The sequence below is a fragment of the Equus caballus genome, chromosome 5, assembly GCF_041296265.1.
Source record: "Equus caballus isolate H_3958 breed thoroughbred chromosome 5, TB-T2T, whole genome shotgun sequence".
NCBI classification, from domain to species: Eukaryota; Metazoa; Chordata; class Mammalia; order Perissodactyla; family Equidae; genus Equus; species Equus caballus.
Window position 1 is genome coordinate 13,667,272 of NC_091688.1, and position 212,374 is coordinate 13,879,645.

A 212,374-nucleotide genomic window follows, 5' to 3' on the forward strand; every position below is an offset into this window, starting at 1 on the left:
CAGGGCACATTTGACAGGTGCCAGGGCCGTACTGGTGCCCCTGGTGGGGGCGTATGGCAGCTGTGGAATCATTGGAGCTGATAGAAATGTAGAGACATCACCACAGTATGACATAGCGGGAGAGAAAATAGCAAGCCAGAGGACAGAAAAGTAGTAAAATCAAATTACCCTCTTACAGCCGTGAGTTCAGAAGGCATGAGGGCCATCCCCTGGGGGCTCCTAGAACCAGCTGGGGAGAGACGAAAGGACTAAAAATACTGTAGGCAGGGGAGAATGGAGGAACCAGAGAAATGTTGCTTTTGACTACTATTTTATTCTCTTTTTTCTCCCCAAGATGGTAGGGAGTGGGGAAAAATGAATTACGTATTTGTAGCTCTCGCAAGATAAGCTGCCCCCACTCCAAATGTAGATGCTCATCGTGTGTTGGTTTGACTTAAGCTAATTTCCCTTTCCCTATTGCATCGACACCAAGGCCACAAATAGCACCACCTCCTCCGCAAAGCACTGTCCCTAGGACCCTGCTGATGTACGGAGACCCTACTGTGTGTCAAGCACTGTCCTAGGCACTGAGGACGTAACAATTAATAGAAGACACAAGGTCCTGCTGGGTTGAAATGCACACAAATGGAGAGAGGCTTTGGAGAGCATCTAGCCCACTCCTCACCCAAGACAGAATTCCCCTCTATCCAGGCCTGACCACCAGCCAGCCAGCCGCCGCTTCACTTTTCCAGTGACAGCCTGTCCCATCAATAGCCAGCTCTAATGCTTAGAAAGCTCGTGCCTAAATGGGGTAAAAACCTGTTTTCCCGCTATGTCTATTTATTGGCCTTGGTTTCATTCTCCGGAGCTAGACAAAATAAATTAAATTTCCTTTCATCTGACAGCCTTTCCAATATTGGTCAGTCTACACACTCTCCTCCTCACACTTGCTTGCTCCTCATCTCTCTGCCGTTCTCCCCTTTCCTCACCAGGCACAGGCCAGACTTCCTTCCCTGATGTCTTCCCCATCCTTGCCTCACCCTCTCTCAGCCAAAGAATTGGGCACATTTGGACTTTATTTCTTCCCGTTGCTGTCTCCCTTCTTTCCTCCCACTGCAATCTTAGCACGCAACTCTAAGCCTATATCGTTTCAACCTCTGTGTGTGTTTATTGTGCTCATTTATCGCCATCCTGGACCAACTGGAATGGGACAGATTGCGGTAAGTGGTAGCAGCAAGGAGGTGGCAAGTCAGCTCGTACTTTTGGGCTTTGTTTAGTCTTTGGCTGGGTCTATTATCTCTTTAAATTTAAATTATTACCATGCAGAATCACTTAAGAAATTGGGTCAGGGAGTCTATATGTAGTAATTATTTTGATCACTAAAGTAAAATTTAATAAAACATATCTACCCTTGCACAGATAAAAAGAGAGAATGAGTAAATGAATGAATGGACGGATGTCCATAAGGCTTAGAATCAGTGTTGTCCATTTTTAGTTTATTCTTACTCATATCAAACAGATAAAGCGGACGGTTTTACAAATCAAAATAGCTAAGTTTCAGTCATTACAATCGCTAGTATATTTATACTAAATAAATATATAATCCCATTACACTGCACAGCATAATTAGCAAGCATTTATGCTGTTGAATCCATGACCCAGTTTCCTGAAGACATCTGTTTTCTAAAAGGATTTTTTTCAAACTGAGATTAAAAGGCGCTGCTCAAGGAGGCTTGCCAGATAAAATACAGGACACTCAGCTGAATTTGAATTTCAGATAAACAGCAAGTAATTTTTTAGTATAGGTATGTCTTAGGTATTACACGAGACAAACTTATGCTAAAAAGTTATTCATCGTTTATCTGAAATTCAAATCTATTTTATCATCTTGTATTTTTATTATTCTTTTTTCTTCTTTTTTTCTCTCTCTTTTCTCATTTTTGCTAAATGTGACAACTCTATACCCAAGACGTGAACCTTAGCAGTTCATTCCAATTCCCGTCCTTCCGCCATTAATCTCCCTCTTCTCCGTCTTTTATCCCATTTACATTTTTCTTTGTTTCTTTTCAGATAAAAGACTCAGATTTCAGTTCTCCCTAGTGGAATGGCCTCATTCTATTCCAGATTCTTTTTGTTTTTTCTCCTTTGACAATATACAACAGGCACATACGTTTGTTGATTTATATTGTGGGCTAAAAAATGTGTAGAGAAGGGACCAGCTGGGTGACATAGTGGTTGAGTTGGCACGCTCTGCTTTCGCAGCCTGGGGTTTGCAGATTCGGATCCCAGGCATAGACATACACACCCACTCATCAAGTCATGCTATGGCAGGTGTCCCACATATAAAATGGAGGAAGATTGGCACAGATGTTAGCTCAGGGCCAATCTTCCTCATTAAAAAAAAATGCTTAAAAGATAAACTGCTGGGGAAATTGGCTTAGGCAACCTCTCAACTGATGACTAATAGTTTGACAGTTGCAAACAGGTGAAACCAGTCTTGCTGTGTAAATGATGCAAACTCAAAGGTCAATTTGGGTGGAGATCTGTGAATGTAAAACACAATTCCTGTCAACAGAAATCAGTTTACCGCATGTTATCTTCTGGGATCTAAAGGCTTTATAAATTCAAAATGTTTCTTTTTTTCACCTGAGAACTGGATTCATTTCCTCTTTTTTTTTTTTTTTTTGAGGAAGATTAGCCCTGAGCTAACATCTGCTGCCAAGCCTCCTCTTTTTTTGCTGAGGAAGATTGGCCCTGAGCTAACATCCATGCCATCTTCCTCTAGATGTGGGATGACGGCCACAGCATGCTTTGATAAGTGGTGCATAGGTCTGCACCTGGGATCCAAACTGGCGAACCCCAGGCCGCCAAAGCTGCTGCACCACCAGGCTGGCCCCTCTTTTTTTTTTTAATACCTCTATGATTCCATTTCCTGTTCACCTCGTAGGCTCTTGAGACCACCTGTGGAGGCCGTCAGAGACTACTCCATGGATTGACTTCTACTCCAAGGGTTGACCTCTCTGAGGGCTCTGAACCATCTCGTCCCTCCAAAGGCTTTATCTTTACTAGACTGAGGGGTGCCCAGCTGAGATGCGCCACGTTACCAACTCCTCCGAGGCAGCACCATAGAGTCATTCCTGTTATTGTGCTGGCCATGTGATTAATTTCTTTCATTATTTTTTTTATGAGTCTGAGTAGGCAAATGCATCAGATCATAAATACACGGAAAAAAGACACATAATTCTTGTTGAGAGTAGGCGGCATCAGTGTCCATGGCATGAGGCTTTAAATTGTTAGGTAATTATGGTCAATGTGTTAGACAATACAAGCTGGTTCAGCATACGAGTATGAGCTTTACCTCTCTGGCGATGATAAACCACGCAGTAAGCTGGCACCCATGTCTGACAAAATACTGCTCGAAATAGTCTGTGAGACTCTAATAAATTAATTTAAACATGGATACTTAGAGATGTTAAAAACAGTTTAGTAGAGTGAATCTTAGACGTCCATAAGCTTCAGAAACAAACTTGAGACCCCCGTGAACCTTGGATTCTCACACTTCCATATACATAAAAAGGTGCCGGAGATTTTCCTCCGCACAGCCTACTCCTGTGTTCCATTCCCAGAGATTCTGTTTCAGCAGGCTGTGGAGCATTGTGGGTAAGAGCATGAGTTCAAAAACCAGACTAACCTGCCACTTTATGCCCTACGGAACCTCCCATGTCTCAGTTTCCTCGTCTGTAAAATGGGGACAGTACTGCCTATTGCATGGACTTGTCGTGAGGATTCAGAGATATTATCTGTACAGCACTTAGCAGATGACCCATATATGTTAGCAATTTTTTGAAATGCCAGCACTGCAGATGACTGCGAAGCTAGCAGTCCTCAGCCCACACTTTACTGAACACTGCAGTGTGACCTCAGGCTACCTCTTGACTCAGTTTGTGTTGTGCATAAATTAGTTAATCTCTCTGTGCATCACTTTACTGCCAGTAAAATAAGTCTGAGAATTCTTAACTAACTCACAGATCCAGGCCCTGAGAAAGGAAACAGCTACATTTCCCCTCATCGCCTGGCTGTGTTCACTCTGCTCTGTGAGAAAGCTTGGAGCAGCAAGAAATAGACGGTAAACAAGGACTGTGCCAAGACCGTAGGCACCAATAAGACACTTTGCACCTTCACCCCTACTCTTGTGGAGAGACACAGGGTTCACAAGTGTTTGCAGTCTTGGTTGTCATGACAAGCCTGGCACATATGAAACCATCAACACACCACACAACATAACAGCTGTGTTTGGATATGTGGGAAACCTCAGCGGCCACAAGTTCAGCATCTCCTTTCTGGCTCCTGCTTCGTGATCTCTAAACGCTGGTGGGCCCCGGGGCTTTGGCCTCTTCTCAATCTACACTCTCTTCTAGGTGATCTGGTCTAGGCCCTTGGCTTTTTGTAACTCTAGCCTGACCTCTCCTTGGGTTTCAGACTTTTATCTATCCAACTGTCTACTCAACATCTACGCGTGGATGCCTGAAGGGATCTCAAACTTAACATGCCTAAAATGAACTCTTGTTTCCAAATCCAACAGCTCCCCAACCACACAAATTTGCATTCACTTCCTCCCCCAAGCTTTCCCTACTAGGTACTCAGACTTAGCAGTAAGAGGTCATCCTTGATTCTTCTCTCCCTCAAAGCTGTACAGTGTCTCACCTCTGCATCCTCTCCATCCTCATCTCCTACTGCATTCTGCCCCACATTAACCTTCTTGCTGTTCTAGGACACCCCTCATCTTTCTAGAAGATTCCTTCCTGCTCCATTCACATACCGTTCCCTTTACCTGGACCACTCTTCTTTTGGGTTGACTCATGGCTGATTTCTTCTCATAATTCAAGTCTCTGCTCAGAGGTCAAATGTCTCCTCCTCAAAGAGGCCTTCCCTGATCACCATATGGAAACAGCCTCCACTCCCATGGTTGTGCTCTAGCCCTTACCCACCTTTTTATTTTTTTCTCATAGGCTTGTCTCAATCTGAAGCTACACTACCTACTTGTCTATTTAGTCGCTGAATGTCTGTCTTCTGCACTAGAATAACCGAGGGCAAAGACTTTGCTTTATTCACCTTGGTATCCTGAGTTCTAGAATAATGACAACTCATGGTGGGTTCTTAGTAAATATTCGTTTTAAGAATGAATGGATGAACGATGAATGAATATGAACGATTGATAATAAAGGAGTTTGGGGGAACCAGAAGAATAAAGAGTATTAGAACATTGGAAAAGGGATTCCATTTGGGCCTTGAGGGGCTGGAAGGATTTGGATAGATGAAAAGAGAAGAAAGGGCTTAGCAGGTGGGGAAATAGCACCAGCAAAGCTCAGACACGGCCACAGTATTTGTGGGGCGATAAAAAGAAACTGACAGAGGCAGAGAGCAAATGACAGATGCAAAAAGAGACTGAGATTGAATAGGTAGGAAAGAGCCAGGCCCCAGCAATGCTGAATGTGTCACACAGAGGAGTTATTTGATGAGGATGTGACTTCTTCCAAGGAGGTGGCAAGGTGTCAGTGACGAGTGTGGCATCATGTAGTGATTGAAAATGGAAATAAAGGAGAGTTCTCCTGCCAGTACAACACTCAGGCAAAGCCTTGGGAAAAGATGAAGGGCTGTACAGCCAGCCGTCTCCCATAGCTTGAGTGACAACCCCAGGAAGAAGCCCGTTTTCTCTTGGGATAGGTCTCAGAAACTTAGAGGTCATGGCAGAATCCAGGAAGGGGCCCAGCCAGCAGGGCCTCACGTTACTCGGTGTTCAGGGGGTAATCAACTGTCCCTTTAGAATCCGGGAAGTATTGGGTCTCGTGTGAAGGCATGGGAATGAGGGGCTTTCTGGGAACACATCGGAGATATTGTTGGGAAAATGTCAGGTTTTTAATGACCAAAAAATGACCACAACAGAATTTCAAGTGAACCCCTCCCTAATTTTGCTCTAGCCGCCTTAAAAACAGTTTGTTATGATTGAAAGTTGTACTTTGTAGCCTTGCTCCAAAGATGCACACACTGACCTTTGGAGAAATCATATTTATTCCAGATGTTGCTTCTTGTGACAGTGGTGGAGAATTGATTTACTGTGAGAAAAGGCTGGAAATGACCTAGATAAGCACAGCAAAACCCAAAGGACCCAGTCATTTTTCTATTCAGATCAAGTGACTAATTAGATGGTAAAACCTGTTATAGTTCCCTGACTTCCACCTCCCCTCAAAGACGAGAAAGGCACATTATGTGGCACCAAAGCAACACTTTAAAGAATGCTTCAGCGCTCACTTTATGTGCAAGCCTGAAAGGGGGCCATTTATTGCACTTGAAAAAAAAAATCCATCTATCTGCCTCTACTGTGCCAGAGACCACAGCATCACCGTGGGTGGTGGAACACAGAGCTCATGCCCCCCTCTTCCTGGCTCAGCCCCAGTGTCCACTCTGTTTTCCGCTTCACAAGAAGGGTGAATTACATCTAATGGGTGTTGCACCACTGGGTACCCTCTCTTTGCATTAAGAATAGCTCTGCCTAGTCACATAGAGGTGGAACCCTATGAAACAAAATTGCTGAATAACTTATAAGGGGGTAGATCTCACTTATGTCAAGCAAAACCTGAGAAGACAAAAGTCCAGGACAGCAGAAGAATATGGACAGGAACAAAGAAAATTCTTCCCTTCTTCCTCCAGACAGGGGCCACATCTTCTTTGTCACTACATCCCCAGTGCCTAGAAGAGAGAGAAAATCAAGATGATTCCTTGGGGGCAAATGAATTCATGTGGTGGCTTTGGGTCCTCGCATTATAGAGTCTGGACGGGAGAGTTTCCTCAGTAGTCTCTCTGAGCCAGGCCCCTTGCTTCCAAGCAGGTTCACATCCAAAGTAAGTAATGAAAGGATCTAGCCTACCTCCCTAAGGCCTAAAAAGCAATACAGATGGACAGTAAGAGCAACAAAGAGGGTGTAAAATAAAATAAACATGATCCACATTGCTTTGTTGCCTTCTTCTCTAGTCTTTTTTTTTTATTAAAAAAAAAACAGAGACCTGGGGCTGGCCCCATGGCCAAGTGGTTAAGTTCATGCCCTCTGCTCCAGAGGCCCAGGGCTCCCCCGTTCGGGTCCTGGGTGCGGACCTACGCACTGCTCATCAAGCCATGCTGTTGCAGCATCCCACATAGAAGAACTAGAATGACCTCCAAGGATAGTGGAGCTCAGGAACAAGTTCAAGTTTAGAGATATGACTCAGCATGTGGGTGATCACTGAAGCTGTAGGTTTAAGTCCTACTAGGTCAATGGCTTGCAGACAGTTTTTCTATAACCCACAATAGAAATACATTTTATATCAAAATCCTGTGTACATATACACACATATATAAAAATTCACTAAATAATATTCACTTACCTTTAGTAAATGTTATAGACTCTAATAATTTTCCCTTTTAGTCCATTTTTTTAAAAAAACGCAGGTCAGGGGCCCACCCCATGGCCAAGTGGTTAGGTTCCCGCACTCCACTTTGGCAGCCCAGGGTTTCGCTGGTTCGGATCCCAGGCACAGACCTAGCACTGCTCATTAAGCCGTGCTGAGGCAGCGTCCCACATAGAAGAACTAGAAGGACCTGCAACTAGAATACACAACTATGTACTGGGGGAATTTGGGGAGACGAAGAAAAAAAATGCAGGTCAGATGCATACTAACTGGTTGCAACCTTTAGTTTAAAATGCATTGTCCTAGACTCTAAGCTTCTTGTGGCAGGGACCACATCTTACACAATTCAGATTCCCCAAAGCATCCATTATAATGCCTTCCACATAATTAATTTTTGTGGAAAGAAGGAAGAAAGGGAGGAAGGGAGAGTGGGAGGGGAGAATGAAGGAAGGAAGGAAGGGAGGAAGGAAGGAAGGGAGGAAGGTCAGTTTTCTGATATTCCGTCTTAATTTTCTCCAAGACTACAATGACGCCTTGTCTCCTCCAATTCTCTTGAACTTCTATACATAGTTTCTATTTTTCACACATTTCCAAGATGAATCAAGCATGAATCATAGTGTCTAGGGTGAGATTTGATGGTTTGCTTTTTCTCCCCACCACACCCCCAATACCAACTCCCTAACCCACACCAAGTACCACAGGCATAGTCTCTTGAGCTGGACTAGACTGGCCAAGCAATGTGCTTACATGTCATGGCTGCAGCTCCTTCTACACCAAGATTGTCATGCTGTGTACCACATGATCCCACAGCTGCCTGGACCAGAGGAAGATGGCGGCAGCAGCCAACACACACACAGAGAAGAGGAAGTAGAAGCCATGAGGAAACACAAGCTATGAGCAAGCTGAAGACAAGAGGAAGAGAAGACAGGATGGAGAAATTAGTTGGTGGGAGCAGGAGCAGTTGAAGAAGAAGCAGAGTAGTTGAGAAACCATAACAGCAGAGCGCTAGAAATGGGCAGGGTGGCCAACTTCCGCTCATAGGGACAAGATACCCAGCTAAGCTGTGATGAGTCCTGACTTACCTTCCACTCTGCTTGTTACCTTCCACTCTGTGAGGACAAGCTTTTCACAGATTCCTCCTTCTCCACGAGGCCTGGTTGTCAAAAATGAAATTTCTCTCTTCCTTGCTTTTCCACATAATTTAAAAACTCAAGTTGTAGAAAACTTGCAAGAATAATATAGAGAACTCAGATACTCTTTACCCAGATTCATTAATTTTTAGCATTTTGCCACATTTCGTTTGTTTATCTCTCATTTTCTTCTGAAACATTTGAGAACAGGATGCATATATCACACCCCTTGGCCTCTTAATATTTTAGTGCGCATTGCCTTAGAACAAGGATATTTTCTTTCACAACCATAGTACAGGTATCAAATTCAGGAAATTTTACATTGATATAATGCTTTAATCTAAAAGTCGATGTTTCTATACCAATGTTCGTAGCAGCATTATTCACAATAGCCAAAAGGTGGAAATGACCCAAATGTCCATCAATAGATGAATGGACAAGCAAAATGTGGTACATGCATACAATGGAATATTATTCAGCCTTAGAAAGGAATGAAATTCTGATTTATGCTACACGGATGAACCTTGAGGGCATGCTAAATGAAATAAGCCAATCACAAAAGGACGAATACTGCATGATTCCACTTATAGGAGGTACCTGGAATAGATAAATTCATAGAGACAGAAAGTAAAATGGTGCCCACCAGAGGCTGGGGGGGGAGAACATGGGCAACTGTTGTTTAATGGGTGCAGAGTTTCTGTTTGGAAAGATGAAAACACTCTGGAAATGGATAGTGATGATGGTTGCACAACATTGTGACTGTACCTACTGTCACTGAACTATACACCTAAAAATAGATAAAATGGTAAATTTTATGTTATGTACGTTTTACCACAATTTTTTTAAAAGCCCATGTTCAAATTCTGTGAATCGTCCCAATAATGTCTTTTATAGCATTTTTCCCCTCCAGTCTGGGATCACACATTTCATGTATTGCATTTAATTATTATATCTCCTTATGAGAGTGACCAGATTGCCTGGACTATTTCAATTTTAGCACTGAAAGTCTTGGAAAACCACTCTGTCCCAAGCAAACAGGGACCATTGGGCACCCTATTCGTTAGTCTCTTTTGATCTCTAACAGTTCCTCAGCCTTTCTTTGTCTTTCGTTGCCATTTTAAAGAAATGAGTTCAGTTGTTTCATAGAATGTCTCTCAGTTTGACTGTACCTGACGTTTTCCCTGGTCGTGCATTCTGGCAGAAGTGCTACATTAGTAACATTGCATCCTTTTGGAGTATCGCAGGTGGAGGCACAGGAGTCCCTTTGCCCCACGTCGGTATGTTAATTTCAATCATGGTCAAGGTGTGGTCCAGTTTCACAATCATGTACTTACTACTTTCCTTTCTATATATTCTTAAAATAAGCTTCTATTACAGTATATAGAACTGTGCAATCTGAAAAACATTTTATGGGAAACATCTGAGGACATCCTTGCACGTGACAAAAGAAAGCATTTTAGGATCACCTTTCCACCGTCATTGCAGAGCACAATAAACCACTTTACCCCTCACCTTCTCCCTCTTTGGCCTCTTTAAGTTTTGGGGGAGAAAAACTTTTCAAAATGCAAATATTTCTATACCACACCCTCTTTTTAAAGAAATCATCACATTACTGGTAAAGAAAGTATGTCTTTCTGTTTGAATTCTGTGCCTTGACACTTATTCTGAAAGTGAAGAGTGTCTTCTTGGGAAAAGCACACTATGTGCTGCAGAGACCTTTCCCCTTTTTTATTGACAGCCCCAATTACGATCGGAGTTTGTTGAATATTTAGTAAATGATCAGTTCAAATGAACACATCTCCTTTAATTACCCAATCAGGTAACCAATGAACTCTCCAGAACCACTAGCAGTCATCGGAGGCAGGGCTGTGTAGGGAAGAGGCTGATGAGAAAACATCTCTGAGTGATTTGAAGGACACAGAAGCCTTCAGATGCTGGGAGCACTGTGACCTAGAATCATGGTCTAACATGACACATAGTCTGAGTATTTATTATGCTTATTGCTTCTTTTCTGCCTCTCTCTGATAGAATGAAGAAAACCCCATGGAGCCAAGGATTTCTGTTTTGTTCATAATGTGCCTGCCCCATAGTATGCATTCAGTTAGGATTTGTTGAATGAATGAATGAACTTGTTCATGAATGTAGTTAATGTAATTAATGCCACTGACTTGTACACCTAAAAATGGTTAAATAGTAAATTTTATGTTACTTATATTTTTCTACTCAAAAAAAGTTAAAAAAAAAAACAAACCAATCAGCTGACATGGGTAGTCCTCGATTGCTGTAGTATTTGGAATAACCTCAGTAGATCTGCTCTGCTAAGGAATCAGCCCAGACCAGTTCCTTGTCCCAAGAGCCAATGGAGGGTCAGTCAGTTTTGAAGCCCCTTAAGGGAAGTTTTGTTTAAGTTTTTAATTTTTCAGGGGGGCAGGGCTGGGGAGTTGGGACTGCAGAATAGCAGCCCCTTTTGGTTATAACCTTTCCCCCTGCTTCCTCCCCCCACGCACCCTCACTCTCATTCCCACCAGAGATCTGAAAAGTGGAGTCCTCAAACTCTATAATTAATGATAAAACAGTTTTGTTTCCCACATTCCCCACCAGAAAAGACAGGAAAAGATCTTAATTTGCATTTTCTGCAAGTATTCCTCGTCCGCCATCTTCAGCTGGGTGTTCTGGCACTATGGCGACAGCAAACTCAGACACTGCCCCTGGGACAGCATTGCATTACCTTCTCTGTCCTCAGAACTTCTTCCCGCGGTGGTCAAGAGTCCATTCTTGCCAGCGATGAAGGCTAAATGACATAGAAGCAAGAATTCCAGCTCAGGGAAGTCCTGCGAGATAGACTCAACAGGGGCAGAAGGAGCTACATTAGTTGTCTGCGCTGGGCAGTTTTCTGCTTTGCTGCTCACAAAATGCTTTATGATCTGCAGACAAATGTGCAGCCTCTGCAAAGCAGAACGTGCCAAACTCTCTCGGCAAAATCACTACAGATCAAAGCGATTTTTCTTTGCCCTTCAAACTACTTAGTTTGCTTTTTAAATATTTGAACATTTTCGTACAAGTCGTGACTATGACACAAGGTTAAATACATCACTCCCCTTCTGAAAAGATCCTGACCTAGAAAAGTGACCCCCCAACTCTGACTCTTCTCTAAGGTTTGGGAGGAAAAGAGAGACTTAAAGGGATGCTCATTAATATAAGTCTTCAAATATATATATAATGCTAGCAATATTTTAGATGCTCAATTTAGAAAATATTCTATTGAATTTAGCACCTAAGTCAATGAGCCAATATAAGTTGAGGAGCTGGTAACAAAAGAGATTTTGTAAAAGGCAGAAATGATGCATGCCATCATTCACACATTTTCTGCCTTCCATGCACATGTAGATTCAGATGAAGATGCAACTAATAGACGTCAGAAACCTACTTGCACTATTTCAAGTATTTTTACACATTTTATCTCATTTAATTTACAGCCATATCTACCCCTATCCACATAAATCAGGAAATCACTGGACTCTTCTTGAGGCAAATGATTTGGTTCTCAGCTAACTAATTTTCTCTGCTTCACTCTCTTTTTTTCTTTTCTTTTCTTTTTTGAATTTATAGGAAGAAGAGGCTATTCTTACTTTATTTTAATGCTACTGCTTCTAAGACTCAGACACATTTTCAAGGATTCTAGTAAATAGAAAAATTGTGCTTTTGTTGAAAGACTGTAAGGTTAATTATATCAAACTCTAAGCAATATTTTTAATAACTATATTTTATTATAAGTATACATTTTAGTTGGAATGTCACTACTGTATTTAGTTTAATTGTATGTTTTGAGTCTGAGTTACAATAAAAATGCTGAGTTTGAGCTAAAACTGTCACAGAAGTGGGCAGAAAAGTTGAAAGGAAGTCAGGATAAGAACTACTGACTTGGGATCAGGCTCTTGGAAGAATGGGATGTTCAACCAGCCCCCTCACTCCTAACAAGCTCGAAGCACCTTTTCCAACTCTCATTTTCGGAAAAAGTGTCAATGAGCACAATGGCTATATGCAGATTATTTCAGAACACAGCCTTGATTGATGTTAGCAGCATATCATTGACAATTTTCATTCTAGGCAAAACTATTTAACAAAAAAAAATTAGACTAGGTGTACTTTAAAAAGCATGATACTAAATAACACACATAGGTCACTGCCATATGGCTTGTTCGATAATACAACCCCATTCAGAAATTTTTGTATACTCCCATATGTGTAGGGACTATTATATTGCTGCAATTCCCACTCCAGTGACTATAATAAATAACTGTTGCGTTGTTAGAAGTTATTGATCAGTACCTCTGAAGGTGCAGATGAATAGATAAATTTCAGGAGAAAATAGATGATCCCTTGTATATGGGCCATAAGAAACGGAATTTATCAGGGAACGCGAGATCTAGAGCATGAAAATCTGAATTTCAAGAATCCATTCTAACATTTACTGATTGTATGACCTTAAGAAGTTCATTTCCAATTTGTAAAACAAGAATAAAAATACCACTTGCCTTCTAGCCGTGTTATTGTGTTTTGAGAACAAGCGATCAGGAAAAACATTTTTTAAAGCTACAGTAACATAGATAAGTTAGTTGTAGTAACAAGTGTTTTTAGCAAGATTCTGATTTTAGTTTCCATTTAAATTTTTTCATTTAAAAATTTAGTTTCCAAATACTCATTTAAAAAATCAGAAAAATAAATATGAAGGAGAAAAGAAAAATCATCTGTAGTCCTACCACCCTTCTTTACCTTCAAGCCTTTGCTCAAACGTCAGCTGCTCAGTCAAGGTTTTCAGGACATCGGGTTTAAAATTGTTGCCTCACCAGCTCCACACACACAAACCAGGCACTCCCTAACTATAGCATTTCAGGACATGTGACCCACTATTTAATTTATTTATTTGTGTATTGTCGATATCCCTCCACAGGAATTTGAGCTCCAAGAGGTCAAGGACTTTTTCCATTTTGCTCATTGTTGTGTCCCAGTCTTTGCCCATTACCAGCATTCAACAAATAGTTGTTGAATAAATCAATGAATCCAAACACAAGTACTATTAACATTTACATGAGTTTCTTCTAGTGTTTTTACATGTTTAATGCAATGAGTTTTGTTATTTTTAATATAAAGGGGGAAAAGTAACATTTATTAAATGCCAGGCACTATGCTAAGGATGTTACGTACTTTCTTTCATTTAATCTGTCAACAACCCTGACAGATATTATCGCTAATTTACGAGTGAGAAAAACAAAGGCTTAAAGTGTTAAGCAACGTGCCCAGGGTCACAGTCGTAGTAAACTGAAACCGGATTCGGATCAAAGTGTGTGACTGTAACGTTTGTACAATTTCACTACATCACTGTGCCCTATAGTCGTACCCGCCATATATTTACCCATCTCCATCTTTTGCCACTTAGCTTTATATCCTGTCTTTCCTCATGTGATCACATTTCATTTCCTATTTTAATGGCGAAAGCTAACTGTAGAAATGAGGATCTTACTAGAGAGAGCAGTAATATTCATTGGCCGAAGGTCGTAAATATCTATCATTTAAGTGTTTACTTCTGGGCTTTTCTAAAAAATCATATTTAACCTAACCTCTGCTTTTGTCTCCCAACTCTTGTCTACCTACTGCATTTGCATTAGTTGGGACTCTCGGACTCAACCTAGCTGCTCCAGTGTCTTGTTTTTGAGGGGGGTTATTTATGAGAGAACACGGGATTGGCTCCCAGATTTGAAGCTGAACAGTTAAGCCTTGGAAAGGACGTGTCAGCTGGACCTGGCCATCAGGGCTCTCTCGCCATCTCCTGCCTTTGAATCTCTGCCTATTGGCATCATCCTCTCAGACCAGCTTCCTCCGTGGGAGTAGAAGACATAGCTGCCTTGGGTGCCCATCCTGGCATCTCTCTCACCAGAGGAAAAAGGAATATCTTTCTCCAGGACAAGTTTGAAAAATATTGGTAAAAAGACACTGATCCATCTGGCTGGGACCTTGTGTCTAGCCAAGGATGGCTCCGTGTGCCCAGGGGAATAGAGAGGAGTGATTGACTCAGCTTGGCCATGTGCCTTTCCTCTAAGCACTTTATGATTAGTAGCCCTCACGTGATTTTAGGAACATTTCCCCCCAAAAATGTCTGTTCTGAACAGATAATATATTGAATCCTCCACTGGAGGACCAGTCCAAACCCTGCCTCCTCCCTTAGCCACTTCAGCCTCATTATGAAGAAAGGTTCACGGACCACCTCTCATGTGGCAGGCACTGCTAGGTTCTGGAGATAGCCATTTACTCCTTCAGTCAGTCAACAAATCTTTATTCAGAGCCTCCTCTGCCAGGCACCTTGCTAAGTTGCTGGGAACACAACGGTGAGGAAGACAGATAGGACTCTGCCCTCTAGAACTTATATCCTAAGGACATGACAGTCAATAAACAAGTAGATAAATGAAACAATCATAGGTTGTGAGAAGAAGTGAAGAGGATAACCAGGGTAGGCATGGGGAAAGCTGTCTGCCTAGGGTGTGAAGGCTGACCCCTCTGAAGAGCTGATAATAGAAAAATTACCCGACCCACTGTGTCCTCTTTATGAATCCCTCACAGGCCTTAGCACAGAGGCTGAACACATGAAGACTTGCTAAACTGAAAGGGAAACTAGGAAAAGGAATGTCTTGCTTACTGTAAAAATAAAGGACATTTTTTGAAGATTGAGACCTGCTGGGTAAAGGAGGTCACACTCCCATACGAGTTTTGGAAAAAACACATCATTTAGCAGTCATTAAGAAAAAATGTGTGACCTTAGGAACTGAAAGTTCACGAGGCTTCAATACACATTTCAAAACAAGCCTAAGAAATAACAATCAAACGTGTCATTGCTATACAACTCATTCAAAAACAAATCCACAACAAAAGGGGAAAAAAATAAGGGTGTTTTGCAGTCCACATACCTCAGCACAAAAGAACTTAAAGGCTCCTCTGAAAATCCAATAGGCTTGTTTATTTCTTTACAATGATCTTTTCCCCTGGATAAATTTGTTTCTATGAGTAACAAACATATACAGAAAATAAAAATTTCTATTTCAAGATTGGTGTGTACATATGCATGATATTTAACCACGTCGTGTCATGAACTCACTCTCTCTACACACACATGTAAACGTGCTCACTTACCTAAAGGCAGGGTCGTGTGGGAAGGGCACAGGTTCAATCAGATAGAACTAGGTCCCAGTCCTGATTCCATTACTTATTAGCTGTGTGATTTTGAGCAAGTTATTTAACATTTCCAGACCTTATTTTTCATCTGTAGTGGAGATGATAACAATTCATACGTTTGTTCTGAAATTTTCATTAAATGTGTGTTGAGTGCTAAGCAGTATGTGAAACAGAGCAGGCACTCAGTAAATGGTATTTATTATGAATACGTTTTAAGGTTCAGTATATTAGTAGGCCTGGACAAAACACAGTCTCATTTTGACTACTCATATTCTGTGAAAGGCAAATTTAGTATGTTTGTCTGTTTGCCACTGATTCTGACTACACTAGAAGTATTAAATGACAGCTACTGCTTCATTAATATATCAGGAATAAATTGGAACAGATACAGCTATGAAATAATTTAAGAAGGTTAACAGAGTCTTTCTGTTCTTTCTACTATAGACCAGAACAGACAAGGGATAAGTTTAATTATTCATGTGTAAATGGAAGACCTAAGAACATTCGGTCAAAGAAGCCCTTTTACAGGTCAGAGGGAACTTGTCCGTCCATGTGAATGCTGTTGCCTCCCTGGGTGTTCTGCTCGCTCCGGATCCATGGTCTGGTTCGAGGTGCTATTTGACTGGACTGACCTTTACCTCCACTCATCTACATTCCATCTTTCATCCTCACCTCCTTACTCACTCCATCTACCATCATTGCTCAGGTTTTAAGGAAAGCAGTCTTCACAGTTCTTTTGTTCCTTCAACAACAGCGACTCTTGAACGTCTTAAATTCTTATCACCTGTTATAAGTACCCGCAAACTTCCCCTTTGATCACTCTGCCTCAAACATGGAGTCCTGTATCATACAGTTGGCTAGTCTATGTCCCACCCACAGTAGAAATCCTGCTTGGAAAGGTGGGGCAAACAGTTCTTTAGGATGTAGCCAAGTCCTTATAGGTAGCTCGAATCTTAAGACAGGTTTTCACTAAACAGTTCATAGAGGTTATCTCTGGAGAGTACAAATGGAGGAAGGTGAAGGGCAGGGAAGGGAAAGAGGAGGGAGATTTTTATATTTCATTCACTTAAATTTAGTCAAAATCTTCCCCTCTATAAGTTTAGCCATCAGTTCTAGAATTATGTGGAATAAATCTTCCTCCAAACAACAGTTTCAAGTCTTCAAAGAAAACTACCTTGTTTTTTAATGTCTGCTCTTCTTCAAGCTAAGGACCCCTATTCCTTTAGATATTCCTCATATGATGAAGGGTGTACCTTTGTTGGTTACCTCTGCAGTATCTCTTTCCTCTCACTTCCCAGCAGCCCTGATTTCCAAGTGGGGCTCCATGTGGTTCTGGAGAAGCTAACTCCACTCCTGCTCCAAGGGTAGAGCACATGGCCAAGGCGAACTTCTCATTTCCTGGCCAAAATGTTGGCATCAGGGGTGGCCCTTGACTTAAGCCAGACCAATCAGAGTAAGTCTCAGGACTCTAGCACACTGGTTCTAAAGTGTGGAATGGAGATGAAGATGCATGAAGCCTTGGGAATTGTTGGCGTCTATCTTGGACTATGAAGAGATGAGCCTACCTGAAAATGGTGCCAATCTCTAAAAATCAGGGGGGGAGATGGAGAGAAAATGAGTCGTGGTTGTACGAGGTAAACCCCCAAAAAAGCCTTGTCTGGAGGCAATTCTACCTCAGAAATATGTGGTTTTGGTTATGTGTCAATAAATTATCTTTTTTTGCTTAGCCCAGTTTGATTCTAGTGTTTTGTTACTTGCAACTAAAAATATCCTGACTGATACACGTGAGATGACTCTTTCCTATGGTTGCCTTCCTTTGGACAAACTCCAGTTTGCCAATGACCTTCTTACCAGGTAATGGAAACTGTCCAGCACGGGTCACAGAGGGCCTCTAATGAGCCTGGATTAGAACGCAGTGTTACGTCTGAACCTGAGACGGCGCTGGAGTTTTGAGCATCCCAATTCCAATGACTCTCACCAGAACACTACCTATTTTCCCAAATCACTTACCAAAATGTAGCATGAGCCCTAAATCCCCAGGATCTTATGGGAGAGAAGAGAAAAGTATATCTCAGAACACACTTTCTGCTTAATTCTTTCTTACAGAAAGGCTCAATAACTTGTTTCTGCTTTAGCTTTCAAAACAGAATTACCAACTCCTTTCTTAGTTCAATTTTGTCACATATATGTAATGAACTTCAGGTTTTCAAATACAATTTCTATACATAAATATTGTGTAAAAAAATAAAATTTTGCTAAGCAAAGTGACCACAGTGTGTGCCACCATGTTGAGAGATCGCTACCTGTCTACAATGAGGTAGTAGCATCAGGGGGTCTCACCTATGGAAGACAGCTAAGTGGTCCCCAAGAAGCCTATGGGAACGACACAAAGGTCCAGGTTCTGGACCTTGGTTGGGCAGGTCCACAAACTAGACTTTCTGAGTGTATCTTCAAGGTGCAGACTCAGTGCAATAAGCACATGAGATAGACACGTAAACGAGAATGCCAATGCATTAATTTTTAAATGGAGATGACCCTTTCTGCCGGGAGACAGATGACCTGCATCAGAATACCATACCTGCTTTTATAGAGACAGAAACTTGGAAAACTGGATTATTAATCAAGATAATTGCTGAGTGAGCATGAAATTAAGAGAAGCTGATTGTCTTGAGGACTGTTTTACCCAGACCGCCATGAGATCCTGATCAAATATATCCTTGCACATGGGTGATAATATCTAGCTAGGGGCCAGAAGGACTGCAGCATGGGTACACATTACGAGATTTTTCTTTGCAGAATGACAGTAGCTAATACTTATATCTGTTGGTACTGACCATGTGGCCAATCGCTGTTCCAGACGTCTTATCTAATAACTGATTTAATGAACTCTATAATGAACCTTTGCGATTTATGTTATTATCAGTCCCATCTTACAGATGGTAACACAGAGTCATAAAGGGGGTAAATAACTTGCTAAAAGTTGCATTGTTAATTAGGTGGTAAAGCTGGATTCATCACTTTGAGTCTATGCTTTAAATTGCAATGCTACATTGTCTCTTGAACACTGTGTTTTTCTATGCTTCACACCCATTTCTGTTGCTGCATCCTACATGCTACATGAATTACTTCATTTGACACCATCCTCTATAGATCTGATTCCTATAATGCTGTCTCTAAAATCTTTTTCTTAGAAAGTATATATATCTCTACATGTATATCTACATATATATCTTTGTATATAGATATATATATATACACATGTGATATCGAACCTCTTAATCTCAAGTTCATGTGCCTGATGTGCAGTAAGCCGAAAACTGAGACATCAGTGCTTGGAGATGGAGAAAGTTTTATTCAAATTGACCAAGACGAGAAGGTGGGAGCATGGCTTCTCTCAAGACTGCCTTAACAAGAGAAGAAGGCAGGGGGTCTTATAGAGCCACGGGGTGTGGCAGGAGGAGTTTGGAGAAACAAAGGAGTAATCCATATTTCTTTCACTCCCAAAAAGCCCCTGGGCATCGGTGGCAGCTGGAGGCTGGTAATCTGGTGATCCTTGAAGGCGTTCTCTTTCTTCTGTAAAATAAGCTCGTAAATCCTTGTGAACCTTGAGTTACCTCTCAGGTTAAACAGGAAAACAGCAAATTGACAAGATTAACTTCTTTTCATAACATACTCTTATTGAATATTCACAGTAACCCTTAGGTACCCAGCTTCATACACATATGTATATATACAAATAATTTTTAAAGAAAAATAGTCTATATATACATACATGCATGTGTGCAGGTGTGCATGTATAAAATCCTTACTGTTGCCTCCACATAAACCAACAAATATGAGCAGAACCATGCTCACATGGGCTGTTGGCCAGGACAGGGACTTTGTTATATTGCACTAGATAGCATGGTGATAGCTGTTAAAACAGGATTCTGCCTATACTTAAGCCTTCTCCAAAAAAGGAAATATTTAGTTTTAGGGAGGTATTTAGCCGTTACAGCAAGAAACATTAGAAAAGAATGAAGGAACGTGCATTGGCCTCACATTAGCAAGTAATGCTACAGTCAGAGGCAGCTGCTCTAGATTTTAAAAATCTAACGTGTTTTAAAAAAATAGAAGGACTGGCCCCATGACGTAGTGGTTAAGCTCAGCATGCTCCACCTCGGTGGCCTGGGTTTGTGGGTCTGAATCCCCGGCATGGACCTACACCATTCATCAGCCATGCTGTGGCAGCAACCCACATATGAAGTGGAAGAAGGTTGGCAGAGATGTTAGCTCAGTGCTAATCTTCCTCAGCAAAAACAAAAAAACACAATTAAAAATTCACATGATTCCAAAGCCCAAATGTACGAAAGGTCACACAGTGAAAAGTCTCTCCTGGGCCCCAAACTCCAACACTTCGTTGCTCTCCTGAGGTAATTATCAGTTCTTTATTTATCCTCCCAGAAATAGTCTATTATCATTTTTTTCCTGTTGCATTTTTCCCTGGAGATACATATTTGAGACTTTTTATCTTGTTTTACCATGCTTTCCTCTCTTTCTTTCCTATCTCTTCTTAAAGAAGATAAAGTCGACCTCCCCTGAGGACTTTCTGCCAAATGCCAACTTGCCGTTGGTTGATACTGGTTTTATCCTCTTTCCAACCCCAGTTTCTGCGCTACCTCAGAATGCGTCTGTGTGTGACAGCTGGTGGTCCTAGTCACCTTCCGATGAATGATGGACAGGACCAGGAGGAGCAACTGTTCCCCAATATCATTAACTGCAAGATTTTTGCGAGCTCAAAATTCTAAGAACTGACAGTTGCTTCCAACTGTTACCAGCTGTTAATTTGGCTGAGGCTGGTGGGGATCTGACTTTCCTTCAGCAAATGATCTGGGACAGCGGCTGGCTCACCATATATCTTCCTTTACAGCCTCTGTGACACTCGATTCCGAATTTCTCAGGCCTAAAAATAATATCCTAAACCCCATCCAGAGTCCCCACATCACTAGCCGTATGACCCCACAGAAGTAACTTACCCTTGGCCCTGCGTTTCCACCTGTACAGTGAGAGGACTGGGTACAATGATCTCTCCGCTTCCAGCCCTAGAAATGCCTTATGAATGGGGTCAGCTGCTGAAGGGTGAATGTCATCCCAGCCCTTTTCTCTTCCCTGGAAATCACCTGAAATCTGAAGGAGCGAAGCCTCTGGCCATGATTTTGAAGCAATACATCATGTGTCCCTGGATGGTTCTAGGGCAACTGCGAAGGGTTTCTGCTATTTGCTGCCTTTGTCCTTAAGGGTTAAGAACTGCTTGTGTCATAGCTGCAAAAAACTCTTTCCTATTCCCACATACTGGCAAGCAATTTTTTAAAATCATTTAAAGTTTTTGCGAGAACAGGATTAATTTTTTTTAAGTACAGAAAGTTGGTGGAAGAAGAGCAATCCCCCCTTTTTAAACCTCACCTGCGTACATCCAGTTACTCAGTCATTCTCACCGCATTTGAATGCTATTTTGAGTCACCGGCGTCATCAGAGCATCAGTTTTGAGCTGTGCTTGATGAGTTAGATGCATCTCCCTGGGGAAGGTCGACCTGGCTACTGTGACAAGGCTTTGCAAGTGGCAGGACATTGGGGGGCCACCTTTCGTGTTCTGAAAATCGATATTGTCAGGACACTGCAAGGAGTCAGGGTCTCAGGACTCAGGTACACAAATCAAACTCCCAAGAGACTAATATTCTAACCAGGTCGACCACTTATCTATTTGCAATGGGAAATGTACTTTATCTATAACCAGAATACTCAGGTCTGCTTTATAGACGCCACCTCCCCTGAATCAAGGTACCTGGGGAAAAACTTTTTATCAGAAGACTTGAATCTCATGGAATTAGTAAAAGATAATATATCCAGCCCTGATAGATAGGATAAGATGGGCAATTTCTACTCCACAAGAGAGATTCCTAGAATGCAAGTGTCTCATATTTGGTTCAATTATTCGTTCCAGCAAACATTTATGAATCCCACCAGCAGATTGACTGAAACCGTTAAAGCTTTCATGACCCCTCACCAGTAAAGGGCCATCTCAAGACTGTGGGACAGGCCTTCATAATACGTTCACACATTCCTATGTTTTTGTAGAATTTGCTAAGGCATTTTTGGGATCTGGCAAAGGAGGAGTTGACTGAGGGATATATTTTGGGGGGGGTTAGTGGCTTACAATCACTTCTGTAAAAAGTTAAGTCCTTACTGGCTTTCCCATGTCAAAATAGCTTCTGGGAATACTCTACAGCCCACCGAGCCAGCTCGCCTAGCAATGAGACGTGAAGCTGTGGGGCTAGAAGTCATATCACCATATGAACGTGTCCTATTACATCCAAAGCATGTAGAAGAGAAAGAAGGTTTGAAACACACAGTCAGAAGCAAACCCACAGAAAATTCTTCCAGTCTTCACACATATGAAATGGTAAGTAGAACATTTAGTTATCTTTAATGCCTATTCAAAATGGAAGTTTTTCCCATCAGGAGTATACTTAGTTATGCAGTATATACGATTATAAATGTCATACTTTTTTTTCTTTCTTGATGGAAGTAGGTCAAGATAGAACTTATCAGAATCCATGTATTTATAGGGTGGTATTATGAACTATGAATACATCTGTGTGGGAATTTAACTATTTTATGCATCTTAATTATCAATATTAAAATTTGTTTTAATCAACTAAGCTAGAAGACTAAATTATCTTCCTATTCCCTGGGTTAAAAAACAAGACCCAACAGGGGCTGGCCCCATGGCCGAGTGGTTAAGTTCGCACGCTCTGCTGCAGCCGGCCCAGTGTTTCGTTGGTTCGAATCCTGGGCGCGGACATGGCACTGCTCATCAGACCACGCTGAGGCAGCATCCCACAACGAACTAGAAGGACCCACAAGGAAGAATATACAACTATGTACTGGGGGGCTTTGGGGAGAAAAAGGAAAAAAATAAAATCTTTAAAAAAAAAAAAAAAAACAAGACCCAACAATATGCTGCCTCCAGGAAACCCACCTCAGCACTAAAGACAAACACAGGCTCAGAGTGAAGGGATGGAAGACGATACTCCAAGCTAATGGCAAACAAAAGAGAGCAGGTGTTGCCATACTTATATCAGACAAAGTAGACTTCAAGATAAGACAGGTAAAGAGAGACAAAGAGGGGCAGTGTATAGTGATCAAAGGGACTCTCCTCCAAGAAGACATAACACTTATAAATATCCATGCACCAACACAGAAGCACCAAAGTACACAAAGCAACTATTAACAAACCTAAAAGGAGACATTGACACCAACACAATAATAGTAGGGGACCTTAACACTCCACTTACATCAATGGATGGATCATCCAGACAGAAAATCAACAAGGAAATAGTGGATTTAAACAAAAAACTAGACCAGATGGACTTAATAGATATATATAGAACACTCCATCCAAAAACAGCAAAATACACATTCTTCTCAAGTGCACGTGGAACATTCTCAAAGATAGACCATATGTTGGGAAACAAGGCAAGCCTCAATAAAATTAAAAAGCTTGAATTATCTTCCTATTCTCTCTCTATAAAATGATAATGCAAAATTGTCTTACAGAGATTATTCAAATTTTCAAATATAGGAAAAATAGCATTATAGAAGTGTTTAAGCAGTTAATTAATAAAGATATTATGTTGTTTTTTTCTGGATTTTGTGAGTGTATGGTATTTGTCAACTTTTAAAAACTTACCAAGAGGGAACCCTAAGAAAAGTGAAATAAAACTTTTTTTAATTTAAAAATGTATTTGTGGTGATTTATTTCCTCATTCAAAATAAAAATTTGCTTTGGTACCTTATTTTGTACATATAATGTTGTCTTCTTTTTCTTAAAGAAAAAGTTTCAGGCCCCATGAAACTTGGATCTGTCCCTGGTCGAGCAGCTGCCATTTGCCCAACTACACATTGGGTCCTTGGGATGCGGAGATGAGCAAGACACAATCTTCGCCATCAACAAACTTGTATTCTAGTTGAGAAAGCAGAAATGTAAACCAATAAAGGCGGTAAATTGCTGCAATTTCTATATAGAGTGATATGATCCTGACAGAGGAAGCAAGGCTCTCAGTCCACACGCTCAGCGATGCAACAAGTATCAATTTATTTTCTTTATATCAGCGTAATTGCAACCTGAGGCTCCATACTCCCAAGTTAGTAGGCAGTTCCAACAGGGGCCCTTTTCTTGCCAAAGCTTTCCAAATGTAAAGAGGCTTACCAGGTGCCTGGAAAATGGCGAAGTGTTTCTCATCTCTTGCCTGTCACGGTCACCACTGCCATTCTTGTGCACCGAGCCTGTGGTCCCTTAAAGGCCAACAGCATTGTGCTTCCACACACCCGGTGCTCAAGTCCAGGAATCTATGTGAGGCTGGGTCCCTGGTGCTGAGGTCCTGTCTCTTTGGATACAACATGCAACCAGCCTCTGCTGATACTTCCCTGGGGACTGCTACTAAGCAGTGTGAGGGTCCCCTTGGCTCCCCTTTCTTGGTCCACTTTGCCCTCTCCCTTTCCTCCAGGACACCTGACATATTCTCTTCAAGAGACCTGAGATTTTTTACAAAACCCAGGAGGAGCCTTTGACTTTACACTAACTGGTAAATTTTGTCTGATAAAATCCCAAGGGAGAAGTGAAAACTACTGAGAATACAAATTAATATGAATTGAATATGGTGTCCAGGAAGGATTGAGGATATTATGGGGATGGAATAGGGGTAAGGGGAGAATAGAAAAAGATGTATGTACAGGTGTGTGTGTGCATGTGTGTGTGTGTAGGGTGGATTTGACAGACACTGACAAAGTCTTCCTATCCGTGTTCCTTTTAGAGAAGGTGAATAGATGGTTCCCTTTCCAAGGCCTTCTTTTTGCAAAGTCCACCACAAGGGTTTAGTTTCGGCCTTGTTGGTTACAATGGCATTCCAGTCATGCCTCCCTGAGGTCATCCTGATTAAATGTGAGGGTTTTTTGAACACTTGACAAAAGTCTTTACTAAACATTGGTTAGATTGAAAAGAATAATACGTATATTATAGAGATATATATCAAGCACCCAAACTCCAAGTTTAATAAGACAAGCTAACCTGTGAACCTCTCTCTACCCAACCACTTCCCTTCCCCCTCAGAGTAAGGACTATGCTGAATTTTGTAAAGAGCGTCCCTTTGCTTTTTTTCATAGTTTTATCACATATGTTCATTATCCCTAGACACTGTATTGTTTAGTTTTGCATGTGTTTGATCTTTATATAAATGGAATCATACAGCAGGTATTCATCTGTGACTTACTCTTTTGCTAAATATTATGTTCCTAAGATTCACCCATATATTTGCAATTCATTGACTTTCATTTATTTCATCATGTATTTCATTGTTTGAAATATACCACTATTTATTCATCTATTTTACTACTGATATTTATTTAGATTGTTTTCAGGTTTGGGCTTTTGCAAATCATGCTGCTCTGATCATTCTCGTGCAAGTCTGCAGATACACATGTGTAAGTTTCTTTAAGGTATTTATCTAGCAGTGGAATTGCTAGGTTACAGACTATGTGCCTCTTCATCTTTATTAGATAATAATAGTTTTCAAAAATTACCCTACCAATTTGCATGCTTATCAGTTGTATATGAGAATTTCTTCCCCTTGCTCAATATACTTGTAAACACTTAACATTGTCAGATTTTTCAATTTTAGCCAAACTGGTTATGCTGTGGTGTCACATTATGACCTTTATTTGAATCTTCCTGATTACTAATGGGGATGAGCATCTTTTCATGCTCATCAAGCAGTTAAGTTTCTTCTGTGAAGTGAACATTAGAACATGTTTTCCTCATTTTTCTATTGAACTGTATGTTTCTTATTTGCTTTGTAGGAGCTATTTTATATCTGGTTACAAATTATTTGCCAGTTACATTTTACAACTATCTTCTCCAAGTTTGTGGCTTGTCTTTAGTGACTACGTTTTTTCTTAATGCATTAACTATATTAATATTTATCTTTTGGCTTTATGTTTTTAAAATCTTAAAGAAATCCTCCCCTACCCTGAGATCATGAAAATATTATGATGTATTATTTTCTAAACGTTTTCTAGTTTTGCCTTATACTTTTATGTATTTAATCCACTTGGAATTGATTTAAGAGGTCTGGTATAGGATAGAGGTCCAAATTGGTTATTTCCCTATGGATAAACCACTGTCCCAGGACCACATGTTGATTCTCTCGCCATGACCTGTGCTGACAGTGCAGACCTAATTCAACTTTTCATATCTATGTCGGTCTGTTTATCGGTTCTTTATTCTGTTTTATTGGTCATTTTGACTATTCCTGAACTAACACCACACTCTTAATTACTATAGCTTTATGGTGAGTCTCAATATCCTATAAGACAATTACACACACACACACACACAGAGGAAACCTTGCTTTCCTAAAGCTACTCTTGGCCTCTTGTTTTGCATATATGTATTTTTTAATTAGCTTATCAAATTCCAAAAAAGAAAAAAAAAAAACCTGCTGTAATTTTGATTGAAATTGCATTAAATTTATAGAGCAATTTGGGTAGAATTTTCATGCTTATGAAATTGAAACTTCCAAAATATAAAATGGTATATCTATCCATTTATATAGGTCATCTTTAACGGCTTCCGTAAACTTAACAATTTCTTTGATATTTGTCATGCACTTCTTTTGTTACACTTACTCCCATATGCTTTATTTTTTATGCTATTGTAAAAGGTAACTTGAAAATTTTTACATTTTCTAATGGTTGCTGGCATACAGTAATACCAATTTTTACCCTTCAGCCTTATTAAACACTCATTAACTAATTTATTATTAATTTTAGGTGTAGATTCTTTGCAGTATTTACTGGTTAGTTTCTTTCTTTGCAATCTTTGTGCTTTAATTTCCTTCTTTTCTTATCTTACTGCTCTGGATCTCCTGTATGATGTTAAATAGAGCTGTTGATAGAGGAAACCCCGGTCTTGTCCTGATTAAAGAGAATGCTTTCAGTATTTCACCACTAAATATGGTGATTGCTATAGGTCTTTTACAAGTACTATATCAGGTGTTTATTGCTGTGTAATAAATAGATTGGCTGTTTATTACATTCCAAACTGTCCCAAAAAAGAATGGCTTAAAACGACAAGCACTTTATTATTTCTCACGATTCTGTAGGTTAGCTGTGGGGCTCAGCTGGGACAGCTTGTCTCTCTGTTCTAGGTGGTATCAGCAGGGCGGTCCACAATTTGGACAGGATTCAAGATGGTGTACTACAACAGAGATGGCTAGAGTACTGGGACCTCTCTCTCCTTATGGTCTTACTTCTTTCAGGACCTCTTACTCTGGGGGCTGTCCAGCAGGAGAGCCTGACTTCCCTGCATGGCAGCTCAGGGCTTCCAAGAGGATGAAAGTGGAAGCCACAGGCATCTGAAAGCTTAGACTCAGAGATCACACAAGGCAACTTCCATTACATTCTTTTGGTCAAAGCAAGTCATCAGGGAAGCCCAGTTTCAAGGGGAAGGAAAATAAAGTCAATCTCTTAATGGAAGGAGCAGCAAAAGACTATATAGCCAGGTTTTTCCAACCTACCATGCAGACTTTTTTCCTGACTTCTATGAATTGTGATTATGAATAGACATTGAATTTTAGCCAAATCTTTTTCCTCATCTCTTAGATAATCATATGATTATTCTCCTTTAATCTGTTAATGTGGTGAATCATATTAATAAATTTTCTAATGTTAAGGCATTTTATATTTCAGGGATAAATCAGCCAGCTGGATTCAATTGCAAACATTTTGCTTAGCATTTTTGCCTTTATGCCCATAATTAAGACTGCGTTCTAATTTTTGTTTTTTGTTCTGTCCTTACTAGTTTTGATTCCAGCGGTCTGTTAGCCAAATAATATAAATTAGGGAATATTCTCTCTTTTACTATCATCTGGAATAAGTTTTTAAAGATTGGAATGATGTGTTCCTTGAATGTTTAGTAAAAATGGCACCAAAACCAGTGGGAGTAATGGTGGTGGTAAATGTTTTGGTTTGGTTTTGTGGAAATTTTTAAATTATTTTTTATTTTTGTTAATAATATACTCAGTTTTTAAAATTTCTTCTTGAGGAGTTTGTTAAGTTATGCTTCTCTAGGAATTTTTCCATTTCACGTAAGTTTTCAATTTAATTGGCATATAATTGTTTTGTGTTAATTACCTTTTAATGTCTGCAACATCTGTAACACAGACCCTTTTTCATCCCTAATGTTGTTTATTGATGCTCTCTCTCTTTTTTCTTGATTGGTCTACCAGAATTTTGTCAATTTTATTCATCTTTTCAAAAAACCAATTTTGACTTTGTTGGGGCTGGCTCCGTGGCCGAGTGGTTAAGTTCGCGCGCTCCGCTGCAGGCGGCCCAGTGTTTCGTTAGTTCGAATCCTGGGCGCGGACATGGCACTGCTCATCAGACCACGCTGAGGCAGCGTCCCACATGCCACAACTAGAAGAACCCACAACAAAGAATACACAACTATGTACCGGGGGGCTTTGGGGAGAAAAAGGAAAAAATAAAATCTTTAAAAAAAAAAAAACAATTTTGACTTTGTTAATTTTATCTAATGTATTTTTTCCCATTAATTTCCACTCTCAACTGAACTTTTTCTTTCTTTCTATTTACTTTGGATTTCTGCTGCTTAAGTTGGGTGTTCAGCTCATTAACTTTCAAACTTTCTTCTTTTCTTTCCTCTGAGTACTGTTGCAGTTTATTTATTAAGATTCAAGAATAAATATTTTCTAATTTTCAGTGTTATTCTTTGTTCCCGAGCTATTTCAAAGTGTTTCTTAATTTCCAAGTATGTGAGAGTTTCCTAGTAATCTCCTTGATACTCATTACTAACTTAGTTGGGCTGTACAAAGAGAATCAGACCCATAAAATGCCAGAGAATATAATATATTTATATATATTAATTACGGTTATATTTGGATTTTGCTCTACCATCTTATTTTGTGCTATTTGTCCTGTTTTTTCCTGTGGGTTTTTTTTCTTCCTGTCTTTTCTTGTCTTCTTTTGGGTTGATTGAATATATTTTTTCTCATTCCATTTGTCTTTCCCTATAATAGTTTGGAAGTTACACACTCTATTCCCATTCTGCTGTTTGACATACTAGAAATTTTAGCCTGCATATTTAACTTGTCAAAGTCTAACATTTATCAATACCTTTACTTTCCTCTCAAATAACACAAGAGTCTTTCAACGTTCTACTTTTAATCACCCCCTGACTGATATGCTATTGTAGATGTTTTTATTCTATATTGATTTTGAACCTAACATGGAATTGTTACTGTTTTATATAGTTTATATTTATGTTTTCTCACACATTCAGCAATTTAGTTGGACTGAATGAAGTCCAACTTTCTTCTACTTTTCATCTATTTTTGCATCTCAGACTTTCCATTGGGGATTATGTCACTTCTTCTTAAAGTATATTCTTTAGAATTTTCTTCAATAAATTGACAAACTCTCCCAATTCTTGAAACATACATGTTCTTCCTTCTTCTTCTTCTTTTTTTTTTTTTGGTGAGGAAGATTGGCCCTAAGCTAACATGTGTTGCCCGTCTTCCTCTTTTTGCTTGAAGAAGATGGCCCCTGAGCTAACATCTGTGCCAATTTTCCTCTACTTTGTATGTGGGATGCTGCCACAGCATGGCCCAGTGAGTGGTGTGCAGGTCCACACCAGGGATCCAAACCCACAAACCCCAGGCTGCCAAAGCAGAGTGTGCAAACTTAACCACTGCACCACCAGGCCAGCCCTGAAAGATACTTTTTGGTGGCTATACAATTTTAGTTTGGTTATTTTCTCTCAGTCCATTAAAGATATTATTTTACCACTTTCTGACTTCCGCTATTACCGGTAAGTCTAATTTTCATTCTTTTGAAGATAATATATTTTTTCTCTCCATCTTCTTTTAAGATCTTCTCTTTCACTTTGCTATTCTGCAGTCACACTATATGTCTAAGTATGATTGTTTTTTAAATTTATCTATCTTGCTTTAGTTTTAGAAAAACTGTTTCTAAAAACTCACACTGAGAAATAGCCAAGGCTTGAAATTGGAGAGATAGTAGAGGTCAGTTTGTGAAAGGTTTTGAAATTCATACAAAGGATTTGGGATTTTATTCTGTAAAGCAGTGATCTTCAAACTTTATAGTTGTGCACATTATGTAAGAATTTTAAAAAATATGTGTTCCCTTGCACATATTTAAGTTGACATGTACAATTTTCATCATAAAGTTAAATGAGTTTATTTCTTGATGATAAGAAAGAGAATATATTAAACATTTTAAAAACTACAAAAGTGATTGACTAAAATTGGAATACATTTTATGGTATGCTTTGAATATATCATATTTGATATATTCATTTGGTTATGATTATTTGAAATACATTTGTGTGCTTATTGAATAAAGCATGCCAGTTTTAAGATAAATCACATATACTTTTTACCCATCAGTTTTATGAAATGTGTCTTAAAAATTTTATACTTTAAGACATTACAATTTCATTTAAAGGAATAAGAATTGCTTACCTACGCTGCTTCAAGTGTTCCAAAGTTAGAACATCCCAATATGAGATGTACTTTGTTTCCAACTTCAACAGAAATCCTTAACAGAAATCCGTGTAAGACGCAGAAAGGCGGGAAGGCCCACATGCTGTGATAACCATTAACCAGACTTCCCTGGAGCCAGTTGTCATTCTGGGTGGTGAGGTCAGTCACACAGAGGTCAAAACAAATTCTACGACGTCACAATGGCTTTAGCTTCTGCGTGTGGGAATTTCTCTGTCTCTCTCTCTCTTTCATATATGCAAGCAGACCCGGATGTCCCACATTTCCTTTCTGGAAAGGGATTCACGCGGACGTAGAAAGTTTTGCCCACAGGTAGGTTTCTGCTTCAAAGGGAAAGGGAGCGAGGACCCTTCTCTTGAGGCAAAAATGATTGGCTGTGGCAAGATCCACTCCTAATTCCCATATTTCATTTGGAGGTCAGTTCAAATGACCTAGCGGTCAGGTCCATTTCTATTCTTTACTTATAACATTAAACAGGAAACTGGCCCAAGTTGGGACAGGGATTTTTTTCATAAGAACGTGTAATGGTTATATGTTCTATCGTTGCACTATTGTGAAATTTATCTTTCACAATGTACATACAGATCTTGGTGTATTTTACTTGAAAATAATAGTTACTATTAGTTATTTCCACTTTTTTCCCCCCAAAAGAGAAAAATATGGGAAAAGTGTCATGGTAACTTTAAATCTTTCGAGAAGACTTTGACCAAGGTATCCTAGAACAAGGTTTAATACGTATTTTATGGTTCAGCGTTAACTGTCATCAGTAATAGGTTGTACACTTGATAATGTGCTAACCATTGAGCAATTAGAAGAGGCATGGAATAGTGATTAAGAGCATCAACACAAGAGCTAGTCAGCCTGGGCTCAAATCCCGGTTTTCCCCTTAATCAGCTCTGTGAACTTGTGTAATTTTCAAAACTTCTCTCTGCCTCAGTCTCCTCATCGGAAGTAGAGGCTTAAACCCTTATTTACCTCAGGCGGTTACTCAAGATTAAGTGACTGCCCCAGCTTCCTCACCTGTAGCATGGTCTCTTTCTCACGGCGTGGATGTGGGGATTAAATGAATTAAATGAGCAGCACAGGGACCTGCCTCACGGTAGGACTTCCACAAATGTGTTTTATTTAGCAAAAAAGGAAATAAATCTGTCTTAACGCAAAATTAAGCACTTATTTTATTTTCACACACAACTAGGGGATTCAACAGGCTATGTTGATAGTGAATATGCTGAAAGAGAAACAGGCCAAGCATTAATCTGGAAGACAAAAATTCCCTTGACGTCTGTCTATTTCATTGCACAAACTACCAACTGAATATAGTGGGAAAGGATAGTTAAGATATACAAAGATGCAAATGATTTTCTAATTTTTCGATAGAGCATATCTTGATTTTAGTTCTTGATTCTATTATGGAAATGTAAGGGCAGTGCTGCTTCTCTATTTTATCTTATTTTAGTTCCCTGGTTTGGCTCTAACTGGTTGAGAGTAAACATGTTATGGCAAGACGCTAAATCACTTATTAAAAGCTAATGCTTTTTTTTTTAATCATGTAATCATGATTCAGAGTTATGTGTTCTAGATTCTAAATGGCATTAAACTGCATTTATATAGGATTAAAACATCCAGATAAAAAATAAAAGAAGGCATCAGTCAATTATCCACATTTTTCATAAAACACCAAAATAAATATTTAGAAACATCTTTAGGATTGACTGAATTTTTCACTTTTTATTTAGACATTCCTTTCTTTTTCTTTTTCTTCTTTTTTTGAGGAAGATTAGCCCTGAGCTAACTGCTGCCAATCCTCCTCTTTTTGCTGAGGAAGACTGGCCTTGAGCTAACATCTGTACCTATCTTCCTCTACTTTATATGTGGGACGCCTACCACAGCATGACGTGCCAAGCGGCACCATGTCTGTACCTGGGATCCGAACCTGCGAACCCCTGGCCGCCAAAGCGGAACATGGGCACTTAACCACTGTGCCACCGGGCCAGCCCCCTAGATGTTTATTATAATCATGAAAACATACACTAAATAAACAAAGCGTCCTAAAGCTAGTTCTGATTTTTTGAGTTATCCAAATAAGCTATTTTTTGTCTCTTTAATTTCCCTAATTTTCAAGCTAGAGATAACATTGGACATTCCTGCAGACAGCTATAGTTTTTGATTGATTGCACGTTCTTTATTTGGAGAGGTATCCCTTCGCACTTTATTAGAGCCTGGTGGGGATGTCAATCACAGTCCTCTGCCGCTCATTCTCCCCTATCATGGTAACAAGCAAATAAACCAGGCCTGGCTAACCAAAGTAATCCAACGCCCTAGGTAAAGCGATTGGTTCAGGGGTGGACACAGAACCCAAAATGAACCAACCAAAGTCTCTCCCTGGAACTTCTCAGCTAACCTAGAGTGGAAGCCTGCTCTCATTTCTAGAGCTATGGGGCTGGAAGAATGTGCATCAGGGGTGCTATCTTCTCATCCGTGGAGGTAGATGAGGTCCACATACCAACAGAAGAAGATCTGGGAGATGGAAAAAGGGGACCTGGTTATATCGCTTGGGCCCCTAGATTTATGTCTGACATTGTGTCCTTGTGGCCCCATACATGTGGATGTGTTTTAAAGATAATCTGAGTTGGGTTTATGGCACTGGAAACTGAAGAAGTCCTGATAAGTAAAGACATCTTTCTAATTCATTCATAGATGCCACCATTCACCATGAAAGTGAATATATTACAATGAAGTATGTTAAAAGTGTGGTCTAGGTGTCACTTGAACCCAGGCAGTATAACAAAGCAGTTGAGAATCCGGGCTCTGGAGTCAAACTGTCTGCTTGCCTGGAGACTAAACATCGTCTAGGGCTGAGAAGGGCTGCCCGCCACAGGGGACACATGCTCTCCAGGTGCCACAGTCAGGGCCATACACACGGTGGACCAGGACCAATCGCCATTTATCATTACATGGACACTATCTTTCTTAGAAGTGTGTTAGGAGAAACGTCAACCATTTCTTCTATCTAAGTCTGTACCAACACTGGGAAGAGAAAGGTAGAACGAGAGAGCCAACAAAAACAGTAACGAGCCTTTTTTCTGTGGGTAGAAAGAACGCTCCTCCAGGTTGTGCCCATGAGGAAAGAATACAATCTAATCCACTGTTGTGAAGACACCATTTCTTTCATTTTCATCGCCTACTCAGGCCCTTCCAAGAGCTTGCATTTGCCACCCTGGCTTGGTGTCTGCCTGTCCCAGAATATCTTCTTCAACACTCCTTGAATGTTTTCACTGGTCTGCTTTGCTGCCTGAAATGTGGAGATTCATTTGGGTTAAGAAGCATTCCATACTAAAGATACAAATCCCTCTGGGAAGGTTAGTGTGGGAGCACAGGCTTCAGTGTCAGACTGCCTGGATTCAAAGCCCAGCTCCATCACTGACTGTAGCATAATAACCTTGGGCAAGTTACCTAACCTCCCTTCATCTCAGTTTCCTCATTTGTGGAATGCAAATAATAGCACCTCTGTCCCAGGACTGTTGAGGATCTAAAGAGTTGACGCATGCTTAGAATAGTGCCAGGCACACAGGAAGCACTACTTAGGTGTCAACTCTTATTATGCTTAGGTGCTCACACGTCATTTAAATCAGATTTCCTCCTCCCTGATCTAGCTCAGGACTGCTCCACTGAGGGAGTGGAAGTTCGATGGGAGGACAGGTGGGAGGTGGGGACCAGAGGAGTTGGAGGTAGGGGATGGAGGTGGGAAAGGAGTCAGGAAAGAGAGGGCTGGGAATGGAGAGGATAAAGAAAATTCAGGACGTTGTAGAGTGAGGTAAACCTGGATGGGATGCTACAGTTGGAGTCTTTGGGCCCCTAGAGTGAGGGGCTTTAGAAGATGAAGAGAGGAAAAGGAAGGGAGTGAGAGGAGGCCAAAGCAAACAGCACATATTTCAAAGCTTTATCTAGTGTTGACTTGCATCCAGAAAAGGGGGAAGAAATTCTTTTTCCTCCCTCTTACTCTTGGACTAGGATCATAGTTTAACTACATTGTAAATGAAATAGAATGCTCTGGACAAGCCTGAGATCCCAACCATCATTTATAACGTTTCAACAGGAAATATTTTCTGAGTTCCAAATAACAGGCTTCAGTGATCTTTTGAAACAGGATCCGTTTGTAAGTCGGGGCCTGCCTACTTGCTGGGGGAGGAGAAGGGGGGAGTTTGCAGCCGGGCAGGTCAGATAGAGAGCCAGTGTCTCACAATAGAAGAAACCAGAGCTTGTAGTGGCTGAGTCACCTGGACTAGTGACTCAGCTAGAACTAGAGCCCAAGTCCCCAGAGCGCCTCATTTCCCGCAGAGGCTGGATGACCACCAGCCAGTCTTTGTAAAGGAATCCAAATATCAGGTAAGAGGAGGTAAAAGAGGGGAGGGAGATGAGGAGATCCTCAAGTTTCCTCCAAATCCAAGACTCTGTTATTTGACACGGCCTGGTTTTAGGCTAGACCATAGTAAGCATCAATTACTTGTTTTCTTTTTCCTTTTAGGTACGGCAACAGCCTGGATCATAATAATTCCTCATTGATAAAGATCAACTTGTACAATCTGCCCTGAACTGTCAGGAATATTTAGCATCTACAAGACTGTTACAAACAACTTTGCCTTTGAAGGGTGATAGGGAGAATCCCAAGATCAATGATGTCATTGTACTCTCTACGTGACAGCTGGGGGCTAACTAAGGGAGGTGACATGACCAGCCACCTCACAGCAAATTCTTGGGAAGGATTGGGAGCTAAATCTACGATATGTACGTCTATCAGGGAACTATCTCCTTTCACTGATTAATGGGGCACAAGCATCGGTGAGACTTATAATCTGATCAGTTTTAACAACACACAAGAAGAAAATAATAGCACCAACAGGCTCAGTAAGAGGACAGACCTTTACAAACACCTCTCTGTTGATTTTCTCATGCTGCAATAGTTATGTGAATTGCTAAGGGAATAATAACAACTAATATTAATTGATCATCTACTATGTGCCCCACGCTGTGCTAGTCACCCTACATCATCTCTGAACCTTACAGTAACACTCTTATGGGGATTTTATTATCTCTGTTTTTCCTGATGAACAGCTAAAGCTGAGGCAATTTCAGTGACTTACCTGAGGTCCCATAGTCAGCAAGAAGCAGAGCCGAGACTCATCCTCAGGGACATCTGATGTTGCTGTCCTATGTGAGGCAGCAGCAGCTAGGGACTTTGGGTTTGGCGTTCTGAGAGGTACACCTATGTCAGAAATGACCAAACTGTAAAGAAGTTGTGGTGTTGTGGATAACTTGATAGTAGGGTGAGATTTCCGTGAACAACAGAATCATATTATAGTAGTAAGGGAGATGTTTTAGTAATATAAACAATACAACAAATGGAGGAGAAAAATCTCTTCTACCTGACTATACTACAAAGCTTTTATCAAAAATCTTGCCTTTAATAAATGTTTTAGAATAAGCTGTCTATTCAGGAGGCCACCATACTGTTTTCTGTCTATGGGGCGGTAAGTAGAGCGGTTGAGACAATATGCCTGAAACAAGACTGCCTCAGATCAAACCCTGGTGGTGCCACTTCCTAGCTGTGACTTTGAACTAACTACTTATGCTTAGTACCTACCCCACAGGGCTGCCATGAGGGTTAAACCATTAACTGCACGTGAAGTTCTTAGAAAGCACCTGCTCAATGGAAAGCACTTGGTCAATATTTGTCCATACTGTGTGCAGAATAGGGTATGAATGGTGTGATGAAATCGAAAGTATGGTCCCCACTTTCAAGGAACTTAGAAACTAGCTGGGAAGAGAGAGCATCTGCTGATAATATGTCGCAGGAACAGGTACAACATAAAAACGTCTCCTTTCATCAAGGTATACATTGTTGTATCATAATAAAAATTAAGTAAATAACAATTAAGGAAATAGAGGAAGTGAGTGGTGACCTGGATTTTGAAGGAGTTGCTGGTTTACCACTACAAAATTTTTAATTAAAGACTTTTGTCAAGACTTGTCCATTCTCAATATTGTCAATCTTGATTCCTTATATATTTAATGATAACCTTCTCTGTGCAAGACACTGGGATAGCGGTAACGAAGGACTACAGATTTGAAAGAGCTCTTATCCTCAAGGAACTTACGGTCTACTATAAGAAGTTATATATTAATAAAATACAAGGTAGAAAGTGTCATGGATAAGTCATTGCCAGTTGGCGACACAATAGTTTCCAGAAATTCTACTAAGCGCATTAAAAAATGGGTTAGTCCTTGGTGCGCGAAGGAGCCCAGATGTCAAATGTAATAATTAACACGAAGGAGATCTCGTCCTTTTTGAAAGTCTTCTGGGGTACAATAGGCATTGGGACTAGTCCGCCCTGGGTTTTGCAGGATGAGAAATTGAATCAGACTATCCAGAGGCTGAGGAGACCCCACTAAATGGGCAAGAAATGCATCAGAATGGGAATTTATTAAATTCCTTAGCTAGACAACATGACGGTATCTGTACAGCCCTTGAATCTTCTCTCTCCACCCTCCCCCTTCCCCCATCACTCCTGGTACATTGATTCATTTTGGGAGTAAATTATTGATCAAGAGATTGCTTGGTTGACATTTTCCACTCTAAGAATATTTCTAACTACATGAACATTTTTGCATCTGGACAACTACCTTCTAGACTCTTCTTTTTACTTTTTTTTTCTATTATAACACATTCCTTTTTCATTTGAACAGAAATTTTTAGCATGTTACAATTTCCAAGTGTATAGCTCATTTTACATTGGCTACATTTTTAGTTTCTTCCTGATGACATTCAGGCAGGGAACTTAGTTTCTTATCAGTATGTTCTAAATCCCACTATAGGGTGGGTTACATTGGAAGGCTTTCTGTAGAAGTCAAACACTAACGTAGTAGTTGAATTACTTCTTTACCTGAAGATTTCATCTTCTTCCTGACTTTTTGTCTCTATCTTTTTTGTCCTAGATCTTGAATACTATTTTTAGATTTGACTTCTGTTTGCTGATTATATAACATGTTTTATATGGTTAATTAAATAGGGTTCATATTTCATTTAAAACCTAACTCATTTGTAGCTAAACACTCTTTTGGCTGTCTGTGGTGGGTTGTATGAAACCTGAGAAAATCATACTGGTGTCCCACCTAAGGGGAAATAGATGTATACAGGTAACATCAAATTGAAATAAACATCAAAGGACAAGAAGTCAGGAAAGAGCTCCTGTTTGTAAGAAGGATAGGGTGGAGCTTTGTCCTTCCTGAAGGGGGATGGAGGTTGAAAGATGATTAATTTTTTGGCTACCATCAGGTGGCTGCCTCCCTAAGGTATTGTAGAGATGTGGCAGGAAAGTGACCTCTTATAATGTGATTTTAGAGCTTAATATGTGTTTATCTTATGAACAAGTCTGGAAAAAACAGATGTGTTGATTAAATGCTGCCCAGGTAAGTATGTCAGAATTTGCTTTCCAGGCAAGATGAGTCCAGTTCAGCCGGGCTAGTCAGGGGTTGGTGAAACAGAGACAGTGTCAAAAAGACCCCAGAAAACAACAAACAGTGTCAAGGCACAAATCTGGAACAAGGTAAACACAGCCCAACCTAAGCATTGATCTGATATTCCTAGCAAGCAACTTGGAAACAAGGGAAAGAAAATGAAGACACTATGACTGTGCAGGTCTTATAACTTCAAGCTAGCACCAAACGTTAACTTCAGTGATTTAGAGACGTTCTCGGAAATTAACATTATAACATATAACAAATAACATCACTTATAATATCTGACATTTAAAAATACTTTTCAAAGTTTTTTTGTTTTAGAATATTATTTAATCTTAATAAAGAATGATGATATGGGTAAGTTAGGGTGGATATTATTATCCTATTTTTAAAATAAAAGAAATTTGATATAGAAAGGAGAATTGAGTTGTTTATTGTGGATTACTGGGAGAATGATGACTAACTCCCAGAGCACCATGCTCCCACCATAGTATTATTTATACTAGGATAAATATTGAGAAGCATTAATAAATAAAAGATCAGTTGTTAATAAGGAGAGCTGAAAATAGTCTACACATCATAGTTCATGTCCTAGCTAGGAAATGGATGGGCACAAGGAATAGAAAACTTTTCACACAAGCTTGAGAAACAGACACGGTGGACAACAACCAGGACATAAAAGGAAACAAGGCCAGTGGGCCTGGAATTGGGAAGTCAGGAGTCCTTTCTCCTGTGGCTTCTGCCCCTGTCCTCATCGTTCTTGTACTCCTCTCTGGAGACTGGCTTTCTTCCCCAGCTTACTTGTCTTTTCTGCATACAGTGAGTGCTACATAACCTTGTGGTTTGGCTCCAAAGGCCAACTGACTATTTCTCAGTGACCCTATTCCAGATTCCTGGGAAAGCAGAATGGTTTAGCTTGGCCAAGGTCTTCATCCCTGGTGGTCAGTGGAGGAACATTTACTAGTTCATAGTCACTTTGGGCCACCATTTTAGCAAGGGCTATGGGTGGTGGCAGAAGTGTGGGTAAAGAGGTATATATACAATAAATAGGAGAAATATTTTATATGTTACCAATATTGTCCTATAATTAAAAACCAAGAAGAGGGGCTGGCCCCGTGGCCGAGTGGTTAAGTTCGCGCGCTCCGCTGCAGGCGGCCCAGTGTTTCGTCGGTTCGAATCCTGGGCGCGGACATGGCACTGCTCGTCAAACCACACTGAGGCAGCGTCCCACATGCCACAACTAGAAGAACCCACAACGAAGAATATACAACCATGTACGGGGGGCCTTTGGGGAGAAAAAGGGAAAAAAAAAAAAAAACCAAGAAGAGGCCAATACACCTAGTCATTGATTGTAATAAAATGTTACATTCAAGAGCATTTTTTATTATAGTATTGGGTCTAATTTGGGGCATTTCGACCAAAAAATACTAATAGATTTAGGAATGATTCAGAGGAAAGATTACAAAATTTATTTTGATTGGAAATTAAGACCTTTTTAATAAAGATAGAGACATTAACTCTGTAGCTTAAAAATAATTAAAAAAAAATAGATATACCCACAACTAGAAGGACCTGCAACTAAGATATACAACTATGTACGGGGGGGGGGGGGGGTTGGGGAGATAAAGCAGAAAAAAAAAAAGATTGGCAACAGTTATTAGCTCAGTGCCAATCTTTAATAAATAAATAAATAAAGCAGAGAAGGAGCAGTTAGCTTCATTACATTGTTCTACTATTAAATAAAATAGATATAAAATTTAAAAAACACAAAAAGGTACACATTGAAAGTTAGTCTCCCTTTCACCTGTACCCCCAGCCACCAGTCACCCTAATGGAGGTAATCACTATTATCAATTCTGGTGTACCCTACTAGAAATGTGCTCTAGCATATAAGCACGTGGTTCCACATCTCGCTTTTTTCAGTATACTTTAGAAATCATTCCATATGAGTACATCTAGAGTGACCTCATTATTTTTTTAATGGCCGTGCAGTATTCTATTGCATGGATGTGATGTAATTTTTTTGAGCAGTTTCCAGTTGACGACATTTAGTATATCTCCAGCCTTCTGCTATTTCTGTCTTTATATATACCTCTTTTTATGTACAAGTGAATTAATCGGTAGGATAGAATTCCTAGAAATGGATTTTCTGAGCTAAAGGGAATGCATATTTTAAATTTTGAAAGTAATTGCCAAACTGCCCTCTAGAAATGTTACCAGTTTCCTTCCAATCAACAATTTATAATAGCACTGGTTTGCCCATACTTTTAGGTCACTGTTGAGTTATGATGTGGTTAGGTCTGGAGTCTTTTACTTGGTGGGGAATTTCCTCAATTTTATCTACCAATCTCCTGTTGACATCTTTATATTGGCTATTATATTTTTATTTTGTAAGAGCCTTTTCTCTGTTCTTTGGTTGTAACTTTTTCATGGTATCCTAGTCTTACTTAATGAATGCAATAACGTGTCTTGCTATAGATATATTGATTAAACTTTTAAAAAATTCCCCCTTGCTACTTGCATTTCCTTTGGAAGTGGAGTAAGCTCCCTGCCTTTCATGTTAGAAACTTTCCTAAAATGTTTGGTGGTCCTTGACTGATTGTTCATATTTTAAAAGTCAGATACTTGTCCTCAATCTCTCTGGTTTAATTCTCTGTAGAGCACAAGTCGACTGTTCCTTATGCAGACTTTTATCAAATTCTATTTTTAGAGGCATTTTTCATCCCCACTTTCCTAAGTGCCTGATGCCTCCAATTCCCAAACTTTCCAGAGTTCTGATGTGCAAATCAGCTAGCTTCTTTTTGCCTTTCACCTCCACAGGCAGTTAACTTCATTTTTCTCTGCTTAGTTAAATATGCTTATCCTTTTTTTCATCTTCCAAAATTTTTTGTTTATCCTCTTCTTTCCCATTCTTTTCATCTTTTATGGTAATTTTAGGGGAGTTTGGGGAGGTAGCAGGTATAAACATGTGTATTCAATTCACTAAGTTTAGAAGGTGGTCAATAAATTTGTTTTTAATCTATCAGAAGCCCTGCCTCTGGTTATATTTCAAAATTAATAATGTTGATAAGAAAGAAAAGTGCTGAAATAAAAGTCTTTGCAAGTATTTAAATTTAGCTATAACTTAGGCCCAAAGCCCATAAGTTGTAATGGTTTTATTCTAGTTTCAGTGTGTATACTGGTAATGTTTATATTATAGCACGTATCAGTAAATTTAAAACAATTTTTTGAAAAGTGACTAACATATCAGGCTTTTTTTATTTTTGAAATTATGTTTTCCAACTAGAGTCACAGTTTGAAAGTAATTTTGTCACCAGTTATGCTTCTCAAGTTGAATACTCTTAGCTAATAACTACCAGGTTATAGATGTAGCAGCTTTTAAAGACAAATACAATCGCCAGCATTCAACAATGAATTTCAAATCTGTGTATGCAGCATTGTCATAATGAAGAAAGTCTCTCTTGCTAAGTGATGTCTCAATTAAATATGGTAAAAATTCCATGAAATTTATTGGTTGATCTAACAGAATTACTTTAAAATGCTTATGTTACTAATTTCCAGGAGTAAGAATATTTCTTTCTGGAATGTGAAACCACAGATAGAATTGTGTCTCTCCAGGGAAATGGACTCAGTGGTTATGCAGTAAGCTGTTCCCATCTGTAATATGATAACCGACTTTATCACTGCACTACTGTGGTAGAAAATTATCTCCTACAGTATATTTTTTAATACACCTGAGTGGGCAAAATGAGTTATTAGACCTAATGCCATTTTTTTCCATTTAACTTTTCCCATTATTCTAAAAGTATCCAGATTTTAGAAGCACTTTTACTCTTCAGCTCTTGAATAAGATTCTAGAAACAAACCAAATTCTAGGAAATACTATTTTTAAATTATACATGTATTGGGTATCACATGTCAAATTGTTCATTTTTAGCATAAAGTGCATTATATTCAATAAGCATTTTTGAAGCTTCATTTATGTACATGACATAGTGCTGTTAATTGACAAGAATATATAAGAAGCACAGTTTTATAGGGAGGCAATATAGCATGGAGACTATGAGTCATAGTGTCTGAATTTGATTCTCAGTTTTGCCATTGCCTAGCAGCATATCCTTGGGCAAGTCATTGAACTTCCCTACGCCTCATTTTCAAAATGTGGTAAAAAAACATCTCCCCTTCAGGGTTGTTGTGAGAACAAATTGAAGTGACATAGGCTAGGCATTTAGTGTGTTGTCTTTGTATTGTAAATGCTCAGTAAACATGAATCCAAAGAGAGAGAGACACACACACAGGGAGTGTTTTGCACTCTCTAGGAGCTTACCATCTATTGAGGGATATGAGAAACATACACATTGGTAAAACTGTAAGTCATTATATAATAAATTTCCAAAGCGAGAGAGTGATACCAACAATAACATTAGCAGTGGTTTGAAGAAGGGAGATAGTGAGAAATGTCAGACAAGAGGGACAGGAAAAAGTACGCTGGAATGGAACGAATGGAGGCATGTTTGGTGCTCATGAGGAGAAGTACGTGTTTCCTTATTGAATGAATAAATCAAAGAATGGCCTGGCTGGGGTGTGGAGTGGTGATTAGGTAAATTTGCAGGAGAGAATGAAGTTATGGAAGTCCCTGAATGCCACCTTGGTAAACCACAAGAAGTGGGAATTTTTGACCTGGGAGGCGAGGGGGGGTGGGGAAGATGTACGACACAGTGAAAATAGTGGTGTAGGAAAAGGTATGTAAGAAAAATGGTGTGGAGAGTAGCTAAATCTAAGAGATCAGTTAGAGTACCTTTCTATGTACATAGTTTGGGCTCATAATTCCAAAAAAAACCTGCAAAAAAATTTAGAAGGATCAAGACTAAATGAATAAATGATAAAAGAGAGAAAAATAAAGAGTTAACAGTGATTCTAAAGTGTGGGAGAGACAAGAAATGATGGGAACAGCCATGTTGAAGGGGATGCTGATTATGGAATGAGAAGTTTCAAGTTAAAAAGAAAGCAACAATTTTTTTGTTGTTGCTTTTATAAAAGATACACATGCTTCTAGTAAAAAAAAAAATCAGGAAACAATGGAAATATATAAAATAGGAAAATGAAAGTCTTCTTCTTTACCCCTAAATCCATGTTTCTCTTGGGGTAACCACTGAGAACGTTTGTTTATATAGCTTTCCAGGCTGGTTTCTGTGTATGTATCGACTTAAAAGAAAAGGAAATGGAACACCAGTATACATAGTTCTCTTCGACTTGTTTTTCTTTCCATATTGGTTCATATGGAGCTATCTTTTCAATGTAAGGAAATATAATTGTATTTACCTACTCCTGTATTAGCGAACACTTAGTATTCCAATTTCTGCTATTACAAACAATACTTAATGAGCAGTCCTGTATATCTCTTTGAATGTTGTCACAGTATTTTTGTAGGACAAGTATCTACGTGTGAAATTGCTGAGTCAAAGTGTATGTACAATTAAATTTTTCCTTGCTTCTGGCAAATTGTCTCCCAAAGAGATATGCTCACTTACACTGCCACCATCAGTGTATGAGAGAGTATATGTTGCCCATATCCTGGCTAAACCTGAATATTATCAATCTTATTAATTGGGCAACCTATTATGCAAAACATATCTTGTTTTAATGTGTCTTTCTGTGATTATCAGTATGGATGGACATATTTTTATAGGTTTTATTAGATATTTTAATTTTTTCTTCTGTGGTTATTTCAGTTTTGAACTTGGAGAGGTTGAACTGATGATGGAATGTCCTCATATAAGTGTCATGGAGGCAATTGGACTTGTGGTACAGAAATCTGAGTGAGAATTACTGGTGGAGCAGTGACAGTTCAAACAGTAAGGCCACATAAGTTCCCCATATAATCATCAAAAGAAGAGAATACAAGGCCCTTAGGAAACTCCGAGTTAGGAAAGAGAAAAAGGCAAAGTGATAGAAACCGAGTAGTAGCAGGTTAGCAGTTGTAGAGATAAAAGTAGAATCAAGATGGTGGCCTGTCATGCTAACTGGTTAAGGGGTTTTGGGTAAATTTTGAATCTCTTGAGCCTCAGTTTCCTCATTTATAAAATGAAAAGTTGGAAAAGATGACCTTCAATTATCAAATTCACTGTTTATAATTTTAAACCAAGAGATGAGACAATTTCATGGGAGTAGTCAACAATTTTAGAAAGCATGTGGGATTTGGCAGTAAAGTGGTCATTTAAAATAATTATGATGTTATAGTCTATGGATTGCTTACTTCTGCTGCTCTGCTTTTTTGAAATTCTAACATTTAAAAAAAGCTTTTTATTTGGAAATAATTTCAAATTTATAGAAGAGTTGCAAGGAACACCCAAATACCCTTTACCCAGAGTCACTTATTGCTAACATTTTACCTATTTGTTTTATTACCTTTATTTTCTCTTCTCTCTTTTTTTTTTCTCAACCATACACATTCTAGTCTTTTACTGCTAAACACTGCAGTATTTAGGGATGTAACAAGAGTTACCAATTTCAGTGATTTTAACAGTGACACTTTTATCTAATCAGTCTACCATCTGTTTACCAATTAACCCAATAATGTACTTTATAGAATTTTTTTTCCCTTCCAGTAAAGAATCCAGTCTAGTATCTCACATTGCATTTTGTTGTGATGGCTCTTTAGCTGGAATATTTTCACAGCCTTTGTCTTTAATGACATTGGCATCTTTGAAGAATACAGTTCCTTCCTTGTAATAGGAATTAGTTCCTTCCTTGCAACTAATAGGAAGTCTATGGGAAGAATTCTAATGATGCAAATATCCTGTTCCTTATCAAAATTTCTCTCTAAATTTAGCATCCATTGATGGTTCTTGTCTTAGTTGCAAAATAATGATTGCCCAACTCCGTCGCTCCCTCCACATTTACCTGTTGGCATTCAACATTCTACCATAAGCAACAGTACTCCTTTCTTCATTTATTTTATCTACTTATTACTGGCAAGGATTTACGAATTCTTGGTGTTTTTTTTTTTAAAGTCTAACCTTATTTTGAATGCAGGCCATATAAGGAAACTACTGTGATGAATGTTATTGGCATAGATCCTTACCCTCCACTAAGTATGAAGAGCAATGCCTAAACTTTTTAGGAAACAAGCAGCATGCAACAATAATTCACTTATCTGGTAAACTCGGTTATCCAAAATATAAAGGAAAATATGAAAGTAGGCAAATGGTCTTTATACTAAGTAAATGTCCCAAAATATCAGAGTTGTTTTAGCATTTTCTTTTGAGGTTCTTTACTTTTATTTTATATACACATTTTAAAATATTGGTTACTTGGTTTCCCAGGCTAACAGGATAAGACAGAGGCGTGAGTGTGAATATGCATGCAGGCAGTGCTGTGGCAGAGGTGCAGCCACGAGCAGGGACAGCAGGAGGGTCAATAATGAGTTCTTTCCAGACCAGTTAGACCCAAAGGAATGCAGGAACACAGGAGGACACAATTATTTCCGTAGGGTGAAGGGTACCAACTATTTCTAAGTTCCTGAGGACATCTTGCTATTACAGCTTTTGTTTTGAAGATACCTCAGGGTCATTAGGAATAGGTTAAGCTATACTGTATTTTTATAATCAAGGCAGAGAAACTGGTGATATTTTTTGGGGAAAAAATCAGTACAAGTGGTTTAAATTAAACTGTTTCTAGTGCTTTAGGGTGAAAACCTCAGTTATCCAGAATATCTAATTCTGTTCATTCGCTCACTGCCCCCTTTCCTTATCCTGTCAGATAAATGAGGCATTACTGAAATTGTCTTTAAAGTTAATATGGAAAATTATGAGTTCATGCAAACGTTTATTTATGCACTAGCTGGTCTCCCCCATAGTCATTCCAGGGAAACATTAATTATTAAGTAAATACATTGCCGCTGATCCATATCCTGCATAGTCACCCTTGTGAGAAACAGCTTGATCGTAAATTAAGGCCTTTTGAAAGTTGGTGCTCATATTTGAATGGACAGGTGATTGTCTTTGTTCTTGGTATCAATATCCGTGGCATGTCTCTCTTGATTGAGAAGCGTGGCGGGCTCTCCATGTACCTTGGTGCCAGTTTTCTGGAGAACGTCTGTATCTTCAAGGTCCCCCAATGCATCCTTCCCCTCAAAGTGAGTTTTGGGTATGCTATTTTCCCTATATTTTAAATCAGAACATTGCAAACATAAACAAATTTTTGAAAAACATCCAGCCAATATACATATATTTGAAAAAAGAGATGAAAGGTTAGAGAAATAATAGAGGTACATGTTATTACTGAAATTCTGTTGGTTGTAATAGAATTAGGTGTTATTGAAATAATCAGCTTTCTTACCAGGCCAGTCTAATTTTGTTCTGACAGCTATAACGAGATGAGCTGTTTGTTGATTTGTTTTTTGCCATGGTGGTCTCCTGTCTTTGAAACTGCTAGTTATATATCTAAATTAGTTCCTTGGCGTACCCCTTGAAAATAATTTTGATGGATAGTAATAAAACTGTTACATAATGGTGATTCCTCTGAAACGAGTTCTAAGCATATTGAATTCTTATTGATTTCTATTTTATATAATGGCATTTCTATTTTATACATTAGTACTTTTTGTTATACTAAGATTGCATATTTCCTGTCTTTTGGCAAAAGCAAATGGAATATATAAAGCAACTTACAGAATTTAACTGCGATAAAGGATGCTCTGGAAAAGAAAATTTGCTGCTGGTCTTTAAGTGTAAAAAGGCACTGTTTTCATTTGCATATCAATGAATGAGAAGGGTCATTGTCTTTCTAAAGTAATTCCCAAGCTATGACAAAAAAAGACATTGAGAATGAACTTTTTTCTGTATTTTTATACACTAATTCTTAATCTTACCAAGTTCAGAAGTTTGAACTTAACACAACTCTAAAGGTTAATAAAACCATTATTTTACAGGTTATCAACATGAGAAACAGATTTTAATTTTTACGAACTCAAAAATTCAGTATGTATAAGAATTTAGTACATCCATGGCCAAGCTTCATGAGTCACATGGCTTTTTCTCTTCAAAGTCCAAATGAAAACTTCACTGCTCTTACAGTAAACTGTGAAAATTATTGGCAGATGTAGGAACACAGGCTCATTTGTTTTTATGAAACCCTAATTCAAGTTGAAAGTAATTGCAAGACATTTATACAAAATAGAATTCCCTGTTGTTTCTCAGTTTTCCTATTTAAGAGCAGTGGTAATGGGATATGTATATCCCATTATAATATATAAATATATATATCATTGTTGCAGGTATTATTGTTGGCACACAGCCAACCACGACCTTTTCCTAATCTCTTACTAACACTTAAAAAAGACTAAAAACATTTACCCAACTTGATAACCAGAAAGATTTGTCCTCCGAGTGCTAATTCTATTTGCTCGTTGTTTCTTTGGGACTGGAAGCAATTAACATCTATGGGAAAACTTACTGTATACATAATACATTTCCCCTCTTTTTATCGATAGTCTGTTTTCCTGGGTTTTTTTTAGTCTATTCTTATTTTAAAGGTTTTTTTTTTCTTCTTTTCGTTTCTCTACGTCTCCCAGTAATTTCATCATGATTCTTCTCAAGGCTTTCTTTGAAAGTAACATGGAATAAAAATTAAAAACCATGAACTTTGCCTATTCTTGTTTTTTTTTTTTTTTTTTTTTGAACTTACCTATGGGGCGGGGAGCAGGGGAGGACTTTAAAGAAGTAACCCTATTTGAGAGAAGAGGGTTGAAGAGCATTCTGGCTTCCCTAACAGAGTAGAGAGCTAGGACACAAGGTGGTCAAAGGAGGAAAGAATTAGCATTCTTCAATATACAAGATCAATCAGTTCTGTTTAGTGGTTATTAAAGGGAGGAAAAAAACTAAATGGGAACAATTCTGGTCCTTTCGTGTTTTGTACCCAATGCTAGTACACAGTATTCCTTCCACATTTACTGCACGTTGCCTAGAGAAAGAGCTGCAGCTCATCAAATAATCATCCATTTCCAAATGGTCTAACGACAGCATACACAAAGGCGGTTCACTTAAAACCTTCCATTTCTTGTCACACTGCATCAAATGGTGTTAATTTCAAGTAGGCCACCCCATACAGAGCACCCTCCGAAACAACACCTTTCTATCCTTTCACCGTTTATACCAAATCCAGTCCTTTTTCATTCACAAAAAAATATTTACTATTTCAGAATCTTGTTCGTGCATTGACGTGCAAACACTGTTCACCTGAACTCATCAATCTGTGATCCAGGGGATGCCAAATTTCTGTCATTTGCTCATTAAGCCAAGGGCGGTACCCTGCATAACACTTACAAAGGCCTACTTCCAACACTCGCCGAATCTCAATGTGTGAGACGACCGATCACCATAATTTATGACCCTACGGCAGTGGGGTGGCTCTTCGCATTTGGAGCCCCCTCACTCGTCCGCAGCGACTTCTAAAAACACCGCGGACGCGGGCAGGATATTTGATCTGGGGGCCAAGTGTTTCCAGACTTTGTTCTCTGGCCTTAAAGATGAGATGCCCGCGCAGCAGGCGACCGATACCACCGTGGATTTCCCCGAGCGGGGAGAGGGTGGCCGGGCGGTGGCGGGCACCCCACCTGTCAGCCCTCCCGCCCCTCCCCGCCCCCTCGTTTGGCCCGTAGCGGCCCCTCCCTCCGGCGGGCGCGGGCAGGGGAACGGCGGAGGGCTGCGCGCGCCCCGCACCCCGGCCCCCGGCGGCGGTTGGGCTCAGCCGGGCAGCAGGGCCGCGGGCGGGGAGCGCGCGGGGAAGACCCGCCGGCCGGGGCGCTCGGGGCCCGCGCGAGCGCGCTCGGTTGGTGCGCGAGGGCGGCTCCGCCCCGCCCGCCGGGCGCGCGCCTCCGCCAACCCCGCTCTCCTCCCCCACGGCCGGCGCGGACGGGGTGGATCCGGCTCACTCCCCTCCCCCGAGCGGCGGCGGCGGCGGGCGCTGAATGAGAGACGCCGACTGCTCGGGTCGCCGAGCGCTAGCCTAGGCGGCGGCGGCGAAGCGGGAGGCCGACGTCGCCCCTCCATCCTCTGAGGCCACTGCCGCGGCGGCACAGGTCGGTCCTCTGGCCGCGGGCCTGGCGCGGAGCCTCGGCGGGCGGTGCGGGGGAGGGAAGGTGGGTGCGCTGCGCCCCCCGGGCGGCGCGGAGCCGCTGCGGCGGCGGCGGCGCGGGGAATGGCGGCGGCGCGGGCGCTGCGCAGGGGAGCTCTCCCGGCCGGGCCCTGGGGCTGCTCGCCCTCGGCGCGGGGACGAGCCCGAGGGGCTCGGGCTGACGGAGAGCGCCGGCGGCTCGCTCTCGGAGTCGGGATGCGGCCGTGGGGTCCCCGCTCCGGGTGTCTGTCCCGAGGCCGAGGGGCGCGGGGTCCCCCGAGCCCGCCTCGCCCTCCCTGCTGCTGGCGGAAGCCCCCGTTCTCCGCCCGCGCTGCCCCTTCAGGTAAGCCGGAGCCGCGGCCGCCGCGTCGGGCCACACCCCCTCCCCTGGCCCCGGCGGCTGCGCCCCGCAGCCTGGCCACCGGGCCGGCCTCGAGCCCGCGCGCTGGCGCTCAGGGTGACCTGTTGCGGAGCGGTCCGCAGCCCGAGTCGCCGCCAGCCCCGGACCCGGAGGCGCTGGTCCCGCGCTGGCCTCGGGCCGGGCGCGCGGCGGGGTGCGGAGCCCCGGGCGCTGCCCGAGGTCGCGTTGCTAAACGGCCAGGAGCGGGCGTATTGGAAAAAAGAGATTCCGGACGGATCTGATCAAACACTTGCAAAGCCGGGCTGTCTGTCTGCAGATAGCCGGAATTCCACTGCAGTATCGGATTAGGGCGGCTCGTAAACACCATGCTTTGGAGGTGATTTGGGAGAAACCCGAGCCACGAGTGAAGAGCTGATATCTGGAGAATAGCCGTAAACCTGTGCGGAGCTAAATTATCCCCCCCCACCTGCCCCCCTCGAAGCTCTTTTCCTGTAGCTGTGTGTGGTGTAGACGCAGGCCAGTTTCAGTGTACGTGGGCGTGTTTGGGAAGAAGCTGCGAGCTGATAGGAGGTACCTTAGCACAAATGTTAATTTGTTTGAACTGGGAGGGGTGAGGGAGGAGGAGGAAAGGGCACTGATGTTAGCTGTGGAGGAGGGGCAGTCGAAACACTAAATTTCTGTTGAAGAAAGCGCCAAGGAGAAATATCTAATACCCAGTGTTTAAGACCGTAAAGTAAGAAATACAGGTAGTAGTTAACTGAGCTTTATCTTTTATGTGTCCTTGAATAGTTTAATTTCAACGCTGTGGTTGCGGTAGAGAGCCTTGTTTTCGTCATACTGTTTATGAGTTGATTTTGGTGTTTTTCTATACTTACCATCAGATCAACTCTTGTTCAGGTCTCTTTGAAGATGACCACTAGGATTTCGGGAAACTTTTCGATCCGTGCGTGCGTAGTATTGCAGTTAGAGATCATAGCTTGCTAGCCGTAAAGCCTGTTCCACCCAGATAATTATGCTTATACAAGTGCTGTAGAATCATAAATATATGTATTACTCTTACTGCTGAATATCTTAACTGTAGACTTTGGAATTATGAAGAAGCTTATCCAAACAGTATTATTTTTAATAAAAATAACCTCTAACTCAGGGTTTGTATGCGTAAAGTTTATCATCTAGCTTCAAAGATTAGGAAAATGACTTGTCTTATTAGCTAGATCTAAAGATCAAATGTGAGGACATTAGATGACTTTCTGAATAAATAATTTCAAAACAATTTAATTTATTTTAAACAATTCACTTTCTCATTTTAAAATTCAGTATAATAATTTTGAAATAGTAAGATCTAACTTTGATTTTTTTCATTATATTCCTCCTTTCATTGAATTAGGGAGTTTGACTTTTCAAAATACTCTGGGTGGGACTCTGGAAATATCTTTCACTTTGCCTAAATTATTCCAGATTGCAACACAACTTTAAAGATAGCGCTTGAATGATCAAGACTGCAACATGCTTCTCTGATATGTGTTTTTAATATCAGAAAGAACACACCAAAATTTCCTCAGAGAAAATACAGCGAAAAAACTGGCTTTGTGAATCTTTGACTTTTTGTACTTTTATTACACATGTGAGTAATGTATTTGTGTGTCTTTAAAAACCTAGTAACTGTCTGTTTCAGTCATTACAGTTGAGAGTGTAGCGGTTTGTAGTGAATGATAGATATATAGGTGAAGTTGTTCTGTTGCAGCTTGGAACACTTAAGCCTTTTCTAGAGGCCTGGCTCCTTCATTTGCACATACTTATTGAGTACCTCCTTCGTGCCAGTTAATTGCCTAGATGTTGGAGATACAACAAAGAAAAAGACAGGTCTGAGCCCTGCTGGAGCTTACAGGGTAAGTAGGCAAATAGTCTGCTGCTTCATTCTCAGATAACACTTTGTTTAATGTTAGTTTAAAAGTTTAAGAAGTCAAAACTCCTCTGATGAGTTTTTTTGGTTAAGGATATTGTTTGTGTTTTTTCCTTCTAAGAATAGTGGGAATTATATTATTGAGTGAACAAAAGCATGAAGACAATTGTTTTAAAAATAGGCTAATATTTATATACATGGGTATTCTGGTTCCTAAGTATACCAGAAATAAACATTCCACCTGAAGTCAGATGACGGAGGGTTTGCATGTGGCTAAACAGCTTTATTCTTTTGGTTTATATAGTTAAGTGTTTGCTAAAAATATTCTCTCTTGGCACTTACTCGTTTATAAGTGAGTCTAAGTTCTTTGCAGATTACAAAGCTTTTAAAAAATAGATTATTGATATTTCTCATTGACAGGACTGCCAGTAATTAACATTGGCCTTATATTGGCATTATCCTCTCCATTTTAGGTGAGGACGTGGGTTTAGAGATGGTAAGCACACTGCCAGTAAGCAAGTAGGGAACCCAGACCCAAGTCTTGGTACCTCAGGTGTACCAAGCTCAGTGGGGAGAGCATCCACATCTCGTGCTACAGTACAGCTGCTGGTGTGCTTTTCCAGAAATTTCTGAATAACTTTTAAACTTCAAACCCAACTATTAATTGAAATTTAATTAATTGAATTTTTTTTCTCTGTGAGGTAAACTTTCAAACCTGTTTAAAATTTAAAAGGATTGCTTTTTTTGCTGTATAAAAAAGGCGGATAGTTTGGATTTACTTTTAATGGTACAAGTGGTTTGAGAATAAGACATAGTAAAATCAGTCTTATTTATTGAATGTGAGATTTTTATTGTGTAACAACTGTATTTGGAATAAAATTGTCCTTTCAATCTGAATGCTGCATTTTTTTAGTTATTCAATTTTCATGAAAAGATAATTCAAATAGCTTGAAATTCTGCCTCAGCCTGCGAGAGGTTCCTTGGAGAGGAAAATGACTGTATTGCAATACCCTGTAGATTGTTTCTTTAAATGTGTCTATTCCCATTGGTTTAGGGTTTCTCTTTAGGGAGTGAATGAAGATTAGGTGTGATAAATTTTGGTGACTTAGAATTAATCTGGAGTCTTTCTTGAGCTTTTGATTTGGGAAAACTACATAATAGAATAAAACACTGGAATTTGAAATGTGTGATGTCTATCTCCTCTATGGAAAGAAAAAAGTCACTTTAATAACAGTCACTTTAATAAATAATGGCTAGTTGGGGATATACAAGAGTATGAATAGCTGTGTTCATATGACTTACGTTGAAGGTGCCTGGCAATTTTTGTGTGCCGCTACAGAGAACTTTTGGTACTGGCTCTTAAACGATACATTGCTTTGGAGTATGAGAGGTTTAAAATGAAGCTCTCTCCTTGAATTTAATTGATACCCTTCTTTTATTTACTTATATGACCTTTTTCTCAAGACAGATTTTCCTTTTTAGGTCGTTTTCCTTTTTGCTAATTCTTGGAAAGCCCTTTTCTGAAAACCCTACCTAAATAGCATCCTGATCCGACTCTGTCTTTGTCTTTATTTTTCTTCACAACAGTAATTTATCTGACATTATAGCATATATTAATTTGTCTATCATCTCCTTCCCCCTGGATATAAACTTCATGAAGGCAAGGACTTCGTTTTGTTCACTGTTGTATTCCTGGCACTTAGGAAAGTACCTGGTACATAGTCAATGCCCAGATAATATTTGTGGGGTCAGTGAATTAACTGGTATTAAATGATAGGAAAACCACTAAACTTTGTGTTTAAAAAAAACGCATTAGTTTTTACTATAATACAACTATGCAACTAAAAAGAAAATTGCACTCTAAAACTTATAGTGAAAAACACTGAGGTACATTCTTGTCTAACTTTCCTTCCCAGATCCTGCTCTCAGAGTAACCATTTTCAGTACTTTCAGCTGTTTCTTCTGATATTTAATCTTTCATATTTTAAAATATTTGTTTTTCAATTTTAGATACTGTCTGTTGGACTCCTACTGTGGAAGGTGAGCCTGTGCTTTAGGATTGTTATGCCACCTTGAACCTCCTCTCCCTTTATCCTCCCAGTGTAGTTAGAGCATGCTTTGGTTAAATCAGTGTTCATTGTTTACATTATTATGACTGTAAATTTGTTTGCCATTAAACCTTGCAGTGTACTATGATTATATTTGTATTATTATATTTGTTGGAGGTAAATTTTTTTTTCTTTTTTGTTTTTTGCTTGGTTTCCTTTTTGTCTCTAATTTTTTTCTAGAAACTGTCCCAATTACCATCAGGTAATTGATCATTTGATTTTTTTAAGAAATTGGAAAAATCCTAGGGCTCTCTATGCTTTTGCTCCAGTCTGCACCGTGACTCTCCATTTCTGCTGCAGAGCTATAGCTGGTGACTTCCCTTCACCTTGATTCTGAGAATTCTCTTTGCCTTTTCCCTGTGTTGGAGCCTGTGGTCTCTGGACCCATGCCTTCCTCTTTCTTGATTTATACTTTTGTTTTGGTGAAATGCATCCCTCAGTAATTTTCAAGAAAGAGCGTATGAGGAGATGAAATTTTTGAGGTGTTCATATTGGTGAAAATACCTTTCTTCTGTATTGATACTTGGTTGATAATTTGGCTGGTTTGGGTATGGAATCCAAGGTGAAATAATTTTCCCTCAAAATTGAAGCGATTGCACTATAATTTTCCAGCTTCAAATGGTTGTTGAAAAGTCTTATGCCATTCAGTCTTCATCCTTTATTTGTGACCTGTCCCTGTTAAGATCTTTTCTTTGTCATCGGTTTATCTATGTCCCTGATGTTGTATGTGTGGATCTTACTTCATTTCTTGTGTGTGGAACTTAGTGTGCCCTTTCAACCGGCAGAGACCATGGTAGATGAGAAGAGAGATGATCTAAGTCAGGGGTCAGCAAATCTTTTCTTTAAAGGGCTAAATAGTAAAATAAGTATTTTAGGCTTCGTGGACAGTATAGTCTCTGTTACTGTTATTCAGCTTGGTTTTTGCAGTGTGAAAGCAGTTCTAGACAGCATGGGCTGTGGTTTGCTGACTTCTGATCTATGCATAGGTGGAAGGGTGGGCCTTTGCTTTACTAGGAGTAGGGGGAGTTTATCTACAGAGATGGGTGAGAAGGCAGAATATATGGACAGAGACATGATGGTGGTGGCTTGAGGAAGTTCTCATCTGAGTGTTTCTGCTTAACCTTAGTGTCTGAGAAGCAAGGTCATTAGCTGAGACTAAGGAAGAATGGGATGTGTGTTGGAGGTTTGAGAAGAGGGAAAAATAGATGACATAGTCATCTATCAAAGAGTGGAAAAGTGAACAGAGTAGAGTAGAATAGAACAGGAAAATGGAGTGTGAGTGCCAGCAGCATGAAGGGCTCACTTGAGTTAGATGGTTCTTATTTTCATGTTTCTCTTCTAATAAGAATACCTCTCAAGTCTCAAAGTTAAGTCTGATTATCTTACTATAGGTTTTTTTAAAATTAGATATGGTTATTTTATTAGCCTTATCAGATATTTTCATGCATAATTAATATATACAGATGTCTATTTTTATACATATAAACTTATATGTCTAACCCATATAACTGCTTATTTCTAGAGAAATGCCAGAAGAAAGTACTATAATTTTTTTCCCAAAGGCAAATTTTGATTTAGAAATCATTCATTTATTTATTCATTAAGAAAAAGCCATGGAGAATTTTCTGTGTGCCAGGAATAGTTCTTGGTGCTGGCGATACACCTGTAAACAAAAAGACAAAAATAGTTGCCTTTATATTTTAACTAACGTTTAAATTATATACGCACATAAATATTAACAAGAAAGGAACAATGTGTAGAAGAGAGAGAACTTAATAGATATTATTATTTTTTCAGCTTTATTAAGGTATAATTGGCAAAATTATAAGGTATTTCAAGTTTACAACGTGATGATTTGATGTATGTCTACATTGTGAAAGGATTCTCCCCATTGAATTAATTAACACACCTATCACCTCACATATTTATCTTTTTATTTTTGATGACAACATTTAAGTTCTACTTTCTTAGCAAATTTCAGTTATGCAATACACTATTATCAACTGTAGTTACCATGTTATACATTAGGTCCTCAGACCTTATTCATCTTATAACTAAAAGTTTGTATCCTTTTACCAACCTCTCCTTATTTCCCACACCTTAGTATAAGATTTTGATAGATAAGTGTAAAAGATTAAGAAATACCTTCTAGTCTTAGTTTTGTCAGAGTTTTTTCTCTCTCTTTTTTTTTTTTTTTTTTGGAGGAAGATTAGCCCTCAGCTAACTACTGCCAGTCCTCCTCTTTTTGCTGAGGAAGCCTGGCTCTGAGCTAACATCCGTGCCCATCTTCCTCTAGTCTATACGTGGGACACCTACCACAGCATGGCTGCCAAGCAGTGCCATGTCCGCACCCGGGATCCGAACCAGCGAACCCCGGGCCGCCGAGAAGCGGAACGTGCGAACTTAACCGCTGCGCCACCGGGCCGGCCCCCCCAGAGTTTTTTCTCTTTTAATATCATAAATAAGTGCTGAATTTTATCAAGTACTATTTCTCTATTGGTAGAGATGATCGTATGTATTTTCTCCATTAATCTGCTAATAGGATATATTTTATTAATAGATTATCTTCTGTTTGCATGATAGGGTTCAACCCTACTTAGCTGTGTTGCATTGATTTTTTCTCCCCACAAGCTGAACTTTATTTGCCCTTGTCTTTGAGTTTTTTAAAATCCACATTTATCAATAGATAACTTTATCAGAGATTTTTATGTATGTATTTTGGCTTCAGAGTTATGCTAGCTTCGTAAAATGAGTTGGGAAGCTTTCCGTTTTTTTCTGTTCTCTGAAATGGTTTTGTAACATAGGGATTATGTGCTTCTTGAAGGAACTGTAGATGTAATGTGAAAGGTGAAAAATAAAGTTTCTAGAAGAAAACATAGAGACATATCTACAAGATCCCATGGTAGGCAAAGATTTTTTTTAGAACAGGACACAAAAGGTATTAACCAGAAAAGAAAAGATTGATAAATTATTCTTCATTAAATAAGAACTTTTCATCAAAGGATACTGTAAGAGAGTGAAAAGGCAAGTGACACAATGGATAAAGTGTCTGCAATACTTAAATCTGACAGAGGAGCAGAGTATGTAAAAAATATACATGTCAATTAAAAAAAATGCAGGCAACCCAGTTTTAAAAGAAATGGGCAAAAGACTGGAACAGGCACTTACAAAATGAGTTGTCCAGATGTCCAAGGTGAAATGGAACTAACACACAATTTTCAGAGAATTGCGAATTAAAATTATCATGTGATACCACTACATACCCGTCAAAATGGTGTTAATGAAAAATCTGAAAATACTAAGTGTGGACAAGAAGGTAGAGCACTTGGAACTCTCGTATGTTTCAGATGGGTTTGAAAATTGGTACAGCCACTTTGGAAAGTTGTTTGGCAGCATCTACTAATGCTCTACATGTGCATACCCTGTGATCCCACAGTTTCACTTCTTGGTATAGACCTGATAGAAATCAATATATATGTGCATCAAAAGACATGCACTTCAGAAGAAAACATAGGGGTAAATTTTCATGACCTTGGAATAGGCAAAAGATTCTTGGGTATGACACCAAAAGCAGGAGCAACAAAACAGAAACTAGATAAATAGGATTTCATCAAAAGTTAAAACTTGTGCTTCAGAGGACAGCGTCATGAAAGTGAAAAGACGGGGGCCGGCCCCGTGGCCAAGTGGTTAAGTTTGCGTGCTCTGCTTCGATGGCCCAGGGTTTTGCCGATTCAGATCCTGGCTGCCAACGTGGCACCACTCATCAAGCCACGCTGAGGCGGTGTCCCGTATGCCACAACTAGAAGGACCCACCACTGAAAATACACAACTATGTCCCGGGGGACTTTGGGGAGAGAAAGGAAAAATAAAATCTTAAAAAAAAAAGAGAAAGTGAAAAGACAACTCACAGAATGGGAGAAAATATTTGCTAGCCATATATCTGATGAAAGGCTTGCATTCAGAGAATACATGAAGAACTCTTGACGACCCAATGATAAAAAGACAACCCAATTTAAAAATGGGCAGAGGATCTGAATGGGCATTTCTCAAAGAAGATATACAGAAAGCTATCATGTAGCTATCATGTGGCTTCTTGTATATCTAGCTATAGCTTGATATCATTAGCTATCAGGGAAATGTAATCAAACTACAGTGAGATACCCCTTCATACCACTACAATGGCTAGAATAAAAAAGTTAGATAGTACGAGTGTATGCAAGGATATTGAGAAATTGGAACCCTCATACACTGATAGGAATGTAAAATGATATAGCTACTTTGCAAGACAGTATGACAGTTCTTCAGATGATTAAACATTGACTTACCGTATGACCCAGCAGTTCCTTGGCTAGGTCTGTACCCAAGAGAAATGAAAACATGTCCCTGCAAAAATTGTACATGAATGCTTATACTGGCATTACTCATTGTAGACAAAAAGTGGAGACAACACAAATGACCATCAGCCAACAAATGAATAAACAAAATGTGGTGTATCCATACAATGGATTATTATTCAGCCGTTAGAAGGAGTAAGGTACTGATACATGCTACAACATCAGTGACCCTGGAAAACATTGTGCTAGGTGAAAGCAGCAGTCACAGAAGACCACGTATTATATGCTTCCATTCGTATGAAGTGTCCAGAACAGAGAAATCTGTAGAGACAGAAAGTAGGTAAGTGGTTGCTTAGGGCTGGAGGGGGACGGGTGGGTGGGAGGATGAGGGAGTAGTTAAAGGGTTTGGGGTTTATGTTTGAGACGAGAAAATATTCTAAAATTGACTGTGGAGATGGTTGTACATACCATTGAATTGTACTACACTTTAATGGGTGAATTGTATGGTATCTGAATATCTTGGTAAAGCTGTTAACAACACAAGACATGGCAAAAATAATCAGTAATGTGAGTACATTGCCACCATATTAAGTGAGAAAAAGGTGTAGAGGAATATATAAAATATCCTGTTTTTGTAAAACGAACAACAAAAACCCTGTGTCTTTGTATGTATGTACATGTGTAAGTGATCTCATAAGGGTGGAAAAATGTTGCACACCAAATGTAAACATTTGTTACGTAGTTGGGCTAAGTTAAGGAGAGGGAGAGAAAAAAGTGAGAAAATAAAGGGAAAGGGTTAATTCAGGAAAACAGCATGTATAACATACTCAGTTATGTAAAACATAAATCTTAAAATGAAAACAGTAGTTGTCTATGTGGTGAGATGCCAGATTTTTTTCTTCATTACATTTTTCTGGGTTGTTGAATCCTTTTTATTTTATTAATAGAATTACCCACAACTAAATTAAGAGGCAGAACGAATAAAATAAGTTATAGAACCTGAAAAAACAGCAGCTTTTTTCATAATAGCTCCCAACTGGAAACAGTCCAAATGTCCATCAGCAGAAAACTGGATAACTAATCTGTGGTATGCCTTACACTAGACTACTACACATTGGTGAAAAAGAAGGAACTACTGCTCTACTCGGCAAATGTGGGTGAATATCACCAAAAAAATGTTGACCAGAAGAAGCCAGACACAAAGGTTCATACTGTATGATTCTGGTTTTTTTTGAAGTTCAGGAAAAGGTCAAACTCATCTATGTTGATAGAAGTCGGGTTAGTGTTTAGAGGTTGGGACTAGAGGAGCAAGGCTCCTGGCGTGCTGGAAATGTTCCCTATCTTCATACGATTGATGGTTACGTGGATGGCCACGTAGTAAAAATTCATTGAACAGTATACCTTACATAAATGCACATTTTAGTATTTCCATATATCTCAATAAAGTGAAACAAATCAAACCAGGAAAAAAGGGAAAAAAAACTTTAAATCTGGTGCTCATATAAAAAGTCTGTACACTTGGAGGGACACTTACATCGCTTTCAAACACAGGTTCTCTCTACCCTCATGTTTAGTGGTTGCATTGTATCATGTGTGGATGTATCATAATTTAATCTCTTGATGGACGTTTAGATTGTTTCTAACTTTGATGTTATAAACAGTGAGAGAGGTAATATCTTTTATAGGTCTTCCTATACTTTTCTGATCATTTCCTTTTGATGAATTCCAAAAAGAAGGATTGCTTGTTTGGAGGTGAAGTACATTTGCATTCTCCCCCAGGGTGTATAAGTGTTTGTTTCTCTATACTCTCACTGACTTGGTGATTAGCTTTAAAAACACATGTATTGATCTGTTATGGAATAAATACCCCCTAACTTTTAATTTGCATTTTTAAACATTTCAATGAAATTTATATTTTCATGTTTTTGGACGTTTGTGCTGCTTTCTCTGTTTTCCTTTTCATACCTTTTACCCATTTTCTAAATGCTCAGTCTTTTAAAATTGAGTCTTTTAGTGAAATAAATCAGATATACAAAAAAGTATATAAAGAAAAATATAGTTAACCCGTAACTTAAGAAATGAAACATAACCAGTACAGTTGAAGCAGCCTATTAGTTAACATTAATAACATGTAAGAGTTCTTTAATTAAGAGTATTAAGTCTTTGTCACTTGTAGATCTTTTCCCCAGTTTATCTTTTGTCCCCAAACTTAGAGTATTTTATTGAATCTGAGATGGCTTCAATTATAAGATACACTATTTTATGTACAACTAAGAATAAAAATATTCTATCACTTAAACCATGACACTATTGATTTTAAGAGGCATTCTGATTTCAGAGATACTAAAAGATGAGAAAATATTCATCTTAGAATTGATGAAATATATGGGTCTTACTGTGTGTGTTTTATGTTTTCTTTAGTCAGATTTATCAATCTCTTCTGTTGTCTCTGTTTCTGCTCTCAGTCCTAGAAAGGCTTTCCTATGCCAAGATAAAAAAGAATTCATCTATGTTTACTTCTAGTATTTTTATGGCTTAAATGTTTTTCATCGTTAATTCATCCTATTTATTTTAGTGTACGATCTTTTTGTCTTTTTATCCAAATGGTTTGCCAGTTGTAATAAAGTTAAATTCCACTAACGGTTTTTTGAACAAGGAATGATACACTCACATGTGCTTGCTTGAGCAAGATTAATATGGCTATGGATTTGGTTGGATCTAGTCTAAAAATTATCAGTTGCATTTTCTATTAAATGTATATCTTAGAAACCTATAGTTTAATTTGCATTTAAAGGAATGTGAATGTCAAAACTATGATTTTATGTTGACTTAAATTTCTAATGCATCTGAGTGTTCTTGCAGTCAAATAATTTACTAAATTAAATTGAAAATAATTTTTTTTGTGACCTAGACAAGGATTTTAATCCTGTGCTTAAAGTTTGTGTGGATCTGGGCAAGTTACTTAATTTCTTTAACATTCAGCTTCCCTACTTGTAAAATGGGCATGAGTGTCTTCTCATGGGATCATTTTAAGGATTAAATGAGAAGGTGTAAGCAAAGTCCTGAGCTGAATTACTTCTCTCTTCCTCTTTCAGGACCTTGAAGAGGAAGTGTAATCACAGCCTACCTTCTCTTGTATCTGAGGTTACTCTAGATCTCTAGGGTAACTGGAGTGAATTATTTGTTAGACCTCTTCCAGTCCTGACTTACAGTCCCAGGGTTTGACCAGAACTTTTCTGGCCTTCTGAAATTAGCTTACATGGCAAATCTGTGTTTTCTGTTGCTGCTCTTAAGCTGCTCTTCTGTGAATGTGCTGAAATCTTTATAGATTTTAGGATTTTGTAGATGGGGCATTAGTATGTATTTTAGCTTTGATCGACTTAGCTCTTATTCTGTAAGTTGTTGCTAGGATAACCTCTGCTACTTTTCTTTTACTGTTTTAATTTGAGGATATATTTTTCACAGGTTTGTGTGGTTTAGATCCTGTCTGTTAAAGCTGGGTGACAGGGTTAACTCTACTAAAAGAGAAAGTTTTGAGGATATCTTAAGGATAAGAAACTGCGCTTTTGAGTTGCTTCTTTTTGTCAACATTATTTTTGAATCTTCTCTGAGTCCAGCGCTTGTTAATGTTATCATAGAAGTATAAGTCTAGGTCCTTGCGCTTGTTGTTTACATTTTCTGGGTGAGGCGAAGTCTTTTATGTGAAACCACAGTAAATAGCATGAGACCATAAGTAGGTGTGTGTCAGTCTGAAGAACAAGCGGTTCACAGGAGAGGAGGCTCTGAGGGCAGGAGTGGTCTTCAAGGAATGTGTTTCATTGCAGTGGAAAGAACATATAGATATTGGGGGAAACGGGATGACCGAAGATACAACAACAAGAATTAGTCTTTTTGTCGTTCTTTGGGTTGAAGCGTTTATTTGAGATGGAGTGGAAAATAGTTATATTTGATAAAGTAGAACCACATTATTCAGCCCTCAGAAATAAAGCAGATTAGAATTAAAAGGATAGTACGTACTGTCACTAACTTTTAGCTTCTCTGTTTCCTTTCTTCTTGATGCTGTAGATTGAAAGTTTGTAAATCAAGATTGGAGGAAAAATCCAAACTGTTTAGAAGGAGTTTTCTTAAAAAAAAAAGCCTTCTAGTTGTATATATATGTATTAGATAACCTTCCTAATAAAAAGGCTTAAAACAATATTGATGGGAAAGTAGCATTAATAAGTTTTATATTTACTTTTTCCTTTCTTCTTCCTATTACTTGATCTTAGCTAATTATGTGGCAGAAAGTTTTAAATTCAAAGCCATCCTCTGCCATTAAGAAAGCCAAAAGGTGTAGGATAGAACTCATCTGCAAAAAGATTTTTAAAGATAGCGCTTTGGAGGTTTGAATTTAAAGGAAATGGGCAGTACTGTTGAAGCCTTCTGTGCTGTAATTGTTTATCTAAACACTGTGGGCAGCTGTGAATTGGCTGTAGTAATAAGGTCACCCCATCTAGCCACCTCATCTGGTTCACTCCAGTGTGGCCCAACAGATACAGCTATCAGAGTGGATAGGGTCACTGATGTTCACTACTTCCATCTCTGAGCAGAATTGGAAATGATGATGACAGTGTGTTTTCTTCCTCTCAGTTGTAATACTGTTGATATAGTCTGGCAACCCTTGATTTAACAACAGCTGGACCTGTGACCTATGTATTACTTGTGTGACACTGTAAATTATATGATCTCCTTAATAACAACCAAAATTTGTGTTTGTAACTGCTTAATTACTATAACTAAATAGATTAGAAATACTGACAAGACTTTTGAGCCCCAGATTAGTGGTGACTTAGCTGACTCAGTGTCCTTGACATGTGTTTTGTAATTCTGGTCTTCCCACAGTTCCTTTGAAGGAAATCTACTTTTTCCACAGTGCGTTGCAGAGGAACAGACCTCAATAGCTGTGTTTTTTTTACCACGTAGGACTATATTGCAACTGCTTGGTCTAGGAGTGGTCGTTTGATCTAAGGGCTGCTAATCTGTAAGCCAAGTACCAACCTAGGATTGTCTGGTGGGGAAAATTATAGCCATTTATAGGAAACATGGAGTTAATTTGTCATTGAGCCACGAGAGCTGACGCTGGAAGGATGCATTAGTCTGGAGTTCTGTGAAACTAAAGTTTGAGAGACTGGAAAGTAAGTATAAGCAGAAGCTGTGAATTATAGAAATGATAAAGGAGATGAGGAAGCCAGTTGGTAACTAGAAAAGAATAGAGCATCTGTGCCAAGAGAAGCATGAAATTCTGAACGAGAAACCCTGTGGTCTGAGAGCAAGACAGGCACAAAACATAAGATCAAAGATTCTGGTTTCTGGCTCTGTAAATGCTCTTCTTCTGTTACTCTGGTACTTCTGTGTCTCCTGCCCCTCTTGATGCCGCATCCAGTTTTTCCCCCCAGGAGAATGTGCAGGCTTTGGTGTCAGACTTTTGGCAGTAGAATTCTGGCTCTGTCTTTTACTTGCTGTGTGACCTTGGGCAGGTTGTTTAACTTCTTTGTCTCGTTCCTCATCTGTAAAATGAGCATCATAAATAATACCTTTCCTCATAGGGTTGATATGAGGATTAAATGAGTTGACACACGCAGAGCTTTTAGAGCAATGCTAAGCATATAACAAATGTTCAGTAAATAGCATCATATATATAATGCCATTTGGGGTCATTTGAAAGAATTTCTTGTAACTGAAAGAGCCTAAAGAGTTAACTTGCTTACGGACTCAGAACAGTGCAACCCAGTTTGTGGGCTGGATAAGCAAGATTATTTCAGGTATTGTGTAGGGCATTAAAAAATACTGTCTTATTCAGTATGAATAATAGGAATTGCTGTTTATTAAGCGTTTAGATGCTTGATGCTGTTATAAACGTTTTACCTACTTAACTCCTTGGATCATCACAATAACCTGGTGAAGTAGGTACTCTTGTTGTCTTCATTTTAGAGAGGTAGAAACAGAAGTAGGGAGGCCAAGCGTCTTGTCTAAGCTTATACAATATGTAGCTGGCATAGCTAGGATTTGGACTCATTTGTTGTAATTGTAGAGTTTTAATTTGTAAGCATCTCTTTCCTTTTCAGTTCTTATTTACCTTTTTAAGTGAAACCAAGGAGAATGTCTCAGTTTGTTGCTAATATTTCTTTTACACTTTTCTAATGCTTCTCTCCCATTTTAATGGAAGTAGCATACCTCAGGTACAGAGACTTAGGTGAGCAAGGTATGATACTAGGTAGTTTGCTAGGTAAGATTCTTATACTGTATGTGAAGTGGTATAATATCACTTGAAGATAGACCATGTTAAGTTAAAAGGTGTATACTCTAAATCCTAAAGCAATCCTGTTTTTAAAAATGTTACAGGTAATAAGCCAACAAAGGAGATAATATGGAATCAGAAAACATACTCATTTAATTCAAAAGAAGGCATAAAAAGAAAAAAAGTATGGGACAAATAGAAATAAATAGCAAGATAATAGAGTTAAACCTAACAATATTAGTAATCACATCAAATATTAATGGTCTAAACACACCAGTTAAAAGGCAGAGATTTTCAGTTATGCTAAAAAAGCAAGACCCAACTATATCCTTGCCTACAAGAAACATACTTCAAATATAAAGATGCAAACAGGTTAAAAGTAAAGGATAGAAAAAGATATATCATACTTACAAGAGTCAAAAGAAAGATGGAATGGCTATATTAATATCAGACAAAGTAGACTTCATTAAGAGCAAAGAATACTTCCGAGGATAAGGGATGTCATTACATAATGATAAAGAGCTTGGTTAATCAAGAGGGCATAACAGTTCTAAATATTTGTGCCCCTAATAACAGAATTTCAAAAATACATCAAACAAAAACTGATAGAACTTCAAGGAGAAATAGTCAAATCCTCAGTTGTAGTTGGAAATTTCAGTACACTTCTCTCAGTATTGAAAATCACAAAGATGTAGTGGACTTGAATGATACTGTCAACCAATTTGACTTAGTTAACTTTGATAGAGTATTATTCTACCTAACAACAACAGGATGTTCTTCTCAATTCTTCTTACGTGCACATGGAACATTTTCTATGATAGACCATATTTTGGGCCATAAAACAAGTCTCAGTAATTTAAAAGGATTGAGATCCTGTGTTTCCTCATTACAGTGGAATTAAATTAGAAATTACTAACAGACAACTGTGGAAAATTTACTAATACTTGGAAACTAAATAATACAAGTCTAAATAACCTGTGGGTCAAAGAAGAGATCAAAAGAAAATTAGAAAATATTTTGTACTGAATGAACATGAAAACACAACATATCAGAATTGTGAGATGCCACTAAAGCACTTCTTAGGGGGGAATTTATAACACTGAATGCCTATATTAGAGAATAAAAAAGATCTCAAATTAATGACCTCTACTTCCACCTTAATAAATGAGCAAAAGAGCAAATTAAACCAGAGTAACTATTAGGAAGAGAATAGTAAAGATCAATGTGGAAATTAATGTATAGAAAACAGAAAAACAGTAGAGAAAATCATGTCTATTGAAATGAAAATGTCTATTAAAATGAAACCAAAAACTGATTGGGAAGATCAGTAAAATTGATAAAGCTCTAACCAGACTGGTTAATATCAGGAGTGACAGAGGTGACATCACTACAGATCCTACAGATGATAAAAGGATAACAAGGGACTATTATGAACAACTTTATACCTATATATTTTACAACAGAGATGGAATGGACAAATTCTTCAAAAGACACAATACTACCAAACTTCACTCAAGAAGAAATAGACAACCTGAATAGCCCTCTATCTGTTAAAGAAATAGAATTTGTGTTTAAAATGTTCCCACCAAGAACACTCCAGGTCCCGATGACTTCACAAGTGAATTCTACTAAATATTTAAGGAATAAATTATACCAGTTCTACATAAACACTTTCCAAAAATTGCAGAGGAGGAAATAATACTTCCTAACTTATTTCACGAGGCCAGCATTACCTTTATACTCAAACTAGACAAAGACATTATGAGAAAAGACTTCATAGAAATATCCCACATGAGCATACATGGAAAACTTCTAAACAAATTATAGCAAATCGAATGCAACAATTTATATTAAAAAACATAATACATCATAACCAAGTGGGGTTTATTCTAGGAATGCAAGGTTATTTTAAAATTTAAAAAACAATCAGTGTAATTCACTCTATTAACCAACTAAAAAAAGAAAAACCATATGATCATTTCAATAAATGCAAGAAGGAAAAAGCATTTGACAATCTTACCTCCATTCCAGATAACTCTGAGCAAATTAGGATTAGAAAGGAATTTCTTCAACCCAATAAAAGACATCTGAAAAAACGACAGATAATGTAGTTTTAATGGTGGAACACCAAATGATTTCTCCCTGAGACCAGGAACAAGACAAGGTTGTCTACTCTCACCACTTCTTTTTTTTTTTCCCCTTTTTCTCCCCAAAGCCCCCTGGTACATGGTTGTATATTCTTAGTTGTGGGTCCTTCTGGTTGTGGCATGTGGGACACTGCCTCAGCATGGCTTGATGAGCGGGACCATGTCTGTGCCCAGGATTCGAACCAGCAAAACCCTGGGTTGCTGAAGCGGAGCACGCAAACTTAACCACTCGGCCACAAGGCTGGCCCCATCACCAACTTCTTTTCCAAAGTTCACTAGAGGTTCTAACCAGTGCAGTCAAGCAAGAAAAAGAAACAAAAGGCATCTAGAATGGAAAGGAAGAAATCAGTGTGTCTTTTTTTGCTTACGACATGACTGTGGAGAAAATTTGATGGAATTTATGAAACTACTAGAACTAATAAGTGAGTTGCAGAATATAGGATCAATATATAAATATCAGTTGCACTTCTTTACACTAGCAATGAACAGTCAAATTGAAGTTTAATAAAACTAATGCCATTGGCACTAGCAACACATGTGATATACTGAAGACTACACAGCGTTGCTGGACAAAATTAGAGGACACTTAGATAAATGAGGAGATAGTGCTTGTTCATAGGTCAGAAGCTTCACTGTAGCTAGGATGACAGTTCTCCCCAAATTGATCTATTGAGTCAGTGCAATCCCAATCAAAATCTTAGCAGGGCTTTTTTGCAGAAATAGACAAGCTGATTCCAAAATTTATGTATAAGTGAAATGGACCTAGAATAGAAGAAACCACTTTGAAAAAGAGGAACAGAGTTAGAGAGCTAGTACCACCTGCTAGCACAATTCGCTATAAAACTAAAATAATCAAAACCCTGTAGACGTGGTGTAAAGATAGAGAAATAGATCAGTGGAGTAGAAGAATCCAGAAATAAGCCAATACGTGTATGGACAATTGAGTTTTAACAAAGTGCGAAGGAAAATTCCATGAAGAAAGTATAGTCCTTTCAACAGATGATGCTGGTGCAATTGGATATCCATATATAAGCAAATCAACTTCAGTCTATATATCTTGCATTGTATACAAAAATTAACTCAAAATGAATCATAGACCTAAATGTAGAACCTAAAATTATGAAGTTCTTAGACAAAAACAGGAGAAAATCTCTGTGGTCTTGAGTTAGGCAAATATTTTTTAGGTATGACACCAAAAGCATGATCCATAAAACAGCACATTGATCAAATGAACTTCATCAAATTAAAAATGTGTGCTCTTCGAAAGATGTTGTTAAGAGAATGAAAAGACAACCTGCAGAGTGGGAGCAAATATTTGCAAATCAAATATCCGATTAAGGATTTGTGTCGAGGATATATAAAGAACTCTCAAGAAGTATTTATTTACATAACATATTAAATATAATATTAGTCATTAGAGAAATACAAATTAAAATCACAGTGAGCTACCAATACACACCTATTAGAATGGCTAAAATCAGAGACTGACCTTACCAAGTGTTAACAAGGGTGTGAAATAACTGGAACTCTAGACTTTGCTCTTGGGCCTGTAAAATAGTACAACCACTTTAGAAAACAGTTCGATTGTTTCTTAAAGTGTTAGATATAGACCCACCAGCTAGTCTACACCTAGATATTTACTGAAGAGAAAAGACTTTGGGAGTGACTGGGTGGGTGTGGTCGCTACCTTGATTATGGAGACTTTTTTCATGAGTGTATGCCATATACTTGAAACATGTGCAGTTTATTATATGCCACTATATATAAAGAAAGCTGTTTTTAATGATGGAATAAACATCCTAATGTAGATACGAATTGATAAAAGATTTATTTAAAACTGCTTATATAACAGGCATCTTTCACATAATTACTTTAAATATACACAAAGCAGAAAAAGTTGATTGAAATCTTTTTCTTAGAAATAATCGAGAAATTTAATTCATTTGGATCAGAGGTTCTCAGCTGGAGCAATTTTACCCCCCAGGGGGCATTTGGCAGTATCTGGAGACATTTGATTGCCAAAACTGTTAATGGCATGTAGTGGATACAGGCCACAGATACTGCCAAACAGCCTCAAGTGCACAGCATAGTCCCCTCAAGGGAGAATTACCTGGTTTCAAATGTCAGTGCCAAGGTTGAGAAACCCTGATTTATAGAGTATCTAAAGTCAATCTAGCTGCTTATTTTTTGACAAAACAAGTTGCTAAGCAAGAACCTTTGAAGAAAATTCTATCTAAGGCTTTTGGAAATGTGTGGATGATATAATTATGAGACTCATTTTTGAAATAATTATTTTTGTATAGCCACCTGGAGTTGATCTGTTTGGATGTGTTGCAGTATTTGTTTTCATATCATTTGAAAAAAATGTCAAAACGTCCCTACTACCACACCCATAGTTTCTCAGCCTAGTCTCAGAGAGGCCACCAGTAGAGCTTAATTTTAATTGATGGACTAACGTTTAGCTTTTGTTTGTTTTTAAATATTTAGTGGCTATTTGAAATCTGAAATTTAAATTTAAGGTTCATTAATTTTAAGTGCCTACCTAGGCATCTTTTTGCCAGTGTTCCACAAATAGGCCAAGACTCCGGTCCTCAGATCAGAGAGTTTTCAGTAGTTTTGCATGGTGACACTTGGATCTGAGTATTTTCTTCTTTTTCTGTTTTAAAAGAGAAGCTGGGGGAGACAAGGTAGATTTGAGTGAAAGAATGAGGGAGAAAGACAAGGATTTGGATTGGGTTGACAACATTGACTCTTAATATGTTGCTTATGAGGGGCAGTTTTTTTCCAAATAGGGTAATACTTGGAATTTTGTATATTTGATTTGGTTAGGAGTAGTTTGCTGCTCCTACAAATATATCTACAGCTGCCCCCACAAGACTCATGTTACAGAGCTAAATTTGATCCATATACAGCTTTCCTCTGCATATTGCTCGCATCTATTGTACTATAGGAGTGCTTTCTGAAGTAGAATCTGTGCCTGTTTTTGTTCTAGATCAGGGCTTGGCAAACTTTCTGTAAAGGCCCAGATAGTAAATACTTCAGAATTTTTTTCTTTTTGCAGGCCCTACAATCTCTTTCATCTACTTAGGTCTGCTTTTGTAGCAGGCAAGTAACAATAAACAATACATAAATGAATGAATGTGGCTGTGTTCCAGTAAAACTTAATCTACAGAGACAGGGCTGGATTCAGCTTGTGGGCCATAGTTTGCCAACCCCTGTCCTAGACCCAGCATTTCCTCTTTGGGACATGTGGCGTTTTCTGCTTAGTTTCCCAGTGGTGGCTGGTTGCAAATAGAAGGTGGTACCCTTTCACCTGCAGCTGCTCTGTTGTCTTGAATGGCTTTTACTGATGGTAATATGATAAATTTCAATTCACACATGAAATTTAAATGAGAAGTGGAATGATAAGGTTTGCTTGGTTCCTTTCTCATTCACAACCCATGTGCAGATGATCAACAAGTTCCAGCAAGTTTACCTTTGAAAAGTCTCTGGAATTAGGTTTTTAAAAATGTACTTATAATCTCTTGGCTGCAGTAGGGCAATCATCTCCTTATTGCTCTCTCTGCTTTTAAGGTTCTCTTTCTAATCCGTCAGCCTCCACACATGTTGACAGTTACTTTTCTAAAATAAAAGTATATGGCACATATCCTTGCCTGTAATTATACAGTGACTCCCACTCACCCAGAAAAGTGGTTCTTAACCACTTTTTATTCCTGAGTCCCTTTGAAAACCATTTGATAGCTGTGGATCCAGAAAAATTAATTATTTTGTGTTCATTACACAATTTTCATCCTTTTGGGGAGTTGGAAAGTCTAGTTCATGATCTCTTAGTTAAGAAATCTTGATTTAGAGAATAAAGTACATGTTTCTTCCTATGTTGTTGTAAATGCTTCATGAGCTGGCTCCAGTCTATCTTTGCAGTTTATGGTCTCTGTTCTCAAACTCTCTCTCTCTCTCTGTCTCTCTGTCTCTGTCTCTCTCTCTCTCTCCCTCTATGTCTCTGTCTCTCTCTCTCTGTGTCTCACTCCCACTCTCGCTCTCTCGCTTGCTCTCATGCTTTTTCTGTGAAGAATTAACCAACATTCTCCAGTCATGCCTGTTTCTTCCATTCTCTGTCTTTGTTAGTATTATTTCCTCTTCCAGGAACGTCCTTACCATTTCCCCTCCATCTGCCCAATTTCTGCTTGTTAAGATTTATCTCAAATATCAGATTGTCTGTGAAGACTTGCCTGACATTTCCTCTTTGGCAGAGATAAATAATTATGAAGGAGTCGTAGCAAATGAGACGTGTAGGGAAGCCTTCCTTTTCTGGGGGTGGGATGAGGAGGAGGATGGAAAGAGGAAACTTCTAGGAAAGATTATTTTGCTTTTAAGAGATATCCTACTTCTTAACCTCTCTGAGCCTGTTTCCTAAGTTGAATGTAATAATATTAGGGGGTCATTAACATAAATGAAGAACAGTGTTCCAGTCTCCGTACCACCTTGATATTTATGCAGGAAATTCTCTTCTGGTCACTGGATGGCCCCAGGAACTTATACAGGAGTAAACATCTTCAGAGACCCCGTACTCTCTGGTTCTTAATAAAGTGTTCTGATGGAAAACTACATTGTAAATCTATTAAAAGATTTCTTGAAATCCTTCTGCTGAAATTATTTTAAGGTGTGTCAGCTACAAATCGCTATGCAAATATATATGTTGTTATAGGCATTGCTACCTTTAAAAGGCCAGTGGGGTTTGAGTACATGATGCTTTTTTTTTTTGGCCAGTCAGTTGCTGATAGAATAGATCTCTGTTTTTCACAAATTAACACTTGTGGTTTTCACTATTCCCTGAATGACTGGGAGGGTGTGTGACATATGATGGTTTGTAATTTTGCTGAGCACAGATTTGATCCTAGTTCACCACCCATTGGGCACATCTCAGTGTAATTTGTTATTTTCTACTTTTTTGTGTAGTAACTTTTGTTACCAACACCGTTTATGCTGCTAGTGTTGGTGACCAAAGAGAAGCAAAAGTAATAGGTCTAGGAAGAGGAACTTGGGATAAATTAAAGAGTAAAATGTAAGAATCTGTGGTGGCTTAAATTCATGATGTAAATCAGCCTGCTTTGCAATTTGTGTGCTAATGTAAATAAGTATAAATTATTTCAGTATTTTTAGAATCATTAAATCAAAAGTAATTTAAATCATTAAATATTTCAGTATGTTTAGAATACTTCAGGTGTAAAAAAAAAAAATGTTATACTTTAATGTGTTATATGCCATAGTAGTGTTCTCAAATTTGGGGATTTTTCAAGATATCTTGGGACAAATCACTCAGAATCTGTTGTTCATGACGTCGTCACACAGGTATCCATTTGTTGAGATTTCTGAATTCAATAAGAATGGATAATAGTCTCAGTCTCTGTGTGTGTGTGTGTGTGTGTGTGTGTATGTATCTTCTGAATGAAACTTACAAAGTCATGTAATTTACTAGTCCGTTTATAAGGACTCTGCGTTTTCGTTGCCTACAGGATAAAGTCCAGGCTTTTCTTTTTACTGTGACAGACATTGCCCTTTATACCTACTTCTCCAGGCTCAGTTCCTGATGCTTCCTATCTCTTGTTTACATTTTGCCCTCTAATTATACTGTACTCAACTATTGACAGTTCTCTGAATGCCCGTGACGAAGGATTTCACCATTCCTGGCCTTCGTGCATGCTGTTTCCTTTGTCAGCTTGTTCACCTAGTGAGCTTATTTTAGAAGTGAAGAGGGAGCAAAACTAGATATTTCACCCCCTGCCACCCACACATTTCCACAGTATTTAAACATACAATTAAGGGTTGGTAGGGAGATGGTAATTTGGCATTGTAGAAAGCACCAAGGATTAGCAAAGAGAAGGCTTGCATTTAAGACCTGCCTCTGCCATTAACTGGTTATGTGAGCTTGGCCAGATCACAGACCTCCTGTTGGATTGTTGTCTTCTATAAAATCAGGGGATTGGGGGCCAGCCCGCTGGTGCAGCGGCGAAGTTCGCATGTTCTGCTTCGGTGGCCCGGGGTTCACCGGTTCGGATCCTGGGTGCGGACATGGCACCCCTTGGCAAGCCATGCTGTGGCAGGCGTCCCACATATAAAGTAGAGGAAGGTGGGCACGGATGTCAGCTCAGGGCCAGTCTTCCTCAGCAAATAGAGGAGGATTGGTGATGTTAGCTCAGGGCTAATCTTCCTCAAATAAGTAAATGAAATCAGGGGATTGAAATAAAGCAATGGGTGAGCAGACTTGCCTTTTTCCCCCTTTCTTTTCTTTACTTCCATTTTTCTTCCCTCCCCTTCTTTCATCCTTGCATGTTTGAAAGATGTGACACTTCCCCATCTCTTTATAGTAAATTACTATTGCCATGACTCTTCATGGGGAGTCGGCGGGTTGGGGGAGGCCATGGCCCTGGGATGAGGGAGGCAAATATTAAAATAAAGACGACTTGGGGATTTGAAATGTACCTCAAGGTGAGATTGCCAAAGTGCTTTCCACCTCTTAAATAGTATTCATCTGTATTATTCTTTGTATTAGTGTGAGGCAAAAATATTTGTGGATATATGTAGTTTAGTTCCAAAAGGCTGTTCATGAGACTATTGTGGCTCTAAAGTGAAACTAAACAAGTGACCGCTAACGCCATCTGTTGGTGGGAAGAGTTGTACTTTTAATTGGATGTATAACTTAGTTTCTATGAAATTTTGCAAATTGAGGAGCTTTTGTATAATTCAGGAGAATTTACAGGATTCCCCCCCCCCCACTTTTTATTTTGAAATAACTTCAGCCTAACAGGAAAGTTATAAGACAAGTGAAGAGAATTCCTATATAACCTCTATACAAATTCACCAGTTTTTAACATTTTGCCCCATTTACTTTATCATTCACTTATTTCTCTCTCACACACACACATGCTGTTTTTCTGAAATATTTGAGATTAGTTTGCATACCTCATACCCCTTTACCTCTTAATACTTCAATTGTATTTCTTAAAAACAAAATTATTCTGGGGCTGGCCCCGTGGCCGAGTGGTTGGGTCTGTGCGCTCAGCTGCAGGCGGCCCAGTGTTTCGTTGGTTCGAATCCTGGGCATGGACATGGCACTGCTCGTCAGGCCACGCTGAGGCAGCGTCCCACATGCTACAACTAGAGGGACCCACAACGAAGAATATACAACTATGTACTGGGGGGCTTTGGGGAGAAAAAGGAAAAAATAAAATCTTTAAAAAAAAAAATTATTCTTTTGTGTAACCACATACAGTTATCAAGTTCAAGAATCTGCAGTCTGTGTTCCAGTTTGGTGAATTGTCCCAATAGTATCTTTCATAGCATTTTTTCTAGCATTTACCACTCTCCAATACAGGATCTTTAGTTGTCCTGTCTCTTGAGTTTCCTTTAATTTGTAATGGCTCCTCAGCCTTTCTTTGTCTCTCATTAACACTGACGTTTTTAAAAGAATGCATTTACAGCATGTTCCTCAGTTTTGGTTTGTCCATTTCCTTGAGGTTAGATTCAGGTTATGCATTCCCAGCTCCACTGCTCATACGTGATGTTGTGTCCTTCCAGAGCATCGCATCAGAGGGGCGTGATGTCTGCCTGATCCACACAGTCAAGATGTTATCCTGTTTCTTCACACAGTATAGTTACTTATTTTCCCTCTTACAACTAAAAGCAATCTCTGGGAAAACTCTGTTTTTGTTTTTTACTTTTTTCTAATTAAAATAATATCTTTGTGGAAAATTTAAAAATACACAGATACGTCAAAGTTAGGAAAAAACTGACTTGTAAACCTGGGGATAGCTACATTTTAGTGTATGTTGGTACAGTCTCTCTTCTATGCCATAATAATGATGACAACCAAAAAGGATTATACCTTAAATACTGTTTGGTAAATTGCTCTATTCATTTGGCTGTAGGTTGTGAATATTTTCCCTTGTGTCACTGAGTTCTTCTCCGCTATGTTAGTGGTTGCGTAGTGCTCCATTGTGTATAATCCTTTGCCTGTGGGTTACCCTGTAATGTTCGGTTTAGCCTCATATTTCAGATACAGGAACCTCTTGGGTGTCCAGGCCATTTGATTGCCTTTCTTTCTGGGCTCTTTTCTCTTGCAGCATAAAGGAGGTAGTGCTGTACTGTTGCCTCACCTGAAATCTCGGCTCCAACTGTGGAGCCCTGACGTCCATCTTGCCCCTATCAGTACGGACTGACTGTGCCGTTTTTCTGTTCCACTCTTTGATGCCAGCAGGCTGCGTTTCTTTCACTGACTATTCCTGGGCTACAGTGGAACACTTTTGCCAAATATAGAAATCTGTTTTTGATTTGGTTGGATTGTCTTCATGCTTTAATTGCTAATATTGTACAGCATGTTGGGGTTTTTTTGTTTATTTCAAATATATGGTATTATGACTTAAATGGGCTTTTATGGGCTAGTCTTCTAAGTAGAGCTCCTGGCCAAAATGCTCACACGTCCACCAAAAACAAAAACACACAAAACAAAACAGAAATGTGTGAAACTTCCTTTGTGTCATCTGAATTTCTTTTCTTTTTAAACTATTGCAACCTCTTTTTTTTTTTTTAAGATTGGCACCTGAGCTAACAACTGTTGCCAATCTTTTTTTCTTTCTTCTTTTTCTCCTCAAAGCCCCCCAGTACATGGTTGTACATTCTTGTTGTGAGTGCCTCTCATTGTGGCATGTGGGGCACTGCCTCAGCATGGCTTGATGAGTGGTACTGTGTCAGCGCCCAGGATCTGAACTGGCGAAACCCTGGGCCACCAGAGCAGAGCATACTAACTTAGTCACTTGGCCAGGGGCCGTCCCCTGTCATCTGAATTTCTAGTTAAGCTATGTTTGTATTTGGGGCCATAGGAGATCTCTTATGTATTAGAATCACTTGACAGATTATCTTCAGCAAACCTTCCATGCTGGAGAGAGAGCATAACCTTTAAAGGCACTATTTAATAGATTTTTCTGCCTTTAATATTTAGTCATTTGAAGGTCTTTCTTCCCCTACAAGTATTTAGTTTTAGGCCATTTAGGTACATGGAAATATAAGCTCTCTGTGTAGATTTAGGCCATTTAGGTACACGGAAATATAAGCTCTCTGTGTAAGTGTAGGCTATTTTATAAATGCATCATCCCATTACTTCTACAATTTAGTACAAATGCAACAAAATTATATCCGAAAGACTTACGTGTAGTCTCTCTTTATTGACTTAAGGTGAAACAGTTTTAACTGAAGTGAATTCTTTAATGTAACGTCGTCGTCGTTAAACTTTTCTTTACACTTGGAGACAGAATGTCTGCTGTTTGATAGATGGTGAGGTATGTTTTAAATGGGCCACTTTCTTTTCATTGCCCTTAATATGTATGCACTCTACTTCTGGTAGAATATTAGTGTGACAGTGTGATCAGTGAAACAGTTTTCTGCTCTCCTTATATTTTTCCTTCTAATTTAAGATCTTAGCTTACTTTGTGTTAAAAATCATTGTTCTCTCATTTTGAGTATGTACCTCAAATATTTAGAAACAGCGTGTGTATCTAGACAAGACTTACAGACATTTACAGTCAAGCAGTCATTTGGTAAGTGATGTAGTAAACAGTCTTGCTGGGAAACTGTTTATTTAGTTCTTTTGACCTGAGACTGTTAAATGTGTAGATTAGACATTATCAATTTTTTTTTTCCTTTTGCAACCTGGGTGGTGTGTGAAATTGCTAAACCTGACAGTGATTGATGTTTCTCCAGCACTTGTCTTTTTTTCCTTACAGATTCAGGGTGTATTCTTATCCTTGTGAATTGCTGTTGTTTGAAAAATGCTTGCTATCCTTTGATTAAGAATTAAGTGTAGCTTAGATTTTTTTAATCACTTGTTCTATACTACTAAGGATAAATGGAGTAATTTCACGTTGTGTACTTTTGAATAAATTCATAAAATAATTTATAACATTTATGTTTAATCTACACTTAGAAATTAGTTGTTGCAACATGCAAAGTGGTGTCTCTTAAGGGACCTCTGTTCATTAAATCCAGTATTTAGAGTTATCTCTTTCTTGTCCTGAAAGATATATTATTATTAGTTAACGTGTTTATACACTTAGACCTTCTTTCTAAGAACTTAAATTTAATTGAAGAAATATTTTTTAATCATTTAGTAGATTTCTTTTCCAGTGTGGTGTCTTAAAATATGCTTTCAACATGCTTTATTTAGAGTAGTTTACTCTCTCTTTCTCATCCGTTTGTATTTTTCACATGCTCATGGAATTGAGAAGTAGAAGCAGGGCTGTTAGAGATCTGCATCCTCCTCTCCCTTTGTTTTTCTTGTTTTAGAAGCCGCATCACTGATAGATGGACTTTGAGCCCTGCTTAAATATTAGCAAAGTTCCTTCCCCAGGCCTTATAGCTGGCTGGTAGTGCCTAAGCTCGGATTTGAACCCAGGACTTTCTGACTCCAAAATTTGTGTTCTTTCCATTCAACTGTTCATTTCTATGTAACATTTCTAGACGCATTGAGTTTTTTCTATATGATTTCGTTTAATTCTTACAAAATCTTTCTGAGGTGCATTTTATCATTCCTTATTTATAAATGAAGAAGCCAGAGTTCAGAGATTAAGTAATTTACCCAGCATAACACACCTGGTTAAAGTCCTAGAATTAGTATTCCGTATCTCATACTTTTCCCACTGAACTGCTTTTTCTGCCTCTTGGTGGGGGAAGGTCGTTCACTAATTAATGTGAATTCCATTAATTTTTTCTTTTAAATATCCTCTAACTGAGATTGCCATTTCTGCAGCGTCAGGGGTTCTGAATTAGAAGTGGTGATGATAGAATGAAGGTGACTGAAGTTCAGGGGCTAGAACGTGTTCCTGGGAGGTTTTGTACAACTAGAAGACTAGGTGAGGGTCCTGGGCAGCAGAGACTGGAGAAGCTTGGGTGGGAAAGGGGCCTGCACATCCTTTCAGATACTTGGCTATTTTTGGCAAAAGGTGTAGCATATTGTTTACTACCCGCCTTCCCGTAAAGCCCAGTGCCATACCCCTGGCGTGTTAAACCTTGAAATACTGATTTTAGTTTCCCTAAGGTCACTTCCCCACTCAGAAACCTTTAGTGATTCCTACTGCCTGTCCCTTCGAGTCTAAATTCCCCCGTTTGACAGTTGAGACCCTCCACAGTCTGGTCCTGTCACTTCTTTGAACTTTCCAGAGCTCATGAGAAAGGTTCTGCCTAGCAAGCCGGCCTGCGCTCCACCTCATCTCTGGGCCGTCTTCACTTTTAAGTTTGCGCCCTTGTTATGGTGTTTTTACTTCTCCTTTCTTCCTACTCTTCAGCTTGTCTTTCTTTATAAACCTAAACAACATTTCTTCCTGTAGAAATCACGTGACTCTTCAAGCTGCACCACAGTGTAACAAGTTGCAGTATTCTCCAATTCTTTCATGTCCTGCTCTTTTCCCCTCTAGCCGTATTATAAACTTGCTCAGGTAGGAACAACCTTTTAGGCTCCGCTTTCTGCTTCCTTCCTTCCCTCCTTTTGTCTTCCGCCTCCCCCTGCCCTTCTCCCTCCCCCACGCCCCTTCTTCTCTCCTGGTTTTGTTCTGTCTGTTCTTTCATCAGTTCATCCATTTCTCCTGTCTTTTGTTTTTCTGTCCATCTGCCCTCCCTTTTTTCCTCCCTTCCAAGCTGCTGTCCCTACTGTGTGTAAGCGTGGACAAGTCACCTGTCCTCTCATCTTTAAAAATGGGGATTGATGTTGTTACTTCATAGGGTTGTTTTGATGATGGAGTAAATTTTTAATGAAAAACTACTTAAAGCAGGGCCTGCCAGGTAATAAACACTCCATAACTGTTAGCTTTTTTTGTTATTGTTGTGCTGTTTTGTGTATTCCAGTGTACAAAACAAATGGTAGGATTTTCTATAAAAGGAGGAGTAGTTTCTTTTTTACATAAAAGAGTATCAGGGTTTTTTTCTTAATGTTTTATCTTTTTTTTTTTCTTCTTCTCCCCAAAGCCCCCCAGTACGTAGTTGTGTTTTCTAATTGTGAGTGCCTCTGGTTGTGGGTCACTGCCTCAGCATGGCCTGATGAGTGGTGCTAGGTCTGTGCCCAGGATCCGAACTGGCACAACCCTGGGCCACTGAAGCAGAGCGCATCAACTTAACCACTCCGCCATGGGGCATGCCCCAAGAGTATCATTTTTAAATGTAGTTCTAAATAGAGGTTAATTTTGAAGTTGTAAGCACTTTGACAATAATTCAGAAACATCTTAACAATCATGGTTACGATAATTATTTCTGCTCCTAACTTTACTTTGCTACGAAGTTAAACAGAAACTAAGATAGGTTTTTTTCTACCTTGAGGTAAATTAGTTTTTTGTGTATTACGTTCTTAATTGCTTGCCATGTGGACTAATTTTGTGGTAAATTCTTTCTTTATCTAAAAATGTCTTTACTTTGCTTCTCTTGAGTGAGAGTTTAGCTGGGGATAGAATTCTAGGTTGACAGTGATGTTCTCTTAGCACTTTGAAGGTATTTCATTTTCTTCTATGTCTGTTGGTACTGTTGAGAAGCTTCCCCATTAATTTTGTTTCTATGTATGTAAAGTGTATTATCCTGCTTGTTTTTTTAAAGAAGTATTCTCCAGTTTAAAGTGAAGTATATAGAATATGACTCTATCTATTTATCCTGCTTAAGGCTTATGATTCCTGAATATGAAGAGAGAGATATATCTCTTTCACATGTTCTGGAAACTTCTCAGCCTTTCTCTCTTTAAATATTGCCTTTCAGTATCTCTTTTTCTCTGGAATTTCTCTTAGACTGTGTTAGATCACATTCTTCTTCTTTTCATTTCTCTGAATCTCTCCACATTTTCCATATCATTAATTCTTTTTGGGGTTTTTTTGCATGTATTTTTGCATAATTTCATTTTTCTATTCTGCTTCACAGATTCTCTCTCCATTTGTGTTTAGTCTGATGCATAATTCTCCAGTGATTATTTATTTTCCTTTAAAAAACATTTTATTTGGTTCTCTTACAAATATTTGTCTTGCTTTGTCATAGCATCTTTGTTTTCAGTTTCTTCTTTTAAGGTTGCTGACTTTAATCTTTGCTGGTTTATAGACTACCTGATAATTTTTCATCCAAAGTTCTCAAGAGGTAATCCTAATAATTATTGTTTCCTGCTTTTACTAGTAGTGGGTTGTTTGCTTACAGAGTTGGTAAATTTTTATTCTGATCTTGCCAGTGGGGCTTTATTTGTGGGAATCCCACGTTGCCTGGGTTGAAGGAAAGTTCTTCCCTCCAGTCATATTGTATGTGACTTTCTTGTCTTGAGGATCTTGGACCATGCTGGTAGTATAAATTCAAATTCTGTATCTGTGCTGGAGCGTGCTTGGGATTACAAATTTTCATTTTGTAGATGAATTTGTGGTTGCACTCTTCCAGCCTCAGTGCTAAGCCCATGACAAGTCTCTTTATCTTCTTGTACCAGTGTACTTTTTTTTTATAGACCATTTTATCACTGATGGGGTAGACTGTCAATCTCTGACTTTGTTCCAGGTAAACGTACATGTGGGTGGGTGGGGAGGAGAGTGTGTATGTGTGTCTCAACTCCATTCTCATCTCTTAGTTGCCTTTTCTTTTCTATCCAACTCTTATCAAAATTCAAGCCCCCATTTCTCAATTTCTTTTGTAGTACAAAGATTTTTACATTGTTTTGTCAGCCATTTGCTGGAAATAGAAATCTTCCTCATATTTTTTTCGTGTGTGTAGTGTTGCGTGCACTGACTATTTGGTTGCCATTCTCCCTGTACCTTTGTCGTTAATTGGGTCTTTATTTAACGTTATCCTGAGAATGACTGCTTTGTTCAGTCATTCACTTGTTCTTTTAACAGATAGTTAAGTAGGTAACTGAGATCAAGTATTGTGTTTATGTGCCTGAATGCAAAGATGAAAAATAATAGTTTTTCTGTCATGTTTTGTTTTACATATGGGTCTTTAACATTGGGGAACTCAAAATTCATTAAGGAGAGACATAAATAAATCAGTGCAAAAATATAGCAGCAGAATTTGGATGAAAGAGCAGTGGAAGTGCAAAGGCAGGAGACTAATGACCTCTCTCTGGGAGGCAGTGGAAACTCTTAACATCCGGGATAGACATCAGAACCCCTTTCTTTTTAATTTGTCTTGCAATAACAAACTTCTTGGTTTTTTTGAGGAAGATTAGCCCTGAGCTAACGTCTGCTGCCAATCCTCCTCTATTTGCTGAGGAAGACTGGCCCTGAGCTAATGTCCATGCCCATCTTCCTCTACTTTATATGTGGGACGCCTACCACAGCATGGCTTGCCAAGCTGTGCCATGTCCGCACCCGGGATCTGAACCAGTGAACCCTGGGCCGCCGAAGAGGAATGTGTGAACTTAACAGCTGCACCACCGTGCCAGCCCCTGACTTGAACTTTTTAAGAGTGGCAAAGAGCAAAGATAATCTTGCTTTAGTGCTATACCGGAAATGATTTTAAGAAGCAATTACATTTTTTTTATTAAACTTTTGTCAGAATAGCTCAATATCAATTATGTTGAAAACAAAATGTTCTTTGTTATCATCAGCATTTCGATGGCTGTAGTTATTGAAACAGAGCACTGGGGAATTTGGGACTAATTTAATTTTCTTAGATTAAAAAAATAAAGAAGGCACAGTATAAGTTTAGCTGTCACACATGCTGAAAATGAGCTTGCCTTAGTGCTGTCATATACAGGCCATTTAAATCTTTGGGATTTCCATGAATATCATATAAAATGTCTTTAATATTTATTTAAGGGGCTGGCCTGGTGGTGCAGTGGTTAAATTCATGCACTCTGTTTCGGTGGTCTGGGGTTCGTGGGTTCAGATCCTGGGTGTGGACCTATACACCACTCATCAAGCTGTGCTGTGGTGATGGCCCACATACAAAATAGAGGAAGATTGGCACAGATGTTAGCTCAGAGACAACCTTCCTCAAGCAAAAAGAGGAAGATGGGCAACAGATGTTAGTTCAGGGCCGATCTTCCTCACCAAAAAAAAGAAAAAAATCAGAAAAACATTTAAAAATAAATTTTAAAGGAAAGAAAATTGTAATAACTTTAAAATACTGAATTGCAATTATGGTTTTTAGTTTTACCTATTTCTTTTTTTTTCTCATGAAACTTACAAGAATGTTATAACAAGAGGGTTTAGAGTCTATTGTTGAACCTGTCACTTCTATTTTCATGTTTCTTATAATTGTCCATTTGAATTTTTCAGTGTGGTTATATACAAAGGTATTAAAGTTGCTTCTGGTATTCACTGTTGTAAATAGTGCTTGATTGAATAGCTTTATTTATATAGGTTTTTCTTTTTCTCCAGAGTTTTAATATGATGAACTACTGAGATTTTAAGCCAGAATGTATGAACACACCAATTCTTTATTGTCTTGATGTTTCCAAAGAAATTGCACTAATTAATTGCATTTCACTACCATTTTCCTTATAGTTACTTTTCTAGAGTATATTTTATAAAGCTATCAAATGTCTTTAGCATAATATTCCTAATGATGATAGTATAAATTATTTTAGAAAAGAGTATGTAACTCGTACTAGGAAGTGAGATTAGTTAGTGAGAAGTTCTCAGTTTAACCCTTGTCCATTTATTTTAAAGCATTGATTTCTTGGTGGGAATCTTGTTGAGACAGTGGGGAGTGAGGAAGCTGAATGATTGCGCCTGCATTTAATAATCTAGTTCTGTGACCTCAAGCACAGAGCTAAATCTACACATTTCAGATTTCCTGTTGTGGGATTATATTGCTTGGAAAGAAGCAATATCCCTGTTTTGAGATTTAAACCCAAATGAATCAGGTTAACTGTCATTAGAAATTTCAGAAGAGAATAAGTAGGAAATAATGAATTTAATCAAGAAAAGAGCTGCTGTGATGTTGGTGGTCACTAGGAATGTGCTGTCCCTAGTGCCAGGAGAAGGAAATAATATTAAAGCATATATTTGTCTTGTTTAATTTGATCTTCTCTGTGTGCAAAACATGGAAGGGTCTTAAGGCACATACTAAAAATTAAACCCATGTCTCTTTTAAACTTGCTGTGTTTTTATGCTATCATTTGAGGCTTTGTCGTACTTCAACAGTATTAAATACTATTGATATGGAATTATAAGATTTTCTTTAAGGTATGCTGTGCTGTGCTTTTTTTTCTTATTACTTGTAATGGATTTTAATATGACCTTAATTTTCATGGAATATTTTAATGACATTTTAATTAAAAGCAGGCAGAAAAAACTTGATTCTTGACTGTTATAGTTTAAAAATATATTAATGTTTATTCCTGGTCTGTATTACCTCTTTTTCAGTAAATAATAGTAATAAAATTTATATATTTGATATGTAAAGTTGATTAAGGGTACCTATCCTTTAACAATTTAATTAAAATCTTTTTCTTAACACTAGGGGGCACTCTTGATTTATGGATTCATATCTGAATTAATCTTTATGCATGGAATGTGGAATGAAATGAAGTTACTTCAAAACATTTCATTGCAAACTGAGTGCACCTTTAGAGAGAATTTGGATTACCAAACTCATTTTGAATAGCAGTGTAAATATAAGTTGATCTTTAATAGTGTTGTAAGGATAAGCTTATAAAATGAGATACTGTAGATTGGAGGAAATTTAAGTATTTCTGTGCTCCATTCATTTTCACATTGATTTTCTAAATGGTTTTAAAAATTCATTATTTCTGATATATTTCTCATTTAAAAAATTCTAGGATAGTGTTTGCTCTTAGCAGATACTTAGGATATATCTGAAGAAATGTGGGTAAAGTTAAGATGTGACTGAAGGCTGCTGTCATTAGTAATAATCTTTAAGCATTTGAAACCAGGAATGTTTTGCTACATCTAGGAAACAGATTTTAGGCATTCTCACTCATTGTGTTTGCGGTTAGGATTTTGGTGATGCCCGCCAACATGTATTTTGCTAGAGGTGTGTTTCTAAGGTTTTTGTCTTCTTTAATTAGAAGACTCCATTGAATTTAAGCTTTGTGTGGATTAAGTAGATAATAAAATCTGCATCATCAGAATAGCACACTTACCATGCATCAGCACTGTGTTAGCTGCTTTGCATGTATTAATTCATTTTTCCTCACACAACTCTATGAACTAGGTGCTTGTTGTTATCTCTGTTTCATAGGTAAGGAAACTGAGCACAGAAAAGTTAAACAGTTTACTGGGTTCACACTTAGGCAGTCTTGTCCTAGAGCCTGCTTCAAAATCGCCGTCCTGTATTGCTTCTCCAGAGAGAGGAAACAGCAGCAGGAGAATTATTATTGATATTTCAAACTCAGTTTTTGAAGTGGCTATAGTTTGAAATATGTAATTATGGACACATCATTTCTATTATGAAAAATATCATAGAAATTTAAAGTTGGAAAGGGGCCTTGAAGTCCATTTACTCTTGTCATTTTACGGAGAGGGAAATTCCGTTCTAGACAGGTGAAGTTCCCAATGTGGTGCTATGCGGCAAGTTACTTGTGGAAAGGGGTTAGAACCTCAAGCAGATACTCTGACGTCCAGTAAAGTGGAAAGAAACATAGTGTTGTGGAGAGAATATTTGGCTGGAATGGCTTGAATTTTGTTCTTGGCTCCTCATTTACTAGCCTGGGTCCTCAGAGGCTCTGTTTCTTCGTGTTATATGAGTATATCTTCCTTAATTAGTCTTATTCATAGCAGTTGTGAAAATCAGTGAGATAATGGATTGACGATATTCAATAAACTTTAAAACCCTATGCGGATAAATGTCATTTATCACGGTATTTTTATGACATGTTCCATAATATTTTAATTTTGATTATTTGTGATATCTTTATAAACTAGATCATTAGCAGTGGTAAACTTACTCAGTATTGTTGATTTAGGGATATCATTTAGATCTCAAAAAATGTATTGTGTTATGCCGTGTTACTCTGCCACGTTTTTGAATTTTTCTCACAATGTGATAAATTATGCTTTTGCTTTGCTGATGAAGAACATAACAGCAACATGTATTGAACACTGTCCATGGTGTTTCTGATCATTTGAAAATAGCATACAGGATTGTCCTCAAACTGGATTTAGTGACTTAACTGAAATAAAATAGAGTTCAGTAAAGTTGAGGTATTGTATTCCTTGGCATGGTGATAGGCATGGATTTATTTTCTTAAACTTACAATATGACACACATTTAAAATATTCTGCCTGTTTTTTTCAGGAATAATAATGTATTTGCGGCCTTGGACGTGAACCAATCAGTCTTCTGTTGCTGATAACCTAGCGTCAGAGACTGATGTTGTGGGAAGCATGGACCTAATGAACGGGCAGGCAAGCAATGTTAATATTGCTGCTACTGCGTCTGAGGTAAGGCATTTAACAAGTTTAGTTGTGAGGTTTCTTAGCTGGCATTCTGATTTTTCAAGCATTATGGTTGGTCATAGATTTAAATCAGAACTTGAGAAAAAGGGCTACAAATTTCTTAGTTTTTTAAAAGACTGTTTTAATTGTGCCATTCGCATGTTCACTGTACATCCTAGAAAGTTAATTCTATTCTCAGAGGGATGGCTTTCAGTTTTTCACTGTTGAGTATGATGTTGGCTGTGGGTTTGCCATATATGGCCTTTATTATGTTGAGGTCCTTTCTTTCTATACCCATTTTATTGAGAGTTTTTATCATAAATGGATGTTGGATCTTGTCAGATGCTTTCTCTGCATCTATCAAGATGATCATGTGGTTTTTATTCCTCATTTTGTTAATGAGATGTATCACATTGATTGATTTGCGGATGTCGAACCATCTCTGCGGATGTTGAACCATCAAGTGGGGTATAAATCCCACTTCATCATGGTGTATGATCCTTTTAATGTATTGCTGTATTCGGCTTGCCAATGTTTTGTTGAGGCTTTTTGCATCTATGTTCATCAGCAATATTGGCCTGTAAATTTTCCTCCTTTGTGTTGTCTTTGGCTTTGGATCAAGGTGATGTTGACCTTGTAGAATGCGTTAGGAAGTATTCTGTCTTCTTCAGTTTTAGGGAATAATTTGAGAAGGGTAAGTATTAAATCTTCAAATGTTTGGTAGATTCTCCAGAGAAGCCATTTGGTCCTGGAGTTTTATTTTTGGGGAGATTTTGATTATTGTTTCAATCCCTTTGCTTTTCATCAGTCTATTCAGATTCTCTCTTTCTTCTTGCTTCAGTTTTGGGAGGTTGTATGAGTCTAAGAATTTATCTGTTTCTTCTAGGTTGCCCAATTTGTTGGCATATAGTTTTTCATAGTATTCTCTTATAATCCTTTGTATTTCTATGGTATCTGTTGTAGTTTCTCCCCTTTCATTTATGATTTTATTTGAACCTTCTTTTTTTCTTAGTGAGTCTGGCTAATGGTTTGTCAGTTTTATCTATCTTCTTAAAGAACAGCTCTTAGTTTCATTGATCCTACTTTTTTTTTTGGTTTCTATTTCATTTATTTCTGCTCTAATTTTTATTATTTCCCTTCTTCTGTTGACTTTGGGCTTTGTTCTTCTTTTTCTAGTTCTGTTAGGTATAGTTTAAGATTACTTACTTGAGTTTTTTCTTGTTTGTTAAGGCGGGCCTGTATTGCTTTGAATGTCCCTCTTAGTATTGCTTTTGCTGCAACCTGTATGAGTTGGTATGATGTATTTTCATTTTCACTTGTCTCCAGATATTTTTGATTTCTCCTTTAATTTCTTCATTGATCCATTAGTTGTTCAGTAGCATGTTGTTTAGTCTCCACATATTTGTGACTTTGCCTGCTTTTTTCTTGTAGTTGATTTCTAGTTTCATAGCATTGTGCTCAGAAAAGATGCTTGATATGATTTCAATCTTCTTAAATTTATTGACGCTTGCCTTGCGTCCCAACATATGATCTGTCTTTGAGAATGTTCCATGTGCACTTGAGAAGAATGTGTATTCTGCTGTTTTTGGATGGATGGAGTATTCTGTATATATCTATTAAGTCCATTTCATCTAATTTTTCATTTAATTTCACTATTTCCTTGTTGACCTTCTGTCTGGGTGATCTGTCCATTGATGTAACTGAGATGTTGAGGTTCCCTACTATTATTGTGTTGCTGTTAATTTCTCCCTTTAGGTCTGTTAGTAGTTGCTTTATGCACTTTGGTGCTCCTGTGTTGGGTGCATAGATATTTATAAGTGTCATGTCCTCTTGATGGAATGTCCCTTTTATCATTATATACTGCCTCTCTTTGTCTCTCATTGCCTTTTTTATCTTGACGTCTACTTTGTCTGATATAAGTATGGAAACACCTGCTTTGTTTTGTTTGTCATTTGCTTGAAGTATCATCTTCCATCCCTTCACTCTGAGCCTAGGACTTGTCTTAGGTCTTGTTTAAGCCTGGAACTTGTCTTTTAATTCATCCAGCCACTCTGTGTCTTTTGATTGGAGTATTCAATCCATTTGCATTTAGAGTGGTTATTGATATATGAAGGCTTAGTACTGCCATTTTATCACTTGTTTTTCAATTGTTCTGTATTTCCCTTGTTTCTCATCCCGTGTATTTCCGACTGCCACTTCAGTTTGGTGATTCTCTATGGTGGTTTTCTCAGTTTTCTCTTTATTTATCGTTTGTATCTCTGTTCTGATTTTTTGTTTAGTGGTTACCATGAGGTTTGTATAAAAGATCTTGTGGATGAGATTGTCCATTTTCTGATAGCCTCTTATTTCCATAGTCTAAGCATGTTCCATCCCTGTCCTCTTCCCCTTCCAAGTTATTGTTGTGACAACTTGTTCTGTTTTGTGTTGTGAGTTTGTGATTAAAGTGAAGTGATTATAGTTACTTTTGATGCTTTCCTTTCCTTTATCTTTATCTTAGAATTTTTCTTTTAATTTTTTCTTATAATTTTTTGCTAATCTGTTCTGATAGAGAACTATAATTTTCTGATTTTGTCTGCCTATTTATCTCCTTGCTCAAGGATTTGTAAACTTTTTTTTTTGTTTGTTCAGGTGTGAGGGCCTTGATCATTTCTTGTAGAGGGGGTCTTGTGACAGTGAGCTCTCTCAGCTTTTATTTATCTGGGAAAGTTTTTATTTCTACATCATATCTGAAGGATAATTTCACTGGATAGAGTATTCTTGGCTGAAAGTTTTTGTCTTAGTATTTTTAATATATCCTTCCACTCTCTCCCAGCCTGTAAGGTTTTTGCTGAGAAATCCACTAACAGCCTGATAGGGGTTCCTTTGTAGGTTATATTCTTCTGCCTTGCTGCCCTTAGTATTTTTTCTTTGTCGTTCACTTTTGCCAGTTTTACTAATATATGCCTTGGAGAAGGTCTTTTTACATTGATGTAATTGGGAGTTCTGTTAGCTTCACTTACATGTAATTCTAGCTCCTTCCTGAGGTTTGGGAAGTTCTCAGCTATTATTTCTTTGAACAAGCTCTCTGCTCCTTTCTCCCTCACTTCTCCCATTGGAATTCCTATAAATCCTTATGTTACATTTCCTAACTAAGTCAGATATTTCTCGGAGAATTTGTTTCTTTTTAGTCTTAGTTCTCTCTCCTCTTCCATCTGAAGCATTTGTGTATTTCTGTGCTCTTAGTTACTAATTCTGTCCTCCATAGTATCAGCTCTGTTTTTTAAGGGTTCCAGATTTCATTTTATTTCATTCATTGTGTTCTTCATCTCCAACATTTCTGATTGGCTTTTTTTTTTATAGTTTCAATCTCTTTTTTGAGGAATTCCCTCTGGTCATTAATTTTATTCCTATGTTCATTGAACTGTCTTTCTTAGTTTTCTTGTAAGTCCTTGAATTTCTTTATGATGACTACTTTGAATTCTCTGTCATTTAGATTGTAAATTTCTGTGCCTTCAGGATTTGTTTCTGGGTACTGGTCACTTTCCTTCTGGTCTGGAGTATTAGTGTATTTCTTCATGCAATTTGATGGGGTGGACTTTTGCTGTCACGTAGTGGTAGTATTGCACATTTCACCTCCCACCACTAGGGGGGACAGGAGCTTTGTTTTCTGAGCCCACCATGACCCCTGGCAGTTCTGCCCATCCACTGCTGTGCCAATAGGGCCAATAGGGCTCTCTGCGTCTTGCCACTGCTGCTTTACACACATAGGTGCAGGTGCTCTGGCAGCTACCCCCTGACCTGGCTGTCTGGCCGAGCTGCTGTGCCTGGTGGGGTTGGGTGGGGTGACCTTCTTTCCTGCCCCTGCTCTGCACTCTCTGGCTACCTGCCTGGGCTGCTCAGCTTGGTGGGTGCACCCCTACAGTGGCTTAGCTGCCTTGGTGTGGAGTGTTCCTGCAGGCTAGGAGGCAACTCTGAGAGTGAAAGCATTCCTATGAAAGGCTGCCTTTTCCCCCTTCTCCTCTAGAGTCGCACAGCGGTCGCTGCATGAGGTCCCATGCTGTAGATCACTGCCGTTGTGGAGGGAGAGGGAGTCACTTCCCTCTGTCCACTGTGTCCCAGGGTGTCCAGCATATGGCTGCATGGGTCTCCCACATGTCTGTTGTATGGATGTCGTCTGTCAGTTTATGAATGACCTTTTCATTGTATCTTAGGGGGGAGAGTCTAAGGGAAGAGCTCACTCCACCATGATGCTGATGTCACTCGTGGAAAGAGTTAATCCCTATCCACTTAAGATACTTGACAAATAATGATTACTTAAAACCCATTCTTGGGTTTAGTCTTATACAGAATTTCTTTTTAGGGTATTTTTACATTAGATGAACCTTGAGGGCAATGGTACAAGTGAGGCGAAGAAAGATTCTTTTATTTGGAATCACATAATTTTGGACATTGTCTAGATCCCTTGATTCCATGCTTATTGAAGGAGATCAAAGGACCATTAGGCTGGACTGCTCTAGTGATGTAGGTTAGAGTGTTAAAATGGAGACAAAGACTGAACTAGAAGCTCATCTCTCTAGTTAGTGAATTGTGATTTTATTTTTGCCTCACTTCTTTTTCTTTTTTTATTTGTCTGTAAATCTAGGGTACTTGCCTGCTTTCCTTATAACTTTAGCATCTAGCTCCTATATATTTCTCTGTTATTTTTTTCTTACTGTATAGGATGGGAATAATGTTTATGACTCTTTAATATCTTGGCCCCAAAGTTCCTTGGCCTCAAACCTCAACTCCGTTTTGCCCCAGCCAGTTACTTAGGCCTTGCTATCATTGAAAATATTCTAAGTCTATGATTTCGGTTATTTTTGTTATGCAGATGATTTCTGTATTTTCATCTCCAGCTCTGGCTTCCTTCATAAATTTTATTAAGCATTTCTGATGGACCAGACATTTTACTTAGAATATGAACAAGTCAAGTTACTTATTACTATTCTACTTCACAACCTGTAAAGAAGATAGCCCAGGGGCCGGCCCAGTGGCACAGCAGTTAAGTTCGCATGTTCTGCTTTGGTGGCCCAGGGTTCACCAATTTGGATCCCGGGTGCAGACATGGCACCGCTTGGCAAGCCATGCTATGGTAGGCATCCCTCATATAAAATAGAGGAAGATGGGCACCGATGTGAGCTCAGAACCAGTCTTCCTCAGCAAAAAGAGGAGGATTGGCAGATGTTAGCTCAGGGCTAATCTTCCTCAAAAAAAAAAAAGAAGAAAATAGCCCCACCTTTTTCTCTGACTTCTCTTAATAGCATCACCATTTCCCTAGCTATCTAAGTTTAAATCTTTAGATTTGTCGTTAACTTGCTTCCCCTTTGCCCAATGTAACCATTTTCTCATCACAACAGGGAGAGTCCACTAGGAAAACAGAAGTTACAGTCTTCTGTAATGTAATCACGGAAGTGACGTCCCATCATCTTTGCTCTATTCTGTTGGTTAGAAACAGGTTGCAGTTCCTTCCCGTGCTGAATTGAAGAGAATTACACAAAGGCGTGACTACCGAGAGAGAGAGAGATGCTTGGCAGCCATCATAGAGCCTGTCCACCACACCTTGTCTCTAGGATCTAGTCCTTTTCCTCCTTATTTCTACTAGTACCCTCTTTATTTGGTCATTTATTCTTGCCTAGAGTATTGCAGTGGCCTTTAGTTTGATCTTGTGCTTCTATTCTCTGCTATTTCTGGTCCATTTGACTCTGATTCAATTTTAGTATTTTTAAAATACAGCTGTTAAACTTGATAGTATCCCCAAACTGTCCGTGGTTCCTCATTGCCTACTAATTAAATAGAAGACACTCAGCCTTGCATTCAAGACTTTTCTCAAAATGTCCCTAACTTTCCTTTCTAATCGATTTAACTGCTACTAATCCTCTACTTGAAATTTACATTCTAGTGAAAGAATCCTCCTTCTTGCTGATGTTCGTATAAACCCTGAGCTTTTCCTGCTTCTGTTAGACCTTTGCCCGTGTCAGTTTTTCTACCTGCAGTTTCTCTCTCATTCCATGTGCCCCTGCCTGTCACTGCACAGAAAAGACACTTTGTCTGTCTTTCAAAACCTATTTCAAATGCTATACTTATCATAAAGTCTTTTCCTGATTCCCTAAACACATAGAAATTTTCTTGTTTTTGAAATTATCACTTTAAAAAAAAAACGCTTTTTAATAATTTTTTCCATTTATTTAAACATAGGTTTTCTTCCTCCTTGAGGCAGGGATTATATGATGTTTCTATATATGTTTGTATTATATTTATGTTTACTTGGTATATTTATAACCATATATCTTGAATATATGTGTGTGTATGTGTTGTATAGTATATTAATAACTATATATCTTGAATCATTTAGTCTGGTATTACAGGAAACAGTACACAATTATTTGTTAAAAATAGGTCATTTCACTTGTATAAAAAATTCTGTTGACTTTCCTAAAAGTGAATGAATTACCTCAGGCCTCAGAGTAGAATAACTTAGTATGTGAGAAGAAGGGGGAAGATCTACCTTTGAAATTGTCCTACTGCTGTGGCAAGAAAATAAGGTTAAAAATATGTATTTTCCGCCTTCTCTTAAAATATAGATCTATTAACGTATAAAAATGTAAATTACGTTAAAGGCCTATTTACCTCAGTTCCTATTACCAGTATGTCATGTCTGGCTTTCAGCAAATTGTAAGCCATGCTAAAAAATAAGAAAAAACATAGTCTGAAGAGACAAAACAAGCAACAGAACCAGACTCAGATATGGCAGAGATTTTGGAGTTATCAGACTTGAAATTAAAATAACCATGAGTAATAATCCTAAGGGCTCTAATAGAAAAAATGGACAGCATGCAAGAACAGATGGACAATGTAAGTAGGAATATTGAAGCTCTAAGAATCAAAGGGAAATGCTAGAAATCAAAAACATTGTGACAAAAATGACGAATGACTTTGGTTGGCTTACAAGTAGACTGGTGAGCAGTAGATAGCTGAAGGAAGAGTCTGTGAGCCTGAAGGTATGTCAGTGGAAACTTCCCCCACTGAAAGGCAAAGAGAAAGTAGAATAAAAAATGGGGCAAAATATCCAAGAATTGTGGGACAATGACAGAAGGTGTAACACACACGTAATGGAACTACCAGAAGAAGAAAAAGGGAGTAGAAGAAATATTTGAAGTCATAATGGTTGAGATTGTTCCACAATTAATGATAAATCCCTTCCTTTGTAATGATTTTGCTATTTAGCTGCAGCTAAAAGGAGGGAAAAGGTAAAAATGAGGAATAGTGACAAGTGCTCAAAACTGATATATAACAGCTGGTAGGTTGACATATATGTTATACCTTGGTAACTGAAACTTTGGTTAATTTTTTGTGCCGTTAACTGTAGCCTGATATCCTGCTGCCATTTAATAGAGCATGATCCAAATGTTCTTACAGTCATTATGCTCTGATGTCAGCCAACTGATGCAGAATACATTTTTATCTCATGGTGTAGATGAACTGGAAATTGAACAGACATAAGATTTTATTTTCAGAGCCAAAAGCCACCTTTTGTTGCACATACAGCAACAGCAAATTCAAAGTTAAAATAGTAACCATAAAGCAGAAAACACTTAAATTGTAATATAATAGGAAGAATGATATTAATTTTTATAATCACAGACAGACGTCACTTAATAAAGAAGGCTGGATTATTTAATTAATGGAATTCTGAATGTTTTCTTATGGTTTATGTTATGAAAGTAATTTGCCTTTTTCTTAATAAAAATTAGTTTAAAAAATTATAAACAGATGTATTCTTCTCCTTGAACTTCCCTTACCTCATTTGGGAATCATTGAACTTATTAAAATCTTTTTTTTTAATTTATTTATTTTGAAAAAGATTAGCCCTGAGCTAATTGCTGCCAATCCTTCTCTTTTTGCTGAGGAAGACTGGCCCTGAGCTAACATCCATGCCCGTCTTCCTCTACTTTATATGTGGGACACCTGCCACAGCATGGCGTGCCAAGTGGTGCCATGTCTGCACCTGGGATCCAAATTGGCGAACCCTGGGCTGCCGAAGTGGAACTTGCAAAACAACCACTGGACCACTGGGCCGGCCCCAAAATCTTTTATTTCTGTAGGAAATCGATAGGATGTCAGGATGAGGAAACTGGCAGACAAGAAAATGACTTACTGAAGAGCCTAACAGTCTAAAGTTTAACATTAGATTTCAAGTTGCCTGACTCTTTATGTCATACTCTTTCCAACTAAGCAGCATGTTGTGCCCAGCTTTTGTACAGCATTTGTTACCCCACTGTTCTTAATTTACTCAGTTTTTAATGCCAATCTAGTTTCTATGACATTGGCTGTGAGACAGTATTAAAATGACTGCATTTTCTTTCCATTTAACAGAAAAGTAGCAGTTCTGAATCATTAAGTGACAGAGGTTCTGAATTGAAGAAAAGCTTTGATGCTGTGGTATTTGATGTTCTTAAGGTTACACCGGAAGAATATGCGGTAAGCTTCCCACCTCTCCTTTCTCCAGTTTTTGCACAAAATTTATGTATTGGTGCTGTGTTGAGTTAGAATTTGTAGCCCCAGCAGAGGGGTGGCAAAAAAAAAAAAAAGGAAGAAGCTGGTTGTGGGAATTGATGGAGAAAGTCGCACAACAATGAGGAATCAGAGGGTGAAACTGGGAAGGTCAGAAGAGTGGTGGGTAGTTTTAGAGCAGCTTCTTAAGCTGCACTTTTAGCTCGGTAAGTAGTAAATCGGTGTTTACCTTTATGGTAATTGCTTTCATCCCAACCTATACCACCTCCCCGAGCCAACTGTACTTTTTGACATATATAAGAAGTATTTTTACTTTTTTGTAAATTAAAAAATTGAAAAATGAAATTTGAAGGCATTATTGCAATATCATAAAAGATATCTAGAAAAACTTTTCTTAACTGACATAAATGTTCATTTATTTATGTTCTCTCTCTCCTTTAACTTATTAACAGGGCATATAGATTTCCTGATATTGAACCACTCTTGCATTCCAGGAATAAACTGTGTTTGGTCATAGCATGTTATTCTTTGATATATTGTTGGATTTGTTTTACATCTGTGGCCATAAGTGAGATAGGTCCACAGCCATGTGAAGTCCTTAGATGTGAGTTGTCACTATTATAGTCTCATTACTTTTTATAGATTGGGAAGAAAACCTTTCTGTTAATATCAGATTTTATATTACCATTTAATAGTCACAACAGCACTTCTCCATGAACCAGTAGATCTGGTTTTTGTTTTTGTTGTTGAGGAAGATTAACCCTGAGCTAACATCTGCTGCCAATCCTCCTCTTTTTGCTGAGGAAGACTGGCCCTGAGCTAACATCCGTGCGCATCTTCCTCTACTTTATATGTGGGATACCTACCACAGCATGGCTTGCTAAGCGGTGCCATGTCTATACCTGGGATCCGAACTGGCAAACCCCGGACTGCCAAAGTGGAACATGCAACCTTAACTGCTGTGCCACCGGGCCGGCCCCTGATTTTTTTTTATTTTGATTTAATGTGTATATGATGTGTCTCCATTTTTTAAATTATGTTTTTACTTTCTAACTTTACCTCATTTATCTCGTAAGAAAATACTAATAGGCATGAGATAATTGGGAATAATTATATTTAATGGTACAAGGGCTAAATTTTCATTTTCTCTAAGCACATAAAATTGATACTTTTTTCTAGTAAAGATTTGAGTATTCAAGATATTTTAGTACAGAATTTTAATTTAAAATTTTAATTTAGCATATATGTCATATTGTAAATTCCAAAGAAGAAATCGTCACTTTTTACTTTTTGTTTCAGGGTCAGATAACGCTAATGGATGTTCCAGTATTTAAAGCCATTCAACCGGATGTGAGTAGTTTTAAGAACTTTCCTTTTAAATATACAAAATGATCGAGTATAGTATCCCAAATTAAGTTTTAGAAATGTCAAACTATACTTCATATTAATTTTTAAATATTTAAAGCTTTTGATGTAACTTTTCTGTTATTCAGCCCTCAGAAACATATGTGGCAATCATAGCAAGACATCGCTGAGTTGTCAGTAGGACTCTGAATCATTTTGGTTGGTTAGGCCTCATCACTTGACTGAAGGAAGGAATAGACTTAGAGAGATGGAGTGATTACCCAAGGCCTTTGAAGCTTTTTACTGGGAGGACAGGAATAAGAAATTGGGTTTCACAGCTCACTCCAGTAGTCTCTTCCCTTGCACCTTTATTTTATGACTTTGTAAGATGACTGTGTGTTGACATTTTGGAGAGAAGAGGGAGGATCAAGAAAGGCATTTTTTGTTTTTATTAAAAAGAAGGAGACTAACAATTGTTATGCATCTACACACTATATGCCATTTGTTATGCTGTGTGTGTGTGTATGTGTCAACCTAAGTATGGTAAATCTATTTTACTGATGAGAAAACGGAATCACAGTTGTCTTTGATACACAACTAAGTGTTGGAACGGGGTTTCAGATTCTAAAAGCAGATGCTTTTTCCACTCTTATCAAGTAAGAATATAATATGATTTTGTACCCCAAAACTAAGCCATTGATAATAGTGACATTTGGTACCATAAGATAGGTAATTTTTTACTTCTTTTGGGAACAAAATATAGTGTGTTTTAGTATATACAAGTCTATGGTGACCCTGAACACTATGATAGCTATGAGTCAGGGAAAACATCTGTGTCTTCCATGGTATTCACAGCGTTAGTCCTGTGATTTTCAAGTAAGTTACTTAACATCTTAGTGTCTCAAGTTTGTCACTTACAGAATGAAGTGGTGAGCCTAAATGATCTCCGAATCTCTGTAATTTCCACAATTCTGTGGTTTCCTGACTTTTCCCCCATACTGCCAAGGATTCTCTCAATAGAACCATTAGATTAGCAATAGAGGAAGAGGAACAATCTGTTTAATAAGGCACAAATAGAAAATGGCTTTTGTATTTAAATAACAAAAACTGAAATATTCATTTCCTTATATCCCTGAACAAAACAAACTAAATTCTTTACAGAAATTACATTTTTTGCCCTGAAATCTCCTTAGACATAATTTTTCCTTTTGAATAAACTGCAATGACTATCTTGCTGTTTCATGTGAGATTAGTGCTGTCTTATAGAAATGTAATGTGAGCAGCTTATAGAGCTTTACATTTTCTAGTAGGCACATTACAAAGTAAAAAGAAACAGGTGAAATTACTTTTAATAATTTTATTTAACCTACTTCATCCAAAATATTATTGCTTTAAGTTGTAATCAGTATAAAAATTATTCAGGTATTTTACGTTATTATTTACGTGCTAAGACTTTGAAATTCAGGTTATGTCATACAATTACAGCACATCTTTATTTAGAGTAGCCACGTTTCAAGCGCTCAATAGCCATTTGTGGTGAGGGGCTTGGATGTTGAAGATGTAGATAATGACTGCTTGAAGACGTAGACATCAAGTTGATGGGAATTTTTTTATTTCCCCGGGACATCTAATACTACTTTGTGAAATTTAGAAGTAAATCTTAAAATTCTCTTGACCCCACTCCCTGATCTAATTTAACACCAAATCTTGTTTTTTTTTTGGTGAGGAAAATTGGCTCTGAGCTAACATCTATTACCACTCTTCCTCTTTTTGTTTGAGGAAGATTGGCCCTGAGCTAACGTCTATGCCAGTCTTCCTCTATTTTATGTGTAGGAGGCTGCCACAGCATGACTTGAAGAGCAGTGTAGCTCTGTGCCTGGGATCTGAACCCGCAAACCCTGGGCCACCAAAGTGGATCATGTGAACTTAACCATTACACCACCAGGCCAGCCCCTCATTGATTTTTCTTTTTTTTTTAAAGATTTTATTTTTTCCTTTTTCTCCCCAAAGCCCCCCAGTACAGAGTTGTGTATTCTTCGTTGTGGGTTCTTCTAGTTGTGGTATGTGGGATGCTGCCTCAGCGTGGTCTGATGAGCAGTGCCATGTCCGCGCCCAGGATTCGAACCAACGAAACACTGGGCCGCCTGCAGCGGAGCGCGCGAACTTAACCACTCAGCCACGGGGCCAGCCCCTTGATTTTTCTTTTTTTTAACCTCCTAAGTATTGTGTCTATCCATTCTCCCTCTATTCCCAACACCCCAATCCAGGATACCATCTTATCTGAGCTGAATTACTACAGTCCCCCTTACCTGATCTACCTGCCTTCCCTGACCCTTCTAAACTCTTCTCTACCTAATAGCCCAGGCAATCTGTTCAACATGTAAATCTGCTCACATGATCCCTCTGCTTAAAATACTTGAGTGGCTTCCTGTTGCTCTGAAGATACAGACAAACTATCCTAAGTGGTCTACAGATCTCTTCATAGTTTTGCCTCTTCCTACCTACTCTAACCGCATCTTACGTTCTTCCCACCTCTTTCTGAGCCAGCTATCCTGGCCTTGTAATCTCTCTCACTGAGCTTGTGTAACTAGTTAACTCCTCCTCATCTTTCCGTTCTTAGATCAAGTTGGACTTTCTCTGGTAAACTTTTCTTGCCTTCCTGCAGCTCTTCTAGCACTGTCTGCTTCTTCACTGGACTTGTCAGTTGCAGTTTTACGTTTATGTGTTGTGATTCAGCAAGTATTTAACTGGTGTCTGTTATGTGCCAGGCACTGTTTTTTTGCTGGAGATACAACAGTAAACCAACAGACTAAGTTCCTGCCCTTGTGGATCTTACATTTGAGTGAGGTGAGCTAGACAAACGTGTCATGAAAAACATAAAGCAGCTAGAAGAGGATACAGAGTGTGGGCAGTGGGAGTTCTGAGTTTAGATAGGATGGTTAGAAGGGCTTCCCTGAGAAGGTAACATCCCAGCAAAGACTGATGGAGGTGAGAGAGGTAGCCATATGGGTATTTGGAGAAAGAGTGTTCCAGGCAGAGAACCACCAGGGCAAAGGCCAGTGAGCTACAATGAGTGAGCAAGGAAGTATGGTAGAAGGTAAGAGTGTAGAGTGAGGTCTGGGTGGTACAGGGCCTTGTAGACCATTACTCTGAATAAGATAGGAAGCTGTTGGAGGGTTTTGAGCAGAGGACCGACAGTTTCTGACTTAGGTTTTAAGTAGCTTTTCTGACTACTGACTAGGGTAAGGGGGGAAATGAGTGTGGGGGCAAGGGTGGAGTGGTACCAAGGACTGAATCAGGGAGACCAAGTGAGAGACAAGGTGGCTTAGATCAGAGTGGGAGTGGAAGAGAGGTGGTGAGAAGGTGTCAAACATTATGTGCAAGAGGAGTCAAAGACACTGCCAAGGTTGGCCTGACACCAAAAGTGTGTGGTTGGTAGTCTAGATGGAAAATTATTATTATATTGTTTTCACCATTCCTGGGGCTGCCTTTGTATAGAATATTGTGTGCAATGTAGCCTTGTGGAAAAAGGCCAGAGGAGCAGATTTTGAGGAAAGAGGGAGAGTTTGACTTTGGACATGTTTAGTTTTACATTCCTGTCAGACAGCCAAGGAGAAGATTGAGTTAGGTAATATATACTAGCATATATTTTCAGTCCAGGTTGGAAATAAAAGTTTAGGAGATGTCAGTGTAGAGATATTAAAAGTGTGGGTGAGATCACCAAGAGAGTGAAAATAGAGAGAAGAAGGGTCCTATTTAGTGTTTAGGGGGAACTAGCAAAAGGTGCTAATAAGCAGCGGCCAGTGATTTAGGAGGAAAATGAGGTGATTAGTCTGGAATTTGATGAGCTAAGTGAAGAAGGTGTTCTTAAGAAGGAAGGAGTGATCAAGACTTGTCAGTCTTGTGCTTATCTGATTTTTGCTTGCTGCTTCCACTGGATTTTAAGCTATGAGAGGGCAGAAACTGACAATTTTGCCTTACTTTTCTATCTGTCTGGCATGTAGTGGGAGCTCAATATTTAGAATGATAAAATGAACATAGTGTTTAGTAAATATTTGTTCAATGAGAGACTGTTCTCAAAAATGGAAGCAGTATCTCTATTGGAAGAAACGATGTAGCCCCAAATATCAGTCTCATATAGTTATCAAGATTACGTTAAATCTGGCAGCGTGAACAGGACTGTGTCATCGGACAGAAAAATGTTTCTTAATTTATTGTGAAATGTCTAAGACATACAACAAGCCATAAAGAATACGGTGAGCCCCACGTTCCTGCCTCCCCAGACTGTCGAGGCTGCTCTGCGTTCTCCCACGTTCACTCTCTTCTCTCCACTCGCCACAGTAGCCGCTGTCTAGTGTTGATCTAGGTCATTCCTGTGCGCTGTGTTATATTTTTTCTATAAGTATCCGGTAGCAGTATATGCCATTTCAGGTTTTTAATTCTTTCTGTAAATCAAATCCTGTTGTTTTTGTCGTCTTTAGCTTGCTTTTTAAAAGCTCAGCATGGTTGGCTAGCATCTAGCGCGTTACTTACTGAGTTGTGGAGCATGAAGACCTTTAAACCTGTTAAACACTGCCAGATTGTTTTCCAAAATGTACAGATATTGTTTGCTTATTATAGCAAAACCCTTGCTATTGATAAATTTAACAAAAGATTGTTTAAGCCATGATGTCAGCCAATCTAATGTATTAGTCTTATTTATAAACATAAAATGGTGTCTACCTCATTATGTAGTCAGAGTATTAACTTCATTAAAGAATGAAGGAATTCTTTTTGTTAAATCAAAATTTAACTTCAGATATCATGAAAAGATAGTGATTATCACTGAATCTAGTGAATTTATCTTCATGTTTCTTTCTGTTCCGTTATACCAGTGTTCGTCTCTATATATAACTTCATATAAAACTTCCAAAAAGCTATATATATACTTTGCGAAACTGTTTAAAAGATCTTTAGTTGTTACACCAAAACCATTGAAATCAAAGCTCACTATTATGTTTCTATATCCATATGTAACTTTATTTTAGTTGAAAATTTATTCACATTCTCTGAAATAAAAAGTGTACTAAATTTGAACTGGGAAGAGTCTGGACTCTGAATCCAGCTACGTGGTGTAGTGGTTTTAGTTGCAGGCTGGTGATTGACTCACACGAGTCCCGCTCAGTTTTCTGTAACAGAGGCAATTTCTGAGTTACCTGGAGCGTAAAATATGTATCTCCCGTGAATTCGCTTCCCGAAGTAGGACCCTATAATTCCTACCAGTTTGTGGAATTCTGTATTTCTGAGTCTGTCATGTCAAGCAGAATTTAGCTAAGTTTGTTCTGCCTAAACTTGTTCTTGACTTGTGGGAAGAAAGGGACAGTTGTAAGAAGTGCAATTGTTTTCTCAGAATAAAACTGCTTATCTACACTGTCTGTTACACAGTATACCTCAAAATTGCTCAGGTAAAGAAAGGAAAATTCCAAGCCTTTTATTTCACTGTAGAAACTATCTGCCTTTTCTTTGAGGTTTCAAAAATTATTTTTTATTATATAGGCACTGTCCTTAGTTATCAGTAGACTACTGGCCAAATAAAATCATGCCTTTAAGAGCAGATCTGAGTCAAACATAGTGCTAAGCCTGGTTTTCCTCCAACTCTGTATCACACTTGAAATTACCTCAGATTGAAAGAAAATAAAAGAACAGATTTTGGTACTTCATTTCTTAGTTTTTTATTTTATTGTAGAGAAGATTGTAAAAACATATTTACCAATGAAAAGAATTTAATGCTAAGGGAAGTTCACCAGTAATTAAGAAAAGTACTTAGTAGGAGTATAATTACATAGAAAAATTGTTTGCTCCAGTTGCATTTTTTAAGGTTTCCTGCCTGAGTGATTTATACCATTATCCATTTTAATACTAGTCAGAAACCGAGGAGTCGTTCTTTTCCCTTCCCTCTATTCTCTTTCCCCTGGTCTCCAGTATCTCCAATAGATCTTACCTCCCAAATAACTTTTCTCCCCTCCCTCTTCCCTGTCAACTCGGAAGGACGTTTATTCAAAGACTCCAGTGTTTGTACAAGGCTGCAGCTCACTGGCTCTGGAAACAGGAGCGTTCCAGAGTGTCTGTCTGTCGTTGTGGGGCCTGAGAACGGGTCTCAGCTCATTTGTCCATCTATACACCGACTCTCTCCATCTGAACACTTTGCCCTGATGCTCCCCAGCTGGCGCTATAGAAGTCCTGAGAAGCCTCACTTGCCCACTGGCCCAGGCAGCAGGGCCGAATTTGGAAGCTTCTGTGGCTGCTGATCCCTCGCACATGAAACCAGGCTTTTCACTGTTCTCCCCCACTTGCATTAAATAGCCATCTCTTAGTGATGAAGAGAAACACAAGAATATGGTTGCTGAAACTGTAATGATAGTGATGACAAAGAAGGAAAAAGGCCAGTACATCCGTCATCTACACTCAACCACGGATAACATGGCCTTGCAACTCTTACTTCCACGGAGTGCTCACTCACTCTCTTTTTTCTTTAGGTTTTGGGGGCAAATTGCCATGTATTTTGCTGCCTCTTAATTTTTTCCTTTGTAATCAGTGTCCAACATTCACAGCTCTCTGGTAGGTGTTCAAAAAATTCTTAATTACTTAACTTAGCTTATTTAAAAACTTATTTTAAAGCGCTTAGAAGTCTAGAAGATGTTTTTTAGTGGCAAAACATAAAAGCAAAGAACAAAAAGCCTTACATTTTTCTTTCAACTTTGTCGTTTATGGATTCTGCCACTAATACAATCTGTTTCATGTCTTTGGCCGTTTTAAATTATTAAACCCATATAATAAGGGATTTTGGACTACTTGATCTTTAAAATACCTTGTAGGTCTTTGAGAAATTCCTGAAAGTAGGATAATTTTTAGTGGCGACTTCAGAGTCAGAGCTGCAGTTAAGTGTAGTTCTCAGTCAGTGATAAATATGATTTTGATCAAAACTGCAGAAATCTTAAGGAGGTAATAAGGTTGGGGAGCAGTCATGAGTCAGGCTCTTAAAGATTGGAGGTCTTTTGTCTTCTCACTAGAACGTAAATTCCACAGCGGCAGAAACTTTTGTCTTCTCTTTTCACCGTTGTATCTCTAGTGCCTAGAATAATACCTGTTGGATATTTAAGTTTGATAAGTGACCATTGCCTAGCTTTATACTTTAGAGCCTACAAGCATATCATCCCCCACTGTTTATCGTGTTTGGAGACATTTCTGTAAAATCCGCTACTCAGTCCAGGAATGTGGCTTTTATAAAATAATGTTCTTTCTGTGGAAACAGGAATGATTTCTTTTCCCCCACCCACAATTCAGAACATTTTCAGATTTCTTCCCTCGTATGAATTCTTTAATGCTTTTAGTAAGCGCACACGTTTAGGTTAACGGTTCTTTACATTCATTAATTTCTAGTATGAATTTTCTGGTGTTTAGTCAGGCTCAGCTCTTGTTAAAGTTTTCTCACATTTCTTATATAGATAGATTTCCCCAGTGTGGTTTCTCTTTTAATCAGGAAGGGTTGTTTTCTTTTAGAAAGCTCTTCCATGTTTATATGGCTTCCCTCCATTGTAAGTTCTTTCATGTTGAGGAAGAAGTGACTATTCTAAAGGTTTTTCCAGGTTTATTACATTCATAGGTTTTTTGTTGTTGTTTTTGTCTATTACGAATTCTCTGATGCTCTATAAAGCTTCTGTTTCTTCTGAAAGCTTTACCACATTCATTACCTCAATGAGATTTCTCTTCAGGATAAGTATTATGTTATTCAACACAAGATGAGTTATGGCAGAAAGCTTGCTTCCAGTCAGGTTTCTCCCCAGTAGCAATTCTCTGGTGCTTTCAGTAAGTCTTAATTTTTTAAGGGGTGAATTGTGCGTGAAATCCGTACTATAGTCATTACATTGGATGATGTTTGCCTCTTGTGAGGTTCTCATGTGTTCATAAAGTGACAGGCTCTGACTGAAAGTCCTCTGACACGTGACATTCAAGAGGAAAGTTCTGCCTTTATTATTTGTCCTAGTAGGTCCATACAATAAGTCATTTAGATTGTATTCATAAACAGACATTAAATACAAAGGATAGGAAAGGCGCTCCTGTATAACTAGGATACTCTAGAGATGGAGGAATAATGCTGGTTAAAGGAAGGAAAGGACATAGTAGGTAATTCTGAATCTTATTAAAATGTTTCTGAAGAACTTAACAATTGAGATGTTTCGGACAATATGTAAAAAGAGCTTTCTCTATGCAAGCTTTCTTGTGTATGCAAAGAGACTATAATCTCGGCAACATCCAAGGGTCGAACATCGGGAATATCATAGTTCTATCCTTGTTTTAATGAAAATTATCATTTATGTTAGATTTAAAATGTAAACAATCCATGAATACAGTGAAAGGTTTGAAGAAAGCAAAGAAGACGTGTAGACTTGAAATTTTTCTTCGAGGCTGGAGTAAACTAACTGTTCTGTTGGAAGCAGGGTGCAGCTGTTTATGAGTTCATGTTATTGCTGTTCATCAGCATGAACTTCCTTAATATATAGTCAGGTCAGGCTAAGATTAGAACTGGAGAAGGTGGAGGAGAAGATTGTTGGTTAGGAGAGTAGGTGTATCACGGCATCGGTGGTAGAAGAAGAGAGCTCCTGCCTTTATCTCTGATCTTGTTATAGGGGCGCGTTTGTGTATTAGGAGGCGGGAGGAGGGGGAGGAGAGAATGTGAGTACATTAGAAAAGGTGTTAGATTTTTGACAACATGTTATGTTGGAGATATGTAGTTTCAAAGCTTAGTCTGTCAGTTAAAAATATGGGAATTGTAGGGAGCACGTCGTTTGCGGCTGAGACTTTTTTCTAAATGGCCATATAGGCTGAATGCTAATGGAGCTAGTATATTCCCATAAAGTGTCCCACTTTCGAGCATCGGAATACCTCAGCGGTAATTGTCTTCTCCTTGGGAGGCTCCCTCACACACAGTCTTTTACAATCCCATCGCTTTTTCTTTCTTCCCTCAATCTCTGTCTACATGCTGGTCTATATTGGCCTTTTCTCTTCTTCTATCTATAGGTCTCCCTACAACATCACCCTTAGAACAGTCCTTTTAAGAGAGTTGGAACCTACAAGATGAAATTTAGATCAAGAATTTGACTTTACAGAACAAACCTACAAGACATAAGAGAAGCTGTGGCTCCCGTGAAATTCAGTAATTCTTTCATAGGGTAGGTGGTCATCAGTTGTGGTGTTTGCCTTCACACGTGCTTCCAAAATTAACTCAGTTGAAAATTGGGCTTGACAGTTTCATGGCTCAAAATGAGTCTCTGAATATTCTTTCAAATATACTTTTAATGACAATTAAGAAATTGCCTTTATATATGTGAGTTGCTACTAGAAGGTTTCTCTTCACTGCCTGATTTAAAAATTGCAAGTTGGGCCAGGCTTGGTGGCCTTGTGGTTGAGTTCAACATGGTCTGCTACAGCAGCCTGGATTCGATTCCCGGGTGCCGACCTACAACCACTCTGTTAGCAGCAATGTTGTGCTGGTGGCCCACATACTAAAAAATGGAGGAGGTTTGGCATGAATGTTAGCTCAGGGCCTGTCTTGCTCAGCAAAAAATAAAATATTGCAAGTTAAATCCATTTGAACAAATATTAAGAGGTATTGAGACTGCTATATTTCATTTAGCCTTTGCTAAAATGGAGGCTTTTTTACATAGTATACTCGACTTAAGTCAGTCCTATTCTTAAGTCAGACCCTAAAAAAATACATTCTTTGAATCGCTAAAGTTTACTGCAACTTTTTGGTATTTGTGGGAGATGTTTTATTATAGAATAACTCTCGACCGGGCTGATAAGCTGTCAAATACAAGATGACGTTAGTAAGAGAATTTATTTCTTAGATTGTATTCTGGTGTCACTTGGAGGAAGATTCTAGAGTCTGAGACAAAAAGAGATAGAGACAAAGGGAAAAGCAATTTTGTTCTCACAGAGAAATTTAGTGGCTGTTGAGAGGTAGAGATAGGGCAGGACAAGATTCCTTTAAGGTAACCATGAGTGCATGTCAGAGTTTAGGAGGAAAGTAGTGGGTGAGTTCCTGGAGTCCTTGTGCAATTTCAGCTTCATAATCTGCTGAAAGGGTTTTTGTTGTTACTGTTTTTTAACTTTTTATTTTGGGGTAATTCCAGATTCACAGGAAATTAGGAAAAAAGTAAAACAGGAATAATTGTAGATTCATAGGAAGTTGCAAAAATAGTGCAGACGGGTCCCATTTACCCGTCACCCTGTTTTCCCCAGAAGTTACGTCTTATATAAGTATAGTACAAGATCAAAACCAGGAAATGGACATTTGTACACTGTGTCTGTGTCGTTTCATGACAGTTTATCATATCTGTAGATTTGTCTAACTACCACCTCACTCAGGATACAGAACTACTCCATCTCCATAAAGATGTCTCCCTTGTGTTTCCCCTTCCTAGTCACAGCCATCCTGCTCCTGCCTCCCCCCCGCCCCCCCCCCCCCGACTGTCCCAAGCTCCTGGCAACCATTGATCTGATCTTCATCTTTATACTTCTGTTTGTCTTTGTATTAGATGGGCTAGCAATGTAACATTCTCTCAAAGGGGAAATGTTTTCTGAACAGAAACTACCATTGTAAGAGGTTTAAAAAAACTTGCTTGTTTCTTCACCTTTTCTAATTACAAATTTTTTTGGAGTGGAGGGCTCCAGTGGTATTTTAATCCATTTGCTCCCAAGTAATATGACTACAGATTCATTCGTTCTCCCCTCTTTCAGTCTATTTCCAACAGAGTTTTCTTAAAGGGGCAAAGCATTTTTCCATTAAATTAATCATGTTCAAATCTTCCAAGAACTGGATGGATTTTTCAGAACCTCTTAATGTTTCTTATTTGAGGAGTCAAAAATGCATTAAAAAAATTTAATGTAAAAAAAATAAAGCGATAATTCACTGATACTTTTGTCTGGGTCCCTTATTTATCATAGTAGATTATAATGATGAAGATAGGATTTCTGATATCAAATGGGTTGATATGTATAAAGCACTTAGAATAGTGCCTGGCATGTAGTGATCTCTATATTAATGTTAACTATTATTTTTATTACTGCTGTTAAGACGTCTGTTCTCAGGATGAGAAGGAAGGACTTTTTTTTTAAACTTTTTATCAAGATTATGATAGTTTACCACCTTGTGAAATTTCAGTTGCCATTATTGTCAGTCATGTTGTAGGTACACCACTTCACCCTTAGTGCCCTCCCCCCACCCTCCCTTTCCCCTGGTAACCACCAATCAGTTCTCTTTGTCTATATGTTTAACTTCCACCTATGAGTGGAGTCATACAGAGTTGCTCTTTCTCTGTCTGGCTTATCTCACTTAACATAATACCCTCAAGGTCCATCCATGTTGTTGTGAATGGGATGATTTTATCCTTTTTTATGGCTGAGTAGTATTCCATTGTATATAAGCCATATCTTCTTTATCCAGTCATCAGTTGATGGGCACTTAGGTTGCTTCCACATCTTGGCTGTTGTGAATAATGCTGTGATGAACATAGGGGTGCATGGGACTTTTGGAATTGCTGATTTCAAGTTCTTTGGATAGATACCCAGTAGTGGGATGGCTAGGTCATATGGTATTTCTGTTTTTAATTTTTTGAGAAATCTCCATACTGTTTTCCATAGTGGCTGCACCAGTTTGCATTCCCACCAACAGTGTATGAGGGTTCCTTTTTCTCCACAACCTCTCCAACATTTGTCACTTTTTGTTTTGGATATTTTTGCCATTCTAACAGGTATAAGGTGATATCTTAGTGTAGTTTTGATTTGCATTTCCCTGATGATTAGTGATGGTGAACATCTTTTCATGTGTCTATTGGCCATCCATGTATCTTCTTTGGAGAAATGTCTGTTCATGTCCCCTGCCCATTTTTTGATCGGGTTGTTTGATTTTTTGTTGTTGAGCTGTGTGAGTTCTTTATATATTATGGAGATTAACCCTTTGTCAGATATATAACTTGTAAATATTTTTTCCCAACTAGTGGGTTGTTTTTTTGTTTCAATCCTGTTTTCCCTTGCCTTGAAGAAGCTCTTTAGTCTGATGAAGTCCCATGTGTTTATTCTTTCTATTGTTTCCCCCATCTGAGGAGATAGGGTGTCCGAAAAGATCCTTTTGATACTGATGTCAAAGAGTGTACTGCCTATATTCTCTTCTAGAAGACTTATTGTTTCAGGTCTAATCTTTAGGTCTTTGATCCATTTTGAGTTTATTTTGGTGAATGGTGAAAAAGAATGGTCAATTTTCATTCTTTTACATGTGGCTGGAGAAGGAAGGACTTTTAAAGCACAAAATCAAAAGATTAAATCACACGGAAAAGGACAGGTGTATTAGCTATTTTAAACAAACAGAAACCAGGCGCCTGTATGCACATGAAGAAGATTGGGAAGATGCATGTTTACGTAGGTTTGCTTCAGGTGGTGGATTTATAGGTGATTCACACTCCTCACCCCCCAACCCCCATTTTCTCTCTATTTAACAAACAGAATTACTCTTAGAGTTGGGGAAATTAAAGTAATAATATATAGAAAGGGAATTAAATGTGCCCAATTTTGATAAGACTCTTGTGGAACTGACACTTGGTAGTGGCAGTATAAATGATTCTGCTATTTCAGGAGGGCAGTTTGACAGATATCAAAGCCTCGAAATGGTTTGTACTCTTTGACCTAGTGATTTCGCTTCTCGGCCTGTGCTTTTGGAAAGGACCAGAAATGTCAGAAAAGGTGCAAAGATATTTATTCTTTATAGTGTAGCCTTACTTGTAACAGGACAATGAAACCTGCTTTATGTGTAAAGCTCTGTAATTGAGTTTGCACTCTATGTCAGACGGCTGCCTTGAGTGGTTTAACATCGGTTGATGGAGACCCTTTGCTCATATTATTAATATAAATTTGGAAATTATATTAATTGGCTAAAAACAAATTCAGTATTTATGGGTTTAATCCTAGGAATTTTGTCCTAAAATATGGCCTCTTTGTATAGTTGTGTAAATATGTGGTGATTTTTAGAAAGAAGAAAAATGTTTCCTAGCAGTTTGATGTTTTTAATATAGTTATATGTCCTTTTATGTTACTGTAATGTCTACCACTAAATATTTTCTGTCTATACAGAGGAATAATGTGAAACGAGCATATATCTAAGCTGAGTACCAAGCAATGTTTTATACTGTAGAGTTACTTCTGTCATTTTATTTTTTTCCTTTAGTAGTTTTGAATTTGAAAGTTGTAATCTAATTTTAGGTTTAAGAAAAAAAGTAATTCATATCCTCAGAGCTTTTACTGCTTATCTACTGTTGAAGCGATGTCATCTCTTGCCTCAGTATTCCCCATCTCAGTTGCTCAAACCAGAAAGTCGGGAAACTTAATGCTTCTGGATACCCCATTCTTAGCTTACACTGTGTGACTCCAGTTATTGAATAAGTCCTGCCTGCCTCCAAAATATCTTGAATTACTACTTCTTTCGCTGTCTGCTCACACCACCCTAGTTGAAGGAACATTACCTTTTTCTTGCAGTATTATAATATCATCATAACTGTTTCCTCAATCTTCCCCTGACTCAATTCATTCCGTTTTGTTTGCTTTTATTTTATTTCAAAATTGTATTGAAGATTTGCATATATCACATTTAAGAAGTCAAATATTTCCATAAGAGACCAAAATATAGCAATACCCTAGCCCAGCTGCTCCCACCGTTCTAGCCTCCATCCAGCCGTGAGCCCCACACCCATCCAAGTCTCTTAGCTATTTCTCCTTGGATGAATTTATATCTGTTTTTCAAATAATATATCTGAATTATTTATGATTTTTCAATTTTAGGTATGATTTACTAACTCTGCTATAGAAAGTGATTTCACTCTCTTATGTTCTCTTGCCCTTAGATTTACACAATTCACATCCTCCTCTTTTTCCCATATAGTTATGTCACAATTTTGACATGAATAAGTAACTTAACTTACTTAAATTTTGTTGTCTTTGAGCTAATAACTTACTCTAGCTTTCTTTGTACTTGTCACTAATTTTTCTGCCAGAAGTTAATGTAGTGAATGTGTCTTCTCAGTGTGTTCAGATCCTTCAGCTATTCTGTTAATCATCTTTCAGAGACTTCTCTCTTGGAATCTCTGTCCTCTTGCAGCTTACAATCTGAACTGTTATTCTTTTCTTTTTTTTCCTTGCTTTTTCTCTCCAAATCCCCCTGTACGTATCTGTATATTTTAGTTGTGGGTTCTTCTAGTTGTAGCATGTGGGATGCCACCTCAACACAGCCTGACAAGCAGTCTCTTGTCCGCGCCCAGGATCGCACCGAACCGGCGAAACCCTGGGTTGCTGAAATGGAGCGTGCCATGGGGCCGGCCCCGAACTGTTGTTCTTAAGGTCTGCACACAGTTTTGTCCCAAGATCTCTCTTTACCGTTAATCTCAGAATTTCCAGTAGTTCCTTTCGGTGTTGGTTCCTCAGTTTCCCGGATCCCGTGTCCTCCTTTTTCTTTTGCTAGTTGTGGTGGAACACATATTCTCTTAGCTTTCTGAGAATAGGAGCGTAGAAGGCAAAAGCTCTGAGATTTTCATGTCTGAAAATATCTATAGTATACTTTCATATTTAATTGATATTTTTGTTGGATATAGAATTTTAGGATTTTTTTTTTTGTGTGAGAAAGATTCACCTTAAGCTAACAACCATTGCCAATCTTCCTCTTTTTTAGCTTGAGGAAGATTAGTCCTGAGCTAATATACATGTCAGTCTTCCTCCACTTTGTATGTGGGATGCCTCCACAGCATGGCTGAGGAGTGGAGTAGGTCCCTGCCTGGGATCTGAACCTGCAAACCTGGACCACTGAAGTGGAGCACATGGAACTGTAACTACTCAGTCACAGGGCTGGCCCTGAATTCTAGGATTTTGAAGGCATTGTTTGAGTTGTCTTTTAACTTCTAATGTTGCTATTGAGACACGTGATACCTTCTGATTTGTGTTTTTCTGTATGTGATCTATTTTTGTGTGTTCTGTTTTTGAATCTGACAGATTTTCTGATCTCTTTGTCTCCCACATACTGCAATTTTTAGATGGTGGGCCTTGGTCTAGGTCTTTTTTGTTTTTTTTGATACATTGTAATAGGAACTCTTCAAGGTTTTAGTTCTGGGGGCATTTTCTTGAATTCTTTCTTTTGATAAAGTTACTTTTCTCCATTTTTTCTCTTCTCTCTTAAAATTCTTACTATTCAGGTGTTGCCTCTTATGGACATTTCTAATTAACATAATATTTTGCTCCTATTTTTAGCTTATTGCTTAAAAGATTTTCTCACCTTTATCTCAGAATTCTTCTGTTGATTTTTAAAATTTCTGCTATTACATTTTTCATTTCCAAAAGCTGTATTTTGTTTTCTGAATATTTGTTTTTTATATCCACTTGTTTTTGCCTAATGGGAGCAATATCTATTTTCATCTGTCTGAGAGTAGCAATTATATGTTTTTGTCGTCTTCTTTTCTCAGTGTTCTTTTGTTCTCTGTCCTAACTCAGTTTCATCAGAGTTATTTTTCTTTTTTCCTATAGATTGTGTCTCTCTCTGGTGGCAGTGGTTGTATTACACAGAGTTCTTACCTATTAGGAACCTCTTTGGCAGACTGAAGCTCATAGAACTGAGCCTTGCTTTAAAATCAAAGGAAATTAGTTCTGTTAAAATACACTTATCAAGGGGGCCAACCCAGTGGTGTAGTGGTTAAGTTCACGTGCTCTGCTTCGGTGGCCTGGGATTTGCAGGTTTGGGTCCTGAGCGTGAACCTACACATTGCTCATCAAGCCACACTGTGGCAGCCTCCCACATACAAAATAGAGGAAGATTGACACAGATGTTAGCTCAGAGACAATCTTCCTCACCAAAAAAAACCACACTTATCAAAATAGTTTTTAAACTGTTATATAGCAATATATGTGCTTCTTTATTAGCATATTAAGTAAGATCTAGAGGTGATGAGATCACAATTTCAAAGTAGTGATGAGTGTAAATGATATTTTCGAGATATCTGTACCAACTGTAATATGATAAGAAAATATCTGATTTTTATTAGTGACAAAGTCATGTGTGTTGCCAGTTTTTCTGTAATCTGTAGCCTACATTTATAATTAAAAGGAATGTCGTTTCAGTTAGAAGTTAGTGTAAAACGAAAGTTTAATTTTTTTTGCCTAAGTCCTTGAGCTCTTTGAATCCTGTTGACAGACCCTGTGGGGAGTCAAGAACCCCTTTATCAGAGGCTTCTTCGGATATCTGGGGTCATTGACTGTCACTTCAAACACTGAGGGACTGGAAAGCTGGTTGGAAGCTCTGGGGAATGGACTTGACTCCTCACGAGCAGCTTCACTGTATGTTGTAAAAGGCTCAGCTCTCACTGTCTGTGGATCTTTCCTCCTCGGATTCAGACCATCAGAGGGAACCTGCCGATCTGCCTGTGGAGTATGAGTCTGGTCATCTATGTTCCCACAGACAATTGGTTTACCCTTTTATATTCTACTAATAAAATTTGCTCTTGTGATTTAGCTGAATGGTTATAGTATTAGATATGTTCCTGTTAAGTAAAACACTTCTAGGAAGGAACACAACTGTCTTTAATGTTTTGAAACCCTTAATATAACAAGAAAACTGAGCTATTTCATGAATTTATATTTAACTTGCAACTTAATTTTTCAGGAACACAACTGTCTTTAATGTTTTGAAACCCTTAATATAACAAGAAAACTGAGCTATTTCATGAATTTATATTTAACTTACAACTTAATTTTTCAGGAGCTTTCAAGTTGTGGATGGAATAAAAAAGAAAAATATAGTTCTTCCCCAAATGCAGTTGCCTTCACAAGAAGATTTAATCATGTGAGTTGCTTATAAAATTTTGGTATTTAGTTTCTGAAATTCAATTCCACAATATATAATTTTTCATTAAGAAATAATTTAACTTTTTACATCAGTTCTGCAACATTTTCAGTCAATATTGCTTCAAATATTTTCTCTCTGCATGATTGCTGTTTTTTTCCTTTTGTGATTTTTGATTTTGTGATTGAAATTTGTTGAAACTTGGCATCCTTTCCTACTTGTATCTCATCCTTTCTTATTTTTACATCTATTCCCTGTGTGCTCCATTCTATGTAATTTTTTCAGATCTGTATTTCAGTTCACTAATTCTCTTCAGGTGTGTCATATTGGTTTCAAATCTGTGTGCTTTTACACTAGTGTCAGTTTTTTAAATTTTTTAATTTCTTAGATTATTTTCCACATTTTATTTTTATTGTTATTGTCCAGAGTCTTTGGGGTACTAATTCTCTTATTTCTGCTGATCCTTACGCACAGTGGTTTGTTTTCTTCTGCTTTTTGTAATTTTGGATTGAGAGCTCATGTCCATTTAAGCTTTTTCTGTGGGAATTTTGCTGTTGCCTAGGTTGAGGGTATATCCCTTCGGAGAAGCTTTTTGTTTACTTTTGCCAGTACCGAGGTCTATCACAGACCTAGGACTGTTTTTTATGTGTTTTGGTTGGGGAATGTCTGTACTTCTCTGTAGAGAAAATTTAGACTTCAAATTCAGGTAAGGGCAGATTACAAATTCTTATGAAAGACTTATTTTTCTCCTTCTTCTGTATTGTCTCCCCCTGCTGGTAGGTGAATTGTTTTACTCTACCTTTTGACCAAGATTATAGCCCTTTGAAGGTCCCTTAGATAGAAATGGAGGTGGGAGGGTGGATGGGTGAGGCCTTGTAGTAAATCATTGGAGGAGTGCTGAATCCTAAGCCCCCAAGGGCAGCTACAGGACCTTTCTTTTAACGACCGCTTTGCTTTTATTTCCTCTTTGTTTTTGGCCACTGGGGAAATCTTTTATTTTTCAAGTTAGCCATACATTTTTTTTAAAAAGAGTTTGTTGTCTTTAACCCAACGTTTCTAAGGGTTTATAGCAAATAGTATCTCAAGTTATTTGGTTCACTGTATTCCCAAAAATGGAAGTAGGTTAAAGTTTTTAAAGATTAGATTAAATCAGTAATAGGGGCCTAGGGCAAACATGTTTTGTACTGAATTCCATATTTAAGCTATATAGCAGTCTTTTTCAAGATTTTTCTGAGGTGATCAGAATTTATTATCACAGTAAAAGTTTTTTCTTTGCTGTACAGAAACATCACGTTACCGTACTCACAAATTTGACTTTAGTTTTTAAGCACTCATATTATTGAGCCAAAAAGTTGTCAGAGTCAAATATGTCACAATGTACCAAAAGCTTTTATCCTCATTCCAGATCACAGTTGATCCTATATAAGCTCCATTACTTAGGTACTCCATTACTCTATTATTTTCTCCTAGTAAGGTCATAGGAGATCTGAAGTAGCCAATTACAGAGGAAGTTAGAAAGAGTCCTTTAGAGGGAACATATCTGCCTCTTTATGTTTAAAATGAATCTCTTGTAGATAGCATATAGTTGGTCTTCCTTTTTATTTTCCAGTCTGACAATCTCTAGGTTTTCAGTTTAGACTTAGAAAAGATACAAAGAGTTCAGAGAGTTTTCAGTTTAGACTTAGAAAAGATAAAAAGAGTTCAGAGAGTTTCCATATATCCCTACCTTCCCCCAATGTTAACATTTTACATAAGTGTGGTATAGTTATTAGAGTCAGGAAATTAACCTTGGTATATAATACCATTAACAAACTAAGGACCCTATTCAAATTTCTCCAGTTTCCCACTAATATCCTTTTTGTTGTTGTTCCAAGACATCATTTTGGATCCCTCATTGCATTTGGTTTTCACTAATTCCAGCAAAAGGGTTATCGTAGGGTCTGTTTCTTTTTAATACTTTTCTCTTAACTCTTAGCCAACCTTTTCTGTTTCTTTGCAAGTCTGGTAATTTTTTCAATTGTATAATCATCAACAGTGCTTTTACACAGTCATATTTTTAATATGACTTTATATCAGTAGTACTTTTAAATATAGGTATAGACATCTGTTGTGCTTTTAAATAGTTGTATGTGTTTGTGGGGTTTTTTTTTTCTTTTTGGTGAGGAAGACTAGCTTTGAGCTAATATTTGTTGCCAGTCTTCCTCTTTTTTTCTTTGCCTGAGGAAGATTGTCGCTGAGCTAACAGCTATGCCAATCTTCCTCTATTTTTTGCATGTGGGACACCACCACAGCATGGCTTGGTGAGTGGTGTGTAGATCTGTGCCTGGGATCCACACCTGTGAAACCCAGGCTGCCGATGCAGAGCACGTGAACTTGACAACTACACCACCAAGCTGGTCCCTAAATAATTGTTTTTATCATTTATAATTATTATCAGACAAGCACTCCCAAAAATACCAGCTCCTTCATGTCATCAGAAATGGAACTCTCCCTCATCTCTTTAAAAACTATGCTTTTTACTGGTTATCAAAATAATAACATGTATTCCAGGAAAATTGAAGAAGTGTAGAAATGCTTAAATTAAAAAGCTGGAGGGGACGATCACCCAGAGGTGACTGTTAACATTTCAGTTTATATCCTTCCATTCTTTACTTTTTCTTAATCTAATAGAAATTGTGTTGTACATATAATTTATAGCCTTATTGTCTTAGCATGCCATGAAATATTTCTGTATCATAAAATCACTTTGAAAACATTTTTACTATCTATATAACCTCCTGTGACTTGACTGTATCATGATTTTAATAATCATTCTATTGGATGTTTCTCTGATAACTTATGGTCATGCCAGTGGCTTCCTGATTTTTTTTAATTGAAGGAGGGTTGTCTAAGTTTCTTTTAAATGTTACCTTTAGATAATTGAAAATTTGACTAATAATCGAAAATTTTTTGTAATTGGAAATTAATTTTTTTTTTTTTGAGGAAGATTAGCCTTGAGCTAACTACTGCCAGTCCTCCTCTTTTTGCTGAGGAAGCCTGGCCCTGAGCTAACATCCGTGCCCATCTTCCTCTACTTTATATGTGGGACACCTACCACAGCATGGCGTGCCAGGCGGTGCCATGTCCGCACCCGGGATCCGAACCAGCGAACCCTGGGCCGCGGAGAAGTGGAACGTGCAAACTTAACTGCTGCGCCACCGGGCCGGCCCCTGGAAATTAATGTTTTTAGGAATGATAATGATATTGGATTATGTTTATTAAAAAAGACTTCTTAGGGCCAGCCTGGTGGCGTAGTAGATAAGTTCACCTGCTCTGCTTTGGCAGTCCGGGGTTCGCTGTTTCAGATCCTGGGTGCAGACCTCTGCACTGCTTGTCAAACCATGCTGTGGCAGGCGTCCCACATATAAAGTAGAGGAAGATGGGCATAGATGTTAGCTCAGGGCCAGTCTTCCTCGGCAAAAAGAGAGGATTGGCAGCAGATGTTAGCTCAAGGCTAAATTTCCTCAAAAAAGATTTCTTACTTTTTGAAAATATTTACAGATGCAATTATATAGTGTCTGTGATTTGCTTCACAATATTACTTGGGCATTTGAGTGCAGGGTGAGGATGGAGATGAAAAAGCTTGGCTGTAACTTGATTGCAGAAGCTGGTTAATGTACTGGGTCTTCATTATTATCTTCTAAGTTCAGTATACATTTGAAGTTTTCCATGATAAAAAGTTAAGAAACAAAAGCTTAACATATTTTTGGCTGCAAATATAAGGTTTCATAACACCTCTTTATGATTTTAAAACACTGAATAAAGCAACTATATTTAAAAATATCCTGTGTTTTCTAGGATTTTTTTAAATGAAATATTTGATGCATTTCAAAGAATGTGTTAAATATTTGTTTGAATTATATGAAAATGCTCATGTTAGACCATTTTTAGCCTACAAAAATGACAAGTTCATATCATAAATCTAATATGTATTAAGAAATGTTCTAATAACCATGAGTTCACCACCTAAGCTGAGAAATAGAATATTAGCAAAGCTGTTGAGGCGTTTTACGTGTTCTTCCCTCTACCCTTGACTAAGGGGTGACTATGATCTGAAAATTTGGGGTTTTTTTTTCTTTATACCTTTTTAGTTGGTTTTTAAAAATTTAACTGCTCGTTAATTCCCTTAGAGATTTGCTGGAAATATTTGCATCCCTAATCTTGCTTGTTTTTCATCTTCATAATATATGTCATCAGCCTGGATATACTCTTTCTGGGGTTGGCTTTCTTCACTTGTGTTTCTCTGATGTATCCATGGTGATGTTTGTTGCTCTAGTTCATTGATTTTCACTGCTGTCTGGCATTTCATTCCATGAATATCAGAATGAATTTATCATTCTTTTGAGGATAGACATGAAGTATGTTTCCTAATTTTTTGCTATTATGAAGAATGTTGCTATGAATATTCTGAGTGTTTTGGTGTCCATGTGCAATAGTTTTTGTGGACGGTGGCTTTCAAACTTTTTTGACTGTGACCTACATTAAGATAAAATATTTTACATTGCGGCTCAATACAGACACAGAGCTGAAACAAGTTTCCTGAAATAATGTTCCTTTGTATTAGATGATGTGTACTTTGATCTTTTCTGCTTAAAAAAACAGTTTAAAAACTTAAAATTAGGAAGAGCTACCATGAAAATACCTGTGAAAGTACTGATCTTCATTTTTCTCCTTCACTAATATGTCCCAAGCATTGACAACAGTGCCCAGGATACAGTAGGAGCTTAATAAATATTTATTGAATGAAAACGAAAGCTGAAGTCATTTTATACCAATTAGATGGCAAAGGTTGATGATACCAAGTGTTGAGAAGGATATGCAGTAATAAAAAGCTCTTTCTTTTAACCCTCATTTAGTCTTAGTTCTATGAATAAGTGTATATTTAATGCTCACTACCATAGTTAGGTTGATTGTTTCTCTGGTCATTTTGGTTGTCTGAGGCTTGTTCTGCAGTAGATTACTCTGGAAGTAGAGCCCTCTGGAAGGGCTCATAGCAACAGTAATTCCTGAGTCCTTACGTGCTGACAAGTTCGTCTATCATTTGTATAAAATTTTCTTCCCTTGATTATATTTCATCTGTTACTCCATTTTTTTTCTGACAGAGTGTTGCTGTTGAAAAGAAGTCTGATGATGTTTTCTTTTACTTAAAAATCACTTTCTCTGTTTGTCTCCAAAGCCCCCAATTTTTTTCTTTTAAGGCTAGTAATTTTATTAAACTGTGTCATGGTGTTGGTCGTTCTGGGCTGGGGTTCTCAGGTGAGGTTGACTTTAGCGGGGCCCTGTTGACTGGGGAGCACCTGCACTGAGCCTTTCCAGCTTGCTGGTCTCAGGGTAGGTGGACTTCTTACATGGTGACTTAGGGATCCCAGAGAGAATGTTCCAATAGTCGAGGCAGGGGCTGCATATCTTTTTATGACCTTGTCCTGGGAGTCAGCATCAATTTCATTAATCCTTTCTTCATCGAAGCAGCCACAAGCCTGTCCAGATTCAATGAGAAGTGACCCATACACCCCAGCTTTCAGTGAGAGGAATGACAAAGAATTGGTGGCCATATTTAAAATCACCATAATATTTGTCTTAAAATTTGTCCAATGTTAAATTTAATTAGGTTGATGATCATGCAGTTTAGATTGAATTCTTAGTTGATATTTGCTAAGATTATTGTTAAAGTATGTGCAGTATAATTTTTTATATATTTTTAGAAGTAAACCTTTTTAGAATTAGGGATAGTTACTGCCATTAGTAGCCCAAATATAGTAACAAATATGAAGATGGCTTTGTAAAATATAAGCATTTTACATTTACATACACATTTGTAAAATATAGACATTTTGACAATTTGTTTATAGATGAATGTTGCGAGTAAAATCTGAAATACTTCTCTCTAAAAAAAGGTGAAGAAATGTGAGTCAGTGGCATTATGTTTTTTACAAAGATTTCTGTCTACATTGTGTTTTTAGATTGTATAAGTTTGAGCCAACTGATAGTGCTTTGATTTTATTTTCATAGTACATGAATTAAAATGTTACATAGATATTACGTTGTATCATGGTAAGCAAACTGTTTTCATCAGAGTAGAGCATTTTACTTATAGATCTACTCAGCCTTCTTAGGAATGACTTTTAATGTTTTTTAAAAGAAATCATGAAGATGGTTTAATTGAATTAGCATTACATACTTTTTTAAAATACAATCTTCATTTATTTTAGAATTACTCAGATATGTTTTTCTTTATGATATTTTATTTCATTTTATTCATACCAAGAAAATCATCCATGGGATTCTTCATACTTAGGATTCTGCTCATTGTAAATAAATGATGATGTGGCATTATACAGCCACAGGAAAACGTGCTCTAAGTAGCCTATTTTACAATATCTGATCTTAGAGCTTATCTAATTCTGCCAGAGTGTTTGAAAATACAGCAAAAAACATTTGTTCATGTTGCATCACTCTTGTTTTATTGCATTGTCTTAGCTCTTTTCCTTCAAACTTTATATTAGCTTTTACAAATTAGAAATCATAGTGATGTTTTTATGTGTATGTGTACACATATGTATACGTGTCTATATCTGTCTGTGTATATGTGAAGTGTATGTAACATTTGAAGATTGGTTGTGTCCTGGTACTAAGTCAAGGGTAAGAGAAAGTATTGTTTTTTTAAACAGCTATAGGTCATTCATCAAGTAGTTGCTGTTTTTGATCCTGGTGAGTAAATAATGTTGTCATTCAACTATTTTTAATTTTTATTTGCAGGTAAGCTTTTGGGTTGTTAGAGAGATTCTTCATGCTCAAACATTAAAAATTAGAGCAGAAGTTTTGAGCCACTATATTAAAACTGCTAAGGTAAGAAAAACTTGTGTTTTTATGTTTGGGTTCAACCATTCAGCAATGTTTGTGAGTGAGTATTTGCCCGTGACACTTTGTTTACTATTTGTGACACTGCAAAATGAGACCTATTGATTAAGTCCATTTTTAAAATTTGATGCCTGATTTCTCTGCCTTTTCCTTTATTTCTCCTGTCTTCCTCCCCTTTTTTAACGTATCTTTCCTCCCTTTCTCAGAGTAGCTGAATTATTGATTTATTTGAATGGATAACTAGACAGAGGTCAAATTTTGGTGAAGTCCAAATAAAATATTGGACTATTCCGCAGGTGACTGAGAAAGCCTTATAGGGATTAAGTCAGAGAACACATAGTAATTATTTGTTTTTGACATACATCACCCTGCCAACTGTGTGGAGAATGATAAGACTTTATTTTTTAAAAAATAGGATAAATGAGGACGTTAACCAGATATGTTAATTGAATGGTTATTGTGGGACGTAGGTAATAAACGCAGCAAGAGAAATGGAGCATGGATTTCAAGGGTAGTCAGAATTTAGAGAGGGGGATGAAATAGGACATTCCACAAGAGGATACCAAGATTTTATTAAAACTTTTGTAACAACTCCGAATTTATGTGAAGTTCACTAAAAAGTGGTGTACTTGTAGCTACATTCTTCATTATTCTTGTAATAAATATGTAATTTATCTCACCTGTGAATGAAGGAAGACGGACTAAAATGAAGGTACCATTTTTATAATTGTAAATGGTTATAATTCTTATAAATCATAACTCTTCATATTTTCTTTGAGCACACTGGAGCAAGTGTATTCTAACATTCCTGTGGCACTAGGTGGCAGAGCTAGCCTTCTGAAAATTTGGTATTTTGCAGAAGTGTCATAAAATTTTTGAAAACATTCTCTGTGATATGTTAGATAAATATTGTGTTTGAGCTAATAGAATTTCATGGCTTTTCTCCCTAGATTCTGAATTTGTGTTATTGTTTTCTGCTATCTTCGTTAGGTTTTTTATGTACTTGTATTTTCCACTCAAAACTACCAAATTTTGCCCATCAAACCTGCCATTACCTTCCTTATCAAATAATCATTTAATTCCTAATCAAACTCTTAGACTTTGAGGTTTTTTTTTGACAGTGCTTGCTTTCATCCCAAATTCCAAATTTTCATTTTTGGTCTTATACTGTCTTTTAAATCCCTCCATTCTGACTTTTCTGCCTTCTGTATTCACTTTGTTATAAAACTGTCAAGTCTTTCTCTTCTTTTAGTAGATAATATCAGTCAGGGTTCTCTAGAGAGAGAATATATAAAATAGGTGAAAAGATTTACGGAATTGTCTCCTTAAAGGACTGAGGTAGGCGTGGGGGGCTGGCAAATCTGAAATCTGTAGGGCAGGCAGACAGCCTGAAACCTGGGCAGGGAGGTGAGGCTGCAGTCTTGAGGCAGAATTTCTTCTCTAGGAAACCTCGTTTTTACCTGAAGGCATTCCAACTGATGAGAAGCAGCCCACCACGTTATGGAGTGTAATCTCTTTTAATTAAAATCAGCTGATTGTAGATGTTAACCACATCTGCAAAATATCTTCACAGCAACACCCAGATTAGTGTTTGATTAAATAACTGGGTGCTATATAGCCTAGCCAAGTTGACACATAAAACTAATCAAATAGACACAGAAGAATGTAAAATATGTTTAAGGTAACAAAAGAATGATAAAGTGAATACTCACGTACTCACTGCCCACTTTGAATTCCCATAGCCCTCTTCATATGCGGTCTCCTACCCTCCCATTACAAAAGGAACCACGGCCTTGAATTTTGTGTTTGCGTATCTTTTATAGTTTTACTGTATAGATGTGTCCCTGAATAGTATATTGTTGTGTGTTTTTGAATTTTGTTTAAATTGAATTGCTCCATAATGACTTTTATACTTTTATAACTTGCTTTTTTTACTGAGCAGTGTTACTGAATGGTTTCAGGTGTATCTCTGTTATAGAGTACTCTGTTTGCATATCCCACAAATATTCAGTGTACTCTAGCTTGGATAGTTTCCAGATTTTTGCTGTTATAAACAGTGCTGCTACAAAAGCATTCTTGTGTAAGTCTCTTGGTGCTCACGTGAGGTTTGAAGCCCTAGAAATATAGAGAAAAGACAAATTACTTTCAAAGAAATGACAATTAGATCAATAATCTTCATTGAATCTGTTGAGAATGAACATTTTTTTCTGTGTTGACCATTTAGGTTTTCTCTTCTGAAAGATCTGTTTGAGATCTTTCAACAATTTCTGTTATGGTGTTGGTCTTTCATCAGTTTCTATAGGAGTCTTTTTTATGTATGTAATTTCTAGATGCCAGTTCTCTGCCGTATGCTTTGAATACATCTTCCTATTGTGGCTTGTCTTAACACTCTTTTCATGTTATCTTTTCATATAGATGTTCTTAACTTTAGTAATCAAACTTATTAATCTTTAATTAATTTTTATTATCTTATTTAAGACCCCTTACTCTAACCTCTGAGAATATCAAAGATGTTCTCTTATATTATCCTTTAAAAGATTTATAGCTTTGATTTTTGGTACTTGAGTATTTAATCCATCTGGACTAAATTTCATATATAATATGTGTGAGTTATGGATTTTAGTTTTAGTTCATATTTTTCCATATGAATAATCATTCTGGCACCATTTTTAAAAATCTTTTTTAAAGCTTTCTTTATTTGTTTTTTGTCTGGAAGCATCTTTATGTCACCCTTGTTCTTGAAAAATGCTATTCCAGACTTAGAGTTTTTTTTTAATTTATTCTACTTGGGATTCCTTGAGCTTCCTAGCCCTAGGAATTAGTGTCTTTCAGTGATTTGGGGGAAAAACCTGCCATTATCTCTCATATATTTCTACACTATTACTTTTTATCTTCTCTTTCTGCAACTCTAGTTAGATAAATGGGGGCCTTTTTTTCTCTACCATTCATGTTTCTTAAACTTTATGTCACATTTTTTAAAAACTATTTGGCTTTTATGTTGCATTCTGGATAATGTCTTTATGTACAGTCTTCACTTTATTTGAAGCCAACATGTGATATACTGTTCTCCATTTGCGAATTCTTGTTCCTTGTGTTTTTTTCTTTTCTTTTTACTTGAGTTCATATTTCTTGAAACTTTATGGGAATTCTGAGACCTGAATTAAGGTGGCATATTAGGGTTCTTCAGAGAAACAGAACCCTCCCCTTTCCTTAGTTCTGATGTTTGAAACAGGCATTTTTGCCTTGGAGTCTCTTGATGGTGGGTGAGGACAGTTCTAAATGACTGATTTTTAGATAGACCCATTGGGATGTAAGCATCCGGTAGTATGAAGAAATCTGGGAAATTAGGAATAAATGTCAAGTAGATCTCTTGGCAAACTCATGGAACCTGGTGTGAGATAGGAGTTCTCTGCACAGAGACTGTAAAAGGCAAGGTGTAGTATTGGGAAGCAGGTAGTTAGGTGTCCCAGCATGAACGAGGAACAAAGGATCTGGGGATTCAGACAGGAGGAAGCAGGAAATTGAGGAGGACTCTGGGAAGCGGGTTTGAACCCTAGCCCTGAAATAATGCGGGTACTGAGTAGGAAACTAGATCAGGATACTGGGCACAGACCGTGTCTTGAAACTTGGATCCTAAGGCAGAGGCTTAATAATGTTTCAGTATAAGGAAGGAGCCTGCTTGCTAAAAACTAGTGTGCCTAATCATAGCAGGCAAACTTGATACTGAGCTGTAACTTGGGTTTTCTTAATCTGTTACCCAACTAGAGGTAGATTGGTTCCCGGAGCTTAGAGATAATGCCAAGTTAGAATGCGGAAGTTCTATGGTGGGCCCAAATCAACTTACTGTGAACAGTGAGTACTGAAATGGCAAATCTCAGTGGTGAGGGTAATACGTACTGGATCACTACCAATTGCCTAAATTATACTTGTGCATCTGAAGTTTTTTTGTATTCATGCTGTTTATTTTTCATCTCTCTTCCCCCTTTTTCTTAAATCTTCAGAAACTGTATGAGCTGAATAACCTTCATGCGCTTATGGCAGTGGTTTCTGGCTTACAGAGTGCCCCAATTTTCAGGTTGACTAAAACATGGGCGGTGAGTAATCTTGCTTAGTTAATGAAAGGTTAGACTTCCTGTTGGAAGTAAAAATGTGTTATAAGGTTAATATTATGATAATAGATAATAATTTTAAATTACTGTGTACTCTGTACTTTGAAACCTGCATTTTTCTCTCAGCTGTTTCACTAAGTAATTTTTTGGGTAAATTACAGATTGGTGCTTGGTTTTTGCTCTTTAGGAAATCATTTTTGTAAAACGTCCTTAAGTATCTTTGACAATATACCATTTCATGTTTACTCACGAGAAAGTGTAAATGCAAAAAGATTGTATTTAATCATGTAAAGATTATGCTTTTGGAAAGTTTGAGGAAAATGTAAATTGTAAGTTTCAAAAAGTATTTACTGATTTAGATTTCCATTATTTTTAGGCAGGAAACTTAGGTTTTTTTCCTTAGAAATATCAGAAAATCTGATAATTAACATGGAATTAGGCAGTGTTGCTACATATTCTGATGTTGTGTTAATCATATTTGGTTCTGTATACTTTAACAAGGTCAGGATGTGAATTTTGATTTCTGCGAATTTGTGTGTTTGAGTGACATGATACTGGCCACACGCTGTCTAGGTATTCTTCATTTAGATTCTATGTAAGTAAAATTTTAGATTTAATTAAATTTGTTCATATATAATACTCTTCTTTAATGTTAAAGAGGAATGATTTTATTACTTTTTGTACAAAGGATTTAGTGTGTTCGTAGGGTTCTGTGTAAAAGATACGACTGACTTTAAAAATCTTTTTTTTAATTACTACAGTATAACTGTATTTTTAATTAGCTTAGTGTCGCTTTCATTTTTTTTGGTGTCTGAAGAGACAGATGTTTCTCATGAAAACCAGGGTAGATTTCTATATTGGAAAAACATTAATATGGAAGAGCTTACAGTTTTCTTTATATTTTCTTTATATTTTAGAAACACCTGGGTGAAGGATTTTCCTACTTTAAAAATTATTTTTAACAGTGATGGCCTTATTCTCTTTTCTTAAAATTTGAATTTCATGGGGGAATGGAAATGATTATAAATATACTGTTAGGAATTCCATCTTTGAAGTTTTAGGGAAAAGAATTATACTCTGATGTATGTTGTGGTTTAGAAATGAGATACATTTCCCTCAAGTTAATTTTTATTTTCCTTGAAGATATTTTTGTTGTCTCCCTCATGTATTTGCATGGAAAAGATTTTTTTTTATTTAGTAACATCTCCATTATTAATCTGAATAAAATTTTGGTGTTTATATTAAATTTTAAAATATTCCATACTGTGCCGGGTACTGTCTAATTGCTTGACATACAACAGTGAATGATATAAACAAAATCTCATTCTTATATAGCTAACATTCTACTGGGAAAAGATAAACTGTAAATAAATAAATGATATAAATAGTGATGAATGCTCTGAAGAATAATAAAACAGAATAAATGGAATGGAAAGGAAGGCAGGGAAGTATTTATATCATATGTGATAAGAAAGTCTCTGGTAAGTGACAGTTGAGTAGAGACCTGGGGGAATTGAGAGGACATTGATGTGGAATCTGGGAGGAGGGAACTCCAAGCAGAGGTAATAGCCAGTGCAAAGGCCCTGATAATGTTCAGTGAATATCAGGGTAGTTAGTGTAGTGTTGACAGTGGAATAGCTAGGGAGTAGTTGATGGTAGGAGACGAGTCCAGAGAGGTGGCATCAAATCAGATAATGGAGATGCTGTGCCTTGGTATTGAGGAGATACAGAGAAGGAGTGGAGAGTGGGACTCTATTTTACATATATTAAGTTTGAGTTGGCTGATAATTGTCCATGTGGAACTGTAAGGTCAGAGTTGGGCATGCAAGTTTCATAGAACAGTTGTGGCTAGAGATAAAGTTCTGTGATTATCAGCATAAAGAACAGTGTTTAAAACATGAGGTTGGATGGGATGACCCAAGGCATGAACATAGTTGAAAAGCCCTGGAACCCTCCAAGATGTAGAGACTGGAAAAAGGAGGGGGAATCAACAAAGGAAATATCACAGATAGGAGAAGTTTTCCTCAGTCAGGTAAAGAAAGTGTTTCAACAAAGAGTGAATCGCCTGTGTCACATGCTGCCAATAAGTTGAATAAGGTAGAACTTTGAGATGACCATTGGATCTGGCAGGGATTGGTGACCTTGGCAACAGTAGGTTCAGTACAGTGGTGGGGTGAAAAACTGACTGGATTTGAGAGAATGGTGGAGAAAAATGGGACAGCAAGTATAGAGAATACATTTGAAGAATTTAGCTGTAAAGGGTTGGGCTGAGGTGCTACAGAGAAGTCTGGCAGTAGCTGGAGGGGAGTGTGACGCCAAAGATTTGTCGTGTTTTGCTTTGTTTTTGGAAATGAGATCCTTGACAGTATGTTTCTATGCTGGTGGCAGTGATGTAATAGAATGGGGAAAAAGGTAAGAGAACAAGGGGTTACTCCAGTGATACCCTTGAATAGGCAAGAGTGAATTAGATCCAGTACTCTACTGGAGCAGGGACAGTTTATCCATTTTAACAGGAGAGAAGAGGGTACGTTTGGTTACGGATCCAGGTAAGTTGGTAGATTTGGTGGTGGGATTCTGTAGAGTCCTTCCAATACTTGGTTTCTTAAGACATAAGAATCAAGGTTATTGGTTGAGGGTGATAGGGGAGAGGTGTTGGAAGTTTGAAGAAAGAGGAAAGGGTGAAAGTCATCTAGAAGAGTGTGAGAGTGAATTAACGAGGGAAACACAGTAGGTTTAATATGCCTTAGGAAGGATCCACTTGAGACTTTTGGTCAGGAATTGAAAGTGAAACCAGCCAGCAAAGTTACATCTTCTCCAGCTAGGTTTGAGTGCTCAGCATTAGCCTGGAGTTGTGCTGAGAATTGTATTTAACCAGAATTGGAATTTTTTTAGGCTTATTTGTACTACAGAGGGATCAAGGATAGAAAAAGAGATAAAGTGGGTAAATGTAAAAGTTGTTTTAGTGATAGATGAGGAATCTAACGCAAGTAAAAAGAGAGATAACAAACAGTGAAAAAGTAGTTACGGTAACTGGATTGGAAATCCTGGTGCACTCAAATATTTATTGGACTCAGGAGGACCAAGGGAGTGGAGGCTGAGAGTGGTGAAGATAAGACCATTTAAGGAAGAGAAGTCAAGAAACTGAGAAACCACGGTTGGAAGTATCATCTACATAAAGATTGCAATCACCAGGATATATCAGTAATGTTGGTTCATGTACTATTTTTCTCGAAATACTAAAACCTTTAAGATATAGTGGCAAAAATGACTTGTTGCTCTAGTAATGACAGTAACATAACTGTTATAATCTAGTGTGCTCTTGTCCAGTATGGTAGCCACTAGCCACATGTGGCTGTTAAATTTAAATCATTAAAATTAAATAGAATGTAAAGTTCAGTACTTCAGTCATACTAGCCACATAACAAGCACTCAGTAGTCACATGTGGCTAGTGTCTGTCGTATTGGATAGCACATACATAGAACATTTTCCATCATCACACAAAATTTGATTGGACAGCACTGATCTAGTGCTTAACAGAAGCTGGAGAATTTTAGAGAGGATAGTGAGATAATAAGCTGGAAGGAGTTGTAAAGTGCAAGAAGCAAAGATTGAACCTAAGTCAACTCCAGGTTCATGTTATGTGGTTTGTAAGAAAAGAAAGAGAATGCTTAAAGAAAAGGTGAAGAACGGGGCTTTTGCAGAGGATGGAGTGTGAGTCCCAGAGAGTACAGTTGGGAAGGATTGGGAACTGTAGGGTGTTAGGTCAAGTTAGAAGATAATAAAGATTGTCTGGGTTTCTTGCGCGTTTGGGTTAAAGATTTTTAATGAATGAGGAATTGAGAGTGTTTTGTTTTTTTATAAAGAGAATGTACCCAAACAATCTACAACATCCTAAATGGGGAGAATATTAGGAATATTCTCTTTAATGTCAAAGAAAAGGATGCACATTTTCACTGTTTCTATTCAACGTAGAAATCCTAGCCAGCACAGTCAAAAGAAAAATGATTAAAAATAGTTAGACTTATCCTCAAGAAAGTAAATGTAGAATTACCGTTTGATCCAGCAATTTTACTTCTGGATATATACACCCCAAAGGATTGAAAGTAGGGACTCAGACAGATATTTTTACACCAATATTCCTGGCAGCATGATTCACAATAGCCAAAAAATGTGTATAACGCAAGGTCCATCAACAGATGAATGGATGTACAAGATGTGATATGCACATACAATGGAGTATTATTCAGCCTTTAAAGAAGTGAAATTCTGACACACGCTACACTGTGGATGAATCTTGAAGACATTATGCTGAGTGAAATAAGCCAGACACAAAATGACAAAAATACCGTATGATTTCATTTATATGAGGTACTGAGAGTAGTCGAATTTGTCGAGACAGAGAGTTGAAGGTAGTTGCCAGGGGCTGGAAGGAAGGAGGAAGGAGTTGTTGTTGTTTAATGGGTATGGAGTTTCAGTTTGTGAAGATGGAAAGAGTTCTGGCCAAGGAACGTGGTGATGGTTGGCCAATAGTGTGAATGTACTTAATGCCTTTAAGCCATAGACTTAATGATTAAAATGGTAAATATTATGTATTTACCACAGTTTAAAAAAACAGTAGGGTTTGGGGCCGGCCCGGTGGCGCAGCCGTTACGTGTGCACATTCCGCTACTCAGCGGCTCGGGCTTTGCCGTTTCAGATCCCGGGTGCGGACATGGCACTGCTCATCAAGCCATGCTGTGGTAGGCATCCCACGTATAGAGTAGAGGAAGATGCGCATGGATGTGAGCTCAGGGCCAGTCTTCCTCAGCAAAAAGAGGAGGATTGGCAGTAGTTAGCTCAGGGCTAATCTTCCTCAAAAAAAAAAAAAATAGGCTTTATTAAGGTGACTGAACATACAAAATCAGTTGTATTTGAAACAAGTTGAAAATATCCTGAAAAGGATGCTATTCACAATATCAATAAAAGATACAAAATAGCAAACAAGTGCAATAAAATGTGCAAAACTATATGTTAAAGATTTTAAAGCTTTACAGGAGGTCATTAAAGAACTAAGTAGATGGAGCAGTCATCCTTTGGTCATAGATAGAAAAACTTAAAGATGCCAGTTCTCCCCAGAGTATATAGAGTTTATGTGCAGCTTGAATCAGAGTCCCAATCTGGGGATCTGGACAAGATTGCTTATAAAATTTACGTGGAAATACAAAGGTTCAGGAATCACCAAGGCATTCCTGAAGAGGAAAATGGGGTTGGGAGCTTGAGTACTTGCCCTAACAGACGTCAAGACATACTGTATTATTTAGGCAAATGTTCAATTAGTGCAGGTTTAGAGATATCAACCAATGAAATAGAATAAAGAACCCAAAAATAGATCCTTGCTTTTATAGAACTCTGATTTATGGCAGTAGTGGCATCGTAAGTCTAGAGAAATGAGGGACTTTCTGTTAGTTGGAGCTGGAAAATTGTTTATCAGTTTGGGGAAAAAATGAAATTGGGCCTCTTGCACCATTCACAAAAGTCATTGCCGGATGAGTTAAGGACTTAAAAGTGAAATGCAAAACTTTAAAGCTTTTAGAAGAAAAAAATAGCTGAATATCTCTCTGGCTTGGCATAAGTGGATTTCCTGCTTGGGCTTGGTAAGCATATTTTAGATGAGATATGAAAAGCTCACACAATCAAAGAAAAGATGGACAGGTTGCCACATAAAGTAAGAATTTCTTTTCATTGAAAGATATCTTAAAGAAAATTGAAAAGAATCCCCAGAGTCGGGGAAGATGTGTGAATTTGTGGGGAACTGATCATGAATTTGTATCCAGGATATATAAAGAGCTCTTACAAAGCAAAAAGAAAAAATAAGAAAAATAGAAAAGTGGGCATCGTGGTGGTACTCATAGAAGAGAAAATACACATGGAAGCAGTGAAAATGAGCGAACTGCAGCCACACACAACATTGTGGATGAAGCTTCAGTGTCAAAATGTTGAGTGAATAAAGCAAGTGCCAGAGACTATAAACAGTATGACATTCTTTAGTCAAAAGTCAAATAAAATTTAAGAGAATGGTAAACTCCAAATTTAGGGTAGTGGTTCCTGGTTACCTCTTGAAGATAGTCAGGGGAATTAGATATTGAGGGAGCACATAGGTAGATGTGTGTTGTTGGTATGTAGTTCTTAGGTAGGAAGGTGGATACATGTGTATTTGTTATAAAATTTAAAAATAAATCAGTTTAACAAGAAAGTCACATCAGGGACTAATGATAATTGAGTGTCATGAACAAAGGATTATAGTTTTCATGTGAGGTCCAAGATAAATACATAAATTATATATGCAAGTGCACACATTTTTACATATTGTATAGGGATACAAATCAAGGTGATGAGGGATGATCTGGGCATCTTGTATTTCTTTTAGTGACTGACGTGAGCAGGGGTTCATCCAAATTTTCCCAAAGCAGATTGTTATGTTAAGGTGGCATAGAGATCCAGCCAGGAACACTTGGTGTTCCCGCATTCAGGCACCACTGAAAGCCTGGAGAGCTCTGCCCCTATTTGTCATGCTCTTGGCCAGAGGAAGAGGGTGGCGCCCAAAACATATGGAGTTAGAACCTTATGAAGTACTTTGTTTTCCCCTTTTTTGGATGGAGAGATATAGTGAAGTGACATTGTAGGGATAATATTAGGAACATCAGAAAAAGAGTTGAAAAGGCGGAAAAGAAAATCAGGACTTATTGGTTATAGTGTTAGCATTGGGCTCGGATGAGTTTCTGAGCTATTATTAGGAAATTTGTATTTTAACATCTAATTAATTCCTTTATCCATATTCTTCCTCTGAGCAGTCTTCTGAAAACAAGTCTCTGCTGCCCCACCTCAGACTGAATCCTTTGAATCTGGTTATGGATTTATTATGAAAATTCCAAGATATAAGTTATTTTTATGCACGGTAGACCGTGTAGTTCTTAGTGCAGTTTGTTTTCAGATGTGGCAAAATCACTTTGAGTTCCAGCTAATTTGTTTCTCCTGATCCTGTACCAAAGTTTTTGAATGATTGACTTAGGAAAAAAAGAACAGGATTATTGTTATTGCTGCTGTGTCACATCGCTGTGTTTTACACATGCAAATACTTTGTTATGTGGGGGAGAAAGGGATGGTTGGCCTTATAGGGAGCAGCAGAGATTTGCACCTAATCTTGAAAATGCTAACCAGGGGTGTTGAAGCTGGGCCAGGGGAAAGGCTGTAAAACCACTGTTTTAGACCATGGAATATCTACCTGAAACATTAAAGCAAAGGACTCCTTGAAATCTTGTGCTTTAAAGAAGGAGGGATACTGGTCAGACATTTTTCCAACAGAGATTATCTGAAGATAATCTGCATCTTGGAGCCTATGAAAAATGAATTCCACCTTTAATCTCAATGGTACTACTTGTGATTCTAGAAAGAGTAGTGGATTAGGCATCACAGTATTCTTCATCTCCAGGACGAGACTAAGACCTTGAAAAACAGGGACCTACGTCTTTGTGAATGGATGACTGAGTGTTTAGGATGTTCTGCTTCTTGCTAACTGTTGATCACCTTTGAATCTCACTCTCCTGATCTCTAAATTAATCCTCAGACTTCTCTATTAACCTTACAGGAGAATTAGATGAGAATTTTATAGTTGGAGGTGTTTTGCATGATATGACACTAATATTTTATGATATAAGTAAATAAAGTGAAATTTTATTGCATTGTAATGAAATAGTAGCTTCTTTTTTTTGGTGAGGAAGATTGGCCTTGAGCTAATGCCTGTTGCCAGTCTTCCTCTTTTTGCTTGAGGAGGATTGTCACTGAACTAACATCTGTGCCAGTCTTCCTCCATTTTGTATGTGGGACACCACCACAGCATGGCTTGATGAGCAGTGGGTAGGTCATGCCTGGGATCCAAACTTGCAAACCCTGGGCTGCTGCAGCAGAGAATGTGAACTTAACCATCACACCACTAGGCTGGCCCTAACTTCATATGTTTAAAAAATTTTTTTTTTCTTCCCCAGAGTCTTTGGAATACTTGAAAAAGTATTTTCTGAACCTTTTTAGTTAATGTTATTTGGGTGACTGACCTTGTTTTTCTTTCATTCCCCTTGGTTCTCTCCATTTTTTCCAAAGGGCACTCACTACAAATCTACCCCTCAAGCCTCTTAGAACAGCTTCAGTTGATTGTTCGACCATATGCCGTAAGCACTGATCCAAGGGATCAAAGAAAAAAAATCTTGTCAAAAATCCAAAAATGTAAATCACAGTTCTATGCTTATTGTTAGGACTAGTCATGGTTAGATTTCTCAAGAAAAATTGTTACTTAAATCATAAAATTCAATATTTACTTCTTAATGGTTATGTAAGAATGATCTTTATCTTTGACGAGGCAGGGGACGGTTTCTTAAAACATTTGGGCATTTGAGCTGAATAGGAACACAGAATTATTTTAAATTCAGAAAATGATCAACCAAAATTGCTTAACTAGTTAAAACAGTAAAGATGAGAAATAATTTATTATAATTTACTACTTAGTAAGTTAATAATTTTATGTACCTACAAAGGATATTATATTTTATAGATAATGTGTTTGGATTTATTATCTTAATAGACGTCTGATTTTGTTTTATTTATATACTATCAAAATATAATTAAAGAAGGTGTAACTTTGAAATTAATATTCAAATTTACAGTAAATACAACTTCAAGTCTTTGCTATAATAAAATGGGATTTGGAAATAACTTAGGCTTTTCTGTTTGTATTTTAGTTATTAAGTCGAAAAGACAAAACTACCTTTGAAAAATTAGAATATGTAATGAGTAAAGAAGATAACTACAAAAGACTCAGAGACTATATAAGTAGCTTAAAGATGACACCTTGCATTCCCTATTTAGGTGAGTTATGTCACTATGTGTTTATTATGCCTAGTTGTTGCTGTGCCTTAATCAGTAATTTGTATAAAATTCAAGATATTTTAAAAGTGTATGTATCCTTTAAATAAATTACTGCAAGATTGTTAAGTTGAAAAAATTGACTAAAGGGACATGTTACCTTATTACCTGGCATGTATTTTCCTATTAAATTAGCCTTTTGCCCTCAAGGTTTTTCATAGACTATCATTTTTTCTTTGAGATTGGACCATATGGTAAAACAATGTTTTAGTTATTATGGTAAGGAAGCAGTGGTTTTAAAAAATGAAACAGTAGTTTGCAATGAAGTTTAATGCTGCAAAAATATTTAACATTAAAGAAATTGATCAAAAGATTGATTGAATTTGTTTTCAACATCATGAGTTCTTATTTTGTATAGTTGGCAGATATTTTAGGGTGAATTATGAAAAGCAGTCTCAGTGAATGTTGGTGTTACTGTTTGCTTGGAAGAAATGAGTTGTCTAGCTGTGGAAATTTAGGTTAGTACTGAGACAAACAAACCTGTGTTTTATGTATCATTTGACTGAGAATTTATCTCTTTACTGTATATTTTACAGTGTTTACAAATTCTAAAAATATTTAACCAATAACATTATGAGATTATTTTCACCAAAATATGAATAATGCCTTAGGTGTTTGAATGAGAAGAAATCTCAAACTGTCCCTTTTAAAATATGTATGTAAATTTAAATACAGAAAATACTCTGTATGATATATACCTAGCATATATTAAGATAAATTGGTTTGATCCTATGTAGAGAATAATCAAATGATAAACATTTGTTTCTTTCTAGTATCCTTATTTCTCCCTTATCTCTATTCTGTCTTTTATGTAGTTACTCATACTGGATTTCACAATAGCTATTTTTAAAAGTAATTCAAAAACCTGTCATTTATTTAGGAGATGCTGCACTCTTTACAGTTCCAGTGACTAGAAGACGAATAGGGACCGAGGCAGTTGCTAGACTCTCATTCGGCTGATATAGAACATCAGCCTTAGTTTGTCAGAGAAGAGTTGAACTCATTAGAACATTTTGGGAGATCCTAGGATTCCATTGGGAACAGGGAATGTTATGCACCCTGTGTTGAAGGCAGAATATCCCTAAGCACAGTGTAGATAATGGCCATTACATACCAGAATATTGTGTCCTGTTTCTTTGATCAACATTTTGGGGCCATAGTGAACGTGACTCCATCAGAGAGGCTCTAAGCTGGATGTTAGAAGAGACATTCTGCGTGTGCTCCACTTTTTGCTGTAGTCTTAACTGTGCCCATTCTTGAAAATATAATTTGGGGGAGAGGATGAATAGCCGATTTGAAAGAAAATCATCAATATCTTCATACTCCATAAGAACATGTACTTTTGATAGCATAAAGAACATCACACTGAGAATTGGCAACTCTGAATTCCAAAATGGCTCTACCATGCTAACTTTTCAAGTCATTGAATTCTCTTCTTTGAGCCTTGTTCTCTTTACCTAGAAACAGCACACACAAGACCACCGCCTGTTCTTCCTGAGGCTGGATGGGACCACAGTGATCTCTTCTACTTCACTTATTTCACAGTGAGAAAACCAAGGTCCCTTAAAGGTAGAAGAGCTGGCTCACAGCCCTAAGACCGGGTTACTGACACGTCTGCAGTCTGAAGTCTTCATGTAGCATCTTTCCAGTTACACCTGCTAAACTCTCATTCTAAAATTTACTGATTCTATGGTTATATTTTTTTCTCATTGAAATGTTTTCCTCAAATTCCATAATTTGTATTTCTTTGACAAAGAAATTAAGATTATTTTCTTTTGAAAATGGGAAAATGACAAAATAATATAAATCCTTGTGCTGTGATGTCTAGTTCAGGAGTCTTTGTTTTATGGTTCCCTCAGTGGAGACTTCAGTAGAGGATTTGAAGTTGTCTGTGTGTGTGCACATGTGTACACTCTCATGCACATAGAAGGGAAGGAAACCATGAGCATAGTTGGAGTTTAGTGGAATCTGGAAAGATTTTCTACTAGAGAATATACCTGTTTTCTGTCAGCCCTGATACCTGAAACAAACATAGTAATTATTCCTGTGGGTTAAAGTAAGGGAGGCAGATGCTGAGGTACAGAAGTTAATTTGGAGAAAATATTAGAACCATTGTCTTTCCTGTATCTTCATTTTGGTCTTCCATTGACTCCTCTTTTCCGTTCCCTTTCGTTTTATATGTCCTCATGACTTGGAATCTTCCTTCTCACTGTTACCGTGTAATTCTCCTTTATATAGCTAGTAAAAAGTAGCCTATTCCTCCTTTCTCCTTTTTCTTCGTGTTTTCTTTTGCTCAGCATGCTGTTAGCTCCCTCTTCACTCATGGAAATTTTCCCAGTAAGGTCACCACTGACTTCTAGTTGAAAGATCTAATAGGTGTTTCTCAAGCCTCCTCTTAATTTTGTGAGGTTGATTCTAATTATTTCTACTTCTTGAAAATTCTCCACTAGTTGCACATGTCTCTCTTGGTTTACTGTTTACTTTCTCGTTTTTGTTTTATTCACTCCTCTTTCTCTGCCTTTCTCTCAAACCTATTCTTCTAAAGTTCTCAGTCCACTACTTTTCTTACTCTATACACTCATTTGGAGTAGTCTCATTCAGATTTTTTCCATATATTGCCTGATGACTCCCAAATCTAGACTAGACTTGTATATCCATCAGTTTGTGTAATTCCTGGGGCCTAGTAACGTTTTAGGTACTCATATACTGATTGAATGAGACATGTATAGGTTACCCTAATTCAGCATGTCCCGAAGTAAATTCATCCTCTTTTCCCCTTCGTACAAAACTGGTCCCCATCTTATCTCCTGAGTCTACCAGTGATCTCACTGTAGCATTTTATCTACACTGCTCCACCACACTAGAAACCTGGGGTTTTGTTGGATTTCTCTTCCGCCTCCTTCTCTACTTCTTGTATTCTCTAGTGAAATGAGATGCATGTTTCTGAGGGTTGTCCAAGAATTAGAAACCAAAGCAGGAAAAATGGCAAAGTACTTCAGTTAAACTAGAGAACATACACTTTGATATCTACATGATTTTACATATTGGAAGTCTTAATATAGTTATTTTTCCTTATACTAGTTTGTGAAGAATCATCTGAGGTTGTGAGCTGATTGTGGAACATTTGGCATAAACATTTGGTAAACTTGGGAAGGAAAATGAAACATTTGTCAGATAAGTTATTGTGGCTCAGTTTAGTTCGTTTTCAGCATGAAAATCATCCCTTTAATGTAGTGACAGTTTTGTTTTGTTTTATAGCAAACCTTGAGATTAAATGTCTTCCATCTATCAAAACATGCATGCTTTTCCTAAGAAACTGTGAAGCATTTTCAACTTATACAACTTTTTACTTACTTGATTTATTTACATCATAGACAGCTGGTTCATTTTTTCATTCCTGATCTTCAGTAGTGAAGTGTTTTGAAGAGTGAAGATTTAACAATAGTTTATACCCTGTTAATATTTACTTTTTCCATATTTTGCTCTAATTTAAAATGAATTAGGATCATGGCTTTTAAATTTAACTTGTTTTGATTTCAGATTCCTTTCCCATCCTAGGAAGCTAGGCCCTAGTGCAGTTGACAGCAGTGTCAACATTTATGAGATGCTGTACATTCATAGGACAGAACTTGGCGTGAAGACATTTGAAAGATGATACTCATTATGCAAATTGTAGCTTCTATTTAACTATCCCTCTCAACTATACAGAATTTGCATAATGCTACCCTTTATTCATTATGTCAGCAAGGGTTCTTATGGAAAGAATATATCAAGCAAAAGAATCTGTAGTGCATAGAGAAAAGGTAAAGGCTAATCATGTTTGTTAACGTGAGAAATGTGATCCAGACTCATGGTGTTTTTGCCCCTAAAAAGTATCATCAAACCAACCATTCTTTATGAAGCTTAAAAAAGAAGGATGGGGGTTTATGTGCTGATAAAACTCTTATTTTGATACTGCCAGATTTATCTATAATTCAATGTGGATTAAATTATAAGAAGGAGAAAATATTTTCTTGGCCTTCAACTCATTATCCCTTGAAAAGTTGTCTCTTCTGTTGGTTTGCATTCAAGGTAAAAATTAGTCAGCCTGGACAATGCAGTGAAAAATTCTTAGAATAAGAATACAGTTTTTCTGGAGAGGAATAGTTTGGCAAATCTTAAGGAAAAAATTGTTTAATATGAGAATTATTGCTTTAAATCTGAAAATCATTAACAGCACTCATTTGTTCTTGTCATTGGAGAGCAATCTTAAGAAGCTTATTGAAGAATTTGGCATGGGAAGTTTTGCTTTGCAAGAGAGAGAGAGAAAAATGGAACGTTGTGCAAACTAATATATTTGTATAAAACATAAGTATTTCATGTGCGTTTTCTAGCCTTATTTCTATTTTATTCATATAACTTTGGGAAGATACAGTAGCTCAACCAGTTTAGAATGTTTTCTGGGAGAGAGCATATTTTTAAAACTATGGAAATAATTAAATTGTTACAGTTCTGTGTATTGCTTTCTGTTAAGCAAAAGTAGAGAAGTTTTGGAAAACTCTCCTGCCCTTCTGTAGGACATGACTATGTTGTTTTGATGTGTCTAGGTGTGACTTCTCACTCTTGAGAGAGGCCCCTCCAATTAATTTTTGATTTAATGTGTTAGGTTTTCATAATAGACATTTTCTTTTTTGAGAAAAGTTATCCTTATGACCTTCTGTAATGTAGTGCCCGCTACGTCCTCCATTCTCTGAAAAGTACCATTTTGTTTTCATTATGATGTTTTCATTAATCCTTCTCCCCCTCAGCAGTGTGTAAACCTTTATTTGTCTTGGTCCAAGGCTTTATCCTTAGCATTAGAACAAAAGTAGGCACTTAGTAGTATTTGTTGGTTGAATTAATTAATTAAATGATCCCTTTCTGGGTCTTCCTATTGTTTCAGTAATTTTATCTGTTTTTAATACAATAGATTTTTGTGGCATTTTTGTATACATCAACTCCCTACCCTCCCCCACTTTTCTTTGGTGCATCAGCTGGCTAACCAGTATTTGCTTTAGCAGTATGGTTGATGCTAGATATGTAACAGGGATCGAAACAGACTTTGTCCCTGGCTTTATTCCAGTTAACATCTCTTTAATACCAAAAATTCAGGTTGGTGTCATTGCCTTATGAATAATTTCCCCTGTCTCCTATATCATGGAAGAGGTACGTATCATTGCCAGGCTTTGTTAGTGGTGTCCTCATCACAGCTAATGAAATGCTTAAGGTATGCTGAAACTTCTCTTCAGATTTTATCTGATCCTCTTTTATTTTTCTGTAGTTTTTACCTGTCTTGATCTCACAATGGAACATAGTTCTTTAGTTTTACGTTCGTTTTAGAAATTTCTACTGACCTATGTACAAATATTTTTTTAAATAATGGCTTTTTATTCACATTTCTATTCAGATAATTGCAACAAAGTCTAAAGCTTTCTGCAGCTCTATGGAAATTAATGAGATTTTTTTTCCTTCCCCTTTGGTAGAATTTTACTTGGTTAAACATATGCAAGTTTCTGACATTGATCTCAAAAATTCTTAATGGTTAAAAAATGTCATTGGCTTTTAATATTTTAAGAGTTTTATTCCATTTTTCTTCCTTTGGTTTGATTTGTAGATAATATACACCATGAATTACTTTCCCTTATTCTTCTCATTAGATTATATATTGTATTCTAAAATAGCCATAAAGCATGTTCAGTCATTTTTCTTTTGAATCCTGAGAATGAGCTTTGACCAGATGGCAGCTAGCCCTAGCTTTTTCTTTAGCCAAAATTACATCTCCATTTTCCATTAGCTCATTTATATCCTTTTTTACTCTCTTTCATTTTTATGTATTTAAAATTCTTCTAACATTCTTTAATGGTATCTTTTCTGAAGTTTACTTTAGATCACTTGAAGACTTGTGATATAAAATTGCTGGGGATAGCATTGCATTAATTTCTTTCCCATGTTCATAGTTTTTCTTTAAGAATCTATATCTTAAAAAAAGAAAAAATGTGGAGCAGCTATACAGGTCTGCATTTTAATCGTAAACAGAATCAGATTCCCTCAGTTCCAACAGCTTTGCCAGTGGTGTTTCCAACTGCTGATATTTCAGTAATTTGTTTTGTAATTTTTTTGAGCAAACCTTAACAAGAGAATAATAAAAAGAATCTTAATAACTAACATTTATTTAATACTTAATCCTGTATGCCCAGCACTGTGTACTTTACATAAATTATCTAATTCTTAACAATATTATAAGGTAAGTGATATTATTATTCATATTTTACAAGTAAAGAAACTGAGACAAGTGAGATTAAATTGACTTGCATATAAAGATATGCATTATAACTGTTTCATTTATAGTTCAAAGAAAGCATTATGAAATTATATTAATATTTTTTGAATCTGTATTTAGGTTAAAATTTTGAGTGTCTTCTTCAGTCTTTCCTGTAATTATGTATAGAATTACAACTTAATAACAATATATTAACCCCACTGAAAATATTGGAAACTGAGCTTATTTTTCGATGGCTTTTTGGAGAAAGGGGTCACGGCATTATAAATGGAATAATTTTCTTACTTGGTAAGAAAGTTAGTACTTTTAGTTTCAACAGACACTAAAAGACTAAAAATTTGTTAGGGTGTAATAATCTTTAACCTACTATTAAGATTAAGTATATAAAAATCATATGACATTAGTATAGGTTTGCAAGTAATTTAAAACATTTTTATGATTGTGGAAGTTTTTATAGCTTATTATGTTATTATCAGTAGGAGTCTTAAAAATATAGTGCTAGAAGAATTAATACTCTCGTATCATGACTCATAAAGTCAAGTTAGCATTAGACTGAAAATTTGATCTTTATACTCTACCAGGCTTGGAGTCTAAGCATAAGTTTATTTGTGGATATCTACTAAATTTTAAGGTGGTGGCTAAAATTGTCTTTCTCTAAAATTTCAACTTTTTAAAGTTTACTTTAGAGATACTAAGTTTCCTAGGCATTGATGACTTCCCATTGAGTACAGAATAGAGTCTAAATCATATTTACGATAAGCTTCATTTCATTTATTAAAAATAACTGAACATAAAGAATCCTTCTGCAAACCAGCTCCAAGGTTATAGCTCAATCTTACTGAAGTAAGGCAACCAACCACATGTTTATTCCTGGGTAACCTACAGAGTAGCTATCTATTGGATCTCATCTGCCACACAGATGATCTGTCTAACCTCCCACAAGATCCTTATTAGGCTGGAATTCCTGCTATGGGTATTCTTGCCTTAATTTTTTTAAAAATTTTTTTATGGTCCAGTGTCTTAACTACCTGCCATAATAGCTCTGTTAGGTTTGCAGATGAAGATTATGAATCAAGGTAATTTTATGCCTGAAAATTTGGATATTGTTTCTTTTAACACATTTATTCACCATGTACTCTGTGTAGGGCATCATGATAGGTATTGCAGAAAGTACATAGATTAGTAATAATCTGATAACTAAAGTCTACTGGGGCCTTTACTTTGTCAAGCATTATTCTAAATGTTTTACCACATGTATTACCTCACTTAATTTTCACAATAACTACATGACCTGGGTACTGTTATTATCTCCATTTTATAAATAAGAAAACTTAAGCAGGAATATGTAAATTGCCCAAGGAAACACAGCTAGTAAATGGTAGAATTGGGCCACAAACCCAAGCAGTTCTGACTTTACTACATTTAACCATCATATAATACTGCTTCTTAGTCCCTGCTCTCAAGGAACTCACTTGCCTAAATTGTTCTTAAGCTCTCCAGGAACTCCAAAACAGTTAGTCGGATCTGTAAAGGAAACCAAAGTGGACCCAGTGGCCAAGGCGGCCTAGCATTCTGACCAGTTTTCTAGTTTGTATGTTGACTTTCACATCATTCTAGTTTGAATAACATTCCTTTTCTGTGAAGATTCTATTTAAGACTTGTCTTTCGTAGGGTTTTGGATGTTTAAGTGAAATACTATAGTTCTGTCAATAAATGGAATGCCCTGGTAAAGTTCTGTTCAATTAAGATATGACATAACAACTAGATGCCTAATTCTTCTCAGAAATCTTATAGCAGATTCTTTTGGTTCTGGGCTGGTGGGGAAGGACTTCAAAACCATTTTAAGATGATGATAGGTAAAACAAAGAATAATGCCACTGTAGGGTTTTGATGTTCTCTTACCTTCTTCGACCAGAAGTTTTATTTTGAGATGTGACAGAGGAAAACCATTGGTCATGTTGGTGGACTTGAGTTGTTCAAATGATTATCTTCAGTTCTGACTGGATTTTCTTTTTGCTTGAGCAAAAGTCTCATGAGATTCCTCTAAAATTTTAGTTCACAAATGAATTAAGGGAAGATCAGCTGTAAGCAATGAACATGTTTCCGGAAGGAAATTGTTCCGGAAGGTTGGTAATAAACTTGTTAGTTGCAAAGATGAGTTATAAAGTCACACACACTATAAAATGGAATTAGCAATTTGGAATAGCCAAACCCCTATGGATTCTGTTCTGAGGCTGTTGAATCTCAGTATTGGGAAAATGTCTAACAGTTCCTTGAAGTTGTTTTAGTCTCACTCATAAGTATGCAATAATGCTTATAAAGCTGTCCAAGCTTTCTGACTTGAAGAGCAGAGGTTTTTTCCAAATAGTAAGGATCAGCAAATTGGCTGGTGGGTGTGAGGGGTATTAATAAGTTTAAAGTTATAATTCAGATCTGTAAAACCATTGGCTCACTTAAATATTCTGCGTTTTGTAATATCAATATTTTGCTGATATAACAACATAATGCATTTCAGGAGATTTTGGTGCCAGCAAATCGTGTGAAGATAATATTGAAAAATTCATTTGTATATTTCTCTTTCTACAAATTGAGCATTTAAATATTGCCTACATTATTTTTTTAAATATGTATTTATTTTAATACTGTGGATCACTTAATTCTTTGGGGAAATTGGCATAAAATATATTGTCAATAATTCAGATTTAATCATTTCATGTGAAAGGCACAAATTCAATTGAAATAACTTTTATTCAATGCAGAAAGTATTTTCTATTGGCAAAACTAGAGTTTTCTCTAATTTCCTGTCTATATTTTTATAAATAAAATGTATTACTTGGCTGAAATCTTAAAATTATTTTTCCCTTGGAAGTTAGAGGAATCTCATAAAGTTTTTAAATAAATTGTTAAGGATCTTGAACAGGTATTCAGTTTTGATTTAAAATAAAGCTAAGATTTGTTTTACATTTAGGCAAATATTTACATTTTTGAAAACACACTGCCTGTATGTAGTCAATATAATTTTTAAAATAACTAGCATTATGGATACAAATAATCTTTTGAAGTATATTAAGAGAAGATGAAACTACATTCATAAATCCCCTTTTATAGTTATGGTAAGATTCATTTAAAAACTATATTTGTAGAAATAAATTGTGCGAAGTAATATACATGTGAAATTTACATTTTTAGGAACTGAAAAATATAAAGTTCTATGTCATTTAAGTTGGAGACTGTCTCTCTTCAGTCAATAGGCTTGATCATCATCTGAACTGCTCTCAAGGAGTATGACCCGCCTCGATATTCGGCCCAGAATACTCCATCTTGGTACTTGCTTCTGTACTGGCCTCCTCTGTGCCACACTCCATTCAGGTTAGAGTGTGCGCAGGCGTTGTACCACCATCCTCCTTTATGAAAGTGCGCGCAGTTTCCTTTGAGGAAAAACAGAGACATCAAAGGAAAAGTTTCTTCAAAATGTGCTACTCTGAAAACTATCAAAAATTTATTTTACTTTTGGAACACTTTAATTCGAGTTTTTCTTACTAATTTCGGTTACCTTTATCTTCGTAGTTTTATTTCTTCATTTATTGTCTTACTGTTGCTTAAGTATCAGTTACTTGAAAAATCACTTGATTTGCTTTTTTATCTTGCCCTTTGCTTGCTTAGCACATTTTTTTAAAGAGATTTAATTTTCTAGGTAGCAGAGAAATAAAATGCAGGCAATGTTTGTATGTGAGAGAGAAGGAGAGATTTGGAGAGACTGGGAAGGGAAAATATGGAGTTGCTAAGGAGAGAAAAGTTTGGGGAAAATTGGATTCTCAAAATATCAACAAATAATATAGGGGCTGGCCCTGTGGCCAGGAGGTTAAGTTCACACGCTCTGCTGCAGCGGCCCAGGGTTTCCCCAGTTCAGATCCTGGGTGCCAACATGGCGCCGATCATCAGGCCATGCTGAGGCGGCGTCCCACCTAGCACAACCAGAGGGACCTGCAACTAGAATGTACAGCTATGTACTGGGGGCTTTGAGGAGAAGAAGGGAAAAAAAAGAAAGATTGGCAACGGATGTTAGTTCAGGTGCCAATCTTTAGAAAAAAAATATATGTATAAAAATAGCACTACCAGCAATCAGATGTGTTTCTGTAAATATGGCCTATCTTATGGTTATATCTCTCTTCCTTTTTTCTTCTTTTGCCAGTGTAAAATAAGTTAAAATAGAGACCTATGTGCTGCTTGCCAAGATATGACTGAACAGAAAATAAATCAGTTATCAGGGATCTCTCTTTATCTGGGCCAGAAACCTAGGTTAAAAAGGCCAAAAGTATGTGAAAATTAAATTTAAAATTATATTAAGTGGATGGCCTGATTGATTCTTTCTAAGGAGAACATTAATTTCCCCTCTGAATAAAGCTTTTTGCTCTCCTGTATCACATGTTGCACAGTCGTCTTGCTGTTCCCTTTACTGAGAAATGCCTTTACCCCATACTCTCAAATGGCTTGCTTCCTTCACTCCCTTCAGGTCTTTATTAGAATGTTTCCTTCTAACAGTAACCTTTCTTGGCCATTCCATATAAAATAGCACCCAGCCCACTCCTCGCTGCCCATCTCTTTCTGTTCCCTTACTCAGTTTTATTTTCTTAGAGAACTTGTCACCGCCTGACAAATCATTTTGTCTCCTAGAGAGTGTAAGCTCCGAAAGGGCAGGAACTTTGGTCACTGCTATGTACTCAGCACCTACAACGGTGCCTGGTGCATGGAGGGTGTCCAGTTAGTATTTGTTGGGAATTTTAGGCAGTTGAGAGTTTTATTTGCAGTTCAATGAATTTTTGTTTGTTTCCCCACCCCCACCCCAGTTGTCCCCGAGTTGTTCTGTTAGAACAACAGAATCTTGTCCAGAGTTCATACTTTGGGAATGCCTTAGATCCTAAAAGCTATTCCTTTCTGCATGTTATATTCCTTTTGACTGAGTCCAAAATTACCTTTCTAGAAAGATTTTTAGAAGCATATACTTTAATAACAAGGTTCTATTTAATGTATAGAAAAGTGGTGATTCTACAAAGAATACACATTAGTTTCTTCTTACCTGCATACATATCTTTATCTCTGTCTAGTGTGGTGAACTGTTTGCCATTGTGCCACATCATAGAGTCCCCTGCATTTCCCTGGTAAGTTCCCAGGCGCAGTCTGTAGAATTCGCTCTCAGGCTCCAGACGAAAGCTGCTATATTCTGCGTAGACTTTTTTATCACTCCAGTCTTCTAATTCAATCAACAATTTATAATTATCTTGATTGCTAAGCGTATAGATATTTTCCAGTCCAAGCCAGTATTCTCCATCAATGTTTCCAAACCCTTTCTGTTAATAAACAAAGAGCATGGGTACCTAAGTAAGCGTAGAGATAGTAAACTTTTTTGTAGGTAAGTTTAAACATTTGGTAGCATAAAGACGTTGGTCATTTAAGTGGCGATGTGAACTTCCATCTCAGTAGATCACCTCATCTTTATAAGCCCCACATAGTCACTTTGTTTTGTTTTGCTTTGCTTTCTGTTAATTTGTCAATATTTATTCACACAGCTAGCTTCAAACCCTACAAATAAGACAGAGGCTAAAGAGAATGAAAATTATTGACAGCTACTAAAATCATTAATTAATGAGCTACCCACATTGTTGAAAGGGGTTCCTGGTCTCTCTCGTACTCATGCAAAGAGCCAAATTTTTTTTCTGAAAGTATTTAGATACTTTTTCTCCCCACCACAGTCAAACAAAAAGGATGTGCAAGATTACTATGATCATTCAATAAAAATGATACTATTTTAGAACAAATTATCTTCTTTAGCTTTATTGTATGTAAAATTAATAACTATAAAATAGTAATCTTCAAAATTCCCCCTTTGAAAAATTGTAGATTAATATTTGAAAAAAAATAAGTCAATTAACTATCCTATTTCAATAAGCATTTGCCATTGTAGGTATCCAGCAGAGTTTAAGACTTGGTAAACCTGATCTTAACACTAAATGTATTTTCTAGGAGGTTATGTTGCAGGATTTTTTTTCCTAGTTACTTGTTTAGAAATGTATGCAAGTTCTGACTTGGATATATTAATGTCTTATTTTTTGCTGCCAGTAAAATTTCAGCTGAGTGAGTAATCACAGTACTTCACAATTCTGAATGAAGAATTAGCCATCTAGAAGATATAATCTTTCCCATATGCCATCCTTAAACTGAGGGTTTATATCACTTATAAAATTAGCATGATGAACATTAAAAGCATTAACAAAGACTAGTTGTTTACCTTTCCAAAACTGGTATTGCATGATTCCTCTTGTATCTGACAATCTAGGTGTACAATACTTCCCAAAAGCACCAGTGTCTGGTGTCATCAACTTAAAACATGGTGGCATGATTATCAGAGGTAACTAGTCCTAGAAAAAGGTCCATTTTTTTGAAATCCTATAGTTTATATTATTGTTTAAATACACTTGATGATGGGTAGAAATCTAGTCATAAAAAAGTAATTATTCGAAAATGAAATTAGGGGTGGTTTTTGAAAAGAATTAAATATATGTATGTCATCCAGAATGAAGGGGGGCATTTTAAAGTACATCTTCAGTTTCCTTTTTACATTTTAATTTTGACTTTAAGACTAGAGATGAGAATCATCTTTTCGACAAATGTAGGTAATGAAAAAACATATGAATACTTATTTTTAACTGTGTATCTTATTTATTGCCTAGAATGGCTGCTATTGCAAGAGCTGCTTTGTTCCATCTCTCCCCCAGGTCTGAATCACTGATTTACCTTATAATTTTCCCAATTTCTGAAGAAGTTGACAGAGCCATCCATTCTTTTCTGAATAACAGTCCAACCCCCAGGATCCAAACTGTGCTCACACCATAACTGCATCGGTCCTCTGCTGTTTTCAGGTTTAATCATATAAATTCCACTTACTGAGTGTCCAGCTTCTTTTGCATGCTGACAGTCTTTGAATGGTCCTGTAATGAAAATATTACTGGTTACCAGGAAACTTAATAGGAAAAGAGCCATATTAAGATAGTTTTTAATAAAGAGTCTTACCTTTGTATCCTTCTTTACAGATAACACTTTTTATGTATCATATACACAGTACTATAAAAGTTAAAGAAACTAAGTAAACGGATTACCCCAGTCCCACTGTCCGGAACAGAACTTGTTTCATTTTCTACTATTCTTGCAAGTTTTTGGCCATATATACATTTTTATATTGTTAGAATTCTAATACATATGGAAAATTGGCTTCTGTCTTTTTATTTTAACAAACATTTCCATGGGACTATCGTCTCCATTCTAGCACTTACAGTAGCTGTAATATCCAATTTCTGACATTGATATATCCTTGTTTATTCATTGGACATTGAAGTTTCATCTGGTTTTTTCTATTATAAATAACCTGAAAAAATGTCTTCTTATTGGCTTCATTTTTTCATATTTACTTATAAAAATGCTGTAGGATTGATTGACTGGATCAAGAGGATGTGAACGCTTTTACAGCTCTTCGTAGTGCCCAATTTACACTTTGTGAAACTTGATTTCAGTGGAACACACTAGTCCCTTGAGATACTCGGTGAAAACGAAGGACCATGGTCAAATAAGTTTTAGAACTGCTAAATATTATGTTTACCCTTTTGGAAACTAACAGTGTACATTCACATGTACGTTGACTAAAGACTAAGAAGTCCTGAAATAAACCAGAGTTTCTCAAACTCATAGAATCTTTTAACTTTCCCCCCATACTACAGTCCATAAGAATGCATTTCAGGAATGTTGGCAAAGTGCCTTTTTATAGAGTTGTATCAATTTATATGACTAATACTAATTTTCTTATTTAGTCTACACGATGACCCTGTGATAGTTTACAGATGTGACTGTAGATAAAACAGTTAACTAGCTAGTCTAAGGTCCTTAGAAGGTAATAAACCCTAGACTTAAATGCATTTCTTTCTGATCCCAGAGTCTGCTCCCATGTTATTTCATAGTTTTCTGGATTCTCTCCTTATTTTTTAATCCATTCATAAGTTCTTTATGTCTTTTAAAATGACAAAACATTTTGTAAAATCGTTTGAGTGTCTGCCTCTTGAACTTGTGATCTCCACATCTTTGGATCTAAAGAAAGATAGCTTCTAGTTAGTTTTACTGAACCTTCTTTAGTTTCACCCTTCCCCAGTGTTTTGATCCTTTGTTTTTTTAAATAAGAATGTGAAAATATTAAATGATTCAGAAATAAGAATTACCCTAAAGATTTATTAGAACAAAAAAATATAGGGGCCGACCCGGTAGCGCAGCAGTTAAGTGTGCATGTTCTGCTTTGGCAGCCCGGGGTTCACCAGTTTGGATCCCAGGTACGGACATGGCACTGCTTGGCAAGCCATGCTGTGGTAGGCATCCCACATATAAAGTGGAGGAAGATGGGTACGGATCTTAGCTCAGGGCCAGTCTTCCTCAGCAAAAAGAGGAGGATTGGCAGCAGTTAGCTCAGGGCTAATCTCCTCAAAAAAAAAAAAAAAAAAAAAAAAATATATATATATATATATATATATAGAAATTCCCATTGTCAAATTTTATATTTCACTAGAAATTTTTAAATTCTGACATGTATAATTTTTAAAAATTATGTGAAAATAGAGAGTTAAGTTCATACAAGAAAATCTGTACTATAAATATGATAACAGGATTGTTGAAAATTTGAGAAATGTGTTATCTGTACTTTGCCAAGTATATATACAGAGTCCCTTTTGGGCCTTATTGGAGTAGAATTAATCTCATTAAATAAATAGTTATACAATTACATCATTAGAAGGGGTTCTCAGAGACTGCGCTCTTCCCTCCAGATTGCTCCTTGAGGACGGAGACTGTTTTTGTTTTTCTTCTGACTTTATGTCATCAGTGCTTTAACTATTACTATGCTGTCAATAATTTTTTACGTAAATGAATCAATTAACTTGCCTTCGCATTTTAAATACTAGGGAATTGAAAACCACACGCAAAAATCAAGAGATAATGAATTTCTCTAGTCTGGATTTTTATTGTGCTTCATTGCTATTTCTCCATGTTTCACTTTTTTTAAATTAAAATACGACTGTAAGCTCTGCAGATTATTAGTAAAAAATTTGAGAATCTGGAAAGACTTAATGCTGTCTTTCTTGAATTATATTTATTTTAGATATTGAATTTTTTAATTCTAGAGTTTCAATTTGATTCTTTTTTGTAGTTTTTATTTCTCTTCTGAGATTTCCAATCTTGCATTTATTATGAACGTATTTTCCTTTAAGCTGTAATAACTGCTTAGAACTTCTTGTCCCTTCTATTCCTAGTTTGCTGAGACTTTTTATTATGAATGGGTTTTGAATTTTGTCAAAGGCTTTCTGTTCATCTACTGAGATGATGATAAGGTTTTTCTTATTTGATAATATGGTGAATTCTGTTGATTATATTTTTAATGTTAAGCCAACCTTGTATTTCTGGTATGGCCTTGACTGCTTATGGTGTATTATTGTTTTTATATATTACTGATTTGATTTGTTAAAATTTTGTTAAGAATTTATGCTTTTATCTTCATGAGGATATTGGTTAGTCTGTGAAAGCTCATAAATAGGTTCTTAAGCTGAGGAAGACTATGATAAAAATAATATTTTAAGCTTATCGGACTGGCCATAAATTAGATCACATTCCATTTAAATTCAACGTGAATTATTTTTGTATTATCTACCTTCTGAGTTATTGAATTTAAATTACAAAGTATTCAGAGCCTTTAACACAATGCTTAAGAAAATAGTCATCATCAGTAATTGTTAATTTCCTTCTTTTCCCCTTCATTGCTGAAGTAGTAGTAGGTTATTTAATAATTCAAATAGCTTATTTAATAAATATGTGCTTATTTAATTAATAAATATAATATGGCTAATCAAAGATGAATGTATAGTCATTTCTACTGTCAAGAAATAACGTTATTTCTGGGACAGCATAGTGGTTAAATTTGCGCACTCTGCTTTGGCGGCCTAGGGTTCACGGGTTCGGATCCTGGGTGCAGACATACACAATGCTCATCAAGCCATGCTGTGGTGGCATCCCACATACAAAATAGAGGGAGATTGGCACAGATGTTAGTTCAGGGACAATCTTCCTCAAGCAAAAAGAGGAAGATTGGCAACAGCTGTTAGCTCAGGGGAAATCATCCCCACCAATAAAAAAAAGAAACAACATATGCCTGAAAAACCTCATGTTCTGCAAAATCATGCACTAAAAATAACAGTTGATGTTAGCTGTTAGCATACTTTGTATTCAGCTGCAGTTACTCGTGGCATAAACATTAACATGCTTGGAAGAAATCCCATACGAACCAATGTGACCTCTTTGTTTTACTGATATTATTCTACTTTTTTACCAGTCACATGTGAGCTACTTTACATTACAGAAACATGTATTGTAGTCAAGTCAGAGAAGGGTAGAGAGCTTGTATTTCAGATAGGAGGAAATTTATAAAATTTTAGTTTTGTATGTGGGAGTGAGATGGAAAAGTGAAGTATGATTTTCATGTCCGTTTTTATTTTGTGGGATGCATAGTAGTATATTTATTTGTTTACTCATAGAACTCCTCATGGGCAAGGACTGTATCTTTTGGTTGTGTATCCACAGTTTAAACTTTTCCATAATTTCCTCAGTTCTGCATTATTTTTTCTAGAAAATGTCTTTTCTGCATCTGCTATAGGCTAGAAACTGTTTTAGTCTCAAGGGATAAAGAACCATAGAGTGAGGTCGGAAGTGGGGAAAGTGGCAAATAGAGAGATAATTCCACTGCAACGTGACAAGTACTTTGATGGAGTGACGCAGGGCACATGGGAACACTGGGTAAAAAATAGCTAACCCAGAATGGTGGGGAAGAGATCCGAGTCTACCTATATCTGAGCTGAGTTTTGAAGATCAAGTAGGAGTTAGGCTAGTGGGGGTAGATGGTGTGTTCAAAGCCACACATGGGTAATGTGCTCTGGACGTGGAGACAGAAGAGAGCTTGGTGTTATAGAGGAGTTACAGAGTTTAGTAAGTATGAAATGTAAATGTCTGAGAGTGATACTTGGAGCTCTTGAAGTAGACTGCAGAGTTGAGACTGATTTCTTCAGTTTAAAAATGCAGTCATCATGGTTATTTCCAAAGTTAGCCAGAGTGTTTCTAAGTTGTCACTTTCAGAATAGTCAAGGTTATCTGAGGAACATTGCTCTTATTTTTAAACCTGTTTAGTATTATAGTTAATGCACACATGAAGTGGTTTTGTTGCAATACACGTAAATATTTCTCTCATTTCACAAATTTGCTTAGTCTATGAATGTCACCTTTGTATCACTTATTTTATGAATGTCATCTTTGTAAATGTTTTCACTCATTTCTGTGCAGTTTTGATAGTTTACATTTTATATTTAAGTATATATTCACAAGTTGGACTTTCATTAGGTTGTTTGAATTGGTGTAAAATATTTAGAAACATCAAGCTTTTGAATGTTGACAGAATATTTGTAAAATACCATTTGTTCCTTTTCTGCTATTTAAGCCTTTGGATGTTTAAGCAAATTGGAAAGCTCTGGATTTTCTGGATCCAGCTTTGATTTGATAAGACTTCTGTTTATGCAAATTTAAGATTATCTTCAGTTCTAATTTTCAACCCACTTTTTATAGTGGGCTTCATGTGTACAGTTTGGATGCGTGTTAGACTGAGTTGATATAAAGGCTTAGGAAAATTTAGTTGAAATCCTTTTCCAGAACATGTGGATAAAATTAGCAGTACTTACAGCTACTTTTTTCTCCTCAGTAAAGATAGAAAATATCAGAATTTAGCATTTTATTTTTGTAAATAAACCATTAACTTGTCTTAGCCCAGTGTATACTGTTAATCTTGGCAGAAATAGTTTCTGATTATTACTTGCATATCTTATTTACTTTCTGCTCTAGAATTAGATTATAAATCATTCTTCTGTTAAGTGTTTTTAGTACTTTCTCTGTACCGTAAAAAACATTGCTTAATGGGAATTCTTAAATGACTAGTAGAAAAGTACCAGCTTTGTTTTTGAGAAGTCAGATTTAACTTGCTGGTTTGCATATTGTCAGAAATAAATTAATTGACATATGTTTCAGGAATTTGTTCATAAGGGTTCAAAGGTTATAGACTGGAAGTACCTTTCTTTTAAAATAGGAATTTTATTAACCTTTTTCTTGCATTGAGTAATCTTGAAATAGTCTTCATCTTCCATGACACACAATTGGATTCTTCTCAAGGCAGGAAACTGGGATTCTGTACATTGAATTTGAAGGACCAGTCTCTCTCTTCCTCATTTTATTTGATGATTAAAGGTTGTATAGGGCTAACAAACTCCAGTTAATGGATCTGATTCACAGAAAGAAAAATATTGACCAGTCATGCCACATTATTTCCCAACATGTATTTTTCATTAAGAACCCATAGTCTGAATAGAACAGTGGGTTAAAAAAGAAAAAGGAAGGGCTGGCCCAGTAGGGTAGTGGTTAAGTTCATGTGATCAGTTTCCACAGCCTGGGGTTCATGGGTTCGGATCCTGGATGCAGACCTACATACTACTCATCAAGCCGTGCTGTGGTGGCATCCCACATACAAAAAAGAAGAAGATGGGGACAGATGTTAGCTCAGGAACAATCTTCCTCAAGCAAAAAGAGGAAGATTGGCAACAGATGTTAGCTCAGGGCGAATCTTCCTCACCAAAAAAAGAGAAAAAGAAAAAGGATTTCATACTTTGAATAGCACCTTTACTGGGAACCATCTTTAACATACCTGTCCTTTTTCTACAAAGGAACTGTTTAATTACTTAAGTTTAATTAAGTATAAGATAAATATATTCAACAGTATTTCTGGAATGAGAAGTTTGAGGCAAATACTTTCTAAAGTGACAATAGATTCTTTCTTGTAATAATATTAATTACTTTGTTTATTCATCTGTAAGTTTAATATGCAGTTAGCAACTTGACCTTTTATTTTTGAAATTACTAAAGAATTTATCAGTCTTTTTCATAACTGGTTAGTAGAAAAATATTTGAACACCTCGTTTGCTTTAACCAGTCTTCTTTAGTTGTTTTGTTTTAAGTGTTAATATAAGGATTACACTGAAACCAATTGAATCTTAAAGATTTACTAATAGGAAATAATATAAATAATTGAAAATTAGCTTTTTACTCCCTAAAAAGCATATTTTTACTTTCTGATGACTGCTTTTCAAGTTTAGCTTTTAAGCTTACCTTTTATGTCCCCATACATGGCAAGGCAAGGCAAGTATAAGGACGTGCACAAAAAATGTAATTATGAATGATGGTTAGAGCGTACACAAGCATTTTCACATGCGTCACCTCATTTAATCATCACAACAACCCCTTTTACAAAAGAGGCAACTAGGCCTCAGAAAAGCGCTCCCAGAATCCAGGTTTCATGGTACTGAGATGTGTGCTCTAACACACTGTGACGGCACTTTCTCAACTCCGTTCACCTACAAGGAATGAACTTATTTTTATAAACATACCATTTGTAAAAGAGCAATTTTTTTTTGGTAAAAGACTAACCCAAAATGCAACCACTGAATAACATTAACAGTTAAGAGTTTATTGATGGCAACTTGCCAGGTGTATAGTTACCTTGCCAAACATTTTGTTTTTATTGTAGAGGGAGGGTAATGTTTCTGGAGATAGTTTATTTTAAACTAACAAAATTATTCTGTTATTTGCTATAAGTTGATAAGAAGTTTGTTCTTTTGAGGTGCGTTTTTCTCTTATAACCATTTTTGAAAGGAAATATAAAATTGCCTGTCATTACAACACCTTTTTTCAAAAATTATGGTCAGTTATAAATAATGTAAAATTTACCAACTTAACCATTTTTAAGTGTACAGTTGAGTGACATTAGTACATTTTCATTATTCTGCAACCAGTCTCCAGAACTCTTTCCGTCTTGGAAAACGGAAACCCTATGCCCATGAAACAGCAGTTCCCATTCCACTCTCAGCCCAGCCACTGGCAATCACCATTCTACTTTCTGTCTCTGTGAATTTGATTACCCTAGGAATCTCATATAAGTGGAATCATACAGTATTTGACTTTTTGTGGCTGAGTGAACACTTTTTAAGTAATACCTACACATTCTGCATTTAGAGAACATGTGCAGGAACCTCTTGGTGCCAGAAGCATATGGAAGTAGAGCAACAATCTTCCATCCTTGCCCTTTTTGTGCAAGTACCCAAACAGCTTAGACCTATTCTCCAGTCTGATGAAGAAAGGCTTTAACACATTATATATAAAGAAAAGAAAGTAGCAAGTCTGTTTATTATTGCTTGTAGTAATTTATATTTGATAAGACTCACAGAATATTAGAACTAGAAAGGATGTTAGAATCATCTGGTCCAACCAGTGTTCTCATTGTACAGATGAGGGAAAAAGACACAGGTGGGCAAAGTGACCTACAAAGGCAATAACAAAGGAAACAAGTTTTCTTAGTTCTGTGTACTTTTCCTTACACGTGTAGCTAATTATGTCCTTGACTTTCAGAGACCAACATTTATAGAATAAAATAAGTAAAAAGTGAATTTTTACTTATAACAGCAAATGAATAATAAATAACCGAAAAGGCTATGCCTGTCCTTGATTTTTACATTAAGGATGGTTTATTAGGGATATATATACACCTTTGTTTCATTAAAACAAAAGTTGGGGGTGTTTTTGTCTTTTTTGAAGATTGGCACCTGAGCTAACATTAACATCTGTTGCCAATCTTTTTTTTTTTTCCCTCCTCTTCTTCTTCTTCTCCCCAAAGCCTCCCAGTACATAGTTGTGTATTCTGGTTGCAGGTCCTTCTGGTTGTGGAAAAATCTGTTTAATGGGACTTTTGATATGCTAAATCCCTAGCCTGGGATTTAATTCTGTAATATTAGATTTTTTCTTGCACTACAGCTCAGTGTATAATAAAACCTAGAATTGATATGTCTCGTTTTATATAAGCATTTTTTAGTGTGTCAGTGTGTTAATTTGTGAATAATCATTTCTTCTAGAATTGGTAACATCATCCATCTATATAAGATTCAGCACCCTCAGAAAAGACTCCATAGCAGTCATCTCCATACTTACATAATTGTCTGCCCTTTCAGTTAAAAAAAATTCCACATACTTCAGTTATGTTTATTTATAAATGATATGTACAAACTAGTATACTAAGTTGTATACATTAAAAGCTTACACAGAACATACATTTTTTTAAAAGATATGAAAAGTAAATACATATTTTTCTTTTTATATCCAGTGGATCATTTTGTACACATCTTTCCTTTGGAAGTCAAAGGGTGTGGGGATATTAATAGTGATCATCATTTACCAATTTAATGGTACTCTAGCCTGTCATTACTGAGCATTAGAATGGTATAAAATGAATGAATCCAGTACAATATAGAATGTATGAAAGTACTCTCATGGAGGTCTTTGGAATGACAACTTTAAGAAGCTCTATAAAAATGTGATATCAAGTCAACCAACATTTATTTAGCATTTGCAAATGAGATACAATATCCATCTGCCAGGAAAGAGGCTTATATTATAGTTGGAAGGCATTTTACTTAGATGTATATATAGGTACTATGTGTACATGTAAAGATACCTGATAATTCAAGAGGGAATATAAGAAATATTGTAGGGACTGGCCCAGCGGCACAGTGGTTAAGTTCACACACTCTGCTTTGGTAGCCCGGGGTTCTCAGGTTTGGACCCCACGTCTGCTGACCTAGCACTGCTTGTCAAGCCATGCTGTGGCAGCATCCCACATGAAATAGAGGAAGATTGGCACAGATGTTAGCTGAGCAACAATCTTCCTCAAGCAAAAAGAGGAAGATTGGCAACAGATGTTAGCTCAGGGCCACTCTTTCTAGCCAAAAAAAAAACCAAAAAAAAACGCATGTTATAAAGAGAGAGACATTCATGGAGAGGAGCAATCACTTTCAGTCTGTGAGAGTCAACAAGGGCTTCAAGGAGGAGTTGCAATTTTATTTTATTTTGTGTTGATCTGAGCCTTATAATTTGAATAGACAGAAAGCCTGGAAAATATATAGAAGACAATGAGTTGATTCTTTTTATTGAAGCAGATGGTTTTTGTAAATGAAATTAATAAAAGGAAAGGTAAAGAAGTAGGATTGATTCTTTTGAGGAGGATATTCTTACCCAGGCCAAGCAGATTGGACTTTTCCTGTTTGCAGTGGAGAAGTGCTGAGCAGAAGTGTGATGTGATCAAAGTGGTGGTTTAAGAAGACAGAGCTGTTGGCAGTATAGAATATATTTTGATGGAGGGAGAAAAGAATTAGAGAGACCAGTTGGCAAGCTGTTATACAGTTCTTAGTAGGAATTAACATTTGAGTGCCAGGCACAGTTTTAAGCTCTCTTCAAGTATTAAATTCTATGAGGTAAGTACTGTTATTATCCTCATTCTACAGATGAGGAAACTGAGGCACAGAGCAATTCTTCACCCCTCCTCAAGGTCACACAGCTAGAACTCCAGGAAGTCTCTGTCCTCTAGCTGCTGCCATAGATTATTTGCATCTAAGTTAGAATTCTGGCTCTGAATAGAAATGAGGGACACATCCATGAAAGACTGAAAAGCAACATGGATAGAATTCAGCTGTCTATGTGTGTGGGGCAGGAGAGAAGTGTCAAAGATGAGCTGAACAAGTTCAGATGGATGGTAACATAAAATAGAGAAGTCAAAGTCAATTGACCCATCGGTTTTACTTACAGAAATTTGTCCTAAGGATATAATCATAGAGAAAGAAAAAGAAGAACAAAATTATTTTTAAAAGTTATAAGAATATTGATTACCGTATTTATGAGAGGGAAAAAATTGAAAGATTTGAAGGTTGTTACTAAAGTGTTAACTTTATTTCTGAGTATTTGGATATTCGGTGAAGCTTTTTAAAAAGTTTATTAGTATTTTCTGTATTTTCTTCACTAAATATGTATTTCTTTTATAATAATTCACTTATTTCTGAAAGGAGAATACTAGTTTGGGGAAAAGATTATTTTAGGGTTTCATTCATTCATTCATTCCTCAAGTATTTATGGTAGTGCTTACAATATGCTGGGAACAATATGCCAAATCGGGTCCTGGCTAGATGTTTGAGCTAGAAAGTGAAAAGTCTTTTCATTTCTCTTCCAGAAGCATTCAGTCCAGCAGGGAGAAAGACACACAAACAAGTGACTCCAGTCTAATGTGATAGAGAAAACATGTGCAAGGAGGGGGCAGCAATTTTGGGGGAAAAGCCATCTAGATATGTTTGTTTGGATCTGGGAAGGTGTAACATTTAAGATATTTAGTTAAGTCTTGAAATCTGCCAGGTTGACAGATAAGCTGAAAGAAGTCATTTCAATAGAGGAAGCAACAATGTGTGAGGCAATAGTAGAATACTGAGATGCAAACATCCTATTTTGGTTAGGGTTAGGAGGGAGCGCCCTGCAGGAGACATCTGAGCAGTGGTGGTACTTGCAGCCTTGAAGGTGTGTGAGTCCTCTAAAGTAGAATATCTTGAAGAAAGCCTTTTTAAGCCATAGGAGAAGGAAGACGATGCCAGTGAAGGACCTAGAGAAGCGGAAGAGTTAGCATAGTATGACTGGAGGCCCAAGAAAGCAGAGGTGCGAATGGTCAGTGGTATCCTCTGCTGCAGACACAACCACTTTGTGATATATTTCCAGTCTTTGTCTTTGTTCTGTGTTTTTATTATTGTTGAAAATTATTTCGTAGTCTATGTGCAGTTTTATGTCTTGCCTTTTCAATAAGTGAATGAACTCTGGTTTATTTCCTTTTTTTACTTCCGGGCGTTTGGATTTTTCCTTCCACTCTAAGGAAACAAATCGAATTGTAAAGAATTCGGGAGAATGGCTTATAGGAAAATGAGTGCAGATGTAAAATGTTCAGAAAGTTAGCCATGTACTTACTAAACTGAAACAGAGGTGAATTACTCTTTTTTTTTTAAAGATTTTATTTTTCCTTTTTCTTCCCAAAGCCCCCTGGTACATAGTTGTATATTTTTAGTTGTGGGTCCTTCTAGTTGTGGCATGTGGGACGCCGCCTCAGCATGGCCTGATGAGCGGTGCCATGTCCGCACCCAGAATCCGAACCGGTGAAACCCTGGGCCAGCAAAGCAGAGTGTGCGAACTTAACCACTTGGCCATGGGGCCGGCCCCCAAATTACTCATCTATATTCTGGCATCTAGATCAGTGACTGTTATGAATGAATGAAGGAAGGAAGGAATGAAATTAAGAAATAGAGGTAGAGATATTAGGATCAATTCTAGGGGGTTTTTTTATGGTAGTAAAAACTTCTTTATACTTATATGGGTACAAGGGACAAATTGTAGTTTTGTTTAGCCTTGGAAAATAGGAGGGATACCTTTTCCTCTTGAGGGCGAGAAGGCATGGATTTTGTGCAGATGTTTTCAAGCTAGGAAAGAACAAGGAACCTAGGACCTGAGTAGACTTCATCTTAGTGCAGCAGTAAATGATGCCTGTGCTGCGTGAGAGTGGAGGCAAGGAGGAGGTGTAATCATAGGCTTAAGGAGAGTGAAAGCAAATTTTTAAATGCTTCTTTTGAGAAGGATGATGATGGGAAGAGCAGCAAGAGGTAAATAAAAGGATTGTTGAGCAGCAATGAGGACCCAGCTGGAGGCCAATAGGATGGTTATCGAGGTTAGGAGTGGATTGTGGACTCATTCCTGTCTGAATCAATGCTAGAAACTTAGATTATAAGAATTTGGATGGAAGACTACTTTTTTCACAGAATATACTGTTTTTATAAACTCTTAGATTCATAGATGTATTAAGAGATGTATTTAAATTCAATTCTTGATTAATAGAAAACAATAGAAATTTAGTGTTCATGTATAATTACATCAACAAAGTGCATAATAAGCACTTATTATGAGCATTGTTTCATAAACCATAAAACATATTAACCTCATACTTTGATTTTTAACAGTAAGAGGTGACTCACCTTCATTGATGAAAGTTACTGGTGGTCTCTTGAAAGGGCTTTTGGTGGGAGAAGTTGCCAGATCTGGTAGTGGCATTAAATCTCTAGGATAACCTGGATCCCTCTGTATCTCATTACTTCCCAGCAGACCAGGAGTATACTGGTGACTGTTAGGAATATGTTGTGGCACCACCTGGACAAGAGGAGGAGACACATGGGGGTCTTGTCGGGAAAATATCCTTAAGCACTGTTCTTCCAACAAAGTGATCATCACAGATTGGTTATTGACAAGATCAGTCAAAGAAGCATATTTCACCTCCAGTTCCCTGTACCTTGTTGCCATCTTCAACATTTCTGTGGTGACATTGAGGATTTTATTTTCCAACTGAGAAAGTTCAAGTGAATTATCCCTCTTACGGATAATCTCATGTAATAGTTGCATATAGAGTTGAGTAACACGAGAATTCATGTTACGGCTTTCTTTTCTCAGCAGCTTTACCTCATTCACAATGTTTCCATCTACATCCACCACCAGTTGCAGGACATCTATCTCCCGCTTCTGCCTGGAGAGCACGTCCTTCAGGTTTTCAAGGTCCATCCTGGTGATCATGTGTTTAATGGTACCTGCATCTTGTCCTTTGGTGTTGACACAAATTGGCCCTGTTATTTTTTGTTCGGGTACCAAGAATGTGTATGCACATTTCTTTGCTTCCTCTTTACCTTCTGTGGCGCGAGGGTATCTCCTCTGGGTTATTTTTTTTATTTTGAACTGTCCTCCTCTGCAATGTCCACTGCCCATTAGTAGGAAGAATAGCACACTTAGCGTCCAGATAAAAGCCTTCATTTTGAAATGAGGTTGTTTGATGTCTTTTAAAAAAACAAGACAATGAAGGGAAAAAGTGAAAAGAATTAATATTAATGTACTTTCGAAGTCAGTAGTATAAAAAAGCATTTAAGGGAAAGAGTGAGTATCTATTGGTGTTGATGAATTGGGCCAGAATTAATGCGATTGATTTCTTAAATGCAATATTTAGTGCCTTCACATTTGTTTAAAAATTGGGTTTCAGAGAACAGCTCTCCAGCTACCACCTTATTATAATACTTTTTGTACCCCAGCTCAATGAGCAGATTCTGGTGAGTTCACACTGTGTGTATAAGGCATACTCTTAGGTGCTCTTGGGGCTTTTGAGACCCTAAGAAGGCAGCTTTCTTACCTTTAAAAGCTTGCTTACTATCATAAGACTCTGAAACAGGTAGGCAATGTTTGTAAGGCATGAATTAAAACATTCTTCCCTAACTAGTGTTAAAGTTACCCAAGTGACTTTACTAGTCAATGTTTTATTGTAAGGTTTCAACTAAATTGGTCCTCTCTAATAAATATACTTTGTATCTATCAAAGAAACATTTTTAGACCAATCTAAAGCCAGAAAGTTTTAGCATCTCCGTTGTTGTTTTGTAGCGCATTCTGTTGGGATTAGTGGGAAGTTTGAAGAGTGAGGAATGCTTGCAGTCATTACTGTGGTGGTTGTGTTTCCTAAATCATCATCATGTATGTGCTCTGAGCTTATAAATGATTCCGCGGGTTCATTTTTCTACCAGAGCTGCTACTGAACTGTATTGTGGTAAAATGTTAATAATTTTCTGCAACCATTACCAAAGAAGGAAACTATCTGTAATCGAAGAGGACTGTTGGAAAGTGCTTTAGAGACCATCTCACTCGAGCACCTCTTTGCACCAATGTGCGTGTTGAAGGCCAAGGCCACACAAGTAGGTAATATTAGAAGCAGGTCTAGAATTCGAGTTCCCTGGCTCTTCAGTCGGTGTTTATAGCAGTGCCACATACACTAAAGTGTGTGCTTGGAATGTTCCATTTTTGCTATGGCAGATGAGACGTTTGTTGTTTATATACAGTTTCTATAGAAATACTAGAATTAGTTCCAAAAACCAAAGCTTCTTCCTTTCTCTTCAGTTACCTCCCTAAAGCAGTAGCAGTAGGGGATGAGACGTGTCACTCCTTCAGCTTCGTGAGCAAGCTGCTGTGTAGAGCCCACCCTCCGCAGCAGTAGATACCCTAAGACAGCTTTTCTACCCCGTTTTCCACCCAAGTACTTGTTTTTTGACTTGAGAAGCCAGGTCCCAAGTTGATTATGCCTACTCTTAATAATAGCAGCACAATAATAACAATAGTTCATACTTAATTGTGTCCTTGTTAAATGCCAGGCATTGTTTTAAGACCTTTACATTATTAGATCATTTACTTCTCGGAACTATGACCCTCTGAGGTAGATTGTTACGATCCTCATTTTCAGATGAAGAAACTGGCATCCAACCTTACCCATAGTCTTCTGAGAAATGGAGCCAGAATTTGAACCTAGGCAGAAGATTGTAGAGTTCATGTTTTTCATTAACCACTGCATCGTATAACAATGTAGCCTATCCTGTTTTCTATCACCAACACTGTAACAATCCCTTATAGTTATGCAGTGCTTAACACATGTTAACTGTTTGTATTCAAAGCAACACTGTGAAGTAAGTATGTACCATTTTGCAAAGGAGTAAACACCTGGAGAAGCTAAAACACTCAAATGGGATTCAGATCTTCTACTCGTAGCTTTTCTAGACCTGTGATTTTTATCCTAGTCGTGTCATAACTACAGAGGAGTCTTGACAGTGTGTTTCCCTTTTTTCACAGTCTTTTCCTGGTTTATATCTCTTTACGTTGACCCATTACTTAATTATGCAAAAGCTTTTGTGGACCATTTTTGTTAGGCTGTGTTTTCATCATTTTTATATCCCAAACTTTTCTGCTGTCATTCCTTTCCCTCCATATGCATTCTGTCAGTTGATAGTTATGTGTCTAACATGTGATTATGAATCCTCCCCAAAATGAAGGTTGTGTCAATGAAATATGGGCTCTTCCACTGTAGTTGTAAAGATGACTGCTACTTTCTAAAACTCCTTACTTGGGTGTATTCAAATGAGTAGTGTTTTCAAAATGAAGTGATAATGAAAATAAAGCAAAGAATGGATGGAGTGTGGAGAATTATTTTATTTTACTGATATAATCAAGATAGGAAGGATGAACATGGTAATATTCCGTGTTTATATCAGAGGCCCTCTATTGCTGACTGATATCCCAAAGCGTGCGTGGATGAGTACTTTTAGTTTTCAGTTTTTATACTTTGCCTTCTGATATCAGTAGGAAATTTAGAGCTTAAGAATTGTCTATTTTATTTTTAAAAAGGCCTTTTGCTATAGTAGAGTTACCTATAACCAAAAACCAGTAAAAGATTTGTTTTATTTGTGGAGTCATGGAAGACTGAGGGCAGTAAAATAGAAACCATCAGCTTCCTGGGTAAATGTACAGCATTTCTCCTACATAATTCACCTGGTGCTCAGATCTACTCATTTCACTTTAATAATAATGGAAACTCTTAGATCACGACATTATTTAAATACTAATCTACTATGAAATAAGCTACCAAAACAAGGAAAATTCAGAAAGTATCATGAAACTTCAAAACAAGTAGAATTTTATGAATAATACTCTGATTGAACATGTTGTATTCCCACCAGACACAGATTTTTCTAGAACTAAGAGTATGTAATACAAGACTGTTGGTGTGACTTTGCCTCAGCGTTGTGGAAGAATGAAAATGTCAACTTCCGAATCTAAATTAAAAGGGCAGGAGCTTCCTTTGCTGTCTTCTGCCTTGGCTCCTTGTGGGCCCCATACGGTTAAATCATAAGTCAGTCACTGCCTACCTTGAGAATGGGACCTACTTTAGTATTTAGAGGAGGCAACTAAAAGTTTGCTTTTTAAAATAAATACAATTCCCTTATCCTTAGAAAAGTAATGACCTTGTTGTCACCTAAAGCAGAATAAGAAGCCACGTTTCTTAAGTAGTAGACCAGCTCCATCATGAGTACAGAACTGGTTTGAAAAATACATTTACCATTACATTTTCTGAAAACATTCTCTCCTATTTAATATTTTCCCACATATGTTCAGTTTTAAAAGTGAAAGATCCATAAATCTGTGTTACCTCATAAAACCTTTCTGTATATGTTAAAATTTTCCAAGGTCCCAAGAGAATGTTATAAATTAGTTACAGTATACTTAAGTTTAAATCTATGTCTCTGCTTGGTTTTTAGACAAAAAAGAAAGTCTTCCATGCTTTGGGTTAATTTTATTGGTACTCTGTCTCTTCGTAGTTGCTACGTTGCCAGCTAGTAGAAGAAATAAAAGTCAAGATTTACTTCCTTTCAGATGGTAAACACACAGAGGCATTTCACTGGCTGTGTCCTGCACTGCAAACAGCGTGGGGCGGTGAACTTACATTTATGAAGCATTGGAGATACCTCAGATAAAGAACTTCTAGATTGTGAATTATGTTCTGGGAAGAGACTTGGGGACAGTCTCATCCTCCAGAGATATTTAAGAAAGGGATAACTATTTATCTGCATGATTTGGGTTTCAGATTAAATGCTTTCCTAAGGCCTCAGTAAGAACTGAGGTTTAATGAGGTCCTGCACTTTTCATAGCTAACAAGAAAAAAGCAAGAGATAACATTATTTCAGATCCAGTGTTGCTTAGAAATTTTACCAGAATTTCTTGTGGAATGTGTTTAGCAGAGATCCTTCCAGTATTTAGAGTTTTGAATCTTTAAGGAAAGGACATGAAAGTAAAGTTGAAGAAATCTTAGCTTTACCATTTTTTACTTGTTAAGGATTCTTACCATTAATATCTTTCAATTATCTTTTAAAAGGACAGAGGATCCCCATATCATAACTAGACTTAGATTTTTGGTGTTAAAGCTTACTATTGGTAACTAGTAATTTTATTTTTAATAGTTTTCTTATTACAGTTAAACAAAGCCCCCAGATAGAATATTGAAAGAAACCTCTTGTGTATGGTTACCAAAATTATTGCTATCTAAAAATATTATATATTTTTGGTCTTTTAATTAATCTATTTAAGTAATTGTCATCTTGTGGGTTCTTATTTCCTATGGTTAATGCTGACTACTTACATCATACTTCTGCCACATATTATTTTTCTCCTTAATTCTAACCTGTAAGCTTTCAGGGTTTTTTATGTATCGATAACTTTGCTTTCTCAAATAATTCCAATTATAGCAGTTTTAATTTCTGTTACTCAAGTTAAATTACTATTACATGTAAACCTGGAAAACTATTTAAAATTTTGAGTGTTAGCAAGAAATACCATTGACTTATCTTAAATCTTTACAAGAATTTCTGCTTAATATTTGCTTGTACTATAATTGAGGTATTATTGCAAAGCCTTTCAGTTATTTTTATATCTTTCTAGCTATGTGAAGAGAGATTAATCTTGTTTACGACTATTTTCTTTAGTTTGTATCCCTCTGTTTTTAATTACTGTGCTACAAACCTTATACATTTAATGTTACTTGTTAAAATTTCTTTCTAGTGTCCCTAAAGCACTTATTTTCTGAAACTCAGCATGTATGCATCAGTCTATAAGCATATACACTAAATATCATTAAATCGAACCTCAAATAATGCATTAATCATCATAAAGTACATAGTGACCAGTTTTCACATAAAGTTGCAAAAGGCAAAACCTTTTTCAGATGAAATAAATTCTAGTATATTCCAAAATTCTTTAATAAGAGATTTTGAAATTTCTACTACAAATGTAAAATAATTATGCATTTTGATATACATAGAATTTTTAAGTAAAAATAAAAGAAATATTAAAATACCTTTTTGCATCTGTCGAGAGAGCAAACCCAGAAACTTGCTGCTCTTATTCTTGCTCTTAAAAATCAGTGGAGAAGTTTGCTCGTCTGTGACTTTAATGGCAACTGCATTTTTGTTTTGGACCGTTGAATCCAAGCTGTAATAAGGAACTTCTTTTTCTTCTTACAACACTAATCAATTGAATTTGACAAGCCACCTATGTAATTTTAAGTAGTATAGTGGAAGTTCTGGTCTGTGGGCTGTCTTTAATCCAGCAGAGAAAGCATTGTGGTTTTGCTCTGTCTGCCACATGGAGAAATGCAGTAACCAGCTGCAGCTGACCCAGATTGTATATACAGTACCCTTGAATAGTGATTCCCTCTCTTTCTCAGTAGACTCGAGTTCAGCCCACATATTACGTCACCAAAAAATTGCTGGAGACTGGGGGAAAATGTCCTCCTTAGGATTTCCTCTCTGTGGCCTTAAATAGGGGTGGGGGTAGTGGGATCAGCAGGAGGTTGAATAGCTTGGAACAAGGAGAGACTGTGTGTGCAGGTTGAAGGAAGGGCACCATCTGGAAACAAACTATCATAGTTCAGCGGGCAATTATAAAACAAACATTTTAGTCTGCCGGCCAGAGATCTTTTAAGTTGAATACTGAAAAAATAGTACTCAACTTCACTTAGAAGTAGTTGCAGGCTGATGTTTGTTTTTTGTTACAAAAGAACTAGAGTTAGACTTTGTTAGGAGGCGGCCACCTAAATAATATAATACTCTGTGTAGCCTAGAAGAATTTTTAAACATTTTACTGAGTTGCCATTTCAGAAGATTTTAAACTTCTAAGAAACCTGATGTTAGTGTACTGTGTTATATCGTACTGTGTAATGTTTTTTAAGATGAACCTGCTGGTATATAATTACCAAAAATAAGTGGAAATCTATGTATAAAATTCTTTCAGAAATTTAGTACTTTTTAAACTTAAATCCTGGTGTTATATAATGCCACTTCCTCCTATTCCACAGCGTGACTCCTCCTGTCTGAGTAAGGTCATTCTTATTCGTTGATGTGTTGTGATCTAAAAGCAAACATGACCCTGGCCTGAGTGGGGGGGGGTGGGGGGGGGAAGAGTTCTGACTACCCACTAGCCGTGTGAACTTAGACAAGCCACTTTACTACCTCTGGCCCAGTTCTCCTGCTGTAAAATGAGGGGGCTGGACAGGGAATTAATAATTGAGCACTAACTCTGCTATTTCATTAAATCAAGAAATGTTGATTAAGCAACTCAACAGCTGAGGAAACACAAATTCAGCCACCTTAAGTGATCGGCTTAGTACTAAGTGGTAGAAGTGGGGTTGGAATCTGACTCCAGAGCACTGTGCCCCTCCGTCTCTCCCTGGACTGTGTGATTGCTGATTGCTGCTTCTAGATGCAACTCTTAAGCTTCTACTTCCTATATGAACGTGTAGCTTTCCCCTCCTCTTTTTAGCTTGTGCTGTTTTTCTCTTTCTGATAGGCTCTACCATCACCTGTTTGTTGATCCACATGTTTTATTTAGTCAGCTTGGTTTCTACCTTTTTTCACAGAATTGTTTCTTTAGATTCCTGTGACATACATAGGTATACCAGGTGTTGCAAACTAAAAGGCCTATAAAGACAAATGCTCGCAAGAATGAAGCAGATAAATGTAAATAAATGAAATAAACCAGAACTAAGATAACAGGAAAATGAGGGTAATGACAAACTGGTGTCCTTGCCGTTAATATAAAAGGATCTGCACTCTTCTCAGGTTTACCTCATTGTTGCCAGATCTCTTCCATTTTTTAGGAAAAGAGAGTCATTTAAATATTTCCTGATTTTAAAAACATTGAGAGAGATGGCCGCCAGCTTGTAGCCTCTGATTTATATTATGCAGCACGTTATTGGACCATCCAGTGATTACGTTGTATTTGCTAACAGCTTAATCTGGGGAAAATGTGAGATAGTAAGTGCCTCCTGAGTTTTCTTTATTTGAGCAATTTTGAGATTTCTAGTTTTAGCAGTTAGTAATATCACTAACCAAGGTAGGAACTTGGAATGGCAGATCTTTAGGGACAGATAAATGTTAGTTTGATGTGTTAAATTTAAAATGAAAGTCAAGAGCCCAGATCTCTAGAGAGATTTGGCAAGTCACCAGCAATTAGGTAATAGTTGCAGCTACAGAAGTAATCCAGAGCAAGCACATGTAGAGTGAGATTACTGACAGAACCATGGGGAATGCCAGCGTCCAGGGAACATGAGGAAAAAGAAGAATGGAGGAGGGCGGGATGCTAGGAAGGTTCAAGCCAGTAGACCAAGGAACAAAGGGAATGGTAAAAATGCAAGAGAGATGTTTCAAGAGTTCATAAGGAGGTTGTTTATGCCTTTCCCAGAAGAAGTTTCAGCAGCGAGGTAGATAGAGCTTTCAGACTGTTAGAGTGGGTTGAAGAGTGACTGGATGAAATTCAACTGCCAAACGGATTAGTTTCTATAATCTATTAAGAACTTAGAAATCAATAAGAAAACGACAATCCAGAGAAAAAAATGGACAAAAGACATTTCATAGAAATATAAATATTTAACCTCATTACTAATCAAGGAAATGAAAATTAAAACACAAGATATCATTTTATCCTTACAAGATTGGCAAAATGTGAAGACGGATAATATCAAGTGTTAGCACAAGTGTGGATCAGTAAAAATTTATATACAATCAGTGGAAGTATGAATTGATATAGATTTGAAAAGCAATATGCTGCTTTCTTGTAAAGTTAAACGTTAATATACTATATATACACCAAATATGTGTATATGTATATATACATGTATACCAAGAAATGTGTACAAGAATGTCTATAGCAACATGAGAGGAGAGGGGAAGTAATTCAGAAGTCTATCAAATAAAATGAGTAAGTAAATTGTGATGTGCTTACATATTAGTTTATTCTCAATTTAAGAAATATCAGCTACAGCCACATTAGACAACATGAGTAGGTCTTAGAAACAAAATGGTAGAACAAAGCAGTCACAGAAGACCATATTTTTAAAAATTTAACAAATATTTATAATCACTTATTGTGTACCTATCCTAACTTTACTGATATCATTTAATTTAGTCACATAAACATAAAATATGATTTTTTTTAAACTCAAAAATAAGCAAAAATAAATAATATGTCTTCAAAAACACAAGGGAATAATCTTAAAATTCAGAGTAAAGGTTACCTCTGGACAGGAGGCAGGGAGATGACATAGGGAAGGAGCATAGATGATGCAACAGATTGGTGATGTTGTAGTTCTTAAGTTGACTGGTTGTTCACAAATGTTTATTATATTGTTTGATAACAACGATTGTTACATGTGTTAAAGTATAATTTTTTAAAATATAAAATCATGATTCTCACACCAGTACAAAATAAACACGTCAAAGGTTTTATGTAAATCATTACATTTATAAGGGAATCAGGAAGATTCTACAATCATTTCAAGGGAGAATTCAAAGTATCACACATACATATAGGCAATCAGGATTGCTGAAATGAATGTACAAATAGTTGCAAAATTGGTCAACATGCACAGGGCAATAATCAGTTACCTGCCACTGGACATAATTCATTAGCGTTTTCATGGACAAGAATTGGTATTATTACTAGTTTTCAGCAACTTCCAGAGTTGTAAAACAGCTCAAAAGGGCCAAAAGGGTGCACTGGAGACAGGACACCTAGTAACTTTTTTGCCTATTTCAGAGTCTATCACAATTTTTTCCGTTTTTCCAAATTTACACATGTAAACTTTTATGTGTCTCAAATATTACATCAAAAATAGAATGAAGGATAAAATAAGAGTGTACCAGTGTGTGTTTCTATTTCAAGGTGTTTGTTGAAGGGAAAGAGGCAAGAGTCCTTTGTTGAGTCATTTTGTTTTCTTAAACAGGGGATTTAAGTGTGTGCCTTGGTTCTGGGGAAGCAGCCGGTGGAGGGGGAGTGGCAGTGGAGGCAGCAGCGGATGTTGTAAAGGAAGCAGTGGCAGTTAGATTCAAAATCACAGTTCAGATTTGCAAAGAAAGGGGTTCTTCTTCCTCTGAGATTGGAGGAAAAGGAGAGGAGCTAGGCTGTAGATTCACTTGAAGTCATAAAAAAAGAAGTTAAGAGTCTGTGAAGAAAAAGAAATGTTTATGGTAGGTGGCTTAAAGCATACTTGTAAAGATTTACTGAATGGAGAAGGAGTGACACTAGGATAAGTAGAAGGGTTGCCATGGCCAGCCTTTTACGATGCACCAAGCACCTGCTGTCCTTTTCCTAGAGCACAAGATAGAGCAACTACCTTAAATGAGTTTGTAGTCTCAAACAGATAAGATATAAAAATGAGAAGGTTTAAATAACTGAAGAGATTATAAAGGCATAAATTATCAAGTGAATGGCATAGATAATGTATGTTTATAATAGAATGTAACCCAAAAAAACTCGATACAAGTGAAAGCTTTGAGAGCCAACTCTGTCACTGACAGTTTGCGTGACATTAGACACATCACCTTTAGTACCTGTGGCCCTCGGATTCTTCATCAGTGACAAGAGGGGGTTGGACTAGACAGTTTGTAAATCCGTTTCTTGAAATCTATGAGAAAACTAAAGAACAACTGACAGTGAACTGGATATAAGATATAATTAAATGGGCAGAGAGGAGTCCAGGAAACATTCAAAACGGAAGAACTGGTGTGAGAAACACAGGGCTTGTTTGGAAGGCAGTGGGCACATGGGTTTGGTTTCATTCACCCTGAGAGTTCATGAAAATAGAATAATGAGGAAAAAGTAGGAAAGTGTATTTTTCTCTCCAGCATTAGTTGTTTTATACACTTTACATGTGCATGGTAAACTCTCAGGGCGGATAATTAAGTAAGTGATCTTGCATATCCAGAAAGAGTACAACCACATTATTTGGGGGGATATGTTATTTTTGTTGATACAGAGAAATGGAGTCATGGGGTGGGGAGAGAGAAGGAAGGAGTTACTAACTCCAATATTTAGTCACATGAACTATTTCAGAAATCCAGTTGTTAATCTTTAAAACAAGACACTTCTACCAGAATGAGACAGCTTTCAAAGTAGTAATTATGTCTCAAGTGACAGTTATCGACTTAAGGCTAGGGGCTTTAGAACTAATATTAAATAACTACCCTAGCCAGGTACTGGCTAGACTGGCTAACTTAACTTCTTCAAGCTATACCACAACTTGGGAAATAGGTACTAATAGGTGGACATAAAAATTGAGGTTCAGAAATTAAAATAGCTGTCTTCATTATACCCAACTAGCCGGAGGCCCAACCAGTTCCAGAGCTCAGCTTCTTTCCATTTGGTCCTGTAGGTGCTGACATTTCTAACTCCAGCCTCAAACGATACTTTTAAATGGTATTATAAGAAGACATTTATAAAAAGCATGTGTTATTTATGTGTCTGACCACAACTGTATAGAAATCTAGGCCTCAATGGTCTTGTTTCAACAGTGCTGCAGTGTATTAGTAACAGTGTATTCTAAATATGCCTTATATTGGAATACAGCTATAAACTAGCTTTTTTTCCTCCTTCACTTTGTCATACTCTTCCAAGCTACAAGTAGGAAAACACTCATTTATCTAATTTCATTTCAGGTATCTATTTGTCAGATTTAACATACATTGATTCAGCATACCCATCAACTGGCAGCATTCTAGAAAATGAGCAAAGATCAAATTTGATGAATAACATCCTTCGGATAATTTCTGATTTACAGCAGTCCTGTGAATATGGTAAGTCTCTGGAGGAAGGTGCCAAGCCGTTATTCTGCTGTGAGCCTGGTGATGCATTCACACACATCTTGGGCCACTTTTCACACATCAGGGAACATCAATTTCTTACATCCATCCTAACATAAAGGAAAATAATGGTGGTTTTATTTCACTGTTTAGTATTTAGCATCTTAAGATCTTGCTTTTAAGAAATTGAAGTATTTAATATTTAAAATTTTAAGTTTTATCTTTTGCAATTCTGCCATTTTGTAGCAACTTTCCTAACATAATTTACAAAATTATTTTCCGTTATCTTCATCTCATTTGCTCTCCCAGATCTATCGTGTCAGCAGTTCTCATATTTTTCAGTTAGAGAAGGAGCTGAAACCCTTGATCCCAGGAACAATTGACTAGCTTTCTTGAGTCTGATATTGAGTAAATAATCATTTTTAGCCCAAGATGTATTTTATGGAAACACAAATATAGAAAGAGCTTACAAAAGCCCAAATTATTAGAAAAGGGTTTTGATGGGGTTTTTTTTAATGTTTTAAAATGTTTGGTACTTTCAGTTTGATAGAGAATAAAGGTAGCCTATTTATGTATAATATATGTGGTGTTAAAAAAGCAGTGAGTTTACATTATCCATTTGTTTAAAATAAATTTGTCTTAAAGCTAACTTTACTTATAGGCATCTATATACTTTGTTAAAAGTGTGTGTGGGAGGGGAAGAATGTTACTGAAAGTTAAAATAATAAATAATCTCTTATTTTGTCCTTTTCTCAGTTTTTTTTTACCATAACACCAAATTGTGATGTTAAATTAATTTTATTTGAAATTTCTAAGTAGGGGAGAAAAACCACATTTACAAATGGGAGTCAGCCTCCTTTAAAAAAAAACAGTAATAACTGCCTTTACGTCTTGTGTTTACATGAGGTTTGAATATAAATCGCAGTGCAGTCTCTGATTTTTTTGTATGAAATTTCTCAGATATATGAGATTTTATAAATGGAGCTTTTTTTTAAATCTTATACAATCAAGATGCAGCTGTAATTTTCTAAATTACCTTCAGTTTTACATTAAAAAAAATTTACCTCAGTAATGTCCTAGATTTAATTTAAATTTTGGTGCCATGTGGCCTTAATCTCCCTTTAAATATTTTTTTTAGCTTAAGTTTTACAATTAAGATGTACTTTATCATATAATTAATTATTTATCCCATTTTGCCTAGATATTCCCATGTTGCCTCATGTCCAAAAATATCTGAACTCCGTTCAATATATAGAAGAACTACAAAAGTTTGTAGAAGATGATAATTACAAGTAGGTTGGATCTTCAGAAGTGGTTTGTATAACTTTGTCCTGTCCTCCACTCTTTCATCCCCATGTACTTGAATATCTAGATCTTACATAGTATCCTACAAGTGCATTATGCAATGGTAAAGGGATGTAAGTGTATTTCTTTTTGATTGCTTGATACCGTTGAGCCAATATAAAAATACCTCATCTGATCTTTTACTAAAAAGTATTTCATCTTTCTCAGGTTGTTGAGAGCTGATGTTTGATAGTTCTAGCTTAAATTTCTTCCTTTCCCTCTATATTCAAGCACTGAATCATTATGGAATTTTATCTTTTAAGAGACTGAAAAATTAATGAAACAGTCTACAAATAGGAAAATTACTCCTTTTTTAATTGTAATTTTTTGGGGGATGGGAAGATTAACCCTGAGCTAACATCTGCTGCCAATCCACCTCTTTTTGCTGAGGAAGACTGGCCCTGAGCTAACATCCGTGCCCATCTTCCTCCACTTTATATGTGGGACGCCTACCACAGCATGGCTTGCCAAGTGGTGCCATGTCCACACCCGGGATCCAAACTGGCGAACCTCAGGCCCCCAAAGCAGAACGTGGGCACTTAACCGCTGTGCCGCTGGGCTGGCCCCAATTGTAATTTTTGATACATCTTTGAACTTGTTTTTGTAGATTGGGAGAATATTGCCCCTTCTTGCCTCTAGGTCGGAGACATATTTGTCCAATATAGTGCCACACTTGACCCTTTTCTCTGTTACAAGAAGTCCTTTATTAAGGATTTTAAAAATCACTTTTGAAATAGCTGATATCCATTTCCTTCTCCTTAAACACAATACTGCCCAAAGTGGAAGGAATTTTTGAATTATTAACCCTTTTTATTTTTCAGTAGTATGCTATACGTCATAACTGCCAGTTTTTTCCCAAAAGATGAGAGGATAAAGAACTGATTTCTCTTCAGGCTTCTCTTATTTCTTTTAGCTGTGTTTGTTAGTTTCAAACACTTTGCTCAGCTGTGTGATGTCAGTTATTCCCCAGCTTTCAAATTTAACTTTGTATCTTCCACCAATATTTTTTCCACTAGAAGGTCATACTTAAAAAATTTGTCAGAGTGAAAGAGACTGGGTTATTTTTTTAATATTAATGCATCATATAAAAAAATTTTTCTTTTATGATAGTGATTATCAACTTCCTTATTCCATAAATTTCAGTGATTTTTAAAGAATTCTGCAGATCAGAATAAGTATCGATAAAAGGCTGGAAATTCTGGAAAACACCTAGAAATAACTTGTCTTCAAATGTTAAATACATTAAGAAGCTCAGGATATATGCTTAAATATATCTAAAATTTCATTAATGTTTGCAAACACCTGTATTGCCATCGCCTCTCCCACACCATATATATTAGCACTTTATATTTCTATTTCAGTTTTTATTTTTTATTTACAGTCTTTGCATGGTAACTCATTTGAAAATGTCTGAGGTCGATGGATCAGCTTTTTAAGGCTGGAGTTAGTTCACAGATCTCTTGTTGCCCTAGGTTGAAAGCTTCTTGAGTTTGATGGTCTGTATCTTATATTTACCACTGTTTCTCCCATCTCTCTAATTACTTACATATCACAAAACACTCATGTTTTGTCCAGTGAGGTATAGAAGGTATCTTGAAACTCAAAATATGAGTAAGTAGCTATTAAAAATCTCTCTGTCTGGCTCAACAAATTTATTAGATTTAAAAGAAGAGTTGAAGTCTAACTTAGAAGTGAAGTCTAAGAAATTGTTGCACAATTATGGAGGATGGTAAATTTTTATTGACTACAGTAAAAGTAAACTGAAGTGTTTATTTAAGCAAATTTTTACTTTGCTAAAAGGGATAGCATTAGCCATTTAAGCCATTAAGTAGTCTTAACGGTCTATAAACTGACATAAGATACCTTCATTTTTGTAGGAAAGCTGATGCTATTATATTGATTTTTGTTTTCATGAATAGCTAGAACCAGAGCAGGTTTCTCATTAAATTCGTTTAACGAATATTTGTTAAGCTTTTGCTACAGGTGAGTTATTGTGCTAGTTTCTGGGATTACAAAAATAAGATTTTGTTCTTGCCCTTAAGAAGCTCAATCTAATGCAACAAGACACATCCAGGAAACAGATGATTGCAAAAGAGTTAAAATAGTACCATAATAGAGAGATGCTCTGGGAACATAGGGGAGACATAACTCAGTTTTAAGAGGGAAAAGCAAAGAAAAAAGAAACCTGAACAGCTTCAGGAGACAGTGTCACCTGAGGCTGAATCTTGGCAGGTAAGTAGGAGTTAGCTCCACATGAAGAGTAAGGCAAAGCATTCCAGGGGGTGGGATGGCTGGAGGAATGGGGTGGGAAACAGTCTGTGCACTTGGGGAACGACAGGTCCTTCAAGGGTGCTGGGGCATCATATGGGAGACTTGAGAAGAGAGATTGTTTTTCTAAAGATGCGGTGATGTTGCATGAGCCTACTGATTAATTGTATTGAAAATCAGAGCATTTTAAGATAAGAGCCGTTAAAATTATTAGTTAAAAAAATGGTTTTTATGATGAAAGATACTTTCTTTATCCAATGGCCTCTGTTTTTGGAAACTTCATCTGTATAGGCAGCCTGTATAGATATTACTAATTACATGCATGTGTCTTAATCAGGATGAAAATCTTCCTAAGTTATTTCATTTTAATACTTAGCATAATATCTTTTCTCAATGAGTATTATTATATGGTGTTTTGATGAAGATACAGGCAGCTGACACTCTGATTAGCCTTCTCTGCTGTGCTTTTTTTTTTTCTTTTTTTTTGCTGAGGAAGATCTGCCCTGAGCTAACATCCGTACCAGTCTTCCTCTGTTTTTTAGGATGTGGGCCACCAGCACAGCATGGCCACAGAGCATGCCAAACTTAACCTCTAGACCACCACTGCTGTGCTTCTTAAGATGCTTCTGTGTTTTATACTGCTGTCGGTTACCAGCTGCTACTGATAGCAATGTGATTCATCCATAGCTTGCTTTCTTTTCCTGTTTTTATTGTAATTATGTCATTTACTTCTTTGTCTTTTCATAAGCTTCAGAAGAGCAGGGACACCATGTCTGCCTTAGTCTCTTATATTTCAGTGCTGAGAGCACAGTGCCCAACACAAAACAGTCGTCAATAACCATTTATCAAATGAATGAATTCAGTATGGTCTGTAGCCCAAATAATTAAAGTCAACTGCTCTGGAAAAAGAAAAAGAGTAGAGAGTTCTGGTTAATCATTTATCTCTTTAGTACATGCATTTTACACTGTCAGGTAATTGGCAGATAATCATATGTAATTCCCTCTTAGGTTATCAAAGAAATAGTAAGTTAAGAATCCATAATAGATTTATTATGAATGTCTCTTGCACTGTATTCTGCGATTTCATAAAAAAATCCAAGCTGGTAGAATGCTAAAAAGTAAAAGGTCTTTATTAGTTTTCAGACAAATGCTTAATAATAATAGGCTTCAGGGGCTACACCAAAGTCTTTTCTACAACTGCTTTAGGATCCTGTTTCATGAAATAGTTTCCATTGGTAGGAAGCATAACCTCTTTCTGCCATGGAACTCGAAACTGGATGTATTATCCTAAACAGAGCTTAAGGACCAACTAATAAACTTGGGCTTAGGGTCGGGATTTACCAGGAATTTTGCAAACAACCTGTTTGTTTATATAGATGATTCTTTTGATAAGTTGATTTGGTTGGTTTTTTGGATGGTTAGTTTTAAATAAGATGTTTTTGAAATTTTCAGTGGTACACAGGCCAATTAGCCTATCCAGTAAAGATTCTAGAAAGAATTTGCGTAGTATATTTAATATTATATGTGAACGTTCCTGAATTTAAGTGCTCAGGTGTCAGTATAACCTCAGGTTCAGTCACCTTTGAGTCATTCATCAGATGTCTTGAAACGTGCTGATTTGCTTGGCAATGTTGGGTTAGCTTGGGGAGATTTTTCTGTTTTTAAATGTGACTTTTTAATGTCCCCTCTCCCCCAATATTTCCTAGAATAACCATAAGATCAGCTTTGTATGAAAGAGAGAGATTGCTCTTGAGGAAAATTATATGGCTGAGGTTATCTTATAAACATGTTTTTAGTTTTTTGTGGGAAAATACATGATTTTAATGTTATTTTGTCAAATGTTAATCATTTTATGTGTTTTGCTTCTTTTTAAAATCCAGGCTTTCCTTAAAGATAGAACCAGGGACGAGCACCCCACGCTCGGCCGCCTCCAGGGAGGATCTAGCAGGTTAGTGCGCGGTCTCTCCTTCCTACATCGCACGTCAGGTAGCTGAGGAGAAAGACACTCTCCAAAGGACAGGAATGCTGAGCACGTTTTATACTGCATGCAAAAAGTTATTTTTGGTATTAAAATATGTTAGTTTTTTCTGTTTGAGTGTTTTTGTTTTTTAATTAAAAAGTTGTTACTGGTAATTTGTCAATAATATACAAATACGCCAACTAATCAAGGAAAATAGATCAACAGACAGAAAATTAAATAGGGAAGTGTTTATGAATATCTTTTCTTTTTTTTTATTAAGAATGCACTGCCCTAGGCAATGAGGGTTGATTACATTAGAAATTTCTGTGGTTTAAGTGGAAAACCCTGCTAATTTGAATAGTTACAGAAGTCAATTTTGGTGACAATTTTTTTAAAATTTCACTGTAATACTGGGCCAAGTATGGAAAATGTTACCATAATTTACCGGTTGTATTGTAGTTAGGGATATTATACATATCCCACACATAATCAAAAGTATAAAATTGAAGAGAATTACGCATTATTTAAGAAATCATTGATAAGTACCTTTTTTGAAATTCTAAATACAGACCTTGGCACTAAGCTTCATATTATTGTATGTTCTAAAACTGAAGGCCCATCTAAGAAGATGTGAAGGAAGTGAGAGCAGAAATCATGACTAGGGGGAAGAGTATTCCAAGCAGAGGAAAATATTTCAGTCTAAATCTCTTAAATTTTCTTTTCTTTTCATTCTTAGTGATATTTGACAAATCTGTGTACTTTTTCTTTTTTTTTTTTGAGGAAGATTAACCCTGAGCTAACTGCTGCCAATCCTCCTCTTTTTGCTTGAGGAAGACTAGCCCTGCACTCACATCGTGCCCATCTTCCTCTACTTGATTTGTGGGACGCCTACCACAGCACAGTTTGCCAAGCGGTGCCATGTCCGCACCTGGGATCCGAACTGGCAAACCCCGGGCCGCTGAGAAGCGGAACGTGCGCATTTAACCGCAGTGCCACCGGGCCAGCCCCCACTGTGTACTTTTGAGTCGTATTTTTTTTATTCCCATAAGCTTGAACAGTGTGAATATAGATTTAAATTCTAACTTGAATGCTTGACCTACGCTATGCGTTCTTTGTCTAAGAGGAAACTGAAACTAAGGATCAAAAAGCAATGCGTAAAACTAAGTGAGCACTGAACTGGGCCTCAGAGACCAAAGTCCTTGAGCCCAGGTTTCATCTGTGTTGTGAGGCCCTGAGCCCATCTCTTCTAATGCTGCTTCTTGCATTATTAAGGGGCAAAATATTTATACTGCCTACTTAAGGCAAGGAAGATAGAAATTAATGGATTTTGTATGTTTGGGGATTTTATGTTTTAAGACTCAAAAAATAAATATTTCTCTAGAGGCCAGCCCAGTAGCACAGTGGTTAAGTTCGCACGTTCCACTTTGGTGGCCCTGGGTTCACCAGTTCGGATCCTAGGTGTGGACCTATATACTGCTTATCAAGCCATGCTGCCGCAGGCATCCCACATGTAAAGTAGAGGAAGAAGGGCACAGATGTTAGCTCAGGGCCAGTCTTCTTCAGCAAAAATAGGAGGCTTGGTGGCAGGTGTCAGCTCAGGGCTAATCGTCCTCAAAATGAATAAATAAATAAATATTTCTCATATTTGGTCAGTTAAACTTAACATTAATATTATCTTAAAATTTAAAACATTTTATATCAAGGGATTAAAAAACAGTCTTTTGAAACTATCTGAAGATTTCTCTCTCTTTTTTTTTTTTTTTAAATTTAACTCTTAGGTCCTGAAGTAGGAGCATCTCCGCAAAGTGGAAGAAAAAGTTTGGCAGCTGAAGGAGCTTTACTACCACAGACACCGCCGTCCCCTCGGAACCTGATTCCACATGGACATAGGAAGTGCCATAGCTTGGGTTATAAGTCAGCATTTTTAATTTCATCTTTCAAATTTTTAAGTTGTTTCTAGTTGGATTTATTTTCTATTTATTAATTAAACAGAAAATAGTGTCCTTGCAAAATTTTATTTGTATAACAATAGTCTTTTCCTGCTTCATTAAAATATCTTGCTTTCCTAAAGCATTTATTTCTTCCTTTACCTTAATTTGGAAATGAGCTTTTCCCAACAGTGCCTTCACATTTGGGGGAAATAAACAAACATTACAGAGTGTCATCATAAATAAAATCAGGAAAACAATACGCCATTTTCCTTTTAATAACCTAATAACCTTCCTTTTATAACCTTTGTATCAAGACAGTCATTGCTTGTCTTAACCAAAGTAAGTTATCATAAATTAAGATCTATAAAAATTGGTCTTTTTATTTCTAAATATAAAGAAATGGAAACTGATTTTTTGTTTAACTTCATTAGCTTTGCAAGATTGTTTTCTCAAAGTGGGGCCCATGGTTCACCTTTGCCGTGATTTTTGTAAAAATTTAATAGCTGTTTTCCAAAAGTGAATGTGAAAACACTTTTTTAATGTACCTGCAGCTGAGGATGAAATTGAAGTATTCTCTGTTGTGTAGGTAGATATGGCTTGGATTCCTAAAACATTTTCCCTGAACTGTTAGTTTGAGGCCTTCATGGTAAAATCTGTGTGTTCGTTAGTATGAGAGTTCAGAAGTAAGTTCAGGATATCAGGTAAATCTTTTATATCCTGAATCTTTATATAAGAGTATCTTTGATATCTTGAATTAGTAACAGTAATAAAAGATATGAAATATTTCTCTTTGTTTCCAGTTTCATTCATAAAATGAACACAGCAGAGTTTAAGAGTGCAACGTTCCCAAACGCAGGACCAAGACATCTATTAGATGATAGCGTCATGGAGCCCCATGCACCATCTCGAGGCCAAGCCGAAAGTTCTACTCTTTCTAGTGGAATATCAATAGGTGAGAAATATTTATCTGAGAGGGTTCCAACTTATGTAAAATGTTTTTAACGAAACTCAGCTGGGAAAATGTCCTTAACCCTACTACAAATAGAGAAAATTTGATAAAAGCCAAGTAGCAATTAGATATAGGATCATCTTACTAGTAGCTATTGAAGTTAATAATTCATGATGGTTTAAAAAGTACTCGATGATTTTGACTCTAAAAGAGGAGGCGTTTGAGTAATGGTGGAAGAGAATGTGGGTTGGTTGATTGGTTACTCAGTGCCATTTGGATGTGGGAATGAGGAAGAGGGCAGAGTTGGATATGCCTCCCGGTTTTGTGGAATAAGCAGCTAGTTAGATGGTGGTACTATTCCCAAGGTAGAGAAGACTGGAAGAGCAGTCATTTGCAAGTGGTGAGGTATTTGTGAAGGATGACTGGGTTTGGAGAATTAAGAATTCTGTTTTGGATATGTTTGGTCCATATGGAGTTGTCAGGTAGGTAACTGAATGTATGAATCTGGAGCTCAATGAGGTAAGGTCAGGTCTGTAGGTGTAAGTGTAGGTGTTAGCTTATTTATAGTATTTTCAAGCCATGGGACTGGTGGAAGACATTCTGGCGTTTAGGAGTCTGATTAAATTATTTTTTAAAAAACAACTGGCCATCAAAGGAAGCTACGAAGGAGGGACCAGAGAAGTAGGGGAAAAAACCACAAAAACCCACTAGAGGAAATGTCTCCAGGAGGAGGGAAGTATTGAATGTGTCAATACCAAATGCACACAAAGAGAACTAAGATGAGAATGGAAATGATCAGTGGATCTGGCAAGATAAAAGTCATTGGTGACCTGGACAAGAGTTGCTTCATGGAATAGTGGGGTCAAAGCCCTGATGGAGTGGTAGATTAGAGAATGAGAGACAAGCAAACAGAAATAGTGACTATGAAAGGGAGCGTAAAATTGGGACCATACCAGAAAGGGATATGAGATGAAGAGAAGAATTTGTTTCTACTTCCTAAACTTTTATTTATTTTCTAAATCTTCTAGATGAGCATTATTTCTCTTGATAATTCGAAAATCTCCGTATAATGCTATTTTTATTTTTAAAAAGAAATAAATGAGGAAAATGTCTTCCTCTGTGATTAAGTGCCAGGTTGTTCAAGGGCTAAGCCTATTATTATTAATATAATCATCTCAATATTGATGAACAGTTAATACAAAGAAATGCAGAAGGTGTTCATTTTCTTGAACATATTGACTTCCTTAACCCCTGAGAGTTCTAAACCCTGAAAACGAAATTGCTTTAGAGCTTTCTAGCACCATTCAGCAGTTTTTTATTCTCATGTTCCCCTTTTTATAAATGCAAATGATTAAATGATGACAAAATTTACAAAATAGAAAACAAGTTGGCCATCTGAAATACCTCTTTATTAATGCTGTAAGTTGTCTATATGCAAATGTCAACCTCAATCTGAAAAATAATATACAGAATAATTTTGCAAAAAAGAAAGGAGGAACTTTTTTCCAGTTAAACACTTGTTACACTTATGGAATCCAGCATGCCACTTAAAGCAAAAAATAATAATTTTTAAAATTACAGCTCTCAAGTATATATATATAAAATATTTGGCTTTTTATCACCATAACTGTTATAGTGATAATTATTATTCTCTAGTTTATTTGTAGCTTTTACTTTCCATAGATGTTCTTGTAGTTAACACAAGACAGTTATCTAGTTATTTCATTTAGTTACAGTTAATGTCTTGGTTTAGAACTCTTTCTTTTAGAACAGAAAGAAACTATTTGAATTTTTGCCTTTGCATTTATTTTTTAATTATGTAAGGCTGTTAAGTAACTAAACGGTAAAGATTATTACATCCTTGTTTGTAAATTAAGAACATTAGACATAGACATTACCTTCCCTGGTTTTTGTTTTAAAGCTTTAACCTTCTGAATAGAAAGTAAGTCTATAAACCATAGATGGTAGAGTTACTACAAACACACAAAATTCCTAATTACAAAAGCCTTTTTTCCTTAGCTGTAACTTATACATACAACATTAATCAGTACCATGGAGGCTTTGAGAAAGTACTCTGGAGAAATTAACCAATGCTTGGGACAGTGGCCTCAAACATTTCTACTGTGGTATAACATCCTGGGTAACCTAAGTAGTCTTGCCCAGCTAAGGGGGGCATAGCCACTCTGAGCTTCATGCTTCTGGAAGAGCTTACATTTTTCTGCAAGTCAGTCATACTAAGTATGCTTAAATTTTCAGTCTTTACCACAGAATGCTACAAATCAAAAGATAGTCTACGACACCCCACCACCACCAACAGATTACCTCTGGTTTCTCATCTGAACCACACAACCAGAAAATTATTTCAGTGACTCTTAGTCAGTTCTTTCAAGGATTATACACAGCTAGTGCCTTTCTAAATACATAGAAGAGGTGTTAATCTGTCATGTGTAATGGATACATTATAGCATTAGAGTTTGAGTCTCTCATGGAACACTGCTTCTGAAAGTCTGATAGACAATTCAGCTGGATACATAAGGGACGTGTTAATCATCAATTTTATTGAGAACCAGAATTATCTCTCAAATAACTTTTAAATCAATCTAAGCTGTTTTGGATGCTCCCAAATTCATTCATCTCGGTTTTTTCTTTAGCTGTTTTAAAACTTTCTGTTTTAACTGATATTCTGGAGAAAGCTTTTATATTATAGCACCATTTTTTTTTTAATATAGATTCCATCCTTTCTACCTTTCCTCTAAAGGCAAAAATTGAATTTCATTAAGCTTTTTATCCTTAGGTTGAAGGAATACAAAGGGAAAGGAAGTGTGCCATGAACCTCTAAGAATTTCATAATTATATTGGTCTTAAATTATGACAAATCTGATAAGGAAAAATGTTGTGCTTATGTGCATTATCTGATGGTAGGAAAGTTTTTATTAACATAATGAATTTGAGTTATAAGTAGACATGCAAAAATGTTTTATGCTATTTTATTTTAGATATGCTTGTCATTATATTCCTATATTGCAGAATAAATCTAGCAGCAGTAATATTAGAATGAAAAATTAATATGTGGATATTTACCCACAAATAACATGGTTGTCATTTTATGAGCACAGTTAGAGAATTTATTTTTAAAATATAAAATTCAAACGGTAATTCTGATGTTTAAAAAATAGAATAACTTTTGATTTTAGGTAGCAGTGATGGTTCTGAACTAAGTGAAGAGACCTCGTGGCCTGCTTTTGAAAGGTAAGAAAAATTGTCCATTTGAACTGCTTTGAGTTTATTTTGTCTGTCTTAAAGTATATGATAATATGAATTTTAAGAGATAATGTTTATTACATATCTCTATGGAACTGTTTAAGCTTCCTGCTGGTAGTAGAAATAAGAAGTTGGTATTTAAGTCTGGAATTGAGTCTTATCTAGCAAATATATGTTTATTTGGTGGCTTGACACATGTATTTGAATTTTAGTACATTTAAAAATAATAATAACCAGTTATTGTTAACTTAGCTACTAATGTGTTCAAAAGTAAAATTAGGGCTGGCCTGGTGGCATAGTGGTTAAGTTCAGTGCACTCTGCTTTGGTCGCCTGGGGTTCACTGATTCAGATTCCAGGCGCAGACCTACACCACTCATCAAGCCATGCTGTGGTGGCGACCCACACAAAATAGAGGAGGATTGACATAGATGTTACCTCAGGGACAATCTTCCTCACCAAAAAAAAAGAAAAGAAAAGAAAAATTATTTCCTTTAATTTTAGTTCATTGAAGTAATTTTAAGGCATTTAGTAGAATTGTCAAATTTATTCTCTGCTACTTTTGAGGGCAGAAAGACTTAGTAAACTTTAAATTATGCTATAAAGAAAGCAGCTTAAAGTTTGAATTTAAATTGCCATTAACTAAGAATTTGCACAGAGCACAGATTTATACTGAAGTACAAGTCATGCTCCCTTCTCCTTTCTTTAGTGCTTTAAGGTATGATAGCTGTCATCTGCCTGCAGCAAATATCATGCTATATTGATCCTCCAATATAAGATCTCCTTAAAAATGTAACCAAACTGTGCAAATAATTATTTACTAAATGTCCGTTAGGACTTTTAATGTTGTCTATGACCATTTCAGTTCTGCCATTTTTGTACTTGACTCTTGACCAAAATAATTGCTCCCTTTTGTATATAAACTGAGCAACTTTTTCTAAGCGACAAGAGTGTCATTTAGATTGAATTTTGAGCATGATATTAAAATTGATGGAGTTGAAAATATTTAGTAACCTAACTTCTCATCAATAACTTTTTAATAAAAAAGTTATACTAACTATACAGTTGAAATTAAACTATATTTGAATTTCTTAGTTTCATTCTGTTTAGTTGGAAAATTATATCTTTGTTCTTGATGAAACTTCCTAAAGATTTCTCACCACTACATGATTAAGATTTTACTCATAAACTCAATATTTCAAAGTCCTTTTGAACCTTTCTACTCTAATTATTAGTGTTCCCAAGTTTTGTTCTCTTTGCTTTGGGGGATCCTTAACAATTTGTGTTTGCTTATTATGTTTCTTCCAACTTTTACTTTCAATCTCTTTATTTGGGTTTGCCTGAAACAGGAAAAACACAAGAGTTGCCGCTGGCCTGCTGTCTGTACAAATAGTCTTAGTTCTTTCGCTCTAGAAAGAGCATGATACCATCAGATGTTGATTATAGAGTAGATTGTAATCTTTAGATAAAAAATATTGGTGAACAAAATTGTTTCTCAGATTGCATGAGTTGTAAGTGTGTAACCATAGTGGTGCTGTGTTAAATAACGCGGTCTTATCCCAGCAGGCTACTTTTGAAGACAGTATTTAATGATGTTACCTTCACATCTCAAAACAATATTTTTCTTTTATGACAAATGTTTTGCTTTGCAGACATTTGCAGCTAATAAAAATCTACTCGTGCCAAGTTTAAATCAGTGACTCTTGGAATATTTTGAGAGCAAATTAATGCTGCCCAGCAAGATTCAGACATGAAATAATAAAAAGTGGATAAAGAACTAGGATATAAAATACTTCTTATGAATAGTGACCTTGAAAATAGCACTCTGACTGTTAAACATGCCATTTTCTGTTCTTATTTCCTGGAGACATCAAATATGTTGCTGCTTAAGTTGCTAACAATGCTTTTTGTTTTAAATATCATTTATCAACAGTACTTCTTTTGGCTTTTCCCAGGCAAAGAAGTATCAGTGATTCAACGTGTGCGTGTTTATTTCCTTTGTTTAAGTATTACATGCCATTTTGGATAAATATTGACTCATAGCATTTTTATCATTTATTGGCTTTATCAGTAGAAATAAAATAATGCCTTTATTACTCAGTTCATCTCTTTTATTAGTTTTCTTGCATTTAACATAAAGGATAGAGAGGAAAATAAGGTATTCAAGCCACATTGCTTTTAGGTGTCTTCATAGGGACATATAATAAAAATGAATTATTTATGTAAACCCGGGTATCATATTTAAACTAGGATCCAAGAACCAGAATAGAAACAAAAGGATTTTTGAAATATTTTTCAGGTTTTGATAGTATTTGGTTGTAAATAGCTCTTTAATTATTTTAGCAGATTTGTAAAAGCGAATGTATATATAAATGTATGGTATGTACTAAGCATCTATAAATGTTTCTAGAGTCAATGGTGGAAGAAAAAATTTTTATAGTGTGTGCTGCATGCTTTAAAAAAGAAAGGAACAATCAGATACTATCCTTTTGTAGGATTTAGAAAGTTAGATTACACAAAGAAATTATTATACTGTTCTAGGTATTGATGATGATTGTGTGAATAAAAGTATATGTAATATATACAATTTATAATGGAATCCAACAGGAACAGATTATACCATTCTCTCGGCCCGGTGACACGAATGGCACGAAATGGCTATCGAAGCCACATGAAGGCCAGCAGGTACAATTCCCCTGCACTCAGGGGTCACAGAACTCCCCTCTGGTGTTGGTGATTGGCTTACATGGGTGTGGTCTCACATCATATCTGTTCTTTCTCAACTAATTGGTTTAAAAACTAAAGAAATCCCAGGAAAACTTTCTTTGCAAGATTCAATCTAGAGATAAATTTGAACTCTTCTTTCTAATCCAAGAGCTGGTTGCTAAAACTTGCATCTTTATGTCACATTTTTAAAATAATTCCAAGTTGGTAGCCTGTTAACTACCCAGGTCTTTCTAATGCTTCTCTTAATGGATGAGCAATACAAAACTCTGCTCGTCATTCAAAGGCTGCAGTCAAAGCATTTACTCTGCTAGCAAGTCTACATTCAATTTGTCTTTTTTAAGAGTTTTTCAGATAAACTGCAGATTCTGAATTTAGACATCTGTTTCATTAAGTAGTATTTTTGTATTTAAACTCCTTTTCATTTGGTGGTTGTTCTAGTTAAACCGGATCTCCTGCTGCACTGTATCAGCTGCAGAGGAAACAAGGATGGTAGATTGATTGAGGGCTGGAGGTTAGTGGTGATGGGGTATTAACCAATTTGTAGCACAGCAAAATAGCCAACTTTAGAAGAGAACTTTGTCATTTGATGGTGTCTAATCTCCTTGTGTATATCTCCCTAAATATAAATAGCTGTATCATGAAATTTTAGTGGTTTTTAAGTCACTTTGAAGACACCTAAATAATCATTAAGGGATAACTAGCAAACTTCATTTTTCTTGGCTGTTGTAGGAATTCTCCAGGTCATGTCAAATCACCAGAGAATGACAGATTTTTTGTTAGTGTGTGTGTATGTTTTAATTGACTTTATGTAGAAATTATTCTTGTTTTGAATATAGGACCTTAAATCAGTTGGGGAAGGATACTTAAATGTTTGTTCTTTTGTGATGGTTTTCTTAAGATATATGAAAAGGAAATCTTCAGTTTTGAAGTGCTTCCTTTCTTGGAGAGCTGTAGGCTATAATCAAACACTTATGCATTGACAGTATTTTAATGTCATTAAAATTTATTGCAGAAGGCCAATTTTTTAAATATGTTGTTATTGCCTTTATTACTTTTTTCACTTATTTTAGAATTAAATTAAGCATGGATTTTCTTTTTCTTTTTTCCTTTTTTGAGCTTCTGCTATTTTTGTTTTGAGTTTTATGTGCTTAAATACTTTTAACAAATAGAATCCTCATTTTTCCTACCAGGACTTAAAATTTCTAATGGGGAAAAAAAGTTTGCAGCAATGATGCAATGTGGCACATTAAGAAGAAGGAAAAGTCTTAAGTCCTTAATCTTTACTAAATCGAACTATTCTATATTTTCTAACTTATACTTGTTCAAATATGTAATAAAGTATGTATTTTTTAACCGTCTGCTGACTTTAATAACTTGATTAACTTTTGTGACAGCTTATGAATTTCAGATAATAAACCTTTATAGTCAGTGTCTTCTCATTCTGAATACAGTAACAAAGTTGTAAAATTAAGAATAATTACATTTCATTTAAGTACCTCCTTGACAACTACTAAACACAAAAGCTCTTACCTGTTCTTTTTTTGTTTGTTTTATTATTATAGTTCTGCAGAATCAGAAGATTTGGCAGTACATTTATATCCAGGAGCTGTTACCATTCAGGGTGTTCTCAGGAGAAAAACTTTGTTAAAAGAAGGCAAAAAGCCTACAGTAAGATTTTATTATATTTTAACATACCTCTAAAAATATGCAAATACATAGGACCCTAAAATATATGAAGAAAATTGAAATAAAATCAGATATATAGTACATTTGAAATAATTTAAAATATGCGCTTGCCTCACCGTGTTTCTTAGTTTAGATCTCAGGGAAATCCTCCCTTTAGGGAGTTTGAATCAAGGTTCTCCTCTACTTCTCTTTGCTCCCTGATATAGTTCTTACACAGTCATTTCTCAGAGAACCTCAAAATGATATATTGTTAAATGTTTTAGTAATGAGTTTAGGAAAAATAAAGAATAGAGAGTAACAACCCTAAGAAATGGAATTCACCCAGTTCTGTCACTCCTAAGTTGTTTATTTAAATCTCTAATGCAGTTTTGTGTTCCTACATAAAATAGAACCTACATATTAAATGTCCTCCAAACCATAATTAATTTTTTTAAAAAAAGCTTAGTGGAACAAAGCTTTTCACATGTAATGTGGAACTTTGTTCCTTCTCAACAGCAGCACAGTAGTTTGACTACTAATGAAAAAAGGGTTTTTTTTCTTTTCTCAAATGTTATAATTTATCTAATGTGGAATAAAAACTTTGACATATATCCACACTTAGAGCTTTTAAAGATATGAGGGCTTCTTAAACTGTAAAAACGGTTTACATCTAAGTCATCTGATTTTGCTGCTTACATTACAGTAAACCTCAGGCACATACGATCAGGAAGCTACACCAGGCCAGCTAGTGAACTCAGAATAGCATGTCAGTGGAGGCAGTACCACACCTATTGCGGGCCAGATGCCAGAAATAGATCAGTGAACAAGATGAGGCAAAGTACCTGGCTCACGGAGGTGACATTCCAATGAGGAGAAATAGAAAATAAGTGCTTAAAATAAGGTAATGGGGTGGAGAAGGAAAGGATCAGGAGAGACGTCACCATAGCGAGGCATTTGAGCCGAGGTCTGAATAAGGAAGGAGCGTTAGCCATGTGAAGCTCTCCGGTTCAGAAGACAGGAAGGCCAAAAGTGAGCACTGAAAGTAGAGGCGGTGGAGGAGAGAAAGGCCGAGATTGCTTGATGGTGTAGTAGATGTGATATACGAGAGAAAGAGTGGAAGTGAAGATAGCTTCTGGGTTTTGGAGTGAGCTGGGTGAATGTTGGGGGTACTTACTGAAATAGGGAAAGTTTCTTTGAGAGGGGGCAGGAGAGTCTTAGCCAAGTTCAGTTTTATATGCTTATTAGACATCTAAGTGGGGATGTCATTTTGGCTTTTTAAAAAGTCCCATTCAAAAGTTCAGCAGAGAGGTGGTGGCCAGACATAAAGATTTGGGAGTCATTAGCATACAGATAGTGTTGAAAGTATGGGACTGGGTGAGATAGATTATGAAGAAAGTGTAGCCAGGGAAGGAAAGAGGGCTGGGGCTGGAGCTCTGTAGCATTTAAAGGACTACTATTAGTGTGTAGAGGAAAGCTAAGGGATTGCTAGAATAGAAGCCTAGCAAAGTATTTCAGTTGTGTCACATGCTGCCGAGAGGTTGACTATGATGAGAACAGAGGCTTTAGTAAAATGTCAGTGATCAGTGACCTTGACAGCAGCCGCCTAATTGGAAGAAAGTCGAGAAGAATATGGGCAAAATAGAAGTAAAGTCAGGAATTAGAGACAACCTTGCAAGAAGTTATGCTGTGTAAAGGAGCAGAGAAATTGGATGGTGCCCGACAGGTCAGGGGGTGGGTCAGTGGAGGGATTTTCAAAGATGAGAGTACTGTTAAGTCTCATTTGTATAAGGATGGTAGAGGGAGAGAAATTGAGATGCAGAAGAGAGACGAGTAAATTGCAAAAGCAAATTCCTAGAGAAAGTGAGAGAGAGTAGGAATCTAGAAGCACACTTAACTATTCTGTTGTAGCAGGAAGAAAGGCTGAGTATGTGGGTCTACACATAGGTAGGTAGATGGAATTGGTCTGGGAACGTGAGGTAGTCCTCACCAGATTTCATCTATTTTTCTTAGGAAATATGCAATATCATCAGGGGGTGGAATATTAGAATTTTGAAGAGAAGGTATGAAATAATTGTCTCCAGAGAGAGAGTATAATGACTTGATTGGGTAAAAGTGAAGTACTATTAATTTCTTTTTGAGATTGGAGGTCATAATTTTATCAGTTGGCACAACTATGTCATTTCTCCAACAATACTGGGTTACTGTGATGTGGTGCCAAGTAATCATATGGTCAGGTTTGTTTTGTTTTTTTTTTTTAAAGGAAATGGCGTTTGAGGACGCCTGTATTTTTTTTTTTTAAGAGTTTATTTTTCATTTTTCTCCCCAAAGCCCCCCGGTACATAGTTGTATATTCTTCGTTGTGGGTCCTTCTAGTTGTGGCATGTGGGACGCTGCCTCAGCGTGATTTGATGAGCAGTGCCATGTCCACGCCCAGGATTCGAACCAACGAAACACTGGGCCGCCTGAAGCGGAGCGCGTGAACTTAACCACTCGGCCACGGTGCCAGTCCCGTATGGTTAGGTTTATCTAGGGTTAAGGTTATATCAGGAGAGAAGGACAGTGATATTAAAATATTTGGAGGGGAATGGTTATAGTGCTGGATCATGCAGTACAGGCTTGATATGAAGACAGGGGAGGGCGGATATGGGATGAAGAGGCAGTGGCAATACTAGATAATGTTACGAAGTGATAGGATTCTTGATGAAGTCAATAAGCACTAGTAGAGTATATTCAGTGGAAATGATACAAATATTTGAGATAAAGATGTCAGAAGTGATACAACTCTAAAGCTAGGCTAAGATGGCTGAAGTAGAGTAGGGCTAAAGGTCGTTGGCATTAGGGTTTCAATAGTATATTCGTGTGTTTGTCCTCTCCAGGTAGCATCTTGGACAAAATATTGGGCAGCTTTGTGTGGCACACAACTTTTTTACTATGCTGCCAAATCTCTAAAGGCCACAGAAAGGAAACATGTAAGTATTCCTCCTCTAAATTATTAGCATAGTTTCATAGCCTCCTCATGATTGTAAAGAAAGTAATCCTAATGGAATGTAACTCTTTGGGGTTTTTCCCCCATATTCTAATCCAGAAGTTCTTAAACCTGTTCCTTATATGAATATTGTAATGGAATTATTTTTATTTAGTAAGACCATTTCAAGGAAGGTCTTGGAATAGCTTCCATATTGTGAAGTTTCCTTTTTGATTGCTATTTTTCCTTTGCAAATGTCAAAACTGCACATTACACATATTTATCTCGGCATCAAAGCCTTCCCAAAGGTGGGTTTCTTGTTCAGAACATGCTTGAAAGCTGTTGCCTTGGAATCTTAATTCCTAATCTGTAAAATGTGAAAAATTGAGATTGTCACCTAAAGTTCTTTCCACCTCAATTTGTGATTGAGTGATTTTCCCAACAGTGAGGGGAGTAACAGCTACTATGATTACTATGGTCCACTTTCTTGTGCTTTATATTACTTAAAAGAAGTCTCTCAGTGCTCTTTTCTTCAAGTGTAGAATCTTTCTAGAAGTCTTTTTTGCATGCTGTTTTGTTTTTGTGTGCCAGTGATAGAGTCTTTGAAAGGAAGGATAATTTTCCGTGTTACGTTAATAAACTCCCTTTGACAGGAGTTTTATTTCTAAATTACGTATTTGCTGGGGAATTAAGTGGTTTACCATACTAAAGAAAGGTAAGCCACTAAAAAAATGTGTCCTTTTACGCTCTTCTTTGTTCTCACACTTTTAGCCCTTTAATAAAACTAGAGGTGTAGAGGGCACATTTTTGGTTTAAATAAATGTGGAAAGTGCTGTAAAGTAGCATCGTCTTCCCTCCTTGTTGGCCACACCCACACGCTGTCATTGGCCTGGGTTTCATCACTGCCTTGCTTTTCTTCAGAGTTTACCATATGTTTTCTTAAACAATACATTGCTTCATTTTTTAACTGTACCTGAAGAGAACCATATAAATTCTTAAGCACTGGCTTTTTTGCTCACTATTATGATATAGTTGGTTAGCTATAGTTTAGCTATAGTCCTTGCATTCAGGTAAAAGAGTATTTTTTTGTATTCGGTCAAATTGACTGCTCACATACCGATCAAGTTACACAGGTCAGTTCCAGTAGAACGTTTTGTGGAGTGATTGCCTCTGGTTAGTGTTGCTGTACTGGACGGGGAAAAAAGGGTGATGTAGCTGATTAAATCCTCCGTCTTCAGATGTAGTTAACTCTTCACATAGTCACCTTAAGACACTTGGTTGGATTTCACTTAGTTGGTGATTATAAAGAAGTAGCTATTCAAAATGAAAGGTTTTTTGTTTTTTCCTATCTTTAATTAGAAACAAGCCAAATTAGGGAACTGATAGGATAACTGAATTTATCTAATGCATATGTTAAATATCTTTTTGTGTTTAGTGTTGCTGCTTATACATAGAGAATTAATGACAATAGCTTGGGTTTTTAATTATATGAGGTCTCTGACAAATAACGTATATGAAATGTTTAGAAATTAGAGCATAGTGGGTTGTGAGGAAATCAAATTGAATGCCAAGGAATTGCACAGTATTTCTGATCTTTTTTAATTAAAACTGTTAAGATTAAAGGAAGAATTATAAGAACAAGATAGAGGGTATAGAGACAGGTCCATGTTTATATTTAGTATCAGTTTTAGTATAGAAGAGATAGCGCACAGAACTAAAAGCAGTGAAGGAAAAAATTTTTTAGTTGTTTTCAAACAAAATTAAAGTGCAAATTTGAAGAAAATATTAGCTGTGTATAAGCAACAGATATAGAATCAAATTGTATTATATAAACGGCACCGCCTATGTGGTGTTCTTGCCAAAAATTTAACCTGAATCTAATCATGAGGAAACAATCAAATCCAGATCGTGGGACGTTCTACAAGACAACTGGCTGGGATTCTTAAGACAAAATTTGGCAGATGTAGTGGGATAGGGGACAAGAGGACTGCTCTAGATTAAAGATCTTGACAATTAAATGCAATGTATGCACCTTGGTTGAATCCTGGAAGTAATTTTTTTTTAAAGCTATCAAAGTCGTAATTGGGACAATTGAAGAAATTTTAATATGGACTTTATATGATTGTGTTTGTTAAATTTCTTAGATATGATACTTACATTGTAGTTATATAGGTCTATATTCTTAAGGAGATACATGTTGAAATATTTAGAGTTCAGTGTTATGATGTCTGCAACTTACATTTAAATGTTCAAAGAGATCACGCAAATGCCAAATGCAGGTATGTGGGTAATTGTAGCATTTTTTTCAACTTCTCCATGGTTTCAGCCTTTTCAAAATTAAAAGCTGGAAGAGAAAAAAAGTCAGTAATGAAAATATACCCGTTAATATGTGTACATAAATGCAGAAGGAGAAAGTCTGGAAGCCTACACATCTGTGTCCCATTACTCTCTCTCCTTCTCTGCCTGGGAGGAGGCAGAGGAGGCTTGGGACGGTGGAGTAACTGGGGAGAGAGGAGGGGACTCTTGTTTTGTTATGTCTGTATTTTTGAATGTTTTAAAATGAAAACTTTAGTTTTTAAAATATTTTTTAATGAAAGTATATTTACTGTAAAAAAATTTGCAGATATGTTTAAACTTATCACTACATTGATAATGAGTAAATTAATATTATTTGATTAGTTAAATTTTAAAAGCCAAGACTAAACCTGAATAAGAAACCTGTAACATATATAAAGACCTTCCACAACTCAATAAGAATAAAACAGAACGATAGAAAAATGGAAAAGGGAGATAAATATAAGATGAAATATAAATGGGTAATAAACCTGAAAAGATATCAACCTCACTAGTTATCAAAAATGCAAATTAAAGAGGATGGCTTTGTTTGTTTGTTTATTTACTCTTAGGCAAAAATTGAAAAGATTGATATATGGCATTGACCACAGTGTATGGAAACATAGACTCTCATCCACGGTTGGCAGAAATTTAGATTGGTACTGTTTTGTGGCAGGCAGTCCCTAGTCAGTATTTAACTTAATAGTAACTCCTTGTTTGAGAATCTATGTGATGGAAATCCTTGAACAAGTGCGCAAAGATATCTGTAGAAGAATATTCTTGTAATGTTTATAATAGCAGAAATCTGTAAACACTGAAAATACTTATGAATAAGGAAATATTTACTAAGTGAAAAACACAAGTTAGAGTATAAATATACACCTATTACTATATAAAAACCAACAGCAACAAAAAAGTCTTTGGTAAATGCGTAGAGAAGGGTCCAGAGGGCTACACTCCAAATGATGGTGGATTCTGGGGAGTGGGAGCAGATGCAGCTAGTAGTCAGGGGGCATTTGCCTTCTACATGCTTCACCCCTCTGTATGAGGGCTCTTATATTACTTGAGTTGCTTTTTTTTTTTAATTGAAAAAGAAACAATTGGCAGAAAGCTTTAGGGTTAGGAAAAGAATATTAGAAAATCATGCCGTCCACTTTGACATAAATTATAAGCTGTCAAATCAGCGGTTCTGTGGTATTACCAATTTCATTCTTCATAGTATTAAAACTTCTTACTTCCTTTAACTTTCATTTTTGTAGTACCCATGTTAAAGTGATGTGCTGTATCATTCTTTTTCGCATTTTAAAATTGTGAAACATATACATACAAAAGAAGATATGTAGTGTTCATGCACATTTTAAAGAACAATAAGTAAAATGAACACCTATATAGCTCTCCACTCAGCGTGAACAGAATGTTACCAGAACAGCCCAAGTCTTCCCAAGTAGTACGCTCTTCCTTTCATCTCAGCCATACCCACAGCCTATCACTGTCCTGAATTTCATATTAATCATTGCCTTGTTTTTGTTTAGAATTTCACTGTATATATTTCCTTAACACATTGTTTCATTTTTGAACTGTACCTGAATGGCTTCACACGGACAGTGTTCAGCAACACCTTTTTTGCTTAGCGTTGTTGAGATTCATCACTGTTGACGCATATAGCTGTCATTTATTCCTTTTCACAATTGAGTAGTCTTCCATTTTATGAATCTGCCATAATTTAGTCATCATTCGTTGATGGATATTGGGTTTGTTTCCAGTTTTTTGCTGTATCTAACAATGCTGCTATGAATATTTTTGTGCATATGTACTCTAGGTTGTAAACCTAGGAGTGCACATGTTCAGCTTCACAAGAAAATGCCAAATTGATTTACACACTCACCAGTAGCATCATGAGGTTCCTCAGTGTTCCACATCCTCCCCAGACTTGTTATTGTCAGACTTTAATTTTGGCTAATTTAGTGAGTATGTATGAAGTGGTACCTCATGATTTTAATTTATATACCCCTGACTGCTTAGTGAGTCTGAACATTTTTTCATGTTTATTGGTCATTCCATAAAATGCCTGGATAAATATTTTGCCTAATGAGTGATATATGGTTTCTTACTAATTGGTAAAAATTCTTCATATATTCTGGATGCTAATCTGTTAACAGTTGTGTGTTGCCAATATCTTCTCCCAGTTTGTTTGACTTGTTTTTTTTCGCTCTCTTTGTAATGTCTGTTAGTGAAGAGTTCTTAATTTTAACGTAATAAAATTTATCTTTTTCTTTATGGTTCTTTATGGTTTTAAAATCCTCTCTAACCTGAGCTCATTAAGATAATCTCTCATTATTTTCTACTATTAGATTGAAAGTTTTGCCTTTTGCTTTAAAATCATTGATCTCCTGAAGTCAGAGGGGGTGTGTGTGTGAAGCAGGCATTCATTTTCATGATTTTTCTGTGTGGATACTAATTTTCCTGGCACCATCTATTGAACAGTTCATGTTCCTTCACTGATCTGAGAGCCCACGCTTGTCGTATGAATTTGCATCTTATATGCGCAGATTGCTTTCTAGACTTCCATTGCCCTGTTGGTCTGTCCCTGTCCCGGCAGCTCATGGTCTCAGTTACAGTAGCTTTTTAAGTCTTGATGTGTAGCAGGGCACGTCTGCCTAATTCTCTTCAGGAGTTTCTTGGCTATTTCTGGTCCTTTGCTCTTAGATATAAATTTTAGAATCAGCTTCTCAAGTTCCACATAAAACCCTACTGGAATTTTTATTGAAATGATGCTGAATCTATAGATCACTTTAGGGAGAATTGACATCTTTCTAACATTGAACCTTTTTCTTCATCTCATGGTGTTTCTCCATCGATTTAGTTCTTCAGTGTCTTTTAACTGTTGTACTTTCCTGTATGTCTATTATTAGGTGTATTCTGAGGTACCTTTCTTACAAATGACTTTTGTATTTCTAGTGTTTAGAATTACAGTTGACTTTCATGTTGATCTTTTCCAAGCATTCTTGCTAATCTTTCTTACTAATTTAGTAGATTGTGGTGGATTTTTATATAAATAATATCATCTGTGAGTAATGGCTTTTTTTTTTTTTTTTTTGAGGAAGATTAGCCCTAAGCTAACATCTGCTGCCAGTCCTCTCTTTTTGCTGAGGAAGACTGGCCCTGAGCTAACATCCATGCCCATCTTCTTCTACTTTATACGTGGGACGCCTACCACAACATGGCGTGCCAAGCGGTGCCGTGTCTGCCCCTGGGATCCGAACTGGCAAACCCTGGGCCGCCGAGAAGTGGAACGTGCGAACTTAACTGCTGTGCCACCAGGCCGGCCCCCTGAAATGGCACTTTTATTTCTTCTTCACCTTTATGCCTTTTATTTCTTCTTGTTATCTTATTGAGCTGACTGGGTGTTCCAGTTCAGTGTTGAATGGGAGTAGCAATAGTGGGCATCCTTGTCTTGGTACTAATTTTGAAGTGTTCTTAGCATTTCACCCTCGAGTGTATGTGTTGCAGGGTTTGGGTTTGGGGTTTTTTTTTTCTCTTTCCTGCTTTTTTTCCGTTGGTGTTTGGTTGGTTGGTAGATAGGCTTTATTGAATTAGGAAGTTCCATTCTATTCTTAGTCTATCCCAAATATGCATTATATTTTAGCAGATGCTTTTATTTTGCATCAACTGAGTTGATCATATTTTTTTCTTTTTTAATCTGTTAATATGGTGATTTGCTTTAATAATTTTTCTGAAGTTGAACTAACCTTGCTTTCTTGAAAAATTGATTTCTAACGTTAAACCAGCCTCACATTCCTGGGATAAATCCAATTTGGTCATCGTGCATCAGCTTTTTTATATACTGCTGGATTGTTTGCCAATATTTTATTTAATATTTTTTCATTATGTCCGTGGATGTGTTTAAACCTAATTTTCTCTTCTTTCGTAACAGCGCTTTTTTCATTTCTAAAATGTAAATTAAAAAAAAAAAAGAATAACTGGAAAAGTAACAAGCATGCTACGAGCACCCCTTTTTTTGAGAAATATAAGAATACGTTATTAAGAATTGCCTGATAGCCCTGCTGGCTTATGAAATCATCAGGTTTAAGACACTACCCCTATTACATTATGCACCTTCAACTTATACAATGTTGTATGTCAATTATATCTCAATAAAGCTGGGAAAAAGGGTAACACCTCTGTTAAAATCCAAGTTGTTTTCTTTACGGAAGGGGCGAAGGGTAGCACGGTGACAGAAAAAACAACTTAGATGAATTTATCAGATCCGCTAACAAATCGTGCTCAACAAGGACCGTTAGGTTTTGATGAAGAATTGAAGCTGGGAATGGTCTTGAGAGTAGGAGACTGTGTAAAGAGGGCATGCCTCCATGGAATTGAGTAGTAAAAGGCCCTGAGCAGGCCTGACCAGCATGAAGTCAAAAATCTCCTCTCTCGCTTGGAGAAACTCAAAATTCGCTAACACTAAATTTTTCCTTAGGATGAGCCATAAATTTTGTGTTTCCATCAATTATCTTTTTGTCTCTCAGTTCAAATCAACATCAAATAAGAACGTCTCTGTGGTAGGATGGATGGTGATGATGGCTGATGACCCAGAACATCCAGATCTCTTCTTGCTGACTGACTCTGAGAAAGGTGAGTCATTAGAGTGACTAGAGTTTGAGGTACTGTGTATACATAACTTTGCGTAAGCCAGAGCCTGGTTTAACTGGAGTACTCTACTGGGGGCGTAGTAGTAGAATTCTATCTCTTGGGAGATGTTTCTGTCACATAATAATGATATCAGTATTTTCAGATATCAATTAATAATATATTAATTGCTTATTTTAATAAGGTTATTCTCTTTGCTGCATGGGAATAAGCTTGAAATAAAAAGGCCAAGTAATCCCTAGAAGGCTAATAGAGAGGAAAGGAAGGAAGAATCTATAGGCCGCTGTTACTTTAGAATCTCAGAGATTTGCCGTATGTGCAGTATCCCCTTCAGTTATGCCCTGAAATAAATTGTTGCTCTTAAGTTCTGAATGTGACAGAGGTTTTTCTTTAAATGATTTTTTTCCACTACTTTTAATTAAATTAATTGGTTATTTGACTCAAATTGCTTTCCAAATAAGTATAATTTTAATTATAATACTTTGCTTACAATATATGGAGACATTTATGAATAAAATTCTTGGCTATTGACAGAGGAGTTTTTAAGTGAGTGAGAGGAGTTGCAGGCTAGGCCTGTAGAGTCGCGTCGCACCTGCTGACTGCTTCGCCTGCTGTGGAGCCCGGGCGGGCCTCAGCACGGGGCCCTGGGTGATTGCCGCTCTTCCTCCATCACAGCGGCCGGGTATTGATAAGCACCACAAAGAAAATTCTTTCATACCTGCCCAGAATCCTCTGCTCCAGCAACTCACAACTCAAATGATAGTATATTACCTTTTATTGGCTGTACAATTATATTTACCTCTGTTTATTCAGAATGTATTTTATATTAACAGATATTCTACTTTTAGGATGTTATGGTATTTTAAGTAAAAATTTAAGTAAGCACATATATTGGATGCAGAAAAAAATAATAGTAAATTAGTCTTGTTTTGAGATGAAATTGATTGATTTGTTGAGTAAGGACTCTCTACTCAACATTCTCAATTCAAAGCCCCAGGCCCCCAAAATCCCAAAGGCATTATTCATAAAATTACTTTTGAAAGGAGATCATTTTCATTGGCTTTACTTAACAAATTCTTTGTTTTCCTTCAGTTTCCTTAGTGTGCTTGATAGAACTGTTTCATAGCAGCCAAGGTTTTTATGAAATCTGTACGAAGGTCTTTTTCAGGGGAGGAGAGAGTAGATAAATGACAGCTATGGCCAGCTTAGTTATAGGTACGCCTTCTATTCAGATTGATCCCATGTCTGCATCTTAGTTCAGCAAGGAAAACAGTATTATTTGAATAATAAAACATTTGGCAAAGGAAAATGGTTGCTACTGAAAGTGAAAAAGGTCCTCGAGTTTTAAAATCTCCAAGAAAAGCTGTATAATGCCTGAACGTAGACCAGGCTCTTGAGCCATAGAATGCAGTTATAAAGGAAAGAGACAGGTTCAGTAAGAATTGGGAAGTAAGAAGACTTAAGTCAATGAAAAAAGGGAATAAAGCTCTACTTAGGGCAGCCTCCAGTACGTGAATCCTTTCTTTTCTCAGTTTATTACCTTAATACATATAACCATATAAAATATCCTTATTATGCGTCACTCTTGAATCAGAGTCAACGTAAGGTCTGCTAAATACAGCACCCCAGACGAATTTCTAATGTCCCAAAAGTGAAAAAACTACCTCCTCAGATTTTCCCTGAAAGCCCTCATAAACCTGGAAATCTGTAGGAGTTTTGACAAATGTAACTAAAGACTAGAAGCATCTTGATGTTTCCTAATTAATCCTTAATCACCTTAAATAGCTAATGTTTAAGTGTTAAACATAGTAAAGAATTTTGGCCCATAAAAGCTTAATATTAACATCTACTGATATTTAGATAATCTAAGTAGTATTGAGAACAGATATTCTGCCGTCTCATTCACACATACAAATATGGAGAAACCAAACAATTTCATTTAGATATACCTTACTGTAAAGAACATTTAAGGAGACAAATAAGATTACTTCTCTTCCAATTCATAAGCAGCAAAACAGTGACTTTCTCAATAAGTGATAGCATGTGAATGTGGCATAGAGCACTCTTCTTTTTATTTGTATTGGAAAATCAGGTGTTAGAGAGAAGGATTCTGAAACTAAGAACTCTAGGTATGTTTTATTTTGCTCTTTGATACCTGGCAGAATTATTTTATGTCAGAGTCCTTACATTTTTATTCTTTTCCCCTTGCTTTTGTTAATTTTAGGAAATTCATACAAGTTTCAAGCTGGCAGTAGGATGAATGCAATGCTGTGGTTTAAGCACTTGAGTGCAGCCTGCCAAAGTAACAGACAGCAGGTGAGCCTTTCTCCTGATCTTCAGAGTAGACCGTAACTCGGGAGTATATTTAAAAAGGTTCCAAGGAGAAGTAAGTAGACTAATTTTCTGAATGAAGTGAGGAGGTGGTATTTTGTCTTTTTCTTGTTGACAGCGGTCAACAAGACATGAAGTCCACGTTTTATTGAGGGAGGTGGGCAGTAAAGAAGTGAACAAATGACAGAGTTTCGGAGTGAAAACTATATAAAGAAAACAAAGTAGAATTATGTGCTATAGATGATGGGGGTCAAGACAAGTTTAAATAAATGAGTGAGCAGCAAAGGTCTCCCTAAGGAGATGACACTGACATGAATGACAATAAGGAACGGCCCTGTGAAGATCAGCGGGAACAAGGGCTCTGGTAGAGGGAACAGAAAGTGCAAAGACCCTGCAGCTGGAGTGAGCTTAAGGTGTTCAGGATAGGGAACTGTAGCCATGTTGGTGGAGTGGAGTGAGAGGTCAGGGTATGTAGCTCTAAAGGGGGTAAAACTTAGACGGCACTTGAAATCAGTAAGAATTAGTCTGCTTCGTCTTTGCTTGTTCTGTTGACAACTTGATGCGGGTTCCTGTGTTTGCAGTGAAACCCAAAACCATATGGTTTTTTTTGTTTTTATTTTGCGGAAACAAAGATGGTCTAATTCAAAGGCTTCCTCAGCTGCAAAGGAGAATGCATCCATAGTGTTGTTTTCCCAACTCTGTTGCAGATTTGAAGTTGAACCACGAATTGGTAGAGTGGGCATAAGATAAACATAACTGAAGTTACAGAAATTTCTGTAGACGTTTTGTAGATCAGTTTTCAGTTGAATATATTTGAAAACCATTCACTTAAGGCACTGAAATACAGAGGTATGCCATAAGTGTTATCAGTAGCTAATTTGAATAATATACCATGTGAGTTATAAAGCTTATAAAATTTTGTATTTTTCGTCCCATGATATCAGGACCTAAATTATTACCCCTTTTTTGGTAAAGGGAGAAACTAGGGCTCAGAGATGCTAAATGACCTACCTCCATAGGGTCCAACAAGTAAAAACTGGTGGACGTGAGACACAGTCTTCCTCCTTTAGGTCCCTTCTTTTTAAACCATTTAAACAAGACCCATTGTTAGAGTGGGTCTTGTTCTCTTATAATTTTTATTTCAAATGTATATGAAAGACTAATAGCAGTATTTGGTACCATTTTTAGCAGCCTCCATTAAAGACATGAAATGCTCTAGTGCAAAAATGACTGTCTTGCCCTTGTCAAGTTAGTGTCTAGGACACAATGAAAGAAACAGACCTTCTTTTGCCTAGACTAAGCTTTTCAGGACTCAACTCCATGCGTATGTTTTTTTAAGTGTAGCTTAAAGTGTTCAGCATCATTTTTTAAAACTCTCAAATTTCAGCGTTAATCTAGACAGTGTGTGTGTACCAGCATGGGAGTTCAATTTCTTTTACTGTATTAATGGAACTTCTTGCTGCACAAATCAACCAGATGTGTATAAATGGTTTTTGTTCATTTGTTTCTATACTTGCAAGAATCAGAGTAGTAGCAATTATAAATAGAAGCTGTGAAATTTGAAAATTTTTAGAAGATTCTAGTTGACTCAAATTCAGCACCTTAAGCATCATTCGGGCAACTTAGGAGGAATGAAACTTTTACCTTATTTAAATATGTGTTTCTTATAACAAGACCTGGGAATTTACACTTTAAGCACGTGGGCGTTTGTATTGTATTTGATTTACAATCTAGTTATGATTACATTGTCAAGTAATTTTTCATTCAGAAGCCAACACGTGTAAGAGATTCATTTTTTGTTTTAGTATATGAGGTTTTCAGAAAAAGATTGCTGAAGGGTGAAAGCTGTTGTAAAGGACAGAGAAATGCACACTGACGTGTGAATGTCTGGCAGAGAGCTGAGGGCACAGCTTTGGAAAACTGGTGGTAACAGTTAAGAGCATTTTGGTTTTGGTTTTTTTTTTAATGTGGTGAAGTCGTCTTTAGTCTTTGACTAGAAAACTCATCAACTAATTTTAAAAAACAAAATAATTCATATTTCAAAGAATTATTATTGGATTTCAGAATGATAAGAAGTCAGGTTAAATTTGATCCAGTCTGTAAGTGGCAAACTGTTATATAACCTATTGATTTTTTTTTTTTTCCAAAGTCAGGAAGTGGGAGATCAGAATTTATCTAATGATGAGTTTATTCTTTCATACTTATTTTCATGATGATTTAACAAAGAAATTCTTAGTAATGTTTGTTATAAAATTATCTGTGCTGGATTTAGAAATTTGCATGTAGGAGTTCATTGTAATACATATAATGAGAAAATAAACCATGACAGGTGTGTTTGTCTAGAATCTCACCATACTGGAGCCATGCCTATTCTTTTCTCATCCATTATTCACTCAGTGAACATCGACTGAGCCCCTGTATCAGATAAGAAAGATACCGTTTCCACTCTCTCCCATCCAGATTTCAATTTACTGGAAAGAGTATCCACTCATCTCAGTGATTTTTCTCTCAAAAATATCTAGTGTGTTTTATTCACTGTTCATAAACAATTGCAGGACCTTGTATCAAATTCCTTTTTAAAAAGATATTTAGGTCAAAAATTTTAATATTTGGGCTTACGTAAAGTAAGAAAGAAAGGTAAGAAATAGTACTTTGAAAAACAACTTTTAGATACCATCAGTTTGTATTACTTCTATTTTTTAGGTTCCTACAAACTTGATGACTTTTGAGTAAGAGCCTAAGAAAGAAGAGGTGAACGGTTGCTCCTCCGTGAGAGTGAGGACTGATGTGAACCACCCTGTGCCAGGAAGAGCCCGGGGCGGCGCAGCCTTTGGAGTTCTGAACCAAAAAGCACTAATTTCAGGGAATGAAGTGAAAGATTCCCAGAGAACAAATTGGAGTTGCAAACAAACTGCCATGGACCCATGCTTCTTATCTCTGAACTGACCTGTGGAAACCACTGCCTTAAAAGAGTGAAAGGAAAACCAACACGAAACACCAAATAGTGTGTGTGAATCTTCTGGCGGTGCTGTGCTTGGAGTAGACCGTAGCTCATTTGCATTTCTTTTAACTTTGTACTGATTTTGGAGGGGGGAATCGCCTTTTTTAGATACACTTTAAAAAGGAAAAACATATTTCTTATGGGTTCCGTCAGGAGCTGGTTTGAACTGAGGCGTAAAGATGCTCTAACCTAGTGGGATTCTACCAGCAGCCCCTGGAAGGCTTGTTCAGCCTCCAGTAGTCGCAGCCTCGCTCGCTTCTCCCAGCGCGAGTGTAGGAATTAGACGTGTTCGTAATGTGAGTTGTTGGGGTTTGTTTGGGATTGGGGAGGGGGGTGCGGTTGTTTTGTTTTGGGCGAGGGGAGATTTTTTTAAACACTAAACTTCTGAAATTTAGTACTGTATGGGGAACATTATTTCCTGCAGGAGGTATAAAGGCTGAGTGTTCGTATGCCAGACGCTTTTTTCAAGTGGGCTTCAGGAAGCATGGCCGCTGTTGACCAGGTTTGAGGTTGAGCCTCTATGTGAGTTCATTGTTGGAGCACAGAGCTGCGTGGTAGGAACTGCAATCCCGACCTAAACTTTCCTGAGCTTTTACAATAAGTACATTTTTCACGTCAATAGATTATCCCTTCTGCTGGTCACAGGTGATTTTTATCATCAATGTGATGTATTAAAATTTTTTCAGGATATTTTCTTTTACAGTGTTTAACGTGCACATTGCCAGTTATTTTTTATTGTTATTCATATTCATTTTTTTCTTCAATATGAGATTCCAGATCACATTTGTTAGAGATTCCACGTGTATATGTATGTATGTATTTTATTGTAAAGCATACAAAATAATTTTAAAAGGGAAAAAGGTGAAAGATTGAGATTCTGGGAATTTTAGGTATCAAAACTTTCCTTCTTACACAACTTTCCTTTATTACAAAACATCTTTCTGAAAACTTACTGTAGGTCTCTACCACAAAACCATGTTTTGTCAGTAGTTGACCAAGCAGTTTTGTGAGAGCTCTTCTATGCAGTAACAGATATAACTTCCAAAATAAATGTTGAATTACGAAAAGAAAAAAGTGTTTGAAAGTGAGATGCCTTAGAATTTTAGCAAAAAATGGCACTTGGACAAAGGCTACGTGTTAGGTGTTGTAAACTCATGAGGCATCGTAATTTTAGCAGTGGCCCAGAGTAAGATGCTTTTTGACTGATGTCTTCTAATTCTGTTACTTTAGGCCTCACACAAAATTTCTCATATTTGTATTCTTAGAGAATTTTATACCTTTTTTTCATCATAGGTATTTCACTCTTAAATCTGTGAAACTTAAAAAGAAAATATTGCCCACAGAATAATTAGCTAAAAATCTATCCAAGGGAAAATAAAAGAGCTTTTTCTGAGTACTAAGTTTGTAAATTTAGTTTTCTGTTTGGAAAGGATATTAAGAGTTCAGATATTTCTCTCATACAGTATAGTTAAAAATACCATTATTTCTGGGTTTATGAAAAGTGACATGGGCTGGAGAAGGCAAAATGTTGCCTGTACTGGATGATTTTTCAGTTTATGACCTCCCAAGCTTAACCCACGTTGGGTACATAGAAAGACACCATCTGCATAGCCAGCAGTATTACTATGTAGACCTTGCACATCTTACTTTTATTTTGCTTTGTTTAAAAAATTCCTTAATTTGTTTATTTCTCTTCAGAAATGTATGTGCTTTTTAAAAAATATTGTGGTTGAGAACCCTGTGGATTTTTTACTGTTGTTATTTTGTTTGTCATAAATAAGCTAAAATAGATATGTTGCAGGTTAACCATATCTGTGGAGATATGCAACTGGAAGTCAGAGCCTGACATGACACAGTTTTGCCAAAGAGAGAGCTAAACTGGAAGATGTGTTTGATATTTTCAGCTGTAAATGTTAATGGGTGCTTGCACAGAGTGAGAAATAGTGTTCAGATTTGGTTAATAGTTCATATGTATAATTGTGGCCTCTGACTGAATGAAACTCTTAACGTCACTGTGCAGTAGACGTCGCCCTTGTTTTTCTGTCTTCAAATTCGTCCATTCAAAATCTTAGTCATTGCTTTTTAAGATTATTTTAGCATTTGAGGCAAATGGAAACCAGTGAGAACTAACATAGTATAGGTGAGCTTTTTATCTCTAATTCACCAAATTATATCTAATAATAATTCAAGCAAAGAAAATATGTCACCAAAATATATTAAATATTTGGGTAGTTTATTAGGTAGTGTGAAGATGAAGTTTTTGTCCTCCTATTAGGTCTACCCTTAATAAATTAGTAAATTAATGACTTGAAATCTGGACATTTCCATCAATATTAAACTCATTTGTTTCTCTCGTAGCCAAGAAGAACTAGTTAGAAATTCCAATATAATTTAAATTTAAGCTAGTTTGTGATAGGATAAGCATAATGATTGGCATATGATACAGCCTGGTATAGTAGTGTATAATACTAACCAAAACACCATTTGAGGCGCATATCATTTTTAACAGTTATGTTGAACATGGAAGCTTATTTTTCACATGGGGGTAGCATGACAGCTTTTGAACTAGAACTATGAAAGTAACTGTGTAACGACCTTCCAGAGCACTGTTTTTGGCTTCGTGCTCCTTCTGTGTTTGGGCGCTGCTTATTTTCAGAGGTATTATTTTTAGTGTAACCTCCAAACTGTAGGAATTGAAAGAACTGATCAAACACACTTTCCTAATCTCTTTTCTTCACTATGTAAATATTATTTGTGTAAACATTACAAAAAGGGATCCAGACAATTTGAGTATTTTTTTTTCTCCCTAGGCATGTGCTTCAATGACAAATTTGTTTTCCGTGTGGAAAACGCCATATGACTATTGCACTACCTTCTGTATGACTGTTTCGGTATTGGATCTTTCTGTGTGTCAAGAGTTGGGGTGTCCATAGCTGCAAAGTTTTTGTAAGTGGCTTTATTCCTCCTCTAGAAGATTTATAAAGGAGCCCAAAGAGCACTATTGTTGCAGAAGGAAAAATGTTTACAGTGTCTAGTGTATACACTCCACACGTTAGTTGAAACCGGGGCCCTCTAAGAGCAGCCTCGCCTTTCGGTCTCTTGGGATTCCTAGAATTTACCTGGCCAAATGACTTGAGCAGAAGTCTTTTTTTTTTTTTTAGGTTAGATCTGTAAGCTATATGCCTTTACTACTGAAAACAAAGCTATAGGACATTGTATTGATTGGAAATCAATAATAATGGTAGATTTAGTCCATCAACTGTTTAAAATAATATATCCTCTATGGATTTCCTTCCTGTTTTTGAGGCGCATTCCTTTATAACCAGTTTTGAAATCACCATGTTATCTTCTGCAAACAAGGGGTACCAGTGTTGCTTAACGGAAGATGATCTTTAATGAAAGGAATCGTCTGCTTCAATGGCTTTTGAAATAATTGGGTCCCTTTTTGAAAATGAGCATGAATCTCCCTGTCTCTGGTGGAACGGTAGTACTGCTGTTGCACGAGTAGATGGTATCAAGCAAGGGTGAGGTTTGTCTGTCTTTTTCAGTGATCTTGTAGGGTTTGCTTTTAATTTCTCTCTTCTTTTGTATTATTTCTTTCAAACATAGTAAATTTATGATTTTACAACCAGAATGGTATTCTGTTTTTTCTAAGCTTGGAGATACAAACATTGTTATTTAATCTCATCGATGATAATAGTTTTCCCTGTGAAGTCAACCTTTCCAAAATGATTCAAGTACTTTTTGGTTTCGCCTCCCTAAAAATGGCTTGTGTCTAAAGTGACCATTTGTTTCTATTTAGAGGATTCTAATGAAGGAGATCTGTGCATGCAAACTCTTAAGCTTTATTGAAAACAATTGCATTACACCGGTGTCTCAAGTTGTAGTGTGGGGGAAATTTGGTCAGTGCCTTATCAATTCGAAGACCAACTTTAGGGCATCAAGTGTGACAACCGTTTGCCCTCTTTCTCCTCTTATTTCAGGAGTGTGTGCTCTCCCTCTCGCCACCAGCTTACTCTTTCTCACAGCAACTCCCAGAAAGTCTGTACAGATACCTCTGGTAATGGTGCAGCCCTCCTTGGCGCTGAGTCTTTTTAGACAAGTTCCCTCCCTGCTCCTCTCCTCCCAGGGTAGGAAATTAAAAATAAACCCAGCCAAATAAACTCTTAAGAACAGCTTTGAAGAGCATCCATCTAGCTGAGTTTATTTTTATTTTGTGTTACTGATGTTGTTTTGAGCATAGATTTAATTATAAGGGCTTTCAGAAAAATCCCTGAAAGAGTACAATATAGCCAGAAAGATTTGTTTGGGCTTTATTAAAACTACTAAAATCTTGTAGTGAGAGTCCTTTTGTCCAGAACATTCTTATATTTAAATAAGACTCAGAACAAACAAGCTTAACCTACCAGTTATTGTTTATTCGGAAATATTAGCGCAGGAAAGTGAAAACAACTCCAACATATAAATTATGGACAAGTTAAGAGACTAAACAAGCTTCCTCAGTAAAAGCATAGCTTGGCAAGATTTTGCTGCTTTGAGATGATTGCAAGATCTGGAACTACTGTTGTTCAACTGAGTCAAGATACTGTTTTCACGTTTTTTAAAGGGCTAGTGTGTTCCAGAGCAGGCAAGTAGACACAGTCTTTAAAGCCAGATGAAAAGTTAACTGGTCCTTGAGGGTCATTAGCAGAATTTCAGTTTTAATTCTAGTCATTTGGACTACAAAGTGGTGATGGGGTTAAAGGAATACATAATTAGAGTGCTTTGGGATTGAACTTTTTTTTAACAGACAAGCAGAAAATTTCATAAGTATTTTAGATTCCAGGTAACAAGTATTGAGTTCCCCTGAAGATATCACCTATTAGAACTACTCACAAATATAGCCCAGTAATTATTGACTCATTAGGTCTGATAGAGTAGCTGATAATAAGTCACCAGACTCTCAAGAATTTCTACACCTGGATTATTGACAAATTCATTGTTTTCCATTCCAGCCTACTCAAGGTGGGGGAGAGGGGAGGGGGGACATCCTTCATGATGTAATCTAAAGAAGATAAACATCTGTGGGGATAAATATCCAATGATGATAATGTACAGGGAAACACAAGCCATGTTTGTTCTCTTTGTCCCGGTTAACTTGAGGCACTCCAGCGATCGCAGCTCCACTGCACTGTGGCCTCCCTGAGGCAAGTGCAGCTTGGTTCCTCTCTCGCTTTTTGTTTCTGTTTAAAATGCAAATGTGAGTGTGAGATCTTCAGTGTGTTTGCATACGCTAACTTAAAATGAACTTAAGTACCGTTTTCTGAAATATTTCTATTGAAATAAATTACTTAAAAATATAGATTGTGTGGGGATAATTTGTTACCATATTTACATTTTTGTCATTATATCCTTAGCTTTTAAATAAATGCTCTAACTTGATTTTTTTCCTCCTCCTGAAATAGTCGGCAAGGTTTTTGTTGGTATGGGAAGCTGCTGCCTGGGTAAACCTCATGGGCTCTTCTCTGTCCCAGAACAAGGATGCACCCTGGCATGCTGACAGATGGGGTCTTGGGGAATAGGGTCAAGGGTATAATATTTCCCACTCCATCTCCCCACTCCAAGTCTGTGACATGCTATGAGCAGTCCCCAAAGAGGCCCTCTTTGCTAACACTGTATTTCATGAATTCTGAGACATGACATTTTTTCACATTTTACCCTTTCTGTAAACAGAATGCGCCTTCCTGCCTGTGAAGCCTTAAATTGGAAGTACAGAAGTACCTGTGTCGAGTCTCTTGTAAGTCACTGGCTGGAGTGTTGGTTATGCCCTAAGAATTCCACATGAGCTTACCTCTAAGACTTGGGAAACCTCCAGACAGGACCGAACACCCAGTGTTTGGGCAAAGCATAACTCAGTTTTCAACAATTTTCTCACCTCTCTAGTAGCCTTTGAAAATTTTCACTGTCCCTGTGCTGGAACCAAAATTGAGTGACAGTTCTCTGATGGGGTCAGCCCGTCTCTGTCTCAACGTGGTGCCGCCTTTGTCTTACATGGGTTTCCATATATGCCTGCCGAGTTTCTGGGTTCCCTTCCGTTTCCTTAGTTGTTTGTCCCTGAGCCAGGACCATATTGCCTTCATTTCTGTGTCGCTGTCTAAGTCTAGCTATCTGGTGAGGTGATTACATTGTACTTCAGATTTGCCTTAGCTGGTCTTGACCCTTCTGTCTTCCCTGTGAATTCTAGGATCAGTGTGTCGTGTTCAGTGAAAACCCCATTGGTACTTTTATTGGAATTGCCTTCAATTTATAGCTTAATTTGAGAATTAACAGTTCTGAAAAGTTTATTCCTCTCATCTATGAACACGAAATGTCTCTCCCCTTATTTAGGGTTTTTAATGTCCCTGAGTGTTTTACGATTTTCTCCCTTCTGGTTTCACACATCTTTTACTAGTTTTCTGCTAGCTGAGCTGGTTTTTGTCTCTGCTATTAATAGGACCTTTCCTGGTGCGTTTCCTCACTGGCTGTTGCTCATGTGTAGGGCTCCTGTTGATTTTTTTGTTAGTGCCCATATCCAGCGGCCTTAGTGGACTTCCTTATCTGGTTCTAATGGTCTGTCCAGTATAATTCTCTTGTCATATTAACTGCAAGTAAGGTGATAAACTAGGAGAAAATACTTGAAGTTTCTAAAACACAGGATTCATGTCAAGAATATACAAGAGATTTTTGCAAGTCAGTAAGAAAATGTATTCAGTAGAAAAATGTGCTAAAGGATATGAGTAAACAATTTATAGAAGGAAGCCTGTGTGGCTAATCTGTGAAAAGATGCTCAGCCTCACTAGTAGAGAAATGCAAAGTAAGTCATCAGACAGCTGTCACAGTACATCTATCAAACTGGTGAAAATTAGAGATCAGGTTATACCAGTTATGGTGAGGCCAGGAAAAACTGGAATCATACATGCAGGCACGGGTGTAAACCAGTGATGCCGGGCCAGAGAGCATTTGGGCGGTCTTAGGGAAATTATGTATATAAGAACATAAGAATTAAGAATCCTAGCGCCAGCCTGGTGGCCTAGTGGTTAAGTTTGGCGTGCTCCACTTTGGCAGCCCGGGTTTGGGTCCCAGCGTGGACCTAGGCCAGTCATCAGCGACCATGCTGTGGCAGCATCCCACATACAAAATAGGGGATGATTGGCACAGATGTTAGCTCAGGGTGAATCCTCCTCAAGCAAAAAGAGGAAATTGGCAACAGATGTTAACTCAGGGAAAATCTTCCTCAGCAAAAAAAGAAATCCAACACTGGATCACATACTAGCTGCATGACCTTGAGCGGGTGACTTAACCTTCTTTCTCAAGTTCGTCGTCTGTAAAATGTACACAATGACGGAACCCACCTCATAGATTGTAAGGCTAAACTTAGCTCCTACATCTAACGCCCCTAGAGCAGGGCTAGCACGTCAGACGCACCGTCAGGGTCAGAGACAGTGCCGTGTACACACTGTACCTACCAGTTCTGCTCCTGAGACAGGTGCGGGGAGTGGGATGGGGTGAAGGGGAAATTTTACGTAGAACAAGAGAGGGGTCTTTGCATAGTTGTCACAGTGAACGGAGAAGAGATAAGCCAGGTATATTCATCACAGACATAGTGGCAAGTAGAGAAAAACATGAAGAGAAGCCCCCTGTAAATGAAGCCCCATTTATTATTGTTAGTTATTAAGACCAGTGTTTCACCCACATGGGGTGCTGTTTAAAACCATGACTTCTGAACACCACCCCACATCTGGTAGATCAGACTCTGAGGACAGTGCCTCATGCACAGTAAAGTATGAATTTGATCTGGGCTGATTTGCCTAGAGCCCAAGCTCGACCCAAAGGAACAGTTGCTGAATTTGCTTTGTTATTGCCTAATTCTCAAAGCCAAGTTTTTCGTCCAGTTTGGATTCAGAAACCATTAGCATCTATATTAAGCTGTTGCAGAAGAAAGACAGACAAGCAAGCTGCTGTTTTTATTGCCAGAAACTATTCTGAGATTTTAATGTAAAAGCAGAACTCTTTTCCATTAGCTGTGGAAGAAAAACCTGGAGATTCACTGTGAGTTTCTTCCATCCTAAGCAATTGACAGTAAGTACAATCAATCAGTTAATCGATGATCCTCTACCAGGCACTAAGTTCTAGACTAGCCATGTTTTATGACCTTATGCAACCTAAAGCACATTTTAACAAGTCCTAACAACCATACAAATATGGGGATGGAATTTCTATTTTGAAAGTGATAAATGACTATACTTTTGAGTGTGGTGGCATCTCCCTGGGTCTTTGGGATGACAACCTAAGAAAAATTGCCAAGTGTGGGCTGGTGCAATTTGAATTGAGACCTTTGATTCTAGCCTAACTAGCCAGCTAGTGAAGTTCTGTGTCTCATTCCAAATCAAGATAATTTACTGCACTTGGGTAACATAAATTTCATGTGATTCCTTAGTTTTACTAAATTAAAACTGATTCGCCTTTTAAAAGAAGACTCATTTCTGGTTTCTCGTTCTTCCTTCTTTAAGAAGAGGTTTATGTTCTTTTCACATCAGTTAAAATAGTCGGTAGATGCCGTTTGTTTGAGCCGACTGGTGGCAAGAGGGTCTTCTGCATTAGAGGGACTTTCCTTGGGGCCCATCCCACTGTCTGAGGGTGACTTGAGTCGCTCCGTTACAGTTCAAGCTGCTTTTACCTACTTCCTCTGTCTGAACTCACAGAAAAGGGAAAAGGACAGTTAAGGGGACACATCAAATGATGAGAGCGTTTCGTAACAGTGAGCTGTGTGTTTTGAAGTGATGAAGAGGACTTCTCAAGTAACACTAACCCACAGCAATTTAGAAACCATCAGTGTATACTTGTTTCTGAAGGAGGTAGTGAGCTTTCCAGCCTAATTTAAGTTGTGGGAGTGGAGTATCTCCAGTAGCATCTAACCCAAATCATCTCTCTTCCCTCCTGCGTCTATTTCTACGTTTAACCTCTCAGGTTAAGCTTTATTTCATTTTTTGTCATATGTGTCTCCCTTTTGGATTTCTACTTAATCGTTTACAGTACAGTTGTCTCCCTTCATATTTATTTAAATCAGTGGCTCTCCACCTTGGCTGCAATTTAGAATCATCGAGGGAACTTTTAAAAGTCCCAGAGGCCAGTGTGCACATCACACCAAGTATGTAAGAGCTGGAGGGCGGGGGCATTAGGGTACAGGCAGTAATCATTTTTTTAAAGCTCCCCAGATGATGTGAATGTATAGCCAGGGTTGGCAACCAATATTTGGATTATTGGTCTCTAAACCTTTCAGAGACTTCGGACAGTGGTTTTCAGTCTTTAGAGGGCACCAGAACCCCCGGAGGGCTTGTTAAGACTTAGATTGCCAGGTCCCACCTCCAGAGTTTCTGATTCAGCAGGTCTGGGGTGGGGCCTGAAAACGTACACTTCTAACAAGGCCCCAAGTGCTGCCGATGTCTGGATTGCGGACCGCACTTTGAGAACCACTGGAAATGAGGAAGTGGATTAGAAGGCGGCCCTGGAGGACCCTCCTAAGCCGTGAGTGTGCAGCTTCATCCCTGTGAACGAGAGGGGCTGCCGCGGGGAGCGTGGTCCACGTGCTGGGTGATAGGAGGGCCGGGAAGGAGAAGACAGGAAGCTTGGGATCTTGCTGAGGAGGCAGAGCTCGTGGCTGGGCAGCAACAAGGCTCCCAGCCGCTGTGGAGTGGCAGTGGGGTTGGGGCTGGGGACGTCTTCAGCCACCTTTGATCCCAGGCAGATCACCCCTCCTCCTTGCAGCTCAGTGCTGACTTCTGCAGGATTGGAGCTGTTTCAACTGTGTGTAACAATGTATTTACTCACAAAGGAATTATTTCAGAACATCCATGATTCCCTTTTCCCCCCCTCTCACAACAATAAAATAAAATATTTTAGAGTAACAGGGAAAAAATTGTTTTGTGTTTGAATGCCTTAGGCAGGGCCACTCACTCCAGCTCACCATAGTGCCCACCACTCCCTATAGTCTTCTGACCAATTTTCTTGACCAACCTAGGTGTTGTAATGTGGTGCCTGGAACTGAGGCTCCCATTTTGCGACCCAGAGGGAAGCTGGCCTGAAAGCAAAGATGTCTTCAGAGCAGAAGGGGAAGATGGAAAGAACCTGGGTCCTTAGTGATTTCCTCGTCCTGCTGAATTAACACAACCCAAGAAGAGCCTTATTTCTGAGCTTCCTGTGTATAATAATAATCTCTTTTTTTAAAGAAATAAAAGGAAATAGGGGAGAAAGAGGAGAAAGGATAGAAAGAGGACAATAAACAAGGAAGGGAAAAATGGCAGGCCACCTTTAAGACTTTATGTGCACTGGTAAGAAATAATGTCGTAAAAAATACTTTCATAGAGAAATCTCTGTGAAAGATTTCTGCTTGTGCCCCCTCTCCCCTGATATATCAGTTTTTTAAAGTACAACCAGCTGGTACTAAAGGTCCATGTGTGCTTTTTTCTTAAGAGGGCCAGAAATGCAACCGCCACAGGCCACTGACATGTAACCCCCCAAAGCAGAGGCTGGGGGGGTGGAGCGCAGGCCGGGCTGTGCCCTCCCCCGTGGCTGCAGTGCCCTGAGCCGCCTCGGCCCCAGCCCCTGAGCGGCGGGACGTTCTGTTCCTTTCCTTGGGTAAACCGGACACGGGCCCCTGCTGGCTCTTGAGTCAGTGGGGAGGCTGACCCGTCGCCGCCTCGAGGCGTCAGTTCAGTGTGCACCCCCCGGCTGCTGCTCTTCGAGCCCTGTTCTCCCTTTGTTAACAGCACCGGCTGCTTCAGAGATGCCGACTTCTCATAAACTGTTAAAGCCAGATTGTTTCTCTCATTGCTTTTGTTTTGATGTGCCTTAAAATAATTAGGCTTTTGCTCTCAAATGTTTCCATTCTCCGTGCCTGGCTGACGAGGCCTCTGTCACACGCCACACCAGGGCAAGGCGTGCTGCTATGGTATCCGGTCAACAGTTGCCAAACAAAGCCGAAGCCTCGCTCGAAGCAAGTCCTCTCCTGGCCTTGCTGTTCCTCCATCTGCCCTGAGCTGTGTAACTGCTGTCGGGAAGCAGAACCCACTGCACCTCTGTGTGGAGCTCAAGAAAAGCAGCCGCTTGAACCTCTGCCAGTGGCTGCCTTGCAACCTCTTCATTATCCGTTTGTTGGTGAGCAAGTCGGTCTAGGAAGAAGTCTTTCTTCTTTTATTCTTGGAAAGTATGTACTTGGGAATGTCCAATAAAAACGAGTATGTGCTGAACTCCTGCTCTCTGCCAGAGTCTGGGGAATGGGAGACGGTCTCTGGCCCAGGGCTCGTGCAAGCAGGAGAGCTGAGAAGCGGCAACCAAGAATCGGGGGTGGCCGCGGGCCTGCTGAGCGATGAGCCACACGAGACAGGCAGCGTGGCAGCCAGCAGTGGGGTCAGACGAGGGAGGTCGCTGGGAAGAAGGGACATACTTCCCTGTGTGGGGGCAACACCTCCCCCTCACCCAGTCCCTGCCCCGGAGCCCAGACCCACCCCAGGCAAAGGGGACTAAGCAGCTGGGCTCCTGCCTGCCCCTACTCTAGTCCTGTCGCCTCCTCACTACGTCCCCACAGCTACCATTCTAAGTTGCCAATGTCTTTCACAAAAGCTTAGCAATTTGATTCATCATATAATCACTGAAACCTTGGTTATAATCTTACTCGTTTTATACACAATATCTCACTTATTCCTTATAACAACCCTGTGAGGTAGGGAGAAGTCTTCCCAAGTCACAACAGGAAAAGTCAGAGAGGTTAAGAATTTGCCTATGTCACTCAGCACAGGGTGGAGCCAGGATTCAGACTGTTCTGGTTCTCAACCCTGGTGGACGCGGGCTTTCAGAGCTGTAGCTTGCCATTTTGGTGCCCAGAGCTAGCCGCGCAAAAGCTCAGCAAATGATGTTGTGATTTATGTGACTCAAAGAAAGAACAACCCAGCAGCTTCCTTTTTTGTTATTCTTGGTAAGGACAGTGTCTGAAAAAATCTGTGTGCTGTCATCATGCAAATGTAATTTTTTTTTTTTCTAATGGCTGTGCAGGGCCAGAACCTCCGATGGGCCTTGTGTTGTGCTGTGTCTGGTCCCTGAAGTTTTCTGACCTCCTTACACATACAAAACACAGGGCAGTTAGCACAAATAATCCTGAATTGCTTAAATGCCACATGCACCTGCTAGACCCGGCAAGTTGTGCATCTTCAGAAGGAGAAGCACTCACAGTGGCCTAGAGATGTCAGAGGCTGGGTGGACAGGGTGCGATTGACATGTGGATAGGATTTAGGGGCAGAGGAGAATTGAAAGCAAGAACTGGAAGTATACAATTAGGCTGGGAAGAGTGATGGCAGGACATAAAGTTGGAAAAGTACATTGGAGCCGAACTGCTCAAGACTTTAACTGCCAGGATGAGGAGTTGGAGGGTGCAGCTGGGAGGACAGGCAGGAAGCAGTGACGCTCCAAGGGAGAGAGAATGAGAGCCTGTCCCAAAGTGGGAGCAGGGGAAAGAAGACCGAGAAGCATTGTGAAGCAAGGATGCTCCTATGTCCCACGCACCGGGGGACCCTCTGCTAAGCAGTAACCACGGTAATGATGATTAACTGATCTGTCGATGGGCTAGGCTGGCCCTCAGTGACAACACGATGCCCTTTCTAGGAAAAACGTGGGGCCTCCGCTCCCAGTACCCTCCGCATTCAACTGCCCATTTCGCTCGACCCCTTCTGTCAACCGTACTGTAACCTCCTGAGCCTGTTTCCTCCTCTGCAAAGTCAGTATGAAACGGGTCCTCCTTCCCAGGGTTATTGT

The 212,374-nt window shown here is 37.4% G+C and overlaps 2 protein-coding genes and 3 long non-coding RNA genes across 31 annotated transcripts; 3 read left to right on the forward strand and 2 right to left on the reverse strand.

The window, feature by feature from the left end:
* Window positions 1-20,560: 20,560 nt before the first annotated feature.
* On the forward strand, window positions 20,561-23,828 carry LOC106783120 (uncharacterized). Of its 2 annotated transcripts, none has more exons than XR_001380680.3 (3): window positions 20,561-21,457; window positions 22,021-22,214; window positions 23,647-23,828. It is a non-coding gene; the product is annotated as an uncharacterized lncRNA (long non-coding RNA). The 2 variants fall into 2 exon arrangements; XR_001380681.3 differs by having other exon boundaries at window positions 20,581-20,893.
* A 6,756-nt stretch (window positions 23,829-30,584) lies between these two features.
* LOC111773455 (uncharacterized) lies at window positions 30,585-36,447 on the forward strand. Its single transcript, XR_002807883.2, has 2 exons — window positions 30,585-30,720; window positions 34,934-36,447. It is a non-coding gene; the product is annotated as an uncharacterized lncRNA (long non-coding RNA).
* A 9,286-nt stretch (window positions 36,448-45,733) lies between these two features.
* Window positions 45,734-48,600, reverse strand: LOC102149711 (uncharacterized). The gene is made up of 4 exons (XR_001380723.3): window positions 48,252-48,600; window positions 46,599-46,730; window positions 46,267-46,394; window positions 45,734-46,088 (listed from the first exon to the last, which is right to left on the reverse strand). It is a non-coding gene; the product is annotated as an uncharacterized lncRNA (long non-coding RNA).
* Window positions 48,601-48,783: 183 nt separating this feature from the next.
* Window positions 48,784-204,891, forward strand: RALGPS2 (Ral GEF with PH domain and SH3 binding motif 2). 25 transcript variants are annotated; one of them, XM_070267770.1, is made up of 24 exons: window positions 48,867-49,006; window positions 50,861-51,026; window positions 51,147-51,291; window positions 53,316-53,345; window positions 57,844-58,087; window positions 84,433-84,578; window positions 92,964-93,068; window positions 94,401-94,451; window positions 111,271-111,354; window positions 118,150-118,239; window positions 122,253-122,345; window positions 131,130-131,256; window positions 168,025-168,162; window positions 169,370-169,460; window positions 173,661-173,728; window positions 175,519-175,654; window positions 176,472-176,623; window positions 179,815-179,869; window positions 182,487-182,564; window positions 184,169-184,274; window positions 187,148-187,240; window positions 194,100-194,205; window positions 196,445-196,536; window positions 199,255-204,891. In XM_070267770.1, the coding sequence occupies exons 6-24, from the start codon at window positions 84,522-84,524 to the stop codon at window positions 199,282-199,284; spliced, it is 1,752 nt and encodes a 583-aa protein (XP_070123871.1). In that variant the 5' UTR covers window positions 48,867-49,006; window positions 50,861-51,026; window positions 51,147-51,291; window positions 53,316-53,345; window positions 57,844-58,087; window positions 84,433-84,521; the 3' UTR covers window positions 199,285-204,891. The 25 variants fall into 25 exon arrangements, with proteins under 25 accessions (XP_023496385.1, XP_023496390.1, XP_023496387.1 ...); XM_070267769.1 differs by lacking the exon at window positions 48,867-49,006 and adding an exon at window positions 49,598-49,972; XM_070267771.1 differs by lacking the exon at window positions 48,867-49,006 and adding an exon at window positions 49,598-49,778.
* Window positions 137,486-163,025, reverse strand: ANGPTL1 (angiopoietin like 1). 2 transcript variants are annotated; one of them, XM_001498660.6, is made up of 5 exons: window positions 162,390-163,025; window positions 156,664-157,509; window positions 144,404-144,597; window positions 142,689-142,959; window positions 137,486-141,039 (listed from the first exon to the last, which is right to left on the reverse strand). In XM_001498660.6, the coding sequence occupies exons 1-5, from the start codon at window positions 162,397-162,399 to the stop codon at window positions 140,852-140,854; spliced, it is 1,509 nt and encodes a 502-aa protein (XP_001498710.3). In that variant the 5' UTR covers window positions 162,400-163,025; the 3' UTR covers window positions 137,486-140,851. The 2 variants fall into 2 exon arrangements, with proteins under 2 accessions (XP_001498710.3, XP_070123887.1); XM_070267786.1 differs by having other exon boundaries at window positions 138,361-141,039; window positions 144,554-144,597; window positions 162,390-162,756.
* Window positions 204,892-212,374: the final 7,483 nt, after the last annotated feature.

Excerpts from the sequence above, each read along its gene's own strand:
- RALGPS2 (XM_023640617.2), top strand. The coding sequence starts at position 84,522 with ATGGACCTAATGAACGGGCAGGCAAGCAATGTTAATATTGCTGCTACT. Across the intron at positions 175,655-176,471 it reads TGCCATAGCTTGGGTTATAA|TTTCATTCATAAAATGAACA; the intron begins GTCAGCATTTTT and ends CTTTGTTTCCAG. Across the intron at positions 176,624-179,814 it reads TTCTAGTGGAATATCAATAG|GTAGCAGTGATGGTTCTGAA; the intron begins GTGAGAAATATT and ends TTTTGATTTTAG.
- ANGPTL1 (XM_001498660.6), bottom strand. Across the intron at positions 142,960-144,403 it reads GAAATTGGGAAAATTATAAG|AAAGGGTTTGGAAACATTGA; the intron begins GTAAATCAGTGA and ends GTTTATTAACAG. Across the intron at positions 141,040-142,688 it reads AGATAAAGATATGTATGCAG|GAAACTGCGCGCACTTTCAT; the intron begins GTAAGAAGAAAC and ends TTTTCCTCAAAG.